Here is a 288,358-nt window from a genome sequence, read left to right as displayed (position 1 = left end):
TACTACTCCTTCAGTACTGCACTGAAGTGCTAACCTACATTTTGCGCTCAAGTCTCTGGAGTGGGACGTGAACCCACAGACTCAGAGGCAAGAGTGCTACCAAGTGAGCGAAGGCTGACATACAAGGCGAGAAAGAAAAATGGACAATTGAATATTTCACCGCTGAGCATACCCTCATTACCTGCATACAAAACTGCCACAGATGAATTGTGCAGATGTTCCATGTCAGCAATATAAATGTAAATTTTTTTTTAATCCTTACATCTTTCTTCAAGCCATAGCTGTGAAAGTCAAATTCAAATCGCCTTTGGTGCTCTCTCATTTTAAAAATGAGAGCCATTTCAGCCACTTTATGATGTCAAAAGGGAACTACCATGACATAAGACCATTAATGACAGCACGAAAAGGTGATGATTTTCCTATTGAGAGCAAAATTTCAATTTCTGGTATATACCTTCTGTATTTCCAATTTCTGCTGGAGGGACCCATCCAAAACCATTAACCAAACCTCTTTAAAATGCCAATTGATCTGCTGGGAGTGCTGCATTGAGAGAGATGCCGTCCTTCAGATGAAATGTTAAACCAAGGCCTCGTCTTCCTGTTCGGGTGGTTCAGGCGGATATTAAAGATCCTGAGGCATTGTTTAAAGAAGAGTGTGGAGTTCATAGAATCTTACAGCACAGAAAGAGGCCATTGTGTCTGTGCCAGCTCGTTGAAAAAGCTATGAAATTAGTTCCACTCCTCTGCTCTTTTCCCATAGCCCTGCAATTTTTCCCCTTAAAGTATTTATCCAATTCCCTTTTGAAAGTTAGTATAAAATCTGCTTCCACCACCCTTTCAGGCAGCGCATTACAGATCATAACAACTCGCTGCGTAAAAAAAATTCTCACCTCACCTCTGGCTATTTTACCAACTGCCTTAAATCTGTGTCCTCTGGTTACCGACCCTTCTGCCAGTGGAAACAGTTTCTCCTTATTTACTCTTATCAAAATGCTTCATGATTTTGGACGCCTCTATTAAATCTCCCTCTAACCTTCTCGGCTCTAAGGAGAACAATCCCAGCTTCTCCAATCTCTCAATTTAACTGAAGTTCCTCTTCCCTGGTACCATTCTAATAAATCTCCTCTCCCCATATCCGAGCCAGCGTTCCTTCCTTTAACAACATCAGCATAAACAGGCCCAGGAGTTGTCAGGATTTCCTATCCTGGACCACTTACAAGGCAGCAGGAAAGTGAGGGACAACTGTAGGCCTCACAGAAGGCCCGGCTTCGAACTATACGTCCTGGGATGAGGGTATTCATAAAAAGGCCTACCTGAAAGGTTTCGCCCTGCACCCCAGAATCCCATGGACCCTCCAGTTGCCGGAGATTTGGCAGCAGCCACAGCGCCATGTTTTTTGAGAATCCCTGAGGCGAGAGGCCAGGAATGCCCCACCTCCTGTCTCGCCTGCAAACCGTCGACAGGCCCATGACATAGGCCTAGCTTCAACCCTCCAAGAAAGCCCCGGAAATCCTACATAGGTCAAGTGAACCAGGACTTGGCCCCCTTTAACCTGACCGTTGCACCCTTGGAGACCGGCATTATCCAGAGGAAAGGTCAGGAAAATACGCCCTGCATAATCAAAAGGGCAACTTGCATTTATACACACCTTATTATGTCTCAATTAATTCATACAATGAATTAATTTGAAGTGTAGTAGCCTTTGTTATATATTTTGGGTACGGCAAGATCACAAGATACCGCAATGAAGTGAACGACCAGTTATCCTATTTTAGTGGGCTTTCTACTTGCTCTGCAGTCCAAATATATTTGTGTAAGAAGAATGCTCTGACTCCGTGAACCAATTCCCCCACAGTGGCAATTTCCTGGAGTTGCTTGCAATTTTCAGCTAGAGAGGCTGCTGCCTTAAACGAAATGTGAAGTGACTGCAGGTTCCCATACACATATCGATCATCTATTACAAATCTTATGTTTGTATGTACGCCCTATCTACAAAATTTTACTTTTTGTTTTTGTTACACTTTTGTGCCAACTTTTTCCATTAGAAATTCCTATATCCACATTTATAAGGGAAACAGCCTATGTAAACTTGTCACACTGTAAATACAATCTCCCACCATTGGTGGCAGTGTAACACCTCAGTTTCGCAGCTTCTCAGCCTGTCCTGTAGAGAAACTCCTATTCAGCAGCCAACTCTACTTCTCTGCATCCCAAATTGCTGTAACCGTTGCTATTTAATTGTAAATACAGTCCCCACCACATACACCATCCACACATATCACGGGCAGCCGCCTATATCGGACAAATAGCGCTAATCACTCACCATTACCATAGGAGTCAATTACAAAGGCTCCTCTTGTAACATATTAAGGGCACTGGCTATTTCGGGCAGTTCAATAAGTTCTTTGCACCTCGTTATCATATTTGTATTTCAATCCCTCCATGGACCATTCTGGGTCCCTATTGGTTTTAAGTCCACAATCTCATTGTTAACAATCACCTGCACTGAGTTAGAATCCCACCCATGGCTTAGTTGACATTTAAGAAATCCCACCCCTCCTGCATTTCCTGCATTTTACCAGCTCCCATTTCTTCACTCGGTCATTTGGGAACATTGGACAAACCCTTGGTTTAAATTCTGGTCAAACCTGTTGATCCCTTGCCACGTTAAATTTTGCTAACAAAAGCCACAGGGACCGAATTGGAATCCAGTCAGCCATTCCCGTTCTCTCTCTCTGTTTCTAAAAGACGATACACTGTCCAACATTCATAGCGGGTTAATTGTGTTAACACCAACGGGCTCACTATAAGTGATTAGGACTATAACAATATAAAATTAAAGTATTATTAAAATTAAGGACAGATGTATGACTTCAAAATGGTGACTGAATTACATCTGCATGTGATGGTCCAATCACCCCTTGCTGCTTTATCTGAAGACAACACTTGGTTTTATTCTGTCTTGTGCCAACGCCATGGGAAGCAGTTACTAAAAGTAAAAGACATTCTTAGGATCTCACTATCAGTCAACGCTCCCTTTGCCCCATCCCAAAAATTGGAGTGAAGTTGCACTGTGTAATAGCAGCATATATTTTGCATGAACAGGTTGTAACAAGTTGCTCTGTTCGCTATTTTTACTTAGGCATTAGATAACCCATTAAGTTAATATCTTTGTAAAACTAGCATAGGATCATAGAATTATAGAATGATACAGCACACAAGGAGACCATTCGACCCATCTTGCCTGTGCTGGCTCTTTGAAAGAGCTATCCAATTAGTCCCACTCTCTTGCTCTTTCCCCATAGCCCAGCAATTTTCTACCCTTCAAGGATAGAGGAATTTCATATGAACTCATTAACGCACAATGCAATTTCACCCTAATTGTGGCTTAGCCTCGAACAAATCCACTGCATATTCTACAATTATAGGGGCACTGTCCTTATTAAAAAAAAGTATTTGACAAACCTTTTCATTTATTTGGGAAGGGAACAGAAGCAGAAGATGCATGCATAATTTTCATTGTGATGATGTCACATGCAAGTGTAGCAGCGCTGTGTTCCGAAACAGCTTACATCACCGCATCGTTTGTAAACAAATGAGAAAAGGTTGCCAAAATATTTTCGTGAAGACAGTGTTATCAATAATGACTTTCAGCACATTATCACTGTTACTTTAAACACTTGAGGCAGTTAAGCTGCTTTATGATGTCAAAGAGCTGCTATGACATCAAAGCAGTTTTTGTGGTGTCATAAAGAAATCAATGCTTTCACTGTGGGCAGTCTACCTCAGTTTATGTTTTACTAAGTAAAGGTCACCACAGTCGCTATCATGGTGTGCAAAGAAGTATTCTTTGGCTAAAGTTTGCATCATGACTGTCCATCCCTGCACAAACTTCACCAACCTGGAGTGAGAGGTTAAGAAGTCTTTCAACACAGCAAGGATCACGGGCTGTGAGGTGGAAATTCCGGAACTGAAATTGACTAGAAACCATGTTTTTATGCTCTGGAAAGACTGCAAGATGTCTCGGTGTAATACTTCTTGGATTAGCTATTCTCTGTTTCTGTGTGAACGTATTGCTCTTTTTCCCAAATGGTGACACGCGATATGCTAGAAAGAACGTATCATCAACCGTGTGGTATTTGGGAGGGGTTATTGGTTCTGGAATTTTGGTAAGTAGAATTAGCGTTGACTGATGGTCATTTTGAAAGCTGCAATCTCCTTTTCAAAACAGAAACTATACTTATAATTTTGGAAAGGCTTGAATGTACATGGCATTTTGCTGCATGCACAATGGCTGCTATGTTTTCCTACATAATAATAGCCATTGCAATTTAAAAAGTAATTCATTGTGAGTGAAGGCCTTTGAGATGTTTCTGAGAGACATGATCAGGCGTTATATCAATGGAAGTGTTTCTTGCCTTCATTTTACTTCAGGAGTATTCTATAAACTAAGGAAGCTGGGTAGCACTGTGGGTGAACACTGTCCTTTCGCCTCTGGGAACTGGATGTAAATCTCGCCCAGACTGACTGAATGAAAGTTTCCTCTCCCCAATGGATGTAAGGGTCCAAAGTGAAAATAAGTTAGATAGTCTCAATCTAATTGTCAATGAATATGTCTCCACAGCGTAAAATTGAGTAGAATTCAGCATTATTGTCACTAAATTGGAAATCCCACTCAGATGCTACAAAGTTGACCGATGAGGAAATGGAAATGTCACATATCCAGCCATGGTTGCTTTTCTAAAGTTGAGGTTATGATACACTATGGGATCTTATAAGGGGAGTTTGACCTTATCTCATAACAACAACAACTTGCAGTTATATAGCACCTTTAACGTAGAAAAACATCCCAAGGCACTTCACAGAAGCGTAATCAGACAAAAATCGACACCAAGCCAAAGAAGTTATGGGGGTGGGGGGGGCTGACTAAAAGCTTGGTCAAAGAGGTGGGTTTTCAGGAGTGCCTTAAAGGAGGAAAGAAAGGTGGAGAGGCAGAGAGGTTTGGGGAGGGAATTCTAGAGCTTAGGACCTAAACACCTGAAGGTACTACCACCAATGGTGGGGCAAAGGGAATGGGGGATGCACAAGAGGCCAGAGTTGGAGGAACTCAGAGTTCTTGGAGGGTTGTAAGACTGGAGAAGATTACAGAGACAAGGTAGTGTGAGACCACGAAGGGATTTAAAGATGAGAATGAGAATTTTAAATTTGAGACTTTGGAGGACTGGGAGACAATGTAGGTCAGCGAGCACAGGTATGATGGATGAGCGGAACTTGGTGCAGGATAGGATGTGGGAGCAGAAATTTGGATGAGCTCAAGTTTAAGAGGATGAGAGGCTGGCCAGGGGAGCATCGGAATAGTTGAGACTGGAGGTGACAAAAGCATGGATGAGGGTTTCAGCAGCAGACGGGCTGAGGCAGAGATGGGCAACATTACGGAGGTGGAACTAAGCGGTCTTGGTGATGGAGAGGATATGGGATCGAAAGCTCAGTTCGGGATCAAACGGGTCGACCAGGTTGCAAATCAGTCTGGTTCAGCCTGAGACAGTGGCTGGGAAGGGGGATGGAATCAATGGCGAGGGGACGGACTTTGTGGAGGGGGCCGAAGACAATAGCTTTGGTCTTCCCAGTGTTTAACTGGAGGAAATGGCGACTCATTCAGGACTGGATGTCAGACAAGTAGTCACAGAGACACAGAGACAGTGGAGGGGTCGAGCGTAGTAAACCTGAGCTGTAGCATGGCGGGAAGCATCCCACAGCCTCATTATTTCAAAACCTTCAAAAACTAATTGAACAGAATTTGCTCATTTTTCAGGAGGTCCTACTTTAGGGGGAGGGGAATTTTTGCATCTATCAAAAGGAGGGAAAAGAAGAACTTGGAATTGTACAGCGCCTTTCACAGTGTACAGCGCTTGATGCTGACACCATGTCAAACATCACCTGCCCATGTTGATTGTGGTGGCGGAAAAAGGGAGGAAGAGAAAATGAGAAGAATAATCTCAGGCCCTTTTTGTCCGAGCAACTGCCTTGAAACAGCATTGATGGACATCTCAGAACAGCTTACATAGGAACAGGAGTAGGCCATTCAGTCCCTCGAGCCTGTTCTGCCATTCAATTAGATCATGGCTAATATGTATCTTAACACCATCTACCAGCCTTGGTTCCATAACACTTAGTACCCAGGCAATATAAACTAAATGATACAATTCTAAAGGGGGTGCAGGAACAGAGAGACCTGGGGGTATATGTGCACAAATCTTTGAAGGTGGCAGGACAGGTTGAGAAAGCAGTTAAAAAAGCATACGGGATCCTGGGCTTTATAAATAGAGGCATAGAGTACAAAAGCAAGGAAGTTATGTTGAACCTTTATAAAACACTGGTTTGGCCACAACTGGAGTATTGTGTTCAGTTCTGGGCACTGCACTTTAGGAAGGATGTGAAGGCCTTAGAGAGGGTGCAGAAAAGATTTACTAGAATGGTTCCAGGGATGAGGGACTTCAGTTACGTGGATAGACTGGAGAAGCTGGGGTTGTTTTCTTTAGAGCAGAGAAGGTTGAGAGGAGATTTGATAGAAGTGTTCAAAATCATGAAGGGTTTAGATAAAGTAAATAAAAAGAAACTGTTTCCATTGGCGGAAGGATCGAGAACCAGAGGACACAGATTTAAGGTGATTGGCAAAAGAACCAAAGACGACGCGAGGAAAAACTTTTTTACCCAGCGAGTGGTTATAATCTGGAATGCACTGCCTGAAAGGGTGGTGGAGGCAGGTTCAATCGTGGCTTTCAAAATTGGATAAATATTTAAAGGGAAAGAATTTGCAGGGATATGGGGAAAGACCGGGGTGAATGGGACTAACTGGATTGCTCTTACAAAGAGCCAGCACAGGCTCGATGGACTGAATAGCCGCCTTCTGTGTTGTAACGATTCTATGATTCTACCCTTGCCTAACAAAAATCTATCCATCTCAGTTTTTACCCACCTGCTGTCTCGGCTGGAGGACATTAGTGGCCTGAGAAAGCTAGGGAGATGGGGAGAAAGTAACAGGATTAATATCTCACACACAAAAAAAATTGATATAACAATGTGATTATAAGAACAATTTAATTTATTGATTTATCTCAGCTGTTCTGTCTTCATAATGACATTTAACTTTACAACAGGATTCACTGATTGGGGAGAATCAAGTTCCTGACCTGAGAGGGTTCCATTTGTCTGATAATTTTTTTTTCCACCTAAAAACAAAATCCTACCCAGTTTCGAGATTATATATTTGGACAGCAAGATCTACATTGCATACAGTCACTGGGAAACTGAGTTAATGGGTAAAACTGTCTCTTTTGCATACGGTTGTATTGGTCATTCACATCATCTATGTGTATGTACTACACTGCAAATAGGAAGGTACTTGCTGCATCCCCGATTTCCTTCTCTCTACTACTGGCGGCCATGCCTTCAACTGCCCTAAGCTCTGGAATTCCCTCCCTAAACCTCTCCGCCTCGCCACCTTTCTCTCCTCCTTTAAGTCGCTCCTTAAACCCACATCTCTGACTAAGCTTTTGGTCATCTGTCCTAATAACTCCTTTTGTGGCTCGGTGTCAAATTTTGTCTTATTACGCTCCTGTGAAGTGCCTTGGAATGTTTTACTACATTAAAGGTGCTATATAAATGCAAGTTGTTGTTATTGTACAGATCAACAAGTTATGGACAAATCTTGGTCATAAATCCGGATGCACTTGGGTAAATTGTCAAAGTGCCCAAGCACATTCCTGCCCAAATTGAAGAATAGTTGCTCACAGTCTCCTTAATTTTCCAGAGCTATGTCAGGCTTTCTCGGCTTTTGTCAGGATTATCAATCAACCTGTAAGTGAAATACAAATCAGTTTTATTATTAATTCAGTATCCTTTCCCTTCTAACCTAAAAATATTTCCTTTTGTTTCTTTCGGTGAGAAGTTTATTATTTTAAAAGAAAGAACTTAGATTCCCCTAATAGCACAGAAGGCAAAGATGTTAGTAATAAGCCATGCAGACCAGAATATCGAGGTTTAGCTCATCTCAGGCACTGGGGTTCTTGAATTGGCTTTGACACCCCTGGTTTAGGGAAGGGGAAAAATCTCCTAGAATTCCCATTCTGGATCGCTATTCATTGACTCCGGCTAGAGAGTACACATATGTAGACATTGGGTAAAGACAGTGTGGTGCACGCCTACTGACACTCACTGTTACAGCTGAACATGAAAAATGCCCATTGAGGTAGCAGTTGTCTGTGGAACCGTACCCCAGTAAGAGTCGTGAGGTAATGAAATTGGTCTTCACCAGTAGCCCGAAACAGTCTCATAGTAAATAAGGAGAAACTGTTTCCACTGGCAGAAGGGTAGGTAACCAGAGGACACATATTTAAGGCAATTGGCAAAAGAACCAGAGGTGAGATAAGGAGAATTTCTTTTACGTAGTCAATTGTTATGGTCTGGAATGTACTGCCTGAAAGGGCGGTGGAAGCAGATTCAGTAGTAACTTAAAAAAGGGAATTGGATAAATACTTGAAGGGGAAGAAATAGCAGGGCTGTGGGGAAAGGGCAGGGGAATGGGACTAATTGGATAGCTCGTTTAAAGAGGTGCGATGGGCTGAATGACCCAGTTCTATGCTGTATCAATCTATGAATCCAGGATTCCATGATTTACGTAGTGGCCAATTTTCTTTTCCTTTGAAGTCAATGGTAAGAAAATTCAGACGCAGTGTAAAACAGGCTGTTGATTTGCTATGAGCCCTTTTTGCACTACTGGCGAAGACCAGTTTCACCTCCAGGAAAGGGGTGAAGTAGAAAATTGGTGGGGAAAAAAATTTCAGGTAATAGTTTTAAATTTCATTAAACAGTACTTGCTTACTAATAATGAAAAATAGTCTGCACAGTGGTCCCCTACAATTCATTTCTTGGTTCATTGTTAACAATGACTCTGTAAGATGCAATGTAAGGAATCTTACAACACCAGGTTATAGTCCAACAGTTTTATTTGAAAATCACAAGCTTTCGGAGGCTTTCTCCTTCGTCAGGTGAGTGGGATTCCATGGAAGGTACCGCATATATAGTCAGAGAACAATGCCTGGTGATTACAGATAATCTTTCCAGCTGCCCGTTGTCAAGGCAATCAAGGAGTCGAATAGTGTTCAGACAGAGAGACATTACATACAGGACTACTGAATATACAAACAGTCAGAACCCAAAGACAGAGAGAGAGAGAGAGAGAGAAACATCCGAAAGGAAGAGAAAGAGAGAGAATGATCGGTTGTATTAAAAACAGATAACTCTTTTTTCGCTGGTGGGGTTACGTGTAGCGTGACATGAACCCAAGATCCCGGTTGAGGCCGTCCTCATGGGTGCGGAACTTGGCTATCAATTTCTGCTCGACGATGTTGTGTTGTCGTGTGTCTCGAAGGTCGCCTTGGAGAACGCTTACCCGAAGATCGGTGGCTGAATGTCCTTGACTGCTGAAGTGTTCCCCGACTGGGAGGGAACCCTCCTGTCTGGCGATTGTTGCACGGTGTCCGTTCATCCGTTGTCGCAGTGTCTGCATGGTCTCTCTCTCTCTGTCTTTGGGTTCTGACTGTTTGTATATTCAGTAGTCCTGTATGTAATGTCTCTCTGTCTGAACACTATTCGACTCCTTGATTGCCTTGACAACGGGCAGTTGGAAAGATTATCTGTAATCACCAGGCATTGTCCTCTGACTATATATGCGGTACCTTCCATGGAATCCCACACTCACCTGACGAAGGAGAAAGCCTCCGAAAGCTTGTGATTTTCAAATAAAACTGTTGGACTATAACCTGGTGTTGTAAGATTCCTTACATTTGTCCACCCCAGTCCATCACTGGCATCTCCATAAGATGCAATATGCATACATAGATAGTCTATAAATCTGCTTCCTGCCAGTTATCTAATAAGAACATAAGAATTTTTAGGAATAGGAAAAAAGAGGGCTATTAAGCTTAAACCATCCTATCCCTTTCTCGTAGATCAGTCGCACCTGGTGACTCAGTTGAGTGTGTTCCAGGCATTGGTAGGAATGCCAGAGAGCCACTCAGTTCACCCGTGTAAATTCCCTACTCTAGCTGAGGTGTCAGGTGTTGACTTGAAGCAGAAGCAAAACAATTTACCATGAGAAGGAGGTTAAAAACACCCAAAGTTGCTTTTGTGCACCTCCTAATTAGCCAGATCAAGAATCCTGTTGGCAGAGACCTTGGCAGCAGGTTACTTGCCCTTTCTCACCGTTTCAGCCAACGAATAGTATTTGGCAAAGGGAGAGCGAGCTCTTCAAGAGAGAAAGAAAGAAATTCTGAACGAAAATGGGGATGAATAACTGATAATGTATAATAAATTGCAATGCTATTGTCTCTTCTTTGCAAATATAGATGATCTTCCCTGCATGGGTATTCTTGGAATTTTGGGATACAAATGAATGCACCGACTGTTGTGATTCCTGTCAGTGCCCATTGCCGTGCTGTCAAACCTGTGATTGCCAGTTTTGCCGTGACTGCCAGTTTTGCCGTGACTGCCAGTTTTGCCGTGACTGCCAGTTTTGCCGTGACTGCATAACCTGCAAGGCTTGTCCTACCTGTGACTGCCCGTGCTGCCGTAAATGCCTGCAGTGTGAGCCTTGTCCAGCCTGCGACTGCAGACCCTGCCGTGACTGCCCGCCATGCAAATCCTGTGCTGCCTGTGAATGCCCGCGTTGCCGTGATTGCCAGATGTGCAAACCCTGCGCCGCCTGTGAATGCCCGAGCTGCCGTGACTGCCCGCAGTGCAAGCCCTGTGAGTCCTGTGATTGCAAGCGCTTCTGTGAATGCCCGCCGTGCAAGCCCTGTGAGTTTTGTAACTGCCAACACTGCCGTGAATGCCCACCATGCAAACCCTGTCCCGTCTGTAGATGCAAACCCTGCCGTGAATGCCCACCGTGCGTATGCTGTCCCAAAGACGATTGCAAGACCTTCTGTGAGAACTATTGTGGAGGTTCACGCCTTTGCGCATGCCTATGTGCCATCTGTGAAATCTGTAAATGCCAACCATGCCTCTGTGAATGCCCAGCCATCTGTAAGTGCAAGCCAAGCAGATGTATCAGAAATTTTCCGGTAAGGAATGCAAGCAGAAAGTTTCATATTGCAATTGTTCAATGCTATTTTATTTATTATCAGCCATCTTCCTCTCCACCCAAGTATTATTCCCAGATCAGAATGTAGGGAGTTGACTGATTCCCTAGCCTCTAACAATGGAGTCTGCCAATGGGTATTAGGAGGGGCATATGGAAGGCTTGTGGACAAGCATCTAGTTTTACCCTCCACATATTTCCTCACAATGGTACAGTTGAGATTGGAATTCACCATGTGGTGAAGTGCCGACCCATCATTCTACAGTGCATTGTGTTGGGGCTGCAATGTATTGTGCCATCATGGTGCCCTATATATCTACTTTTGATTATCTTAGAACCAAAGAGTAACCATATAAGCTACAGCACAAAGGGAGTCATTTGGACCATCCCGCCTGTGTCAACTTTTTGCTAGAGCAATCCAAAACTAATTCCATTGCTTCAAATGTTTATTTACTCTTCTCTTAAAAGGTGCAATCTCTGCCTCAACTACCCCCAGTGGCAAAGCATTCCAGGCTCTATCAACTCTCTGAGTAAAGACATTTCTGCTAATCTCCTCTTCACACTCCCTTAGTGATAATTTTAAATTGACGATCCCTTGTCACAGAATCCCAACCAGAGAAAATAGCTTTTCCCTATTCGCCCTATTAAAGTCCTTCAAATCTTTTAAAATCTCTATTAAGTCTCCTCTTAGTCTCCTCTGCTCCTGTGGAAATAGTTCTATTATCTCAAGTCTGTCCTCATAACTAGTTTTTCATCCCTGGAATCATCCTAGTGAAACTATGCTGCAAGCTCTCTATGGCTTTAATGTCCTTTCTATAATGGAGTGCCCCAAACTGCATACTGTGCTCTAACTGTGGCCTAGCCTATCCTTGTAAAAAATTATCACAACTTTTTTTCCCTTGTACTCTACACCCCTATTTATAAAACCACAAATGCTATTGGCCTTTTTGTGGCTTATGTATTTGCACTCCTAGATCTGTCTGTTCATCCACACCCTTCAGCATCTTTCCATTAAGTGTATGCATCCATTCCTTATTTTTTCTTAAAAATGCATCAGCTCACACCTCTCCACATTAAATTGCATCTGCCACCTCTCAATATTGTGCTCCCTATTTTCTGTATATGTCAAAAATAAATGTGGCCCCAGTACTGATCCAAGGATGCAACACTTCCAACCCTATTCCAATACGAGCAACATCCATCAATCTTAACCCTTCGTTTCCTACCTATCAACCAACGTTCTGTCCACGCTTCCACATTTTCTCTTGGGTATGCACACAACTGGAGAGCAAATGAAAAAAGACACAAGAAGGACATCTGGGAATGGGAGTTGGCTTCCAAGGATCCTGGGGAGGCCCACATTTTGAATAAGGGATCTGCACCCAGAAATATGCTGTCTAAAGGACAGCAAAGCAACTCGCTGCAGAGACCAGATACCTGGAAAAGGGAGAAAAGTGATCCAGAGTTAAAAGGGGAGTGGAGAGATAGACAGACAGAGGGAGAAGCTTCAGCTGAAATGAGTTCATGTGAGTGGAGAAATTAGTCAAAAGATGCCGTAGGAACGGAGGAACAGGAGTAGGCCATTCAGCTCCTCGAGACTGTTCCGCCATTCAATTAGATCATGGCTGATCTGGATCTTAACTCCATCCTTGGTTTCGTAACCCTTAATACCCTTGCCTATCAAAAATCTATCAAACCTCAGTTTTGAAATTTTCAATTGATCCCCCAGCCTCAACAGCTTTTTGGGGAAGAGAGTTCCAGATTTCTACTACCCTTTATAGGAAGAAGTGCTTCCTGACTTCAGCCCTGAATGGCCTAGCTCTAATTTTAACCTTAGAGAAAACCTTTACCTTCGCTGTCATCTAGTCCCACATTAGAAAGAATCAATGAGAGTGAAGATAAAGGTTGACACAGAAGGGGAAAAGAGCCTGAGAAATGCTGCACTGAAACAAAAGAAGTGATAACACCAAAAGAAATCAGAAAAATTGTATAAGAAGTGCTGAATGGTTGAAGTATTATGAAAGTCACCACCAAAGTCTCATGTAAGCTTAGAAACAAGTTACGTGTCTGGTGGTTTTGTTAAACACCTCTGTGACTCTTTGCCTTGCACTCCATCTTCTGTGTTTGTTCCTGTATCCTTGAAATTCCTCTTTTACTTTCATTTCAGACAAGCGAGTTGTCTCAACTTGTTTCCTTCCACCCTTCTCACAAGTTCCTTAGGCGGTTAATTTTTTCTCTCTCTCTCGTCTTGTTCTAGCTGTGCACATTAATTTTCACTGTGCTTGGAGTGATCGGATCTGCATATGGTTTCATTGTGTCATCTGTGGCGCTAGATGTTGGTCCATTATGCCGTGTGACACAGTTGGGAGAGTGGAAGCATCCTTTTAACAAGGGGTAAGAGCAATGCTTAAAGTTGGCTTTGAGGTAAAAGAGTAAATTGATCCCAATTTAGAAGCAATGCAACATTTTCGTTCTAACCAGCTATCTTAGCTATATATATTTCTACTGTATAAGTTTTTAAATGATAAATTTATACAATTGGAACTTATTACTGAACTTAAATTTTCAAAAATGTTCTTTGACCACAGAACTTGACCATTGTTAGTTTTTTTTTAATATAGATTTGCTGCATAATTTAATGTACATGTCTCTTTGACAGGAATTACCTGAATGATCCCAATTTATGGATCAAGTGTCTGGAACCTGAAAATGTAATCCCTTGGCACGTCAGGTTATTCTCCATCTTGCTGGTAACCAGTGCCGTTCAGTTCATTATTTGTATTGCTCTACTCGTCAACATTCTGTTTGGATTGTTCTGCAAAGATTGCCATTGTTTCAAGGTATCCAGCGAAAAGTTTAGCTCTGTTTAAAAGTATAGCTGAACATGTCTTAACGACCTAAAGACGCACATATTGACCATGTAATGACAATCTCAGTGATACAGCAATGATTCAAGCTTGAACCTGTGACAGATCGGTCATAATTTTGTGATTTCCAACAAAAGAGCTTGAGGTTGAGGCGATTAGTCAGAAAAGAATTGGATAAATATCGAGTTAGAAGCAGGATTGAATGTTATAATGACTGCTATTGATTGAGATGATCAAGTACTCCATCGGACATGATGACCCTCTAATGTTGAGGTCATGGGGCGAGGGGTACTTGTCTGTGGTGAGCAGCAGGCCAGAGATGAATAGTGGAGATGTGGGGTGGATGAATTTTCTGGGGCTTTGCTTGATTACTTTTGTGGATCAACGAGTATTATGAAGAACTTTGCCTGAGTAGATTAAATGGCTGGGGTAAACTCCTTAGGTTAGATTCTGCATTGTCTGTGGTAGCAGCTACTTGGATGGGCCAAATGGCCTTTTCTCATTCCAGTTTCTTATATAGAAATGTAGAAATTGCTAGACGAAGAAAGGCCACAGTCCATCTAGTTTGCCTTCTACCATCCTGGTCGTCGCATGATGCGATAATGGAATTGTTGACTAATCATTGCAATCAATCTCTATCAATTAGTCTACAACAGACCCAGAAATGGCACAAGGAAAACCCCAGTGGTGGAGAGCTTTGGGAACCATCGGTCCAAAGTCAACTTTTTCCTCCCAAGAATCCTACACTTACCACATGCCATGTCTCAAATTATTATGACACATCAGGACCAGCAATGTGATCTTGTAAATATTTCCACAAGTAAGACCATTCTGACTTACTCGTGAGGGATGAAGTCCGGAATGGATTAGGAGCAGCTTCTAGTGAAAAGATAATAATTGCATATTCCTGAAATAGACTATGTATAAAAACCTATAGTAGACTAGTGAGATCTCAACTTTTTTTTAAAAAGTGAAGTTTTTGTTTGGAGCTTTTGTAGTTCAAGAAAATCAGTTGCAACTATTGTGATGTAGCTTTGTCAACATGATATCATAGCTGCAGAAATGTGATTTAATCTTCATTAGTATTCTAGCCATTTAATTCACACCTTGTCAGCGACACCTTGTCAGGTTTGAAATGCTTTAACTGAAAGTACGCCAATATATTTAACATGTACTGGATGACAAATAATTTAATGTTAATATAATATTGATACTCTTTTCTCTCCGTAGGGCTATGGTCCCCTCTAACTCCAGGCTGAAGTGCATTCTATTTAAATCAACACACATTTTTGTATTTTATTTTGAAAGAACTGAGAATGGATTCACTGAGATTTCTTTATCGTACAGACTTGCGATATTGGAGAGGTTCATACATTGAAGTGTTTTGCCGTTTAAATTTCTACAAATCTATGATAATAAATCATGCCATTGGCATTATCGTACGAAAAAAATAAAAAAATATCTGTGCAAAAAGTAAATGTTAGTTCTCACATGACTTGAACCCCCAAATATGAGCATGTAAAGTATGTTTAATATTCTGTGAGTATGGAAGTTACTTTTTTAAATTTTAACATAGTTGCACCAAATATGAAATGAAATGCTTGTAAAATGAGAAATAAACTAACGGCTGTTGTACTCATTATTAAGCCTCAGGGTCAAGCACACAAAGGATTCTAGCTTGGGAGTGGCATTGGGGTGGATATTTTTACCCATTGACCTGACCATCTGCTATGTATGATAGGATTATTGTTTGAGAAAAATAAAATCATATTATACCAGCCCCGTGAAGACTCTGACACAATATCGCCATCACTAAACGTGACTTTTAATCACATTAGCTTTACGACAGGTGCGTGATGCAGAAGGTGTCACTTCCAGAAAGATGCTGGAGTATTTCAGTTTAAAGAGACTCACCTAGCATCCCAGTGCAAAACACCTGCATTAGATTTTAAAAGATTATCGAGTGATGAGGAGTGGTGGCTTGTGCAGCCTAGTCGGTCTTTACATGCAGTAGTAGGATGGCAGTGAGACCATCAAAAATGGAGCTCGGGGGCTATTTTATCTGGTGAAAGTTCCATAATTTAGTATAACAGACATTTGCTGCTGTGAATGTGAGCAATCAGGTGTTATATTTGACCGAGCTGAGCTTCCAACCCCATATCCTCTCCATCACCAAGACCGCTTACTTCCACCTCCGTAACATCGCCCGTCTCTGCCCCTTGATCAGCCCATCTGCTGCTGAAACCATCATTCGTGCTTTTGTTACCTTCAGACTCGACAATTCCAATGCTCTCCTGGCCGGCCTCCCATCTTCCATGCTCCATAAACTTGAGCTCATCCAAAACGCTGCTGCCCGTATCCTAACTTGCACCAAGTTCCGTTCATCCATCACACCCGTGCTGTCTGACCTACATTGGCAACACTTTAATTTAAAAATCTCATCCTTGCGTTCAAATCCCTCCGTGGCCTCGCCCCTCCCCATGTCTGTAACCTCCTCCAGCCCTACAGCCCTCCGAGGTCTCTGCGCTCCTTCAATTAAGGCCTCTTGTGCATCCCACGCTTCTTTTGCCCCACTATTGGCAGCCGTGCCTTCAGCTGCCTAGTCCCTAAGCTCTGGAATTCCCTCCCTAAACCTCTCTGCCTCTCCAACCCTCTCTCCTCCTTTAAGACTCTGCTTGAAACCTACCTCTTTGACCAAGCATTTGGTCACCTGTCCTAATGTATCCTTCTCTGTTTCGGTGTGAGTTTTTTGTCTGATTACGCACCTGTGAAGTGCCTTGGAACGTTTTGCTATGTTAAAAGCACCATATAAATGCAAGTTGTTGTTGCTGTTATCTTCCAGCCTGGCCTTGTTTGAGCTTTTATCTTGAAAGATTCCCAGTGCACTCAGTTGGGGGGGGGAAGGGTGGAGGAACGCATATAAAACCTATTGTTTGTAGTCAGGCAGTTTATTAACTGAAATAATATCATGTACATTGGAATATTCAAAGTTCTGTTCCTCACGGATAAATATTAAACATTTGATGGATGCTATCAGTTGACTGGGGTCGTGTATTGATAGAATCTTCAAAGATATGAATAAACTAATTCCTCTGGCCTTCTCTCTAAAGGCTATTAAATAAAATGCAGTAAGAGCTGAGTATTCTGGGACTGTTTTCAGGATCGTACTAAAAGCATCCAAAATTTTGAGATTTTTTTTAAGAAAAGCTAAATGATGTACTATTATGTGGTTGGTTGAATGTGCAGTTAAAACTTTGTATTTTCTTTACTGCATTTTTAAAGGTGTATATTACAGTTAGCAATTTCACTGGAAGTAACGACAAATAAAATAATGGAAACAGTGACCTTAGCATCTAATATCTGAACAGTTTTTCGTGAGGGCGAGAAGTGTGTTGGGATTTGGGAACCTGACCCAATGGTCTCACTGAAATTGCTTTCCGAAAAGGGTGAAAATGAGTTTATTTTCAAGAATTAATCATTTTTTTATCTTGCCATTCTTGAACAGATTTTCAAAGAGATTGGGGCTGTCTCTTTAATAAATTGTTGTGAGAATGAAAGAGAGCAAAGATTAGTTGGTTACATTACAGAGAACATGGTGGTTATGCCGGGGATCTACAGTGCACTGGTGAAGCCCACACAAGAGAATTGTGCTCACTTCTGATCGTCGTATCACATAGAAATACATATCGGCACTGGAGAGGATGCAGAGAAGAGCAACAAGACTGATCCCGATTGTAAAGCAGATGAACCACGAGGTAAGATTAGACAAGCTTAAGATCCACATTCTAGGAAGAAGACGGTTACGGGAGGGTGAGCTCATTGAGGTAGTCACCTTTGTTTTGCATGCAACTGTAGCAGCCAATTTGCAGAAGGAGATGTATGACCAATTAAACTGTTTTGGTGGTGTTGGTTGAAGGATGAATGTTGTCTAGCATGCTAGAGAAGTCCCTGTTGTCCGCCTGAAAAGAAACACGGGATGTCCACCTCAACAGGTACATGAGTCCTCGATTTAACCTGTCACCTGAAGACATCACCTCCAACAAGGCAGAATTCCCTCGGTACTGCACTGGAGTGACAACCTTGATTAACTTTCCAAAACTCCTTGGGATTCTACTGGTCTCCCTCCATAATCCAGCAAATGTCGGAGTCCCAGTTGCACCAGGTCTCTGCCGTCTCTGGGAGTTTCCCTGTAGGGGGCAGAACCTCCATTTGCCCCATTACAAGGCAGTGGTGGGAACTCCTGCTTCTCAGGCTGGACTGTGACCTAGACTATTCGTAGAGGTTTATAGCCTACTAAATGGAGGCATACTGGCCTCCACAAGGGCATATGTGGGTGACCTGGACCCCTGAAGAGAGGATTTCTTTGTAAAGAAGTGTTGTAGATCAGCCCCCTTGCTCAAGCAACCCCATGGGCAGCTGCCAAAGTTTCTGTGGGCAGGGAGAGGCAGGCAACAGAGATGTACCCACCTACCCCATGTTAACTAGGTGCCCTCTATTGCTGACCAGGTTTGCAGGTATGATTTTGGCATAACTGTTGGGATTGCATCCTGAGGAATTTCAGGGCCAATGTGTTCTATTCATGGAGTGGGGCTTGAACCTGCAACCTTCTAATGCAGAGGTGAGGGTGCTACCAACTGAGCCATCCTGACACTGGACAAAGGCTTAGTAATCTTGAATCAAATGGCCATTTGGATCCAACAGTTAACTCATCGATTTCCCCCAGCCTCCCGCTAACCCTTCTCCTTCAAACATAACTATAATTTGATTGATGCTTGAGCATCATTTTTTGAGGATTTGATAAAATAAACCAACTCCGAGCTTCCATTACACTTTTCCAATGAAGCAATGGAAGTCCATCTTAGGGTTGTCATGTCCTTAAAATAACATATACAAGGTGTAACCAGCTCACAGGAGGAAAATTCTATTTTCATCACATGAGGAACATGAAATAAAGTTAGTAAGAAATCATTTTAGAATAGATAAAAACAATTTCTTCAAGAGCAATAAATGTTTGGAACAATCTGCCAGATGAGGTAGTAGAGACAAAAAACATTTAAGTTGTTAAAATGCAGTAGGGTGCTATAATGGAAGAGTTAGGATACGAGAAGGATGGATTAAATGGTCTTTTCCCATCACATCTAAACCACATATGTTACTCTGTTCATTCACTTCTAAAATAAGGCAACTTTATGATTTGTATCTGGCCACATTACAGTAAGTGCTTTCCATTCACCTTTGGAAAGATTGGACAAGCTCATATGAGGGCACGAGCCAAAGGTGTAAGGGGTTAAATTCGATAACCCCCAAATCTGGGTGCAGGGATCGCGGTGCACTATTAACCCGCGCTCGGTCGTTCTGATTCGGGTAGCAGGTGAGATTCGTGCTGTCTGCTCACTTGCCTGATTCCAGTGCGAGCAGCCAGGCCTGGCTGCATTGTTCAGTGACTTCTCACCAGCAGGGAGGCCCAGATATCGCATGAGTGGCTCGCACCTCCTAAAGGCAGCCTGCGCTTTTTAAAGGCAGCCTGCACCTCTTAAAGGCAGCCTGCACCTCTTAAAGGCAGCCTATACCTCTTATTTGCAAAATATAACTTACGGGTCCACACGGAGTCTGAACAGAGATCAGATATCGCACACGTAAAACACAGATGCAGGTCCCGTCCCTTTGTTTACAAACTGTTGAGCTAAGTTAAAACATTGAATAAAGGTTGCATACTACTAAATACCACATCCTCCAATCTGCACGCCAGACCTCACCAATCTGCCAATCTGAGTTTGTACCAGGCCTGCAAGAGAGCGTGCACCAAGGTTCTCTGATGATGCATTAGAGGCCTTGCTGCAAGAGGTGGATAGAAGGAGGGGCATCCTTTATCCGCAGGGGAGCAAGATGCCCCTCTAGACAAATGCACAAGAGGCAGTGGGAGGCAGTAGGGGACAAAGTTAATACCAGGCACATAGCACCACTAACATGGACGCAGTGCAGGAAGAAGTTCAATGCTTTGACACGAGTGGTCAAGGTGAGTGAGGTCGACTGTCAAATGGTGTCTCCTACCAACTGTACCACTAGCCGCATCCACTGCTCCACGCACTACACCCGCACCCCCCACCATCACCCACATACCAACAAACTCTTTCAATCAGTACTCAACTCTTCCAATCAGATGCTTCCTCTCACCCTCACACATTACCACCGTTGCAAGCTGTACACCCACAACACAAAGGTCACACACACCGGCAGCTATTCAACCATGACAGGTACATACTCAAAAATCTTGCAGGACACTCACCGACACATGTCCCGCTTTCTTGCAGGAGAAGGTGGCGCATAACAGGAGGCAGCAAGTGTCAGTGGCATTTAGCCCCTCGAGCCTGTTCTGCCATTCAATGAGATCAGGGTTGGTCTGTGACCTAACTCTATATACCCGCCTTAGTCCCATATCCCTTAATACCTTTGGTTAACAAAAATCTATCAATCTCAGATTTAAAATTCACAATTGAGCTAGCGTCAACTCATTTGCAGAAGAGCATTCCAAACTTCTACCACCCTTTGCGTGTAGAAGCGTTTCCTAACTTCACTCCTCCAAGTCCTGGCTCTAAATTTTAGGCTTTGTCCCCCAGTCCTAGTATTCAAGTATAGGAGACCTCCAAAAACTGGTACAAATGCATCAGCAGCCAGAAGCAATAATCCAGCAACTAACCTGTAAATCCTGCATGGTCTCTTCAAATAATGCTAGTGGGAGGGTCCTCCAGGCCATCTACAACATGTTCAGCTGTTTGTGGTAAGACAGTGTGTCGGCTGGAGCGTTGAGTGCCAAAATGGTATCCATCCCTTTATATCACTGATCTAACACATATTCTCCTTACTTTACATGATTCCGGTGTTCGTTACCTGCGCGTGCACTAATGCCTTTACCAAGATGGTGTCCACCGCATGTCAAGCAAGGATCCTGCGCGCGCATTCCGGACGCCATTTCGGGTCCTTAGGAGGCTGCGGAGCGCCTAGAAAGCAGGCGCTACTTGGCCCAATTTATAGTCCGTAATATCCAGTTCAGATCAGAAGGGGGTCTTAGGGTTATATCCCTGGGTTCAGCTATTGGATAATTAGATATTGGGCGGTACTTATTTGGAATCTGGAAGCCGGAGACTCATTGAACTTACTTGTCTTGAAAGAGTAGTGTGGCAAGTTTGTCCAGTGTCATCTCTGGATTTGAATAAGTGGTGTGTGTTCCTATGAGGAAAAAGTGCATGCTCTCTATTGGGCAAACAGGCATTCTACCTATGTGTTCTTCTCAGTAACTTGGTTTCAAGACTCTTAAACAACATTGGTATTGGTTTTCCTTCTACATTAGAAACCCGGCTGACCAAACAAAGTGAGTATGATAGTGACCATTTAAGAAACAGTTGTGCGTTGTGATGGAAGAAATGTAGGTTTTTTGTTGGATGATGAGATAGGATGGGCTAAGGGGCCTTCCTCAACCTTATCTATCTTGAGATCTTGTGAACCTTAGGGCATGAGTATAAAACTGACAAACCTCAAGGAAGATTTGAAATTAAATGACATTTTTCCATCTCACATAATAGAAATGGGAAATAGCTTCCAACAAAAGTAGGAATATTAATGAATTCATTCAAAAAAGGAGAGCAAATATATATGTTAAAGAACTTGGTTGAACATGATTGATATACTTAAAGGGATACATAAAGGCATGTGTGGTCATACTTCATGCAGCACAATAACTGCACTCCTGTTGAGATTGTCAGAAAGTCATTTATTCAATATACGTTGTATTTATGGCATATAACGCCTCTGAGTTTAGAAGAAAATTGTTAAAGTCACAAAATTTACAACTTACTGTCAAAGTGTTTATTTCAACTCATCTGCAGAAATATTGACTTCACAACCGACTGCCCGACCTCAGCAAATGTGCTTGAAACAGCAAACTGCTAACGGAAACAGAAGAATAGTGGAAATGCACAATAGATCTATCAGCATCTGAGAAGGGAAAGATAGGTCAACATTTTGGACATAGACCTTTCCCCAGAACTGTTAAAAGTGAATAAGCTTCCAAAAGTAATGCTTTCAGAGAAGGGATATCCCGATACTCTGGTTGGGATCCCCGTGCTAACTACTGAGGCATTTAAATTGCAATTAAAATGGAAAAAGTATATCATTTGGGGACAGCAAGCAGTCTGAAGCATTTTCACTGCAGCATTACACCCAAGTGATATGAGGAAAGAGTTCCTCTGGTTGCTATGTGTTAGTAGCATTGCAAACACAGCGGGAAGATCTCCCCGATCGTTATTTCTAGCAAGGTCATAGACATCTTTTATAACAGCTTTATGATAACATACATGGACATCTAAGCCCCGAAAATGGCGTCGGAGATGCTCGTGCACACTTCCGGCGTGACGTGCGCGTGCAGAGTAGGGAGATTATGATGTAAATCAGTATGCAACCCTGATTTGAAGCAGCTGGTGGCATTTTTGAGCTCCCCGCTCCAGCCAACGCACTGTCCTAATCTTGTACCGCTGAACAGGAATTAAAGGGCATGAAGGACTCCCCACCAGCGCTATTTAAAGGAAGCTTGCAGGAGTTACTCCTTAGTTGCTGGATTAGTTATTTTGGCTGCTGGTATAATTGTGGGTGCTTGTGAAAGTTTCCTATGCTTGGAGAAAGTTGCAATATTCTATAGAGAGTGGTCTGGTTGGTTTGGCAGTACTGTTAGTGGCATTTAAATACTGAGCTGACCAAAGTTGCTTCATGATATGGGTGGCCTGCTAGGGCTTCCACTGGGAATTGAACATGACTGGGAGCATGCAGAGAGGCCACACAGAGCAGGGCTAGCTTCCAGAAGAGGGGGGAGGAGGAGAAGGAGGAGGAGGAAGAGATGGAGGAGGAGGGGGAGGAAGTGGAGGAAGAGGCAGGGAGGCAACAAGGTAAACAGGCCCTGTCTGCCAGGGCTTTGCGTAATCAGATTATTAATGAGCGATACCAGTAACATCAACGACACCTCCCCATTCACCAGCAATCCCACACTCCTCACCTTTCCGCTCCCACGTGACCATCAAATCGTCCTCCATATGATTACACATTTCTTCCTCCCTCAGCTCATCACAGAAATGAAAACCAATACCAAATGCAAATTCATAACCACATTGATAGATTTACGCATGAAATGATTCAAACAAACTGATACTATTCACCCTTGTGCATTCCCTTAGTGCCTGTCGTTCGTCTGCCTTTTCCTTTCCTACTGCTCCTATGAGGTGCATCCACAGTGTCTGGAGCATGGGTGGTGGAAGGATGCTGACTTCAATGGAGGAGGGTGCCTTGGAGGACGACCTCGAGCAGCTTTGGGCCGGGAGGGCCCGGCTTCGGGCTGCACCATCTCGGCCTGGCCTGGCTGGCTGACAGGCAACAGCAAGGGCACTGGTGAAGTGGCAGGGGTAGGAGCAGGACTGCTGTTACCCTGAGAGAGGACAGCAGGTTCATCTTCCTAGGTGCCACTGCCACTATCCCGGGACGTTGCCTCAGCACTCCTGGTGATCTGTTGGAGAACAGATTGCTAGAGTGCTGTGACGCCATGAAAGCCCTGTTCCACAGTGGAACCCAGAGCTATGATAGCAGCAGTGTGAGCCTGTAACGCAGCAGTCTGAGCTTCCAAAGCAGCAAATCTGAGCTCCAAATGAAGCATGCAGACCTTGGATGGCAGATGTTTGTGCTGCAATGGAAGCTGTGACATCGGTTAACAGATGCTGCACGATGATGGGTTCCACAGGTGTGCTGATGGAGGTGACCACCCATTCCATGTTAGTAAGAATGGGCTCCAAGCTCTGTGCCAAATTGGAACTGGACTCTTCCATGTCCCTTGACATTGTGCGCAGGCTTTCTGGCAGGCTTTCCAGTGCAGCAAACATTTGGTTGTGTACACCCATCAGCCTTCTTCTGTAGCCTGACCCAGTAAAGTCATCATCTGACTCCTCTGCAGCAGAACTAGTGAACGACCTCGCCCTCCGGCAAGCTGGCACCTACGGTATCCATTCCCCCCCCCCCCCACCCCCAGCTCTGTTGCACCTATACCTGATCTCTCACCATGTGCAAATCCCTCCTCTATCCTAGCCTCTAAAGTACTCGCAGTGTCAGTATTTGAGCTGGTGGCTGCAAGTGTAAGATTGAGTGACGGTGGTGTCTTCTTCATCACTGTCGTCTGCCTCTGCCTCCTCTGATTGTGCCGGTTCCAGTTCTTGGGTATCTGAAATGACAAAGGGACACGGGATGAGCAGGGAGAGGAGAAAGTAAGATATGCGTGCTGACGCCATCTGCAGCACGCGTGTCAGAAAAGATTGTGGGATGAGGGAGAAGTGGAGAGCGAGAAGAAGGATTGGGTGTGCAGAGACCCTCATCATCGACACCTCCAGCACCGCCAGAGGCCACAGCCTCAGCCATGGCCTGTCCAATGATGGACAGCACTGTTTCCTCCATGGGGGTGAGCACATGTAGGCGTGCCTGTCCTCCATCCATTCTTTCCTGCTGCCTGCTATTGTGCGCCACCTTCTCCTACAAGAAAGAGGGAAGTGAGTTGCAGGTGTGCGGCTTGCCAGAGTTTTAATGTGTGAGGGTGAGATGCAGCGTGTGATTTGAAGGGTTGAGTACTGATTGAAAGAGTTTGTTGGTATGTGCGTGGAGCAGTGGATGAGGCTAGTGCTGCAGTTGGTAGGATACGCCACTTGAAACTTGAACTCACTCACCATGACCACTCACGTCAAGTCATTGAACTTCTTCCTGCACTGCATTCATGTGCATGGTACGATGCTCCTGGCATTCACCTCATCACCACAGCCTCTCACTGCCTTTTCAGCATATGTCTGGAGGGCCTCTTGTCTCCCTGTGGATACAGGATGACGCTCCATCTGTCCACCTCTTCCACCAAGGCTTCTAGTGCACCGTCTGAGAACATTGGTGCACGCTCTCTCGCAGGCGCAGCCATTCTTCTGTATATTTTACCACTGATTCACTTCCCAAAGCACTTCCTTCAGCCACAGTGCACCTCCCCTTTAAGAGGTGCAGGCTGCCTTTAAGTAATGCTCGCCACTCCCAATATCAGGGCCCCCTGCACTCAGCAATCATTGAAATCATCAGGCAGCACGAATGTTACGTGCTGCCTGAATCGCAACCAACAGGCGCGGGTTAATCACGCAGCACAATCCCAGCGTCCGTTTAACCCCCAATATGTTTAACATAGTCACAGATTCTACAACAAACTAGAAGTAGGAGGATGCAAGGAAAGTTTAGATTTAACTACTTTACGCAGAGGGTTGTGAATCTATGGAATGGACTGCCCAGGAAAGCAATAGGGGCTTATTAGATCAGCAAATGCATAAGTACCTGCTGAAAAATTTGATAGAAGTGTATGACTAATATTATGAGATATGCTATCTCCTGGACACTGGGACTGACCATATGGACCTCAATGGTGATGTCCATTCTGCAAATTCCTTTGTTTCTATGTTAACACAAAGCGACCAGAGAAAATCTTCCTTCATGGTGATGTATTTCATTGGAATTTACACCACTGAGTCACATATTTGTAATCAACTAACTAAAAAAAATGAATAGAATGGCCCATTATTGGATACATGTAAATGTATAAATTAATTAATAAAGCTCATTACTAAAATCTTCTTCAAGTGAAAGTGGATGAGTTTGGCTCCATTGTGCCTCTATTGCAAAATAATTTTAGGAACATAGGAACAGGAGTAGGCCATTCAACCTATTTAGTTGGCCACCTTTTTATTCCCAATTCAACATCCTTTCTCCATATTCCTTAATACCCTTACTTTCCAAATAAGTATCTATCGCGCTTTTAAATATTTCAATTGATTCTGCATCAGTTGCCTTCTGGGATAGTACATTCCATGTTCTTTGTATGAAGAAATGTGCAGGAACTGCTTTTGAACTGTCGAGCTCGAGTTTTAAGATTAAAAGGTAAATTCTGCACTCCCACACTCCCATTGGAAAATTCAAAGGGAGCACCAGTTGGATTAAGACTACAAAACTATGGGCTTGATTCGTTGACCTGCACTCTCTCCCAGCACAGCCCCCTGCAGAGATGCAGGAGCACTTAATTTGTCCACATTTACCACTACTTCTTTATACTTAAGTCCCTTCATCCCAGTGATCATCCTGGTGAAATGTTGCTGGACATTCTCCACGGCCAACGTATCAAACCTAGGCTGGAGTGCCCAAAACTGAACACCACATTCCAAATAAGTTCTCACCAGTGTTCTTTTTAGAAATTAGGATAAGGAGTTTTCTGTTGTCTGCCACTTAGCATTGTGTAATGGATGGTTGCTTCCTAAATCTTATTTCTTTCCTCGTTTAATTTGTGATTTAAGCATTTGTTTTTCTTAGTACTGCTTATCCAATTATCCATGTGATTGCAGCCATATGGGGGAGGCACAGACAAACCATATTGAATTGGAATCCTTCAAATACTTCAATTCTAACAACACAATTCCACATTGCTATATATAGGCAAATCCTGTGAGCCTCTTCGCGATTCTCTGACTCACATTCCTCTGGAGCAAGGTTTCATGCTATGAATGAAGCCTTCCAAAATGTATCCTTATATTTAAAACAGAATAAAATCCAACAGCCCTTAGAGAATTTTCTTTTCTCAATTTACAAATAACTCCTAATCGATGGTATTTTTTTTATGAACGTGAATATTTGTGGGCTAAACGTTGTGGCCTTTTTCACAGTTGTCCATCATTTATTAGATGTAAACCTCTCCACTCCCATTTCCAATTAATGTCACTGGATTTATTCTTTGTGAAAAATTGTGATCTCTTTCTGTGTTTAAAAAATAAGCCCCTATACCCAGCTCTATTCGTTCAATAAATTTCCAACCTATGAAATTGTTTTCCCTCCAACCATCTGACCTTGGACGCACTACTGTACACACATTGTGTGAGATAGGAACAAAACTAGATAAGGAATTTTGTTATTGATCTTCTCTGTGGGAGTACAAGAGAAACTGACCCGAAAGGTATTCTTAAATATGTAAATCATTAAATCATGCAAATCCAATAAGTAAACAGTAACTCATTCATTGCAGTCATTTTTGATCTCACCACCAACCCCTAATGTATTATTTTTAGTGATACTTAGACTTGCATTTATATAACGCCTTTCATGGTCTTAGTACATCCCAAAGCCAATGAAGTACTTTTGAAGTGTAGTCACTCTTGTAATGTAAGAAACACGGCAGCCAATTTGCGCATAGCAAGGTCCCACAAACAGCAATGTGATAATAACTAAACAATCTGTTTTAGTGATGTTGGTTGAGGGATAAATATTAGCCAGGACACTGGGGAGAACTCCCCTGCTCTTCTTCAAAATATGCCATGGGATCTTTTACGTTCACCTGAGAGGGCAGATGGAGTCTCGGTTTAATGTCTCATCTAATATAATTGTAAACAATTTTACAACACCAAGTTATAGTCCAGCAATTTTATTTTAAATTCACAAGCTTTCGGAGGCTACCTCCTTCCTCAGGTGAACGATGTGGAAATGAAATCCTCGAAATGAAGTCGCATTTATAATTCACAGAACAATGCTTGGTGATAACAGACAGTTTTTTCAACTGCCCGTTGCCAAGGCAATCAGTGTGCAGACAGACAGGTGTTACCTGCCAGGTCTCACAGAATATACAAATCACCAAAAAAAACAACAAACAAAAAAAAACAGAGATAGAGAGGTAGAAACATAGAAAAGACAGCAACTGACCAGTTATATTAAAAACAGATAACATTTGTTCGCTGGTGGGGTAACGTGTAGCGTGACATGAACCCAAGATCCCGGTTGAGGCCGTCCTCATGGGTGCGGAACTTGGCAATCAATTTCTGCTCGACGATTTTGCGTTGTCGTGTGTCTCGAAGGCCGCCTTGTAGTATGCTTACCCGAAGGTCGGTGGATGAATGTCCTTGACTGCTGAAGTGTTCCCCGACTGGGAGGGAACCCTCCTGTTTGGCGATTGTTGCGCGGTGTCCGTTCATCCGTTGTCGCAGTGTCTGCATGGTCTCGCCAATGTACCATGCTCTGGGGCATCCTTTCCTGCAACGTATGAGGTAGACAACGTTGGCCGAGTCACAGGAGTATGAACCATGCACCTGGTGGGTGGTGTCCTCTCGTGTGATGGTGATATCTGTGTCGATGATCTGGCATGTCTTGCAGAGGTTACCGCGGCAGGGTTGTGTGGTGTCGTGGACGCTGTTCTCTTGAAAGCTGGGTAATTTGCTGCGAACGATGGTCTGTTTGAGGTTGGGTGGCTGTTTAAAGGCGAGTAGTGGAGGTGTGGGGATGGCCATAGCGAGGTGTTCGTCGTCATTGATGACATGTTGAAGGCTGCGGAGAACATGGCGTAGTTTCTCCGCTCCGGGGAAGTACTGGACGACAAAGGGTACTCTGTTGGTTGCGTCCCGTGTTAGTCTCCTGAGGAGGTCTATGCGATTTTTTGCTGTGGCCCGTTGGAACTGTCGATCGATGAGTCGAGCATCATATCCCGTTCTTACTATGGCGTCTTTCAGCGTCTGTAGGCGAGACCATGCAGACACTGCGACAACGGATGAACGGACACCGCGCAACAATCACCAAACAGGAGGGTTCCCTCCCAGTCGGGGAACACTTCAGCAGTCAAGGACATTCAGCCACCGACCTTTGGGTAAGCATACTCCAAGGCGGCCTTCGAGACACACGACAACGCAAAATCGTCGAGCAGAAATTGATTGCCAAGTTCCGCACCCATGAGGACGGCCTCAACCGGGATCTTGGGTTCATGTCACGCTACACGTTACCCCACCAGCGAACAAATGTTATCTGTTTTTAATATAACGGGTCAGTTGCTGTCTTTTCTATGTTTCTACCTCTCTATCTCTGTTTTTTTTTGTTTGTTGTTTTTTTTGGTGATTTGTATATTCTGTGAGACCTGGCAGGTAACACCTGTTTGTCTGCACACTGATTGCCTTGGCAACGGGCAGTTGAAAAAACTGTCTGTTATCACCAAGCATTGTTCTGTGAATTATAAATGCGACTTCATTTCGAGGATTTCATTTCCACATCGTTCACCTGAGGAAGGAGGTAGCCTCCGAAAGCTTGTGAATTTAAAATAAAATTGCTGGACTATAACTTGGTGTTGTAAAATTGTTTACAATTGTCAACCCCAGTCCATCACCGGCATCTCCACATCATCTAATATAGCTAGAGATCAAGCCAGGGATTTTTTAAAAATCTGTAAAATAGTCACTACAATGGACAAAAACAGGAGGTGCTTGTAAGGTCACTAATCTATTTCTGTATGAAGCAAAGCACAATATAATCCGTCTATACACTTCAGTTATTTAAGTGAGACACAACTTCTCCAAATTAAAGATTTTTTTCCATCTGTTTTTAACCCCTGTTGAATGAACAAGGAATTTTCAGGGAACTTCACAATATGGAAGGGGGACACACACCAATAAATAGACCAAGCGACAGCAATTAAAAAAAAACTTTTTATTCACTTTCGGTGACATTAATTAATGGTGAAGGAGGAGGAATCAGAAAAACTGGACAATCCAAGAAAAGAGTAAACAGTAGGCTAAAGGACTATTTCCCTCACAAGAGAGATCATACTTGCTTGATATCGTTATTGACCAGGAGTCACTCTGTTAATTGAGCTACAACTCTCACTGCTGCAAAAATCACTTAGCTGGAGTCCTGGTCAATATTTATCCCTCAACGAACATCACTAAAACAGATTATCTGGTCATTATCACATTGCTATTTGTGGGATCTTGCTGTGCGCAAATTGGCTGCTGTATTTCCTTCATTACAGCAGTGACCACACTTCAACAGTCCTTCATTGGCTGTAATGTACTTTGGGACGTCCTGAGGTCGTGAAAGGCGCTGTTTTTATTCAAGTTCTTTTTTTTTCATGTCTTCAAGATAATTCTCAGTTTGAATGGATCTGGGACTGTGGATTGTGCTCCGAGGCGATCACACTGATGCTGCCGTCACATACCTTGTGTGCTGCACATGACGTGTGTCACATACTACACATACATCATGCTGTGTGCATGATGACATCAAGAATATGATGCACATGCATCTCAGGACCCAATTTTCAGCACAAAGGCCGTGGAGAATTCAAACTTTTTAATTGCAAAGTCAAGAGAAAATCCATTTTTACCAATCCGCCAAACCTCAAAAATTGTGAATTTAGCATAGAAATTGGGGGAAAAAATTAATGTTCCTGCTTGCGTACAATAAAATAATTCAATGTGTGGGTGAGGGAGAGGCAGAGAGAGAGATACAGGGAGAGAGGTACAGAGAGAGCTACAGAGAGACAGGGAAAGAGAAGAGAGCGAGAGATACAGAGAAAGCGATGCAGAGAGATACAGTCAGAGAGAGATATAAAGAGACAGAGGGACAGAGAGATGCAGAGAGAGAGATACAGAGTGACAAAGAAAGATACAAAGATAGAGATACAGGCAGAGAGATACAGAAAGACAGAGAGAGCGAGAGTGGGACAGAGCGATATACAGAGAGTTTTAATCAATCACTTATAAACTGTAACTAACAATTCCAGACATAGGGAGGTTTCCTCTGGTCAATATTTCTACCGAAACCATCAATCCGTTCCTTTAGAACACTTTTACGGTTTTGCTAGAATTTCCCACATTAGCTCTGCCAGCCGACAGCTTCATGCAACAGAAACGCGTATGGAGAATTTGGGAATATAGGTCAATGCGCCCAATTCGTGGCCTGCACAATATTTCATCCGTTAAAGTCTGGGGCCAAAGGATATCACCCCTCCCCAAAACTTGAAAAGGTCAAAAGATGATAAATCCTGCTGGCACTGAATGAACAACACTCTCTTACTCTGCCTGTTACCTGGAGTGTTAAACTAATAAAAAAATATTGATTCATTACCCCGCTATAATCGGAATTTTAAAAATATCTTTTTGAACTCAATGCTATTAGACTGCCCCCCACCCCGCAATGTAGCGCCAAACGCGAGAATAATCTTGTGAAACACCTTTCAAACTCAAGTAGTGGATTGGGGAGGGGAGTGAGATGGGACCGAGATCTTGAGCAAGGATTTTTTTTCAGGCATTCATAATCCTAAAATATCTGGGTGTGGAAGGAGCACGCATTGAGCTGGCGCTAGTTCTGCATTGCCTGCACAAAAAGACCTCGTGAACCCTAAATGTACCACTGGACACTGGTGAATTATTAACAGAAACAGATAGTTGCCATGGTAAATTGGGACTTTTCTTGGTTCCATCTCCTCCCTCTCCACGTAACCAGGGCAATGTCTGACCAAACGTAATGCCATCGATATCTTATCTGGGGCTGCTGTATATAAACTCGGCCAAGATTCAGTGTCCCATCTGTGTGTGTGTGTGTGTCCCTGTCATCAACGCTCGGGAAGTAACATTTTTTTTTCCCTCTCCCGCTCGGAGCAGATCAGAGGGTGAAATTCACACTGAAACTGACCCAGCCCAATTGCCGCCATGTGCTACGGAAAATGTGCTAAGTGCCTTGGCATCACGCTCGTTCCTCTGGCTATTCTCTGCATTATTGTGAATACGCTGCTTTTTTTCCCGAATGGAGAAACGGGATATAATACTCCAGAGCAACTGGCGGACAGCGTCTGGTGTTTCAGTGGGATTATAGGATCTGGATTACTGGTAAGTCACATTTTGTAAAATTTGTCAATTTTGCGGAGGGATGGGAATGATAGTTTTGAAGTCCAGCTGCAGCAATTCAAATAAAACTTCAAATTAAAAATTAAAAAGTTAAGAACACTCGCTCTGAAATTACTCCGTGCGATATTAAAGTACAAACACTTTGTCCCAGGTTCTCTCACCATTAGCAGTGCTGTCTCTCTCTTAAAATATTGACACAGGAATTACAGGTCACGCTTTGAGCTGTGGCAGGCTGTTATCCCACGGTGTCATTTCAAGGCTTTTCTGTCTGCTATTTTAACAGAAGTTTTAACCCGGATTAATATCTACTACCTCAGTTAAAGTAACAGACAGAGGAATTTTATACGACGTGCGCTATTGCAATAAAGATTTTATTTACTCTTGCAAAACATTTCTGATAGTATCATTACAATTTCAAATTTGAGAAGCAGTCCTCTGTCCCTTTCCGTTCACTTTTAATCCCTATTATCAAGTAGTCGAATACCTGAACTGCTCCGATATTTATTTGGCCGATCTAATATGTCTTTTTTTTAAATGACTGCAGATGGTGTTCCCGGTTTTGGTGTTCATGGGGATGGAAAATAACGACTGCTGTGGGTGTTGTGGAAACGAGAGCTGCGGTAAAAGATTTGCGGTAAGGATTGTGGGAATCTCCTGGATTTTCCCCAAAAGTCTTCTTCCCCTCTCCCTGACTGCTACCAATGTCGGTCTTGAACAAGAGTTGCTGCTGCCAGCACAGCAGAAGATGTCCTATGGAGAAATCGGAGGGGAATAAAGCAGTGGGAGGGCGTGTAGCAGCAACATGCTGGAACTCCACACCGCCATTACAGATGAGGGTCTAAACATTGTCGCCTAATCATATCATAGAGGGAAGATTTTCTCCTGTTTCGAGATTTGTTGTGAACATAGCAATTGCTGGATGAAAAAAGGCCACTGACCATCTAATTTGCCTTCAACCATCCTGGTAGCCACCTGAAACAACCAAAAATGTTGTTTTTAAACTAATCATAGCAATCAATCTCTATAACAGACCCAGGCATGAGGCAAGGAAAATCCCAGTGGTGGAGAGCATTTGGGAACCATAGGTCCAAAGTCACCTGTTCACCGAGCATGTTACACTTACCACATGTCATGGCTCAAATTACTCATATATCATATCCTAAAATGTTATTTTCTAATTTAAAAATCTATCTAATTTGCACTTGAATGAATCAATACTGACTGCTTCCACCGTCTCCCATCAATTGACCACTCGCTCACTGAAATAATGTTTCCACAGGTTAGTTTCCGAATTTACCCCCCTCCCCCACTTCAAGTGCAGGTCACGTCCTCTGGCTCTACTGTCCTGGACAAGGTGAAATCCTTCCAATTTTAGGTGTGAGTCTAGATAGTGAGCATTGTCAGGGAATTTGACCGTGGAGAGCATCATTATACCAGGCTGATTTCCCCCTCCTTCCTAGCCCAGGAACACTGGGGTCCATTCTTGCACCCCAATTGCTGACCCAGCCGTGGTTAACTAACGCAGCACAGGCCAGTGATCAAATCCCGGTCCTTCTGGTTTATAGGGATCTGTATTACACCATGGCCCATTTACCCAATTAGCGATCGTTGAAGCTTTAAATGATTAAAGTCAGAACACTGCGGTCCCCACTATCTGCAAAAAAAACATTTAGAATGAATCCCTTGAGCTGCAGATGCAGTTATTACTTTGTTTCTCAATGTAAAACTATCAAGGACAACTACAGAGGATTTATTTGCTCTGAATAGTGAAACTGAGAGATGTGCATTATTCCGGTCTTAACCCGTTCCTCTTTTCCAGTGAGAACTACTGGGGGTGTAGGTTTTCATCTTGCCACCCGGGCTCAAAACTGACGGGTGGCTGCCCGTTATAGAAACCGCCTGATTCTCATTTTAAATCAATGCTCCTTATCGCCAGTTTTAGTACACTTCGTGCCGAGCTTTGTGAAGCAGGTGCATATATCACAAATGCTCCCGCCATGATTTTCTGTCCTCAATTGTGTTGGGTGGAAAACCATGAGGCTGCACGCCCAGGTTCCCAGTGTGGACGCCCAGTGCTTGAAGCTCTGTGCCATTAGCGCTACAGATGGAAATTTAGCTCCAAATTGCTCAGCTCTAACATCATCTTCAATACAGTCAAACCCACGATTCCGTGGTCTTCCTCTTGGAGTTTATTCTTCTAAGCAAGAATGCAGAACGATCTTTGCCAGTCTATCATCACTGACTCTTGTTTATATGTCCAAACCATCTGAGTATTCTTCCAATAATTCTGTCCACTACAATATTGCTCAACCCAAATACCTTTAGTGTCGTGTTGTTCCTGAGCCGATGCTAGAAATTTCTAGCGTGTAGCTCAAGTAAGTCATTGCTGCCCTTAACAATCTTAGCGGAAATGCACAGCACCAAGGAGGGATGCAGCGTAACATTTACTCCATATAATCTGCCTTTGGTTTGGAAGGTGACACTCCTTGCTTTCCACATCACCTTTAACTTACAGCAGCTCGCGGCTGCCAGGACAATCCTTTTCATTTTGTCGCTACACCTCCCGCCGTCAGCAATCATTGTACCAAGATTTACAAATTTATCCATCCATTCGTCAATGTTAATCTCAGGGTTTTCCATGACAAGAACTTTCAACGTTCCCGTGTTTATGTTTAGCCTAAGTTGTTTGCTTGCATTTTGTAAATTCTGTTTGTTTGCTCCTTGTGATCGTCCCTTACCCTGATCATAAGAACACAGGAGTAGGCCATACAACCCCTCGAGCCTGTTCCACTATCTAATTAGATAATGGCAGATCTGTATCTTAACTCCATTTACTTGCCTTGATTCGGTAACCCTTAACACCCTTGCCTAACAAAAACCTATCAATCTCAGTTTTGAAATTTTCAATTGGCCTCCAGTCCCAACAGTTTTTTGGGAAGAGAGCTCCAGATTTCCACTACCCTTTGTGTAAAGAAGTGCTTCCTGACATCATCCCCAATCTGCCTAGCTCTAATTTTAAGGTTATGCCCCCTTGTTCTGGACTCTCCCACCAGAGGAAATAGTTTCTCTCTATCAACCCTATCAAATCCTTTAACCATCTTAAACACCTCAATTAGATTACCCCTTAATCTTCTATACTCAAGCATCAGCTTACCCAAGAAAAGAAAAGTTAAACTTTCTTGTATTTAGAACCGCAGATGTCAGCCTTTATTGCAAGGGGGTTGGAGTATAAGAGTATAAGGGGTTGGAGGTCTTGCTGCAATATTTAGGGCTCTGATGAGACCTCACCTGGAATTGTGTACAGTTTTGGTCTCCTTACCTAAGGAAGGATATACTTGCCTTAGAGGAGGTGCAACAAATGTTCAGTAGATTGATTCTTGGGATGAGAGAGTTGTCCTATGAGGAAAGATTGGGTAGAATGGACCTATATTTTCTGCAGTTTAGAAGAATGAGAAGTGATCTCATTGAAACGTATAAAATTCTTTGAGGGCTTGACAGGATAGATGCTGAGAGACTGTTTACTCTGGCTGGAGAGTCTAGAACTAGGGGTCATAGTCTCAAGATAAAGGGTCGGCCATTTAGGACCGAGACAAGGAAATATTTCTTCACTCAGGGGGTTGTAAATTTTGGAATTCTGTGCGCCAGGGGGCTGTGGATGCTCAGTCGTTGAGTATATTCAAGACTGAGATCGATAGATTTTTGGACACAAAGGGAATCAAGGGATATGGGGATCGGGCGGGAATGTGGAGTTGAGGTAGAAGTTCAGCCATAATCTTATTGAATGGCGGAGCAGGCCCACGGGATCGCATGGCCTACTCCTGCTCCTATTTCTTATATTCTTATGTTTGCAGCACAGAAGGAAGCCATTTGGTCCATGTCATCAGTGCCCCTCTTTGCTAGAACAATCTAAAACTAACCCCACTGCCCTGCTCTCTCTCTCTCTCTCTCTTCTGGTGGCCTTGTATCTTCCTTTGCTTCAAGTGCTGATATCCACTTTGACTTAAATGATGCAATGGTCTCTGCCTCAAATATTTCCTGTCTTGAAGCATTTGAACAAGACAAGCAAGACTTGTTAAGGGATAAAACATAATTCTATTTACCAATTTAGTCAACTTAAATCTTTCAAACTAGAAAGATTTTCTTTTAGGATTTATTATTTTTGCACTCAGATCACATATCAGAAATTCAGACATGCAATCTCCCTCCCCAATGATTTTCCATCCATTAAGATTAATGGACAGAAAATGGTGGGGTGAGGGAGTGATCCCGAGATTCCAGTATGCTTCGCTGGCATGCAAAGTTCTGCATCCGGAGCGATATTGACAACAACTTACCTCTTGATTTTAATGGAGCTGACAAAGAGAAGCTAACCGCTCAGATTTTGCTGGAGTGGGGCATCTCGTTAGACTTTTTCCCCTCACCCTTCAGCTCGGCAAATTATTAGAAGTGCGAGCTGAGAACGGCGTGGCGAGGGCATCTGGGCATCTGGGACCTTGGTGAACGACGGGACCAACAGTCTATCTACTTAAACAATGAGATTTAAGGATAGAAAAAGAAACAGAGGAACGACGGAAAAGGAAATAGGGTGAATTAGAGCCAAAACAGGTGCAGAGAGAGGAATAAAGAGAGGGAAAGATTGGATTAAGAGAGAGAGAAAAAAGAGACTGAAAGGAAAAGTAAGAAAAATAATTAAATCCTCTAACAACAATTTACTACCTGCAGGAGTGAGACTCCTCAGTTTCAATTGTTCCCTCTCTGGGCCGGAGAGTTGAGTGACATTGTAGGAACTTAAATCTTGTCATCGAAAGGGTCCTTACGTCGTTAAGTACCAATTTTCTGTGGTGAGCTTAATTTGTTTTAACAACGCAAATGCAGCAATTTCTTGAAACTCACGGTGAGGTTAAGGACGAGTTCCCGTTTTCCGAGGCTAACGGCGGAGCGACACAAATCATCCAGCAACTTGTGGCGATTCACGAGGTATCGCTTCCTCACCACAAATTGCTGGGTTATTTACACACTAATAAGGGCAATCGCCATTAAACTCAACGTTATTTTGCCACCAAATTCTGGCCCATTAACTCCCGGAGCTGACAAACAGAATTTACAGATCAAGTAAGTGTCCAGAATGGGGTCTTAGTTTAATGCCGATCTTTGTGTCATACTTTCTTCTTTATTTTAAAATTTTAAAAAACCAAAGCGAAAGTCAGCCTAATTTCAAAGATATAAATTTTTAAAAATTAAATATGTTTTATCCCTTAATGGCTCATGATTATTTTGTCCAAATGTGAGAAAGTCCAACCGTACTTTCCTCAGGTGAGATAGCTGATTGAGCAAAGAAACTGTTCATGTGGCAAACTTGAATGTTCATCTATATATTATTTATGTATACTGGATTGCTCTTACCAAGACCCGGCTCGAGCTCGATGAGTCGAATGGTCTCCTTCCGTGCTGTAACCATTCTACGATTCCATGATTCTATATATTAATGCAGTTCCAACAGGGGTTTATTGAAATAAATTGCTTGAATCCAAAAATTTAAAAAAATATTTCTATCTCCCATGTTCAGATGGAGAATTGATTCCGACACAAAAGATTCAAATTTTCCTATATATTCCAATATAGACTACCTTCTTGGCATAACACAAACTCTTGGATAAAGGGAGAGTTTTGTCTGACACAAGGGTATCCTTGTTAATAAGAGAGTCCAAACTGTATGTTAAGAAAGTCTGAATTACAGTGAAAATGGGTATTATAGAGAGATCAGATTTGATCCGTTAAAAGACAATGCAACTTTGCCTTGTTCAATCTTTATGTTTGTTAAGATCATATTTTAATTAATTTGTTGTTTTGTCTTTACCTAGAATTTCTCCTCTGTCATCTTTGCTGGGATAGGCGTGGCAGGAGCTGCCTACTGTTTCATCGTTTCTTCAGTGGGCCTCAATATAGGTCCAAAATGTATCGTAAATGGCAGCAGCAACTATACCTACCCCTTTAAGGATGGGTAAGAAACATCACCCATTTAGACCCTTTTGGATTTGGCATCACTGTACCAGTTTGTTGAAATTCTAACTTCTCCAAAGTCCCCAGAGGTACCCTGTTAGCAACACTTGTCCAACGCAAACCTAAGTGACAATGCCACAACCTCAGCAAAGAGCACTAAACGTCAATTGACTATTATTTAGATCTGGGGCTAGATTCCGAAAAGGCATCCGTTAGCCCATTTTAATCACTCTTTTATTACAACTACCCAGTCATTAAGGACACAGGGCCATTTCAAGCTGCTTTAGTGTACTGAACACCATCATCCTGCCATCTCATGCACAAATTATAATCAAATAGAATTTCATTGTTGAGAAAATCATTGAGGATGAAGTGTCTGTTGCACTGGGGCAATTTTAATGTTTAATGTCAGTAAACAGCTCCAGGAGCCCAACCTGGCAAATTGGGAACAACACCCTTTAATGGTGAATCATTTTGCATGAACAGTTATTCTAAAACCTGCTTTTTGCCCCATTTAAATTACATTTTGCTCCCCTCTTTCACATCTCAGTTGAATACTGTTCCCATATCTGGGCTTCTAGGATGTCAATAAGGTCCAGCTGTTAAAATGGACCAGGCCTCCCACTGCAGCTCCCAGGTGGGTGGCCGCCCTGGAGTTAAAACTCCCCCTTTAGTATCACCTAACCATTATTTTTTGATTGTTCTTGCATTTATTCCCTATTCTGACCAACCTTGATGGTGTACTTGACCTTTCACATTCAACTAGATTTCCCAACTTAGAAAGGTGCCGTTTCTAAATGGAGATGAAGAAGGAAGAATGGGAGCTGTAAATATTCTCAAAAATAATCAACAGCAACAACTTGCATTTATATAGTGCCTTTAACGTGGAAAAAACATCCCAAGGCGCTTCACAGCAGCGCCATCAGACAAAAATGCACACTGGGCCAAAGAAGGAGATATTAGGAGGGGTGACCAAAAGTTTGGTCAAAGACGTAGGTTTAAAGGAGGATCTTAAAAGGAGGAGATGGAGATGGAGATGGAGAGGCTTCAGGAGGGAATTCCTGAAGTGGGGCTTAAATAACTGAAGGCACGGGCTGCTGATGGTGGGATGAAGGAGTGGGGGTGGGGGGAGATGGACAAAAGGCCGGAGTCAAACGATAAATGAATAATATTCCAGAGAGATTGACAGTTTCACTGGATTGCACTGAAAGCAGTAGAGCTCTGATGGACTATAATCTGAATATTACATTTGTTTTTCCCATTACAAACTTTGTATTCATCAAAATATTGCTGGGGAATGGTAGACTTTTATGACCCTATCACCAGTGAGCTTATATAAAGGCAAGTTGTTGTTGTTGACTCCCTGGGTCGTGTTTACTATGGATTAGATGCAGAATAAACTTCCCTTTACACCGTTCCAACAATTCGCCTTCACTCCAAACATATCTTAACCTATAGACCTGCTGGTCTATTTAAAACATCCAGAGAGTATTAATCCTTTCTGCAAATCATCTGAAAATGCTAGTTGTTTTCAAACATAAAAATAAGCCACATTTTGCGTGGGCATGCATATTTTGTGAACCTTTTTATGAAAAATTGATTGAAAATTTTTCATACATGTATCCAAAACCAGCACTATCTTTTACTGCTACTTCCAGGGAGGCATTAAACCCTTTAAGTAGGTTACTGCCGCTGTTCAAATACTGGACAAAGGAATGTCGTTATGAATGTGTTAAAGGGGTAATGTGCTGGTGACAGGCAAGTTTCCTGCCTCAGTGGCATAAATAACCCTCTAAACTTTTGTGCGCTATTAATGAACAGTGTAATTTCACCGCCTATTTTTTTTTTAAAAGACCCAATTACTTAAATCCTGAAGCTCATAGAATCATACAGCACAGAAGGAGGCTATTCGGCCCATCATGCCCATGCTGCCTCTTTGAAAGAGCTATCCAATTAGTCTCACTCCCCCCGTTCTTTCCCCATAGCTCTGCAAATTTTTCCTTTTTAAGTGTATATCCAGTTCCTTTTTGAAAGTTACTGTTGAATCTGCTTCCACCACCCTTTCAGGCAGTGTACTCCAGTTGACATGCAGCCTTCTGTTAGATCAGCAGGCAGAAGGAGTGTGTACACCAAAGCCCACAAAGCTTAGGCACGTGTGTTTGAATTCAGTATATATTAGTCCAAACAAATAAAGAATTGTCACAGATGTAGGTTTCAAACCCAAGTAAGTCTGCAGTGCAATATGCCGGTGTATATAACCCCGAGCAGTGCTACATGGTTAGGCTGCTTTTGAATCCAGTATTTAATGTATTGCAAAGACTCAAAATACTAAACTATGGTGCTGACTCATTACTTAAGTCTGATACGACTCGCTTTAAGTTATGTAATAATTATTGACTGTTTGCCATCTGCTCAAAACAGTTAATTTTGACATCTGGGAGTAATTACACCAGTATAATCTAAAAGGAGATAGGCAATACCATAAACCATAACAGCCTGTGTCAGGCAATTCAGAAACACGAGCCCAGCTCCCATATCCTGGTCAGACTTTTCCGGTATATCCTTTTTGTTTCCTTGTATTTTCATTCAATTTGCTCCTAAAATGAGGCGCCTTACCCTCACTGCTTTCCAGTTCAATCGGCCTGGGCCTGTTCCCAGAGACGATTTATCTCTGACTTTCATTTTTATGTTTTGATAACGAAAGCACAGCTTCCAAGTTTAATGGGCACGGAATCATTTTTCGGACGGTGCAAAGGGGTCAAATTTCCGTGGGGGCTTTCTCCCGATTGTCCACTGAAACTTCCGCAGAAGATCTGCGCCAATCCCGGAGAAACGAGGCAAACACTTGGGGTTTGCACTGTGTACAGTTCTGGTCACCCTATTATAGAAAGGATATTATTAAACTAGAAAGAGTGCAGAAAAGATTTACTAGGATGCTACCGGGACTTGATGGTTTGACTTATAGGGAGAGGTTAGATAGACTGGGACTTTTTTCCCTGGAGAGTAGGAGGTTAAGGGGTGATCTTATAGAAGTCTATAAAATAATGAGGGGCACAGATAAGGTAGATAGTCAAAATCTTTTCCCAAAGGTAGGGGAGTCTATAACGAGGGGACATAGATTTAAGGTGAGAGGGGAGAGATACAAAAGGGTCCAGAGGGGCAATTTTTTCACTCAAAGAGTGGTGCGTGTCTGGAACGAGCTGCCAGAGGCAGTAGTAGAGGCGGGTACAATTTTGTCTTTTAAAAAGCATTTGGACAGTTACATGGGTAAGATGGGTATAGAGGGATATGGGCCAAGTGCAGGCAATTGGGACTAGCTTAGTGGTATAAACTGGGCGACATGGACATGTTGGGCCGAAGGGCCTGTTTCCATGTTGTAAACTTCTATGACTCTATCTTCCGTCGAATCAGGAGAAATCAGGAAATTCATTGCCATAAGCACAGGAAAATAAGAGAACATAGTGATCTGAAAATGGTACATTTTTAAAGGAACAGAGAGACCTTGGGGTTCACATACACAATATTTGAAGGTGGCAGGACAAGTTGATAAAGTCGTCGAAAAAAGAATACGGGATCCTGGGCTTTATAAATAGAGGCACAGAGTACAAAAACAAGGAAGTTGTGCTAAACCTTTATAAATCGCTGGTTGGGCCTCAGCTGGAGTATTGTGTCCAATTCTGGGCTCCACACTTCAGGAAGGATGTCAAGGTCTCGGAGAGGGTGCAGAGGAGATTTACCAGAATGGTAGCAGGGATGAGGTAGTTCAGTTATCTGGAGAGACCAGAGAAGCTGGAGTTGTTCTCCTTAGAGCAGAGAAGGTTAAGGGAAGATTTAATAGACGTGTTCAAATTTATGAAGGGTTTTGTTAGAATAGATAGGGAGAAACTGTTTCCAGGAGGGTAGGAGGGTCAGTAACTAAAGGACGTAGATTTAAGAAAACTGACAAAAGAATAAGAGGGGAGAGGAGGAAAATTTTTTTTTGCGCAGTGGGTTGTTATGATCTGGAATGCACTGCCTGAAAGGGTGGTGGAAGTAACCAGAGGATTTTAAGATTAAAAAAAAGCAAAATACTGCGGATGCTGGAAATCTGAAATAAAAACAGAAAATGTTGGAAACACTCAACGGGTCCGTGGAGAGAGAAACAGAGTTAACGTTTCAGATCAATGACCTTTCATCAGAACTCTATGGTCATTGAAAGGTCATCGACCTGAAACATTAACTGTTTCTCTCTCCACAGATGCTGCCTCACCAGTTGAATGTTTTCTAGCATTTTCTGTTTTTATTACAGATTCAAGATAATTGGCAAAAGAATCAGGTGGGGGGGATAAAGAAAATTTTTTTACACAGCGAGTTGTTATGATCTGCAATGCATTGCCTGAAAGGGTGGTGGAATAGTATAGTAACTTTCAAAAGGGAATTGGATAAATACTTGAAGAGGAAAAATTTGCAGGACCATGGGGAAAGAGCAGGGGCGTGGGACTAATTGGATAACTCTTTCAGAGAGACTCGATGGGCATGATCGGCCTCCTTCTGCGCTGTATGATTCAACAAATAGGTTTGTTGAATAGTTTTCAGTCTTTGTGCTTTGTCTCTTTGTTTTGGCAGCGATTACCTGGGCAATCACTCCATGTGGGATACATGTTACAAACCCCCCAATATAGTCACCTGGCACGTCACATTGTTCGCTCTCTTGTTGGTGATGAGTGGAGTTCAGCTCGTTCTTTGTGCCATTCAAGTTGTCAACGGACTGATTGGATTTATCTGTGGCGAGTGCAGCTGCTGCTCCTGCTGCGGTTCAGGTAACCCACATCATTACTTACACTGTTAAAGACTACCATATCATTTGCCTTCCAGTTTTGTTCCAAACCAATTTATGTGTTTATGAGGCAAAAATACTTCAAATAAACCCTTACCTGCCTTCTCTGCAGGGAGGATTTGTTCCAGTTGTGTTAGAAACAAATGGGTTGAGATTGCACTGTGCCTTTATTGGTAACAAATGGGTTAACATTCATTAACAGGTTCCCATGTCCACTGTTTTAAGAAAGAGTTTGACATGTTTGAAGTAAAGAGGACGCCGGGGAGAACTCCCCTGCTCTTCTTCAAAATAGTGCCATGGGATCTTTTACTTCCACCTGAGAGGGCAGACTTGGTTTAACATCTCATTCGAAAGACAGTGACGCACTCCCTTGGTACTGCACTGGGAGTATCAGCCTAGATTATGTGCTCTGGAGTGGGTCTTGAACACGTGACCTTCTGACTCAGAGGCAAGAGTGATACCCTCTGAAGAAGACCGGTAGAATCTGTAAGTAATTTGAGCGGCCCTGGCATTTAGCTTTCCTCTTTTCCTACCCTGCAAGGAAACACTTGCTACTTTAATGTCTGTGACGTAGCTAGGAATGGAAATTTGGGTGGGCCCCAAAGGTCTGACGTCACAGCAAATCGTTTATATTGCAGTGTACAAACAACCCAAGTCGCTGCTTTGTTTTAATTGCTGCTCCCTCCCAATCACCCCAGTGGGCTCAGTGTTGAAGCATTTTAGAGACAGATGAACAGGACGGTACAGTTAGAGATCCGCCCACATCCACTCGTGTTATCTGTCTCTTACTCTTATTCCGATCGCCTTTTCCAGTGGCCCAACTCCCTCGTAGCGTGTGTCTTAAGGCTGGACTTTGCTGCTCCGCTCGTGTTTGACTGCTAACTCTGGGGGGGAATCTATGCTAGGCTCCTCTGCTGCTGCATTTCACCAGAGTAGCATTCACACAGGCTCAGGTTTTGCAGGGGGGCGATGAGTCTGGGTGCTAATTGGGTGGGCCGTGACCCTCTGAGGCCCAATTGTGGCCACACCCCCAATATGAAGTATTAACGGCTGTGTACATTGATTTATTTAAGAAAGCCTTTTCGACTCATGCTTCACCTAGGTTTCAATCCAGGCAAAATTGATAGAATGGAAGTCTCTCTTTGCACATTGTAAAGGTCAGAATGAAAAGAGTTTTGGGCACTCAACTCAATCTAGTTCCTTTCAGGCATGTAACCAGAGCATAAACTGCTCCTAATTTGATGCAAATTGGCACCAAACTGATCATCTCATTCAGAGATAGCACAAGGTGTAGGGGATATTACATAGAATTTCATAGAACCTATGGCAGAGAAACAGGCCATTCGGCCCAACTGGTCTATGTCTGTGTTTATATGCCACACAAGCTTCCTCCCATTCTGATTACCACTTTCCATGCTGCCCCAAAATCCCTCTAATCCCTTCTCAGTCATGTGTGCATCAAGCCTTCCCTTAAATATGTCAGCGCTGCTCTGCTTCAACCACTCCCTGTGGCAAGGAGTTCCACATTCTCACCACTCTTATAGATACTCTTCTGCGATTGGAGGAAAAGTATATCCTTGAGGCTGGGGAAAGAACCTTTACATTGTTGTGCAGAGATGGAATTAAGATAATTGACAGAAGAACCAGAGGTGAGATGAGGAGAATTTTTTCCACACAGCGATTTGTTGTGAAACATTGCCTGGAAGGGTGGTGCAAGGAGATTCAATCGTAACTTTCAAAAGGGAATTGGATAAATACTTGAAAAGGAAAACATTGCAGGATTATGGGGAAAGAGCAGGGGAGTGGGACTAATTGGATAGCTCTTTCAAAGAGTTGACACAGGCATGGGGGGCTGAATGGCCTCCTTCTGTACTGTATGATCCTATAAATTTTTTAGGATGCAGTATCAATAATATGTATTGACTATTCTGCTTCACAAAACACTGAACTAACACTGAACAGCTTGCATTTTTATAGCACCTTTAACATAGTAAAACATCCCAAGCACTTCACAGGAGTGATTACCAAACAAAATTTGACACTGAGCCACATAAAGAGATATTAGGACTGGTGACCAAAAGCTTGGTCAAAGAGGTAGCTTTTAAGGAGCGTCTTAAAGGAGGAGAGAGAGGTGGAGAGGCAGAGAGGTTTAGGGAGGGAATTCCAGAGCTTTGGGCCCAAGCAGCTGAAGGCACGGCCGCCAATGGTGGAGGGATTAAAATCGGGGATGCAGCAGAAACACGTTGCGTTAATAAATCATGGGAACCGATTTAATCTGATCATGCTTAACTGTTGCAATGCTTCCAAAGTAAAAATATGGGGATAGATTTTCCGACCTCTCCCTGCCGCCAATTTTCCAGAGGATCTGGGGCAGGAAACTTGCTCTGCCGCATCCCCAGCGTCGTACGGTCGACAGAGACGGGGAGCAAAGAGCAACCTGTGTTAGCAGCCCCAGAGCCCTGCTCTGCTGAAGATGCTCCCACTACAATCTGAAAATCCGTGGCCATAGTTTGTAAAAGTAATTGCATGTTTCACAGTTTTCAATAAAAGTTTTTTTTTTAAAAATGCCTTATTTTTTTCTATTTCTCTTTTTAGCCTAATGGCGCCATCCAACTCCCAAGATGACGCGGATTGCTCGAAACCTGAACGAGCTGTCCGGTATTTGGGGCTAAACAGCTGCACCAAACTTTCTTTTGACTTCCTTTGCCACAAGGACTTGCAATGCTTCCGAAGAGGAACACACGAAGATGTTATTTTGTTCCCTGAAGAAATCTGTTGAGCTCAGAATGTGGAAGCGAGCCTATTGAATTCGTGTGGCAGTCCTCGGTCAACAATTTTAAGGGAGGCATTAACCTGTTTCGTTTAAACTGCTTAAAATAGAGGAATCTCATACGAATGCTTTAGGCATTCATGCCTTAATATCACTAGCAGTCATTTCTGGGTCGCTGGAACAAATGTTCATGTCAGTTTGGCTTGAGAGGACCCTGCTAAAAAAAAAGTGTGGCGTATGTGTAAAAACATGTGTGTCAAGTTTATTTCTTACCCGAGCTGACTCACTAATAAAAGACTTTGGGGTAGGTCTTCAACTCACCGCCCGGGTGTAAAACTGGCTTTATGGATCGTTCGCCCGTTATAGAAAGTGCCCAATTTGCGTTTCCATTGATTTCAATGGATAGAAACTGCAGCAGTTTCTATAACGGGCGGCTGATCTGCAATGCCAGCTCTAAGCCCGGGTGGTAAATTTGAAAATCCACCCTCAATGTCATTTAAAATCCAACTATTTCCGGGCAGGTGACACAGATTTCAACTTCTGCTTGAACATTCAGGTATTTTTGAAGATAATGGAAAAGACGAATCAAAATTGTTGCCGCGTAATTTAGAACAGAAAGATTCTTGCAAACCAGAACAGACAGAAAGGTCTCAGCTAACGGGGTAATGAGCGCATCCACGATGGCCCGAGTGGCCTCCTTCTGTTCTCTATAAATCTATGATTCCAAGATAAGATTACAATGAAACTTCTTGTTACGGCCATTTGTCCATTGCAGCTACCAATTCTAACAAGAAGGAGTGTCCTTAACTGAGGTTGGGTTAAGGTGCAATTGATTGCTTATCCCATTCCTTTTTGGTTAAAAAATGATGTATTGATAGAGGCTGTGTGGTAGTTACTGTGTTGAGAGGTGGCCTTCTGGAAAAGAAAGCTGTATGAAGACCAAAAACAGAAAACGCTGGTAACACGCAGCAGGTTAGGCAGCAGAGGAGCTAATATTTTGGGCGCGGATCCTTCATCAGAACCAAGGCCTGTCTGGAATTCACACCTTGAGATGCCCACGGAGGGAGAACTTACCAGTCGGCTGATTTTCTCTGGAAGGGGATGGAAACTTCCTGTGGACGAGATGGGAAGGGGTCCCTTTCCCATATCGTTCCAATGGAGTTCCTGGCTATTTGTAAAGGAATTGCGGAAATAACTAAGTGCTGGACACATGGACCTCTTCGCCTCTGAGGCAGAGTGGGTAACTATGGGGATGAATTCTTCTGGTTCCAATGTGCAGCAACGTCACAAACGAACTTCCCTTTTTGACACATTCATAATTTCATTTGCAGTACTGACCAGAGAAAACCTTCCCACATCTGTTAGCCGTGTAACTAAATCTAGTGACCAAAGGAATTCTTCCCCGCAGATGAGTGAAAAAACAATGAGGAGAAATGTTCTTGGAACTGATATATTTTTTATCAGATTTGTTTCTCTCCTAATTAAAGAAGAAAGAATTACATAGAATTTACAGCACAGAAATAGGCCATTCGGCCCACTGGTCTATGCCAATGTTTATGCTCCACTCAAGCCTCCCCCAACCTTACTTCATATCACCCTTTAGAAAAGTGGAAGAAGTCGTCCCTTTTCATCCAGAAACACAGGCAGATAAATGCTCTGTGAGCTGGGTCCCAGATAAACCCTTTAGCTGTGTTTAATCTAACTTTTGGTGCACAATGACTAACCTCTTGTTTTGAGGACTTTGTGTCTTATGAAAAATAAGAGCTTTCATGTAATAAACAAAAGTACACAAATCAAGTTTTGTATTATATTTATGGTGAACTATTAAACGCTTATTGGAGTCTTTGTTTCTCTGTGTTATAATTGTTCATTTTATTTGGGAAATAGCTGTCTGGAAATCTCACGTTATCTTTTCGGTAACCATGAGTGATTGTACTTAGATACTCACAGAGTGAGGAATGAGTAAGGACCTTGCCTTTGTCCTTAAGACCTTAAGTGCAACAACAACAACTTGCATTTATAAAGCGCCTTTAACATAGTAAAACGTCCCAAGGCACTTCACAGGAGTGTTATCAGACAAAATTTAATACCGAGCTACATAAGGAGATATTAGGACAGGTGAGGGTCAAGGAGGTAGGTTTTAAGGAGTGGCTTAAAGGAGCAGAGGTTTAGGGAGGGAACTCCAGAGCTTGAGACCTAGATGGTTGAAGGCACAGCCGCCAATGGTGGGGCAAAGGAAATTGGGGATGCACAAGAGGCCAGAATTGGAGGAACGCAGAGTTCTCAGAGCTTTGTAGGGCTGAAGGAGGTTACAGAGAGATAGGGAGGGGCGAGGCCATGGAGGGATTTGAACACATGGATGAGAAGTTTAATTTTGAGGCACTGCTGGACCGGGAGCCAACGTAGGTCAGCGAGCACAGGGGTGATGGGTGAACAGGACTTGCTGCAAGTTAGGATACAGGCAGCAGAGTTTTGGATGAGCTCAAGTTTATGGAGGGTGAGCTGTATCTAAGTATTGCGAATGCTACTCCAATGATAAAAAAAGGAATGAGACCTGAATTGAGGAATTATGGGCCAGTTAATCTAACAATGTTATTTTTTACTGGACACCATCGATTTTCACTGAAGTCAAAAGACGATCTCTGTGTAGTTTTAGAAGCAATAAGAAAGGAAGACTTGCATTTCTATAGCACCTTTCACGACCGCAGGATGTCCCAAAGCGCTTTACAGCCAATGAAATACTTTTGAAGTGTAGTCACTTTTATAATAGGTCATGGAATATGTCATGCCTAAAAGCCTTTTGAAATGGTAATTAATTAGCTGACAAAGATTATCTAGTAGATATAATTTACTTGGCTTTTCAGAAAGCATTTGTTAAGTTCCATATGTAATGTTTTTAAAGAAGATCGAGGTCCCATGAATGTCAACACACTGAATAGAATTCGGAGAAAAGCAACAAGCCGAATGTTCAGGACACCAAGTTAAGAGAGGCTCACAGAACTTGACTTGTTTCTGTTAAAGAATGGACGATTGAGATGCGAAGTAAACAAGCTAGTTAATTTAGGCTCTGATTGTACTGCTGGAGATAATGTGCAAAAAGTAAACAAAACTTATACCAGAGTAGGATTGAATAGCAAATATGTGGAATACATTGGCAGCAAAAGCAGTAATTGCTGTTAATGAACTCCTTCAATAAAGGGATGGAAAATATCTACTGAACAGGAGTGGAAGTTGTTAAGATAGGAGATAAAATGCTTTGGGGGCAGTCCGTGATTATTGCATCAACAGGTAGTTGGACAACAATATATTCAGGGCGAGAATTAAAGTTTAACCCTACTATCGGGCGGGTTCCAGAATGGGTGGACAACCTCTTCCACCAGATTATCACCCAGGTGATGAAGGTGAATATTACCCCCATTGTCCAGTGTTTCACTCAGTTGAAGAATCATTCCACTCTACTAATGTTTGCACCTGAGCCATTGTGACAAGCCATCCCTCATAGCTACCTATAAGTTGTTCACCATTAACCTCGGGTGCTGAGATAGTGCTGAACTCTCATTCCATGTTTTCAAATTTCCTCAGGAGTTCCCCTGGACTCCCCCGCCCCTTAACTCTGGCAGAAGACTGGCGGCAGACCCAATGAACCCATAGGAAAACTGCAGGGGGTCTCTGCTGTTTACAAGATATTCTGGCCTGCCATATAAGGGAGAGAACCGCCCGCCCGGGGGGAGGTCGATCTCAGTTTTGAAAGCTCCAATTAACCCAGCAAACAGCCTTTTGGGGGAGAGAGAGTTGCAGATTCCTACTGCCTTTTGTGTGAAAAAATGCTTCCTGATTTCATTCCTGAATGGCCTGGCTCGAATTTGAAGATTATGTCCCTTTGTTCTTAATTTCCCCACCAAAAAAGTTTCTCTGTGTCTACCCTATCAAATCATTTTAACATTTTAAACACCTTAATCAGATCACACCTCAATCTTCTATACTCAAGGGAATACAAGTCAAGTTTATGCAACCTGTCCTCATAACTTAACCCTCTAGACCCAAATAATGAGTTACTTTGAAGTGGAATGATTGTTAAGGTTCCAAACACAGCGACCAATTTGTACATTGCAAGATCCCACAAGCAGGAAAAATGATCAGTCAATCTGCATTTGGTGGAGGTGTTTGAGGGAGGGACTCATGGGAGGACCAACTGTGTGTCTTCAGATAGTGCCATGGGATCTTTAAAATCCACCTGAATCACAGAGACAGGCAACAACATCGACAATTTATATAGCATTTATATCACACTCTTTAACACAATAAAACATCCTAAGGTGCTTCACAGGAGCGTTTTCAGGCACGATTTGACACCGAGCCACATAAGGAGATATTAGGACAGATGACCAAAAACTTGGTCAAAGAAGTAGGTCTTAAGGAGCATCTCAAAGGAGGAGAGAGAGGTAGAGAGGCAGAGAGGTTTAGGGAGCAAATTCCAGAGCTTGGGACCTAGACAGCTGAAGGAACAGCCGCCAATGGTGGAGCGAAGAAAATCGGGGATGCGCAAGAAGCCAGAATTGGAGGAGCGCAGAGATCTCAGAGGGTTGTAGGGCTGGAGGAGGTTACAGAGATAGGGAGCGGCGAGGCCAGGGAGGGATTTGAAAACAAGGATGAGAATTTGAAAGCCGAGGTGGGATCTCATCGGCAGGACATTAAGTTGTCTTTGGCTGAGTTTTAAGTCGGGGACCTGATGGAGATGCTTTCATTTTTCTAGAGCTTTTTATCACCTCTGTTTAAACCACACAGCTTGTTACTGATCTGTGACAAACTTCAAACTGTGTTCATTTGAGATACCAGCTCACCTGTCTCAGTTGAAAATGCTGCCACCCAGTGGAATCGAATAAACTTACTTTTTTTCCCCTGCTGGTTTTCCTCTATCCGTTCCTCTTTTATGCAATAACAGCACCACAGGTGCACTGTGGAATACGCTGATGGGATTCCCTTGAAGCATCTACTTCCTTGCTGCATCTTTTAAGGGCAGACATGCTGCCTGCTTCAGGTCTCCACTAATGTTACTCTGAAAACAGCTTCTGGGACCCACATAAGAGCAGGCCTGTCAGAAATTAGTTTTGCCTGCTTTGTTAACTCTCTCTCTCTCTCTCTCTCTCGATGTTTTATACATTGACAGCACCAAATAAACACATGTTGATGTTATTATGGGGGACAGGATTGGCTGTAAGCTGTAGTGCTCCCCCCACGGTGGAATAGCCTGATAGCAGCCACTGTCTAAAGTTCATACTTGAAGAATGGCTCCCACGAAACTGCACCTCAATATGAGTCAGCACACTCAGGAGAATATTAGGGGAGGGGGATAGAGTAAAATTGGGAGAGGGAGGGCAGGGGGTTATTAAAAGAAAATGCTATCTTGGAAATACTTTAGAATACAGTGCACATTACTTTAAAATGCAGAAGCTCGACACCATCCAGGACAAAGCAGCCCGCTTGATTGGCACCCCATCCACCACCCTAAACATTCACTCCCTTCACCACCGGCGCACAGTGGCTGCAATATGTACCATCCACAGGATGCACTGCAGCAACTCGCCAAGGCTTCTTCGATAGCACCTCCCAAGCCCACGACCTCTACCACCTAGAAGGACAAGAGCAGCAGGCAAATGGGAACAACACCACCTGCACGTTCCCCTCCAAGTCACAAACCATCTCGACTTGGAAATATATCGCCGTTCCTTCATCGTCACTGGGTCAAAATCCTGGAATTCCCTTCCTAACAGCACTGTGGGAGAACCTTCACCACACGGACTGCAGCGGTTCAAGAAGGCGGCTCACCACCACCTTCTCAAGGGCAATTAAGGATGGGCGATAAATGCTGGCCTTGCCAGCGATGCCCACATCCCATGAACGAATAAAAAAAAAACAGTTCTGGTCGCCATATTACAAAGAGGATATAAAGGCACTAGAAAAGGTGCAAAAAAGATATACAAGGATGATACCAGAACTGAAAAGTTCTAACTATCAGGAAAGGCTGAACAGGTTGGGGGTCTTTTCTGCATCATACCCCTACATCCTTTACTTCAGCTCTCCCATGTACACATTCCTCAACTGTTAGCCTTACCCTCATTCATTCTATCTTCTTGTACAGAACCATAGAACCATAGAAAAGATCCAGCACAGAAGGGGGCCATTCGGCCCATCGTGTCCGCGCCGGCTCGAAGAACAACCAGATGCCCATTCTATTCCCACCTTCCAGCACCCGGTCCGTAGCCCTGCAGCTTACAGCACTTTAGGTGCAGGTCCAGGTACTTTTTAAAAGAGTTGAGGGTCCCTGCCTCTACCACCAATTCGGGCAGCAAATTCCATACACCCACCACCCTCTGGGTAAAAAAGTTTTTCCTCATGTCCCCTCTAATCATTCCACCAATCAGCTTAAATCTATATCCTCTAGTTCTTGAACTCTCCGCTAGAGGGGACAGGTACTTCCTGTCTACTCTATCTGGGCCCCTCATAATTTTGTACACCTCAATCAAGTCACCCCTCAGCCTCCTCTGCTCCAAGGAAAACAACCCCAGCTTATCCAATCTCCCCTCGTAGCTGCAATTTTCAAGCCCTGGCAACATTCTTGTAAATCTTCTCTGCACTCTCTCTAGAGCAATTACGTCCTTCCTGTAATGTGGTGACCAGAACTGCACACAATACTCCAGCTGTGGCGTTACCAGCGTTTTATACAGTTCCATCATTACATCCCTGCTTTTGTATTCTATACCTCGGCTAATAACGGAGAGCATTCCGTATGCCTTCTTCACAACCTTATCTACCTGTACTGCCACCTTCAGGGACCTGTGCATATGCACTCCAAGGTCTCTCACGTCCTCTACCCCTCTCAATATATTCCTGTTTACTGCGTATTCCTTTTATTGTTTGCCCTCCCTAAGTGCATTACCTCACACTTCTCCGGTTGAACTCCATTTGCCATTTTTCCGCCCACTCCACCAACCCATTGATATCTTCTTGGAATCTACAGCTATCCTCTTCACTATCAACTACACGGCCAATTTTTGTGTTGTCTGCAAATTGCCAATCATGCCCCCTACATTCAAGTCCAAATCATTAATATATACTACAAATAGCACGGGACCCATCACTGAGCCCTGTGACACACCACTGGAAACGGATTTCCATTCGCAAAGACATCCATCGACTTTTGCCCTTTGTTTCCTGTTACTGAGCCAATTTTGGATCCAATTCGCCACATTTCCCTGTATCCCATGGACTTTTACCTTTCTGACCAGTCTGCTGTGTGGGCCCTTTTTTTTTATTCGTTCATGGGATGTGGGCGTCGCTGGCGAGGCCGGCATTTATTGCCCATCCCTAATTGCCCTCGAGAAGGTGGTGGTGAGCCGCCTTCTTGAACCACTGCAGTCCGTGTGGTGACGGTTCTCCCACAGTGCTGTTAGGAAGGGAGTTCCAGGATTTTGACCCAGCGACAATGAAGGAACGTCGATATATTTCCAAGTCGGGATGGTGTGTGACTTGGAGGGGAACATGCAGGTGGTGTTGTTCCCATGTGCCTTGCTTGTCAAATGCCTTACGAAAATCCATGTAGACAACATCCACTGCACTGCCCTCATCAATCCTCCTTGTCACTTCCTCAAAGAATTTAATCAGATTTGTAAGGCATGACCTTCCCTGAACAAATCCATGCTGACTATCCCTGATTAAACCATGCCTTTCCAAGAGACAGTTTATCCTATCTCTCAGTATTGATTCTAATAGTTTGCCCACCACCGAGATAAGACTGACCGGCCTATAATTGTTCAGCCTTTCCCTCGTACCCTTTTTAAACAATGGTACTATGTTTGCAGTCTTCCAGTCCTCCGGTACCTCCCCTGTATCTAGTGAGGATTGGAAAATGATCCTCAGAGCATCCGCTATTTCCTCCCTGGCTTCCTTCAATAGCCTAGGAAACAATCCATCCGGCCCTGGTGACTTATCAACTTTCAAGGATTCCAGTCCCTCTGGTACTTCCTCTCTCGTTTTGTTTACCTTATCCAATATTTCACACCTCTCCTCTTTACATCCGGATCATCCTTTTTGAGAACAAATTGGCACACAATGCTGGCCAAAGGTAGCACAATGGATGTAAAAAATCCTATGACACTGTTTCAAAGATGAGCAGCGGAGTTCTCCCTGGTGTCCTGGTCAATATTTATCCCGCAACCTTCATTGCTGAAAACCGATTATCTGGTCATTTGGCTGTAAAGTGCTTTGGGACGTCCTGAGATCATGAAAGGCGCTATATAAATGCAAGTCTTTCCATCTTGAACAGCTGATCCTGACAACTGCTGTGCCTCAGCGAACTGTGTCTAACTTACCCTGAGGAGAGCAGCATTCCAACTCCAGGAATCTCAGAGATGCTTCAGTGAGCAGTGGTCTAGCTACCAAAAGGAATACAGTTTGGAGAAAATGGATGTTTTTATTAGCACACAGCAACGGAAACAACACGTTAGTTAATAAACAAAAAATGAAAAATATAGAATTCAGAGCACTTGAAACTGTGTACGTGTTGTGTAGTATGTCTGGATTCAGATGGGTAGAAATCTGATGACCTCTGCTAACCCTCGGCATCTCCTCCTGGTCTCCCCAAACCATTGCTGCAATATTTCAGCGCCCTGAAAGACTGAACTTTCTTTGTCCGATTTCATTTGCCCCACAATTGGCGGCGGTGCTTTAAGCTGCCTGGGCCCTAAGCTCTGGAATTCCCTCCCTATCCCTCGCCACCTCTCCCCCACTCTCTCCTCCTTTAAGACGCTCCTTAAAACCTGCCTCTTTGACCGAGGTTTTGGTCACCTGTCCTAATATCTCCTTATGTGGCTCTGTGTCAGATTGATGTGGAGATGCCGGTGATGGACTGGGGTGGACAAATGTAAGGAATCTTACAACACCAGGTTATAGTCCGACAGTTTTATTTGAAAATCACAAGCTTTCGGAGCTTTTCTCCTTCGTCAAGTTGTGACTGATAGCGCTCCTGTGAAGCACCTTGGGACGTTTTTTACCACCTTAAAGACACTCTATAAATGCAAGTTGTTGTTATTGATTTGGTAAAATTATGACAATTATATAAACTCTCCCTAAACATTAACAGCCATCTGTGAAGAAATGTTGTGGTCATTCTGTTTAAAATAATGATTTGAGTCGTGGCCAACTGAAATTGAATCCCTTTTAACAATAGCCAGCACCTAGGGGTCATCCGTGTTGTTTAAAGTTTTTAGTGCCAATGTAATAACTTTTTAAAAACTTTTAACAGCTACCACATGTGATTTCTGTGCGATGGCAAGTGTTGTAGTGTGGGAATGTGCGTGTTGCTATTTTTAACTAACTGCTGCTGGTCAAAATGCAAACCAGCTGCCCGTTCCCGATTCTCACCCGTCAGCACGAAGCCTCCTCCCACATGCTCATCATTCCAGCATTAATCCCACTTCTCCTTGAAAGAAGACAAAATGTCTCGGTGTTTGAGAGTGATCGCCTCTTTATTTAAACATAGAATTACTTAAAATTTACAGGCCATTCAGCCCAACTGGTCTATGCCAGCATTTATGCTCCACACAAGCCTCCTCCCACCCTACTTCATCTCACCCTATCAGCATATCCTCCTATTCCTTTCTCCTTCATGTACTTATCTAGTTTTCCCTTAAATGCATCTGTGCTATTCGCCTCAACTACTCCATGTGGTAGCAAGTTCCAGATTCTAACCACTCTCTGAGTAAACAAGTTTATCCTGAATTCCTTATTGGATTTATTCGTGACTATCTTATATTTATGACTCCTAGTTTGAACTCCCCCATAAGGGGAAACTTCGGGCTGTAAATTGGGCTGCTTGGTGCCCATTGTGAAGGCACTTTGCGGATTCCTAAGGACCTAAAATGGCATCCGGAATGCGAGCGTACATTTCCAGCGTGACGTGCGCCAGACACCATATTGGTAAAGGCGTTCGCGCACGCGCAGATAACGTGTGCCGGCACCATGTAAAGTAGGGAGAATATGCAGTAGATCAGTGTGCAACGCTGATTTAAAGGGACAGATGCGATTTTGGAACTCAACGCTCCAGCCAACGCACTGTCTTAACCTCGCACAGCTGAACAGGTCTTAAACAGCAGGGAGGACCCCCCGCCAACGCTATTTAAAGCGATCATGCAGAAGTTACAGGTTAGTTGCTGGATTATTGCTTCTGGCTGCTGATTCATTTGTACCTGTTTTTGGAGGTCTCCTATACTTGAATACTAGGACAAGGGACATAGCCTAAAAATTAGAGCCAGGACTTGCAGGAGTGGTAGAAGTTTGGAACACTCTTCTGCAAATGGCAGTTGATGCTAGCTCAATTGTTAATTTTAAATCTGAGATTGATAGATTTTTGCGATCTAAAGGTATTATGATATGGGACTAAGGCGGGTATATGAAGTTAGGTCACAGATCAACCATGATCTCATTGAATGGCAGAACAGGCTCGAGGGGCTAAATGGCCTACTCCTGTTCCTATCTTCCTATGTTCCTATAATAAATTTTTCACACTGTACAGGGAGTGGTCTGGCGAGCTGACAGGCAACAGCAAGGGCACTGGCAGAGTGGCAGGGGTGGGACAGGATTGTGGTCATCCTGAGAAAGGACAGCAGGTTCATGTTCCATGGAGCCACTGCCACTTGCTGCCTCCTGTTATGCACCACTTTTTCCTGCAAGAAAGCGGGACGTGTGTTGGTGAGTGTCCTGCAAGATGTTTGGGTGATGTGGCTGTCATGGTTGAATAGCTGCCAGTGGGTGCGACCTGTGGGTCATGGGTGTGCTGCTTGCAACAGTGGTAATGTTGGTAATGAGGGTAAGAGGAAGCATCTGATTGGAAGAGTTGAGTACTGATTGAAAGAGTTTGTTGGTAGGTGGGTGATGTGTGTAGCAGTGGATGTGGCTAGTGGTGCAGTTGGCAGGAGACGCCACTCGTGTCAAAACATTGAACTTCTTCCTGCACTGCACCCATGTTCATGGTGCTATGCGCCTGGCATTGACTTCGTCCCCTTCTGCCTCCCACTACCTTTGGAGCATATGTCTGGAGGGCCTCTTACCACCCCTCCCCCCTGCCCCCTGTGGATATAGGATTCCCCTCCTTCTGTCCACCTCTTGCACCAAGGCCTCTAGTGCATCATCAGAGAACCTTGGTGCACGCTCTCTCGCCGGCCTGGTACCAACTCAGATCGGCAGATTGGTGAGGTCTGGCGTGCAGATTGGAGAATGTGGGATTTAGTAGTGTGCAATCTTTATTCGATGTTTTAAAATAATTCAACAGTTTGTAAACAAAGGGACGGGACCTGCATCTGTGTTTCACGTGTGCAATGGCTGATCTCCGTTCAGACTCCATGTGGATCTGTATCTTATATTTTGCAAATAAGATGTGCAGGCTGCCTTTAAGAGGTACAGGCTGCCTTTAAGAGGTGCAGGCTGCGTACCGAAGTGGTGCAAGCCACTCGCGATATCGAGGTCCCCTGCTGGTGAGCAGCCACTCAACAGCACAGTCAGGCCTGGCTGCTCGCAGCAATCAGGTAAATCACCAGGCAGCACGAATATTACCTGCTGCCTGCATCTCAACGACCCTATCAAGCCCCCTTAATAATTTTAAAGACCTCTATTAGGTCATCCCTCAGTCTTCTCTCTTCTTCAGAAAAAAGCCCCAGCCTGTTCAGCCTTTCCTGATAGTTATAACCTCTCAGTTCTGGTATCATCCTTGTAAATCTTTTTTGCACCTTCTCCAGTGCATCTATATCTTTTTTGTAAAATGGAGACCAGAACTGTGCACCGTACTCAAGTGTGATCTAATCAAGATTCCATACGAGAATGGATTAGGAAAAAAAGGAGGGCTTTTAGCAGATACAAAAGGCTAAAGATGGAGGAAGCCCTAGAGGAGTACAAAAAGTGCAGGGGGATACTTAAAAAAGAAATTAGGAGATCAAGGAGGGGCCATGAAATAACACTGGCGAGCAAAATAAAGGAAAATCCTAAGATGTTTTATAAGTATATTAAGGGTAAGAGGATGACTAGGGAAAAAATAGGGCCCATTAGGGACAAAAATGGCAATCTGTGTGTGGAGCCGGCAGATGTAGGAGGGGTTCTAAATGAATTTTTTGCATCTGTTTTCACTATGGAGAAGGACGATGTAGACATAGAAATACGGCAGGGGGACTGTGATATACTCGAACATATTAACATCGAGCGGGAGGAGGTATTGGCGGTTTTAGCAGGCCTAAAAATGGATAAATCCCCAGGCCCGGACGAAATGTATCCCAGGCTACTGTGTGAGGCAAAGGAGGAGATTGCGGGGGCTCTAACACATATATTCAGAACCTCTCTGGCCACAGGGGATGTGCCAGAGGACTGGAGAACCGCTAATGTAGTACCATTATTCAAGAAGGGGAGTAGGGAAAAACCGGGGAACTACAGGCCAGTGAGCCTAACATCAGTGGTAGGAAAATTATTGGAAAAAATTCTGAAGGACAAAATTAGTCTCCACTTGGAGAAGCAAGGATTAATCAGGGATAGTCAACATGGCTTTGTCAAGGGAAGATCATGTCTGACTAATTTGATTGAATTTTTTGAGGGGGTGACTAGGCGTGTGGATGAGGGTAACGCAGTGGATGTGGTATACATGGATTTCAGTAAGGCCTTCGATAAAGTCCCCCACAGGAGACTGGTCAAGAAGGTACGAGCCCATGGAATCCAGGGTGCCTTGGCACTTTGGATACAAAACTGGCTTAGTGGCAGAAGGCAGAGGGTGATGGTCGAAGGTTGTTTTTGTGACTGGAAGCCTGTGGCCAGTGGGGTACCACAGGGATCGGTGCTGGGTCCCTTGCTGTTTGTGGTCTACATTAACGACTTGGATATGAATGTAAAAGGTATGATCAGTAAGTTCACTGATGATACAAAAATTGGTAGGGTGGTAAATAGCGAGGAGGATAGCCTCAGTCTGCAGGACGATATAGATGGGTTGGTCAGATGGGCGGAACAGTGGCAAATGGAATTTAACCCGGAAAAGTGCGAGGTGATGCACTTTGGAGGGACTAACAAGGCAAGGGAATACACAATGAATGGGAGGACCCTAGGCAAGACAGAGGGTCAGAGGGATCTTGGTGTCCAAGTTCACAGATCCCTGAAGGCGGCGGAACAGGTAGATAAGGTGGTAAAGAAGGCATATGGGATACTTGCCTTTATTAGCCGAGGCATAGAATATAAGAGCAAGGAGGTTATGATGGAGCTGTATAAAACACTGGTTAGGCCACAGCTGGAGCACTGTGTGCAGTTCTGGTCGCCACACTACAGGAAGGATGTGATCGCTTTGGAGAGGGTGCAGAGGAGATTCACCAGGACGTTACCAGGGCTGGAGCGCTTCAGCTATGAAGAGAGACTGGGAAGATTGGGTTTGTTTTCCTTGGAGCAGAGGAGGCTGAGGGGGGACATGATTGAGGTGTACAAAATTATGAGGGGCACAGATAGGATGGATACTAAGGAGCTTTTTCCCTTCGTTGAGGGTTCTATAACAAGGGGACATAGATTCAAGGTAAAAGGCGGGAGGTTTAGAGGGGATTTGAGAAAGAACTTTTTCACCCAGAGGGTGGTTGGAGTCTGGAACTCACTGCCTGAAAGGGTTGTGGAGGCAGGAACCCTCACAACATTCAAGAAGCATTTGGATGAGCACTTGAAATGCCATAGCATACAAGGCTACGGACCAAATGCTGGAATATGGGATTAGAGTAGACAGGGCTTGATGGCCGGCGTGGACACGATGGGCCGAAGGGCCTCTATCCGTGCTGTATAACTCTATGACTCTATGACATATAAGTTTAACATAATTTCTCTGCTTTTCAATTCTATCCCTCTAGAAATGAACCCCAGTGTTTTGTTTGCATTTTTTATGGCCTTGCTAACCTATGTTGCTACTTTTAATGATTTGTGAATCTGCACCCCGAGATCCCTTTGCTCCTCCACCCCACTTAGACTCTTATCCTCCAAGGAAAGTTTGGCCTCCTAATTCCTCCTACCAAAATGCACCACCTTACACTTATCTGTATTGAAATTCATTTGCTATTTACATGCCTTCTGCAAGCTTATTAACACCTTCTTGTATTTTATCACAGTCTCCTCGCAGTCTCCCTCAGTATTAACTATACCCCCTAATTTGATGTCATCTTCAAATTTTGAAATTGTACTTCCGATTCCCAAGTCCAAAATCGTTTATGTAAATGATGAACAACAGTGATCCCAGCACCAATCCTTGTGGAACACCACTTCTGCCAGTCTGAGTAACTACCTGCTAAATAACACTAATTGTAACAGCGGTGTAAGTCGTTTTGAGGAAACTCTAGGCTACAGTGGCATAGTATTGGCAGAGATGGTCAGAACTTGGAGCCTTTCTCAATACTAAATAATATTCTGCATTCCTGCTAAGTCTTAACACAGTGAACAGGAATTGGGTTGAACCATTTTGAGATTTTCTGTTTTAACTGGCAGTAAGTGTGCTATAAATAAAAGATTGCTTTCTCACTCTCCCACTTTGATGCCAATAGGGCCTCTACATGTTTAGCACTGGCTTCCCAATTAGCTAGTCCATGGATGCCTGTCACTCAATCCTTACTCAACTGTGTTTCACTCAGTGGAAGCACTTTATCATGATGAAGTCTCGAGATGAAGTACAGGGCAGAACCAGAGCAGCAGAATTCTGTCAACTGCATCGGGAGCACATTCAGGAGCCTGTCCCACTGAGGGTGAAAGTCCAACAGTGTCCATAGCAACAACTTGTATTTAACATAATAAAACAGGCAAAACACTTTTGCTTAGCAAAGAATGACCCGGGCAGTAGCAGGAGAATTAGGAGAGTTGACTGAAAACTCGAAACTAAAAGACAGACTTGCATTTATTAGTTTGAAGTGCAACGACAGCTGTTAAGTAGGCAACCATTTTCCACAAAGCAAGATCCCACAAATAGCAATGAGATGATGGACTGGTTAATGTGTTTTGAGGGATATTGGTTGAGAGTGGAATGTTGGCCAGGTAACCGGGATAATTCCTTGCTCTAATTTGTATAGTATCAATGGAACTCTAATATCCAACTGAACCACCAGAACAGACAGACGAAGCCTAGATTAACGTCTCATCTGAAAGACAGCACCCTAAAAATGCAGCATTCCCTTGCCACTGCCCCGAAGATATTAAGGGGAACAGATAGGGTGGATAGAGAGAAACTATTTCCGCTGGTTGGGGATTTTAGGAGTAGGGGGCACAGTCTAAAAATTAGAGCCAGACCTTTCAGGAGCGAGATTAGAAAACATTTCTACACACAAAGGGTGGTAGAAGTTTGGAACTCTCTTCCGCAAACAGCAATTGATACTAGCTCAATTGCTAAATTTAAATGTGAGATAGATAGCTTTTTGGCAACCAAAGGTATTAAGGGATATGGGCCAAAGGCAGGTATATGGAGTTAGATCACAGATCAGCCATGATCTTATCAAATGGCGGAGCAGGCACGAGGGGCTGAATGGCCTACTCCTGTTCCTATGTTCCTATGAATTGTTGGCCTAGATTGCGTGGTTGAACCTACAATCTTCTAACTCAGAGGCGGGAGCGCTGCCATGCTGACAGCTAAACAGGAGATTATTAAAGTAAAGGCTCCCTCAATGTCTCGGTCTATAAAATGCAGTGCCTTGTGTGGGAACGAGGAATACAGACCAGGAAGGTCCAAGTTTTAATAGACTGCCCTTATCTAACCCACCTCAGGCAAGGTCATGGTGGTGGGATCAATACCGTTGACCTCAGTGTCCCAGGCTCAGGAGGATGAGGTCAGAGGGAGGCGTGGGGGGTGGGGGGAGGTAATAGTCAGCCCGGCTTCCTGCTCCTGATCGCCCTCTAGTGTCCTGCTGGAACGTGCACAAATATGGACAATGGGAAATTGGCCTTGGCTGTGATACACCCTCCTTCCCCCACCCGCCATGATACAGTAACCTGCTGACCCTTATTGTCCAGGTCACATGTGGCGAAGTACTGGAGGACTGGCAGCATGCATGGAACCCATACCACAGCAAGAGTCACTGCTTTCAGCAGACAAAGGGAGAAAGGAAGGGGTGGGGGTACGCAGAGAGCAACAGCTTGTTTGGGAATTTCTCGTGCTCTCAACAATAACTCCTACATCATTTAACCTAAAAGCCAGTAAATGAAACGGAATGAAGGAGGCCGTCGTTAACAATAAATGTTCTCCGCTGCCAGTAAAGCAGCCTGAAGTAGGTTGGCAGCCCCCAAAGTTGGAACGCAGCCAAGCATGTTGTGTGGAGGTGCCTGTTCTGCATCGAACTAAGATTTTACTGAGATGCTGCACTGGCAGCGGAAATCACAAAGGAATTCCCAACTTCACAATGTTCCTTTTAGTAGTTGCTTAGTCAAAGTCAGTGGGGTAGATTTTCAACTTGCCGCCTGGGTGTAAAACTGGCATTGCCCATTATAGGAAGCCCCCACCTTTCATTTTCATTGATTTCAATGGAAATTAAAATCGGGTGACTTCTATGACAGATGGCCAATCTGCAACGCCAGTTTTAAAATCTACCGCCATGTCCCAGATTCATATTTAATGTGAGCCCAAATATTAAACATTTTTTTTGGGTAAATGTTCAATTTTTTTCACAATTTCCCAGCTCACGAGCCATTCCAGCTAACCAGTGCCGTGATTTCACAATCTCCCAGGACAATGCCTGCTCCTGTTAACCAGTGCCGTGATTTCACAATCTCCCAGGACAATGCCTGCTCCTGTTAACCAGTGCCGTGATTTCACAATCTCCCAGGACAATGCCTGCTCCTGTTAACCAGTGCCGTGATTTCACCACTTCCCAGGTTAGCGCCCATCCCTAATAAGCAGCAATGCCCTTGTATAATTATGCTCCGATCTCATTTTAAGTCTGAAAGACGACCAGAATGTCTTTTCTGTTCATCTTTTTAAGTGTCATCTATTTTGTGAATGACTGTCCGAGGCCGAATATTAATAACAAAAAGATTAATAAAACCGATGACAGCATCGAACGTTTTTATGGTTATCAGTTTATAACATCAGGAAGCAGTCCAACCACATGCAGTGAAGTGTAGCCTGGCCTTGGCGTCTCCAGTGAGTCCTTTATGATTTGTGGCATTGAGTAATCGCAGAACAGCAGTTTCCCAGAATCACACAAAAAAAACTTGTTTGGCAGGTGTACTGTGTAGTTAGTCTAAATATTCACAAGGTGGCAGACTGCTTTGCTTCAAATCAGCATCTCGCTCACAGAGAATTATCTGGGGTCGACGGTCTTCCCCAATGCATTTTAAATAAAACATTGACTTTCTTTCCAGTTCATTTTGATTCCTTCATCCACACTTCAATATGAGACACACAGTGTTCCCAAAGCAAGAGGGCGGTCTTGGTGCCAGGCTTGGTGCCAGGCTTCTGCCAGAGCAGCACTTCAATCAGCCACCAAGCAATGAATGAGAGTCAGCAGTTTCCCGTCTGGCCAGCCCCTCCCCTTCCAATAGTGAAACTCCCATCTAATAGTGAAACTCACCCACCCTGTGGGAATCTCTGATCCTAACATCCCGTGACCCACCTTGTCGGACCCCAGCTTCATGGAGAAATTAGTCAGTAATCCTCCAATTCCAGTCACCCACCAACATCGGTCAAACACAATAAGAGGGTAACTTCCTCCTACAATCTATAAGCTTTTAAAACCTTGGTGTCACCTAACCACTAACTCCTTGGATTATCTTGTCTTGTACTTTTCTACCTCACCGGTGCCCACAATACAAGCTCCGGCCTTTAGCCACAATTCAACATAAAGACACACGGACAGAAAATACTGGAGCATTACAGAGTTTCAAAATGATGGTGTCTGTTTTAATCTTCCGGATGAGACGTTAAACTGAAGCCTCCTGCCCTCTCAGGGGGATGTAAAAGATCCCATGGCAGTATTTCGAAGAGGAGCAGGGGAGTCCTCCTCAGTGTCCTGGCCAATATTTACCCCTCAACCAACATCACTAAAAAAACAGATTATCCAGTCATTCATCAAACTGCTGTTTGTGGGACCTTGCTGTGCGCAAATCGGCTGCCACATTTCCGACATTTCCCAGAGGGCTGTGGATGCTCAGTCGTTGAGTATATTCAAGACTGAGATCAATAGATTTTTGGACACTAAGGGAATCAAGGGGTGTGGGGATAGGGTGGGAAAGCAGAGTTGAGGTCGAAGATCAGCCATGATCTTATTGAAAGGCGGAGCAGGCTCGAGAGGCCATATGGCCTACTCCTACTCCTATTTCTTATGTTTCTTATTTCATAAAGTACTTCAATGGCTGTAAAACGCTTTGGAATGTCCTGATGTCATGAAAGGCGCTATATAAATGCAAGTTCTTCTTTAATATAATGCACTTGTAACCTGACATTCCCTTTAAAGGGGACTTACCTGCCACCCGCCTCCCGCTATTCCCTGATTAGCAACAGAGTGCAGAAACTCAGCATTGCCACTAAGAGTGCGGATGGAGGAGACAATAAGATGCTTCATATTTACGCCACTGATAATAGCATTATGGCTGCATACTGTGTTGCTATGGTAACTCAGGAGGAGTCAAAATCTGCCCAAAGAACCTTGCAAAGTCAACAGCAAAACATCCCAGGGTGCTCCGCAGGAGGGAGGGGGAAGGGGTGAGACTGCATACCCAGCTAGGAGAGTCTGGTAGCTACTGGACTAGCTATCCAGAGGTTGTGAGTTCACATCCCACCATGGCAAGTTGGGAAATTGAATCTATTAAATCTGGCGATTTCTGGGCTGGCACCAGAAAATAAAACAGCCATGAAAGCTACAGATTGTTGTAAAAACCCATTCTGGTTCACTAATGTCCCTCAGGCAATGGAACCTATCACCCCCTACCTGTAGGGTTGCCAATTCTGGTCAGACACATTCCTGGAGGTTTCATCACATGACATCGTGCCCAGTCAAACAACCTTTTCTTCCATCTCCAATATTTTTAGAATTAATAAACAAAAATATTCAAAGAAAATGAAAAAAATACATTTTTTTTAATGCCCCTATGAATTTTTTTCCCGAGTTGCTCCCTGCAGTATCCAGGAAATTAATCTTTACTTCCTGGAGACTCCAAAATAATCCTGGTGGGTTGGCGACCCTAGCTGGCCTACGTGTGACTCCAATCCCATACTACATGGTTGATTCTTAGCGCCCTCAGGGCACCTAGGGATGAGCAATTAATGTAGCTTTGCCAGTGTTGCCCACATCCTGAAAACAAATATTAAAAAAAAGTTGATCAAAGGCATGGTCAAAGAGATGGATTCTTTGAGAAAATCTTTGAAAGTGGGGAGAGATGTAGTAAGGTAGAGTAGGTTTAAAGAAGAGAATGCACGGGCAGTGATGACTAAAGTCTCTGCCACTGGAGCTGGAGGGGGGCGGGCAGAGACGCACACTCGGATGAAGTTCAAAGAAAAAGAAAGACTTGCATTTATAGAGCACCTTTCATGACCTCAGGACGTCCCAAAGTGCTTTACAGCCAATGAAATGTGGTCACTGTCATATTGTAGGAAACGCGGCAGCCAATTTGTGCACAGCAAGGTCCCACAAACAGCAATGAGATAATGACCAGATAATCTGTTTTAGCGATGTAGGTTGATGGATAAATATTGGCCAGGACACCAGGACTCCCCTGCTCTTCTTTGAAATAGTGCCATGGGATCTTTTACGCCCACCTGAGAGCCCTCCTCATCTCTTAATGTCTCATCCGAAAGACGGCACCTCCGACAGTGCAGCACTTCCTCAGTGCAGCACTAGAATGACAGCCTAGATTTTGTGCTCAAGTCTCTGGAGTGGGACGTGAACCCATGACCTTCTGACTCAGAATATGCAGAACAGGCCGACTCAAGAGTGCAGAACATGAGCTGGGTATAGAGTTGGAGGAGGTGGCAGAGTTAGGGTGGGGCAAAACCATGGTAGGATTTTATGAACAAGGATTTTTATCCAGAGCAGAATAGTTGAAAGATAAAATGAAAACAGAACACTCAGAAAAGATAAAATCCAATTATATTTATTTTTTTAAGCTTGTTGTACAAGACCGCAAGGATTTTACCAGAACTGAACTGTGTTTACATACAACCTGTATGCATACCCTGCTATATGCAATGCTCACACATCTCAGTACAAAATAACCCAAGTTCAAAAAAAAAGGACACATACACGATACACTTTCACACTGTATGAATAGATCGAGCTATCTATGAAAATGCTCGTACTGTAATAGAAGTAACATATTTTAAAGTAATCATCCCATTTACTTGAAGGGGTTCTCAGAAGGTCAAACGGACTCACATACATGCAAGCAGACCTTGCCTGAGTCGCATTCAAGCTCTGTGCTCCTTTCGCAGGTTGTCCAATATTATACGTAAAATATTGTTATTATTCCAGCCTTCTCATCTGTTCCCCTCCACATTCCTATTTTCCAAATCCAATGTTGTACCATCCATGTAGTTCCTCATTACATTTGGGGATGACACAAATGACTTTTGCCCGTACACTAACTGCTGTGATAAATATCGCGCTCCATTCGTTAGATAATTGTGAGGTAATGACCAGCAACGGTGACTGCAGCCAATCCCTTTGGACAAATGCCGATCCCTTTGGCTAACTACCACCAGAGAGGAGCTCAAACCAGATTTTCAAGGAAAGGGCTAGCACAAGTGACGCCACTGCCTCAGTAGCTTAAAATCCGAGTGTTTGATAGAAAGATCTTCCTCTCACCGCCCGTGTTTGAGTATAAAATCATATTTCTACAGCATTAGCAGAGTTTGGTGGAGATGCCAAAAAGTCAGTGGATTTGCATGAATTCTGGCCACAATAATAAGAGAAACTGGTCAACTAATAAGGTCTAAAAGTGCAATTCACTCAACTCGCATCAAGATTCCAAGCTTTTAAAAAAAAAATCAGACTCGGTGCCAATTCTACAAGGAAAGGGCTTCCTAAATCTGAAGGCTGTTGATAAATTAGGATTATATTAAAGAGATGAGGACAGTTTCCTTATCCCGATTTGCTTCTTCACCCTTTCTGGCCACTCACTACCAAGTGAAAGTCTTCCTCCAGGTGAAAGGACAGGGCAGTCCAGGCAACAGGCCTCTCCATCAACGTCACTCCCACCATTGGCCATCCTGAACATGGAGTCGTTGAGAAGGACGATGCCCTTTCTCCTTCTCCCTAAGACTACAAACCCTCACTACCACATGGAGCTCCATCCAGCCACTCGCCCCCCCCACCCCACCTCCACCTCCAACCCAAAAACAAAACCCTTCAGAAACACACACAACAAAGGCAAGAGCATCTGAGCAATATGCCAAGGCCAGCATGATATGATATGCCAGCTACATGATCAAACATCAATAAAGACCTAACTTCTGTTTAAATCTCCCGTTTGTACGCTGAGTGCTGTCTGATCCTGGGATGCGTCACTCAGAGAAGGATCCACATACAAGCCCCAGAGTTAACTGGAACGACGTATCGAGGTCTACGGGATGAACCCAGCTCATTGCCTTTCTCCCCAATTCTGCATCACTATCTGTTCTACCATTTTCCATTCAGAGACCTTTCTGTAATTGCTCATCGATAAGTTTTTTTTAAAAAAAAAGGTGGGGGAGTGGGGGTGGAATAAAACGGTGCCTGTAAATTCCATGCCCAGCTCACGCTGATTCTAAATGCTGGGCGCTCATCTGAATGCAGAGGCAGAGCAGCCAACAAAACGGTCATAGGTTTTTAATACAGTGCCATCGAGCACTGTAACTTCCCACAGCTGGTGAGCACTGGGTGACACAGGCTGCATTATCAGGCCTAACCTCACTTTTTGTAATTTAAGTGAATGATTAACGTTTGCCAATAAATTCATTTTGTACAGGGGAAACCCCCCCCCCCCGCCCCCTCCTTTCTGTAAAGTATTTGTGGTGCGCTCCCTGCTGGAAGGGAGTCACTTGTTGATCAAGTGGGATCGGGCAACCTCCTTTAGACTGTTTGAAACAGCGCATCCAGCGTTATTTTGTAATGAGGGCCTCTTCATATGGACTTCGAGCCACGACCCATCGCAGCAGAGGCGCAAATCCATCATTCCTTTCCACTCCCAGCTTGCACGATACATCTCATTCCACCCTGAACTTCCCCAGTCCATTTCTTTAAAAAGTGTAACGATTTGAATATTCGACGTGATTAAAAAATCCAAAATCCGAGTTTCGTTACGGTGATAATTAAAAAAAAGTTTTTAAAAAAAAATTAAGTTACCACTTGATAAAAAGGTGGTAGTTTTTTTTTGCAGAGTCTATTTTTACAGCACATAACGTGTAACATAACAAACTATAGGGTATACAATTAAATTTAGCTACGTTATAATCTCAAAGCTTTGAAAAGATATGAGCCTAGAAGCTAATATTAAGGGGCTCAGCGTGTTCATACGATGTTCCCCTGTCCACTATTTCTACAGAGGTGTTAAACTTTAAATGGTTTAACACCTCTGCTAAATTAGCAGACAAAGGAAGGCCGTGTGAATTCAGTAAACCATTGTCTACTGATGCCGCCAGCATTGACATCTAGGCCATGAGAATTAAGTAATAGTAAACTACAGAGTAATATATAACTGCGGCATGAACCACCCAGAGTACAATGGTGCCCCTATGTGCAAATGGCCACTAATGGTCGTCAGGGCGACAAAATTCTGACTCCAAACTTGGCCATTCTTTGTACATTTTTTTATATTGAACAATACAAACGATTTTAAAGCTCTGCTCATGTTAAATAGATGAGAAGTGTTTGGTATCACTTCATTCTTCTGATAAAATGTCACCACAACTACTTGTATTAACCCCTCCCCCCTCCCCTGCCCCTTCCCCAGTGTGTTTCTTTCAACTTTGAACCAAACAGACTCAAGCCACGCAATTACAAAAAAAAATAACAAATGGCTAGTCCCTTTGGTTCATTTTCATCTTCCTTTTGGCTGCTAATAATATAATAATATTATAATAAAAAAAAATCATCCAATTTGCCATGCAAAATAGGATAAGCAGTGGAATCTTTGATCTTCTACTAGAGGTTAATCCCATGAATATGTGGAAGGTCAAAGACATTGAGATAGTTCAAGAGTATAGTTCATATAAAGTACTGCTAGCCGCCTTTTCTTTATTTAAATGACAAGCATATACCACCATGGGGTGTAGGGGAGAGCATAAGAGTCGTCAGGCAAACAGAAAGCGCTACTTGAGGCACTTTGCCTCTGATCCAAGCAGAAAAGGTAACTCCATCTCAATTTTTATTTTAGTTTTCTTTCTTTCCTTCTTTCTTTCTTCCTCATACTTCCCAAAGTGCTTACAGCCAAGTGAGGAAAGTTTCTTTAGGATTAAGGCTGGACTCCACGTCAGGTAAGATGTCCGATCCAAAGGGCTCCTGCAGGCTTGGCATCAGGTCCTCACCTTCCAGGGTCCCAAGATCCACGTTGGTTCCAGGCAGGGAGTCCAGGAAGTCAGGGAAGCGACTGGGCTGATTTGCAGTCATGGTGGTTTGCCCCATATCTCCTGCGGGTAAAGCATATCGGGCTTACTTGGAACTCCATAGAAAGGTTAGCACATATACCTCACGCTTAAAACACTAGCTCAACTACAACGCACACACAGTCTGTCTTAAAAATAGCAAACATAACAAACTTAGCAAACACGTTTGTCTACATAACAACATTGCTTGTGAGGTACTTTGGGGTGTCATAATTTGCTTTATAATGCAAGTACTTTCTTTCAAACCTCAAGCTCTCGCAATGACTCAGTTGGTAAACGGAGTGCCCACTTTGGAACTGAGCTCTACAGACCAGAAAGTCTTTAAAAACATCCAATGAACCAAACTAATCCCCATTCACTTTCGTTGCATAGAATTAATATGGACCAGCCTACTTACCATTCACTTCCATTGTGTAGAATTCCAACCGGCCAAACCACTTCCTTTCCAAAACAAGAACAGAAAATGCTGGAAAAACTCAGCAAATCAGGAAATATCTATAAAGAAAGGAAAAATGTTAACGTTTCAGGTACAGCCCTTTGTCAGAACTCTGACGAAGAGTTATATCCGAAACATTAACATTTTTCCTTTCTTTATAGATGCTGTCTGACTTGCTGAGTGTTTCCAGCATTTTCTGTTTTTGGTTCACATTTCCAGCACCTGCAGTATTTTGGTTTTCACTTCCCATCCAATCCCATTGTATAGAAATCCAATACTGGCATAGACTTCCAATGGACAAAACCACTTCCCATTCACTCAGACTGTATAAAATTCTACACCTGGAATTTCTGTGCTGGGGAGGGGGGTGTTTCCATCAACAGATCAGCAGAACCTCTGGAGAAATGGCGTAAATGGCCAAAAAAGACCATTTGTGCTGTTTCTCCGGGCGTTTTGTCAATCTCCTGTTGACATTACAGCAGGAGATCACGAGAACACTGCGAAAATTCAGGATTCTAAAATATTGTATAGCAGTCCAATGGACCAAACCATTTCCCATTCATTCACATTCTGTGGAATTCCAAAGGAGTAAACTATTTGCCACTCACTCGCAGTGTATAAAATTCCAATACATTGTATGGCATTCCAATGCACCAAATCCCTTTCCATTCACTCACAATGTACAGAATTCCAATGAGCCAAGCCATTCCCCATTTATTCCCATTGTACTGAATTCCTGATCCAGATTTTTGGTTTGTTAGGTATCTACCATACCAAATATAGTACATCCACCTCAAATAGAGACATCGACACGTGTTAGACGATATCCTTCTGGTGCTAAATGCATGTTTTAATTGGTCTCTCTTTTTGTTTACATCATATTGCTTTGATTGATAGATTTGCAAATTTTTTAAAAAATCTGTGATTTATACCAAAACATTTCTTAATAAAATAGTTACACGTTCAAGATTCAGTGGTATCAATCTATCACACGGCCACAAAGACCCGTATTATACAGTCAAAAAAGAAAACCAGTCTCGTTGCTCTGAACTCACCTGTGTCCATTTCCTCCACGTGACCCAGAAAGTCTTCAGGTGTCCTTCCTAATCCTAAACCACTGTCTGCACTTGCCTGCCGTGAGTGGTATGGTCCACTGTATATGAAAACCAGCAGGGAACGGTGGTGGGGTTAGGGGAGGAGAAAGGGAAGTCCATTATTAACACGGTATTAAATCAAAATCTCTGGTATAAAAAAGGGTCAGTATCTGCTAATTCTGTTATTCCTGTCCTGTGACTGAAAACACGACTTACCTGCTGAGGAAGGGGTCAGAGCCGTTGTTTGTAATGGCGTGCATCTCCTGTGTCATAGTCGGTGTGGAGACTGCATTCTGGGCCGTGGGGATGTTATCCGATTCAATGGGGATCTGATTGGGAATCTGATTATACAAGGCCTTCTCCTGAAAGAAACACAGACACAAATCAAACGTTAACCATAAAAAAACAACCTCCCATTTAAATAGGAACAAGTGACTCTTAAGCCTTGTGGACCTCTGACTCAGACAGCGCAATCATTTTTGTTTCAAAAAGACGAAAGTAACCCAACAGGCCACTTTCCTTGAAACATTCACACGCACACAACCATCTCAAAATGTTACAGCGCCACCAAACAAGTTTCAATGAGAGGACTCTTGTGTAATTACTGATGCACCCCCTCATCCCTAGCCTCTTCACCAGTCAGTACTGATGCAACTGTGACTGAACTGTACACAGTTCTGGCCGTGGTGCCACTAGGGTAGGTCTTCAACTTGCCGCCCGGTTGTAAAACCAGCAATGCCGATCGGCTGCCCGTTGACATCAGTGGAAGTGAAAATCGGGGCAGGTTATCCATTATCTCTGGACACCTAGTAGTTATGCACAACTTTCTTCCTCTTTAACAAAAAAACAGGAAATGCTGCAAATACACAAAGGGAACCACTCTACCCCAGCAGGAGAAAAGACGAGTTAACCTTTCAGGTATATACCTAGGGTTGCCAACCCTGCTTGGATGTATTCCTGGAGGTTTCATCACATGACCTCCCATCTCCAACCGCCCCGTCGAGTCAAACAGCCTTTCCCTCCCCCCTCCATCGCCAAGATTTTTATAACTAATAAACAAAAGTGATCAAAGAAAATGAAAGAGAAAACAAATAATTTTGTTTAATGCCGCTATGATTTTTCTCATGGGTTACTCGCAGCAGTGTCCAGGAGATTAATCTTTAATTCCCGGAGACACCTGGAGTGTTGGCAACCCTATATACAGACACCCCTTGTAGGAACAGGTTACATCTGAGACATTAGCCTGCCTTTTCTCTTCACAGATGTTGACAGGCCGGCCGTGCATTTCCGTTACTTTCTTTTTCTTTTATTTTGTTGAAGTTCCTTTTGAATTCTCTCCATTTTTGGTCATAGCAGCACGTGTGGTGAAGAATCCAAGCTTGCCAACAGAAATCTTTATCGGTACCCTCAGAACACAGTTCATTTGAACTGGAATCTAAGGGGGGTGGGGGTTCTCCCGCTCGTTCCCTTTTTTCTGGGTTTCCTGGAGCTTTCTCACCAAAGTTACGGCAGACATTTGGGACAACCCCTGCTGGAATTCACCCCTTAGGTCAAAATGTTAAGGTAGGACTTCACTATAGCTTCCTATTTGGGGGTGGAGAAGCTGCTTTTAATCTGTTGCTTCCTTTTTCAATATTGATACGCCACGTGCCATTCACTAGTTGACTTGGCGCAAGCATGGCAACCTGCAGCCAGCCTCTCACAATGCTGCTCTGTAGCCAGCTGCTAGGGGGAAGTTAAAAAGCAGCCCAGGGTGCAATGGTCATTCAATTCTCCCCTTCACGGAAGGAAGTGTCAGATAAAGAAAGAAAGGACTTGCTGTGTGAGGAACCACGAGTTCAATACCATGTTCTGCAACCAGGCGCATTGAAGCAAATCCTCCATTTAAAAAAATAGATCAATAATGTAGAATACTATGACCGTAACTACAATGTAAGTGCACAGCGGAACAAAATGGTAAACAACATTTATAAAGGGCTTTTAATGTAGAAAAAAAAGCCTCAAGGTGCTTCACAGTGGCGTAATCAGAAGAAAAATGGACACCGAGCCAAAGAAAGAGATATCGTAAAATTATAGAGTGATACAGCAGAGAAGTAGCCATTCAGCACATCAGCATGGACAACCAAAGGCCAAAGGTGGGTTTTAAGGAGAGTGTTAAAGGAGGAGAGGGAGGTGGAGAGGCAGAAGGGAATTCCCGAGCATGGAGCCCAGGCAGCTGAAGGGCCATTCGACTCATCTCAGTCCAATGCTGCCATAACCATGCAACAGGACACATCGAGTTACTTCAAGCCTACAGCATAGAAACAGGCCATTCGGCCCAACTGGTCTATGTCGGCGTTTATGCTCCACACAAGCCTCCTCCCACCACTTTTCATCTAACCCTATCAGCATTCCTTCTATTCCTTTCTCCCACGTGTGTTTATCTAGCTTCCCCTTGAATGCATCCATGCTATTTGCCTTAACTACTCCTTGTGGTAGCACGTTCCACATTCTTACCACTCATTGGGTAAAGAAGTTCCTCCTGAATGCCTCATTGGATTTATTAGCGATTATTTTATATTTATGACCTCTAGTCTTGGACTCCCCTACAAGTGGAAATATTTTCCCCACGTCTACCCTATCAAACCTTTTCATTATCTTAAAGACCTCTTTCAGGTCACCCCTCGGCCTTCACTTTTCTAGAGAAAAGAGCCCCAGTCTGTTCAGCCTTTCCCGTTAAGCATATCCTCTCAGTTCTGGCATCATCCTTGTGAATCTTTTTTGCACCTTCTCCAGTGCCTCGATATCCTTTTTGTAACATGGAGACCAGAACATTGCATAGTATTCCAAGTGTGGTCTAACTAAGGTTCTATACAAGTTTAACATAACTTCTCTGCTTTTCAATTCTATCCCTCTAGAAATGAACCCCAGTGTTTTGTTTGCATTTTTTATGACCTTATTAACCTGCACCAGTACTTTTAGTGATTTGTATAACTGTACCCCTAGATCCCTCTGCTCCTCTACCCCATGAAGAGACGTGTCTGTGTAACTGAGGGGTGAATTCCTCTTTTAATGAAGGCTGTTTTTTTTCTACATGATTAATCAAGTGCTAACAAAAATCACATTCCCAGAAATTGCAATTATCAAATTTCCCACAATTTTATTACACAATGACAGAAAACACAGGAATTGTCCTGGATTTTATTAAAAGGGGAATTTCTGTATTTGATATCGGATGTTAGAGTGGCAGTTTCATCATCAGGAGCCTTTACAGATTAAACAGTTACGCTTAACTTGATATCCTGTTTAATTCTGCTTCTGTTCCATTTTTGTGTGAACATTAAATGCTAATAGGAGTCAGCCGTGGCTCAGTGGTAGCACATTCACATCTGAGCCAGAATGTTGTGGGTTCAAGTCCCACTCCAGAGATTTGGAGCACAAAAGGTAGGCTGATAGTCTAGTGTTAGTACTGAGGGAGTGCTGCATTGTCAGAGGTGCTGTCTTTCGGATGGAATGTTAAATTGAGGCCTCATCTGCCTTCTCAGGTTGATGTAAAAAATCCACTATTTCAAAGGTGAGTTTGCCCAGGCCAATATTTATCCTTTGACCAAAAACAGGTTATCTAGTCATTTATTTTACTGCTGTTGTGGGAGCTTGCTGTGAGCAAATTGGCTGCCGAATTTCTTATGTTATAACAATGACTTCAAAAGTACTTCACTGGTTGTAAAGCGCTTTGGGACGTCTTGAGGCTGTGAAAGGTGCTATATAAATGCAAGTTCTTCCTTTCTTCTTTCTATCTTGTCTTTTCTCTTTACAGATGCTGACTGACCTGCTGTGTATGTCCAGCGCTTTCTGTTCTTATTTCAGATTTCCAGCACTCGCAGTTGTTTTTGTTTATATACGATTAGATATTTGCTATGTAAGGAAAGATCATTAAGCACCCTCAACATCTGTGGTATGCTATGTCAATGGGCCACCTTGTATAATACTGGAGATTAAGAAGCTGAGTTAAAGTGATTTACAGAATCAGGTCATAATTCACTGACTGACCTTTAGGAGTAGTCCCAAAGGTGACACTCCCTCTCTAACATCTAGAATTTCCGACCAGTGACTGCACTTCAAAAGTACTTCATTGGCTGCAAACCGCTCTGGGACGTCCTGAAGTATGTGAAATACGTTATGTAAATGCAAGTCTTTCTTTTTTCATGCGGTTTGGAAGATTTGTGACATTGGAATGATTTTTGCTTCATGGCGGTGATCTCAATCGGTTGTGCTTTGGGACTTTCGAAAGGTAACATTGATATGAGCAGGTATGTGATGAAAGGAGTCAAGCTGCTGTGTGATTTAACTACCGATCTGACCTCTGGCTGTTGAGGTATTGAACAAATTTTGTTTTTTAAAAAAAACAGAATGAATTATAAACACAATTTTAAAACAATACGCCATTCCCACCCCCCCCCCCCTCCCACTTTGAACTTTGAACTTTTTGGAAAGTGAATGGCCTCTCAAATTCCCCGACTGCTCACAAAAAAAAGAAATTGGATCACCACCGAGAGTTCTCCTGGAATTCTTTTTGTTGTTCTGTCGGGCGTGGCTCTGAGCAGCTGCGTCCCACACGGGAATACGCGGTGACAGGCCGCCCGGGCAGCTGCTGTTTAAAACCAGCAGCTACTTCAGTGAAGAATTTCTTTTTCAAGAAAAAAAAAACAGCCCCTCTCACAGGCCTGAGCCTCCTGCACTGCTCCTGCCATCTGGCAACAGCAGATAAGCCCCTTTACTCAGCATTTTCTTCTGGCAGCCTGCGTGAAAACAGCAGCAAAGATTTGAAACGCTGCTTTTCAGTCGGTCAGTCCCCTCCTCCCACCCCCTCTCCCCCCCTCCCACCCCTGGGTAGGGGATGCTATGCTGCATCATGCAGGCATGTCTAGGCTGCCATTTCGTATTGTGCAGCTTGTAGATTTACTGGATTTGACAAACTGGTCTGTGCATGTCTGGTCGGCATTTATCCTTAAAACCTGAAAAGCTGTCCTCTCAGGATTATCATTACATCTCAGCAACAAATATTATATTACCACCCAGTTTTAATGGGCACTGCACAATAGATCGGTTTAAAAAGGAAAATAGAGATATAAGTGTATGTTTTGTGATCTACACTGGGATCACGTACTGGGAATATGGGCACGGAGGTCACTAAAAAAAAACATACATTTACATAGCGCCTTTCATGACCTCAAGACATCCCAAAGCGTTCTACAGCCAATTAAGTACTTTTTGAAGTGTAGTCACTGTTGTAATGTAGGAAACGCGGCAGACAATTTGCGCACAGCAAGATCCCACAAACAGCAATGAAATAAATGGCCAGATCGTTTGATTTAGCAGTTGGTTGAGGGATAAATATTAGCCAGGACACCAGGGAGAACTCCCCTGCTCTTCTTCGAAATAGTGCCATGGGATCTTTTATGTCCACCTGAGGGAGCAGATTGAGACTCCATTCATCGTCTTATCCAAAAGACACCGCCTCCGACAGTGCAGCATTCCCTCAGTACTACACTGAAGGGTTAGCCTAGATTTTGTGCTCAAGTCCCTGGAGTGGGACTTAAATCAACAACATTCTGACTCAGAGGTGAGAGAGCTACCACTGAGCCATGGCTGACAAGAACAAACTTGTATTTATACAATGCCTTTCACATCCTCAGGATGTCCCAAAGTGCTTCACAGCCAATGAACTACTTTTGAAGTATAGTCACTGCTGCAAAGGCAACGGCCAATTTAGCACAGCAAGGTTCCATGAGCAGCAAGTGAGATAAGATAATCTGTTTTGGTGGTGGCAGCTGAACAATAAATGTTAGTCAGAACACGAGATATGTCCGCAGCTCTTCTTTGAATAGTGCCATGGGATCATCTACACCCACCTCAACAGGCAGGTAGGTCCTGTGTTTAACGTCTCATCTGAAAGATGGCAGCTCCGACAGTGCAGCACTCCCTCAGCACTGCACTGAAGTGTCAGCCTAAATTATGTGCTCTAGTCCCTGAGTTTGGCTTGAACCCACGACATTCTGACTCAGATCCAAGAGTTAAGTACCACTGAGTTAAGTAGAAACCTTTCATGGTGTAGTATGCCCGATTCATGGCTGGCACAATATTCTGTCCATATCTAGTCTCTGTGGTCAGATTCACGATATGTGCTCCCACCACACAAAGCTCTGCATCAGGAATGTTAAACTATAACATTTACCCCACAGTCTTTAGAATAGAGCATCACAAACAAAATTAACTCCAATAGTAGTACTCTCACCTCACAGTCAGAAGATGATATTGGAGATGCCATCTTTTGTTTTATCTGCTCAAGTGGATGCAAAAGATCCCTTGACATTATTCAAAACAAGAGCAGGGAGTTCTCTTGATGGCCTGGCCAGCACTCCTCCTTCAACCAACACCATCAAAAGCAGATTATCTGGTCACTCACTTATTTGCTGTTTGTGGGACCTTGCTGTGTAACAATTGGCTGCCGCGTTTCCTACATTACAAAAGTGACTACACTTCAAAAGTAATTCATTGCTTCTAAAACACGTTGGGGCATCCAGAAGTTGTGATAAAGCACTGTATAAATGCAAGTGTTTTTTTCTCTCTAAGGCGGCAGTAGGGAAGAACGTGACCAATGTGCATTAGAGATGCACTCCCTCAAATCAGTGCTCTGATGTGCAAGATTTCAGGGCGGATACTCCTGGCAGAAGTGAGGAGGTGAGGATCTTTTTTTTAAATTTGTACATTTGGTTTTAAAAGCCCTCGACCCAAAAACTGAACTCTTCCCCAAATCCTCGCTTGGTGACAGTTCTACCCACTGAGCTCATTTTTTTCCACACCCAGGTGGAACGTTTGAGTTATCTGGGAGCATTTTTACTACTCCCCCACTCTGGCCAGCTTTACATAAGGATAGATGAAGTGATTAGGGACATCCAGCCTGTCACACCTCACTCGCTACCACAAGGAGTAGCTGAGGCGAATGGCATAGATCACATGAGGGAGAAAGGAATAGAAGGGTATGCTGATAGGTTAGATGAAGAGAGGTGGGAGGAGGTTCGTGTGGAGCATAAACGCCGGCATGGACCAGTTGGGCCGAACGGCCTGTTTCTACTCTCAGAAAACCTGGTTGAGATTAGCGACCAGCCTACTTGCCCCACCCACAAGAAACTGATGCGTGAATCAGTTGTACTCCGATAAACCTTGGCCCAAATTTCGGAAACATCAGATTTGAAGTCACAAGTTGCAGTCACGTGTCCCTTATTGCTGCACATAAATCAGTGGTGAGTGCGCATACTGGAGACACGCAGCTGCTGTCTCCATCTTCCGAGCTGTCACTAAACTACAGCCCACCCCACACTGTAAATACCCAGCAGCTCTCATAAAGACACTTTTAAAACATTCATCCCATTCAATTTCCATTGGTGATTTGGGAACTCTAGTCGGGTGTGAGTGATAGCATCGCCACTGGGACAGCAATGGAAAGGAAGGGGCCTGAAGGATGTGTTTGGATTTTGTGACCAATTGGCACATTTTACGATTTTTGTACCCAATGCTAATCAGGTCAGACGAATAAGAGGTACATTTCCTGCTATTCTGCTCCAATAATGCGCCTTAACCTCAGTCTCTGAAGAGAGCCCTTTACTGCATCAATGATAATTTTTCTGTTTCCCAAACCAGACATCCTTACGGCCTCTCTGAATTAGAATGCCAATTAATGCTGAGTTACAAACAGATTTGTACTCTCTGGAAACAGGGTTAAGACCATTTAAACTCATTGGGGTAGATTTTGACTTTGTGCGATAGTGTAAAACGGGTGATAGCGAATCGGCAGCCCGTTTTACATCTCTCCCCATTTTTATTTCCGTTTTGCACTATCGCACAAAGTCAAAATCATTTTGTTTAGAATCCGGACATCACTGATCTGATTTAGCTAAGGTAGTACTTCTGGTGAAATCGTCCCCATTAAGATGGAAGCTGCACAAGTGACTTGCTCCCAAGATTTCTCTCCCTTCCCTTGGAAAAGAGTCTAGTCTCCTTTCCACATCATCAGTAAGTTCACCCCAAGCCTCTGTTCAGCTTGTTTAATTTTAGTGGGATTTTATTCGCTGTTTTCTGAGTTCCTGGGCAAAGAAGTAAAAATGTCTTTGTTGTCAAATAATCACCTATGCCTCTGTCTTAGTATGAAGAGTCAGAGGCATTGGCAAACAAACCAGAGGGGAGGTGAGAATTTTTTTACGCAGCAAGTTGTTACGATCTGGGAATGCACTACCTGAAAGGGCGGTGATAGCAGATTCAATAGTAACTTTCAAAAGGGAATTGGATAAATACTTGAAAAGGAAAAATTTGAAGAGCTATGGGGAAAGAGCAGGGTGAGTGGGACTAAATGGATAGCTCTCTCAAAGAGCCAGCACAGACACGATGAACCAAATGGCCTCCTTCTGTGCTGTAAGATTCTATGATTTTATGAAGAGGTCTCCCTGATTTAAGACCGATGAACAGTAGCTTTGTTGCTGTCCTTCCAAAGAAGGCACAGATCCAGCTAAATACACGAGCTGTGAGCTGACTGTAAGGCGAAAAGCATGAACGAGCATGATCACTGGCCCACATGCCAATTACTACTGATCTACCCTCATTGTCCCCCACCTGTCAGTTAGCCCATACATAGTTCCTATATGCTGGCTTACATCAGGCATGTTTTATATTGTTTGCACACTTTCCTTTGTCTGGAGACAATTCTTTCGATTATTTTTGTTTTGTGTTTTAAAATTTGCTGTCATCGTCCCAGCTTTCCCTCAGGTTCCCCAAAACCCACCCCCACCAATAAAATGGACAGTCAATCATACCTACTATGATACTATATTAGATAAATACTTGAAGGAAAAAAAATTATAGGGCTATGGGGAAAGAGCAGGGGAAGGGACTAATTGGATAGCTCTTTCAAAGAGCCAGCACAGGCACGATGGGCCAAATGGCCTCCTCCTGTGGTGTACCTACTATGATACAACCAAGTTCTGATCTCTGCCGCTCGAGCAATGGTTTGACTCAACCTGAATGATTTGGGGTCCACTTTAATGTCTCTGCCCCCACCCCCCAGCCATGACTTAGCCAAGACTTTGAGAAATAGATACTTGGAGAGGAGGAAGGACGAGACACAAAAATCATAGCCGCACACTTATATTCTATTATGCCAAGGCACACTGCATGGAAGTGCCAATGTGCTGCCAAGGTGTCATATTCTATTGACCCTACTGCGTAACCATTTTATTTGTGGGCAGCTGGTGCAGGCATCTTTATTTTTTCATTCATTCTCATGATGTCACTGGCAAGGCCGGCATTTATTGCCCATCCCTAGTTGCCCCTTGAGAAGGTGATGGTGGGTCTTCTTCTTGAACCACTGCAGTCCATGTGGTGAAGGTTCTCCCACAGTGCTGTTCGGCAGAGAGTTCCAGGATTTTGACCCAGCGATAATGAAGGAACGGTGATATATATCCAAGTCGGGATGGCATGTGACTTGGAGGTGATGGTGTTCCCATGCACCTGCTGCCCTTGTCCTTTAAGGTGGTGGAGGTCAAGGGTTTGGGAGGTGCCGCTGAAGAAGTGGGGGAGGGAGGAGCAATAACAGCTGCTGTTGTGATATCATGATACCAGCGGTGAGTGAGCTAATGTGTGTGCTGGTGATCTACATTGAACGTTGGACAGAAGACTTGTTTCTGGGATAAAGCAAGACGACAGCACTGCAATTATTCACAATCAGCCAGCAGGCTCTGGAAAGCTCCTGACTTGGGGCAAGTAAACAAGAGAGTAAGGCAGACATACAGAATGTGAGATTAAGTGAGGGAGGGAGAGGGAGGGAGAGATACAGAATGTGAGATTGACAGAGAGAGGGAGGGAGAGACACAGAATGTGAAATTGAGCGAGGGAGAGAGAGGGAGGGAGAGACACAGAATGTGAAATTGTGCGAGGGAGAGAGAGGGAGGGAGAGACACAGAATGTGAAATTGAGCGAGGGAGAGAGAGGGAGGGAGAGACACAGAATGTGAAATTGAGCGAGGGAGAGAGAGGGAGGGAGAGACACAGAATGTGAGATTGAGCTAAGGTGGGAGAGAAGCAGAATATGACAGAGAGAGAGGGGGAGGGAGGAAGAAAGAGCGAGGGAGAGATACAGAATGCGAGATTGAGCGAGGGAGAGATACAGAATGCGAGATTGAGCGAGGGAGAGATACAGAATGCGAGATTGAGCGAGGGAGAGATACAGAATGCGAGATTGAGCGAGGGAGAGATACAGAATGCGAGATTGAGCGAGGGAGAGATACAGAATGCGAGATTGAGCGAGGGAGAGATACAGAATGCGAGATTGAGCGAGGGAGAGATACAGAATGCGAGATTGAGCGAGGGAGAGATACAGAATGCGAGATTGAGCGAGGGAGAGATACAGAATGCGAGATTGAGCGAGGGAGAGATACAGAATGCGAGATTGAGCGAGGGAGAGATACAGAATGCGAGATTGAGCGAGGGAGAGATACAGAATGCGAGATTGAGCGAGGGAGAGATACAGAATGCGAGATTGAGCGAGGGAGAGATACAGAATGCGAGATTGAGCGAGGGAGAGATACAGAATGCGAGATTGAGCGAGGGAGAGATACAGAATGCGAGATTGAGCGAGGGAGAGATACAGAATGCGAGATTGAGCGAGGGAGAGATACAGAATGCGAGATTGAGCGAGGGAGAGATACAGAATGCGAGATTGAGCGAGGGAGAGATACAGAATGCGAGATTGAGCGAGGGAGAGATACAGAATGCGAGATTGAGCGAGGGAGAGATACAGAATGCGAGATTGAGCGAGGGAGAGATACAGAATGCGAGATTGAGCGAGGGAGAGATACAGAATGCGAGATTGAGCGAGGGAGAGATACAGAATGCGAGATTGAGCGAGGGAGAGATACAGAATGCGAGATTGAGCGAGGGAGAGATACAGAATGCGAGATTGAGCGAGGGAGAGATACAGAATGCGAGATTGAGCGAGGGAGAGATACAGAATGCGAGATTGAGCGAGGGAGAGATACAGAATGCGAGATTGAGCGAGGGAGAGATACAGAATGCGAGATTGAGCGAGGGAGAGATACAGAATGCGAGATTGAGCGAGGGAGAGATACAGAATGCGAGATTGAGCGAGGGAGAGATACAGAATGCGAGATTGAGCGAGGGAGAGATACAGAATGCGAGATTGAGCGAGGGAGAGATACAGAATGCGAGATTGAGCGAGGGAGAGATACAGAATGCGAGATTGAGCGAGGGAGAGATACAGAATGCGAGATTGAGCGAGGGAGAGATACAGAATGCGAGATTGAGCGAGGGAGAGATACAGAATGCGAGATTGAGCGAGGGAGAGATACAGAATGCGAGATTGACCGAGGGAGAGATACAGAATGCGAGATTGACCGAGGGAGAGATACTGAATGCGAGATTGACCGAGGGAGAGATACAGAATGCGAGATTGACAGAGGGAGAGATACAGAATGCGAGATTGACAGAGGGAGAGATACAGAATGCGAGATTGACAGAGGGAGAGATACAGAATGCGAGATTGAGCGAGGGAGAGATACAGAATGCGAGATTGAGCGAGGGAGAGATACAGAATGCGAGATTGAGCGAGGGAGAGATACAGAATGCGAGATTGAGCGAGGGAGAGATACAGAATGCGAGATTGACCGAGGGAGAGATACTGAATGCGAGATTGACCGAGGGAGAGATACAGAATGCGAGATTGACAGAGGGAGAGATACAGAATGCGAGATTGACAGAGGGAGAGATACAGAATGCGAGATTGACAGAGGGAGAGATACAGAATGCGAGATTGACAGAGGGAGAGATACAGAATGCGAGTTTGACAGAGGGAGAGATACAGAATGCGAGTTTGACAGAGGGAGAGATACAGAATGCGAGATTGACAGAGGGAGAGATACAGAATGCGAGATTGACAGAGGGAGAGATACAGAATGCGAGATTGACAGAGGGAGAGATACAGAATGTGAGATTGACAGAGGGAGAGATACAGAATGTGAGATTGAGCGAGGGAGAGATACAGAATGTGAGATTGAGAGAGGGAGAGATACAGAATGTGAGATTGACAGAGGGAGGGAGAGATATATGAGATTAACTGATGATGTTAACTTCTGCCCAATAATTTACTGGCTGTCAAATTATCAGAGTATAACACACAGCATTTGACAAATCTGCTGACTGCCCCTTTAAGACTGTGACCCTCTGTTATTTGCTTTCTGTGGACAGAACTGAGGTAAAGTCCACCTGGAAAAACAATCATATTCCTAACAGGATTTGTTTTGAAGATAATGTGGCAGAGATCGATAACAGGAAGTGTATGCTTTGTTTACTTAGAGATGGCGTCTGGTGTTCTTCCTCTCTTCCTCTCCAATTCTTTTGGTTAACTTTTAGAAAGGAATGGGGGAGGGGATGGAGGGGAGAGAGAAGAGAAGTCGACTCCATTAATGTACAAACCTTGAAATTCTGTTTCTTGATCTCTGCTACCAGAATATCTTGTTTACATGAGCTACGGAGGCAAAATCAACCAGGGTTCCTGCTCCGCATCGCCATCCAGTGATACCTTTTTGGAAGTACCAATGTTTTAAAAATTCATTCTCGAGATGTGGGCGTCGTTAGCAAGGCCGTCATTTATTACCCATCCCTAGATGCCCTCGAGAAGGTGGTGGTGGGCCTTTTTCTTGACCCTCTGCAGTCCGTGTGGTGAAGGTGCTCCCACAGCACTGTTAGGTCGGGAGTTCCAGGATTTATCCCAGCGACCATGAAGGAACGGCAATATATGTCCATGTCGGGATGGTGTGTGACTTGGAGGGGAACTTGGGAGGTGGTGGTGTTTCCCATGCACCTGCTGCCCTTGTCCTTCTAGGTGGTGGAGATCGCGGGTTTTGGGAGGTGCTGTCAAAATGTCAGCTGAATACAGTATCAGGTTAGGCTGTGAGGCCTCTTTCTTCCAACACTTATCATCTAGCCCCACACCTGAGGAACGCTCTTTGAGATCCCAGAAGATTGCCACGTGTGCACTTTTTAGCAGCTGTCACTCAATGGCAATCGGGAGCGGGAATCCTGGTTGATTTCCTCCCCCCCCCCAAGTCTGGTGATGCTGAGGTCAACCCTAGAACCCCAAATACTTCCCTAACTGAAATCAGCTAGCCTAGCACAGACTAGTGATCAAACGTGAGATCTTCTATGTACCATCCCACATGCTGCATAACCAACCAAACCATTGGGGGAGCTAGTTTTCATGTGCTTTGTAACCTCCTCCTCGGCTATTCCAATGCTCTCCTGGCCGGCTTCCCATCTTCCACCCTCCGTTATCAGACAAAATTTGACACCGAGCCACATAAGGAGATATTAGGACATTTAATCAAAGAGGCAGATTTTAAGGAGCAACTTAAAGAATGAGAGAGACGTAGAGAGGTTGAGAGGCTTATGGAGGGAATTCCAGTACTTAGGGCCTAGGCAGCTGAAGGTACGGCCGCCAATGGTGGAGCGATGAAAATCGGGGATGCACAAGAGGCCAGAATTGGAGGAGCGCAGAGACCTTGGAGGGTTGTAGGGGCTGGAGAGATAGGGAAGGGCGAGGCCATGGAGGGATTTGAACACAAGGATGAGAATTTTAAAATCAAGGCATTCCCGGACCGGGAGCCAATGTCGGTCAGTGAACACAGGGGTGATGGGTGAACGGGTCTGGTATATGGGCAGCAGAGGTTTGGATGAGCTCAAGTTTATGGAAGGTGGAAGATGGGAGGCCGGCCAGGAGGGCATTGGAATAGTCCAGTATAGAGGTAACAAAAGCATGGATGAGGGTTTCAGCAGCAGATGAGCTGAGGCATGGGCGGAGACGGGCGATGTTACAGAGGTGGAAGTAGGCGGTCTTGAGGTTGGAGCAGATATGTGGTCGGAAGCTCATCTCAGGGTCAAATAGGATGTAGGATGCCAAGGTTGCGAATGGTTTGGTTCAGTCTCAGACAATGGCCAGAGAGAGGGATGGAGTCAGTGGCTAGGGAACAGAGTTTGCAGCGGGGACCAAAGACAATGGCTTCGGTCTTCCCAGTATTTAGTTGGAGGAAATTTTTGCTCAGTTGGACAAGCAATGTGACAAATGAGAGAGAGTGGAGGGGTCGGGAGAGGTGGTGGTAAGGTAGAGCTGGGTGTCACCAGCGTAAATGTGGAATCTGACGTTGTGTTTTCGGATGATGTCACCAAGGTGCAGCATGTAGATGAGAAATAGGAGGGGGCCAAGGATAGATCCTTGGGGGACTCCAGAGGTAACGGTGCGGGAGCGGGAAGAGAAGCCATTGCAGGTGATTCTCTGGCTACGACTGGATAGATAAGAATAGAACCAGGCGAGCGCTGTCCGACCCAGCTAGATGACAAAAGAGGGTGGTGTGGTCAGCCATGTCAAAGGCAGCAGACAGGTCGAGAAGGTTAAGACATTACGTAGCACAGCAATGCTCTTACCAACAGAGCCATCAAAGGAGATTTGTAAACAGGACCAGTGTCTAACCTCGGAGAGGAGGCACTGGTGGAAATAGTTACCTGTCTCATGAGCTCCTGTTGCAGATGCTTAATCCTCTCCTTCTCCATTTGGATCTGCTGGAGCCGCATCTTCTGCTGGTGCTTCTGCTGAACCGTCATGGCACTGGACAGGCTCATCATCGCCATCCGGGGATTCGGGGAGGGAATACCGGGAGGAGGTACCGTGGTGTTTGGTGTCATCTGCTGTTGGTTCATCACTGGGGAGAAAGGAGGACAACAGTTGACTTCTACAGAGTGTGAAGTGACAATTTCACAGCAGCATAATTATTGTCTGTAATCCGGCCTTCCACATGTTATCTCTGAACCATGTGGTGCCTGGGAAATGAGGTCAGATGGAATGCAGTCCCCTCACCCTGCTTCCTGTATGAAATGGTGGAGCCCACACCTTGCAACGTGGAAAGCACAAGGGATGGGTAAATCGGCCTGCAATATACTCTAAAGGATTCCCTGCTACAAATGAAAGAATTGAATTTGCATGGCATCTCGCTATGTCTGACAGAAACAGTTCATAGAATTATAGAGAATGTACAGCACAGAAACAGGCCGCTTGGTCCAACAGATCCATGCTCCACACGAGCCTCCTCCCACCCCTCTTCATCTCTTCATATATCAGCAGATCCTTTCTCCCTCATGTGTTTATCTAACTTCTCCTTAAATGCATCTATGCTATTCACCTCAACCACTCCGTGTGGTAGCAAGTTCCACATTCTAACCACTCTCTGGGTAAAGAAGTTTCTCCTGAATTCCTCATTGGATTTATTAGTGACTATCTTATATTTATGGCCCCTAGTTTTGGTCTCCCCCACAAGTGGAAACATTTTCTCTACGTTTACCCTATAAAACACTTTCATAATGAGTTCACCCCTCATCCTTCTCTTTTCTAGAGAAAAGAGCCCCAGCATGTTCAATCTTTCAATCTTTTTCAGTTCTGGTATCATCCTTGTAAAGATCTGGTATCATCCTTGTAAACATGTATCAAATTACTTTGAAGTGCAGTGACCCTAGTCATGCAGCCAAACAAAGCATCCATTTTGCACACAGTAAAGTCACATCAACAATGAAATAAGTGACCAGTTAATCTGTTTCAAGCGGTGTTGGTCGAGGGAGGAATGCTAGCCAGAACATTGGGAGAACTCCCTGCTTTTCTTCAAATGGTGCTGAAGAACGTTTAACATCCAGCTGAAGAAGCACATGGGCCTCTGTTTAACATCTCCTCCAAAAGACAGCACCTCTAACAATGCAGCACTCCCTCAGCACAGCATTGCACTGTCAGCCTAGGTTACGTACTCAAAAGTGGCACTTGAACCCACCATTCAGAGGGAAGAGTGCTACCAACTGAGCCAAGCTGTCACCTTTGTGTCATTATAATGGCTGAAGTACATTTTAACCTTTTCTGTGCGCTACAAGGTATAAAACAGAGGTAACAGAATTATTTCCAAGAGCCCACTAGTGAGCTTGATAAACAAACTGCAAAAGCAAAGTTGAAAACTAACAGCCTACACTTTCTACCCAGTCAAATCACTAAGATACAACATAGACCTAGGACAATTAGCAAGAACCTTTGGAACATAGTAATTGCTAGACGAGAGAAGACCAAGGTCCATCTAGTTACCTTCTACCATCCTGGTAGTTATGTGATACAATGAGAATGAAGTTGTCGACCAATCATAGCAATCGATCTCTATCAATTATTCTACAACAGACCCAGGAATGACACGAGGAAAACCCCAGTGGTGGAGAACTTTGGGAACCACAGGTCCAAAGTTACCTGTTCCTCCCGAGCATCCTACACTTAGCACATCTCATGTCTCAATTACCCAGATACTGTATCCCAAAAGGTTATTTTCCTTCTTAGCCATAAACAAATTGTATTCTTGTCACGTCCATCTTCTTACTCTATTACTCTCTGAAGAGATTCCCTTTTCCCATTTCCCCACGCACAGCGGGCTGCAATCCCCAATGAAGGTTTCCAGCCTTCCTTAATACCACTGTCAGCCCACTCCTATGAGATGTGCAAAAGAAGCATAGGAACATTCAACCCCTCCTCCCCACAACAATATCACAAGTAGATACTAGTTCTACAACCCAGTCACTAAGGACAATGGTTGCCAATGGTGACATTGGATACTCTTTGAAGATCAGCACTGCTAGCAAAAAGAAACACAAATCATATGGTTGGGGGGGTGGGGTTGGTGGGGACCAGGATCTGTGAATCAACAAGAAAAAATAGAACGGGAACATTATGTTATAAATTGGATAGCCAGGTAGTGAAGGATAAAATACTAGAGCCTAGTCTTCAGCTGCTTCCAAGCCTTTATTCACAGAACTCCACATTACACCCACACCACACCTTAGATCAGTTCTCTTATAAATGGATACAACAGAGTTCCCAATTGATAGGCACACCACCTGAGTACAATTAACACTAATTGATATAAATCACATGGAAACAATTAACACATTAGACTACATTTCCCAGAATACTTCACACCATATACAGGTATGGGGTACACTGCCTGCTTGGATACATCAATTTCTGCAGAGTACCTGAGACTCCGAGCTTCAGAACTGAATCAGTAGATTGACTTCTCACTCATTACCCTGTCCTTCTAACTCCCTCACTACCAGTACGTCAAAGTTCACAGCCAACTACTTTATTTTGTCTCCCCTTCTGCTTACAGAGGTTTGCGAATGGATTACCTGTACCAGTTTCAACCTGTCCAGACCAGTTGCATTATTGAAGGAGACCTTGGCAAGTCAGAATTAAGTCCCTTTTTTGTGCAGACCAACCCTCTCATTTTAGTGTTGCAAGTAGCAAATGGGTTCATAATATACAAAAGATATGTATACAAAATAACAGTCAGCGGTACCCCCAGTATGATATTATAATAGTTCAGGACGTAACAGACCTGAGAGGGATGAACAACCTACTCACAAAGTATAGGAGCAAGAGTAGGCCATTCAGCCCCTCGAACATGTTCCGCCTTTCAATTAGATCACAGCTGATCTGTATCTTGAATCCATTTACCCGCCTTGGCCCCATAACCCTTAATACATTTGCCTAACAAAAATCTATCAATCTCAGTTTTGAAATGTTCAATTGATTCAATTCAGTTTCAACAGCTTTTTGGGGGAGAGAGTTCCAGATTTCCACAATCCTTTGTGTGAAGAAGTGCTTCCTGAAATCACCCCAGAACGGAGGAGGTGCCTCCTCATTCTGGACTCCCCCACCAGAGGAAATAGTTTACCTCTATCTACCCTTTAATCATCTTAAACACCTCAATTAGATCACCCCTTAATCTTCTATACTCAAGGGAATACAAGCCAAGCATCGTGCTCTATTGGTAGACTTACGATTTATAGCATACCCGGTATTAGATCTTGGCCATGTTGTCAAGGGAGGGGGCTGAGGATATCTAATGTTTAATATCACGAAAAACAACCAGAGAAATGTATAAAGCTGTAGGGTTTTATTGATTCACAATACTCTCGGAGAATTAGAATCTCATTTGGGTTTATGCTGATCTAGCCGGCACAGAATCTCAGCGGGTTTGCTGGAGTGGAAATGAGTTTTCTCTGCAAGGTAAGCTTAGCAAAAAAACAACCCCCAATGCAGCACTCCCTCCCCACCACAGCCCATGGTGTCTTCTATCCTCTGTACGTCAGAGAGCTGTAACCTGAACAGCCAGTGTCTGTTCAAACAACAGGATCCTTTCACAGGCATAAGGGAGACAGTGACGGAGCCAACTCCAGTGTTTGGCAATAGAGTCGGAGACATTTATATCTCCTATTTTGCTTCTCGACCATTTAATACATATCACCGCATTGACATTTTTTATTTAACCGGGGACAACTCCCCTGCTGTTCTTCAAAATAATGCCGACGGGAGCTTTTGCATCCAGCTAAGACGGCAGACGGGGCCTCGTTTTAACGGTCTCATCGGAAAGGCGGCATCTCCCTCAGTGCTGCACTGAAGCGTCAGCCTAGAAGTCTCTGGAGTAGGGTTCAAGCCCACAACCTTCTGTCTCAGAGGTGAGACTGCTACCCACTGAACCACGGCTGACACCGAAGGACCTCGGACTGTCTGTATGGAAAATCCTGAGTGCAAATTTCGATCCTGCCTTCAATGTGCAGCCCCCTTAACATCTGCCTTTATGTTTTTTTAAGAAAGGCCCATCACTTCATTAGTTCCTGGATTATCCCCCGTCTGGCAAAGCAGGTGGGTGAGTTGTTGCTTATAGGAGCTGGAGGTCAGCCCACGCTCAGTCATGGAACTGCACGCGGTAAATAACTGATGGAACCTACAGGAGGAAGTGGCTTGAGAAATATAATGGAGATAATTTTCCAAGCATGTGCAACGACGACAACTTGCGTTTATATCATGCCTTTAACGTAATAAAAACATCCCAAGGCGCTTCATGGGAGGGTAAGCAGAAAAAAATTGACACCAAGCCACATAAGGAACCATTAGGACAGGTGACCAAAATCTTGGTCAAAGAGGTAGGTTTTAAAGGAGCGTCTCAAAGGAGGAGGGAGGGGCGGAGAGGTTTAGGGAGGGAATTCCAGAGTTTAAGGCCTAGACAGCTGAAGGCAAGGCCGCCAATGGTGGAGCGATGGAAATCAGACAGGCAGCAGAGAAGCTGGCTCACTGCTGGCGGATATCAGAAACCCATGGGCTTTTCCAGCGGGGCAAAGCTTCCTATGGCTGGTGCGTAGCCCGAGTATTGAGCCCAGTCATTCCCAATTCTTTGAATGAATAAATAAAATATAAAAAGAGGACAGAAAAGACAGACCCAGTCAAGATTCCAGTTGGGGCACCAGTCGATTTTAATAAACTGGTACTTGCGAAAACTGCGCGTAGGGAAAAAAAAACACTGTGGCTCGTTCTCCGGCCCCAGAATCACAGACACTGTACTCAGTAGGGACTTAACCTAATTCATGAAAGAACCAAATGTACTCCCTGCGCAGACAGGGAGCTTACAGGCAAATCTGCATTTGATTTTTGACGTCTTTCTCTCTTCGCCTCTCCCCCCCACCCCCCCCGCAAACCCTGCCCCCGCCTCGTAATTTTTGAAATGAAGCCCAGGTGTGCTGCCAAAAAAAAAGGGCGCAATGCCTCTTTAATGAAGTACAGTGGTTCTCGTCAAACGGGACGGTCTCCACTCTGCCCTGAGCACACTCCGGCCCCTTCACTTCCCCCCAGTGCAGACTAAACAGGGAAACAGATGGAGGCTTTCGATCCTCCAGAGCCTGTTTTTTTTAATCCCCCCCCCCCCCCGCCCCCAGCCATCAGTCCTTGTCCTGGAGCGCCCAGGGTCGGCTGCACACCTGTCACCTGTGCTCAGGGCCCAGTTTAACCTGCAGGCACAGCGGCCTGCTCCAAGGGTCAAAGTTGAAGCGAGAACATGTTTTTTTTAACTTCTTGGAATCGTTTCAAGGAGTATTTTTTTTTGCCTTCGGGGAAATATTCAGACAGATGTGCAGGAATGAACTGTACTTGTCGGGAATATTGCAATTTGTGACAACAGCAACTTGCATTTATATAGCGTCTTTAACGTAGTCGAGGGTCCCAAGGCGTTTCACATGAGCGTTATCAAACAAAATTTGACACAGAGCCACATGAGGAGATATTAGAACAGGTGGCCAAAAGCTTAGTCAAAGAGGTCGGTTTTTCAGGAGCGTCTTAAAGGAAGAGAGAGACGGAGAGATTTAGGGAGGGAATTCCAGAGCTTAGGGCTTAGGCAGCCAAAGGCACGGCCGCCAATGGGGTGGAGTGATTAAAATCGGGGATGCACAAGCGGCCAGAATTGGAGGAACGGAGAGATCTCAGAGGATTGTAGTGCTGGAGGAGGTTACAGAGATAGGACGGGGCGAGACCATGGAGCTGGGGTGAATTATATTTTTTTCCATGGGTAAAGGGGACTCCTTTGCATGGGAATGCGGTTTTATTTTATTTTAAGTGCCCGAACGTATCGAGATGAAACACCTCGGTGCTCGGAGAATGAAACACTTTCCCCATGTCAGCCACCCAGTGTCTGCATCCAGCCTTTCCAGGTTAGGTCTGGAACAGGTCATACGCAGGGTAAAGCTCTCTGAGCTCCTTCTGTGCCTTCGCTCCGACCTAATGGTAGCTTTATATTGCAGGCTCCTGTTTGTTCTGGAACTCAGCCTGCCCGCTAAGACATTCACCTCACCCACCCTGCCCCCCTTGATATGTATTGCACTTGTACGTTGCTAATTGAACAGCAGAGGGCCCCCTAATGGGAGCAAGTGCACTGTCGCAATTACACGACAGGCTCTCTTATACTGAATGTTAGATCCAGAGAGAGTTGGGTTACCAACCCTCCAGGATTGTCCTGGAGCCTCCAGGAATTAAAGATTAATCTCCAAGAAACTGCTGCGAACAATCCGGAGGAAAAATCACGGTGGCATTAAAAAAAAATGTGCGTTTTTAAAATTTTCTTTCAACATTTTTATTTTTTACTTCTAAAAATATTGGAGATGGGGTAAAAATAAAAAGGCTGTTTGACCGAGCGGGGCGGTTGGAGGCCGGTGGTCATGTGATAAAACCTCCAGGAATACGTCCGACCGGAGTTGGCAACCCTAAGAGGGAATGTTCCACAGAGTGCAAAATAAAAGCAGCCTTTACATCACCACACCAACTTGAGTGTTTATCCGACGTAACTAATGCCCCTCACCTTGTTCTCACACCCTTGCTCTCCTCTTACCAGTATCCTCCTCCCCTGTTGGTATTTTGCCTATTCCTCTTTGCCCCTTCATCCTGATGTCTGCATTCTCCTGCCCTCCCCCGTTTGTTCCCATTTCGATCCAAAAACAAATGATCTCAATCTGCCCTGGTGTATAATGATCACTGCAATGACCTCACAGATAGTGTATTACCTCCATGTAGAATTTGTTCTGGGGTCACTTGTGTCATAACAGCTTAGCAGCAGTACAGCATTTAAAAAAAAATTGATTCTTTCACCACAGACAAGCAAAATTTCAGCTTTATGTGTGGGATAATCTGGATATTACAAATGTCAAGTACAAGCACACACAGAGGCCCATTGTGTTACTGAGAGCAGCATGCCACACCCATGCTGTAACGTGCCCTGAAATTACGCACATGCTAAGGGCTTCCTCTTTATACAGAGAAATGATTTGAAACACTTTTGTGTGTCGAGAGGGACAGCAAGAGATAAATGAACAAGACTGGCAGGGACCCGCGTTATCACATTATATTATCCTCCTCAGGCACTTCAAAACATCAAGTCATACCTAAAGACCATAGCTAATGAGCACTTTGTACAAATAAATGTTTGTGCATACTTTTTAAAAGATGCTTTTTGCTTACCCATAATCTTTTTTAAAAATCATCAGTGTCTGTGTGAAAGCATCTGGGAAAGTGCTGCTGCACAGGTCCAATTGAGATGTTTAAGATGATTAAAGGTGTCGATGGAGTAGATAGAGAGAAACTATTTCCTCTGGTGAGCGAGAACAAGTGGGCATAACCTTAAAATTACAGCTAGGCCGTTCAGGGGCGATGCCAGCAAGCACTTCTTCACACAAAGGGAAGTGGAAATCTGGAACTCTCTCCCTCAAAAAGCTGTTGAGGCTGGGGGTCAATTGAAAATTTCAAAACTGAGTTTGGTAGATTTTTGTTGGGTAAGGTTATTAAGGGTTACGGAACCAAGGCGGGTAAATAGAGTTAAGATACGGATTAGCCATGATCTAATTGAAATGGTGGAACAGGCTCGAGGGGCTGAATGGTCTCTTTCTGTTCCTATGTTTCAAGACAAAAGAGGCACTATCTCATATTTTTTATTCAGCGAGTAACTTTTATTATATTTAATTGCCTCAAACATATTTATCAGACCGATCATTTGGGCAAATTATAACCTTGCAGCTCAGTCATCACAGAGTTTTGTGGTGCCACAGTGGAATGAGATATTTAACGTTTAATGCCTCTTTTTATGTTAAATAGCTGTTGCAGTGTAATGATGTGATTGGAAAGTGCGATTTCAAACAAGAAGCACCACAGTGTTCAGCGTAAAGCAGCAGAGGCTCCCATCGCGGAATGAGCAATCAGTGCTGTGTGGGCCTCGCCAACAGTGACTGTAAGATGTCATCCGTGGCTGCTCTGTGGTAGCACCCTTGCCTATGAGTCAGACGGTTGTTGGTTCAAAGTCCCACTCCAGAAACTGGAGCACATAATCCAGGCTGATACTCCCAGAGGGAGTAGTGCAATGTCGGAGGTGCCATCTTTTGGATGAAACCGAGGCCTCGTCTGCCCTCTCAGGTGGACGTTGAAGAACCCACGGCACTATTTTGAGGAAGAGCAGGGGAGTTCACCCCAGTGTCCTGGCCAACATTTATCTCTCAACTAACATCACTAAAACAGATGATCTGGTCAGTTATCTCACTGCTGTTTGTGGGAGCTTGCTGTGCGCAAATTGGCTGCCCGTTACCCATATTACAACAGTTTCTACATTTCAAAAGTACTGCATTAGTTGTAAAGCGCTGAAGTCATGAAGGACACTATATAAATGCAAGTTTTTCTTTCTATCTTTCTTTCTCACGCATGCAGCAGGTGGTCTTTCAGGTAACAGGAAGTACACCCGAGTCAAAAATGCACACACACACACACATACACATACATATACTATTCTCTCCACTAAACATAGACAAGGCCACTGGTTGTCATGGAAAGCGATTGGAAACATGGTGACAGTCCCGACATTTGCTTGATTCAGGCAAATCAGGCTAATTCCTCGAGCCCAAGCTATCGGCAGAGAAACGCACTCAGAGATCGCGGGTCACTTAATAATAGTAATCGCACAATGTAATCACATTCTGCGTAAAGCATTTTGGAATGTTTCTGAGAGGCATGATAAGATGCGAGATAAATATGCAAGTTCTTTCTTTCATCGTTTTGGAGTGAGGCAAAAGGAACTCAGGACATTTATTTATTTAAATCCCTTCCCAAATTAAAAAGGGGAGAAAAGTACATACATTGCAACAGTACTAAGATTGATAGATTTTTGTTAGGCAAAGGTATTAAAGATTACGGAACCAAGGCAGGTAAATGGGGTTAAAATACAGATCAGCCTTGATCTAATTGAATGGCGGAACAGGCTTGAGGGGCTGAATGGCCTACTCCTGTTCCTATGTTCCTACGTAGGAGTCTAATAAAAGATTTTATCTCCTAATTCTTTCAATCCTTCCATCTATGAAATTTTGCATCAAACCTGGGGAAACAATTTGGATTTAGCATAGGAGCAACAAAACCTTTGTATCAAGGACCGCTGATGTGGCTGTAATTGGAAAGCAAGTGCGATGAGTGGGTATTGTGTAATAAACTTCTCTTCAGTCAGGAGGCCGAAAAATCCACCCCTCCCTCACCCCTCCTCCTCACCCCCAGTGCACGATCACTCGAGGTGGTGCTTCAGGTGCCTCACTGCCATCAGGTAGGACTTTGTACTGAGCTAACTGCGCCGAGGGGTTAATGTCTCCAGGGGTAGCCAGCATCAGGTGTTGTGCGCTGACTGCCTGATCAAAAACATATGCTTGGCACAGGCTGCCAGCGCCTTTTCTGACTTAGTCACGACATCTAGGAGTTAGTTCACCAGCTCTGCCAACAATGAACTTCTTGTTTCGGTTAGTAGAGAGGGAGAGAGAAAAAAAATGCAGCTCACGAGAAGATCAGAGGAATCCTGTGCTTAACTGAGTGCACCCTTCGCTCTAGTAACCTGTGAAGTGTTAGCAAGACTGGCACGTCCAATGTAAAACCCGGGCATTTAGTTTAGCCGTGGGTTGGACGTACAATAATTGGGCTTTCAGCAAATGTCTGTTTGTCTGATTATTACTCTCCTGTTTTTCACTTTTTGAAGCTTTCTTTTAAAAAGGAGCTCACTATGTTTTTGTTTAAAATAAAGTTTTCACTAAAGGAGATCGGCCTCGCAGGAAGTTGGCCACCATTTCGTGAGGATGATCCCGTGCCCATTAACCTAGCGAAACCCGCTGACCTCACACATGCTCCACCCAGATTCAAGATCTCAGGAAAAGTTGCTAGACTGGAAGCTAAATATTTGGTCAATATATGGCAAATATTTAATTCCCCGCTAAGTTATCCTCAGATTGTAATCAACTTGATTAACAATGTGCAGCTCGGAAATGTGGCTTGATAGAAAGAGGCCAGTGGGTAACTCAGTTTAAGGACTGCTGCAACCTCCTGGCATTCACATACCAAGACCTTATAATGTTACCTCACTTTAACCTCGACTCCAGGTAACACCACATGACCCAGGTCACATCTTAACCTGGAAATGGTTTCTGCATCATCACGTGGGTGGGGTTCCATGTACCATTGCTAGGATGAAACAAAATCAGGCAGATGACTTGGATTAGTATAAGTAGGCTACTGGAAAATAAAGCAAGTGCTACCTAAAAGAAAACAAATGCGTTTTCTTATCATTCAGCTTGTTGGATGAATGTTGCCCAGATGAGAGTTTTCACTGGATACCAAGCATATGGAACTATCCCAATGGGCTAAATCGAAAACCACTGGCAAACACCATCTAGTGGAAAATATAGTATCAAAGGGCCAAAGGGGTGGAACAATATTGATGGGACTAGAAGTACTGAGTCCTGTACTGGAGAGCACCAATTACACAAAGCACTACTGAAGGACCATAAAAGAGTTAGAATGGGGAAAAGAATGATGGTAATTTCGACTTTGGGTGATGGTATAAAACAAGTGATATCAATTCAGTCGCCTGTTTTACACCTGGATTGTGTTCAGAATATCTGTCAGGCTAGTCTCTGACCACTGATTCGAAAGCAAGAGACGCACAGATATGGAAAGCACTGAGGCACCCCATTAAGTAGATAAAAGTCTGCCTTTTGTAGCATTGAGAGTTTGGTGGCTGTCCTGTAGAATATCCTTTCAAGGCTAAAATTGTGTTGAGCAGTCCAAACAATCTTATTGTTCCATCAGTCACATTCTTATGTGTGCGCCATTCTAAATCTCCAAGGCGCTTGCAAGATGCTTTACCGGATCTCAATGGACTTCCGACTGGTTCCCGAATTTTAAGCCTACCAGCTAACACGGAGCGATAATCATTTTATATTTGGATCGTTCTTTGTACGTACTATTTTGCTCACACAAGAAGGATCTGGTAAACCGTGGCATTCGAAACTAAACAACAGCAAGAAGTCAAGAAAATCTGAAAGTATTTATTTAGGGGACTAGCATGGGGGGATACTGGAAAACTGTCCTGTCACCTTTTAGACTTGGGTTCAGATCCAGCCCTGGCAGAGGGGATGGAAAGGGGATTATTCCTTGAAAGAGTCCACAAGTGGAGGGCAATTGGCCACTTCTCAATTTGGTTCCCAGTGGACAAAAGGCCAGGCCACAAGACTGCCCAGAGCTCAGCTCCAATTTGAGCAAAGCAGGCTTTGAGAATCAATGAGAACGGAGGGTAGGGCAAATGACTGGTGCTGGTAGAAGGCTCTCATCTGAGGCTGAGGTGCACTGTCAGCGATGCTACTGCAGAGGAAAGCTCTGCACCGCATTTGGCCTGTGCCATATCCGACCTGCATTACTGATTGCGGTGGCTGGCCGTCCATTTTTCCCTGTCAGTCACCTCTCAACTCACCAAGAACATGCACAGTTCAAGTTCCTAGCAAAGCTGTGGAACACATGTGTGTACGGATGTACAGGAATGTGCAACTGGGTCTGCTAGTAGTTTTATTGGTTCTTACTGCTGCGTTGATCCGATCTTGGGTCGAGCCAGGAGGTTGTCTTGGTTTTGTGGTTGGTGAAGTAAGTTTCTCCCTCAGGTGTCACTGCTTGTTCCCACCCTTCAGGCATTGGCCCTGTTTAAATGGAAACACCACGAGAATCACCCATGAGTCTGCTTCTAATTTCGAGAAATTTGTGCAAAAAAACAACTACTGACAGTGGAACCTTAACCAGCAATTCTGATCGATATCAAAGATTAGATTTCTCCTTCCCCAACCAACGAACTACTGCATAAAATACATCTGCAGACTGCGGAACTTCTGCAAAATCCAGAATAGCTACTTCAACAGGACAATGTTAGCTGCATTTTTTGTAGTTGAAATGATCATTAGGGGGTGGAAGTTCCTTTAGGCCAGTTTTAGAGCCTGTGCATGGACTGTGTGCCCTAAACAGTAGGCCCGAGACCAGCCGGAAATTGGGCCTCGGGCCTCGGGCCTCAGTGATGTTATTTGGGCGAGCTGCCGGTGCCTGTTGCTCCTCTACAGGCAGCTCGTCTATTTGAAGAGGATGTATGCCAGGCTGCTTGCCTGGCCACAGCGGCCTGAAGATAAGTCCCGGGAGGGGGCGGTGAAGTGGCAACAGGGGCTGGGGGGGCGGTGGGGGGGTGGGGGTGTGGGGTGGCTGTGATTGGCGGCAGTGGGGAGTCAGAGGAGCACTCCTGCTGCTCCTGGCTCCTGCTCCGCTCAGCGGTATCCAATTTCGGCAAGGGGGCCTAAAACAGGCAGTAGGCCCCTCATTTACATGTGTAAGGGGGCCTAGCACCTGTTTTAGGCGACCACTAGGGACACCTAAAAAATGGCCCAACCCAATATCGGGCCGAAAATCTTTCAGCTCTATTTTGGGTGCGGGACGTCAGTCCCCGAAATTGGGCCTTCGTCGCGCCCATTTTACGCCTGGAAAACGGGCACAACGAGGTCCAATTTCCATCCCTATAAGTTTTCTAAGAAAGACCTTCAGTAGCTCTAGCAATAGAGCGTCAATTCCTATTCCAACAGCCTAGCTATAATTTCCAAACTTTATGTTCCTTTGTGGGGTTGGGTTTCCCGGTTCTTGGTTGGAGAGCCAGATTGAGAGGACTGACCGTAAAGGGTTGGAGGAAAGGAAGCTGTGCATTTTGTTGCCAACATTGAAGGAGTGTCTACAGACAGTCTGAGGCCTAGACTGCTCCAAGTTTCCAACTGGAGGACAGCAGCAAGACTAAAAAGGTAGAGAAAAGGATACACAGAGTACTTTTTTCAATTAAAAAAATACAACGGGCCCAACTTTAACTCTCTCCCCACCCCCCCCCCTCCAACCTCACCCCCACAGCCTGCAATTTTAGTCGGAGGCCCGAGAGGGGGAAGCAGTGATGGGGCTTCCCACCCAGGCCATACCTTCCGGGAGGGGGCTGGTGGCCACTGGATTAACAGTACAATGCTTCGATGCAAAGGATGCCGGGATATTCCGTGATTGCAGAGTTTGCTCGTCGTGAGGGGGATGTGGGTGAAGTGAGATTTTACCAGTGCCTGAGGTGGAAACGCCCTTCCAGTGTGAGTTGTTCTAATTTACTGACCTCCTGGAACGGACAAACCTTTTAGCAGTGTTTACTGGGACATGAAGCTGAACCTGGACCAGTTAACTGAGGAGCTCGCGCCGTGATTTCCAGGCTACCATTCGTCCATGTTGGACCTCTCTGACCCTTCTGACTGCTGTACTATTTCAGGACTGGTTAAACAAGCATTTCTAGTTCTTCGAAGTTGGCAGAACTATCGGGAAACTGCGCTCTTTAACCCTTTACACGTCTTTGATCATTCATGACGCACCCTCGTGAGTAGTGTAGGAGGGGACGCTCGCCTGGATGTCCGTTCCTGTCTGTAGAGACAATAAAATAGACACAAAGGATTTGTCTATAATTAGTGTGCTCATTGCACTGAGTGAGAGAGGGGATTCAGTGATTTTTGAAGATGTGTGGAGTTACGTAAAGGAAAGGAGAATCTCCCCTTCTCCCCAGTGTATTAATGGTTATTTCAGCAGCTACCGTTTCAAATGAAAACAGGCATTGTCACCTCATCCTAATGAAGGGACATTAACAACTTAAAGCATCTACTTACAGTGTACACTTCAGGCCTGATTTTAACCCTATCCGCTTGGCGGGAATGGGGTGGATGGCTGGTTAAAATGGCGGTCGGGTGCTTGCCGTTGCATTCGCGCCCACTGCCATTTTAACCCCTCCTTTTCCGGTCACAGGGAAGTCGCCCGCCACAGGCAGGTGAGGGCCTCATTAATATTTAAAAGTTGGGGTCCGATGACGTCATTCAGACCCAGACGTAATTTTGACTATGGGTTCCATAAGGCACGCGAGGCCAGATGAGGACCAGGTAAGTTTAAAGTTTTTATGGCTACACTGTGGGCCAAGAGGAGCAAGAGTGTTCCTCCTGACTCTAGAAGGAAAACTTGGGCCTTCTCTGCCCCCAATCTTCCCTTCCCCGTCCCCTGATTGTGATCACCTCCGGACACACCCCCACATCTCACCACTTACCTAATGTCAGGGAACCGTTCCTTCGGGTCCCCGATGGCAGCCTCCTGCTGCCCAATATCCCGCTCTGAGCCCACCGGCCTGGCAGCAGATGAGCTGAGGCAGGTACAGAGACGGGCGATGTTACGGGGGTGGAAGTAGTCTTGGTGATGGTTCGGGTGGAAGTCTGATCTCCGAAATGGCAATGAGACCCGGCAATTAAAATGGCCCAGGTCTCACGCAGTTATTGGCACTTCCCGCTTGGCCTGGCTCCCACAGGATGCACGCCTGCCCTGAGCTAAAATCGGGGCTTTTTGAGTAACTATCACCTCAGTTTATAAACAATTTGCATTTATATAGCGCCTTTAACATAGTAAAATGTCCCAAGGTGCTTCACAGGAGCGTTATCAGGCAAAATCTGACACCGAGCCACATAAGGAGGTATTAGGACAGGTGACCAAAAGCTTGGTCAAAGAGGTCGGTTTTAAGGAGCGTCTTAAAGGAGGAGAGAGAGGCAGAGAGGCGGAGAGGTTTAGGGAGGGAATTCCAGAGCTTAGGGCCTAGGCAGCTGAAGGCACAGCCACCAATGGTGGAGCGATTAAAATTGGGGGTGCGCAAGAGGCAAGAATTGGAGGAGCGCAGAGATCTCAGAGGGTTGTAGGGCTGGAGGAGGTTACAGAGATAGGGAGGGGCGAGGCCGTGGAGGGATTTGAAAACAAGGATGAGAATTTTAAAATCGAAGCGTTCCCAGACCGGGAACCAATGTAGGTCAGCGAGCACAGGGGTGATGGGAGAATGGGACTTGGTGCTACTTAGTATACGGGAACCAGAGTTTTGGATGAGCTCAAGTTTATGGACGGTGGAAGATGGGAGGCCGGCCAGGAGAGCATTGGGATAGTCAAGTCTAGAGGTAACAACGGCGTGGGTGAGAGTTTCAGCAGCAGATGAGCTGAGGCAGGGGCGGAGACGGGCGATGTTACGGGGATGGAAGTAGGCGGTCTTGGTGATGGAGCGGATATGCGGTCGGAATCAAGAAAATCTTTAACCCATCTTTACCAAATCCGCATTAAACAGCTTCTAATGATTCCACAATGATCAGACCTGAAGCTTAACTTGAACCGTGAGAGGGCAATTACTCCAGCCTGCCAAGTGTTACCCATTAGGAGTTACAATCACTCTGGTTCAAAAATATGACCCACCACCCTTCACCCCACCAGAAAATGGCTGGAGATCTCTGGATGCTATCACTCCCAGTCTTCACATGCAGCAGAATGCAAGAAAATCAATTCAAAAAGATGCATTGAACACACTAACACACTTCATAAATTCCATCCCGCCCTCTCATAGGGATATTGAGAGGGGGCTTTGGATTCAGTGGTCCACTATTATAAATACTCCAGTCCTGTCCAAGCTTCCAGTCCTATTGCGTGGAGATCTTAGAGGCCACAAGGGCCTTGTCAGGACTGGCAGTGCTTTGGGATCCAGCTCTGCGGCTACTTGGCCCTCTAGCCAGGGACATGGAGTAGCACAGCCTGCAGCAAGAACACAACACCGTTCATGTGATGAAACCTCCAGGAAAATGTCCGACCAGAGTTGGCAACACCTAATGGCAGGGCGTCGCCACGAGTCTAGTTTCCTGTAATGTCCTTTAATTGCTCACAGCATTGTCACTACTGCCACTTAAGATATAATTGTATATTACTGCCAACCAGTGTATGATGTGGGTGTCTCATCACTGAATTGTCTTTATGCCTTGAAAGTAGTAATTTTAAAAAGTTATAGGTGTGACCTATTTTTTTTTGTTGCTCTGAAAACAAAACACAACCAGTCCATGCGTTTAATTGGGTTTGTAATCTGTGTCATTCTTAACGTTCATGAATGCCACTCCTAACATCTACCTGGTCCTGAAGGCTATAAATCACGTGTCCTACTGCGAATCGGTTCAAGATCGGTACGCTCAAGGTCATTTCATTAACAAGAATTTTAATTTGGAAGAAAAGATCATGGGTTATTTATTGCCTGTCCCAAGGGCATTTCCCAACATTTGAGGTGTGGGCAGTCAATCAGATTTCAGCATCTCTGTGACATTTCTAGCTGCAACAGACCAGATAATCTGCTTTTAGTGTATGTTGGTTGAAGGACAAATATTGGCCAGAGCACCGGGGAGAACTCACCTGCTCTTCTTCGAAATAGTGCCGTGGGATCTTTTACATCCACCTGAGAGGGCAGATGGGGCCTCGGGGTTTAACGTCTCATCGTCCTCGCCCCTCCCTCTCTCTCTAACCTCCTCCAGCCCTACAACCCTCCGAGATCTCTGAGCACCTCCAATTCTGGCCTCTTGTGCATCCCCGATTTTCATCACTCCACCATTGGCGACCATGCCTTTAGCTGCCTGGGACCTAAGCTCTGGAATTCCCTCCCTAAACCTCCTCGCCGCTCTACCTCTCTCTCCTCCTTTAAGATGCTCCTTAAAGCCTACCTCTTTGACCAAACTTTGGTCACCTGTCCTAATATCTCATTATGTGGCTTGGTGTCAAACTTTGTTTGATAACGCTCTTGTGAAACACCATGGGACGTTTTACTACGTTAAAGGCGCTATATAAATACAAGTTTGAAATACTGCACCTCCGACATTGCAGCACTCCCTCAGTACTGCACTGAAGTGTCAGCCTGGATTATATGCTCAAATATCTGGAGCGGGATTTGAACCCATGCCCTTCGGGCTCAGAGGCGAGAGTGCTGCCAACTGCAACCAGTGCTAACCCGTGGCCTTAGGAGATTTTGGCCATATTAAGGGCTGACAGACACTGCACAGAGACATGGAACATTCAATGAGAACGGTGGACTTCAGCTGATAAAGACTGCCTACAAATGGAGTGTAACATGAAACAGATCCCATTCAGTGAAGAACTTTTAAACAGAAAAAGAGGGGGGAAAATACATACAAAAAGAGCGGCTGGAGAATTCCCTTTTGAAAATAATCACAATTCCTGGAACTTCCAAATAGGAAAAAGATTCTAAAATAAAACAACCAATACCCTAAAACTGGGCTTTGCCCGTGAGTCAACAAAGCCCAAACCAAGTTGACAAGTTTTCTCGGTAAACACAACCAAGCCATAAAAGGCCTTCCATTGTAATAAGCCCTCAGTACTAACTCCAGGCTCTAGCACCAGCTGCATGTTCTCACTTAATTTCACGTACACACAAACAACATGCACGCTACACATAAAGAATGTGCATGTGCAGACACGCACACATGAACAGTGTGCACACATAAACAATGCACACGTGCACACTGAACAGTGCACACACATAAATATAAACAGTGCACACGTGCGTACATAAATTCCCCAACCATGTCGCTAGGAGAACTGCAAATCCTGTTTCCTCTCTAACCACAAAGAACATTAATGCAGTTGTAACCGTATCTGTTTACCTTGTTCTGCCTGTAATGATCCTGTGCCGCCACCAGGTCATCTTTGAGAATCAGGGCATTTTGGGGGTTTTTTTAAGGCTCGTCGAGGTGAGGGACATCGGTTGCAGGGTAACAGAGCACTTTTCCACATCTGGTACCTCGTGTCTGCATGGGGTGTTCCCAGGTCCATTACAGTATGGCTCGGATGCAGAGTAAAGCTTCCTCTACTCTGTCCAATCTCAGAGGACTACCCGTTCTGCACCGTTATGGATTTTCCGATTCCCGTTCCAGCCCTCCTGTCACTTTTATACCGGCACTTGCTTAGGTCTGATTCCGGAAGACTGGTGTTTGGAGCCGGATCCCAGTGTTTAATCTCCGAAACCTGACTCTCTTATCCCATTGGCAGAATCATTGTCCCATTTTGTACATGAATCTACAACTGCTGTCGGGATAATGGGGGCTGGTTTCATTGAGGCGGTCTCTCAGAATCCATCCTAAAAACGCGCAGTGTAAAAATGGCTTCAGATTGCCAATTAGTGCTCAATTGTGGGGAGGTCCTCACTATGGAACCTCACACCAACAAGGAACTGGAACCAGATCTGTATAGCTGGGATCGTACTTTGCTAGGTGTAGGTTTTCCAGTGGCTGGGTAATTCCACACTGGGCCACAGACCAGTTCAAAGTTGTACAGTAATCCCCATTGTAGTGAATGGAGCTGGTCTAGGGTTGCCAACTCTAGTTGAATGTATTCCTGGAGGTTTCATCACATGACCCGCCCCCACGCTCCAGGCATTGGTCGCCCAACACGTCCATCCTCGTGGTGCACCGCCTTTCCGCGCCAATTGGAAAGCAAACAGACTCTTCATCGGCTAATAGAATGATTTTTGTCTGTCGGTCAAACAGCCTTTTTTCCCCATCTCCAATATTTTTATAACTAATAAACAGAAGTGTTCAAAGAAAATGAAGAAAACACTATTTTTAATGCCTGGAGATTAATCTTCAATTCCTGGTGACTCCAGGCCAATCCTGGAGGGTTGGCGACCCTAATCTGCTCTCGGTTGCTAATGGTTCCCTACCCATCATCTATTTAATTGGAGCACCGAGCGGGGATTGTGACCCAAAGATTAATGACAACACTTTGAACAAAAAGCAGATTTTCCTCCCCATTTAAAGAAAAACTTTCTAAACTGTGTACGGGTCACACAGTGCAAACACAAAGCCTGCAGCCTTTATTCTAGAAGCACTCCTGGGTTCACAGGTCTTAAAGACTAGCAACTAATTACATTAGATCTTACAGCAACAACATCAACAACTTGCATTTATATAGCACCTTTACCATAGTAAAACGCCCCAAGGTGCTTCACAGGAGTGATTATCAAACAAATTTTGACACCGAGCCACATAATGAGATACTAGGACAGGTGACCAAAAGCTTGGTCAAAGAGGTAGGTTTTAAGGAGTATCTTAAAGGATGAAAGAGAGGTAGAGAGGCAGAGAAGTTTAGGAAAGGAATTCCAGCGCTTAGGGCCTAGGCAGCTGAAGGCATGGCCGCCAATGGTGGAATGATTAAAATCGGGGATGCGCAAGAGGCAAGAATTGAAGGAGCACAGAGATCTCAGAGGGTTGTAGATCTGGAGGAGGTTACAGAGATAGGGAGGGACGAGGCCATGGAGGGATTTGAAAACAAGGATGAAAATTTTAAAATCCAGGCCTTCCTGGACCGGGAGCCAATGTAGGTCAGTGAGCACGACGGATGATGGGTCAACGGGACTTGGTGCGAGTTAGGATACAGGCAGCAGAGTTTTGGATGAGCTCAAATTAATGGAGGGTGGAAGATGGGAGGCAGGCCAGGAGACCATTGGAGTGGTCCAGTCTGGTGGTAACAAAGGCATGGATGATGGTTTCAGCAGCAGATGAGCTGAGGCAGGGGTGGAGACAGGTGATGTTACGGAGATGGAAGTAGGAGGGCTTGGTGGTGGAGCGCATATGTGATCGGAAGTTCATCTCAAGGTCAAGTAGGATGCCAACGTTCAGCCTTAGGCAGTAGCTAGGGAGAGGGATGGAGCCGATGGCTGGGGAACAGAGTGGGGAACAAAGACAATGACTTTGGTCTTCCCAATATTTAGTTGGAGGAAATTTTTGCTCATCCAGTACTGGATTTTAGACAAGCAATGTGACAAATGAGATGCAGTGGAGGGGTCGAGGGAGGAAGCCTTACAGTACAACCGGGTAGCTGGGAGGGAAGAGAATGGACATTGCTTGGCATTGGCTTGACTTAGTTAGTAGCACTCTTGCCTCTGAATCAGAAGGATGTGTGTTCAAACCCCATGTAATCTAGGTTAAGACTGTAGTGAAATACTGAGGGAGTGCCACATTGTCAGAGGTAGCCTTCTTTAGATGAGATGTTAAATGTGGGCCCTGTCACCAATACCAGGAAAAACAGATTAACCATTCATTTTTTATGGCTTGTGGGATCTTGCTGTGTGAAAATGGCTGCCACGTTTACCTGCAAACCAACAGTCACTGCATTTCAAACCAATTCACTGTCTTTGAGACGTTTCTGGGAGATAGGATCAGGTGCTCAATAAATGAAGGGTTTTATTTCTCTTTGTTTCATTCCAGTTCCTCCTTTGTTTCATAGAATCGTACAACACAAAAGGCCATTCGGCCCATCATGCCTGTGCCGGCTCTTTGAAAGAGCTATCCAATCAGTCTCACTCCCCTGCTCTTTCCTTATAGCCTTGCAAATGTTTCCTTTTCAAGTATTTGTCCAATTCCCTTTTTGGAAGTCACTATTGAATCTGCTTCCACCTCCCTTTCAGGCAGTGTTAAAATAATTTTCTCTGATAAACTTTAGAAAGCCTTCAAAAGCTTCTCCCTGTGTATCTGTGGGGAACCTTCAGCTGCTTTGGCATTAAAAAAAGTAATTTGTATGAAAAACAAGAAGGCTAACCAGCACATTTTCCATTTCATCACAGGAGCCCCAGAACTGAACTCACATTTGGAAATAATTTACTGCTAGAGGACTCCATGCACAAACAGCTTCGAGCACTCGTTGCACAGGCGAGCTGAGTGCTCGGCAACGCAAGGTCTGAACCCAAGGGGAGGGAATGTCTGCTAAAGTTAGAAACCTTTGTTAATATTTACTCTGGTTTCCAGCTCCTTTGGCAGGCCAACACGGCGCTAGAATAGCACTTACTGGAACTGACGTCTGGCAGGTTGGACAGAGACAATCCATTTGCAGCCCGGTCCCATAAAGAAAGAATGAAAGAAAGAAAGAAAGAACTTTCATTTACATGGCACTTTTCACGACTTCAGGACGTCGCAAAGCACTTCACAGCCAATGAAGTACTTTTTGAAGTGTGGTCACCTATTGTAAGGTAGGAAACGCGGCAGCCAATTTGCGCATAGCAAGGTTTCACAAACAGCAATATGATAACGACCAGATAATCTGTTTTTAATGATGTTTGTTGAGGAATAAATATTGGCCAGGACACCGGGGAGAACTGCTCTTCTTTAAAAAAATGCCTTGGGATCTTTTAAGTCCACCTGAGAGGGCAGACTTGGTTTGACGTTTCATCCGAAAGACAGCACCTCTGACAGTGCAGCACTCTGTCAGTACTGCACTGGAGTGTCAGCTTAGATTATGCGCTCAGTGGAGTAGGACTTAAACCCGCAACTCAGAGGCGAGAGTGGTACCACAGAGCCATGGCTGGCACAAATCTTTGATGGAGAGTCTCTGTCCCCCCCCCCCCCCACCCTCCCCCCCTGCTGAAGTTGGGTTATGATGTGGAGATGCCGGTGATGGACTGGGGTGTACAAATGTAAGGAATCTTACAACACCAGGTTATAGTCCAACAGTTTTATTTGAAAATCACAAGCTTTCGGAGGCTTTCTCCTTCGACACTCACCTGACGAAGGAAAAAGCCTCCGAAAGCTCGTGATTTTCAAATAAAACTGTTGGACTATAACCTGGTGTTGTAAGATTCCTTACAAGTTGGGTTACGAAAGGACATTTCTCACTAGAAGCATGTCACGGGATGAATTTTGTGAGGCTCCGTTTCCAACCTGGGGTCTTGCTCAACCCAAGCACAGATTGTACGATGAGCCAGGTGGTCAGCACACCTGATTTATGGTGCTCCCAATTTTCAGCTGATTAGTACGCTAAAGTCTGCTCCAATCTATGATCTCAACAAGCGAGCCTCCGTGGAGTGGACATTTGCAAAATTTACCCGTGAGTCACACAAGAATGAGACAATGAGAAAAACAAGGACAGTGGGCTTCGGGCACTCTGACCCATACAGCACTATATTTATATGTTTTCCATTCATTCTGTGTTCGGTGTCGCTATCAAGTCTGGTATTAATTGCCCAATCTCTCGTTGTCCTTTAGAAGTTGGTGATGGACCTTATTCTTGAAATGCTGAATTGCAGCAGTTTGATACAACTGAGTGGCTTGCTAGGGCAGTAAAGAGTCAACCACGTTGGTGTGGGACTGGAGTTACACATAGGCCTGACTAGGTAAGGACGGCAGGTTTCCTTCCCTAAAAGCACATTAGTGAACCAGTTGGGTTTTTATGACAATCTGACAGCTTCATAGTCACTTTTACTGGTAACAGATTTGTATTTCCAGATTTTCTTTTCAACTGAACTCAAATCTTTAAACTAACAGGGTGGGCTTTGAACTCACGTTCTCTGGATTATTAGTCCAGTAATATAACCACCCCGTACAGAAGGATAATAATGAAGAAGCTCCTTTTTTTATAATCCACCTGCACCATTCTCATTGGCTTAAGTGGCATTAGGCAGTTTGCTAACCCCTGCCAATGCTGGTCTATACCAACTGCTAAGATTGCTGCCAGAGTACCCAGATCAGACTTCTTCCCAAGAACCACAGAAGCATCAACCATCCTTCCCCCTTCCCCATCTCCTCCCCCATTAATTGGCACAGATTGAGCACTCACAGTCTAAATAAACCACAGGCATCAATCTAGAGTCGATTTCAAGAGTTCATTGAAGCCTTGCCCACCAGCTGTGCATCTCAGGAAATTGAGGGCACGTTACCCACCATTTTCTGTCCATCAATCTTAATAGCTACATGAACTGAGAAGATTAGTTCCACATCCTAATACCCCATGGGTATTAGTCAACCAACACAATACACCACCATACACCCCACTTCATTTCTCGTCCCTTGCCCCTTCTGTCCTGAAGGAGCTGACCTATGCAGGGCTATGTTGATAAAGGTACTGGTGGTCCTCCAGTATCTTGAAGAAATAGCCATTCTTCACATGAGAGCCAGGACAGTGAGCAATTTGTCCATGGCGAAGCATCAGAACCACATATAGCCACTTACCTGCAGAAGTCCCATGATATTCATCAGGCATCCCCTATTCCCACCCCAGCTGAGATTAACTAACTCAGTATTGACCAGAGGTCTAACCTGGGATAGTCTTGGTGCACATGACTTAGTACCACACCAGACAGTGCTTTTATCCACTGAGCTGTGTTTTGGTTGCTAGGGTTTCCAATTCTGGTTGGATGCATACCTGGAGATTTTCATCACATGACCTCCTGCCTCCCCCCACCCCCTCCATTGGTCACCCAACACGTCCATCCTCACAGAGCACCACCGTTCCCATGTCAACTGGGAAACGAACAGACTCTCCGTTACCTGATTGGATGATTCTTGACTGTCAGATAAACAGCCTTTCTTCCCCATCTCCAATATTTTTACAGCTAATAAGAAAAAGTGTTTGAAGAAAATGAAAAAAAAACACAATTCTTTTTTTAATGTCCCGATGATTTTTCTCCTGGGTTTTGCTCGCAGCATTGACCAGGAGATTAATCTTCAGTTCGTGGAGACTTCAGGTCAATCCTGGAGGGTTGGCAATTCTATTGGTTGCCTTATTAACTACTAACCCCAGCAAAGCTCAATTCTATCAACGGACTGGATTAATGTCTGGTAATCTTACTGACACACAGCAAGGGTTCTCGAGTTGCAGTTCTGGTACCGAAACTCCTTGTTAAATCTAAGGAGGCACTAAGGAAACACCCATGGCATTGTTATCTGGTAAACGGTCAGGTTGGTAAACAGAAGAGAACTCAACAACACAATCATTATCAAGACAATATATCTGACACCCAATTTTTTTCATGAGAAAAATTAAACACGAGAGAACAAAACTCAAGAAAGCCAACAGTGTCTGACAAAAGATGCAGAGTGCACTGCATTGCCAAGTTTAAGATGGCTAACACAGTGCCGTTACAGAGTTCTAGTGTAGGTCCATCCTACAGGGTTTGGGCCACTCTGGACTCCCCTCAGTGAGGCAACAACTCGATCCAACACAACTGCAAAACCATCAGGTAAATTAAATAGATAGAGTTCAAGTTTTTTTTAATCAAAAATGAAGAAAGATTTAACAGTAAAGAAAACCAACAAAAGGCAACAGTCACAGACAATGTAACCAAACCAGAATGTAGGGTCTCTGTACTAGCACCGGTAGATCAAGAAGTGGCTGATGAACAGATCAAATAGTTACAACCTGCTGACACACTGCTGACAGTGGTTTCAGCTTCAGAATTAAAGGGATGTGCTGCACATCAAAGCCTTGCACACGGATCTGGATGTCCTGTCCACCCAAAGACAGGGACCTGGTAGATGAAACAGTCCAAAGTGTCAAGTGCGTGTCAACAGGTATTGTTATGAGAAAAAAAGTGTTTTGAGATTTTTCTGAAGTGCATTCAACTTGAGAGGTTTGTTGATTTTATATAAAAACTGTTGTTCGACACATTGGAGATACAATGGTGTTGGAAGACGGCAGCTCAGTCTGTAAGACATTCAGAATGGTCTCATAGTTGCACTTTGATCGTTAAAGCTGAACTTTTCTGCAACAGCGTCAGAAGCTGGTTTAGGAAATAACTATGAATAGTGCTCATGGAATGGGAACTCACCAGGATTTGGATGAGGCACGGGCATAGACCTCTGCTGCATCTGGTTTGATGTGCCAGCCGTGTTCAGGTTCATCTGACTCATGGTCTTTCTCGGATCATGCCATGTTGTTATCCTGTCTACATGGCTGTAAAAAAATGATTGAAAGAAAAGTTAGATTCAACTCAAACTTCTCCTCCCTGGTATCAAATTAATACTTGTACGTGCAGCAAATCCATTAAGATACTTCCCATGGCATTGTTTCTGTCACACTCTACTGCGTTCTCGGAGGAACTTCAGTTGTCAAGCCACACACACACACACACACACACACACACACGCACGCACGCGCACGCACGCACGCACACACACACACACACACACACTCTCTCTTTGATACCACACTGCAAATCTTTCCTCCATTTTGGGAGTTATTTTCTCCCACCTCATTACATTTCCCAGCCACACAACAGTCGCCAAACTTAAGAGGGTAAATAGAAACAGCTCCCTTGAACACAAGAACCTAAGAAATAGGAGCAGGAGTAGGCCATACGGCCCCTCAAGCATGCTCCACCAATCAATCAGATCATGGCTGATCTTCAACCTCAACTCCACTTTCCTGCCCGATCCCCATAGAGTCCAAAAATCTATCCATCTCAGCCTTGAATATACTCAACGACCTGAAAATGGCTCGATTATCCCTACTCTCTGTTTTCTGTCCGTTAACCAATCCTCTATCCATGTTAATATGTTACCCCCAACCCCACGAGCCCTTATCTTGCGTAACCTGGACATCTGAAGGTATCAACTTGACCCACCCTCAGATTTTCCCCCATTCCCTCCCTTTGGACTCCACTTGTCTTCTCAACTAGGTTGTTCAACTAAGCTTGGCAACTCACAGTGAGGCAAGGGGAGGTAAAAGAAAGAACTTGCATTTATGCAGCGCCTTTAATGACCGCAGGACATCCCAAAGCACTTTACAGCCAATTAAATACTTTTGAAGTGTAGTCACTGAGTATTTTAGGAACCATGACAGCCAATTTGCACACAGCAAGCTCCCACAAGCAGCAATGTAATAATGACCAGATAATCTGTTTTAGTGATGTTGGTTGAGGGATAAACATTGGCCAGGACACCGGGGAGAACTCCCCTGCTCGTCTTTGAGCCACAAGGATCTTTCACATCCACCTGAGGGGGCAGACTTCATCCAAAAGAAGGCACATCCGATAGCACAGCCCTCCGTCAGTACCGTGGCTGAGATTGTATGCTCACATCTCTCGAGTAGGTACTTGAACCCATGACCTTCTGACTCAGAAGCAAGAGTGCTACCAACTGAGCCACAGCCAGCACCTGGGAAGGAGCGATGGGAGAACCAACATAATGGGCTGTCATATTGAACTAATCATTAATACTTCCACAAGCTGTGGCGTTGGACAATCTATTAAAGTAGATTGTTTGTTATTGTTTTCTTTCACTTCATGGCACAGTTGAAGACTCCTATGCGTGCAGTTATGGCAACCGAGAAACCACAGCTTTCAGGGCGTTTTTATTTCTGACTCACCCACCCCAACTCTCTCACTTTGGAAAAAAAAAACAATCCATTGTTACTGCACTGCTCTTCGTGTCGAACAGGCAGGATGCACAGCTCCCACCCAGCAAAAGTATAATGCCGTGTTACGGCCACGTGCTCCATTGTGTAACCCATGGAACTTGTCTCAACATGCCTGCTCGTTCATCTTTGAGATAAGACCACACGCATGCATTAAAGAAAAGGAGGCACAAATCTCCCACAGTTACACCCAATTTCTTTGTAACCATTCAGCTGAAATTGCTGAGAGGTCTTTCAGAAGCACACTGTCCATTAGAAATTAACAATAGCTCATACAGGTGGACTAAAAAGAAAATATATTTAACATACAATTTACCTTATCACCCATTTAGGCCTGTTTATATAACATTACGTATATTTATATATATTTTTAAATTGCATTGTTTTGACCCCCTCCCAGTATTTTCAAACCAAGGTCTCCCAGTCAAGGATACAAGGCTCCAGTATCATCTGTGCCCTTTCCTCCAGCCATGGTCAAGTTCCAAAGAGATGCTTTCCTCATAAATGGGATTTTTCAGGTGAGAACCTCTGGAATATCTTTTTCAGTTTTTTAAATTAAATGGCAAAACCAGTTGTAATAACTGATGCTGATTCTCAGAATATAACTACGGTAATGATACGGTAATGGTACAGACACGACCGGCAACTCTTTGGTACTCTGCTGCTCCCTACTCAAAACAAAATGGTCTTCCCACACCACAGAAAGTGTTGAGGAAAGTGCAAACCAGGCATGATTTAGGGGCCTGGTGAACACTCAAACTATAATCCCCCATTCTATAAACCACCTCAAGCTCAGGGTATAATAAACAGGATTAAGAGTTTACATATGTTTTCCATAACTTCATCATTACATTACAAACACAGTGCTGTCAACTCAGAAGATACAAGCCATACACTTCTCTTTTTGGATTTTCTCTCGGATGATGTCTGATAAATTCCCATATTAGCCCACCAAATAGTCTTCTCCTGGGTTGCTCTATTGATACACAGTGATGAGCCCCAGGGCCATGAGAAATAACCCAATTCACCATCAGCAACAAAGAGCTGCATTTCCCTGGTGAATTAGACCAGACCCAAGACTGCAGCCCATTTTACATCTCTCCCGATTTTTATTTCCGTTGACTTCAATTACTTCCCGATATGTTTGAAGTTGCCTCTCCCTCTTTACAATGAAAGGTTTGAAACTCATATACGGTAGAGCGAAGGCTATGGAACATTATGAGGTCTGTTGTACCCCTGGACACAGACCCTTCTCTCTACTGGGTGTGGGGAAGGGAGCACAATTAGTTTGCCAATTTTCACAAGGTGGATCCTGAACTAGTGGGTCGATTGCCCAACTGATATTAAGCCATAAGAGATCGTTTTCCAGGTACATGTTGGTCGTGCAAAATCTTGCCCACCACCAGCGCATATTGTAAAATCACATTGCCCACCGTTTTCCAATATGGGCTGGCAGCTGGTGAGGGTCCTTGCTGCTGGGTGCACATTGAGAAAATTACTCCAATACTGATCAGGAAACTCCCACATTCATCACTGGTCTTTGCTGAGTTAACTGACCTCAGCTAGGGTGGCAGTACGGCCACAAAAACTGGCTTCAGGACTCTTTGATGAGGGGAAGATTAAAAAAACTGACCAGGGTTCCCCTCTCCCGGTCACTTCGACTGAGGACAGGATTAGGCTCAGCTGTGCTATCCACCGTGATTGAATAGCCTTCCTGTACTGAAGGAGTGCTGCGCTGTCGGAGGTGCCGTTCTTTGGATGAGATATTAAACCGAGGCCCCATCTGCCCTCTCAGTGGATGTAAAAGATCCCATGGCATTATTTCGAAGAAGAGCAGGGGAGTGCCCTGGCCAATATTTATCCCTCAACCAACATCACTAAAACAGATTATCTGGTCATTATCGCATTGCTGTTTGTGGAACCTTGCAGTGTTCAAATTTGCTGCTGCATTTCTTACATTACAACAGTGACTACACTTCAAAAACAAAAGTACTCTACTGACTGTAAAGCGCTTTGGGACATCCTGAGGTCATGAAAAGGCGCAATATAAATGCAAGTCTTTCTTTTTTATTTCTTCCATCACTCTCTACCTAGGCTCACATATGAGTGAATGGGCGTTTGGCAATGTACTGGATTATAACTGGCACCCACAGATCTGTGCCCCAACAGGACTCAGTGCCTTCAGGATCGGGGCGAAGAACAATGGGGTGAGAAAAGAGAAGGAATAGGGGCTCTGCTACAAACAACTCACGCTCTATAGAGAAAAAACCATAAAGACTGCCACACGGTGGCTGGAGTGCAAAACTCTGCTCAATCCAGCGCATAGAAACAACATTGCACGGTTAAAGAGCGGATGTTTAAGTATTAAAAAAAATCTGTGGACTGTAACCTACTCGTGTTGAAACTTTCCAATAAGCAGCAGCCCAGAATGTCTATCAGCCATAAATGTAGAGGAGCTCGAAACACATGACCGAAATTCTCAGTAGTCCCATAAACATTTCTGAGCAGCCTACACTGTCGACAGATGGGGCACAGATTTTTCTGCAGTGATTTTGTGCTGTTTTTCACCAAAGGAGTCCATTTTGGAGGGTCTTACGGTACATCTGCTACCCCCTAATCCCTACCCACCCCCTCCCCCTCTCCAATATAAAGATCAAGGTGCTGAACTTAAAGTCAAGAATCCTAGGATGTTTAGGCTTTGGTTAGTAGCCTGAACACACTGATTTAAACAATGTGTGTAAAGTAATTACTATAAAGCCTACCAGCTACCCACCTTTGGTATGAATGTCACATGGGAGATCATGCTCTCTCATCCCATCCCTCCTCACCCCACACACCAATGCATAGATAGTAATTAAAGAAATCTACCCGCAAAGAAAACAATGTTTAATCTTCATGCACTGTCCAATGTGAAGAGGTTTTCCTCACAGGGACATTTTGAGGAAGATGTAGTTTGTATTGGCGTATTGGATGAGAGGTTAAACCAAGGCCCCATCTGCCCTCTCAGGTGGACGTAAAACATCCTATGGCACTGTTCGAAGAAGAGTAGGGGAGATCCCCCTGTTGTGCTGAACAACATAAACATTTGGGGGAACCTTGCGATGGGCAATTTGGCTGCTGAGTTTCCCTTCTTTCTTTCTTTCTTTCTTTCCTCCCTTCCTTTCTTTTTCAATCAAAAACTAGAACCCAGAGACAAAGGCTGACCACTCTGCTGGATGTAAAGAATCTTACGGGCAGGGCAGGGCAGGAGAGGAGTGAACAACTTGTATTGTGCACATATATCACCCACTTCAAAATGAATACTATCGACTCAGTTTGTAAAGCAGGTGTCAGAGGGACTACATGACAGGCGCCAGAGGGACTACATGACAGGCGCCAGTCTTGTTGGATCAGTAATTTATTACTGTACAAGGGAAACCAAAGAGTTATTGTGTAGATAACAAATGAAACATTTTCAGCCGAGCCAGTACAACTGGTCTGAGACGTGTGTGTGTGGTGTGTTTTGTTTTTTCAAGGTGCACAAGATGATTGCTCACCGTGTTTGGCAATTTAAGGTGTGGATGCTCAGTACGTTCTAAAAATAACATCCAGATTAACCGAGGTCTGGCATGCTGGCTGATAAAAGTTCAGGGATGCTGGGTCAGTTTGCAGCAGGTCTTGACAAAAAAATGGGAAACATTGCACAACTTTGGAGACGCGGCCACAGAGCCACCCCTGGAGAAATTGTTGCTATGGACTGCAGGCCGTGTAACCATGGTTATGCAGTTGCCCTCAATGAAAAATCTTGGCATGGGGCAGTGTATTCCGTCTGAACACTACACTTTTGCCCCTGGAACAGGAGGCTGAATCCAGTCTGGGGACTGGTGAGGATGAAGGCATTTTGCACTGTGACGGCAGCCTCACTACCGCTGTGACACACAAGTAGCATAACCTCTTGATACCCAGCAACTTGCCATAGCAACTGCACGGCCCTGGACTGTATCGCCAGACTGTGTCCAGAACCACTCCACCTCCGAGAAAACAAGCAATAAATATTAAATTCCAACTACACCAAACCAGTCCCAACTGAACTATCCCACTCTGAATAGAAAGAAAAGAAAGACTTGCATTTTTACAGCGCTTTTCATGATCTCAGGATGTCCCAAAGCGCTTTGAAGTACTTTTAAAGAACATAAGAAATAGGAGCAGGAGTAGGTCCATACAGCCCCTCGAGCCTGCTCCGCCATTCAATCAGATCATGGCTGATCTTCGACCTCAACTCCACTTTCCCACCCGATCCCCATATCCCTTGATTCCCCGAGAGTCCAAAAATCTATCCATCTCAGCCTTGAATATAATTATAATGACTGAGCATTCACAGTCCTCTGGGGTAGAGAATTCCAAAGATTCACAACCCTCTGCATGAAGAAATTCATCCTCATCTCTTAAATGGCCGACCCCATGTCCTGCGACTATGCCCCCTAGTTCTGGACTCTCTAGCCAGGGGAAACAATCTCTCAGCATCTACCCTGTCAAGCCCCCTCAGAATCTTATATGTTTCAACAAGATCACCTCTCATTCTTCTAAACTCCAGAGAGTATGGGCCCATTCTACTCAACCTCTCCTCATAGGACAACCCTTTCATCCCAGGAATTAATCTAGTGAACCTTCGTTGCACCGTTTCTAAGGCAAGTATATCCTTCCTTAGATAAGAAGACCAAAACTGTACACAGTACTCCGGGTGAGGTCTCATCAATGCCCTGTACAACTGTAGTGAGACTTTGTTAATCTTGTACTTCAATCCCCTTGCAATAAAGGCCAACATGCCATTTGCCTTCCTAATTGCTTGCTGTACCTGCATACTAACTTTTTTGTGTTTCTTGTACCAGGACACCCAGGTCTCTCTGAACACCAACATTTAATAGTTTCTCACTATTTAAAAAATATTTTGTTTTTCTATTCTTCCTACCAAAGTGAATAACCTCACAATTCCCCACATTATACTCCATCTGCCACCTTCTTGCCCACTCACTTAACCTGTCTATATCCCTTTGCAGACTCTTTGTGTCCTCCTCACAGCTTACTTTCCCACCTAGCTTTGTATCGTCAGCAAACTTGGATACATTACACTCGGTCCCTTCATCTAAGTCATTAATATAGATTGTAAATAGCTGAGGCCCAAGCACCGATCCTTGCGGCACCCCACTAGTTACAGCCTGCCAACCTGAGAATGACCCGTTTATCCCTACTCTCTGTTTTCTGTCCTTTAACCAATCCTCACTGTTGTAATTAATGTAGGGAAACGCGGCAGCCAATTTGCAAACAGATAGATCCCATAAACAGAAATGAGATAGATAGCCAGATAATCTCTTTTTGTGATGTTGGTTGAGGGATAAATATTGGCCAGGACAGCATGGAGAACACACCTGCTCTTCTTCGAAAAGTGTCATGGAATCTTTTACATCCACCTGAGAGGGCAGGTGGGACCTCGGTTTAATGTCTCAACTGAAAGACGGCACCTCTGACAGTGCAGCACTCCCTCTGTACTACACTGGGTGCATCAGCCTAGATTATGTGCTGAAGTCTCTGGAGTGGGGCTTGAACCTACAATCGTCTGACTCAGAGGCAAGAGTGCTACCCACTGAGACAAGGCTGACACAATACTTAGCTTTCAAGCCACCAAATTGTCTGACTGCAATATTTGCCCTGCACTAGATGGAACATCAACTCAAGTATTGCTGTTCGTGGTGTAGGTTTTACAGCAAGCGTTAATTTTTGGTTCCTACGTTTGTAGACTAATCTCACATTAGGGCCCAATTCATAAATTCCCTCGAGTATAGAAGATTATGGGGTGATTTGATTGACATGTGTAAAATGATCAAAGGTTCAAAAGGGTAGATACAGAAAAACAATTTCCTCTGATGAGGGAATCAAGAACGAGGGGACATAATCTTAAAATTAGAGCTGGGCCATTTAGGAGGGAAATCAGGAAGCATTTTTTCACACAAGAGTAATAGATACCTGGAATTCTCTTCCCCAAAAGGCTGTAGATGCTGGGGGTCAATTGGAGCTTTCAAGACTGAGAGCGGTAGATTATTGTTAGGTAAGGGTATCAAGGGATATGGAGCTACGGTGGGTAAGTGGAGTTGAGGTACAGATCAGCCATGATCTAATTGAATGGTGGAAAAGGCTCGAGGGACTGAATGACTCACTCATATTCCTATGTTCCTATAAATCTTTTTCTTGTGAAGCACGTCCAGATGAAATATAGTTTTGACCAGTTCCTCATAAAATAATGCACTATGGCGATGTTGAAACAGAAAAGCCTCCAAATAAGCCTGCTCTGGTTTTGGGGAATAAGTGTTTTTGGTTTTTATATTTCTTTCAAAATGATTATCCCACAAACTAACTTGTGAAAAATTCCTTGAGAAACTGCTTGTCCCATTGAATCATCTAGCACCGTGCAGCAAAGCAGCATTTCCAAATCAGGTCGGGTTCAACTACACCTCACACACCAAAAAGAAAAGTATCAGCTCTATCCCAGGGGACTTCAAACCTACAGAGCATGCCCTATACTACAGGGTCTCCTTCATGCTGCACCAACTGGGTTAAAGGTTAAGTTAACAGCAAGAAAAAAGAACATCTCAAAGACTGGATATAATAATAGTGTTCTATTACTGGAACAAAAAAAGCTGACCCTTACCATCGTACTGGCTTGAGTATTTTATTTTCAGCCATCCTGCATTACCCAACTTAATGAAAATGAACAAATAGGCCATTTAATGTCAGCAACAACTTGCACTTATATAGCACCTTTAACATAGTAAAACATCCCAAGGCGCTTCACAGGAGCGTTATCAAACACAATTGACACCAAGCCACGTAAGGAAATATTAGGACAGGTTATCAACAGCTTGGTCAAAGATGAAGGTTTTAAGGAGCTTCTTAAAGGAGGAGAGAGAGGTAGAGAGAGGCGGAGAGGTTTAGGGGAGGAATTCCAGAGCTTATGGCCTTGGCAGGTAAAGGCACGGCCGCCAATGGTGAAGCGATGAAAATCGTGGATGCGCAAGAGGCCGTAATTGGAGAAACGCAGAGATCTCAGAGGGTTGTAGGGCTGAAGGGGGTTACAGAGATAGGGAGGGACGAGGCCATGGAGGGATTTGAAAACAAGGATGAGAATTTTAGGAACAAGAGTAGGCCATTCAGCTCCTTGAGCCTGTTCCACTATTCAATGTTCTTTATCCTAACTCCATCTACCTGCCTTAGCTCCATATCTCTTAATAGCATTGGCTAGCAAAAATCTATCGATCTCAGATTTAGAATTATTAATTGAGCTAACATCTACTGCTTTTTGAGGGAGAGAGTTCCACACTTCTACTGTACCCCAGTGTTATACAGTGACAGACCTATACACTTTACGTGAAGAAGTGTTTCCTAACTTCTCTCCTGAATGGCCTGGCTCTGATTTTAAGGTTATGTCCCCTTGTCCTAGACTCTCCCACCAACTGAAAAGGTTTCTCTCTATCGACCCTATCAATTCCTTTCAAAATCCTAATAACCTCAATCAAATCACCCCTTAACCTTCTATAGTCCAGGGAATACAAGTTTAGTTTACGTAATCTCTCCTCATAATCTAACCCTTGGAACCCTGGTAACATTTTGGTGAATCTGCACTGCACTCCCTCCAAGGCCAATATATCCTTCCTAAGGTGCGGTGCCCACAACTGTGCACGGTACTCCTGATCTAACCAGGGCTTTGTATAATTGTCACAAAACTTCCTTTCCTTTATATTCTAGCCCTCTAGTTATAAAGGCCATCATTCCATTAGCCTTTTTGATTATTTTTTGTACCTGACTACTACATTTTAGTGATCTGTGTACATGGACCCCTAAATCTCTTTAGATCTCCACCGTTCCTAGCTTTTCACCATTTAAAAAATACTCGGATCTATCCTTTTTTGGTCCAAAATGGATGACCTCACACTTACCTGCATTGAAATAAATTAGCCACAGTTTTGCCCACTCACTTAATCTAGCAATGTCTCTTTAAAATTGAGGCGTTGCCAAACCGGGAGCCAACGCACGTCAGCGAGCACAGGATTGATGAACGAATGTCATTTCTTAATGCTTAACAGCATTTTTAAAAATTTAAATGAAGATCTCTGAAGGCAGCAGACATTTTGTAGAATGGCCTGACATTTTCTTAGGATACACAACGAATCTGGGATCTAAGTTTATTTTAAACCAAGATGAGCAATTGTGCGCAAATCACTTAACTGGGTTTCTAACAGCAGGCGGTGTCACAAAGCTGAATATAAGTTACCCTGGAAAAATGGCTTGGGTGTGAAAGGTTTGCCATCAAAAGGAATGATGTGAGAAATGTGGGAAACACTGTTACACACTGCAAAAAGCAACGAAAAAAAGTACTGTCTATGTTGGAAATCTGAAACGAAAACAGAAAATATGCTGCGACCAAAGATCTGCACCCAAAACGTTAACTCATCTACGTTCTCCACAGATCCTGACTGACCTGCTGAGAGTTTCCAGTATTTTCTGTTTCTGTTTCTTTGTTACACACTGGGCAGGACTGCTCTCACTAGTCTTCCTCTGGTCAGCCATGTTAAACCCTATTGAAGCTGCCCAGGTGAAGAGTGCCCTGCCCAGGTGAAGAGCACCCTACCCAGGTGAAGAGCGCCCTGCCCAGGTGAAGAGCGCCTTTGCCCAGGTGAAGAGCACCCTACCCAGGTGAAGAGCGCCCTGCCCAGGTGAAGAGCGCCCTACCCAGGTGAAGAGCGCCCTGCCTAGGTGAAGAGTGCCCATGCCTAGGTGAAGAGCACCCTACCCAGGTGAAGAGCGCCCTGCCCAAGTGAAGAGCGCCCTGCCCAAGTGAAGAGCACCCTGCTCAGGTGGAGTGCCCTGCCCAGGTAACGAGCGCCATGCCCAGCTAACGAGCACCCTGTCCAGATAAACAATGCCCTGCCCAGGTGAAAAGTGCCCTGCTCAGGTAATGAGCGCCCTGCCCAGGTGAAGAGTGCCTTGCCCAGGTGAAGAGGGCCCATGCCCAGGTAACAAGCGTCCTGCCCAGATGAAGAGTGCACTGTCCCGGCAACAGTGCTGGCTTTCCCCAGCTGTAGGGAGGAGGAAAGATATCTTGAGATAGGCAGCTTCAAGGAGAATTAAGTGGGACAATTTTTTTAAAATGGAAAGGGGAGGGTAACCGTTTTTAGTTCTACAAAGATCTGTTGAAATCCAACACTCAGACAGTTAACATATCTCGGGCCAGAAGTTGTCCCATTACTCTCAGTTTCTGTTAAGTCACACTTTGCTTGGGCAGAATGGAAGAACATTTAAAACTCTAGCAAACGAGCCAACTTGTGGATGCATTAAATGTCAAGCTGGAGAAATCTGTTCAACCTCACTTCCCATCAAAGACGAGCGCTGAAACTTAAGCACAAGAGATCTGTTCCTGCGATTTGTCTAACCCCAGTACAGTCCTCTGCAATTTGATCCCTCATCATCTTCGAGCCAATCTCATTCCCAAGTCTACCACCTGTGCAGAATTATGCGATCCAAAAAACAAAAATGTTTTTCATGTGTGCGTGCGCAGACTGTCTAGTACTGTTTGTCCTGGAGTTTGCTGCAAAGGGAACGTTTGTGGTGTATTCCTAAGCATTTTCCTAACTTCTCTTCCCCGCCCCTCCGTGCCCGCGCCCCCCCCCCCCCCCCATACACAGACACAAACCACAACTCCCATACACATACATCAAAGGTGTCCCAGCGATAGAGCGAGCGGGAAACAGTGAGTCACTCGACATTAACTGCTGCCCACACTGGCTGACTCATAACACTGTAAATCGTACTGAGATTGACACAGAAACAAACCAGCTCCAACCGCACAGTGGGAGGGATCCTCAATGTCAAACGCCGGACAAAAGTGTCTGAACTTCCATGGAGCAGAGGAGGTCAGTCATGCGGTTACCAATTCACACAGAGCAAAGTGCACTTGCTCCCTGCTAACTGTTTTCGGAGCTGTTTTAACACAACACCAACAACAACTTGCATTGATACAGTGCCTTTAACGTTGTTAAAACGTACCAAGGCCAAGCACAGAAACGTTATCAATCAAAGCTTGACTCTGAGCCACATAAGGAGATATTGGGACAGGTGAAGAGGTAGGTTTTAAGGAGCGTCTTAAAGGAGGAGAGAGAGGTAGAAAAGCGGAGAGGTTTGGGGAGGGAATTCCAGAGCTCAGGGCCTAGGCAGCTGAAGGCACGGCCGCCAATGGTGGAGCGATTAAAGCCAGGGATGCGCAAGAGGTCAGAATTGGAGGAGCGCAGGGATCTCGGAGAGTTGTAGGGCTGGAGGAGAGATAGGAAGGGGCAAGGCCATGAGTTTTAAAATCGAGGCGTTGCCGGACTGGGAGCCAACGTAGGTCAGCGAGCGCAGGGGTGATGGGTGAACGGGACCTACTTAAAAACTCACTAGGGCCTCCAATTCTTCCACTTTGCACAAAACAGGGGGGATGGTCCTAGCTGGATGTGCAGTAGGAACCTAGTAAGCGGCATGGTTTTAGCCAATTAAACTCCAGCAGCATCCCTGCACATACTTGGCAGTCCATGGTTATCAAACTATGCCTGAATTTGCAGGGCTTAGACAAGTGGAGTGTGTCTCTATGGGAAAACTGTGGACTCTATCTCAAGCAAATAAAAGTATTGATGTGAATTTCTTGGCTAGTTTGGTTTAGAGACTCTTAAATGTGGTGTTGGGCTCTTCCACAACGCAGCCCATCTCTGCCCTATCTCAGCCCCTCCGCCTAAGAAACCCTTATCCTTGTTTTTCTCACCTCTAGGCTCAATTTTTCCAACCTCCTCTTTGCTGCCTCCCATCTATCACCCTCAATTAGCTCTAACTGGTACAAAACTACAGAGTGCCTGGCGTTAAGCCCCGCTTATCCATCTCACCCACCCTTGCCTACCTACATTGGCAATAGGTCAAATTTACAATCCTCATCATTGTCTACAAATCCGTGTGTTTCCTCACTCCACCCTACCTCTGAAACCTCCTCTAGGCTTACGTTCCCTCTTGCACCCTGTCTTCATCTGACTCTGATCCTTTGTGCATCCCCCTTCCCTTCGCCTCAACGCTGGAGGCAACTCCTGCAGCCGTCTCAGTTTCACTGGAACCCTCTTCCCAAATTCTCTCCATCTTTAAAACCCTTCTTAAGATCCACCTCTTTGGTCGCTATCGGTCACCCCTCCTAAGCTCTCCTTCCATGGCACGGGACATATTCCCTCACTCTCTGTGATGCAAATTGGAATGTTTTTCTCCGTTAAAGGCACTATATAAATACAAGTGGTTGTTACAACAATCCTGGTAAAAACAGGATGGAATAACACAAGTCCCCTTGAGGTGAGTTGCATACCTCTGCCGTGTCATTATGGGAGGGTATCAAATGAAGCCAGTCAGGGGAGTTGGGAGGTGGGGAGTTAGAATTAAGAGAGGCAGTCACCTTGGGCCACTCTCATGCATGTCCTTGTGATCAATTGTGAAGCAGCATTAATCATAGAATCTTACAGGAGGCCATTCGCCCCATCGGACCTGTGCCGGTTCTTTGAAAAAAGCTATCCAATTAGTCCCATTCCCCTGCTCTTTCCCCATAGCCCTGCAAATGTTTTCCTTTTCAAGTATTTATCCAATTCCGTTTTGAAAGTTACTATTGAGTCTGCTTCCACCGCCCTTTCAGGCAGCGCATTCCAGATCATAACAACTCGCTGCGTAAAAAAAAATTCTCCTCATCTCTCCCTTGGTTCTTAAATCTGTGTCCTCTGGTTATCGTCCCTCCTGCCAGTGCAAACAGTTTCTCCCCATATATATGTAATATATAATACTTTTTAATGTGCCATCTGGTCGTACTGACCCGGATCACGGAGGAAGAGTTGAAACCAATGGCGTTGAAGTAAGAAAGTATCAGGTTCCACAAAGTATATGGGTCAAATAAAAGGGATTTTTTAACCGGACTACTTGTGGTAAGTAAAGAGCTGGCACCTGTTGAGGCAAAGATCAGCACCTATTTTAACAATGTGGCTCGAATTGTAGAAAAGAATTTTCTAGTGGCCTACATGACGGAGGAGCCTTTTGATATTTGTTTGCAATGTTTCACTATCAATACCTCAAACTTTATACTGCAACATGTCAAAGGGGATATTCCGTTTCATTTCATTCTAAGTCACCCCAACTAGCCAACAAAAAAAAAGGAATCATCTCCTTTATACGTGGAGAGAGATTAAAAAGCCCGATCGTCGTGGCAACTGCGTCTGCACCACAAGCCGTTCGCGCCCCCCACCCCCCACCGCCCCCTGCTCCATCACCAGCAGGCCTAGGCACGTTCCTCTCAACAGGTGTTCCGCAGCTGCCAAATTGCAACTCTGAACTCGGCGAGAATGTGTAAGGAGGAGAGGCAGCAGCCTGCCCCCATCAGGGGGGATCCAGTCCAGTACGTAGGCCCCATCTGACTGCGCAAAGGGGCAGGAACGAGCCGGGACCTGGAATTATTTTGTGGCTTTGGATTCCTTTGTGTTTCCAACTTAGAGTTTATACAAACGAAAAGGATGGAGAAATGAAAGATTATTGGGTGCCTGGGAGTGTGTTTCGAGGCTGTAGTATAAGCAAAGGTTTTTGGGGACAGGGCAAGCTCACAACCTCTGAGTGTGAATGACGTGTGGAATACAACAAACACTCAACTAAGACGCTAAAGCACAGACATGAATTTACTCCCTGCTATCAATTATTTCTAAATGTTTCAGCTTGTGGGGATCGATGAAGGGGAGGGTGTTTTTTTTTGCCACAGCTGAGCTGCCAACTGCATGTGTGATGATGTTCAGAGTATTCAAGAGCTCTACTGCACATAATATGCACCTAGATCTCGAGCAGAACACATATCTAAGGTAGAGTATCGGCCTCTTTCACTTGGTCTGTTCTACCTGGGAGTGTGGAGTGAGCCGCCACTAAGAGCAGCACAGTTACGGTCAGTGAGTCCTTCCGTTGCTACGATGATCTCTGCGACCAACGATAGCGTGCTGCCAATCAGGTAAAACCATAAAATACATGTTAGTAGAAACATGGGAACAGGAGTAGGCCATTCAGCCCCTCGAGCCTGTTCCACCATTCAATTAGATCATGCCTGATCTGTACCTCAACTCCATTTGCCCACCTTAGCTCCATGTCCTTTGATACCCTTACCTAACAAAAACCTAGCGATCTCAGTCTTGAAAGCTCCAATTGTCCCAGCCTTTTTAGGGGAGAGAGTTCCAGATTTCTACTACCATTTGTGAGAAAAAGTGCTTCCTGATTTTGCTCCTGAATGGCCTAGCTCCAATTTTAAGGTAGCATTATGGGGGGTGCCACAATGCAAACTGCATGATTGACTGGTGAACCAAGTCAGGGGGCCAGGAGGGATCATTCATGCTGATTTATCATAAATGAAAGTCGGGCACTCAGGTGCCAACGCAAGGCTGCAGAATTGAAGGAGATAGGATCAGATGTTATTGTGGTCTTTATTACATCAAAAGTTCTTATGATGGTGCCCCACATACTGCATCAATATCACTCTGATCACCTCTGGCACACTGTTAACAGAAGAGGACCACTCAATAATGATCAGACCAAGGAACAAAGTTTTGCTGAGCTACTAGAGAAATAGAAGCTTAGCCCACGGAGTTTGTGGAAATGTGTGTCAAAAGTTCCTGGAATTATTCCCTCATGTACAAATCAGTCCCAGTGTCTCTGAGTAAGGATTATATTGCAATACTTGATCCCTTTTCCTCTCAACTTCCAGTCAACAGGAGGCCTCTTCCATCAACCAGCACCCTCGAAGGACCATAATGAACACAGGCTGAGGTGCAAGCCTTTCTGGAATATAAATGGCCAATTGTACACATCGGCGCACTGGACACATCGACACACTGGACACATCGGTACACAGGACACATCGGTACACAGGACACACTAGACATACTGGACACATCGACACACTGGACACATCGGTACACAGGACACACTAGACGTACTGGACACATCGACACACTGGTCACATCGACACACTGGACACATCGGCGCACTGGACACATCGGCACACTGGACATATCGATACACTGGACACATCGACACACTGGACACATCGACGCACTGGACACATCGGCGCACTGGACACATCGGTACACAGGACACATCGGTACACAGGACACACTAGACACACTGGACACATCGGCGCACTGGACACATCGGCGCACTGGACACATCGACACACTGGACACATCGACACACAGGACACACTAGACACACTGGACACATCGGTACACAGGACACACTAGACACACTGGACACATCGACACACTGGACACATCGGTACACAGGACACACTAGACATACTGGACACATCGACACACTGGACACATCGGCGCACTGGACACATCGGCACACTCGACACATCGGCGCACTGGACACATCGACACACTCGACACATCGACACACTCGACACATCGGCGCACTGGACACATCGACACACTGGACACATCGACACACTGGACACATCAACACACTGGACACATCGGCGCACTGGACACATCGACACACTGGACACATCGGCGCACTGGACACATCGGTACACAGGACACACTAGACACACTGGACACATCGGTACACAGGACACACTAGACGTACTCGACACATCGACACACTGGACACATCGACAGTTGTACAGCCAATTTGGTGGATGGTTGATTTTTGCTCCCCACGCTTGCAGGCCCAGGAGACATCGACTCATTGCAAACACCTCCACAATATGTTTCCTGCTGAACTTTGATGACACAAGATTGACATGGGGAACAAACATTTGCAGCCTATCTGTGAACACTTTGGATAAGTACATAAGGAATTTCAAGAACAATAAAAGTACATAAGCCAACCCTTTTTTTTCAATAGATAGATCAATTTTATCTATCTATCTTTTCACCATATTCCACAATCCCTTCTCTCTCCAGAAACACATCTAGTTGTTCTTAGACTAGTTCTACTGTTTGCTTCAAAAGCCTTTCCTGGTAACTTAGTCCATCCTTTGGATGAAAAAGGGCCAACTGACTTATTTTCTTCTTCCTAACATTCTTACTTTTAACTCCCTAACCCTTTGCCATAAAGGCCAACTTTGGATAACTTTCGAGACTGAGATCGATAGATTTTTGTTAGGTAAGAGATATATCAAGGGATACGGAGCAAAGGCGGGTAAATGGAGTTAAGGTATAGATCGGCCATGATCTAACTGAATGGCGGAACAGCATCTAGGGGCCGAATGGCCTACTCCTGTTCCTATGTAACTTGATAGACAATGAGTGCACAGCACTGACCCCGCCCACCCATCGCGGCTGACTGAATTTGTGGCAAGATGAAGCAGGACATTGCAAACAGCTGTTTCATGTGGCAAAGACACATCGGTTTCAATTTGGAATTGACGTGCTCTGTGTGCGGAAGCATGGTAATAGATTTCAAAGGGAGTCTATAAAAAGCCCAAGAAAAGGGATACCGCAGTCATGGAAAGACAAGTTGCATGCAGCTGTCAGGGGCTGAAGGGACAACTATTTTTCCCTTCTGTGTTCACTGTCCCTCTGCTCGCTGTGGAGCCAAATTAGGGGGAGGGGGTTAGTGGGGGGTATCAGACAGGTGGTCAATTCCCATCACTGTCAACTCCTCTGCAGCTGAAAATGGGTCACCCTACACCCAACACCTGTCGATGTACTGGGAGCTCGGAGGTCTCCATCACTTACTGCTGACCAGGGGACCCCTTTCCACTAAACCCTGACAGGACCCCATTGGTTAGTCTCATTTCCCTCCGATGTTTCTAAAATGTTTTTAAAGAGCAGCTTTGTTTTTATTTAATGTTTATCTTCCTAACTGTTTATGCTGAGAAACTTGGGCCGGGACAAGAGCCAGAAATGGCATTTTATAGACAGCATCACGTCATCTTCTCCTTCTCCAAACAGAATTTTTAATTTCCAGTTCTGGAATTAGAGATGGAGAGACACACGGGGGCAGCTTCATTATTTTCTCTAGACTTGAATTACATCCAGAGAAAATGTGTATTTATTAATCCAATGGCATCACAAACCATTACAGCAAAGAATGTCAGCCCCAACCCTTCGTGGACTTTCGTTATTCCATACACTCCGTAGTCTATTATTTGACTTTTTAATTGTTTTTCAAAGACTTATAGACATTTATATATTTGTACACGTTGGTATATTGTACAAATTGGTACATTGTATAGCTGTACACATTGGGCGCATTTGCACATTGTTCACTCTGGTACATTGTACACATTGCACATTGTACAAATTGGCACACTGTGCACATTGGTACATTGTTGACATGGTTGTGGATACTTTGGAGGCATGAGGCAATTAGCCGACCAGGACATTTTACTTGACTGCGTTCAACAACAACAACTTGCATTTATATAGCACCTTTAACATAGGAAAACCTCCCAGAGCACTTCATAGGAGCGCAATCAGACAAAAATTGACACCGTGTCAAAGAAGGAGATATTAGGTGGGGTGACTAAAAGTGTGGTTAAAGAGGTAGGTTTTAAGGATGGTCTTAAAGGAGGACAAAGATGTGGAGAGGCAGAGAAGTTTAGTGAGGGAATTCCAGAGTTTAGGGCCTAGACAGCTGAAAGTACAGCTGCCAATGGCGGGGTGAAGGCAGAAGGGGCTATGTGAGAGGCCAGAGCTGAAGGAACGCAGAGATCTCAGAGGGTTGTAGGGCTAGAAGAGGTTACACAGATAAGGAGGGGTGAAGCCATGCAGGGTTTTGATCGCGAGGATGAGAATTTTAAATTTGAGTCATTGGTGAACTGGGAGCTAATGCAGGTCATGAGCGCAGGGGTGATGGGTCAGTGGGTGCAGGTTAGGACGCGAGTTTTGGATCAGTTCAAGGTTACGGCGGATGGAGGATGGGAGGCCAACCAGGAGAGCTTTGGAGTAGTCGAGTCTCAGAGAGGAACTGGACCATTGGAGGGAGCAGCTTGTATACAGGGTCCAACCTATATTGTCGGGAGCATGTCAGGGATGTTCACTGTCCTTTACTGAGCTTCAGGCATAATGTTACTGCTTGACTCTTTTCTTGTACTAGCCTGTTCCTCCTTGCTGGAGCACATTGAACTGTTCATGAGGAGAGTTGTGCTGTACAAGCCTCCAAGAAACAGCCTCAGACTCCTAGATAATTTTCTAGCCCCCTCCCTCCCCCTCCCATTGGGTTATTAACCCTCCAGGATTGTCCTGGAGTCTCCAGGAATTGAAGATTAATCTCCAGGAGAAAAATCATAGGCGCATTAAACAAAATTGTGGGGGGGGGGGGGGTTTTCATTTTCTTTGAACACTTTCAGTTATCAGTTATAAAAATACTGGAGATGGTGGAGGGGAGGGGATGTAAAAAAGGCTGTTTGACCGACAGTCAAGATTAATCCAATCGGGCAACAATGAGTCTGTTTGCTTTCCAATTGGCGAGGGAGGGCAGTGCGTCTGGAGGATGCACCAATGGCAGGAGTGGGGGTGGGGGGGCGGGACGGTTTGACACGGGAGGTCATGAGACGAAACCTCCAGGGATACACCCAGAGTTGGCAACCCTACGCCCCCTCCCCCCACTTCAATTCACATGTGTCCCACAAGCATCTCGCCCACATTTTTGTGATGGGGTGGGTGACAAAACGTCACGTCACATCACGTCACAGGGATGCGCCTCCATGCAGCGAGTCTGCTCCTCACTGTGGCAGGCGCACTGAACACACTGCCTGACATAATAGTGAAGGAGTACAGCATCATGCAGACAGTGCTGGCAGTGCATTCTACCAGCGTAACACCAGGAAGCATAATGTACCGTACAGAGCAGAACAAGCTGTAATGTAAGCAGTAAGGTGTACTGTGTGATCAGAGTATTCAGACGTGCACCTAGCTCAGTGATACAGACCCATCTTTATTTATCCATTTCACCTCTTTCTCCCACTGCCCCAGGTAAGTTGGATTACTCCCTCTGTTCAGATGCCTCACTCACATAGAGTTTCACTTTGAACAGTACTGCGTGCCAAGTACACAGTCGGTATGATTACAAAAGGTGGACTGCTGTGGCCTCCGATGCGAGTCATTGCGAGTTTTGATTTGCCTCAGTCTGTGCCAACTCGGTGAAATCAAATGACATCACCTCCTGCCTTGGATGTGGGTTTATGGTCATTTATCTGTTGCAATCAGCCCGTCTGAGACTTCTTTCTTATTTAACTGTTTCCTTCCGTCACAATGGAACTCTATTCTGCAATGACTGCTGTAAGTTGCCACCAGCCTCCACTTCCTTGTGTCCTCTCCGAGGGGCCATCTTATCTTCCGACAATGGCACAAAATGGGCAATATCTGATCAGCCGCCCGTTATTCACCCCACCTTGACTTCCACGGAAACGGAAATCAGGCAGGATCTATGACAACAGCAACTTGCGTCTTTAACGTAGTAAAACGTCCCAAGGCTCTTCACAGGAGCGTTATCAGACAAAATATGGCACTGAGCCACATAAAGAGATATTAGGTCAGGTGTCCAAAAGCTTGGTCAGAGAGGTAGATTTCGAGGAGCGTCTCAAAGGAGGAGAGAAAGACGGAGAGGTTTAGGGAGGATCTTCCAGAGCTTGGGGCGATATCGCCTGTTTGACGCCATCACCGAAAGTTCAAATCCCCCCCCCCCAACTCTTTTAATTGCGATGGTGTCCTATGACATGGAGCTCGCCGGTTTAACAAATGTGACAGCATGATTAGTATGATCAAGCCTAATTAGCATAATTAATGGACTGCATGGTTTGCCTACATTAAAGTGACCACACTCCAAAAAGTAATTCCTTGGGTGTGAAGCACTTTGGGATGTGCGGCGTGCTGTGCTACGGTGCTGTAAAGATGGAAAGTTTCTTTAGTAACCAGTGTCAAATTAGGACAGTAGAGGACCAGAAAGAAAAACTGTGCTGTTCCAAAAAACTAATACATCTCAATCACCCATTACCTCATCTCTAACAGTAAGAGCAGGCCAATTAATTATGGGTGCAAGCAACTACCCTGCAATAATATCTTGCTAAATCAAGTCTCTGTGGCTCAGTTCATAGAAAGAAAGAGCTTGCATCTATACAGCACCTTTTGTGACCTCAGGACGTCCCAAAGTGCTTAACAGTCAATGAGGTACTTTTTTTGAAGTGTCGTCATGGTTGTAGGAAACACAGCAACCAATTTGCACACAGCAAGATCCCACAAACAGCAATGAGACAATGACCAGATCATCTGCTTTTAGAGATGTTGGTGGAAGGAGGACTTAAACCCATGACCTTCTAACATGGAAAGATGAGAATGTTTACCCACTGAGCCACTCAGCAAGTGAATCTATAATGTTTTTAGTCTAGCTGCATTGCTGGGTACAGCGCAGTACCCTCACAGTCGTTACTTAGAGGTTGGGTACATGCATTGAGATTGATATCTGATGCTGCTGATGCTGGAAGTATCTATACATTTAACTTTTTTATACCGCTTGCTTTGTTTTTCTGGCAAGCGCATTGGAGGTGAAGTGGCAGTGCAGCAGTAGCCTGCCAATCCTGACAGCTACTTTGTTAGGGTGGCAGGGCAGACGGCAATCAGAAACAGGCTCTTCCACACAGTCAGGAGACAAAATAACATCTCAGAAGGCAACTCACATAAATAGAAGGAAAATTCAAAGTGCTACCGAGAGTCGCAAGTGAGTTTCTCCTGTATACTGTGTTACGCTCACTTATGCTCCAGTCATATTAAAGGGCCAGTTCCGCAATCCTGGCAGGGAGTGGCTGTGCGACTGCCACTTCCTGTGATGCACTCCCCGCGTCATTCCCCCAATGGGGACGCAGAATTAGTCGTTACCTGTGTTCAGTCTGGCACTGCGAGGGCAGACAGGGTGGAGTGGCACTATCTAAACTTTTATAAATCACTGGTTAGGCCTCAGCTGGAGTATTGTTGTCCAATTCTGGGCAACACACTTTAGAATGGATGTCGAGGCCTTGGAGAGGGTGTAGAGGAGATTTACTAGAATGGTACCAGGGATGAGGGACTTCAGTTATCTGGAGAGATTGGAGAAGCTGGGATTGTTCTCCTTTGAGCAGAGAATGTTAAGATGAGATTTAATAGAGGTGTTCAAAATTATTAGGGGTTTTGATAGCGTAGATAGGGAGAAACTGTTTCCATTGGCAGGAGGGTCAGTAACCAGAGGTCACAGATTTAAGATAATTGGCAAAAAATGTCAGGGGTGAGATGAGGAGAAATTTTTTTACTCAGTGAGTTGTTGTGATCTGGAATGCACTGCCTGAAAAGGTGGTGGAAACGGATTCAATAGTAACTTCAAAAGGGAATTGGATATACTGTATACTTAAAAGGAAACATTTACAGGGCTACGGGGCAAGAGCAGGGGGTGGGACTAATTAGTAGCTCTTTCAAAGAGCCGGCACAGGCACAATAGGCCGAATGGCCTCCTTCTGTGCTGTACGATTCTATGATCAGCTCACATCTTTCTCTGTTACAGTCACTTTAAAGCTGGGTCGCTGGGTGCATATATATATATATATATATATATATAATATATATATATATATAAAATCAGGATGGTGCTGCGTGTATGCACACACAGTGTTATCGTCGCAGGTTCTTAAGAGTTCCCAGGTGTAAATTCCAGGCACGCTGCAGATAATTAGTCACAGATTTAAAATAATACAAGGTGGTAGATGCCAGGTGCAACTGTTCCATTCACAATCAGACCGATGACCTGAACCAGCAGTTATACTGGGCTGCGAGCCATGAAAAACATGGCATTGCATTGTAACATAGAATTTGCTGCACAGCTAACCGATTGGACTCTTAAATTAGCACAGAGGTGGCCTCAGTGCCCCTAGGCTTAGGAAGAGGGGGAAATAAAATCAGCCAAGGTTCCCACTTTGGATCGTTATCAAGTGACCCCTTTGCTGGAAAATCTACATATGTGGATGCCAGGCAAAGAATACCACAGCTCAGTAGCTTGCCAACAGTCAAATAAGAACATAAGAAATAGGAGCAGGAGTAGGCCAATCGGCCCCTCGAGCCTGCTTCGCCATTCAATAAGATCATGGCTGATCTGATCCTAACCACAAATCTAAAGAACACAAGAAGAAGGAGCAGGACCCGGCCACTCAACCCCTGGGCCCGCTCCACCACCCACAGGGCCTTGACCGATCCGAACTCAACTTCGTTTCCAATTTCCTGCCCGCTTCCCGTAACCCCTAATTCCCTTTACTTCTAGGAAACTGTCGATTTCTGTTTTAAATTTATTTAACGATGTAGCTTCCACAGCTTCCTGGGGCAGCAAATTCCACAGACCTACTACCCTCTGAGTGAAGAAGTTTCTCCTCGTCTCAGTTTTGAAAGAGCAGCCCCTTATTCTAAGATTATGCCCCCTAGTTCTAGTTTCACCCATCCTTGGGAACATCCTTACCGCATCCACCCGATCAAGCCCCTTCACAATCTTATAGGTTTCAATAAGATCGCCTCTCATTCTTCTGAACTTCAATGAGTAGAGTCCCAATCTACTCAACCTCTCCTCATATGTCCGCCCCCTCATCCCCGGGATTAGCCGAGTGAACCTTCTTTGTACTGCCTCGAGAAGAATGGGCGCTTGGGTGCAGTAGGCAGAGGGCTGACGGTTCCCTCGTATCCATGGCCCAGCAGGCGCTAACACCTTCAGGAGAGAAGTGTAGAAAATTGGAACAAAAACAACATTTACATAGTGCCCTAATGTAGAAAAAACAGGCAGTTCAAAGAGGTCTAAGGGGAAAAATGGACACCAGAAGGAGATATTAGGAGGTAGTGATCAAAGAGGTGGGTTTTAACAAGAGTCTTAAAAGGAGAGAGGGAGGTGAAGAGGTGGAAGAGTTTAGAAAGGAACCCCAATGCTGGGGGCCTAGTTGACTAAAGGCACAGCCGCCAATGTTTGGGGTGAAGGAGGGGGACGCACAAGAGGCCAGAGTCAGAGAAATGGAAAGTTTGAGAGGGGGGTTGTAGGCCTGGAGGAGGTTACAGGGATAGGGAGGGCTGAGGCCCTGGGGGGAATTAAACAAGGATGAGAATTTTAAAGGAAGGGGTTGGGGAGCCAATGTAAGTCAGTCAGTGAAGACAGGAATGATGGGCAAGAAGAACTTGGTGTGGGACAGGACATGAGCAGCAGAGTTTTGGATGAGCTGATGTTTACAGAGGTTGGAGGATGGGAGGCTGGCCAGGAGAGCATTGGAATGGTCGAGTCTGGAGCTGGCAAAGGCACGGATGAAACTTTCAGCAGCAGACGGGCTGAGTTAAGGTGAAGAATGCTTACATCAAAGGGGTCATTTTCTGACTTTGCACTTCCGGGCATAGGGGTGGTGGGGGATTGAGGGAACGATACTGGAAATTCGGGCACGCATGATCATTTTAAATAGTCAGAAAATCATGGGCACCATGTGTTCAGTGGGCAAGGCTTCCTGTTGGGAATGGGAACTGGGAAAATGAGCCCTCTGTTCTCTTTATAGATGTTTCTTTCTTAGAATAAAGTTTTTTTTCTTTGTTTTTTTATATTAAAAAAGAGCAGCGTAACTAAACTTATTCTTGGGGGAGTGATTGTTAATTGAGTTGACGATTTATCAATGGCTTCAGTCAAAACAGCTGAGCACGGGCTTCAGACCAAGAAAGCTGATCCGAGTCGCATCGCCATTAGGGTGTTGGGTTGTGGGGGGGGGGGGGGAGGGCCATCTAACGCGGCACAGAACCAACCCGCCACCTTTAAACCTCGGCAGATGATCATTCCCAAGCACGCAAAGCAATTAACATCTACTCGCATGGTATCCAGCTTGGCTTAAGAACCATTCCATGGGAAAAAAAGATGATGAGAAGGGCTTATCACTGTTGGTGCCTCTTCAGGGAGTGGGGGGGCTTGCATCTTTTAGGTTTTAACCAGCTAATGATAGGACAATATGTGGGATACACTGTTCAGTCAGACTGGATCCTCCAGGTTTATAATAGAGCCTTGACTTCCACCCCTTTAATTTGGCTGCCATCAGAAAGATCAAAACTGCATGACATTCCCTTTAACATTTCTTGGCTGTGTCTCAAAGAACAAACATAGACATTACCCTGTTTTCAAAGGAGCGACTCAAACTGGTGGGCCTTTCTTATTTTCAAAACAACCTTTCTCTCTTTTTTTTTGAAGAAAGGCAGATGTCTGCACAGATGGGCTACAGCGGAGAGTTGCTGTCTCAAAATGGCATTCTGCTTGAAGATCTGAAAATGCACTATTAAATGCAATACTGAACATTCCATTGCATAAGTTGAGCTGTAACTTTAAATTTTTATCTTAGAATCATTGAATTTTACAGCACAGAAGGAGGCCATTTGGCCCATCGTGTCTGTGCCGGCTCTTTGAAAGAGCTATCCAATTAGTCCCACTCCACCACTCGTTCCCCATAGCCCTGTACATTTTTCCTGTTCAGAGTGACTGATGTTTGGCCTCCACCTGGAACTGGGGAAATATCGAGCAGTCTGTGGGGCATGTTCTTGGAGACCCACTCAAAACAAATGGCCTCCACAGGGCAGCAACCCACCCACTGGCCATGAGGGGCACCGACCCCCAACCAACAGGACACCAATATGCAGGACCCTTCCCCAACATTCCCAAGCATAACTAACCTCCTGAACTCAAGGTCAAACATGCTACCCCCCCACCTCCCCCTCCCACCTGACCTGCATCGCTTCCAGGGCAAGCAGCCTAATGTGGAGATACATTCCTCCTGTCGGCACTGTGCAGTCAGGATGTGCACTGACTTCATAAACCACCTATGGGTTTGTCCACTCATTTAATTTGTGCGATTGTACACCTAAATAAACAATAAAATGTGAGTGTACCCTTAATCATGCAATGGCTTCATAAAATATGTGTATGAATATACACCTATATACAAGTGAGATAATAGCTTCATAAAATGTGAATGTACTTCCTTGAGAACTCAGTTAAATTTTCTTTTTAAAAAAAACCTAATACTAAATATGATTTAAATATAAGACCGAAATCAGTCGAAGTAGTTCCATGTTAGATACGAGCTCAGAGAGCAATCTTCTACCTTATTAGCAAATGTGAAAGGTTTGCCACATTGGCGGCAGTTTTACAAGTCTATTATTAGCGCGCTCCTAAAATACTTTTTGGCATCGACAATTCGGAGCCAGCTCTCCTCGGCATTGACAGCTGTTGCAAAGCACTATGGGTGGCTCCATTCCCCATCCTTGACACAACCGGGGGGAGCTCCTGCACCAGGCACTGAGCACAGCTGCTGTGTGTTAGAAGCTAACTATAGCCAGTCACTTATCTCCCAGTATAAATCATTCGCTGCCTGCCCCGGCCCCAGCCCCTGTGTTGCAGAGTGAGCACTACTTTAGGCCCTGTTTCCATGGAACATGACGAGACCCCCCTCCCCTCCATCTTTCCCATGCAACCAGCTTAAAAACAGACTGAAACCCTCAGTGTGCACACCATACAGTTTACATTTTGTTATATGTAAAGTTTTTTTTTATTTTAATGAATTTTGAGCTGATTTAGAATCATAGAAACATAGATTCAGCACAGGAGGAGGCCATTTGGCCCATTGTGCCTGTGCCGGCTCTTTGAAAGAGCTGTCCAATTAGTCCCACTCCCCCTGCTCTTTCCCCATAGCCCTGCAATTTTTTTTCCTTTTCAAGTATATATCCAATTCCCCTTTTGAAAGTTACTATTGAATCTGCTTCCACCGCCCTTTCAGGCAGATCATAACCAATTTGCATCGTTAAAAAAAAACCTCATCTCCCTCTTGGTTCTTTTGCCAATTATCTTAAATCTGTGTCCTCTGGTTACTGGAAACTGGAAACAGTTTCTCCCTATCTACTCACCTCTGACTGACTATCATTGACAGAAATTTGGGACCAATTCACCCTCTCAGCTGGTCCAGGACTGATAAGGGAACAGCAGGGGAATTTTTTTTTTGAAAACATATTTACGAACTTTGTTCTGGACACACAGTGCTTTGCTATAAAATCAAATTGTGGAATATGAGAATATAAGAATGCAGACAATACAATGCAACCATTCACATAACGGTGCATTCACATAACCATTTCTGCATATAATTTTCTCAAATAATAAACTCGGACTGAACTGCTGCATTGCACGTACATTCCATGTAAAGAGAGACAGAATCTCTTTTGTTGGTTTACAGTGGCTCAGGCCAAAATCCATCGAATTCAAAATCTATAATTCTTAAAATGAAATGAAAAGCCGGTTAGGCAGAAAAATGGAATGTAAGTTACTTGCTTAAAGGAGCATTGTTTCCTACATGACGACAGTGACTACACTTCAAAAAGTACTCCATTGGAGGCAAAGCGCTTTGGGATGTCTCCCGAGGTTGTGAAAGGCGCTATGTAAATGCAAGTTCGTTCTTTCTTTTCAGCAAAGATCTCGAGTAGCCAGGATTAAGAGTCTGTCACTCCCCCTCCCCCCTCCATTGGTGGTGGAAGTGAAGGTGAGTGATAGGGGGGTGTGTGGACGAGGAACGCGATTCGGAATAAAAACCGCCCGGTTTTTATTTCCACTGAATTCAGCGGACAGGAAAATCGGTTGGTTTCTACAACGGGCAGTCAATCCGCATTATCAGTTTCAGGTGGTAAGTTGAGAGTTTTAAAGCTTTTTTTCCAAACGTGTAAGTCCCCCTTCTCCTCCACTTTAGTCTTTTTTAAATCCGCACATCCCTGATCATTTTCCCTTGGCTACAATGTTTCCCGAACAAAGTAACACAGCGCCGCTATGCAATCCTTTATCGTCAATATGATTTCATCTTCGACAGGACCACGTTAATATCATTTCTCAAAGGGTTTCTCAAGCTTATTGTTGAGTTCTGCGATGGGTTAGTGGCAAATGATTACTTGCTGCCTGGAAAATGTTCCATGGGGTAAGCAATTCTCCGCTCCCTGTCATAGTTTCCAGCTGATAACAGAAGGTCTCGCAGAGGTCAGTTCTTCAAGCTGCTCCAGGCATTGAGTGAGGAGGGTGGGGGTGGAGGGAGAGAGAGAGAGAAAGAGAAAAAAAAAGGAAGAGACTGACTGCCAGCCTAGGGTACTGCCCACTCGTTCCAGGCAGGGCCTGGGACAGCAACAACTCTCTGGAGCAGCCTGTCAGCCAAGTCTTCTGACCTCAACATAAATGGATCTGAGCACAATAACTTAACAAAGCACATCGACTGGTAAAGCAGCCTCCAGTTCCACAGTCCCGTAATCTTGCACAGCAACACTGTTAAAGCAGACATCAGGACCATCAACTGGAGAGATTAAGGGAGTGATGTTACTCTAACCTGCCGGGTGGGAGACCCAGGGGATCGGGTGAAACACCGGTTTTACACTCCGCCCAATATTGCTCTCCGTTGATTTCAATGGAGAGTAAAATCGAGCAGGGTGAAAAACCAACATTTCACCCGATCCTGCCAGTTTCCCGACGGGGGGGCGAGGTTGAAATTACCCCCCCCCCCCCCCCCCCCCCCCATTCTTATGAACCACATTTAAATTTCTCATTCGCTCTGTCGCCGCTGTAGAATTTTGTATCCACCTTCTCTTTTCTACTTTTCTTCCAGCTAGGTCTTTTTTTAAATCCGATTAGTCCACCTATCTTTTTCAAACTGGGGTGAGGGGGGGCGTGAAATTAGAGATGGCGAATCGACAGCCAGTTTGACACCCCGTCCGATTTTCTTCTCCATTGAAGTCAACGGAAATTGGGAAAATCGGCTGGGGTGTGAGAAGGGCGGCCGATTCACTATCGCCCGCTTTGCGCTATCGTCCAACACCAATTTCACCCCCTCCCCACCTACCCCCCCCCCCCCACCGGACAGTTTGGGCTACATCTCGCTAACCGGTGGTTATTGAGAGGCTGGTTTGGTTGTCTATAATCACACGTCCCACTATCCTTGTTAAATTATTTTAGGCACTGTCAGGTTTGCGATCACAGCCGGGACACCAGGCAACAAGTTGAGGGAGATTTTTTTAAAAATAATAATATTGGGCGAAGAATCAAACCTGGCCCCTCTTGGATGCTCCTTTCACAATAGAACAAAGATCCGACAACATGGAGGAAGGGGAAAGTAAAGAGAGGCGGTGGGATACTGACATTCAAACACCAGACACCTTCCTCTGAAATACCTCTCTCCATTATTTTAGTGGAGGTGCTAACAGATTTTAAAATAAATGGCCTAGTTACTCCGCCACAATTAGTGGAGAGAGGAATTTCAGATGAACCTGTTAGAAGTTCATAAGACAGGGCGTAATTTCAGTGCCTGAGTGTTTGCCAATTAATCATGAGGGTCACTTAAAAAGATATATTTTTAAAATAAAAGGTGCAGAGGTTTTGAAATTACCCGGTTACGTGCGAAATCATCTACAGACATATATCCCAGGGGTTTTGGTTCATAAATTAAAGGAAACTAGACTCTTTTCACTCCCTTTCCTTACCTACATTGTAGTTCAAAGCAGGTTTTCCTTTCATATTCATCTTTAATGTCTCTATTAATTAAACATAGCCTCCAGCTTTCAGAAAATTCCACAGCTGACAATTATCAGTTTCAAAGCTTCATTAATGAAACAGAGGCCATATAAAGGAATGTTGTTCGACAACCACAGTATTACAAACTTCAAAGCAACATCCTCGAGATTTTGATCATTACTAATGGGATGGAAAAGGTTAATCCTGAGCACAACCTCAAATTAATCCTCGATGGCAGGATGAGGGAGCCACGGGTATTAACTGGCAAGTGTCAGACTAAAGTCAGGAAACACTTCGTCACCGACAGTATAACTAATATCTGGACTCATTCGTGAGGCACTTAGATGATGTGAGATGAGGGGGTGGAGGGTACCATAGGTTTCTGTGGAAGAATGAACTCGATGTGCCAAATGGCCTGCCTCACCTGTAATTAACCTTGTGGATTTTCACATTTAATATTTACTGAATGACCTCAAAATTGATTTTTTTTTTCTTCCTTTAGGGGAGGAGGGAAGTACGGGTGAACCTGTGTGCTTTTCTGAAGTCTCCCCAGGATTGGCTCTCCAATTGTAAGAAGGCCCCTTCCCAAATCTCTCCTAATGTCGCCGTGTATTCAGCTGCTAGAAGCACTTAACATCCCATTTGCCCTGCCCCCTTCCCTATGGGGAATATTCGGAGCACCTGTGGGGAAGGGTCTGGCCACCATTCTAGACCTTTTTGCAAACCCGCCCAATGGTTCCCACACCTGATTATTTCCTGCCTCTGTGTCATGGTGGACCAACACCCTGCACCTGTGCTTTGCTATTTGTTCCTTTTATTTCTGCTCTGTTGCGATTCTCACCCCATGTTACAGGGGCATATTGGTACAGTGAAGAGAGCCTGATATTGAAAACACTCAAGAGATTTTACCAAATTCCAAATTGTCGTCAGCCATGAAGAACAGCCAATGGCTATTTAAGTAGACCCAACTCTCTACTCAAGGTCAAGAACTCACCTAATAGAAAAAGGGGTCCAAATACTGTGGTAACGGAGTCGTCACCTTCTCTCACTGACTGGTTAGAGCAAGCCTTTGGCTCAGTGGTTGCAATCACACCTGAGTCAGAAAGTACTGCTCCAGACAACCCTGGTGAACAGAGACTGGAGCTCTGGCTCTGAATTCTGGGTTGACATCCAATATCTGTTGGGTGTGGGTGCCCCATTCTCCCCCTCTTCATGGTATGGGTTGTGGGAGCCCATAAAACCCTCAAGATTAACCACCCTATCGGCTGGTATAAAGATGGTTACGGCCACGGAAGGAGTGTTCACTACAGGGCCTGTCAGACTGTTAATCAGCCTGCAAATCCTTCCACTACTTCACACTATTCTCCAAGGGACGAGCGTGAAGATTCGAAAACAACAACTGTGTTTCTTTGCTAGGAGAGAGGGGAAGTGATGTGAGATAAAGACTGTCAGTTTGGTGAGCTGCTGAATTAAGGTGTGGGGGGGGGGGGAGAGGAAGAGGGTCAGTATCTGTTTATCACCTTTTACTTAGTGCTATAGTGGAGGTATTTATATCTGCATCCAATCATTTCCTGCCTCAAGGATAAACATTTCCTTTCCTTGGTGGGTAACAAAGAAAGAACTTGCATTTATATAGCACCTTTCACAACCTCAGGATGTCCCAAAACACTTTACAGCAAATGAAGCACATTTTGAAGAGTAGTCACTGTTGTAATGTAGGAAATGTGGCAGCCAATTTGCGCACAGCAAGGTCCCACAAACAGCAATGAGATAAATGACCAGATCATCTGCTTTTAGGGACGTTGATGGAGGGATAAATATTGGCTAGGACTCTGGGGAGAACTCCCCTGCTCTTCTGTGAAATAATGCCATGGGATCTTTTATGTCCACCTGAGAGGGCAGACATCTCATCCGAAAGACGGCACCTCCGACAATGCAGCATTCACTCAGTACAGCACTGGGAGTATCAGCCTAGATTTTATGCTCAAGTCTTTGTAGTTGGACTTGAACCCACAACCTTCTGACTCATAAGTGAGAAAAAGAAAAGTTTGTGCTCCTTTGCGATGGTCTAGAGGATCAAGTCTTAGAGTTTTGAAAATTTAGAAGTGAGTTTATTTTAATTAACTGAAGGATCACTTTCTCTCACAGCACAGCAAGGTATCATAGGCTCTGTAAGCAAAAAAACCAAAAGCCTGAAAACATTACTGACTCTGGATTTTGCAAACTTAGCAAATTTATTATGTTCTGTACACATAAAATTTAACAACAACAACTTGCAACGTAGTAAAACGTCTCAAGGCGCTTCACAGGAGCGTTATCAAACAAAATTTGACACCGAGCCACGTAAGGAGATATTAGGACAGGTGATCAAAAGCTATGTCAAAGAGGTAGGTTTTAAGGAGTGTCTTAAAGGAGGAGAGAGAGGTGGAGAGGTTTAGGGAGGGAATTCGAGAGCTTAGGGCTTAGGCAGCTGGATTTAAGGAAGAACTACCACAATGATGTGGTGAAGAAGAGGGAGGAAAATATAATTACAGAGAAACACAGACAGAATCGCATGTGCGTGTGCGGGCACAGATTGAGGCCGCTCCAAATGGAGGTGGCATTGTTCACTGGATGTGCACTTTGGCGTGGGGCACAGGTTAAAGGGGAATCTCAAAAAAAAAAAAATGTTGCGCTGAGTCTGTCTGGCTCTGACTGTCAGCAGCGTTGGCCTCTGAAGGTCAGATGGCACAATTTATGACAGCAGGAACAAGAGTCAATAGTCACGGCAAGAGTTGGTGAGGGGGTGGGGGCAAGAAACAATGTGCAATGGAGCTGAAAAGAATCAGTGTCTGGTGTCAGCGGCTTGCTGCCCCACTTACGAAGGCCGTGAAGAAAGTCCCCACAATTCAAAAATGATTTTATTTGCGATTTAATACACTGACATGAACCCTTGGAGGAGTCAATGTTAGAGAACAGGAGAGGGGAGGTCATTCTCCTGATATCCACTGTTCTCATTCCTGTTAACTAAATATTTTCTCTCTACATTCCTTTAAATGAGTTATTTTCGCAAGGATTACACACTGTAACGGGTATTTTGACCCAAACTGTACACGTTCTCATTCTATATCACATCCTGCATGGTCCCTGTGATAAATACTTTATGGCTAGCGACCAAAATTCATCACATCAGTTTTAAAGCTACAGTGCCTGCATAGTTACAACATGACTTGTACCGCAACCATCAAATAAATAAGGATTGCAGGCTCCCGGTCCGGCAATGCCTCGATTTTAAAATTCTCATCCTTGTTTCCAAATCCCTCCATGGCCTCGCCTCTCCCAATCTCTGTAACCTCCTCCAGCCCTACAACCCTCCGAGATCTCTGTGCGCCACTAATTCTGTCCTCTTGCACCTCCCCGATTTTCATCGCTCCATCTTTGGCGGCCATGCCTTCAGCTACCTAGGCCCTAAGCTCTGAAATTCCCTCCCAAAACCTCTCCACCTCTCTACCTCTCTCTCCTCCTTTAATACACTCCTGAAAACCTAACTTTTTGACCAAGCTTTTGTTCACCTGTCCTAATATTTTCCTATGTGGCTCGGCGTCAAAGTTTGTCTGATTACTACGTTAAAGGCGCTATATAAATGCAAGTTGTTGTTGAAGAGAGGCAAATATTTAAAATGTTAGAGTCGTCTGCAGATATTTGCATTTTCTTGGTGCTGGTCATTTCCCAACAGTCCAGTTGATTCACGCACCTTCCTGCACTCCACTCTTTCGCCAGTGCGTTTCTGCCAATTGCAGGGATGGAACTCAGCAGGTGATGAGTGCAGGTCGGTGGCCTGCGTGCGTTAGCAACATCTCTGTGGAAATGCTGGACTATCTCTACAGACATCTGGAGCAGGTTCTTCAGATCCTTCAGATCCTACCAAACATGGAGCAGGAAAGAGGGGGAATGTGACATCTACAGGGCATTAAGGTACAGGGTTATCCCAGGTTGAGGGGGATGTGAAAAAAGCCTTTGGGAGGATTGAGTGATCATTTTGGAAAGGAGGTTTTATTTATGCCCAGTCCCAAGCCTTATATTTCCTTCTAAGGGCACAAGCACCAATTTTCTCCCCACCTCTCCTGATGGACTTTGGTACGGTTTCACTGGGCCGGGTGACGCGCTATTCTCGATGTGCGAACTCATTGAGGCCCAACAGGCTATTCTTTTTTTCTTAAGAGTGCAGAGTAAGTACATCCTCTGCGATGTCATACATCTGCAGGTTGGATATCCTGTAGGCTTCACCTTGTAGAAGATCTATTGTATGTTAAGGGTGACCAAGCCAATAAAGACTAGGACACTGGCATACCTTCTGGGTGCAGCAATGGTCAACGGCCAATGGTAGAACTCCAACTCACCCAACAATCCAGCACCAACCCGACCCACCGACTGATGGATTTCAGGGATCAGGAATGTTGGATGGAGAAGAAAGGTAGTCTCACTTACACAAGGCTTGACAAATGTTCAATCAATTTCTCAAAGACAGTAAAAGAATTTGAGACCACCTCAATGATAAAAACAAAAATGAATAAAAGGTGTGTAAACCTAACAATGCTTTGCAGAAGGATTATGGATAGGAAGAGTTCAAAAAGAAATAGAATGTATCCATGGGTAAAAGGGTTGTAAGGGAGAAATGGCCTGAATTTTATCTAACTCTGTGTATGGTTAGAATACATGCAATGTCCTGTATCAGGAAAGCCAATGCAACAAAATTGCAACCACTCTACTAAAAGAATACTTTCAAAGCCACCAACTTCCCAAGTGTGAGCAGTAGCACTCTCGCCTCTGAGTCAGACGTTCATGGTTTAAAACCTCGCTCCAGGGACTTGAGCACAAGATCTCGGCTGACGCTCCAGTACAGTACTGAGGAACTGCTACACTGTCAGAGGTGCCATCTTTCGGATGAGACGTTAAACTGAAGCCCCGTCTGCCCTCTCAGATGGACATAAAAGATCCCACGGCACTAGAACAGCAAGGGAGTGCTCCCAGGTCCTGGCTAATACTTATCCCTCAACCAACATCACTTCCAAAAAAAAGATGATCTGGTCATTTATCTCATTGCTGTTTGTGGGACCTTGCTGTGTGCATATTGGCTACCACGGTTCCATTACAACAGTGACTACGCTTCAAAAGTACTCCATTGGCTGTAAAGCATTTTGAGACGTCCTGAGATCGTGAAAGGTGCTAAATAAATGTAAGTTCTTTCTTTCTTTTCCTCGTGTGAAACTTGTTTGTTGAAGCTTCTTTTCATGTGAACTGTGGAAATGTTATGAACGCATTAATTCCAGCAGCAGCAACATGAGAAATCAGTGAAATCTGAGAAAGGAGACCTGTGTATCCATTGGAACATTGTTTGAAGAAACACAAATTGAACAAGAAAAGGCATTAAAAAAAATTGGCATTCATATAGCGTCTTATGTGCTCACACAGAAACTGAAGGAGGACTTAATCTAGGATTATTGGAATCAAGCTCAATTATATGTCAACAATGAGACGGCTGAGGTCCAGGACCCCGCCATGGTCACTAATTTACCGCCCATCCTCCCCGACACGACTGACGTGCATAGATTTAAGGAAGCAGGCCCGTTTCCAACCGTTCCTCCCGTCTCCATCCATCACAAAGACATTCAGATCTGTTGGTGCAGTGGTTACACTCAGCGACGAGCGGTCAGTACGTTCACTCTGCTGACCTCTGCTCTTTCCCTTTGGTGTTGTGACTCTGTGACTGGAAGGGGCCCATGGGGTGCAGAGCAGCAGCTTGAACCACACGGCCCTTAAATTGACCTCTACTACAAAAACTGGAATATCCACCTAACAGACGCTGATGGGAAGAATCATTTTTTTTGCTCTGAACAGGGTAGGCATTCTCAGCATCAGGATTGTATATCAGGGAAAATATAATCTTGCAACAGCTGAAGGGGGCAGTGGGGGTACTGGGCTTGAAATGGTTGCCTGTTCTAGAGCTCCACACAATGAAGCAAGATTATTCGGGCAGATCTGCAAAATATCCACAGCTTGCTTTTACAGTCTAGAATGTAGGAGTACTCAGGAAATCCTGTCAGACACTTTGCTGTTTGCAAACGGCTGGAATAAAATGGTCCTCTGCCATGAATAACAGACGGCGGTGAGCTTCTGGCCAAAGTCTCCGCTTGCTTTAACTCTTTCACAAAGGAGGAGCCTGTTGTGTCTCGCCGTAACTCAGTGACTGTATTAAAATCAAAAGCCCAAACATAGGGAATCGTTCTCAAAACGAACACCGGTCTGCAGCCAATGCAAACAGTAGCCGCCTCCTGAACAAACTCATTGCACAAAAGCTTCAATATCACTTTTGATTTGTTTGTGCGTTTGGTTTGGCCAATGTTGTTGCTTGAACAAAAAAAAATGACTTAAAAAAAATGGATTGATGTCTGGTTGACTCAACGTTATTCTTGACCTTTTAGCCAAATTGGTCAAGGATTTTGTGGTCCAAGAGGTCCCTGCAAGGTCCTGTGTACTGCCCTTTTTTTTAAACTTGGTCTCGGTCGATTGACTTGGGAAAGAAAATGAACCCTAACCAAGAAATCTTACTTTGGCTTTTGTTTTCAAGGCAACTGTTCGACTGAAGATTGCGGCCAAATCGACCGGCAAACAATAACATCTGTCCTGCAACCTGAAATGTCCACCACTGCTATGGGCAGTTTCCAGGCTCAGACTCCTGCAAAAGGCCAGGAGGTTTAAGCAGCAGCAGCACAGAAAGGTCTGATTCCAAGATACACCGTACTTGCGGAAACAGCGAGGAGACATTGTCTGCATCTTAAAATAACCTGAAAAAATTCAGATGATAAATTCAGATGATGTCCATACCATTTTACATCGGTTTAGTTTCCAAACGTACTGGAGACCAAACGAGTCAGAAAATCTCCTTGAGGTTTGGTCCCTAACTTATTTTTTGGGCAGGGGGTTTGGCAGAGGTCCAATTCCCAGATTGACAATTGACATTCACAGGATGGCCTGAACTCTGTAAACGTTTATAATCACTCTTTACAAAATGCCCCACTATTGTCCAGTGATATTTCTTCAGAACCCAAAGTGGTGTGCTTGCAGCCACAAAGCGGTGGGACCGGAATTGAGTTTGCGATTCCCGCAGAAGCTAGGTGTTCCCCGAGAAAAAGGGAGGAGAAACCAGAGGAGGAAGAAATCCCAGGCTCTTCTCGTACATCTTCAGGCAATTGGCTCTGGGAGCCATGGGGTTGCCAACTCTGGTTGGACGTATTCCTGAAGGTTTCATCACACGACTTCCTGCCTCCAACCGCCCCGCCCCCGCCCTTCCGCCATTGGTCGCCCAACACGACCATCCTCCTGGCTCCCCACACCAATTGGAAGGCAAACAGGCTCTTAATTACCCGATTGGAAGATGCTTGACTGTCTGTCAGGCCGCCCTTTCATCCCGTCTCCAATATTTTTATTACTAATAAATGTTGAAAGAAAATTTTTAAAAATCGCACACAATTTTAAAAAAAATGTCCCTATGATTTTTCTCCCGGGTTGCTCGTAGCAGTGCCCTGGAGATTAATCTTCAATTCCTGGAGACTCCAGGACAATCCTGGAGAGTTGGCAACTCTAGGGAGCCATGGGGCTGGCATGTAGAGAAGTTGTCCTCCATGCCCAGGCTTGGCTTGGGGCTTGGGCAGAAAATAACTTAGAAAGAGGGAGACGTCAACCGGTCCCCCTCAAAGGCCTAGTGGATTTTGGCACCGCCCAGTGTATTACGAAGCCATACGGGCCAGAAGATTCTAGGTTCAATTTCCAGTTTATGATGAGTTAACTGATTTCGGCGCTACAATTGACTTCAGAGGCCCCTGTACAAGGAAAGGGGGGAAATCAGCCTTGGTTCCTCATCCTGATTACCATCCAATCATTCCTGCTGCAACATGCCCAGGGGTGAATGCTGGTTGAGGGCAGGATCGGCCTCGGCTATGGTGCCCTCCGAGTGAAGTAGACACTAACTGTTTGGGCTCGTACAAGAAGAATGGCCACTGGGGTAAGGTACTGGAGAGCTGCTGGCAGCTAACTCAATAAGAGTTGGTGCCTCCAGAGAGGACGGGAAGAAAATTGGCAAAAACAATATGGTTTAAACACACATTATAACAAAGAGTACATAGAGACATCTTGCTACCTCAATGTTCTAAGATCCATCTCTGACTAAACAATCACCCTCCAATTGACCTCACGATATACCTAAGAAATATTAGCCTAATCGACTTTAGGATGTGCCTATTTACATCAATTAGATCGGGTAGCCTTAAAGGGACAGGCCAATAACACCTTGGAAGCAGGATAACAGATTATAGGGTGGATTTTCAACCTGCTCCCTTGGAGGCAAATTGAAAATCTACCCCCCACGTATTGTCTGACACAAATGTTCTTGTCCTCCAACTTAATATGGGCAATGTCATGGTTGGTCCGATTGTATATAAACAATAGAGGTGCAGAGAGTGGCAACTGGGAAGTCTGCCATTTTCCAGTAGCCACAAATCATATTAATCCGTCTCCTTTTCCAGTTCAAAAAAGCATTTCAGCTCAACGCTGGAATTCGTTTCGCAGACAAATCCCCTCCTGTATTTAACCCCTTTTTGTTCCACCTCCAAGTCTTGCTGGGTTTCCCACCTTGGGAGGGAGAGAGGACAACCTTCCTAATCCTCTGCTTTTCTTCTGCAGCATGTTAGGAGACCCTCAAATGCAGCATAGTAGTAACTTATTATTTCCCGTCTCCCTATATTGAGGCTTTGTACCTCACCCGCAATATGCGCCATTCAATTCTTATCTAAATGGTTATTTGTTCCCCCTTGGCTTACTGCACCTTGCAACAGCTCCAACCAGCTTCGTTTTTGGAATTTTTTTTTGGCTCCTGTAACTTTATTAACTTTGAGGCCTGCTAATCAAACGTTTGTGGTTTAGCAGTGATCACAGCACACGGAGCTGGCCTGCTTCCACCACTTGGGGTTTATTATCAGGATCATGCTGTTCTATGCTGGTTAACTAATACCGCCCTGAATAAGTCCAAAGATTAGATTACACCTTTCTGTAAAAGGGGAGGCGGAAGGATTGTATTTTGCATGAGACGGCTAGTGAAGAAATAATTTGCTTCATGCCATCCAAAATTGCTGATGTTTAACTTTGCTTTAAGAAAATACACTTCTAAAAAAAAAGTAATATTTAATCCTTAGTTATCTTCAGGGAGTTAAGAGTCAACCACATAGTGTGGAGCTTTTAAAAAATTCATTCTCAGGTTATGGGCTTCGCTGGCAAGGCCAGCATTTATTGCCCATCCCTTGCTGCCCTTGAGAAGGTGGTGGTGGGCCTTACTCTTGAACCTCTGCAGTCCGCATAGTGAGGGTTCTCCCACAGTGCTGTTAGGTAGGAAGCTCCAGGATTTTGATCCAGCAACGATGAAGGAATAGTGATATATGTCTGCGTCAGGATGGTGTGTGACTTGGAAGGGAACTTGAAGGTGATGATGTGCCCATGCACCTGCTGCCCTTGTCCTTCTAGGTGGTGGAGGTCGCGGGTTTGGGAGGTGCTGCCGAAGAAGCCTTGGCGAGTTGCTGAGGTGCATCCTGTAGATAGTACACACTGCGCCGGTGGTGAAGGGAGTGGGTGTTTAAGTTGGTGGAATGGGTTCTAGTGTTCTGTAATTTTATTGCAGGTAGTTTTGCATTTAGTTTATTAGCATATTTTGTATGATACTTATAGCAAGAGTTTCCCCACCTTTTAATTACCAAACTGTTACAAAGAAAACTACAATACTTTTTGGTTTAGGCTCTATTTGTGTTGCTATTTTGTGAATATTTTCTTTTACAAGTCAGGAGAAACTGGCTGGGAGCAGTACTGAGTGTAAGGAAAAGGACACTCAAAATCGCCCGATACTCTCCCCTTCACAGTAACTCCTCAGCTTTTCCTCATGCTTTTTAGCCTATGTGAAGCGGCTCTTGAAATATGGGGGGAGATTTTCATCTTGCCGCCCGGGTGTAAAACTGGCATTGTGGATGGGCAGCCTGTTATAGAACCTGTCCGATTTTCATCTCCATTGAAAATCAGTCCCATGGCTTCAAAGCAGCATTACATGCAGCGTTAAATTGGGCCCAGTGGGTCAAGCCCTGCAGGAGGCCTCAGAACGGGTTTTTGGATGCAGGAAAGCAACTTCTGAGCCAATGTGAGCTGCAGGTCGTGCAACGTGACAAATCCAAGGGACGGAGAGTAGGTGAGGTTAATTTAGTGAGGGACGGAGGGTAGGTGAGGTTAATTTAGTGAGGGAAGGTGAGTAGGTGAGGTTAATTTAGTGAGGGAAGGTGGGTAGGTGAGGTTAATTTAGTGAGGGAAGGTGGGTAGGTGAGGTTAATTTAGTGAGGGAAGGTGGGTAGGTGAGGTTAATTTAGTGAGGGACGGAGGGTAGGTGAGGTTAATTTAGTGAGGGAAGGTGGGTAGGTGAGGTTAATTTAGTGAGGGAAGGTGGGTAGGTGAGGTTAATTTAGTGAGGGAAGGTGGGTAGGTGAGGTTAATTTAGTGAGGGACGGAGGGTAGGTGAGGTTAATTTAGTGAGGGACGGAGGGTAGGTGAGGTTAATTTAGTGAGGGAAGGTGGGTAGGTGAGGTTAATTTAGTGAGGGAAGGTGGGTAGGTGAGGTTAATTTAGTGAGGGAAGGTGGGTAGGTGAGGTTAATTTAGTGAGGGACGGAGGGTAGGTGAGGTTAATTTAGTGAGGGAAGGTGGGTAGGTGAGGTTAATTTAGTGAGGGAAGGTGGGTAGGTGAGGTTAATTTAGTGAGGGACGGAGGGTAGGTGAGGTTAATTTAGTGAGGGAAGGTGGGTAGGTGAGGTTAATTTAGTGAGGGACGGAGGGTAGGTGAGGTTAATTTAGTGAGGGAAGGTGGGTAGGTGAGATTAATTTATCAAAAAAGGGACATGCTTGTTGAGGCTAAGGGAACCTAAAAACTCTTAACTTTTCAATGGTGGGGGGTGGGTGTGAGGGGTCGGGAGAAGTGCTAAAGATGCCAATCAGCACCTTTGAACCTTCTACTTTGTGAAGACAGTTGGTAGCATTTATTATTTAGAGCATTTAATTTGCACCTTCCACAAATGTTTCGCTGATTTGAACCCACGTTTTCTGATTGCAAGCATCCCTTCTTGCTTTTGATCCAAAAAAGCTTTTTAGTCGATTGCAGCTTGGGTTGGACGTTTTCCTGGAGATTTCATTACAGGACCTCCCACCTCAAACCGCCTCGCCCGGTTAAACAGCCTTCCACCCCTCCCCCCCACTCCCACCACCATCTCCAATATTTTTAAATCTAATAAACTAAAGTGTTCAAAGAAAATTTTTTTAAAAGGCACAGTTTATTTAATGCCTCTATGATTTTTCTCCCGGGAGTTGCTCGCATCAATGTCCAGGAGATTAATCGTTCATTCCTGGAGACTCCAGGACAATCCCGGAGGTTTTAGCAATCCTACTTGCAGCTGATTTCAGCCCATTACGTGACTCAAATTCTGGACAAAATAAAGGCTGAAAATCAGAAGGCCTACTGATGCAAACTTACCCGTCACATTTTGTGATGCCCCACAAGGAGGCCCTTGAGAGGAGTAGATCGAGAGCGTGCTTCGGGACAAAAAATGAATGCATTACATTTACACGTGACAGGCAGCTCAGTGTGGGTTGTTTGTGCTGGCCAGACTCTGGGAAATAGATGTAAGTCCCTGCAGATTAGCCTGTGTACCGATAATATAGACATTGTGTGCCTTTATCAACGGAACTTCCTTGCAACCAATCATGACGTACCATTGATAGCAGTGGCAGACACATCTGCAGCACTAAACAGTCATGTCCTGCTAGTTCATGTGGTGACTAGTAAACCACAGGGGTGACCCATGGGATCAACCCTGCTGTCCGTATCCTAACTTACACCAAATCCCGTTCACCCATCATTCTTGTGCTCGCCGTTCTACATTGGCTCCCGGTCCGCCAACGCCTCGATTTTAAAATTCTCATCCTCGTGTTCCAATCCCTCCATGGCCTCGCCCCCTCCCTTTCTCTGCAACCTCCTCCAGCCCTACGACCCACCAAGATCTCTGCGTTCCTCCAACTCTGGCCTCTTGTGCATCCCCCACTCCCCTTTGCCTCACAATTGGCAGCCGTAAGCTCTGGAATTCCGTCCCTAAACCTCTCCGCCTCACCACTTCCCTCTCTCTCTCTCTCCTCCTTTAAGACACTCCTTAAAACCGATCTCTTTGACCAAGCTTTTGGTCACCTGTCCTAATATCTCCTTCTTTGGCTCGGTGTCAATTTCTGTCCGATTACGCTCCTGTGAAGTGCCTTGGGCGCCATATAAATGCAAGTTGTTGGTAGAAAACCGTGACTTTTATTTTTCCTCTTTCCCCAACTGAGGAAGAGGTCACAACCTACTTCCTGCCTTCTCACCTCAACACTACCAAGGCCTCAGTTGACTGGACGAAGCAGTGCTTGCTGGGATGAGGCAATTGGAGTCTGCTTTTCTCCTCCAACGCGAGCTCTCGTCCTGGCTCTTCTGTTTACATGAAGTGCTATTGTCTCATAATTACTAATCATTTCGAAAGGACCTTGTCAGCTAATCCTTCTGTCATCCATTAAATTAATATGCTTTATCCTTATTTCTGTGTTGAATAATCAGCTAGTGACAATTGAAGAAAACCTACGGATTGGCCGAACGCGTAAAGCCAAGGATTCCGACAACTAATACACCCCAAAGTGGGGCAACATGGCAACAAATACATTTTGAGCCTCTTCAAACAACATCAAATAGCCTGGAAGCAGGATTTTCAATGGTCCAATTTCATTCGCTAACCTCTGCACAATGCTGAGTTACTTTGCTGCGATTTCTGGTTCCAGTTACTAAATAATCTTTTCGGTGCCAAAGCATTGGGTGGAATTTATCAACTTGAGACCAAGATTGGATACAGAAACCACAAGAGGTTTTATTTTTATTTTCATTTTACTTTTTAAAAAATTAAACAGTCTTGGTTCCCGCCGGTCTAAGTGTGACACTGTGCCCGGTGACACGCATCGTTTGCAAATATACCGCTCGCCATTTTAACTGGCCAACGTGCGTGCCTCCACTACAGGGAAGGAAAATAAATATCAGCTCCTGTTATCCAGCCTTCTCCTGTAGAACAACACGCCCACACATCCCTGAGAGACATTCCTACATGTTGAACACAATACTCTGAGCAACACACAAACCTGCTGCGTAGCCCGTTTGTGCCGGCAGCTTCAGTCACCTGACCGACCGGTCAGTGCCTTCGTGCAGTGCTGTAGCTCATGGCAACGAGCACCTTTTTGTTCATTGCTGAAGCAATTAGGCTCGCTAGGCCTCGTAGCCTTCCCCGGTTCTGAAATTGAAATTCTCTTACGCGTCCCCCACTTCCTTCGCCCCACCAGTGGGGGCCGTGCCTTCAGCTGCCTAGGCCCTAAGTTCTGGAATTCCCTCCCTAAACCTCCCCGCCTCTCTACCTCTCTCTCCTCCTTTAAGAGCCTCCTTAAAACCTACCTCTTTAACCAAGCTTTTGGTCACCTGACCTAATATCTCGTAATGAGGCTTGGTGTCAAATTTTGTTTGATTACATTCCTGTGAAGCACCATGGGATGTTTTGATACATTAAAGGCGCTATATAAATGCAAGTTGTTGTTAATTCCATTAGGATTGGGATTTCTTTTGCAACTTAAAGTGTGGTTCTCAAATGTCATTGGGTTAACAGAGGTCCTCGATTCTACAATAATTAATGTTGTTGATGGTACAATACAGAAGTGATGTATATGGGAATAGCAGTTTTAAGGAATAATACTTAAATTCGGGAACAATTTGCGTACATATGGTATTTTGTCACAGATGTATTTTTATTGGAATTTGGTAAGTATGAACCGGAGAGGCCTGTGTATCTGTACAAAGACATCCGTTGTGCCTTTGTTCCCTAGCAGCAGTGCCCTGGACAAGATAGAATGTTGGCTCAAGAGACAACTAAAAAATTTTTAAGAACACACAATGTAAACACGTCAGGCAGGAATTCAGAGTAATTGATGTTTTGGTAGCAAAGTCAGAGCTTGTCGCATTCTGCTTTTCCCACAACACAGGAGTTAAAGTAGGTGAAGTATGGTGATCGTCTCACACAATGCCTGCAGTCCTTCTCAAACGGTTCATTGTCAGTAATCGCGCGTGTGTGTGTGTGTGTGTGTGTGTGTGTACCCAATCAGAAAAATAGATTTTTTAGTTCTCAATCTTGAATTGGACATGCAAATCAAAACTTCCCAATCAGATGATTACATTTTCACCAGGCGATCAGGGTAGAACATGGCAAAAATGACAAGGAAACACCTTCCAAAAAGAGTCAATGGTATTTTCACCAGTTGATTTTACAAAGATTTCGAAAAAGAATTAGAACAAAAATTCCATAACGAGCGCCATTGATTGACAATAACTCACTAAAAAAAAAATCAGTTTTGGTTCCATGGGATTCCGGGTATTTTCACTGACATTTTGGGGATCGATTCCGTCCCTTTTTCTGTGAAAACCGTGGGGGTGAAATTGATCTCTGGCAGCAGCGCAAACCGGCCGATAGCCAATCGCAGACCGTTTTACGCTGCGACTGATTTTCTTTTCCATTGAAGTCAATTCAAAAAAAAATTCGGGCGGGGTGTAAAATGGCCGCTAGTCGGCTAACGCCCATTTCGTGATCTCACCCAAGACCAATTTTGCCCTCCCCGTGGGTCAGTGGCGTTGTCCATAAAACGTGTGTAATGCCCGCCATTGTGAGACTGGGGAGGATGATTTGAGAGACTCGCTCGTTAACATTCTCAGCACAGAGTTATGTGTCTCTGAACACCATAACAGACCTTCATCACTCCACTATTAGCAGCCGTGCCTTCAGCTGCCTAGGTCCTAAGCACTGGAATTCGCTCCCCAAACCTCACCACCTCTCTAACTCTCTCTCTCTCTCCTTTAAAACACTCCTTAAAAAACCTACCTCTTTGACCAAGCAATTGGTCACCTGTCCTAATATCTCCTTATGTGGCTCGGTGTCAAATTTTGTTTGATAACGTTCCTGTGACGCACCTTGGGACATTTTACTACATTAAAGGTGCTATATAAATGCAAGATATTGTTGTTCTGTAAGACATCAATTGAATCTGAGGGGCAAATCCAGAGCTTCTTTCACCAGTGGCATGATGCAGATTCGAATTGTAGCCAAACTCACAAATCCATTAGCGACTGACATTGTTCCAATGTACACACATTGCTATTATTTCCCCTCTTTTTGTATTGGTCTTTGTAAAACATAAACAATCCCTGGTCAAGAGGGCCAAAGCGACCAGCTCTCAAGCTTCTATTCTGTGACTGTACGCCAGGAAGCGCACAAGGTACCTCTCCCCGATTGTCTTCTGTCTTTGGTGTCAGCCGTGGCTCAGTCGTAACACTCTCGCCTTTTACGGGATTGTTTGCACCGGCCTGAGGGGGCAGACGGGGCTTCGGTTTAACGTCCTATCCGAAAGACGGCAGCACACCTCCGACACTGCGAGCGTGTTTATCACTGAGCCACGGCTGACATGAGAGGACTAGGCTCGTTGATTGTGTGGCAAAAATTATCACTTGTGAAGAAAAACCCAAGGAAGCACCTGATTAGAACAAACTACACCAAAGGTGTCAATGGAAACTGGGTAACATTGGTTGGGTTCTCATTGGAGAGCTGCCCACGCGACTCGAGTGCTGATATGCAGCCCGGTGGGTAAACACCGAGCATGTGGTCGCAGCAGCGTCTTATAGGGGAGTCTTTGACAGATTGCGGGGGAGGTCAATGAAGGACCTTGTTTAAGAGGTTGAGGAACTTTAAAAGGGAGCATGGAGTTCAAGCTGGGAAATCCAGGAGGCTCAAACCTCCCAATAGCTTGATAATAGAGCCTGTCCTGCATCCAGCGTTCCCTCACAAGTCCCTTTAACTTGCCCATGACCTGGCCCTTTCCCACCCTCCCCCCTGCTCATGACTAGTGGGCGGCTTTAACACTGGGCGGCCGCTTCGCTGAAGGACCAAAATGGCAGCGAGGACCTAAAGACATCATAGGATCCCGATTTAAATATATTAATAAGGCCCGCACCATGTTTCCTGGCCACATAAATCAAGGCCCTCTTGTAAATTGTATCGGGCTGGACTCAGGCTAGAAGTTGGCGGTGAGTTTATTTTTTACACTTTTTGTGGCGGCATTTACGCTACCACCTGTTCTGCACCCCTACCAAAGTTAACTTCACTCCTCCCCCACAAAGAGTGCATTAAAGGGAGGGAACTTTTTTAAAAATGGGAGAACAAGAAATGTTTTGGAAGTGGTGGGTAGCATAATGGTATCCAAATTACCTGGTTATTAGCCCAAGCAAACTCACCTGGCCCAGAGTCCAATCAGCTGTAGTGACACAGGAAGTTATTTTCTCCTTTAACAAGCTCTAGATAAAACGAGGTTTGGTTAGGGGTGTGTGTGTGTGTGTGTGTGAGTGAGAGAGACTTGTCAGTCATGGTGCGGTTGTCCAATTCTCGGGATAGCATCCAATGTACCGTATCTTCTCAGAAAGCCAACGTATCGGAATGTCAGCGATTGCCATCTGTGCTGCTCCAATGCCAACTTAGACCTGCCTGATTCCTCAGTGAAGCTGAACAGCCCCCTTCCACATCCAAAGCAGCTGGCAACATTTCACCTCTGGCTAGGCCACATCAGCAACCACCCCCCGCCCTCCCCCAACCCTGGGTTTTCTCAAAGAGCTACAGTGCAGGCTTGTGAACTCTGAAGCCAACCGTACATACATCAAGTTCCCCTTCCAGCTGTGCAAATACAGACAACAAACATTCAATGGAATGGTACTGTACCTCATTGCATTCCCTTTCATTTTAAAAAAAATTCAGTATTAGATTTAAATCAAACGCTAATAACAGGGCTGCTTTGAATTGTGCTGTCAAAAGAAAATTAAGAAAAAAAAGTTTTAGTTTTAAACCAATCGCTGTAAATTGCCTAGGACAGGGTCCAAACAGTAAAACTCTGTCCCACATATGTTTCCTGCATCACACTTCACAACAGCAACATGGAGGGGCAGGACGAAAAGAATAGTCGATGCAACAAAACTGGAAAAGGCATGAAATAGAAAGCTAAGTTAGGGCACTGGATGTGGACTGGGTTAGACTACTGTCCTTTCACCATTGCGATCTGGATTCAGGGTCAGATCATGTGGATGAAAGGGAGCTCACCTGCTTCTAAGGTCTGTAAGGGTCCCAGTGAAATGTGTTTGGATTGCTTGAATCCATTCTGCAATGGGTTAAGAGCCCACAATACAAAGCCATCCATAATCAGAGTCGTCTCTTCTGATATTGGGATTAAAGCATATTATCAGCACAGGGCAGGGGGTGCTTTAATAGAAAGACTTGCATTGATATAGTATTGTATCACATCTCTAATCACTTCATAAACGATGAATTTCTTTCAAGTGCGGTGACTGATGTCAGGTGGGCAAACGTAATACCCACCTTACACACCAGATCAAACATCAACAAGAGTACCCGTAATATCAACCTGAACGATCAGGCCTCCAATTAACATCAGAAAGAGTGTCACCTCCACTAATTCAGCGCTGCAAGGAATGTCAGCCCAGGCTATGTCCTGGAGTGGGCCTTAAACCCACAATCCTCTACTCAGAGGTGAAAATGCAACAACTTTATTATGGATCCAGCCCATATTATGCCTGACTTGAGAGTTCTCAGTGCTGACTCTGGGTGAAAAAAATAACCATTTCCTCAACACTAGAATTCTTTACTTTAACTAGGATTTTAAAAAATGGTACCAAAAAAACAATGGGGTAAATTTTCATTGTTTAAATCAATGGAATGAAAATCGGGCAGGTTTTTAAAAATTCATTCTCAGGATGTGGGCGTCGCTGGCAAGGCCAGCATTTATTGCCCGTTCCTAGTTGCCCTCGAGAAGGTGACGATGGGCCTTCTTCTTGAACCGCTGCAGTTATTCTCATAACAGGCAAGCTGGATGGCCACCCAGGCGATGAAGGCAAAAGTTTACCCAATTTTTTTATATAACAGCAAAAATATTCCCTCTGCCATTTTATCATATTTTCCCTCCCTTTAGCCCCCTGAAGCCCGGCTTCCTCAAAAAGAAAATCATAACTGCAGATAAAATATAACGTGAAAGTGTCTGTATTAATCGATGATGAAGATAGCCTGGCTTGCAGTTTCGCCATATTAGGCGTGTCCAAATCACAGAAACAAGAGTAATGTTTGTTAATTTAAAAAAACGGTAGGCTGAGATTCAGAAAAGGAAAACAAAAAGCAAATTTAATTTTTTTAATCCTTGGCAAACAGGACTGTGCAAAGTTAAATCCACTTCCAACTCAGATTGCACAACTAGACAGTCTAAACAGGAAGTGAAGTGATTCAACTGCAGCCGGTATTTAAGCCCACTGTATAAAGTGCAGTCGGTTGCAGGGGCCAGATGTTACAGTGGCAGCATTTAAAGGGGTGCAGTCTACACTTTACCAGACTCAGGGGGAGAAAATGACCCAAACAAACCTAGAAATTAGTGGCATAAAAAGACAAACACTTTGATGCATTCATGACACTTTGTCCATTATTCAAATTGTGAAGCTAACTTGTTTACTTTAAATGGGTTAACACGTCTGGTAAAATAGCAGACAAAGGAATGTCACATGAAAGCATTTTGTTCTCTAAAATTGCCAACAGTAATTTCTAAGCTCTAATTGCATACCATTAAAATCAGGGTCAACTGAATGTATAAAGTAAGAAAGTGTAGTAACAAAAAAATATACCTTGCATAATGTCAGAGGCACAGTCTACCCTGTAAACCTATCCTGAACCAATCAAAATGGCAGTTTCCTTGGTCTCAGCTCTTTTGTAAAGGGAGCTTGTGACGGAAGCTGAGATCCATCCTACTATAATTATAAGATATCTGTTCTGAAACTGCCCTTTCTGAAGTTATAGCTAAGTCCAGGCACAGGGGTTTAAAGATGGAACTATTGTTGCTGGGATTTCCTTTGTCCATGGAGCCAGTGGATGGAGTGAATATGTAACACCGGCTAAGGAGCAGAGGGAGCTAATTGCGATTTCCGAAGCTATTAGAGGTGATGTTATGCCGTATGGAAATTCCAGTAGGCTTTGTTTCAGGTCTGAACTAGTGCACAACTCATCAGAGAGTGGAGCAGAGCAGCTTCCCCCTTCCCATCCACCCAGGTGATAGAAATTATTAATATTGATCCCCAGCCTGTTGAGAAAAAATTTGGACCTGCCTATTGTGAAAGGTCTCCTTTGACCTGAGGTGTGATAAGTCAGCTGGAGAGATACATTTGCTGCCATCTCTCTCTGTTCCTTAGTTTGCTTGTTGCAACTATTTAACTCCAGGTCACAACGATGAGACAGAATTCCATGGGGATGGATTCTATAAAGTAAATTCGCTGATCCCACAATCCCGGAGGAAGTGGAGGGAGCATCTGTGCTTGAAGTGAGCACAGGTCAGAGAATTGCCTCCACATTGTAACTTTATCTCAGGCCCACCCTCCCTTCAAGCTTGGGACCTATGAATTTGTCCATATAAGAATTCAAAAGGCTTTGGTATTTTGATTTCAGTAAAGAGTTTAAAATATCATGTAAGTTAAATACTTTTCTGCTGTTATCTGCTGATTTGTTTTGCATCAGAACGCAAGTTATTTCTTTTTCTTTCTTTCTATAAATTCATGTTTCATAATAAATTGCATTTGCAACTTTGGCCTGAATTATATGATCTGCCAGTGTGGTGTTTCTCTGCCAATCAAAAGCAATTAGGAGCATAGGGTGGGCATCTGCAATTCTGCCAGTGCAAAATAACTTGGTAAAAGGGTCATTGCTAATTAGGTGGCATGGTAACCCATTTTTAAGTTTTGGTTCACCTGCCAGTGGAAACTGCCCTTTTAGAAGCATAGTGTTGGGAGAGAGCTGACCACAAAAAACCCTACCACAGTGACAATGCAACCGAAACATCTCGACAGCCGCTGCATAGCAGCACAAGCTGTCGTGACCCAATTGCCGTAAGTCCTGATGGCTGCAGCCAACTCATCTAACATTTTGGCCAACATCAAAACCAAAAGAATTAAGCAAAGCCAGAGAACTGGGAAATGTCTTAACACTGAGACTCCAAGATTCAGTTGGATGAAGAGTGGGGACACCCCTTACTTAGCCTTCTGGAAAGTTCAAGCTTGTTAAAAATGGATTGCAGGCAATAAAATAGACTACTCCCTGCCCTCAAACCAGAAATGATTTATGGCCCTCTCTAGGCAGCCATGTTAGATCATTGCTGAAAGGGTGGATGGGAAATTTCCATTTTACGTCTCATAGTCATTCCTTAACAACAACAAAAAAAATCTTCCAACAGATTACAGGTTTAAAGGTCTTAATTACAAAACAGTCATTAGTCATCTCAGGTGTACAATGGGTATAGATCTACCACTGGGTAATGTTTTGCTGTCCGCTCTGTAGCTCTTGGCTCCATGTTTTCCGTGGCCTTACTGTTTTTACATTGAATTAAATGGAATGTACAGCACAGAAACAGGCCATTCGGCCCAACTGGTCCATGCTGGTGTTTATGCTCCAAACGAGCCTCCTTCCACCCTACTTCAATACTTCAATTCTTAGGCAAACAAATACATTTGTTGGGGGGGGGGACGGGGGTGGGGTGGAAATGGCTTTTACAGTAAGCTGCATTTTTCCACGTAGGACAGGTTTTGGCCACAGACAGATTGCTCCTTTCCGAGAGCCTCATTCGGTCAGTGAACTCGCCTTTAGAGGATAAAACGGATCCTTAATCATCTGCCGCCGACCAGGTAGGCTCTGAGTTGACTGAGTATTAAATGGAAAGTGCAGCATGGTTTTCCTTTCTCAGACTGGGGTTCCATAGCAACTCCCCCACCACCCCCCACTCCCCCGGCCTAGCTCCTCTAGTTAAAGGGATCTCTGCAATACCGATATCTACCTGAGACATTCTGGTGCGTTTCCTAGCGGCTGGAGCAAATAGTCAAGGAAAGCCCCAGGTCATGGGGAGGAGGTAGAGTTAAAATCTATATACAAACAAGGGCTGATTTTATGAATGCAAGCTGCCAGCAGGGAAACCTCGTCTGCCAGTTGCAGATATCAGAACATTTCTGACCTTGATTCTCAATTCATTAGCTTGAATGAATTTTTTGATATGGGTGGTTGGCGATGAGACTCCCCGCCAACACGCACAAAACGCACGTGCATGCATACACACAACGCACGTGCATGCATACACACAACAACACATGGCACAACACGTACACACAACAAAAACTTGCATTTATATAGCACCTTTAACGTAGTGAAACGTCCCAAGGCGCTTCACAGGAGCAGTTATCAAACAAAATTTGACACTGAACCATGTTACTGATGGGAACGAGAATCGCTGAATGCTTCTGCTCCTTAGATCAAATCACCGTACAAAGTGCATCAGGATCCAATGAGAGTTTCAGCCATAGGCTGGTGCTAGTGCTAGTGGCAGTGGTAGTGATTGCTGCCTTATCCACCCCTTCAATACCATGAATTAATGACTGATTTCTAAACAAAGGTATACAAGGCATTAATTCAGTCATTTCATTCAGAGCTTTGATGGAGTAAGGGCAATAGGATACAGGTGCACACCTGCTTTAGAAATGTAGACCCATATTATATTTACTAATTTTAATTTAAAAAGTAGAGACAAGTAAAACAATAATTGGTGCAATATCGATAGAAAAGCTAACAAACTACTCATCTCTATTTGGTAATATGCCAAGAAGACAGACCCCTCCTCCAAAAATGGACTAACGGACATTAGAGAAAGATGAGAGAAAAGGCCAATTATTACTCATTAAGGCCTTGTTAAACTCGTGCAGGAGCCATTCTCCTCAAACCGTGCACACTCCACAGTCAGATTAACAAGAGAAAGAAAGAAAGTCAGACTTGCATTTATATAGTGCCTTTCACGTCCTCAGGATGTCCCAAAGCGCTTTAGAGCCAATGAAGTACTTTTTAAGTGTAGTCACTGTTGTAATGTAAGAAACATGGTGGCCAATTTGCGCACAGCAAGGTCCAACAATGAGATAATGACCAGTTCATCTGATTTTTAGTAATGTTAGTAGAGGGATAAATATTGGCCAGAACACGGGGAGAATGCCCCTGCTCTTCAAAATAATGCCATGGGATCTTTTGCATCCACCTGACAGCTACACCGGGAAACCAGCTCCGTAGCTGCCCTAGACAGAATTATTATTACAGCTGTATCGTGATTAGCTGCTAGTTTTTTTCTCTCCCGTTTCTCGTAACAGAGTCGTATTCCCAGGAACTGTGCATTTCAAAAACCACATGTTCCCGCAATTTAGTTGTAAATCACGGAGAAACAAAACCAAGCATTTACTCCTGTCCTTTTTTTTAGAACGGAAGAAAATATGGCCCCTGTAGCCGTCGAACAACAGCATCATCTGCACAACAAAAGCAGCTCGGCGAGCCATCCTGGCACCCACCCGCTGTTTGCACGGTAAACAGAAACAGCTCTCCTCCTTGGCATGCACCCCAACTCTTCCAAGGCTGATCGAATTGGAGCGCCTCTTGTAAACAAGACCGCTTCTTTATCTCTCCCAAACCCAAACTACATCTCAGTTCAAACTCACGACGGCAAACTTTTACTATTCACGTGAAATAATCCTGCTCTGGTGGGGGTGGTGATAGTGGGAGGAGAGGGCCTCGCAGCCTATGGGTCACAATGGCCGTGTGCGTTGAGCATGGGACTGCTGTTAAAAACTGACAGCTTTAGCCAAATCTTTTTTAAAATTAGCCTTTCAGTTCAGGGGGGGGGGGGATAAAAGTAACTATGCAATAAGTCAGTGGGTTTAAATGCAGCCCACATGACATTTCCTCCAGGTTTAATTGCTTCCATACAATTTATATGTACAAGTCACGCCAGCCGTCTGAATACTGAACATGTCCTGCTACAAAGAATCTGTTGTCCTGTAATAACCCCTGCAAGGATATATTAAAACAAAAGCACTGTGGGTAAAAGCCCCAGCAAGACGAGTGAAACAAACAGGTTTTCAGTCATTTCCAAGTCGCAATCGAAGCAGGAAATGAGTCAGGTCTCGTCACTGGCTCTTCCAGAAGGAAAAGGATTTGAGGGAGAAGGTGGGGGGGTCGGGGGAGGTTGGGGGGGTGGTGGAGAGAAGTGAAGTGTACAAAATAATAGGATGCATCAGTCTGAGCTGTAGTATGACAGGTCTCAACAGGGACACATTCATCACTGCCATTCAACAGATGGGCCTGAATCCTGTGCTCCTGGGCCCAGGCCATCTTACTGCTGTCCCTGTACCTCAACGTACCTAAACACTACCAGGGTTTTATATTTAACAAGAAAGTGCTGGAGCAATTGGTGCTATTAAAGACTGGATGTCTTTGCGCAGGCCTGTTATATAAGATATTGTTACTACATCAAAAAGCGCAAAATACACACACACACACACACACACACACACATAAAATTATAACTGGGTAACGGTCAAGATGTACAAAACTTTAGTGCTTTTGTGCTGTCGGTCCGGTATACTGATATTTTCCTGTGCAGTCATGGTGCCAAAGCAATCATACAAAACATATCCTCTCGCCGACAAACATGACCTATGGCCTACAAACCTGGAACTCATAGAGTCTGAGTGTTGTCACCAGGCTTATTCAGCAGACTGTTACTATTATGCTGTAAGGAATTTTTTTTAAATGTTCCCACTGTTGCCAACAGCAGTGGCACCGCCAGTTCATCACCGCAGTGTAACAGAGCTCTCTCCGGGCACTGCCAACACTTTACTGCAGTGTTACAGAGCTCTCTCCGGGCACCGCCAGTTCATCACTGCAGTGTTACAGAGCTCTCTCCTGGCACCAGTTCATCACCGCAGTGTTACAGAGCTCTCTCCGGGCACCGCCAGTTCATCACTGCAGTGTTACAGAGCTCTCTCCCGGCACCAGTTCATCACCGCAGTGTTACAGAGCTCTCTCCGGGCACCAGGTCTTCACCGCAGTGTTACAGAGCTCTCTCCGGGCACCGCCAGTTCATCACTGCCGTGTTACAGAGCTCTCTCCCGGCACCAGTTCATCACCGCAGTGTTACAGAGCTCTCTCCGGGCACCAGTTCATCACCGCAGTGTTACAGAGCTCTCTCCGGGCACCAGGTCTTCACCGCAGTGTTACAGAGCTCTCTCCGGGCACCAGGTCTTCACCACAGTGTTACAGAGCTCTCTCCGGGCACCAGGTCTTCACCGCAGTGTTACAGAGCTCTCTCCGGGCACCAGGTCTTCACCGCAGTGTTACAGAGCTCTCTCCGGGCACCAGGTCTTCACCGCAGTGTTACAGAGCTCTCTCCGGGCACCGCCAGTTCATCACCGCAGTGTTACAGAGCTCTCTCTGGGCACCAGGTCTTCACCGCAGTGTTACAGAGCTCTCTCCGGGCACCGCCAGTTCATCACCGCAGTGTTACAGAGCTCTCTCCGGGCACCAGTTCATCACCGCAGTGTTACAGAGCTCTCTCCGGGCACCGCCAGTTCATCACCGCAGTGTTACAGAGCTCTCTCCGGGCACCGCCAGTTCATCACCGCAGTGTTACAGAGCTCTCTCTGGGCACCAGGTCTTCACCACAGTGTTACAGAGCTCTCTCCGGACACCACCAGTTCATCACCGCAGTGTTACAGACCTCTCTCTGGGCACCAGATCTTCACCGCAGTGTTACAGAGCTCTCTCTGGGCACCACCAGTTCTTCACCACAGTGTTACAGAGCTCTCTCCGGGCACCACCAGCACTTTTCAAAAGATACAATATAGGCACCGGGGACTTCCTGGATGGGACCTCCCGATCGGCCGCCATGACTCCAGTGGAGACCCTATTCGCGCGGTCTATCCGGTGGTTCCTGCCAAACGTATGGCAGTCAATCAGGAGATTCCCCGAGGAAATTCCCAGCGATAATTATACTACCGGGTGTTTTTCCCAGTTAAAGTTGGGATGGTGTAAAATCCCAGGGGCAACACTGGATCACCAAGCTTGCGATTCACCTCGGTTACACGTGTTAAGGGATGAGATAAATGAAAAGGACCAGTATGGCTGATTCCAAATAGGTGCAGTGTCACACGGTTGTAAGTAATTCCCAGTGGCTCAAAGTTGGCTGGGTTGTGAGGTGTGAACCCTTCAATGCAGTAGGCAAATGCCCCAGTTAGTGTGGTACTAAAAGCAAACAGACCAGGAAGTTTCAATTGCCAGTCTGGGCTGATTTAACTGATCTCAGCCAGGGGATTGGTTAGGGCTGCTACAACTGGCCTTTGTGCCCCTGGTCTAAGAGGAATATGAAAGATCAGCCCCGATTCCTGCCTCTGATCATTTTTCCAGTGAAGTGTACCATTCTGGAATGTACAATGATATGGGGTGAGGACAGGATCAAGTCAAACTGTGATGCTCCCTATGGAGGGATAGAATGCCAACAATCGCAACAAGAACAACAACTTGCATTTATATAGCGCCTTTAACATAGTAAAACGCCCCAAAGGCACTTTACGGGAGCAAAATCAGACTAAAATTGAAACCGAGATAAAGAAGGAGACATTAGGAGAGGTGTCCAATAGCTTGGCCAAAGAGGTAGGTTTTAAGGATAGTCTTAAAGGAGGAAAGAGAGATGGAGAGGCGCAGAGATTCAGGGAGGGAAATCCAGAGCTTAGGGCTTAAACAGCTGAAGACACGGCTGCTAATGGTGGGGTGAAGGAAGGGCTATCAAGCCTCACATATTAAGAATGCCCACATGGGTGAGGTCCTGGAGATAACTAGAACTGCGGACCTGTCCCCCAGCAAGGACTCACTGCCTTCAGAGAAAAAGGAGTAAGAATGGGAGAAAACTAGGGGGTGGTGGAGAACAAATTGTTTGTGTCAAACTTAAACTAAACACAAGTAAATTCCGCCTATTAAATGTTAGAGAACAAATCAGAAAGTTTTGCTGCAGTCTCAGTAAGTCACTCCCGAGACTCCCCATCCTAAAACTGGTCATTGTTAAACAGACTATGATACTCTAGCCAGTAAACTTGATCCCCTAACCAGTAGTCCCATGGATTCAGGTTACAAAGAACTAGCCGGCAATGACGGGAAGGCAGGAAAAAAATAACCTCCGCTTCCTTCTCCAAGTCTTTCAGCCAGTCCAAAAATAGCTCTGCAGTCCAGTCAGGAAGAGCAAGCATGATCACTGCGGGGGACTGGCTGGCTTTATCTGCACAGAGGGTAGGACGCAGCAAAACTCCCAGCACATCTTACGCTCAAAGCGATGCCTCTGTCACCTTTGTGATTACCGCAACAAACACACGGTGAAGATTTAACCCAACAAGTTGCATTCTTAAACCCACAATGAGTAAAGTTGCCAACTCTGGTTGGAAATATTCATGGAGGCGTCATCAAATGACCTCCCTGCGTCCATTCACCACACCCAGTCAATCTGCCTTAATCCCCCCACCGTCAATATTTGTATAACTAATAAACAAAAGTGTTCAAAGAAAATGAAAAGAAATACACCATTTTTTTTAATGCCACTATAAATTTTCTCCCAGATTACTCGCAGCAGTGTCCAGTAGATTAATCTTTAATTCCTGGAGACTCCAGAACAATCCTGGAGGGTTGGCAACCTTAACAATGAGAAGCCTTGCCATGGTAGCTAGAATCATCTTCAATCATCTTACAGCCATGCAATCGCCTCCCGTTCACTCTCTTCATTAGAAAAAAGTGATTTACCGATGAGTCTAAAGAGCAACTCTTCACCACTTTTTTAAAAACCAAACAAATTAATTATTACTGACTTTCCTTTCTTTTTTAACATCCGCAACTGCAACGGGAGGGGATTCGGAGCCCTGGCATTGTGCAGCAGCAACAAAGACAGTCATTTGTAACCCAGGGAACCTCAGCCACTGTGGTATGTCTACTGTGTGCATTAATTCAGCTCCCATGCAGAGTTGGGGCTCAATAAGTCCTCAAAAGGTAGTTTCTCTACATTCACAGTTAAATTTATTTTTAAATGAAAAATGCAGCACAACGAGAGAGTTCATTAAATTATCAGTACATACAGAATCATAAAAGTGGCATTTGACAAACATTTTTATTTCAAAACACACAAACTGACGATGTTAAATGTGTTGAAGTGCATCACTTGCGAATGGCACAATGATGCACTTCATGTGTCAGCTGTGGCTCAGGGGGTATGAGTCAGAAGGTTGTGGGTTCAAGTCCCACTCCAGAGACTAGAGCACAAAAATCTAGGCTGACACTCCAGTGCAGTACTGAGGTGGTGCTGCACTGCCGGAGGTACCGTCTTCCGGATGAGACGTTAAACCGAGGCCCCGTCTGCCCTCTCAGGTGGACGTCAAAGATCCCACGGCACTATTTCGAAGAAGAGCAGGGGAGTTCTCGCCGGTGTCCTGGCCAATATTTATTTCTCAAACAACATCATCAAAACAGATTTTCTGGTCATTATCACATTGCTGTTTGTGGGACCTTGCTGTGCACAAATTGGCCGCTCCGTTTCCTACATTACAACAGTGACTACACTTCAAAAAGTACTTAATTTGGCTGTAAACCACTTTGGGACGTCCTGAGGTCATGAAAAGTGCTATATAAATAAATGCAAGTCTTTCTTACCTTTCTAAAGTACTGCCAAACAACGATGCCACATTTTATTCACTGCCAGTTAAAAATACACTGGGTAAGCAGGTATTCAAAGTATGATGTCCTCCTCCATGGGGTGTTTGCTTTTTAATTCCAAGCCAGCCCGAATCATGACTTTGTTTCCGCACATTTAAAAAATAACCAGCATTTAGGCAGAGGACTTAATCTGGGGCAAATCTGGGCCAGTCCAGGTCAGAGGGCAGTTGGGGTGCACTGGGTGATTTCAAATGCTGGGAGCTATTGAAAGTGGGAGTTTTTGTTTAAAATGATTACCATGCAATATTTAGTATATTGGAATGCCCGATATTACAAATTTACAGGTAGACACTCAACAAGGTTAAATACATGACTAGACTATTAAAAATAGGGGGTTCCATGACGACGTTGTGGCTGATTACACTGCCCAATGTGGTACTAAGCCATACACACCAGGAAGGTCCTGGGTCTGCCCTGAGCTCATTCACCTCAGCCAGGGTAGCAGAGTGCTATAATTGACTTCAAGTCCTCGGGTTTCCCAATCTTAATCGCAACCCTGTGACCACCACATCCCCCACCAGCTGGACATATGGTGGGTGTGGGGAATATCAGGCTTGTGTCTGATCCATCCCCATGGTCAATGGCCTGTGGACGCACTGACTAACTAGCCTCACAAATGAAGAATGGTGAGTTATGTGAGGTATCCAGAAGAGCAGTGCCCACATGACCATACCCGAGCAAGAGTTAACACCTTCAAGAAAACAGGGGGAGACGGGGCTGGAGCGACCAATAAAAGTTTGGAATAAAGTTAGTCCGTGGAGCCTTTTCAGGCTAAAAACTCATTGGGCCATCTTGCTCTCAATAAACACTAGGAGGAAATTACTGCATGAAAAAGACAGATGATTAATTCTCCTCAGTGCCAGCATTCTGACAGCTAGCACATTGGAACGCAGGCTATATCGGAAGTCAACAAGCTAATCCAGGAAGTTGTTACAAGTCAAGAATAGAAGGCTGGTCCTTGAATTTGCTACAACAGACTAAGAGGGGAGCGGCCACATGCAAGGTTACTGAACCAGACCTGATTGGTGTGTTTAGAAAAGAACCTGCCCCACAGTCCTTAGGGCTAGGTGCTGTATCTCAGGCTCATAGCTGGAACAAGATTATATGCATTTATACACAGTTTATTCAGACAGTTCTAGAAGTTTAGAGATTTATTCGATTTGGTATGGAGGATTAGAAATCAACACAAAGTCCAGTTAGAAACAATTACATGAAAGAAAAGAGATGGATATCTTGAATGGCCTATTTATCAGTGCAGAACTAGTTCTAATTCAAGCAGTTCTGCATCATACAACAACAATAACTTGCATTTATATAGTGCCTTTAAAGTAGGAAACAGTCTCAAGGCGCTTCCCAGGAGTGTTATCAGACAAAAATTTACACCAAGGCACAAAAGGAGATATTAGGATGGGTGACTAAAAGCTTGTTAAAAGACATAGGTTTTAAGGAGGGTCTTAAAGGAGGAGAGAGAGGGAGAGAGAGGTAGAGAGGTGAATAGGTTTAGGGAGGGAATTCCAGACCTTATGGCCCAGACGTCTGAAGGCATGGCCACCAATAGTGGGACGAAAGGAGTGGGGACGCAAAAGAGACCACAGTTGGAGGAACGCAGAGTTCTCAAAGGGTTGTAGGGCTGGAAGAGGTTACAGTGATAGGGAGGGACGAGGCCCTGTAGGGATTTGAACACAAATCTAGGCTTTGGTGGACCGGGAACCAATGTAGGTCAGCAATGGGAACTAAGAAACAAATGCACATTCACAAACCTCCGCTGGCACAGTTGGCAGGCTGGTGACTTTCATTTTCTTTGCAAGGACCATCCCCAATTTCAGGGAAAGGTCCACAAATGGCCAATGATGAAACCCTCAGATGGGCTGAGAACAGTGGCACCAGAGGAACCTCGAAAGGCCAAGTCCTGAAATGGTTCCTAGCACTTCCAAGAATGGGTTGGCCGCCTCAGTTATTCCGCAGTGACCCCGCTGATGTCGAGACCACAGTTGGTGGCAGCGCTGTAATGCAAGTAGGGTATTACAAGGATGGAGAGATATAAAGTTGGGGTAGGATTGAACTTGTGGATCAAAAGAACACTAAATTTGCTGCAATTTCCCACTTGCCAGAAAGGGCATCTACAGTGAGGAATCGATCCCGAAAAAGGAGGGGAGAATACAAAGGATGTTAGCCTTTGGCTCAGAGGGTAGCGCTCTGACCTCTGAGTCAGAAGGTCGTGGGTTTACAGACCCACTCCAGAGACTTGAGCACAAAAATCTAGGCTGACACTCCAGATCAATACTAAGTGAATGCTGCAATGTTGGAGGCAGCGTCTTTCAGATGAGACGTTAATCCGAGGCCCTCTCTCAGGTGAACAGAAAATATCCCGTGGCACTATTTTGAAGTAGAGCAGGGGAGTTCTCCTCAGTATCCTGGCCAATATTTATCCCTCAACCAACATCATCAAAAAAAAATAGATTATCTGGTCATTGTCACATTGCTGTTTGTGAGGCCTGGCTGAGTGCAAATTGGCTGTCGCGTTTCCTACATTGCAACGTCAACTACACTTCATTGGCTGTAAAGTGCCTTGGGATGCCCTGAAGTTATGAGAGGTGCTGCATAAATGCAAGTCTTTCTTTCTTATAAGTAAATAACACAGCACATCAAAAGTCACCCATCAATAGCTGCTTCACCCTGTCCTTGGCAGATAAGTGGCCTAGGAATCCTCTGGGTGAGGTCATGATGTGGTGGTGCGAAGGTGGTGAAACAAATAAATAAATAGATGGGCCAAAGGGGAGAGAAGCCAAAAGGGAAGAAGATTACAGCCTAGAATGTTTTTGAAGCAGTCTATGGATAGACTGACTCCAAAAATGAAATAGAAACACTTCTTTGGAAGCCTTCCTATAACCCAGGAGCACGGCTAACGGGAACAGGATGGAGACTCTTTCACCAACTTGTCCACAAAGCAAAAATGCAAATCATAGGTTAAGGAAAAGCAAATCTGCAATTTGATGGCGAGTCTGAGAAGACTTGTTTACTGCACAGTGAGTACTTTAGCAGCAGAGCAGAAAGAGTTTTCACAAACAGCTAGTTAGTAAACAAATCAAAACATCTTAAAAACACATCTTTAAAAAATATTTTTTTTTGGTCGCAACCCATCTAGTTCAAACTGTTGGGTCATCAAGCACATAAGCCAAACATTACATCAATGATCTTCTAAAAAAATATTCCAATGGATTCCAGATGTGACTTTGAATGGCGTTCTCTACAAGAGAAACGTCCCACTCGAGCGTTACACAGGACTCCCATTTCTTAGGCTGCACTGCAACAGACGAGGCAAGAAAAAAAAAATCAAGATTTAAGCTAACAGGGGACCAGGAGCCTTCTGTCTCCAAATGTAGACAGACTTCCCTAATTTCTCTGAGGGCTAAAGATCCAGAGCGCCTGCTATTTTTGTAACTGTGCCCTTCCTGCCGACTCCAAAACTCTCAACAGATCTGTCTCTCACGCCCCTCCCCCTCCCCTCGCCACCTCCTAAGTCTCAATAGCCAGCTCAGCTAAGTACATGGGTTTAAACTAAGGGCAGAGGAGGGAAAAAAAAACAAAGACGAAATTTCCACGCTGGTAATCAGGCAGACTGACGTCTATTGGACTTTGAGCAAAAGGACACGGATTAAGAGCATTTCCTAATATGACAGGGAAATGAAGTTTGCGCATTGAGAGTTATGAGGGGGGGGGGCGGGGAGGTGGGGAATAGCGTATATACAGGACAGATCAGGAGACGTCCTCAGTCTTTCATTCTTCCTTCCATCTATAAATCACAAACTCGGCATCACTGAAACATACTGCTTGATTTATCTCCTCCTTTCGACCTTGATGCTGTCCTGTACAGGGCTGAGGCCCTTCGCCTGGGTTCCTCAATTTTTTAACCCTGAAACCTGAAATCATATAATCCAACTGGTTAAAGTATAAATGTTTTAATCAAAGACCCTCAACTCTCGGAGGATTCGCTGCGATGATGTCATCAATACCACCCTCGCAGAACCCATCATAAACAAACATCAAACTTTAACTCATTAAGGAAGATTTTCCGACCCATTCGCCCTGCTCCAGCACTGGGGCCAACGCGGCAAATTGCGCTGCTGGTGTGCACGCCCAGGAATATCAAGATTTCCTGCCTTGCCCATTTATGTGGCCCAAGGGCACCCCTGGTGCACGCCCTGGCCCCTGGCAGGGCCCAGTGCTGGCAGATGGAATAGAAAAGACATACTTGCTCTCGAGGCAGTACAAAGAAGGTTCACTCGGTTAATCCCGGGGATGAGGGGGCGGACATATGAGGAGAGGTTGAGTAGATTGGGACTCTACTCATTGGAGTTCAGAAGAATGAGAGGCGATCTTATTGAAACATATAAGATTGTGAAGGGGCTTGATCGGGTGGATGCGGTAAGGATGTTCCCAAGGATGGGTGAAACTAGAACTAGGGGGCATAATCTTAGAATAAGGGGCTGCTCTTTCAAAACTGAGATGAGGAGAAACTTCTTCACTCAGAGGGTAGTAGGTCTGTGGAATTTGCTGCCCCAGGAAGCTGTGGAAGCTACATCATTAAATAAATTTAAAACGGAAATCAACAGTTTCCTAGAAGTAAAGGGAATTAGGGGTTACGGGGAGCGGGCAGGAAATTGGACATGAATTTAGATTTGAGGTTAGGATCAGATCAGCCATGATCTTATTGAATGGCGGAGCAGGCACGAGGGGCCGATTGGCCTACTCCTGCTCCTATTTCTTATGTTCTTATGTAAAAGTGAGGCCTCTCAGGCCTGCAGATGAATGTTGTACCTCAGAGATCAGAACCTGGTTGCTGATAGAGATTAGCAACCAGAAAGTCCCGATTGGATCTAAACATTTTGGGGAGGGTGAGGGGATGTCAAAGTAGAAATAAAGACCTATCTTAGAGTCTTCAGTCCGCCCCAGGACCTTAGGTGCCAGGGGCTACAGGGTAGAGCAGAGCACAATGCTTCAAGGTAAGGAACGCCCCTCCAATGCCCCCACGGTAAGCACAGGCCCAACTCCAACTCCACCGCCCCCCCAACCCACCCCCCCCCAAGGAAGGCCTGGGAAATCTCAGGCAAGGTAAAATGAGTTGACCAGCAAACTGGGTCTCTGCCTTTTTTTCTGACCTCTGCACCCGGGCGAAAAGGGTCAGGAAAATCAGCTCTATTAGAACTTAGAAAATAGAACAGTCTGGAACCAGAGTCGTTACCTGGGACCCCACAAACAAGCGAATATGTTGCTTTCACACATGTCTACTGCTACGTTAAGTCTTGAATCATGATAATTATGGGCAGGAAAGTAAGTACGGTGGCGTGTTGTGCCACAGAGAGGTAGGTCATAGATTTGTGCATTTCTGCATACAGAATGTTTCTACCTCAGTATGGTGAGCCACCAAGCAAAGAATATGTGTATTCCCTCCAATCATTCAACTCTCTATGGAGTCATTCTCGGTTGCTCTCACACATCTATTAGCAGCCAGTCACGGCACAGGTTGCTTTAGATGCTGAGAGGCTGTTTCCCCTGGCTGGAGAGTCTAAAACTAGGGGTCATAGTCTCAAGATAAGGGGCCGGCCATTTAGGACTGAGATGAAGAAAAATTTCTTCACTCGGAGGGCTGTGAATCTTTGGAATTCTCTACTCCAGAGGGCTGTGGAAGCTCAATCATTGAGTATATTCAAAACTGAGATCGATAGGTCTTTGGACACTAAGGGAATCACGGGATATGGGGATAGGGCGGGAAAGTGGAGTTGAGGTAGAAGATCAGCCATGATCTTATTGAATGTCTTATTGAATATCTTCCCATATTGCCATTTTTGGGGAGGGGGGAATGCCTTGGGACATCTCGCTACATTAAAGGCATTATACAAGTACAAGACTTCACAATGCAAAAGTTAAACACCAGCCATTACAGTATTATGGTGGGCTACAGCACCCTGATTTGGGGAGATAATGAAGAGGTGCCACAGGAGGATGGGAAGATGAAAGGGAGACTTATCCCTCAATTCTCGCACACCACACCCCGTGTCACGTTAACTCAACGACAGTGGCCATATAATGGGACCCATTTGTTTCTTGTCTGTCCACAACCTTGTCACGAGTCTTGTTGCACAATGTCAAAGACCCCAAACTGCATGACGGAAAACTGTCCTTTTCATAGGGCAACGGCTGTCACATTTTGTTTTTCAGTCTACCCCATGAATTCTCACCTATTTTGATGCAGTGTCAAAGCTCAATTATTCACTAGTACAATTATCATGCAGAACCCTCTTCTCTTCCTCCTCCCAAGAGAAAAAGAACAATTGAATATAGTTAAGGTAACTGTTCTCAAAAATTTGTTGAGGCAAGACCAGAAATGACTTGTTTGTTCAGCTGATGGATGACTCTTCGCATCAAGAAGGGCAGCTACAATAATTTGACAGAGGCCGAAATCCAGGTGCACATACGTGGGTGACGGAAATGTTCTTGGGGTGGGTGGGACTTGCTCATACCCTGGGGTGGAGTACACCACTATCACAAGATGCTCTAACTATAGGCCTCTTAGAAAAAAAACATGTTGAGGGCAGTCGAGTGTGAATGTCAATGAGGATTGAGATCTTAAGTAGGGGCCCCTAGATGGGGGTTTCAATGCTTTCGCACTACAGCCACTGTCTAAAGCACCCTGCAGGGATCCCTGGCCTGCAGACTCCATTGAGGAGAAATGAGCTGGAACATTGGAGATAAACAATGTACATATTGTTTCATAAAATGTTATCCTAAATGAGGGTGCCTTTCAGTTCTTTACTGCAGTGTTAACTTCCTCACTCGAGGACCTTTTAAGTTAGAAGACTGCAGCCAATGCAAATCCGCATTTCGCCTGCCATCTCCTGCACTTGTAAATACAAACGAGCCGATTAGCAATCGTTGGCTACTTGACTATGGTAAACAATTTTACAACACCAAGTTATAGTCCAGCAATTTTATTTTAAATTCACAAGCTTTCGGAGGCTTCCTCCTTCGTCAGGTAAATGTTCAGGAGCTCCTTGAAGCCTACGCATTTATACATATAGAACAATACATGGTGTTTACAGACTGCCCCTGCAACTGCCCGTTGCCAAGGCAATCACCGTGTTCAGACAGAGAGGTGTCACCTGCAGAACCCCCGAATACACATTCAACAAAAAAACAAACATACTTGACTATGCACAGCCTCAGTGTGCTGCTCGACCCTTAGCTAAGCTACAAATCCTACATCCAATCTATCACTAAGACCACCAACATCCAGCTTCATAACATCATCCACCTATACCCCTACCTCACCTGCTGAAACACTACACCTTTGTCACCCTTAGGCTTGATTTCTCCAGTGATCTCATTGAAACATGTAAGATTCTATAAAAGGGCTTCACAGGGTAGATGGTAAGAGGATGTTTCCCCTGGCTGGAGAGTCTAGAACTAGGGGAAATAGTCTCAGGATAAGAGGTCGGACATTTAGGACTGAGATGAGGAGGAATTTCTTCACTCAGAGGGTCATGAATATTTGGAATTCTCTACCCCAGAGGGCTGTGGATGCTCAGTCATTGAGTGTATTCAAGACTGAGATCAATAGATTTTTGGACCCTAAGGAGATCAAGGGATATGGGGATCGGGCAGGAAAGTGGAGTTGAGGTCGAAGATCAGCCATGATCTTATTGAATGGTGGAGCAGGCTCGAGGGGCAGAATGGCCTACTCCTGCTCCTATTTCTTATGTTCTTATGTTTTTATCTTATGTTCTTAAAGTCATGGCCTTTGTTATTGGTGTGGTAACCATGGAATTCATGGACCTCCTTGTCAGTGCCTGGAGGTACTGGGAGAGAAATTGGACTTTTTAAACCAAAAAAAATGCATGAATACACACTGGTAGATTTCTTTGTGGTATGGCCCATGGTAAGGTGGATGACTTACTGTTCTAAAGGGCAGGACTGTAATATCATGTAGTACACAATGTACTATTGTGCTGCTAAGATACAGCTGTATCCCTTTAAGGCTGTAAAGTCTAATTATTGTTAAGTAAACACAGCCTCACATCAGAACTTAACTGTTGTTTTAATGAGGGAACTTTACAGATTGGAACGTGTAAATTTCAAGCTCCAGGTCAGAAGAAAACAATGTTAAGTGACTGGCTTTCTCTGTCTTTTTTTGTTAAGAATTTTTTTGCCTCAGTAGCAAAGTGCGACATCTACACCGAGACAGACAAGTGCTTGGCTTAAACTTTCATGCATATGTAATAGCCAATCTCCCATGGCGCTGGTCACAGACAGTTGGCGATATTGAGCTGCAAAGATGGAGATATGTTTGACCTGTCCCTTTTGAGGAAACTGCTCAGGTTAATAGTCTGAATAGGCAAAATCTTGAGGTCTACTAGAGGGGGTACCTGCTGAAGGAAATAGTGTAGATTGAAAGCTGCATGTAAATAGACAAGACTCGGGTTACCAAGGCCAGGAAAGCCAGCAGGAAACTGGCAGGCTCTCTTTCTCTTTTGTCCCCAACTTTTGACATTTTGAAGTGTGATGGGCACATGCTAGACTCAAGACATAGTCACAGTAAGTTGGAGCATACAGTCTCTCTCATACCTGTCTCTCATTTTCAAGGTGGTCTTCTATGTCCCTCTCCTCTTCTGCTTTTCTCGGTCTTTGTGCTGTTCCATTTCTCCCTCCTTTCTTTTCTTTTCTGCTTCTGTCTCCCTTTCCCTTCTTTGCTGGTTGTGTCTCCATCATCTTCTGCTTCGGAGCCTCTCTTTGTATTTTTGTACTTTCTTTTGGATTGGAGGTGGTGAGTGGCAGGGAAGGGACGTGCCCGGGCATTAAAATGTGAGTGAGGCAGAAAGACTTTCGTAGTATTGGGGCCAGAAGGTGTGAGATTTGAGACTAGAGGAAGGTATTAAAATTGAAGACCGAGAGAGGCTTTTGCAGCATTGGGGCCGGAAGGAGTCAAAAACAGTGGGCCCTATTGGGGCAGGAACAGAATGGGAGGTAATGGGGCCTAATGAGGCAGGAACATACAGGATTAAGGCATAAAAGAGCTGGGAGTGGCTGGAGGGAATTAGGCTCAAGGTCAAAGGAATAGGACTGGACACACTAGACAGAGATACAGTCAAGGCCAGAAGGAGACTAAATTGGTAGCCAAAGAGAATGAAGTATTAAAATTTAAAGAGGCAGGAAATCCTTTATTTGAGCAAGAAGGAAGCTGTGTTTGTGGAGGCAGAAGTTTTGAAAGACAGACATTTTTAAGCTACATTTGATGTTGGTTAGGCAGAAAGGCTGCAGGGATCGGAGGTCTAACTTGCAGAAGGTCAGTGGCCTGGGAGATGGGATGGGAAGGGTCTCATAGGAACAAGAGTAGGCCATTCAGCCCCTTGAGCCTGTTCCACCATTCAGTTAGATCGTGACTGATCTGTATCTTAACTCCATCTACCTGCCTTGGTTCTGTAACCCTTAATACTCTTGCCTAACAAAAATCTATCAATCTCAGTTTTGACATTTTCAATTGAGCCCCGGCCTCAACAGCTTTTTGGGGGAGAGAGTTCCAGATTCCCCCTCCCCTTTGCATGAAGAAGTGCTTTCTGACATCACCCCTGAACGGCCTAGCTCTAATTTTAAGGTTATGCCCCCTTGTTCTGGACCCCCCCTATCAAATCCTTTAATCATCTTAAACACTTCAATTAGATCACCCCTTAATCTTCGCTATTCAAGGGAATACAAGCCCAGTTTATGCAACCTGTCCTCATAATTTATGAGCGACATCTAGTAGCAAGATGCCTGTTGAAATTGTGACAGATTAAAGTTTGCTAAAATTGGAATTCCTGTTAGAAATATTTAGATAATAATTTTGCTTTGTAAATCTGACATAAAAGTGTTACTGAAAAATTATGGTACAGGAAGCAAGAGTAATGAATGTAGGAACTGCACAACATTTTTAGTAACATATAGATAAACATATAGATAAACAGATTATATAGGTACAGTGATAATATCTTAAAAATCATACGTCTGCGGGCCCTTTTCATTATAAATGTTTATGTCTACATTTATAATGGAAACCGCCTGTGTAAACTTGTCACGCTGTAATTACATCGTCCCACCAGTGGTGGTGCTGTAGCACCTCAAGTTTGCCATCTCCCAACTCCTCCAACTGCACTGCACAGAAATTCCTATACTCCAACAAATTCTATTTCCCTGTTTCCCAAATTGTTATTTAACTATAAATTAGTCATATGAAAATCAAAGTATTCTATAAAAGTAAGGGAAGAATTCATGATTTTAAAATGGGGAATGAATTACGTCTGCAAGCTCTGGTCCAATTATCCCGACCCCCTAACCCTACTTCTCTTGAAGACTGCATTTTTTTTTGTTTTAGTTTTGGTTTTCACTCTCTGTGTGCACTGTCATGGTAGATAGAGTTGCATTTTCTAAAGACACTGGGGTGAACTTTGAACAAACTGTACTCGCTGTCGACTTTCCTGCTGGCTTACGTAAACTTAAAGCACCGGGCACAATAAACTCCATGTGCCTGCGCAACATAAAAATGAACACAGCGTCACGAGGTTTCAAAGCTGTAACAACATGACTGAGTTCAGCTGATGCCGTACATCCACCATACAGCAGAGTTTCTTGGTGTCTTGAGGATTATACACTATGAATTCAGTTTCCGCCTCATTTCTGTCTGCAGTGCTGTGTGGAAATTCCCAATAAACGAACACAAAGAGTCACAGCAAGGCGTGCCCTGTTACTGTACTCATTCTAGAGCCATGGAATGAGCAGATATATACAATTAAACAATGCAAGAAGAAAAAATAAAGTAGAATTAAGTGGGAGTCACAGAGTACAGAGACAAAAACCACTGGGGTTGTGAAACAGTGGGTATCTGGGGCTCTGACAAACAGGTTTAATTTATTACAGTCTGTGAAATATTTAAAATTGAGCTGGACTAGTGCCAGCTTGTACTGAGGCCTGTCTCTGCAGGTCCCATTTACACTGTCTTTCTCTCTCTCTCTCTCTCTCTGTCAAACACACATACTCTTTGTGTGCCTCGTTCTCTTTAAAATTCCACATTACTGCAGTCCTGTAATTTCACTTCCTTGTCCACGTGACTCTGATTGTGCCCTGTGGCCGTTACCCTGCTAAATGCTGGAGTGAACAGTCAGTCAAATCACCACCAGACTCACGCATCGACCGAACCACTTTTGCAACGTGTTAAAAATCGCTACGGTATAATCTTTGCAAAACATATCTCAGTGTTTAATCCACCTTTGTATATTTTCTTTATCTCCTGCTCCATCTTCCCTTCTCCCCCATCAACTAAACTCCTTATTTTAACTGCATGAGAGAACAGCAGAGAAACCACACATAAAGACCAGATTCTTATTTTATCATATTATCAACCGCACGAGTGGAAGTTTCGAACCGATTCTTCACTCGATAAGCAAGATGCCCCACAGCTGGATAGTTTTAAAGTTCCTTCAGACCTTACTACATAAAGTAATGTCTAGATCCTCCAGGCTTATATGTACGAAGCCTAATGTTCCAGCTCTGTGTTTGAAAACTTTTCCAAAAGACTATGCACTACCTCCTGGTGTGAGTCAGAGCAGAACTCAGCTCTGGGCCCTACATAGCACTGGATTGTGATATTTCGCACTATAATACAATGTGACTCGAGCTGTTCTCATATCACGGTTTTCCATTCCAACCTGACATTTAGGAATTACGTAACATACATTTGAATGAGGGGGAAGGAGACGCCGTGAGATTGCGGCTGAAATAGGTCTGTTCTAAAGTTTGAAACTAATCCCTGATTGAGCAGGCCTGCAGTGGACGGGCTACAGTCATAAGTCTTATTGATGCACATAGTCTTTGTCTACCCCTCACCTCCACCCCTTCATCATCAACACCACACAACACTCCTTGCCAAGTGACACTTAAAGTACTATGCATAGTTCTGGTTTCCATATTACGAAATGGATATACAGGCACTGGTGAAGGTGCAAAAAAGATTTACAAGGATGAGAACTGAGAGCTTACAGCTATCAGGGAAGACTGAACAGGCTCTAGAAAAAGAGAAGGCTGAGGGGTGACCTAATAAAGGTCTTTAAAATTATTAAGGGGTTTGATTGGGTAGAAGTAGAGAAAATGTTTCCGCTGGTGAGGGAATCCAAAACTAGGGGTCATGAATATGAGACAGTCACAAATAAATCCAATAAGGAACTCAGGAGAAACTTCTTTACCCAAAGAGTGGTTAGAATGTGGAATTTGCTACCACATGGAGTGGTTGAGGCAAATAGCATAGATGCATTTAAGGGGAAGCTAGATAAGTACATGAGGGAGAAAGAAATACAAGTTTATGCTGATAGGGTGAGATAAAGTAGGGTGGAAGGAGGCTCGTGTGGAGCATAAACACCAGCACAGACTTGTTGGGCCGAATGGCCTGTTTCTGTGCTTTAAATCCTATGTAATTCTATATAAGTGACCTGCCCCCATGACTCTGCCATTGGTGCTCTGCAGCTGGCCTCCATTTGATGCTTCGCCACCATCTCCCAACCCCGCAACTACACAGCTGAGATCACGCGCTCACCGTATAAGGCACAAGACCACAAGCCACCAGTCTGCGATGCGGTGCACAAGAGCCTAAAACACTGCAGCACCGCAATCTCTGGCCTTCGTCACGCACAAGTCTGAAGCGTGTTAAATCAGGAATTAATTGCAGATCATCTGGACCAAAATAGCTGTGACCTCTCTGTATTGTTACAATCCAACAACCTAACAATACTGTAATCATCCGAAAGGCGTGATAAAGATGACCAACCCAGTAATTCCGCAAAGCAGTAATCCGGTATCATTTTGTATCTACAATTTTCCTTGTTGAAATTTGTTTTTAAAGAAACTCATTTTCTGCTGATATTTTGCTGTCACATGATGATCAAAGTAGAGGAAACAAACTACTGTAGTCCCAATTTCCAGTGCGGCCTGCTCACTGTGTGGCTGCCATATTCTCTTCTCTCTCTCTCCCTCTCTCTCTGCAAACAAACCAAACTAGTACTATTACCGATTGATGATTGTTGGCTCTGTAGGGTCCATTATCTCTTTTCTTTTTCTGCCCTTCTCACCTACTTTCCTTCCCTCCTCTCACTGCCAAACAAGTGTCTGCTTGGCTCAGTGGTGGCACTCTCACCTCAGAAGATTGTGAGTTCAAGCCACACGGCGAACTTGAGTACACTATCTAGACTGTTACCCCACTGCAGTACTGAGGGAGTTCTGCATTGTCAGAGGTTCCGTCTTTCAGATGAGATGTTAAAGTGAGGTCCATTTGGGTGTTCACAAAAAATCCTATGCTGCTATTCAAAGGAGAGCAGAGGAGGTGTCCTGACTAACATTTATCCCTCAACTAACACCACCAAAGACAGGTTAACTCACCATTTATCTCATTTACTATTTGTGGGTTCTTGCTGCTTGCAAATTGGCTTTGTGTTTTTCCACATAATAACAATGACTTCCCTTCAAAAATACTTCATTTCCTTTCCCATCTTGTATAAAAAAAATTTATATCCATCACCCATGGACAACGCCACGGAAAATTTACTCGATATAAAATATAAACTGAGCCTTGTCTTACCTAAAGTAACTCTGCATCGGAAGAGTGGGTTTCACCTGGCTTGGAGCAATTACTGAGCCAGGCACTGCAAAGAGCAGAATTAACTTATCAACAGTTGATACAGTCAACAAAATCCCAAGTTAATGACAGCGGCTCTTGTTGCTGTTACATAACGAGGGTCTTGAAGTGCGGGTCTCACACAACCAGCTCAAGAACCTTGGGACTCCCGCTGTTATAAAAGCGTAGCATCTCAGCTGGATATCAATCCTGTTCACTCATTCTGCCAGGTTCAGCAAGCCTTCTAACACAATTCCTTCAATGTTGTCAGCAGCAGACAATAAACCAGAAGACAGAAACAAGAAGGGTGTTTAATGTGAATCATAATTCTTTGAGATTGTTTGACTTTTTTAAAAAAAAGAACTTGCATTTATATAGTGCCTTTCACACCTCAAGGATGTCCCAAAGCACTTTACAGCCAATGAAGTACTTTTGAAGTGTAGTCACTGTTGTAATGTAGGAAACGCAGCAGCCAATTTGCGCACAGCAAGGTCCCACAAACAGCAATGTGATAATGACCAGATGTTTTTCTTTTCCAGTGATATTGGTTGAGGGATATCCAGGACAACTCCTCTGCACTGCTTCAAGATAGTGCCGTGGGATCTTTTACGTCCACATGAGGGCAGACGGAGCCTCGGTTTAACATCCCATCCGCAAGACGGCACCTCCGACAGTGCAGCACTCCCTCAGCACTGCACTGGTGCGTCGGCCTAGATTATGAACTCAAGTCTCTGGAGTGGGTAACTTGAGCCCACAACCTTCATGACTCAGAGGAGAGAGTTGCTACCCATAGCCATAGCTGACACCATCATGCTTCACTAAAAAGGAATTGCAGACCTTTATCTGCACCAAGAATACCTAGAGCCACTGGTAAACTGGCTTTATCTTAGTCTGGGTTCTAGGAGACTGCCATCCATGAGCCAGCCACCAGCGATTACACCACTATATCTGGCTCCCTTGTTCCTGAGCCCCAATCGTATACCCCTGGAGAAACTCCAGTATAAAAATGGCTTATATGAATATGGGAGGATGGGAACACACACAATTTAGGGGCAACTAGGGATGGGCAATAAATGCCGGCCTTGCCAGCGACACCCACATCCCAAGAATGGAAAAACAAATTACAGGAAGATAGCGAAGGGGTGGGCATCAAACAAATCCAGCAGATGTGCGGCACGTAACAAAAAAGTCAGGGCACGAGCCAGCTGAGATTCAAGCAAGAAATGAAGCAGTGCACTGCACAGGCAGGATAAGCTTCCTGTAAGAGAACGAGTTTCGCCCACAGCTCCTGCCGCTGAATCCTCTCCATTTCTTCTGTGCAGCCAATTGCAGGCAGTGATAATTGTTCCTCATTGGTGCCTGGGATGAACCACCACCAGCAGAATGATTCCATGTCATTTGTAAACACTGCGTGTGGGAGAGCTGGCTTTCGTGCAGAAAATCTTAAAAACAGATTGTGTTACAAATGCAATTTTTGGCAAGCCAAACATTTTAGTCCTTGGCTTTGAAAGTTAGATGTGTTTGTTAAAGGACTGCACGTTCACCTCTCCCTCTCGTCCACCATCTGTGGCATAGCCTTCTGCCATTTTTCCCTCCACATTCTAAACCCCCCTGCCCCTCAATCCCCTTGCCCACACATTCAGAACCCCCCTCAAACCCCTTGCCCACATGTTCCGAACCCCCTCAAACCCCTTGCCCCCACATTCTGAAACTCCCTGCTGAATCTCTTGGCCCCACATTCTGGCACTCTGCCCCAAAATCTCTTGCTCCCACATTCTGGAACTCTGCCCCAAACCTCTTTCCCATGCATTCAGAAACTCTCTCATTTTGCTCCATCTCTTCCCACTTTCAGAAGCCTCCATAAAACCAACAGCCCACTCAATCACTTCCCCCAAACCCTCCTCTGCTCTTGCTGAGTCTGCAAAGCACTTTGGGACACTTTGCTACGTCAAAGGTGCTGTATAAATGTAGATGACCAGTGTTGTCATGACAAAATTACATAGAATTTGTCGCACAGAAACAGGCCATTCGGCCCAACTGGTCTGTGCCGGTGTTTATGCTCCAAACGAGCCTCCTCCCACCCTACTTCATCTCACAGTATCAGCATATCCTTCTATTCCTTTTTCCCTCATGTACTTATCTAGCTTCACCTTAAATGCATCTAGGCTATTCGCCTCCACTACTCCTTGTGGTGTAATGTGGTGTAACAGTCATTACTGAGTTTACGTACAGAGGTGTACACCACTAGTCTGGTGGTGTTATCACATCACCACTGGCTTCTGGCAACCCAAGTGATTTTTCTCTTTAAAGGAGTGGTTGAACAAAAAATTAAGTTCGGGACAAGTTTCTGCTTCAGCTGCATTACAAACCTTTCCACACCAGTCAGCGTAACGGCATTTGAGAGCGCAGTTGTCAAAGCAGGGCGTTACTGGAGCTGATCCCAACCAGAAACACTACCGATTAACTGACAACACCTCTCCTGAAAGGATGCTGGAACCACAGAACTAATTCCAAAGGGCACCCTAGTTGAGTGCTGTTGAGAAAGAAGTGTGCACATTTACGGGGAAAGAACCAATCTGAACTGCTGAGAAAACAAAACAGAATGGGGTTTAACACAAAGCCTGTTCCTTAACGACCTGATCAGACTGGTCTGGGTGTGTTGGAAACCCAAATGATGTGATGTGATAGGATTCTCTGTGAGGGCACTCTTTTTTAAAAAAAACAGCATCAGCCTGTCCCGCTACTGGCGTGACTTACCAATACTTATCTCATTTCCAAGGTGCGAGGACAGACCGGGTGAGAGATAGTTATCTGTAATGCAGTGTGTTCTACTACCAGCACACTCACTGCATTTATTTCAAAACAGCTATTGCTGTGTGCTGGGCCCACACTTCTGATTCACCATCATTCATGCTGACATTACCCGTTGATATCAGGCAGAGGAGAAGAAATCAGCATCAAGCATCAGCTAACCTTTTCAAATTGGCGGTCCCATAATGCTTATTTTTAAACCCACTTTATTGGGGATGAACTTTCATGCTCATCGATGTAAGGGATTGTCACTGCTAAAGGTTGAAATATTCTCCCACTCTCTTCTGCCAGTGTCAACGTCAAGCACTCCCTTGGATCACCAACTCTGTTCGGACATATTCCTGGAGGTGTCATCACATGACCTTCCCCCTCCCCCCCATTGGTCACCCAGCATGACCATCCTCACAGTGCCCCGCCTTTCCACACCAATTGGAGAACAAATAGACTCTTCATTACCTGATTGGACGATTCTTGACTGTCAGTCAAACAGCTTTTTTTCCCCCATGTCTAATATTTTTATAACCAGTAAACAAAAGTGCTCAAAGCAAATTTTAGACAAAACAGAATTTTTTATTGCCCCTATGATTTTTCTCCCGGGTTTTGCTCGCAGCAGTGTCCTGGAGATTAGTCCTTAATTCCTGGAGACTCCAGGGCAATCCTAGAGGGTTGGCAACCCTAGTTCTCCCAGATCAGGTACAGCACAAGGCAGATATACAGTAAATCTCCCTCTCCTCTGCCTTAGTAATCAAATTTAATTCCATCCTCAGAAGGACACTCTTAGCTGCACCAATATGACTTTTGCACTTCACATAACAGTCATCATGGGGCTTCCCCTGGTTGGCAATTTGCGGCCAAGTTATTGAAAGATACGCATATGGATCCACAAACACCAGGAACTGGATTGAGAAGAACTGAACTAATTCCACTGTGGACCTTTAAAGCCAGAAAAGGAGAAGAAACTTTCAAGGAATGCATTCAAACCTAGAAATAAAAGAACAGCTGCTAATCCTCATTAACACCTGGATACGGATCCCTGAATGGTTTTCCCGCCCCTTACTCCTTCTCTCTTGCTGGGGTATGATTGCAAGGTATTGGGGGCCCCCTGGTCCTTTCACTCAGGTGCCCATTCTTCATGTGTGAGCCTAGGAGGTGAATGTTGGCAGGTTATTCCACCATAACAGCCATCACAGCTGAGTCCAATTCCATCCATTTACACTCCTAGTAAGGATCTCCTAGACAATAATCAGCAGCAGGACTTTGCCATTGATTTTTCTCCCCACCCTGGCCCGGAAGACACTGAAGCCAAATTAACGCACCCGCTACCACTGCCCTGACTGAGATCAGCTAATCCAACACAGACGGGAGTCAAAACTGGGGCCTTCCTGGTCTGTGCAGCTATGTACCATATCATGCACTACTGAATAGTGGTTTAAATAATGACCATCAAACTCAACTTGTTAGATGCAAGAAGTGAAACCCTCAAACAGATTCAATATTGCCGTATTAATCAGGTGATGAAGAAATGGGGAGAAGGAGATATGGAAATTGAATTAAGTAACAACGAAAATGTAATTTTTTTTCAAGCACAATGTAATCTGTGAGGAGCTACAATTCAGGAGCACCTTCGGATCCTATAAGATCAAGCCAGCTGCAGCAAGTGTGGGAATTCAGGAAGGTCCAAGTGGTGACACAGGGCTGTGAGCAATGTTCAGACCTCACCTGGAGTACTGCGTACAGTTTTGGTCTCCTTATCGATGTCTTAGAGGCATTGCAACGAAGGTTCACTAGATTAATTCTTGGGATGAGAGGGTTGTCATATGAGGAGGCATTGAGTAGAATGGGCCTTTACTTTCTGGAGTTTAGAAGAATGAGAGGTGATCTCATTGAAACATATAATATTCTGAGGGGGCTTGACAGGGTAGAGGTTAAGAGTTTGTTTCCCCTGGCTGGAGAGTCTAGAACTAGAGGGCATAGTCGCAGGATAAGGGATCAGCCATTTGAGACTGAGATGAGGAGGCATTTCTTCACTCAGAGGGTTGGGAATCTTTGGAATTCTCTACCCCAGAGGGCTGTGGAGGCGCAGTCGTTGAGTATATTCAAGGCTGAGATAGATAGATATTCGGGCTCTCGGGGAATCAAGGGATATGGGGATAGGGCGGGAAAGTGGAGTTGAGATTGAAGATCAGCCATGATCTTATTTGAATGGTGGAGCAGGCTCGAGGGGCCGTATGGCCTACTCCTGCTCCTATTTCTAATGTTCTTATGTTCTTATATTCAACAACAGTAGGTGCCAGTTCTGGGCATCTGATTTCTCTTGAGCTACATCACCATTGACAGCTTGGGTTCTGGTAGCATTTCCCCCTTGTCCTACAAGGCCTAGCCATCATGGGGAAGAACTACTTTGGTTTGCAAAACCACAAATACATTAATGCCTTAATGTTGTCGCAACACAATGATGGGAGAAATTCATCCACCCCATGTTAGTGAGGTGTGCTTGGGTCATTAGTAGCAGTTGCATGAAATTTCAAAGGGAATGCAATAATCATTGTGGGTTATTGTTCATGTTTGCTTCAAATGTCAGTTGTAGATTTCCTTGTTCTCTTTTAAATGACAGAACACTGTGCCCCATTCCACCAAAAGGGACCAATCGTTCAATTTTTTCAAAAAAACAACATACTATTAAACATAACTCTAACCCAACTGGCCCTAGATATGCTAATCCTTGCATCTATCATTCCAGCTCTGCCCCTGTAACTATGACAACCTGAGGAATAGGGCAGGAAATCCACTCAGCCCAAGAGTCTACTGAAAATAAGTATTTGGAGAAGATGGACAGTTTTTTAAAAATAAAAAATTGATGGTAGAATCACAATATCAACAATTCTACCGTGAACAAATGCTGTTAAAAGCTTTTGGAACGGAAAGCCAATTTGGACAGTCACATCTTCTGCCTTATGTTGTCCGACCTTTCTTCATAGACATGTTCCAACAAGTTCACGTGTACAAGGTCACACCTGATTGGCAAGCAGAATGGAAGCTTTTCTATAAATATAAACTTATTTATAACACAGAGCCACAAGATAACAACAGCCCTGATAGTATGGGACTAAACTTCACAATTCTTTTTTAAACCAAACTGATGAGATAAACGCTGGCAGATTAGCCAGTGACAGATTGTTCGTTGATGCGTGCCTGAGTTGGGCGGGGGGGGGTCAGTATGAATACCAAAAACCAAGGGGTAACCCTCATGCCTGTCAATGATGCAACAGAGAACCCCCATGCATGCCTGTAATCCACCCACTGCCCATCCCTTATTTTGTCTAATTCAATATACACAATATTCTTGTGAAAAAAGTGTCCAACATCACAGTTTGTGAACAAAATGCAACTCACTTCATGTTTTTCCCTGGGTAGAGAGCAGGTTGCAAGCCACATCACGACTCTTCTGCAGTGCATTCCGAGTAGGATGACATCACTGTGGATGGCTCATTAAATGGCCATAATGAAAGCGTCCATTTTGATTACGGCACTTTGAAGCACCTTGGGACTTTTTCTTTTTATGTTAAAGGTGCAAGATGTTATTATTCTGCTCCGCGTATCAGCCATAGCAAAATTAAACAAATGAAAAGAATTGTAAAACTGATGTACAGGATGCAACAGTGTAAAAGATGCGTCCTCTCGACTTTACGAGTCATGAAAAAAGGGTCAGCTTTTACAGCACAAGACAGAATTTACTTGAAAGCTGCGTAGAGAGGTGACCACAGTTATGTCATGATACCCAGCGTGCACTACAGGATAAAGCAACAATGCCTTCGTCCATATTCCACCCGCCATAAACTTGAACTCATCCAAAATTCTGCCACCTGTATCCTAACTCACACCAAGTTCGATTCACCCATCACCCCTTGGGACCTACATTGGTTCCCAGTCCGGCAACGCTTCGTTTTCAAAATTCTCAATCTTGTTTTCAAATCCCTCCATGGCCTCGCCCCAGCCTAGCTCTGTAATCTCCTCCAGCCCTACAACCCTCCAAGATCTCTGCACTCCTCCAATTCTGGCCACTTGCGCATCACCGGTATTAATCGCTCCACCATTGGCGGCCTTCAGCTGCCTAGACCCCAAGCTCTGGAATTCCCTCCCTAATCCTCTCTGCCTTTCTACCTCTCTCGCGTCCTTTAAGATGCTCCTTAAAATCTACCTCTTTAACCAAGCTTTTGGCCACCTGACCTAGTATCTGCTTATGTGGCTCAGTGTCAAATTTTGTGTGATAACGCTCCTGTGAAGCGCCTTTGGGATGTTTTACTACATTAAAGGCGCTATATAAATGCAAATTTGTTGTTGTTGTTGTTCCCAGTATTGCAAAACAAAACAAAAAGCACCATCATAAAACTGGGTTTCTGCAGAACTTAACGGGACATGCTTCCTAATGTTTAGCAGAGAACGGAGCCCAAGCTACAAGACTCCTTTCAAATGGAGTGATCAAAGACCAACACAGGCATCAAAGTACATCATGTATTTCCAAAGTTCATTTTAAGATGCAGTTCCTCTCAAAACATTTACATCAGCCTCTGATTCATGAAGTCCTCTTGAGGCATTCAAAACCTGCAAACTTTCTGTTCGATCTGGAAAATGGATTGTGGCAATTATTACATAATTCCAACTGTATTTATTTCCAAAACCCACTGATCATTGTTAAAAGTAATAATACAATTTATTTTGGGGATGTTGGGAATCCCTTTATTTCCTCCCAGGTCTCCCCATATGGCACACTTCAGCTGAGAGATTAGCAACTCAGCAGCAGGCAGTCCAATCAAATCTGTATCCTCTGCTGTTGGTGCACCAATGCAGCCAGTGATCCCACTCCTAATCACCATCCAGAGATTCACCCCACTCCTAATCACTATCCAGAGATCCTACTTCTAATCACCATCCAGAGTTCCCACTGCTAATCACTATCCAGTCACCCCACTGCTAATCATTATTCAGGTATCCCACTCCTAATCAACATCCAGGTGGCCCACTCCCAATCACTGTCCAGAGATTCCATTCCTAATCATTATCCAGGTATCCCACTCCTAATCACTGTCCAGTGATCCCGGCTGCAAAGTGTATAGGGTAAAGATGGGATCAGGCTTGACTGTGATACTTCAATGACCAACAATCATTCTGTAAGTTCAATCCATGAAGGATAGATACTTGAACAAAGTGCTGGAGGGCAGCCTCATGGAGAGGTCGGGGGGATTGTTTTTTTTAAAAGCATTCCCACCAACAAAACACAAAAAGATAAAGGAACGTGGATGGAGACGGGTGATGTTTCGGAGGTGGAAGTAGGCGGTCTTGGTGATGGAGACCATATGGGGTTGGAAGCTCAGCTTGGGGTCAAATAAGGCGCCGAAGTTGGAAACAGTTTGGTTCAACCTGAGACAGTGACCCGAGAGGTAAATGGAATCGGTGGTGAGGGAGGGCTGAAGATGATGGCTTCATCTTCCCAATGTTTAACTGGAGGAAATTGTGGCTCATACAGTTTCAAAACTGAGATTGATAAGATTTTTGTTAGGTAAGGGCAAATAGAACCAAGGTGGGTAAATAGAGTTAAGATACAGATCAACTATGATCTAATTGAATGGCAGATCAGGCTCGAGGGGCTGAATGGCCTACTCCCATTCCTATGTTCCTATCCAAGACAGGATATCTGACAGTCTGACAGTACAGAGGCAGTGGTGGGGTCAAGTAAGATGTTGGAGAGTTAGAGCTGGGTGTCATCGGCGTATGTGTGGAAGCTGACCCTACGTCTTTGGATGATGTCACCAATGCTCAGCATATAGATGAGGAAGAGGAGGGGGCCATGGATAGATCCTTTGGGGGCTCCAGAGGTAATGGTGTGGGAAGGGACGCCATTACTAGATTTCTCTGGCTACGATACGATAGATAAGAGTAGAGCCAAGCAAGACTAGCTGGACAATGGAGCGGAGGTGTTAGAGAAGGATGGTGTGGTCAACCATATCAAAGGCTGCAGAAAGGTCAAGGAAGACAAGGAGGGTAAATGCACAGAGGATGTCATTTGTGACTTTGTTTAGAGCCCTTCTAGTGCTGTGGCAGGGACAGAAGCCTGAAAGGTCAGATTCAAACATGGAACTGAGGGAAAGATGGGCACGGTTTGGGACGCAACAACATGTTCAAGAACTTTGTAGAGGAAAACGAGGTTGGAGATGGGAGGAGTCAATGATGGGTGTTTCGAGGAGGGGGTGATGGTGGCGGTTTTGAAAGAGAGGGGGAACAGTGCGTGAAGAAAGGAAATAATTTACAATGTCAGCTAGCATGGGGGTCAGGAAGGAAAGTTTGATGGTAAGCAGTTTAGTGGCAATGGGATAATGGGAGTAGGAGGTAGGTCTCATGGACAAGATGAGCTCAGAGAGGGCATGAGAGGAGTTTAAAGAGAAACTAGAGATAGATGCAGGATCAGGGTTAGGGCAAAGGGGAGCCTTGAGGGAGGTGTGGCTTGGTAGGCAAGGTTGGGGGAGCAGCAGAGGCAGCTGAACAGATAGTCTAAATCTTAAGAGACAAAGAAGCCCAAGAGCTCCTCACACTTGTTGTTGGTAAAGATGGAAGAGGCAGGAGAGAGAAGTTTAAGGGCCATATGTTAAATACAATTGTCTTTAATTAAGTAGAAGATGTTGGTTTAATGCACATGAAACAAGTGCCAGTATTAGATTTCTTTCACAATTGTGCAAGGACAAAGTCTGTGTAATGTCATGTGGGTGATTACAGTATCTCATTTATTGGCTCAGCCTGTTAAAGAGTTTCAAAGCTATGCTGAATCACTCCATGATTGTAGCGTGGGCGCCAAGTATTTGTGTCTCACTGTAACGAGTCATCACATCAAAAGCAACTGATGTATCAACAATTCTCGCTGAGAGACAGACCTCTTGTGGGGACCCAGCTTTTCTGACTCAGTCAAGTTTCTTCAGGACATGGATAATGGGAGACCATTGGGTTCTAGATTATGAGTTGTTCACATGCTGAACACACCAGTGTCTCAGATAAACAGTCATGCTCTTATCTCACTATTGTCTTTGTTTACCCTTCTGTCTCTTCTGCACAGAGATAAAATAAGTTTTTTGGGAATTTTTTAAAAAATAGATGATGAACTATATATTGCAAAAAAAAACACACAGCAGATATCTGGCTGGGAGTTACAGGCAGTAATTCAGTCTGAGGATTCTGCTGGCATTCAAGATCTGCCCTCACGGTTTGGGATATGAGAATTGCACTGCTGAATTACCACTTTCTAACTCACTAGCACCTAGTGTCCTATATAAATGTATACAACTAGATTAAGTAAATGAATGGACCACCTTGAAAAAAATATATAAGCATCCTATCTTCTCTATTTTTTGGTTGGGAGAATCTTTAAAAGGACATAAGGACCACTTAATTGTTTCCCCTAATTTGATGTCACCAACTAGTAGAAACTAGTGCAGTTCTGAACTTTCAATAATTAACTCCAATAGCCTGGTTGGTGCCGGCAGGAAAGACCAAGACAGAAACATGTCTGTTGTGCATGCATTGATCTGTTTTTGTCATGAGCACTGTCATTGGTATTATAATGAGGGGGGAGGAACTGCTTGCTCCTGGGCATAAAGTCATTAGGCGCAGAGAGAAGAGACCAGCCATCTCCAAGAGAGAAAATAAAAGTGCCATCCGACATACTGTGTTTGCACCTATCTCACCTTGCTAATATAATGAGGGAAGCTGCTTTGCACTCAATGAAAATGGGTGAGGAGTCACAAGTCTTGACTATTTGTAGTACTGAACCAAGTCAGAACAACAAATTGCTGTATTCACCCTTTTAGGTCTGTGGAATCAATTCAAAACAAGAAGACTTCAAGATTTACAAGTACCAAAACTATGAATGGGCATGTTGCATTTTCACAATGGTACTTTATGACAACTATCAAGGCAACGTTACATAAAACTTTTTGCATCTGTTACATGGAGGAAAAAATAAACTTAGTTTGAGTGCTGTAAGAGTCGTGAAGTACATTCAGAGTTAACTAGCAAACTTTCACATTTGTTTCTAAGCTTTAAATTTTGTCTTAAAGGCCCTTCACCTCTCTGCTGTAATGTTACTTAAGCAATGGAAATAAAAATTGCAAATGATTCATTTCCCTGATTATATAGCCACTCTTAACTGTATTTTCTTATTTACTTCCTACTCCTTGAGGTTTCGACCATGAGCAAAATAACTTACCGTAGTAATTAAACTTCTCACAACTGTTTGCTTGTTTCCTAGTCATTATTTATTTAGCAGATGTGCATAGTTTTGAAGAGAGTACCATGCCTTAACTTGGTAGTCTTATGCTTGAGTCCTGAATGTTGTGATTCAACCACAAACAAACAAAAAATAAGAGCAAAATCTGCCAAGAAAAAACCCAGATGGTTTTGAAAGTCTGAAGTCATGTAGTACTCCAACTACCCTGTAAGAGCTGTCATTTTACAGATTTGCACTCCACTCCCAGCATAAGCTTAGTCTCCCGGGCAGCTCATGGTACAATAAAGGCCCAGAATTTGCTGGGAAAGTAATGGCGAGTTCACGGCATACGCCGTTATTAGTGCATAGAAAAACATCAGCAATTTGTGGCGAGGAAGTGTCAGCGAATTCTTGGACATCACAGCTGAGTTTGATCCTGTTCTTGTCCGACATACCATTAGCTGATATTTCACTCTCCCCACACCACCACCCCCCACCAACCCCTCCAGCCCAGTGACATTGAGGCTAGCTGCAGTGGCTCTACCATCATCCCAGCTAATATCAGCTAATTCAGCAGGCCATGCATGAAACCAAGGACCTTCCAGTTCTGTAAGGCTCAGCACCACACTAAGCAGTGTACTTACCCACTAAGGTATCAAGTCAAACTTTAAAATTGGACTGGATACCACAGTTATCCAATCTGTTAATGCTTCAAAACATTGTGGGGCCACATGGCACAGATTTGAATCTATAGTAGTGTCAGCTGTGGCTCAGTTGGTAGCACCCCCACCTCTGAGTCAGACGGTCAAGTCCCACTCCAGAGAGTTGAGCACAAAAATCTAGGCTGACACTCCAAGTGCAGTGCTGAGGGAGCACTGCACTGTCGGAGGTGCTGTCTTTCGGATGAGACGTTAAACTAAGACCCCGTTTGCCCTTTCAGGTGGATGTAAAAGAACCCACGGCACTATTTAGAAGAAGAGCAGGGGAGTTCTCGCCAGCGTCCTGGCCAATATCTATCCCTCAACCAACATCACTAAAACAGATGATCTGGTCATTATCACATTGCTGTTTGTGGGATCTTCCTCTGTGCAAATTGGCAGCTGCATTTCCTACATTACAACAGTGACTGCACTTCAAAAGTATTTCAGTGGCTATAAAAAGCTTTGGGATGTTCTGAGGTCGTGAAAGGTTCTATTTAAATGCAAGGCTTTCTTTATAATTCCCCACAACCCAATCTCATCTATGTCAGTGGGAAATGGTATTAAGTGGAGATCAGGCACTTCAGCAGAGGGGAGGGAGTACAGCACACAGATTAATTACATGTGGCATTGGCTCAGGCCTGGAAATGAGTCCCCCTGCCCACCCTGAGGAATAATGAGTGACATGAAGAGAAAAAACAGAAAGTTTTTCTTCAAATAATTAGATTCACAGAGATGCAGATCCCCTGGCAAAGCGACTTGAAAGCTGGTGTCAAAGAATTGGAAAGATTTTTGTGACTAGATACTCTCTGCTGAAAAGACTTCAGAATATTGACTATCAGGTCAAATGGCAAATATTGTACTAGTGGCAAAGGAACTACAGTACACCAATATCAACAGTTACTGAGTGGGAGGCTGTAAGATTTAACCTTGACAGAAATATTATGTAGCTCTTGTGGTGTTTTGGTACAAAAGATAATGGCTGTTACAGATACTGGGCATAAGTAATCCCCTGGTGAAGGATCCAAGGAGGTGAGGTTTGCTCGCCTAGAAAATGTTTCCAAATAAATTTAACGAAAAATATATATTTTCTTGCATTACTGATGGATAATTGCAAAGAAAACAAAATCTCTCTGAATGGTCACAGAAAACTGTCAACAATAAAGAAACTAGGAAGATAGGTAGAGGCCAGGGGTACGATCAAGGGCAAACACAAGATTCAATAATTCCCCCTCCCAATACACTCCCAGTACACTAAGAACAATAGGAGCAATTAAAAACTATACAAGCCTCCTAAAATGGAAAGGGTGGTTGTGTGGTTAGGGGATCCTTTGGGATCTGGGTTTAAATTCAGCACAGACTGATGGGATGAAAACCTCCCTGACAGTTGTATGGGTCTCATAAAAATGAATTCAACCAGGTTCCTAGTGGGTTGTCAGTGAGTCCGGAGAGCAAAGTTAACCCTACTGTCATGCGGTTTGGTGCTAAGCTGAGAACACACTCAGAGAGGTAAAGTTGGTGTGGGAACTGGTGCAGAGGGAGTTGATGATGTTCTGAGATCAGAGTTTAGGCACATTGTCGGTGGGCAGCCTACGTAGAGCAGACTCTTTCTCTGTTGACCTAATCACAATGCTGGCTGCTCAAAGTGTCACACTTCCAAGTACTAACATGCCTCACCTTGGCAAACACAGAATGTCATTCAACACACAAATACTCTTAAACAAATTGGGTATTTGGCCAGCAGCAATCTGTACAGAGTTCTCTGCCAATCATAATCATTGTCCTCAGTACACTATGATGTGCCAGTCATAACTACTGCCAGCCTCTGTCTGGTACACTCTACCCAGCCAACCATAGTCCTTTCTGGCCAACCTTATTCTATTAGTAGACGAAAGACTTTGTAGAAACAATCTTCACCTGGTTAACTCTTCCCAAAGGTCACCTTTTTTTGCAGGTAGACAAAACAATTAATAATATTATTAACAAAGTTGATTCTTTTTAAAGATTACCCTGCTGGCAGTTGACCAAAGAAATAAGTTGCAAACTTTCACTTTCTTCTCTAAGACTTTTTTTCACCCCCTCCCCCCCCCCCCCCGACCTTTGTCAAAATGAAGTTGATGTTGCTGAGATTGGGCTAATGTCCCCATATATAAACACGCACTTAAACTGGGGATGGGGGGTCAAACAAGTCAGAGAAATGTCTTCACTTATACAGACAAAATTATTAAATATATGACATATTTGTAGTAAAACACCACAGGGTCACAGGGTGTTCGGGGTTTGCTGATATTTTAATAGTGTTATGTTATTAGAAAGGGGGAACAAGCTCAGAACAGTGCAGGTTGAAATAAAAGTTTGACTGTACAAAGTTCGGTACTCACTTTAAGAAGTATCTCTGTCCAGATGGGGTCTTGGCCATCTCCCAGCCGGGTGGCAGCGGGACATCGTCTATGTTATCGAACGATTGCTGCCGGAGATGCCCGTACTGCTGTGGGTTGGGGTTGGCACTGACAGGCAGCGAGGCAGGGGACGAGTGCGATCGGATGTGCTGCACTTGGAACTGGGGCAAGTTGCTGCTGGAGTCCGTGCTCGACTGGCGCGAGTGAGATCCCGAATCGGGCTGTTTGAAAAAAGACTCGGGCAGCTTCCTCATCCTCATGGGCACCTGGTGCGGGACGTTGCCGGGTTTGGGGTTCATCACGGCGTTGAATAAAGCCTCCAGGTCGGTCTCCGAGTCCCCCAAGACGCGAACGATGGTCTGTCCCGGTGGTGGAATAGGATTTGGATCCATTGCAGACTTGTGTTGTATATATAATTTTTTTTAAAAAATTAAATAGAAAGTTTGAAAACTTTTTTTTTGTTTTAATAGATAAAACTTTTTCCCCCTCCCCGAGCGAGTCCAGTCTTTACAAGTGCGGATGTAAAAGAATCAAGACTTTCATGATCGCCCGCTCCAAACTCCTGGCAAAAAAAGTTGGGAAACTCAAGTTTCCAAGGAGTGTTCAATCAGCGTCGGTTCTGCTGGCAGGACTCCCTCTCTTTAATTATTCATGAGCTACCAGTCTGGGTTACTTGACCTGAGCAAATCAGAACGGTGAAACTTACTATGGAAAACAAGTCTTTGTCAATTTCCTCGCACACACACACACATATACGTGTGTAAACAAAACTTCGACAAAAGTAACTTTTCAAAACTTTTTTTCTCTCTCGAAAACTTTTTTTTTGGGGGGGGGAGGGGAGGGTTTTACTTTTAGTTACAATCCATCGAGAAAGAGGGAAAAACGTTCTTGATGTGGCTGCTGTTTTGGTGACGTGAGGAAGTGAGTTTGTGAAACTGTAATAAAAGATTAGAGAGAGAGAGAGAGACTTTCTCCCGGCTCGGCTCGGCTCCCGAGCACACTGTAGGAATGCGGGGGTTCGGGACCCAGCCGCACATTCCAAGGAAACTTAGATCTCACTCACACACTCTGAAGGGCCTGTGGTTTTTTTTTTCTCTTTTGTTTTTGAGTTGTGTGACCTTAAGAACAGCGAGCGAACACGAAATCACTTTGCCTTTCTGTTATTACCATATATGGAATCGGAGGAATTTTAATCCCCGCCCCCTCCCCCACTCTATTTTTTTCTGTCACTTCATCTATCTGTCTTGGTTTTCACTCTCCCTCATTGACTCCCTTCCCGTTTCTTTTCTTCTCTCTTTTCTATTTTCCTCCATTCGTATTTGTCTCATTTTTCCTCTCTGCTCTCTGTCTTCTCTTTCTTTATCCTGTTTATGTTTCTGTCTTTTAAGAGTGCCACTTTTGCACACCAAGCGCTTTAGGGTGGCATGAAAAAATTCAAAAGTAGTTGTAATACTCAGGAAACTATCGAACCCAAGGTGTGAGGCTCACCCCCACACCAGGTTGTACCCAACTTTAACTTAACTTCATGCCAGGTGTTGATTCTGATCTATGGCTCCTACCACCTGATTTTGTACCTGACAGTTGTTTTTTTTTTGAGTGAGAAATTTCTAAAATGTAAACCTGACAACACAAATGTATATTTTTTGAAAGAAATAAATGTTATTTTTCTATTCTGTGACCTATATAACGAGAAAGGTATTTAGTTATCCAGGCTTCTAATTTAACTTAACTCAGCAGCAAAAGTTTCAGAACTGAAGCTGTGATCCTTGCCCCTCCCTCACCCCTGCTCTTCCCCTGGTTAGGTTGCGGGCTTGGCAAAAGGTGGCATTCCTATTCTGAGCTCCAGGGCAGATTTAACACAGGCAGAGATAATCTGAATTAAGAGGCCATTTTCGCAGTGGGTGTACAGTGTCTGGAACAGTCTGTGCTGTTACAGTGTTAATGCCACTGAAGTGGGATCACGAATGTTGAAGGACATGTGCGGAAATGCATGAAGTGATGTAAGTGGGGAGTGACACCATCATGCCTAATTATTTTGTTACTGTACTTTCCAGGCAATAAAATAAAAATGCCTTGTGAAACAAGCACTGGAATTTGCAACATATTGAACAGATATAGAAAGAAAGACTTGCATTTCCATAACGCCTTGCATGACCTCAGGGTGTCCTGAAGCTTTACAGCCAATGAAGTATTTTTGAATTGTAGTCACTATTGTAATGTAGGAGGCACAGCAGCCAATTTGTGCACAGCAAGGTCCCACAAACAGCACTGAGATCATGACCAGATCATCTGTTTTAGTGATGTTGGTTGAGGGATAGACATTGGCCTGCACCCTGGGGATAACTCCCCTGTTTTTCTTCAAAATAGTGCCATGGGATCCTTTATGTCCACCTGAGAGGGCAGACAGAGTCTCGGTTTAATGTCTCATCCAAAAGACGACACCTCCAACACTGCCTCAGTAGTGTACTGAAGTGTCAGAGTAGATTTTGTGATCAAGTCTCTGGACTGGGACTTGAATCCACAACCTTCTGACTCAGAAGTGAGAGTGCTACCACTGAGCCACGGGTGACACCTAAGACTGATAGGTAAGACTGGATTAAAAGCAATAATGTTGGAGTTGTACTCAACTCATGATCTGGGTACAAAAGAATAGAGGAGACACAGGTTGAAACTAGTGAAAGGCGAAGTTACAACTGAGGCTAAGATGTTCTTCATCACACAAAGAATGATCAACATATTGAATGGATTTATAGGTAAATTAGTGGAGGCAAAAGCCCTGAGATCATTCGGATCCACAAGGAGGGAATGGCAGGGTTTTCTGCAGCTAAGATAGGTCAAATGACTTTCCTCATCATTATCAATCTTCTGTGTGAATTCCATCGCCAGCTCTGACATCTCTTCCCTTAATCAACACAAAAATTCATCAAAAAACAAAACCCTTATCCAAGCATAATAGGTTCTCTGATGATGTGGGCTGTAATTATCAGCACACTAAACACTGCGTCTACAAAACACACAACTGCACTGTTACATTTCATCCAGAGAAAGCATCATAGTTGCAGACAATACAAGGTTTTATTCAATATTGTCTGTTAACAGAAAGAAAAAAAGAAAAGACTTGCATTTATATAGTGCCTTTCATGACCTCAGGATGCCCCAAAGTGCTTTACAGCCAATTAAGTGCTTTTTGAAGCATAGTCACTGTTGTAATGTAGGTAATGTTGGCTTTGTTTTGATTTTATTATTGAATGGAAGATTAAATGGGATGAGGTTACAAAGATCAACTGGAAAATTTTATCTCAAAAAATCCTGTTCCAAGCTGAACATTTCTTGACAACCTGGCCAACAACTTGCGATGATATAGCGCCTGTAATGTACCAAAACATCCCAAGGCACTTCACAAGTGGGAGTCAGGCACAAGTAGGAGTAAGGAAGGGGTTAGGGGAGGTCAAGGGGGTAGGTTTTTAAGGAGTCTTTTGAAACTGCAGAGAGATATAGCAAGATGGAAGATTTTAGGCAGTTCATTTCAGAATGTGAGGGCAAGGGGGTTGAAGGTTCCACAAAGAATGTGGGAGCGGAGGAGTGAACATATAGTAGATCAGAATCAGAGGAGCGGTCAGTGCGAGCATGGACATAGGGCTGGAGGAGGTTCCAGGGGTAGGGTGGAGTGAAGCCTTGGACAAAGAGTGATAGATGAGTGAGACTTTGTGCAGAAGAGGATGCAGGTAGCAGAGTTCTGAATGATTTGGAGTTTATTTAGGGTCGAGCTCAGGAGTTCGGCAAGGAAAGTGTTGGAAAAGTTGAGTCTGAAGGTGCTGAGTCTATTGATGAGGGTTTCAGTGGTAGTGGGAATTGTATAAGAATGGAGATGAGCAATATTTCAAAGCTGGAAATAGTAGTCTCAGTGGTGGACTGAAAATGGGTTTGATGCTCATCTCAAGGTCAAGAAGGAAATATAGTGATGGCATCGTCAGGCTGAGGATGAACAAGATGCCAGGAAGGGTCAGGGACTAAAGTCTAGAATTTCTGACGAAAGTTGAACAAAATGACTTTGGTGTTGCCAAGGTTGAGCTTCAGAATGTTTTGGCTGACCCATGACTTGCTGTGCTTAATAGGAGGCAAATGTGTAAATGTGCAGACAGAGATGAAACAGGATTATCACAAATCAAATCCAGTTGAATTCAATCTCCCACATGAAAACCAATCTTTTTTTTGCCTTTTTTTCTTTCTCCTTTCTTCCTTCATGTGTTGAAATCAATACTTTTTGCCCTGTCCCTTTTTTATTTCCCAAAGACCTCAAAACAGTAGAACCCCATACCTCCTGCAGTATTCCCTTCTTCCTACAGTCTTCAGGTTTTTAAAACTCTAGTTTAGCACTGCCTAATCACTACTTCCTGACTTATTGCCTCTTTTCTCCTACTCTTTTCAATCTCAACAGTGTCTGCACTATGGGCTTCAGACCTTACCCCGGCTTTCTCAATTTCAAAAAAGAAATTCTTCGTTCTTTTTTGCCTAGTACTTCAACAGCAACATCTTCCTCATCTACAGAGAGGCACGTCAGAGGACTGGACAGAGAAGTGGGCAACGAGTGGACAACAAGCAGGATGGAGAGAGGGAAGAGAGAGATTAATAGAGAGGATGAAGCACAGTATAAGGAGGCTTTTCAAAGCAGGAAGAGAGGTGACAAGGTGACGGTGCTGTTGGAGGGAGTCCCAAACCAGGGGGACGTAGCGGCTGAAAAAGCAGCCGGCAGGAATGGAGTGGAGGGAGTCAGGAATGAGAGTTAGGACAATGTCGGAAGAGCAGATGGAGCAAAAAAAGGACAGACGGCTGGAGAAGATTGCTGAAGTAGGAATGTGCAAGATGACAGTGGGATTTGCCTTCTCTTTTTTTTCTCAATACATTAATAAATTATGCCATCGAATGTATGTGGAAGCCAAGTGGATTGGTTTCATGTCAGCATCATTTTTCTTCCATCCTTTCGTCGTGATTCTCTTTTTTCTCTATATACAGCTATCAGAAACCAATTTTTTTTATAATGCTATAATTTTTGAAGGAACACTTTAATTAATTGAAGGTTTACTGTTTAAAGTATCGGCCTGGACTATGTATCAGGTCCTGCAGTGGGGCTAAAACCCACAACCTTCAGGCTCAGAGGTAAGAATGCCATCAAATAAGGCAAGCAGGTGCCAATCCCTCAGTAAGCATGATTTGGAGACTTTTAAAGGCAGTGATGATATCTGTGCATGTCAAATACTTGGATGACCAAAAAGAAAAATAAACTGGCAGTTAAAAGCAGGTAACCTGACACTGACAGGAAGTATCTAAAATGTTTCCCTCTGAAGGTGTGGTAGTTAACCGTATGAGCCTGGAACTTCCACTTCTTCTTGGGGCGGAAGTCAGGTATACTGGAGGTGGAGGAACCAGAAATTGGGGTTTCCTCACCTTCATAGGGGGAGGGGCACCAGGATGAAGCATTAGAGAGGAGATACAAGGTGCACAGAGGACTGGGAAAGACAAACAGCATTGGAATAAAGAACAGTTCAGAAATAGGAGAAATCAGACGGGGGGTGGGGGGGGGGGGGGGAAATACGAGGCAGACTCAGATAGGTTTGGAATGCGTATGTGTATGGAGTATGGTAAATGAGATTGGTGAGCTACAGGCACAAGTAGCCATTATGATATAGGGATTATGATATAGTTGCAATAACGGAGACCTGGCTCAAACAAAGGGAGGAATGGGCACTTAATATTCCTGGCTACAATGTATTGAGGAAAAATAGGAAAGGAAAAAAAGAGGGGAGGGTGGCAATATTGATCAAAGATACTGTTACAGCACTAGAAAGGAACGGTGTACTTAAGGATTCAAAGATAGAATTTATTTGATTAGAATTAAGGAACAATAGAGGAGCTATTATATTGCTGGGTGTATACTATGGGCCGCCAAATAGTGAGAAGGAGATAGAGGAGCAAATTTGCAGGTAAATTACAGAACAATGCAAGAACTTTAGAGTATTGATAATGGGGGGCTTCAATTGTCCTAATATAGATTGGGAAAATAACAATGAAAAGGGCAAAGAGGGAAAGGAATTCCAGAAATGTGTACAAGAGAACTTTCTTGATCAGTATGTTTCCAGCCCAGTGAGGAAGGAAGCATTGCTGAACCTAGTTCTGGGGAATGAAATGGAGCAAGTGGAGCATGATTCAGAGGGAGAGCATTTGGGAAACAGTGATCACAATATCATTAGGTTTAGAGTAGTTATGGAAAAGGACAAGGAAAAATCAAATGTGAAAATACTTAACTGGAGGAGGGCTAATTTCAATGAGTTGAACAGGGAGCTGGCCCAGATGGAATGGAATCAAAGATTGGCAGGTAAGACAGTAAATGAGCAATGAGAGGCCTTCAAAGAGGAGATAGTTCAGGTATAAACTAGACACATTTCCACGAGGGGGAAAGGAAAGGCATCCAAAGCTAAAGCTCCCTGGATGACCAAAGATATAGAGATTAAAATGAAACAGAAAAAAGAGACTTATGATAAATGTCAGGTTCATAATTCAGTAGAGAACCAAGCTAAATACAAAAAGTACAGGGGAGAACTGAGAAAGGAAATAAGAGGGGCAAAGAGAATGTGTGAGAATAGATTAGCGGATAACATAAAAGGGAACCCAAAAGTCTTTTATAAACATATCAATGGTAAAAGGGTAGTCAAAGGAAGGGTAGAGCTGATTAGGAACCAAAAAGGAGATCTTCTTGTGAAGGCAGAGGATATGGCTAAGGTAAGAACATATGAACATAAGAAATAGGAGCAGGAGTAGGCCATACAGCCCCTCGAGCCTGCTTCGCCATTCAATCAGGTCATGGCTGATCTTCAACCTCAACTCCACTTTCCAGCCCGATCCCCATATCCCTTGATTCCCCTACAGTCCAAAAATCTATCCATCTCAGCCTTGAATATATTCAATGACTCAGCATCCACAGCCCTCTGGGGTAGAAAATTCCAAAGATACTAACTGAAGGTACTAACTGAATACTTTTCATCTGTCTTCACGAAAGAAGAGGATGCTGCCAATGTCACATTAAAGGAGGAGGTAGTAGAGAAATTGGATAGGATAAAAATAGATAAAGAGGTGGTACAAAGAAGGTTGGCAGCGCTCAAAGTAGAAAAGTCACCCGGTCCAAATGGGATGCATCCTAGGTCACTGAGAGAAGTAAGGAGGGAAATTACGGAGGCTCTGGCCACAATCTTCCAATCCTCCTTAGCTATGTGGGTGATTCCAGAGGACAGGAGGATTGCAAATGTTACACCCCTGTACAAAAAATGGAGAGGGATAATCCCAGCAATTACAGGCCAATCATCTCACATCAGTGGTGGGGAAACTTTTAGAGATTAATCTGGGACAAAATGAATTGTCACTTGGAAAAATATGGGTGAATAAATGAAAGCCAGCATGGATTTGTTAAAGGAAAATTGTGTTTGACTAACTTGATTGAGTTCTTTGATGATGTAACGGGGAGGGTTGATGTTGTTAAATGTATCCATATGATTTATATCAATTGGTGTTAATTGTATTCAGGTGGTGCGTATCAATTGGGTACTCTCTTGTATCCATTTATATGAGAGCATGTGGAGTGGATAATGTTGATCTCTGTGAATAAAGGCTTGGAAGCAACTGAAGACAAGGCTCTAGTATTCTATCCTTTACCACCTGGCTATCCAATTTATTACAGATGTTGTGTATATGGACTTTCAAAAGACATTTGATAAAGTATCACATAATAGACTTGTTAGCAAAATTCAAGCCCATGGGATTAAAAGGGCAGTTGCTGCATGGATGCGAAATTGGCTAAGGGACAGAAAGCAGAGAGTAGTGCTGAACGGTTGTTTTTCAGACTGGAGAGAAGTGTGCAATTGTGCCCCCAGGGGTCGGTGTTGAGACCACTGCTCTTTTTGATATATATTAATGACCTGGACTTGGGTATATAGGGCATAATTTCTAAGTTTGCAGATGACATGAAACTCAGAAATGTAGTAAACAATGAGGAGGATAGTAACAGATTTAAGGAAGACATATACAGACTGGTGAAATGGGCAGACACATGGCAGATAAAATTTAACGCAGTGAAGTGTGAAATGATGCATTTTGGTAGGAAGAATGAGGCGAGGCAATATTAACTAAATGGTACAATTTCAAAGTGGGTGCAGGAACAGAGAGATCTGGGAGTATACGTATACAAGTCTTTGAAGGTGGCAGGACAAGTTGAGGAGGCTGTTAAAAAGGCATTCTGGATCCTTGACTTTATAAATAGAGACATACAGTACAAAAGCAAGGAAGTTATGCTAAACCTTTATAATTCACTGGTAAGGCCCCAGCTGGTGTACTTTGTCCAATTCTGGGCACCACACTGTAGGAATGATATCAAGGCTTTACAGAGGGTGCAGAGGAGATTTACTAGAATGGTACCAAGGATGAAAGACTTCAGTTATGTGGAGAGACCAGAGAATCTGGGGTTTCTCTCCTTAGAGCAGAGAGGTTTAAGGGGAGATTTGACAGAGGTATTCAAAATCATGAAAGGTTTTGATAGAGTAAATAAGGAGAAACTGTTTCCAATGGCAGAAGGGTCGGTAACCAAAGGACACAGATTTAAGGTAATTGGCAAAAGAACAAGAAGCGACATGAGGAAAAAAATTTTTAAGCAGCGAGTTGTTATGATCTGGAATGCACTGCCTGAAAGGGTGGTGGAAGCAGAGTCAATACTAACTTTCAAAAGACAATTGGATAAATAATTGAATTGGAAAAATTTGCAGGGTTACGGGGAAAGAGCAGGGGACTAGGACTAATTGGATAGCTCTTTCAAAGAGCCGGTACAGGCACGATGGGCCGAATGACCTCCTTCTCTGCTGAATCATTCTATCATTTTTTGATTCTATAATAGCTGGCATGTCACTTTCTGCCCACCCCTTTGCATTCAAGCTTCAGACTGGGGTCATTTCCAAGGGCATCCCTAGGCTCCTCTGCGAATCACCTTGCTGGAAGGCCCAGGGTACAGATGCCAGCAGAATGCAGGTGTAGATGCCATTCTGGGCCCCACCAAGAAGAAATTTGGGCCTGCCAACATGGTAGATGTTGTACAAAAGTACAAAAGTGGCAGTGTGCCACTTTGAGGTTCCGTATCCTCTGCTGGGTGGGCACTTCTGTTGTATTGTTACAGGTGCTGGCAGTTATCATAGGGTACGGTGGTGTAGTGGTTATATTACTGGACTGGTAATCCAGAGAATGTGAGTTCAGAATCCCACCATGGGCTGTTTGAGAATTTGAATTCAGATTTTAAAAGCTGGTATCCTTAAAAGTGACCATGAAGCTGTCAGATTATCATAAACACCCAACTGATTCACTGATGTCCTTTAGGGAAGGAAACCTGCTCTCCTCACCTGATCTGGCCTATATGTGACTCCAGTCCCACACCAACATGGTTAATTCTTAACTGCCCTCTAAAGTGGCCTAGCAGACCATTCAGTTGTATGAGGAATGGGCAATAAATGTTGGCCTTGCCAGCAATGCCACACCCTGAGAATTTATTTTTAAAAAGGCACTGCTGGAATTTCTAACCTGTGGTGTGTTGCTGAGTTATACAAGCCAAGTTTTTCCAGGTTATCAGTGGCCCTGGATCTTCCAGGGTTCCCACTCCTGCTCACCATTTAGTTGGGTTTGACTGTGATAAAATAGCTTACCTATGTTCACTCTCAGAATGGCCACTTGTAGAAGATACCAGAAGGTTACTGACAGTAAGAACTTTTATAAGTATATAAAAAGGAAGAGAGTAGCTGAAGTAAGTATGGGTCCCTTAGAGGATGAGACTGGGGAAATAATAATGGAAAACAAGGAAATGGCAGAGGCATTGAACAGATATTTTGATCTCTCTTCACAGTAGAAGACACTAAAAGCCTACCAATAATAGCAGATATTCAAGGGGCAAAGGGAAGGGAGGAACTAAAAACAGTCACTATCACTAGAGAAAAAGCACTAGGCAAACTAATGGGTCTGCAGGCTGACAAGTCCCCTGGACCCGATGGCTTGCATCCGAGGGTTTTAAAAGAAGTGGCTACAGAGATAGTGGATGCATTGGTTGTAATCTTCCAAAATTCACTAGATTCTGGAAAGGTCCCAGTGGATTGGAAAACCACAAATGTAATGCCCCTATTCAAGAAAGGAGGGAGACAGAAAGCAGGTAACTATAGACCAGTTAGCCTAACATCTGTCATTGGTAAAATGCTAGAATCGATTATTAAGAAAGTAGAGACTCAAAATAAAATCAAGGAGAGTCAACATGGGAAATCGTGTTTGACAAATTTATTAGAGTTCTTTGAGGAAGTAACGAGCAGGGTGGATAAAGGGGAACCAGTAGATGTAGTGTATTTGGATTTCCAAAAGGCATTCGATAAGGTGCCACATAAAAGGTTACTGTACAAGGTAAGAGCTCATGGTGTTGGGGTTAATATTAGCGTGGATAGAGGATTGGCTAACTAAACAGAGAGTCGGGATAAAGGGATCATTTTCAGGATGGCAATCTGTATCTAGTGGGGTGCTGCAGGGATCAGTGCTGGGGCCTCAACTATTTACAATCTATATCAATGACTTGGACCAAGGAAGTGAGTGAACTGTGGCCATATTTGCTGATGATACAAAGATAGGTGGAAAAGTAAGTTGTGAGGAGGACACAAAGTGTCTGCAAAGGAATATAGATAGGTTAAGCAAGTGGGCAAAAAATTGGCAGATGGAATATAATGTGGGAAAATGTGAAGTCATCTACTTTAGTAGGAAGAATAAAAAAGCAAAATATTATATAAATGGAGAAAGACTACAAAATGCTGTGGTACAGAGGGATTTGGGTGTCCTTGTACATGAAACACAAAAAGTTAGCATACAGGTGCAGCAGGAAATTGGGAAGGCAAATTGAATATTGGCCTTTATTTCAAGGGGATGGAATATAAAAGCAGGGAAGTCTTGCTACAACTGTACAGGGTGCTGGTGAGACCACACCAAGAGTACTGTGTACATTTCTGGTCCCCTTATTTAAGAAAGAATATACTTGCATTGAAGGCAGTTCAGAGAAGGTTCACTAGGTTGATTCCTGGTATGGAAGGGTTTTCTTATGAGGAAAGATTGAGCAGGTTGGGCCTATGCTCACTGGAGTTTAGAAGAATAAGAGGAGATCTTATTGAAACATATAAGATTCTGGGCAGGCTTGACAGGGTAAGTGCTGAGAGGATGTTTCCCCTCATAGGGGAATCTAGAACTAGGAGGCGTAGACTCAGAATAAGGGGTCACCCATTTAAGACGGAGATGAGGAAAAAAATTTTCTCTCAGAGGGTTGTGAACCTTTGGAATTCTTCGCCCCAAAGAGCAAAGGCTGAGTCATTGAATATATTCAAGGCTGAGTTAGACAAATTTTTGATCAGCAAGGGAGTCAAAGGATATGGGGAACAGGCAAGGAAAGTGGAGTTGAGGCCAGAATCAAATCAGCCATGATCTCATTGAATGGCAGAACAGGCTCGAAGGGCCAAATGGCCTATTCCTCCTCCTATCTTTTATGTTCTTATGTACCCAGAACCCTCAAAGAGTCAGCACCTTCAGGGGAGGTGAAAGGTGGCAAAAAAATGTGGTATATAATACAAGTGTTTAAAAAATATGTACTACATTGCATAATAAATACAGGAGTGTCCTATCTCTGTAGTACTGTGTATTATTATTACTTGATCCTGTCTCTGTGGTACAAAGTGTATTGTTTTAAACCATGCATGGCTAATAACACCACATGATAAAATAATCAATGTTTGGAAGGGTGTCCAAGGTTGTAATACATTCTTAGGCTTTGACTGATTAAATAATCCATTTGAGCTCTGCTTGCGTGCTTTATATCATCCGAACCCCGTTGAGTGTGTGACAGTTTTATAACATGACCCCGGCAATCATTTATTCTCCGTATAAAAATCTGATTGGCGACTCCCCTCCCCTCTGCAGATTTAAAGATGTGCACTTTTGCTAATAACGTGTGACAGTTATTTTGTTGAAATTTTTTTTTTTAAAAACCTGAATTCGAATTAGGTAATTGTACTAAAACAGGACATTTCCGAACCTGCACCATGGTTTGAACATAAAAAAATAAAACTATAGTTGCTTCATGTATTAAATCAAGTTTAATGCAGGAACATTACTTGAATCATCCAAAGATATTCTGGGATTGATTTAAATTTTAAAAAAAATCTTTGGAATTCAGTTATGTCTAAAGTACAACATGAAATACAGATAAAACTAAACTAAATTCCAGAAAACTGAGTAATGTCGTACACTCGATGTAAATAATTGGCTCAAGTTGAAAATTTTCTGTTTATTCAACCCGTAATGCAGGTCTATTTTTATGAGTTTATTGTGTTGAACTAATTAATATTCTCATTAATAAGTTATTAGGTCACAAGTAGTGAAGAAATGTAAAGATAAGTGCAACAAAAAAGCTTCAGACAGCAATACTGTAAAAATCAGACATCAAGTGCGCATTCAGTAGCTGTTGGACCTCGTCTCTTATAAGTAATGCCAGATAGCAAATGAAAATCACTGAATTAAAAATAACAGTCTGGTTCCAAGTGGATTAAACGAGACTCATGGGCGTCTGTGAGCTTGGCACATGTTGTATATAATGTTTTCGACACCTGGACACACGAATCCCCCTTTACCTCATTTCTCTAAAATCATTCCATATTAATCCAGGACTCTTAAAAGATTGTTCTACAAAACATTTACTTTATTTTTTTTTAGTTTAATTTTTTTTTTAGCTTTTTGCACCAATCAAGATGAGGGATGTCAATTCTGGAAAATGGCGCCAATGGTGATGCGATGAAAATCGGGGATGAGCAAGAGGCCAGAATTGGAGGAGCGCAGAGATCTCAGAGGGTTGAAAGGCTGGAGGAGGTTACAGAGATAGGGAGGGGCGAGGTCATGGAGGGATTTGAAAACAAGGATGAGGATTTCAAAATCGAGGCGTTGCCGGACCGGGAGCCAATGTAGGTCCAGCGAGCACAGGGGTGATGGACCGAATGGGACTTGGTACGAGTTAGGATACAGACAGCAGAGTTTTGGATGTGCTCAAGTTTACGGATTAAACAAGGGTTTCTGCCAGACTTCTGCCAAAGTCACGTGTCGAAGCCCCGAGGAAATTCACCCTCTTGTGGAAATTTACTGAGGTACAACAAACAAGTCACGGTATTCTCATGACGATTAACTCTGCGTGCAAGGGACAGAGGTCAAGGTGCAAAGTGTGTCGGAGAGAGAGTCCAACAGGCTGGAAAAGCAGTGATGAAGTTTCATGGCCCGTGTTCCATGCAGGATTTTGGATTGCTACAAAAATGTAGAGCTGCAGCTGAGGCAGACCCTCATTCTCCTGCAATGTCTCTGGAGATCTGGCTTAAACACCAGCTTAGCTTTTCCACTGATGTATCAGTTATAATCTCGTAAACCCAGTGATGTCCTAACCACGACCCATGAGCCTCATGTAGCCCGCAAGTTCTGGCAATGCGGCCCAGAGAACTTGGCCCTACTTGCACTTAAATCTCTTATTCGCGGGTTTGTTGTTGTTTGAATTTAATAGGATCGGAGGTTTGGAAAGGGCTGGTCTTAGTGCTGTTGTCTTACTGGTGGAAAATCCTAAACAAAGTATCAGCGACTTGAGATAACTACAAATTAATGAGAACGTGGACTTAAACCTTATATGTTCCCCCCAAAACTCCATGGTACACATCTAAGCAGCCTGCGAACTGGGGAAGACTGGCTCCCTCGCAGGGGATTCTTCAGGATTCTCACGGAAAAAGGGGGGCACCAATAATACCCTGCTACGGACCCATTAACAAGGGCACTCGGGAAATCTCCTGATGTCACAAATAGCCAGTATGTTCCTGCCTGCAAAGACAAAATGTTTGAACTCTCCTGTAGCCCTGAGAGTCAGGCGCATGTTTCTACTATTGTTCAGGATAAACTCTATCATGGAGTAGGTCAATTTCATCTGGTTCAATGAATTGTATGGCTTTTGACTGTACTAATTCACGTCCTGCGCTTGGGTTTCTCTTCAGATTGCCTTACAGGGCTCCAGTATGGACTTTGCAAATCACAGCAGCTTTTGACAGTGACAATTCAACCTCACCACCACCTCTCTCGACCCCTCCACTGCCTCTTTTGACAGTATGCTCGTCTGACATCTGGACTGGATGAGTCGCAATTTCCTCCAACTAAACATTGGGAAGACCAAAGTCGTACTCTTCAGCCCTCGCCACAAACTTCGTTCCCTCGCCATTGATTCCATCCCTCTCCCCAGCCACTGTCTGAGACTAAACCAGACTACTCACAACCGCGGCGTCTTATTTAACACTGAACTAAGCTTCCAACACCATATCCTCTCCATCAGAAAGACCACTTCCTTCCACCTCTGCTCCATGCCCAACTCTGCCCCTGCCTCAGCCCATCTGCTGCTGAAACCCTCATCCAAGGTTTTGTTACCTCTAGCCTTGACCATTCCAATGCTCTCCTGGTCAGCCTCCCATCTTACACTCTCTATAAACTTATCCAAAACTCTGCTACCTGAATCCTAACCCCCACCATCCCACTCACCCGTCACCCCTGTACCTGCTGACCTACATTGGCTCCCAGTCCATTAATGCCTCAAATTTAAATTTCTTGTCCTTGTGTTCAAATCCAGGTCCCCGCCCCTCCATATTGCTGTTACCTCCTCCAGCCCGACAACCCTTCAAGAACTCGACATTCCTCCGACTCCAGCCTCTTACACATCACCCATTCCCTTCGCCCCACCATTGCCGGCCGTGCCTTCAGCCATCTAGGCCCTAAGGTCTAGAATTCCCTCCCTAAACCTCTCCGCTCTCCACCTCTCTCTCCTCCTTTGTCCCTCCTTAAAACCTACTTCTTTGACCAAGCTTTTTGTCATCTCTCTTAGCATCTCTTTTTTTGGTTTAATGTCAATTTTTGTCTGATTATGCTCCTGTGAAGCGCATTGGGATGTTTTCTTACGTTAAAGGCGCTACATAAATGCAAGTTGTTGTTGTTATTATTCCTTTAAAATTTCCACCATTCCACCAGCTTTTCTGGCCACTCAGGAGTTCATTGACAATTACTAAGCCAAGGAGCCAAATGTTTGCAACCCTTAGTATAAAGGTGGAAGTGCAACATCAAGGTCAATCATTCTTGACTGAGTTATGGACACAGGGAGCAGAGAAGCAGTTACATGGGTAAGATGGGTATAGAGGGATATGGGCCAAGTGCAGGCAATTGGGACTAGCTTAGTGGTATAAACTGGGCGACATGGACATGTTGGGCCGAAGGGCCTGTTTCCATGTTGTAAACTTCTATGATTCTATGATTCTATGATAAGCCCTAGTCTTTACTTGGTGAGTTCCTTGATTGCTTGGGGGTTAAGAGCTGAACTAAAGACAAAAACTTACACCCTATCACTCTGAGACACAACACATATGAAATCATTGCGACAGCAAATTAAAAATCTATTTTAAACTATTCTTTGAGTTATGGGCATTTTAGACATGCTAAACAATAATATTACGCAGATGTATATTCTTACAGTTAAGTGCATTTGCCCTGATTGAAATATTTGTCATAAATTCTGCTATTAAGCACAGATTGAACAGTATGTTGCTAATCATGTTCACATGCCAATTAACCTTTAGTTATTAGACTCCCTGTAGCTACAACGCAGAGTGCAGTATTTTAATGCAGACCTCCGTTAACATTAACAAAGAAACCAGGCATATTAGCCAGGGGAGGTTAGATTTGTTCTACACATGGAAACTGCCCCTCAGACTGATTAAAATAATATGTTTTGCTGAATTTTTATTTGTATTGAAACAATGGAAACTGTGATAGACAGGCAGTGTTTTTATAGGATGGTGCAAAAGTATATAAAAATGTGCAGCTTTAGAGAGAAATGCAATTTGGACGGAAGGAACTGTAAAATATTTCTGCAGAGATGGTTCAGATAGTGAGTCATTTCAAGGATTTATCTCTCAGAAAATCATTTTAATAATCTCTTTTTTTTGTTGTTGTTGCTGTAATAACAGCTCAGTTGATATACCAAAGCAAGATTCAGTCTGAACTGGACAGATCGGGATTGGAGTTGATACTAAGTACATTAAGCAACGCAGATTATCTGAGTCTGTGAACCTTTGAGTCTGTGGCTGTGAATCTAGAAGCACTTTTGATTAATGTAGAATAGAACCTCTTCCCATTCACCCCTACAACCCCACAACCCTGTGATCCCGAGTACATCCAATAGATTGACCTGGTCTGCACTGGTGAAGATACAACCCATTATAGTATTGAAGCAGGTCCCAGCTTCGATGGTAGGTGTTAAGTTAGCTCAGTTCAGCTGGGCAGTAGTTTCATTTGCTAAAATTAGTCTCAGCAGCCTCATGCAAGGGAGGGTAAATCACCCAGGGTTCCAGCTGATGATCACTATCCATTGACCCTTGCCAACAAGTTTGCATGGGTGGATGCCAGGCAAGACAGGATTGGACTCCGCTGTGATGCCCTGCACAATAAAATAGCCTGCTGACACTTTATTGTCTAGGTTTAAATGTGAAGAATAGCCATTTCCAGGGGGCAGCCAGCCACACCAGACTTTGCAAGAGTCACTGCCTTCAGGAAAGAAAGAGAGAAGATTGGAAAATAAAGGCTGGTAAGGATTTCTCTCCAGGTGAGAAGTAATCAAGGCTTTAGCCTCCCCTTTCACCCTGTTAGTGCATTTTGGTTATCTTTTTAAGTGTTAAGTATCAGCTTGGCTCAGTTGCCCCTTACCACCCTCACCCCTGAGTCTGACCCATTGTGGACTTGAGCACGTAATCTAGGTTCAATGCAGTGCTGAGGGAGAATCAGCATCGCTGGAGGTCAATATTAGACATTAAGCTCAGGCACTATCCACCTGCACAGTTGGATCTAAATGATCCCATAGCACAATTTGAAGTGAAGGGAGTTCTCCTGGTGTTTTGGCCCTCAATGAACACCTCCAAAAACAGAATATCTAGTTATTCATTCATTCATTCGCTTGTTGCTTGTGGGACTTTTCTATGCACAAATTGGCTGCTCCATTTGCCGACATAACAACTGTAACTGCACTTCAAAATGATTCCATTGGCTGTTAAGTGTTTTGAGACATCCTGTGAATGTGATATGTGTTATATTAAAATCCAAATTCTTTATTCCTTCTTTTTTTAAGTAAAATAATGTAGACATAGACATAAACATTAATTTTGAATCTACCTTTGTGTATTTTTCACCTGTTCTGGTCAGGCAGACTTGTGGTTATTTCCCACCCTTCATTTTTATCATCAAGTCTGGGCCAAACCATCTTTTGAGGTTCATCTCACCATTGCTTAGGCAAGGGGAGTGGAGGACGAAGGAAAATCGTAAAGACATGTATTTAAAGGGGAGCTTTATGAATTAACTGTGCATCCATTTTGTGTTTCACATAACCAAAAATAGATTTGACTTTCATATTCTTATATTTTGGCCAAACCTTTTGATTGAGGAGGAAGGAGAAACAGCAGAGCCATTATTTTCATCACATTGATGTCACATGCAAGTAGGGCACCTTTTCATGTTGGTCAATGTCCCTTTAAGCTTACACCCTTCACTCTTCCAACTCTGCGTTTCCCCCATCCCTACAAGCTGCCATCAATGGCACAGTCTTAATTCACCTTCCTCCCACGCTCTGGAATTGTCTGCTACAATTCTCCCCACCTTCAGAAATGTCCTTAAAACCGATGTCTTTGCCCATGCCGTTGACCACCTTCCCCAACTCCTGTTCTACTCGTTCTTGGATCCAACCTCCAATGTCTAGTGCCATTCCTATGATGGAGGCCAATTTGACATGTAGAAGATTCAATATCCATTCTGTTCTCCTCTCGAGCATAACATAAAAATTAGAAGGTAATTCTAATTTCTCACATTGTACATTGCTGGTGCCCTGATCGTTGCTGAAGGCACCAACTAATGAACAGGATTAGATAAACACCCACTTATACACTTGGGAATGGTATCATTTTGAGTAGAAAACATAATGCAGGGAGTTAATGTTTGTATATTTTTGGCTGAAAGTTAAACCACTTTCCTTTTTAACACACCCCCTGCAGCAGGAGAGCCAACGCAAAGAGAAATTAATAAGGAGCGTCCAGTAACTAAATATAAGTACAGTTTAAACATATTTACAATGTTTTAACTTGACAGTCGTGTTTAATTTTAACTGAATTTGCATCAATCATGCATAAAATTTTACTAATTATAAATTAACAGAAGCAGCCCATGAGTTCCTAGAATTACAGTGCTGCCAAGCAGCGTTTTATAGTAACTTTAGTCTCAAGAATTAGCCAGTGAAAATAATATTGAGCTGATTTTGGTCAAACGTATTTTATCTTCAAATCCAAGCCTCATTTCACTTTACAAATAATGATTGAAACTTGTCTGATGGAAAGCACTAGTTGGATGCGCCTTTCATTAGTAAATTACTGTCTTGAGGGTTGTACATACACCGAGCACTTGCCTGCTGCTGGTGTGTCAGCCTTGGCTCAGTGGTAGCACTCTACCATTGATATACATGGATTTCAGTAAGGCCTTCGATAAAGTCCCCCACAGGAGACTGGTCAAGAAGGTACGAGCCCATGGAATCCAGGGTGCCTTGGCACTTTGGATACAAAACTGGCTTAGTGGCAGAAGGCAGAGGGTGATGGCCGAAGGTTGTTTTTGTGACTGGAAGCCTGTGGCCAGTGGGGTACCACAGGGATCGGTGCTGGGTCCCTTGCTGTTTGTGGTCTACATTAATGACTTGGATATGAATGTAAAAGGTATGATCAGTAAGTTCGCTGATGATACAAAGATTGGTAGGGTGGTAAATAGCGAGGAGGATAGCCTCAGTCTGCAGGACGATATAGATGGGTTGGTCAGATGGGCGGAACAGTGGCAAATGGAATTTAACCCGGAAAAGTGCGAGGTGATGCACTTTGGAGGGACTAACAAGGCAAGGGAATACACAATGAATGGGAGGACCCTAGGCAAGACAGAGGGTCAGAGGGATCTTGGTGTGCAAGTTCACAGATCCCTGAAGGCGGCGGAACAGGTAGATAAGGTGGTAAAGAAGGCATATGGGATACTTGCCTTTATTAGCCGAGGCATAGAATATAAGAGCAAGGAGGTTATGATGGAGCTGTATAAAACACTGGTTAGGCCACAGCTGGAGTACTGTGTGCAGTTCTGGTCGCCACACTACAGGAAGGATGTGATCGCTTTGGAGAGGGTGCAGAGGAGATTCACCAGGATGTTACCAGGGCTGGAGCGCTTCAGCTATGAAGAGAGACTGGGAAGATTGGGTTTGTTTTCCTTGGAGCAGAGGAGGCTGAGGGGGGACATGATTGAGGTGTACAAAATTATAAGGGGCACAGATAGGATGGATACTAAGGAGCTTTTTCCCTTCGTTGAGGGTTCTATAACAAGGGGACATAGATTCAAGGTAAAAGGCGGAAGGTTTAGAGGGGATTTGAGAAAGAACTTTTTCACCCAGAGGGTGGTTGGAGTCTGGAACTCACTGTCTGAAAGGGTTGTGGAGGCCGGAACCCTCACAACATTCAAGAAGCATTTGGATGAGCACTTGAAATGCCATAGCATACAAGGCTACGGACCAAATGCTGGAATATGGGATTAGAGTAGACAGGGCTGATGGCCGGCGCGGACACGATGGGCCGAAGGGCCTCTATCCGTGCTGTATAATTCTATGACTCTATGACTCTATGACTTTGGGTTGTTGTTGCTTTTGTTGTTTGTTGTTGAAGTTGTTGTTGTAGTATCATCATGAATGAGATATCAGTAATCCTGTGAATGTTCCCTATTCTTAGTAGCAAAACTGGCCAAAAGCCTCTATGATATGCATATGTCAATGAGAGACAATATGATGGGTCAGTTCCATTTTTGGTTAGCTGAAGCATTTAAAGGGAAACAGCCACTTATATGCCAATTACAGTCGTTGCCAGTCTTCCCAAAGGCTGTAAGGAGCTAAACATTGTTGCCAGATTTTCAAAGGCTGCTTGAGGGAAAAGACATGACTAGCAAAACAAATGTGGTGGCAGGAAACGGAATCTGTGGGCTGGTGATGGAGTGGCACAGCTTCCAATACCTTTGTTTGACAGCTGGCGAAGTGGAGGTGTGGCTGTGTGAGGTGAGTGTGAGGAAGTTGCCTTCTTTGTTACTTTGGGATAGCTTCTGCAGAGGACAGCAGTGCAGCATGCCTGGCAGGAGGTGGTCAACACAGTTTACACTATCTGCGCAACATAGGAACAGGCACAGGAGAAAATGACACACCTTAAGGGATCTGACACAATAAGACTACCTATTGGTACCATTTACCACATATGCATGCCACAAAGCATTGCATGTTAACCTGTTGAGCACTTACTGCTCAAACCGCCAAGCCCTCAAATGAGCTGACCTCACAACTTTTTCCCAAGCCTATGAATGATAGAAAAGGAACAAATGTTAACTCAAAGAGATATGTTCAAACAGAGCTTGCATTGCATAGTACAGTCTTTTATGTTCATTTCCTTGTGCCAGCCCACAAATTACCAAATTTATTTAATTTAGTTATACAAATTGCTATGGTGGGATTTGAACTCACAAACCTCTAGCTTGCTAATGTAGTCCTATAACTGCTAAACTACCATACCTCCCACAACTAACACTACTAAATGTGGCAGAATCCATTAAAGGCTGGGTCTACGATTTCACTGCCAAGAGCTGGATTTAGCCGTGTAAATACTGGATGCCCATCTCCCAGAATCCAAACAAAAACAATGTCAGCAGCCAATATACCTCCCTCAACTAACAACAACAACTTGCATTTATATAGCACCTTTAACGTAAATTCACAGGAGCGTTATCAAACAAAATTTGACACCGAGCCATGTAAGGAGATATTAGGTGACCAAAACTTTGGTCAAAGAGTTTGGTTTTAAGGTCCGTCTTAAAGGAGGAGCGAGAGGTAGAGAGGCGAAGAGGTTTAGGGGAGGAATTCCAGAGCTTAGGGCCTAGACAGCTGAAGGCACGGCCACCAATTGTGGGGTGATTAAAATTGGAGATGTGCAAGAGGCCAGAATGGGAGGAACGCAGAGCTCTAGGAGGGTTGTAGGGCTGGAGGTGATTATAGAGATAGGGAGGGGCGAGGCCATGGAGGGATTTGAAAACAAGGATGAGTGTTTTTAAATCGAGGCGTTGCTGGACCAGGAGCCAATGTAGGTCAGTGAGCGCAAGGGTGATGGGTGAACGGGACTTGATGCGAGTTAGGATATGGCACTAAAAAAACAGATAACAATATCTCATTGTTTGTAGGATCCTTGCTGTGAACAAAATGGCCACCGTGCATGTCTACATAACAACAGTCACTGCACTTCAATGTAATTGTTGTGAAGCAAATTTGGGACGTATCTAAGACATGTGATTGGATGCGATATAAGTGCAAATCTTTCTATTTCCAAACTCAGGAAAAATGTGGCGCCTCCAGCCCCCTGCTATTGGAAGTTAACAAGATGGAGCACAGGTTTGTCTCTGGGAATCCCCATATTTGTGGGTTCCACATCAGAGCAATGCTGCGGAAGGCTGCAGAGCAGAGGACAGGCACTCCTTCACAGGCAGGGACAGATTTATTTCATACCACTCTAGGTCACCACTTATCACAGATCACTGGATCTGGTTGCTAGCTGGGAGTAGCAGAGTTTTTTGTCCGCCCTCTCAGCTGAGGTATGTTAAGTGCCACGGGTCACATAGAAAAGAAAAACAGAAAAAGTTATAAAATAGCACTCCTTCTATTTTTCTGCCCATTTCTTCATCTGCCCGGGCTGTGCAAAAACTGAGTGTAAAAATACTAAAAGATGGAGGATAGACAACCTGTCACTACCGGTCTAGATTGGCCTATGGAAGGTATGAAAAAGCAAGTCCACGATAACTCATCCTCCAATCTTGGATCCTTGTAGGATCTTTGTAGGTGCCTGGACTGCACCAAATAACATGGCTTAGGTCTGGAACTCAGCAATATGAGGGGGTGCAGGTGCAGCACAGTTTGTTGGCGTTCCAGCACAATGTGTGCACAATAAAATAGCATTGGAAAAAACCCAGAAAATACTCAATTATTTCTTCTCGAATTCAAATAAAATCCTATTCTGTGCAATTATGTCAGCAAGACATTCCCTCTAATCACCCATTTCTCTTAAAGGATAGTGTTACCTTGGTGCTAAATGTGTATACAAAAGAGAGTGCAGTAACTAGAACATATCATAGCTATGTCACCAAACAGGCCTTTACATGTCTCTGTTTTCAAACCTGGTAACGTGCCATGGAAAACACTTTGCCAGATGGCACAGCTCTTTTAATAAAACACAGGAGATTTACATCTGCCATTATATTGAAGCAACTCTCCTGCTTTACACCCTCAGTTAAAACCAAAGGAATGAGTTGGGACTCACGAGCAACAAGCTATAGTATCAGCCTTGGCTCAGTGGCAGCGCTCTCACCCCTAAATCAGAAGTTTGTGGGTTCATGTCCCTTTCCAGGCAGGGACTTGAGCACATAATCTCGGCTGATAGTTCAGGAGGGAGTGCTGCACTGTCGGAGGTGCCGTCTTTCGGATGAGGTGTTAAACTGAGGCCCCGTACACCCTCTCAGGTGGACGTAAAAGTTCTCACGGCGCTATTTTGAAGAAGAACAGGGGAGTTCTCCCTGGTGACCTGGCCAATATTTATCCCTCAATCAACATCACTAAAATAGATTATCTGGTTATTATCATTGTTGTTTGTGGGACCTTGCTGTGTGCAAATTGACTGTTGCGTTTCCTACATTACAATAGTGACTATACTTAAAAAGTACTTCATTGGCTGTAAAACGCTTTGGGATGTCCTAAAGTCATGAGAGGCGCTATATAAATGTAAGTTTTCTTTCTATGAATTCAGAATGGAGTAAACGTGAGTCATTTTGAACTTCGCTGCCTGGCCGGTAACCTGGGGAAATGGATTGCCCGCCCTTTATAGAACTCCATGTGACTTTCGATAACATTTTCAAGTTGCTCCTCCAGTGAGGTTTAATTGTTTAATTTAATCTTAGTTTCCCATCATCCTGGGTCCTCCTGAGGTCATTGGATAAAAAGTGGGGAAACCGCACCCCCTCCCTCCCCCACCCCGAGCAAATGCTGGAAACAATCAGCAGCTCAGGCACATATTCTGTGGAGAGAAAAGTCAACTCGACGTTTCAGGCCTTGCCCTTCTTCAAGACCAGAAAATATTACCACTGAACAGCTTGTAAGAAGGATCTCGCCTCCCTCCCCAGATGCCGTGCCTGACCTGCTGAGTGTTTCCAGCTTTTTCTGTTTCCGTTTCAGATTTCCAACATCGACAGCATATTGGTGTTTTTTGCTTTAAAAAAAACAAAATACTGAGGATGCTGGATATCTGAAGCGAAAACAGAAAACGCTGGAAACACTCAGCAGGTCAGGCAGCATCTGTGGAGAAATGAAACAAAGTTAACATTTCAGATCTCATGACCCTTCATTAGAATTGGAAGATGTTACAGATTAACAGCTCATATGGAAGAATAGGGCAAGTTTGAACTGCCCCCCACCGCCCCCGTCTCCCCCCCAACCCCTACTCAAATGGAGCCACACAATTTTGGAAACAGAGCAAAGGCTCTTGATCTTGCTTATTTACATAAGAACATAAGAAATAGGAGCAGGAGTAGGCCAATCGGCCCCTCGAGCCTGCTCCGCCATTCAATAAGATCATGGCTGATCTGATCCTAACCTCAAATCTAAATTCATGTCCAATTTCCTGCCCGCTCCCCGTAACCCCTAATTCCCTTTACTTCTAGGAAACTGTCGATTTCTGTTTTAAATTTATTTAATGATGTAGCTTCCACAGCTTCCTGGGGCAGCAAATTCCACAGACCTACTACCCTCTGAGTGAAGAAGTTTCTCCTCATCTCAGTTTTGAAAGAGCAGCCCCTTATTCTAAGATTATGCCCCCTAGTTCTAGTTTCACCCATCCTTGGGAACATCCTTACTGCATCCACCCGATCAAGCCCCTTCACAATCTTATATGTTTCAATAAGATCGCCTCTCATTCTTCTGAACTCCAATGAGTAGAGTCCCAATCTACTCAACCTCTCCTCATATGTCCGCCCCTTCATCCCCGGGATTAACCGAGTGAACCTTCTTTGTACTGCCTCAAGAGCAAGTATGTCTTTTCTTAAGTATGGACACCAAAACTGTATGCAGTATTCCAGGTGCGGTCTCACCAATACCTTATATAACTGCAGCAATACCTCCCTGTTTTTATATTCTATCCCCCGAGCAATAAAAGCCAACATTCCGTTGGCCTTCTTGATCACCTGCTGCACCTGCATACTAACTTTTTGATTTTCTTGCACTAGGACCCCCAGATCCCTTTGTACTGCAGTACTTTCCAGTTTCTTGCCATTAAGATAATATCTTGCTCTCTGATTTTTCCTGCCAAAGTACATAACCTCACATTTTCCAATATTGCATTGCATCTGCCAAATCTCCGCCTACTCACCCAGCCTGTCTATATCCCCTTGTAGGTTTTTTATGTCCTCCTCACTCTCTACTTTCCCTCCCATCTTTGTATCATCTGCAAACTTTGATATGTTACACTCGGTCCCCTCCTCCAAATTGTTAATATAGATTGTAAAGAGTTGGGGACCCAGCACCGACCCCTGCGGAACACCACTGGCCACTGGTTGCCAGTCCGAGAATGAACCATTTATCCCAACTCTCTGCTTCCTGTTAGATAACTAATCCTCCACCCATGCCAGAATATTACCCCCAATCCAGTGATTCTTTATCTTGAGCAATAATCTTTCATGTGGCACCTTGTCGAATGCCTTCTGGAAGTCTAAATACACTACGTCCACTGGTTCCCCTTTATCCACCCTGTACGTTATGTCCTCAAAGAACTCAAGCAAATTTGTCAGACATGACTTCCCCTTCGTAAAGCCATGCTGACTTTGTCCTATTAAATTATGTTTATCCAAATGTTCCGCTACTGTCTCCTTAATAATAGACTCCAAAATTTTACCCACCACAGATATTAGGCTAACTGGTCTATAATTTCCAGCCTTCTGCCTACTACACTTTTTAAATAAGGGTGTTACATTAGCAGTTTTCCAATCTGCCGGGACCTTTGCCGAGTCCAGAGAATTTTGGAAAACTATTACCAAAGCATCCACAATCCCTACTGCCACTTCCCTCAAGACCCTAGGATGTAAGCCATCAGGTCCAGGGAATTTATCCGCCTTGAGTCCCATTAATTTACTGAGTCCCAATTCCTTAGTGATTTTAATCGTATTTAGCTCCTCCCCCCCCTAGAGCCCCCTGTTTGTCCAGTGTTGGGATATTCTTAGTGTCCTCTACCGTAAAGACTGAAACAAAATATTTGTTCAGCATTTTTGCCATCCCCATGTTTCCCACCATTAATTTCCCGGTCTCATCCTCTAAGGGACCTACGTTTGCCTTAGCCACCCTTTTTCTTTTTATATAACTGTAGAAACTCTTGCTATCTGTTTTTATATTTTTTGCTAATTTATTTTCATAATCTATCTTCCCTTTCTTAATCAATCCTTTAGTTACTTTTTGCTGTCTTTTGAATAATTCCCAATCTTCTATCCTCCCACTAAGTTTGGCTACCTTATATGTCCTTGTTTTTAGTTGGATACTATCCTTAATTTCTTTACTTAGCCACGGATGGCTGTCATTTCTTTTACACCCTTTTTTCCTCATTGGAATATATTTTATTTGAAAGTTGTAAAATAACTCCTTAAATGAACACCACTGTTCATGTACAGTCTTACCCTTTAATCTATTTTCCCAGTCCACTTCAATCAATTCCGCTCTCATACCATCATAGTCTCCTTTATTCAAGCTCAGTACGCTTGTTCGAGAACCAACCTGCTCACCCTCTAATTGGATATGGAATGTAACTATGTTATGGTCACTCATTCCAAGGGGATCCTTAACTAGGACATTATTAATTAATCCTGGCTCATTACACAGGACCAGGTCCAAGGTTGCTTGCCCCCTTGTAGGATCAGTTACATTCTGCTCAAGAAATCCATCCCTAATACACTCAATAAACTCTTCCTCAAGGCTGCTCTGCCCAATTTGATTTGTCCAGTTAATATGATAGTTAAAATCCCCCATAATTATAGCTGTTCCCTTATTACATGCCCCGACTATTTCCTGATTAATATTTCTTCCAGCAGAGTTGCAACTATTCGGAGGCCTATATACCATGCCCACTAGTGTTTTTTTCCCCTTATTATTCCTTATCTCTACCCAAACTGTTTCATTGTCCTGATCCTTTGTCCCAATATCATTTCTCTGTATTACAGTGATTCCTTCCTTTATTAACATAGCCACCCCACCTCCCCTTCCTTCCTGCCTGTCCTTCCTGATTGTTAAATACCTGGCATATTTAATTCCCAGTCGTTGTCACCCTGCAACTATGTTTCTGTAATGGCCACAAGATCATACCCATACGTAGTTATTTGTGCCGTTAACTCGTCCATTTTGTTACGAATGCTACGTGCATTCAGATAAAGAACTTTCAAATATGTTTTGTGACACTTAGTTCCTGCTTTTTCCTTTTTTAACACTTTACCTTTTACTCCATACCTTCTGTCCCTTCCTGACACGCTTTCCTCCGTCTCCCTGCTCAGGTTCCCAAACCCCTGCCACAGCTTTGATGCTGGGTTAATCGCCTTACGCCTTCTAGTTTTTATTTTATCTGTCCTGCCTAAAGTACACTTTCTTTCCGCTGCTCTATGCTTTTCCCTTTCACTTGTTCTTGAACAACTGTTTGTACTATTTGTATTGTAGATTTCCCCTGGGTCTTCCCCTCTCTTGCTGCTCTCAACTTTATTCCCTTCTGACTCCCCGCTCAGGTTCCCATCCCCCTGCCACTCTAGTTTAAACCTTCCCCAACAGCACTAGCAAACACCCCCGCGAGGACATTTCCACATCTGTAACATCACCCGTCTCCACCTCAGCTCATCTGCTGCTGAAACCCTCATCCATGCCTTTGTTAACTCTAGACTTAACTATTCCAACGCTCTCCTGGTCGGCCTCCCATCTTCCACCCTCCATAAACTTGAGCTCATCCAAAGCTCAGCTGACCGTATCCTAACTCGCACCAAGTCCTGTTCACCCACCACCCCTGTGCTCGTTGACCTACATTGGATCCCGGTCCACCAACCCCCCGATTTTAAAATTATCATCCTTGTTTTCAAATCCCTCCATGGCCTCGCCCCTCTCTATCTTTGTAACCTCAACCAGCCCTACAACCCTCCAAGATCTCTGGGCTCCTCCAATTCTGGCCTCTTGCGCATCCCCTTCACCATTGGCAGCCACGCCTTCATTTGCCTAGGCCCTAAGCTCTGGAATTCCCTCCCTAAACCTCTCCGCCTTTCTCTCTTCCTTTCAGATGCTCCTTAAAACCTATCTCTTTGACCAAGCTTTTGGTCACCTGTCTTATATCTCATGTGGCTCGGTGTCAAATTTTGTTTGATAACGCTCCTGTGAAACGCCTTGGGCGTGTTAAAGGTGCAATATAAATGCAAATCATTGTTGTTTTATGACTGACAAGGGAGTTCACAACACAAGGAAACTGATAGCAACTTTCAATCAAAACAAGTTTACTTATTTTCAAAACAATGCTCCAAATTTCAGTGGATCACCAGAGGAATTTTATTGGAATTTTACAGCATTTTGAGTAGGATTTAAACAATTTAATTGGATAAACCATAGTTCTAAAAATCCAATTAAATCCCTTGTGGTCCACACAACTTGAGCAACTGTTGATATGTTTTTTTTTCACCATTTACTGCCTCTTGTCCAAAATACTTAACAACTTATTAACAGTTTTCCGTGTGTAGACTTCTGAAAACCCAGTTAGTTCTTTGTTGTTCTCACCTCCCTATTGGAATGAGGTTGGTTACAGTGCCTGATGGCACCTCCCCACAATAGGGCTAATCATCAAAACGCCTTCTTAAAAAAGGTTAGTCAATACATACACAGCAGGAGTGGCCCAAATCATTGTTCCATGGAAAACCTCCCTCCCACCGGCCTTCTCCAAGGCAATAGGGCTATCATCGCTAAATTCAATTTATAGTTAATGTACAACTACTGGTTTTCGAAGGGTTGGTAATTAAATCTGGCCTGAGCTAACATCATCCATAACAGTCATTAAGCCCACTTTCTAACTGAATGGATACACTCTGTTGATGCGAGACATGCCATGATTTTAATTACTCCCCAATTTCTTTGTAACTATGAAACCACCTGTGGGTCGGAAAGAGCTCCTGGAGCATCTAGACAGCGGTGATCTGGCACTGAGCGTTGACAGCTTAACTGAGCAAAGTACAGGGAGGCAGATACAGCAATTAAGCAGCGTCCAGCAAGTGGAGACAGCTCGCATTAGTGACCAAAAGCTTTAAATTGCTGAGCTAGCTCATAAATTAGGGCCACAACGTTGACTTTTACCACATTTACATGTAGGTGGGTCGTCTTTGTTCGCTTCTCACAATAATAATGATGTGGAGATGCCGGTGATGGACTGGGGTTGACAATTGTAAACAATTTTACAACACCAAGTTATAGTCCAGCAATTTTATTTTAAATTCACAAGCTTTCGGAGGCTTCCCCCTTCCTCAGGTGAACATCGTTCACCTGAGGAAGGGGGAAGCCTCCGAAAGCTTGTGAATTTAAAATAAAATTGCTGGACTATAACTTGGTGTTGTAAAATTGTTCACAATAATAATGACATTTTGATGTCAAATAGACAAGGGGATTTTAAAATGGCTGGCTCCTGACTAATGACATGTTTAATGATGTGTGCTTTGTGCCAGTGAAAACTTGTTGTAACTTGCATACGTTCGTCCAACAAGAATCAACGTTTCTTTCTTTTTTCTGTATGTTAGTGTGTGTGTGTGTGTGTGTGTGTGTGTATGAATATGTGCGTATGCATTTGTGCATATGAATAAACAGGCATCAAAGTGAGGGATGGACTATTGGCCCAGAATTTGCCGGAGTGAGGCATCTTGAGCTGTGCCCCATTAGTTAGACTTTCTCCCTCACCCTTCAGCTCGAAAAACTTTTGCGCCGCAAATTGCTGGAAGTGCGAGGGCAACGCGACATCTGGGACCTTGGTGAACGAAGGGACCAACAGTCTATCTACTTAAACAATGAGATTTAAGGATTGAGAAAGAAACAGAAGAACAACGGAAAAGGAAATAGGGTGAATTAGAATCAAATCAGGTACAGAAAGAGAAATAAAGAGAGGGAAAGAAAGATTGGATTAAGAGAGAGAGAAAAAGAGACAGAAAGGAAAAGTAAGAAAAAAATTAAAACATTTAAATTTTAAAAATTGGTAAGAACAATTTACTACCGGCAGGAATGAGATTCCACAGTTTCAATTGTTCCCTTTCTGGGCTGAAGAGGTTGAGTGGCATTACAGGAACATAAATCTCATCATTAATAGGGTCTTTACGCTGTTAAGTACCAGCCCTTACTTTCTACAGCGAGTTTAATTGGTAATTAATGTGCTAATGCAGCAATTTATTGAAACTAACGGGGAGGTTGAGGGCGAGCTGCCGGATTCAGGAGGCTAACGGTGGAGCGGCACAAATCGTCCAGCGACTTGTGGCGATTCGCAACTCATGGGGTAGCTCTTCCTCAACTCAAATTGCTGGACGATTTACACACTAATAATGGCAAGCGCCATTTAACTCGCCATTAGTTTGCCAGCAAATTCTGGCCCTGTAAGTTTTTTGGACTGGCCAGATGGACTGCAAAATCTTTTCCCATTCTCTACTTTCCTGTGTTCCTAGTGCTGGAAAATGACTTTGAACCCACCGACCAAATTAGGCACTGGGTCAAAGGTGAAGGCAAATGACAGAGGAAATCCAATGCAATACCGACATCACCTCGATAATGAAACTCAGCAATGCCTTCTCCTGCCCCCACACCTCAGAAGATTGCATCTACATCCATGCCGGAGAAATTCCAAGCTTTCACCCGAGGAGCTGTATTTTCAGAGTTTCCTCAAGGTCATATAATAGATGCAAGTAACTCATTGAAATTTAGATTCCTCTGAAAAAAATGTTGGTGAATGGTATGTGTATGTGTAGTGATAGCATAGACCCACCTTTATCTATGCTTTTGTTACCTCAAGATGCCAATCTCTCAAGCACCATCCTACACAAACTCCAATTCATCCAAAATTCTGCTGCCTGCATCCTGCCTCACACCAAGGGCCCGGTATTAGGAGAGAGGTGGGTTGGCAGCGGGGGGTCGACTGGGCGTGTGGGTAACGCGCCCAGTGAAATCGGGGTGCTCCACATGTGATTGCAGCCTAATTGAATGCACTTACGCGTGCTTCCGGGTTTCCCGTTCCAGACCTGCGCAGAGGGCGCACTGCGCACCCGCATCACACGCTGTCAGCAGGAGGTGCCTTATTTAAAGGGGCAGTCCTCCAATGCTCCTCCTGCAGCAAAGAACCAAAATAATAGAATGGAGCAGGCCAGAGGCATTGTTCTGCTCCATTGTTTTCGGACTCCTCAGTCCAGGTGCTGCTCGAGGGTGAGGAGTAGGAGGGAAACGTTTTTCCCATCTGATGGGAGGAGGTGGCCTCCCTCTGCCACCAAGAAGGCCTGGCTTGAGGTGGCCGAGGAGGTGAGCAGCAGCAGCAATGTCGGCCGAACCTGGGTCCAGTGCAGGAAGCGCTTTAATGACCCAACCAGGTCAGCCAAAATGAGTATACTTACGCATTCTCCCACACTCCGTCTTCCACATCACCTCCACCACCACACAACTCCTTCTGCACTGCCACCACAACGCTCTCACATCACTCCTCACATCCACTCAACCATCATCCTCACCTTGCCTGCATGTACTCACCGCCCCAGTTCCCATTCCAACACTACCACGCAACCCAATCCTCATACTGTCTCATGGCTATGTCTCAAACGCACCCTCCCATGCATCTCCCTCACGGTTACCCCCACCCACACCAATGCATGCAGCGGGTCACTATGTAACCATCACTCAATCACTCCTCTCTGTGTTTTGCCTTGATAGGAGAAGAGATGCCAGAATGCCCGGGAGAGGGCAAGGACCGGAGGGGACCCACCACACCAGGTGATCCTAACAGACGCAGAGCAGCAGGCACTGGAAATAAGCCGGACGCTGGAGTGCCTGTCCGTGGCGGATGTCGAGACTAGGAGTGCACAAACGGTGGGTGACAGAAATCTAACACTGAGCACTCGTGATAGCGAATGATCTTAGCATCACTTGGTATCTGCAGCACCTCAACATCTGTCCACTTGCTTAATATTGCTTTCTGTTCTCTTGCAGGGCCATCTGCGACCACCATGACTGCGGAGGGATTCCTCAGAGGACCTGCCAGCCTCTGAGGGGGCATCGTCATCTCTGAGCCAGCCATCCACCAGCGCAGATACACACACCTCAGTGGGTCCCCGTCCTCAGTTAGTTGGGTTTGCACATGGTGAGTCACCACGCACATGTGAGCACGAGCAGACCCTGGTGGCAGGGGCAGCTGTGGAGAGTCCGCGTCGGTGGGAGCACTCTTCTCCAGGCTGTGCTCAGCTGGACCCAGATGCTGAACCCTGGGGGCCAGCCATGAAAAGGAGAGTCATCGAGGGGCAGCAGCACATTGCCGAGGTGCTGGAACAGTTGCCACGCACACTCTCCACAATCACGCAGAGGATAGAGGAGTCCAACTCCTGCATGAGTGAAATACTGTCACATGGACGTGAAGGTATCTCTGAGATAGTGTCGCGGGTAGGTGCGGGAATGTCTGCGATGGAGGAAAGGCTAGCCTCCATCGAGCGTCAAGCACGGCTCAACAATGAGTCCATTCAGGCCCTGACAACGGCCGTTCGGATTCAGGGTGAGCAACATTCTGCTGCCTTAAACAGGCTGACAGATACATTACAACTGGCCTTCCAAGACTTCACACAAGTCCTCCAAACTGTCGTCCAACAGGGTGGTAGGAGTGATGTGGGCCTGGCCCAGGAGAGGGATGATGGTGAAAGGGGACATCGAAGTGGGGACGCCACTCAAAGCGCTTCCACGTCTCACCCGTTGCCCCCCTCTCAACCAGTACCTGCAATGCTGCCCCCTCTCCAGGTGGCCGAGTCTGCCCCTGTACAGATGCAGGTGGAGCAGTCTTTGGAGGGGCCCTCACGGGCACCAAAACCCAGAGAGCGTCCGCGCAAAGCATCTCATCGGTCAGGGAATGGACAAGAGCAACCTGCCACAACCTCTGCTGAAGCCACAGGGGTAGCACCACGTTGGGGCTCCCGTAAACATAAGGCTAAGGTTTTGTGAGCAGAAAGGGGATGCACAAGGGTGTATGACAGAATGTCATGTTTTTCATTTAGTTTTGTTTGTTCTGCCAAGCATATTAAAATTTGTTATCACCACTACTGCCACTTTGCAAATCTTGTCTGGTTTGTGCAATAATTCCCTTTCCTGAGGATCACCATGAAGACCCACACCTGATGCTACCCATTGTGTCACTGCAGAGTGGCTGTAGGTGTATTTGCAGGGCTCTTTTGTGCAGATGGCTGAGAGACGCCGGCGATGTCCCCGGTGGCACCCTGGAAGGATCTGGAGGAGAAGTTGTTGAAGGCAGTGGTGACTTTGACAGCGACAGGTAAGAACATGGTGCTCAGGCCAGCCGGGAGCAACTCAGCATGAAGGAGGCTGCAGATGTCCACGACTACATGTCGAGTGACTCTGAGCCTCCGTGTGCACTGCTCCTCAGAGAGGTCTAGGAAGCTGAGCCTCGGTCTGTGGACCCTGTGGTGAGGGTAGTGCCTTCTGCGATGCATCTCTCTCTGCGGTTGCCCTCCCTCCTGCTGTGCAGGTGGATGTGTCACAGCACTGTGTTGTGTCAGAGGTGGACGGCATGGCCGCGAGGCTGGTGATGCTCTTCGTCCTCCGATGAGGTCATGACTGCAGCTATGACGGCCCCCATCCGCAAGATGTACGTTTGAGGGGGTCTGCAAGGTAGGTAAATGTGTCTGCACACCGGAGTTGAGGTTCCAAGTTTGTGAATATTTGTGTTAGGAGGAGGGTGCTGGCGGCCAAACTTTGTCCAAAGTGACAGAGTGGCCTCCTGCAATGAGTGAGGATCTCCCCCCCACAACCTGTCAAATGGACCTTTGCAGCTCCCACAGGCTGGTGGCTGATTCAACTTGGAGTGTTTCCCCCATTACGGAATACACGTTCAGTTGAGATGAAAATCCCACCCCTCCTAAAATATCCTCCCAATCACATCTGCAAACGACCTGAACTATCTAATTAATTGGTTTAAGTGGGATCCCGCCAGCTTTAATTGCCGGTGGCAGTTCCGCATGCGGGGGCTGCGCGCGCATCTAAGCGCGTCATAGGGGAACCCGGAAGTGGGCGGGTTGGAGCCGGGCTCCGGACCCGCCCCGGGAATCCCCAATTTTAGCAGCCCCCCCGCCACGAATGCACCCGCTTGGACATCCGAAAATTGACCCCCAAGTCCCATTCACCTTTCTTGTCCTTGTTCACAGAGCTCTTCATGGCTTTGCCCCACCCTACCTCTGCAACCTCCTCCAGCCTTAAATTCAAACCCACGCCCTTTAGTCCTCCAACTATGGCCCCTTCTGCATCCCCGCACCTGCATCAACCACCTCAGCCCAACTCTCTGGAACTCTCTCCCTAAATCCCTTTACCTTCTCCCCCTCCTTTCAAAAGTCTCCTCTAACCTATCTTTTCCACCATTTCTGTCGGTCATCTTTCCTAACCCTTCCATTACTTCACACCAATATAAAGTGCCTTGGGACGTTTAATTATGCTAAAGGTGCTTTAAAAAGACAAGTTCCCATTGTTAACCTGCCTGTGATTTACATTAATATTAACAGGAAGATTGAGCTCTGTAGACACTGAATGAGAACTGGTCAGCTACCACCAAATACAAATGATGCGCCTAGAAATGACTGTTAAGCAACGGCAGTGGACACACAGTTAATTGGTTTGTACAACGTTCCTCTGTCTGTTATCTTAACAAGAGTTTAACCTATTTAAAAATAAACAGGTTAACACTTCTGTTAAAATAGCAGATAGAGGAATGTCATACAAGAGAATTCAGAAGAAACTCCTTTACCCAGAGAGTGGTTAGAATGTGGAACTCGCTACCACAAGAAGTAGTTGAGGCAAATAGCATAGATGCATTTAAGGGGAAGCTAGATAAGTACATGAGGGAGAAAGGAATAGAAGGATATGCTGATAGGGTGAGATGAAGTGTGGAGCTTGTGTGGAGCATAAACACCAGCATAGACCTGTTGGGCCGAATGGCCTGTTTCTGTGCTGTAATTCAATGTAAGAACGCTCAGCATTTTTCTACTAACGGCGAAAAGAGTAATTTCTCGGTTATGGACTGTAAGAAGATCAACCCCACTGACACCTATGCCACTCTAATATGACAGCTACAGTCTAAAGAACTGAAAGTGGTAATACTTTGAATAGTAAGACTGAAAAAAAAATCCGTATCGTCTTTCGGCTGAGACATTAAACTGAGGCCCCCTCAGGTGGACATCAACGGATCCCACCTCACTAATCGAAGAAGATCAGGGAAACTCCCTCAATGTCCTGGCCAACAATTATCCCTCAAACAACACCATCAAATACAGATCATCTGGTCATTTATCTCATTGCTGTTTGTGGGATCTTGTGCACAAGTGGGTTGTAGCATTTGCCCACATTATAACAGTGCCAACACTTCAAAAGTATCTCGTTGGCTGTAAGGTGCTTTGAGATATCCTGAGATCATGCAAGGCACTATATAAATGCAAGTTCTTTCTTTGCTATTACCATGGAACTGGTCAACAGGTAAACACTTACCACTGATACCATTTACCCATAGCATTACATTCTCCCAGTGGTATGGGATATTTCTCAATGAGAAATGCAAGGTAATATATTTTAGTGTAAATATAATTATACGGTGAGAGGACTATTCTTGTATAAGGTGCAGCAGAAAAAAAACAACTTGATTGTTCCTGAACTGAAACATTGAAATCTTAGAGTGTACACGTAGATCCATAGACTGTAAGTACATGGAATTAGTACTGATACTCTAGAGCTTTGATAAGACCACAATTAAGTGTTGGCCTTCGCACATGGTAGCACTCTTGCACCTGAGTCAGAGGTCATGGGTCCAAGCCCCACTCCAGCTGCATGAGCATACAATCTAGACAGTTCATTACGGTACTGAAGGGGTGTTACGCTGTCAGAGGTGCCCTCTTTTGGATGTGATGTTAAACCGAGGTCCTGTCTGCCTGCTCAAGGCAGGTATATAAGATCTCATGGTATTACTCGAAGCCTCGGTTTAACATCTCATCCAAAGGATGGCACCTCTGACAGTGCAGCACTCCCTCAGTACTGTACTGGAGTATCAGCCTAGATTTTGTGCTCATGTCCCGGGAGACTTGAACCCACAAACTTCTAACTCAAAGGCAAGAGTGTGAGCCGGAGCTGACACACTAACCTTTCCTGCTTGTCAATCCAGCCTGTACTTGGAGACCGCATGGGATCAGTCTGGAATGATGTACCCTTTAGTTCAGTAGGTCTCTTCAGGGCATTACCTCAGTTGCATTTACTGTCTAACACTGACTATATGCCAAAGATAGGGAACTTGCCGCATCTAGAATTGTGAGTCCACTAACAATGTAACATAGGATGTTGGGAGTACCTGCGTGGCTGACCTAGCGATTTACTTTAAAACACTTTCTTTGCCTAAATGCAATATTGATGGACACTGTGGTCTCCCAGTGTTGACAAGCAGGAAAAATGTTTCATTTAACAGAACTTCACTTTCTTTCTGTCTTCTCTACGTCTCTTTCTTTCTTTCTTTCTCCCTCCTTTCCTCTTGATCAGGTGAATTTAATAGTAAAAAATCCACATCCCATGCTATTTTCATATAAATATTTCAAACAGTGGTTTTTCCAGCCACTTTAAAAAAATTCTGATTTTACTCCCACAAAAAAACTATTAACTTATTTAGCTGCTCTGATTTATGTAAAGTAATAAATAATGTTTTGGATTGGTTACATTTCACTAATAGACTGCGGTGATTTTTATTTTTTTTTCTCTCTCCTTTGGAAAAATTCCCAGAGCAAAGTAAGCTTTTCTACGAAGTGCTTGGGTGGGAAAGGATTTATTACAAAGAACAGATGTTTCGAATTTGTTTTGCAGTGGACTTGATGGTGCAATAGGACGAACTAATAAACCCATGCAGGGGCCCATGGAGCAAAGTAAAAGCTGGGATGGAGAGCAGGCTAGTTCAGGGGTATCCCATCTTACCTAAAATCCCATGTTAACTCAATTCCTTTTCACCTCAGTCATGTGGAATAATGTATGTAACAAGTATCCATTTTTATACAGTTTTAATTGCTGCTTTTTGGCAGTTCTGTTTAGCACTGAGGAAGGTTGCAGTGCCTCCGTGTGAGGGGAGGGAAAATGAGAGGGGAGAGAGTCAAAAATGGGAGGAACGAGTCGCACCTGACGGTCTCCAGCACCTTCTGGCCACTGGCATCGAGGAACATTGGCAGTGACCCAAGAGCTGGCAATCCTCTGCTTCTCAACATCTAAGTCATGTTGACTGAATTGGGACTGTCGTTCCCGTGTAATTTATTCCAATGCAGACTGTACTGTAAATGGGTTTTTGACTTCAGAATTAAGTGCAACTCTACTTTGGGCCTTATCGTCTTCATCCCCAGCTCACTATAAGGACTGGAGATAGGAATTTGATTGACATCTTGGGCAATGAGATTTGGCACCAACAAGCACAACCGTTGATGCCTGTACGAGAGCATCCGTGATAGCAGCACCAGTCCTTCTCATGTCTTGAACTCAAACTCAAAGAGGCGCTTGGCTCTAGGCTTCACACTTTACTGACTTGGGGCCAGCTCAGCAATCCTGTGTCTGGCTCCAGGAGCCAACAACAATTTCAGCTGAAGCCAAAACTGCCTCCGTGATTGAGGATAAATAATTACATATGCACAAAATATGCTTTCAACTGTTTATATGTTAATCTTGGAGCCCTCTTTGACTTTTATCAATCTGCACAAGGCAATCAGCCACTCGCAATAAAGCTCACAATAGTGGTACTCAGGAGCTGACTCCCACCCTTTTTTATATGAGGAATGTTACTTACTTTCTCTTCTTCCTCCTCTTCGCACGAACCAACCTCAACCAAGGTGGCAGGCAGGAAATGCCTCTGGGATGCGCCGATGCCAAATGCTGAAACTGGCCAGTAGGAGATGCAAAAGTGTGACCTGGAGTGATGCCCTCACCTCCCTCCCTTTGGGGAAATGGCTAACTGCTGGCTTCAACTTGCCATGTGGGAAAGTTAATCAGCGTAAAATCAGTGTTCCATCACTCCAAACCACAGTACTTTGGAGCAGGCTAATGCTCACTCCAGGTTCGTTCACTCCAGTTGAGCAGCTCGTGACAGCAGAGCTCGCAAATGGGCACTGTGGTGAGTTCCCTATCTCAGCCGAGCCATGTAGCGGAGAGGAGGAGGCAATGAGCAGAGGGGCAGGCTGCTCCCACAAGGGGAGAGGGTGTCCTCTAATGGACTTCCTAGAGTGCTGTGATAGAGCATCGTTGAAAACAAACCATCTGCCTAATCTTTCTGCCGAAGGGTGTTCCTTGGTAAAAGAGAGGTTGCTGGGGGGTGGTGGATACCACCCATCCAGTTTTGAAACAGACAATCCAGCTTTTGAATCGGCCGCCTGGAAATTTCCAAGATGTAAACCAGACACCAACAAGAGCTGAGTTTTAAAAGAGAAGCCCATTTATTTCCAGTTAGGATGGAACCTCAATTATGCACCATAAAGGAAGGGACCCCCCCCCCAGCCGATGATGACAAATTGGCAGGATAACTGAGAGTTCTGAAATAAGTGAACTCACAAAGGTCTCTTTTATTGCAAACTAAAAGTTTTTTCTTTTTAAAAATAAATTCTGACACCCACTGGCATCCTGATCCAAACCTCAGATAATCAAGAGTGCAGGTAACTGGAATGTAGATAGTTGAGCTTGTATTGCACTTTTATCTCTCATATGACGTGGAGGAATTAACTATCGAGATTAATATTTTTGATTAATTGCCACCGTCAGTATCACAGCTCAAACCCACCCCTGCCCCTTCCTTATACCAACCCTTCCCCAAGTTTTGGACTTGACAAAGGGTGGCCATTGTAGGAATAGCTGCAAAAAGGAAAAAAAATAAAAATAAATTCTTTAAAATTATAAAGAAACAAATTACGCACTCGTGTACTTCTTTTGTGCGTGCAATTCTTGGGATCTTGTCTGTAGGTAACAAGTATCCTGCCCAGAAGACACAAAGCCCGGATCATTCATAACTCCACATTCGTCAGTGTCCTCAAAGTGCCCTCTAGTGGCAATTGAGAGAATTGTCCATTACCGATGTCTTTTAAGTAGGTTATTAATTATTAAGGATAAGAGGCCTGAATGCTATTGTGTCGTAAGACATGTGTTTCAATTGTAATTCCTCCACTCACTAATTACTGATTACCCTAGCTATCGTGGAGAGGTGCAGGGTAAGCTCTTAACTTGAGGAAGAAGAAAAGTTAATACTCCAATCACACATGAATGGGGAAAAGGAAGATAACAATGTATAGCTTACAAATTAAGAAAAAACTTGCATTTATATAGCACCCTGGGGACATCCCAAATTGCTTTACAACCAATGGATTACCTTTGAAATTTAGTCACTTGTTATATAAGCAAACATGGCATTCAATTTGCACATTGCAGGGTCCCAGTACGACAGATGGATAAATAACCAGATAATCTGTTTTTACTGGTCTTGGTCCAGGGAGGAATGTTAGCCAGGACACCGAGAGAACTCCCTGCTCTTCCTTGAACAGCATCATGGACTCTTTGAGCAAGTAGATGGGGCCTCCACTTCTTGTCGCATCTGAAAGATAATACCTCCAACAATGCAGCATTTCCTCAGTACTCCACTGAAATAAGTGCTGATCTATAGTGAGACATAAACCCAAAAACGTACAACTCAGAAACGTGAGTGCTACCAATTGAGCTCAGCTGACACTTAAAGTGAAAAACTTGCATTTATATAGCGCCCTGGGGACATCCCAAATTGCTTTACAACCAATGGATTACCTTTGAAATTTAGTCACTTGTTATATAAGCAAACATGGCATTCAATTTGCGCATAGCAGGGTCTGCAAAAAAAAGATATCCCAATTTCCTGCTTTTGATTTGCAATCTAGTGACCCCTGCTGGACAATGCCTGTACAGGATTGGGCTTGGATGATCTCCACAATGGAATAGCCTGCCAGCAGTCATTGGCTTGGCTCACACATGACGAATGGCCATTGGGTGACATACCACTGGTTAGCCAATGCCCATGTAATCGCGAGACTGATTATGCAATCAGGTGTGCTGGCAGTGCCAGCAACCCATCAGGTGAGCAGGCCCTGGGTGCATTTCCCCTCTGAAGTGCACAGAGCACCATTCTGTAACCAGGCATCAATTTAAGAACAGAGGGCAGTAGCATTTTATGTGCAATCCCCTCAATAAGGCATTGAAACTTGCGCTAATTCATATGAAGTACTATTTTCCATGCATGGGTGTACTTAAGGGCAGTTAGAAAGATTATCTGTAATCACCAGGCATTGTTCTCTGACTATATATGCAGTGCCTTTATGCAACCCTTCACTCACCTGACAAAGAAGCAAAGCTCTGAAAGCTTATGATTTCAAATAAAGCTGTTGGACTATAACCTTACATTTGTCCACCCCAGTCCATCACCGGCATCTCCACATCACATTTAAAATACATGTTGCTTTAAAGAATCCTTCAGCCACACTGGACCAAGCACTTCTAAAGCGGGTGTAGAACTTTCTTTTACTGCAGTACCCTTTGCTCATTTTTTTGGGTTGCTTTTGTTGCAGGTTTTTGCTGTGGCCTAACAGTGAAGAACAAGTCATATCACAGGTGTCAGCTTGGATTTATGTGGTGCCTTTTTACAACATCAGGATGTCCCAGTCAATGGAGTACTTCTGAAGTGTAGTCACTGTTGCAATGTAGGAAACATGGCAGCTAATTTGCACACAGCAAGGACCAATAAACAGTAATGTGATAATAACCAGGTGATCTGTTTTAGTGCTATTGGTTGAGGGATAAATATTGACCAGGACACCAGGGAGAACTCTCCTGCTCTTCTTCGAAATAGTGCCATGGGATTTTTTTATGTCCACCTGAGCGGGGAGACAGGGCCTCAGTACTGCACTGAAGTGTCAGTCTGGATTTTGTGCTCAAGTCTCTGGAGTGTGACTTGAATCCATGATGTTCTAACTCAGAGGCAAGGGTACTACCAACTGAGCCATGGCTGACACCTTATTTGGTGCTGTAATGTGGTATAGCTTCAGTAACCTTACATCTGTAAGTGTATTTTTATCAAGTGTTCAGGGCAGGTTTTTTTTTTTGGTTGACTCCCTGGAGCTGTTCAGGTGGTACATTGTTTGTGTGGTTGTTTTTATTCTAACACCCACCACCATCACAATGCCACTGGCCTAGAATGTGTAGTGACATGCTCCCAGACATCTAACAATGTTGTGTTGTAACCAAAGAAAGAACTTGCATTTATAAACATTTATATCACGACTTCGGGACATCCCAAAATGCTTCACAGCCGCTGAACTACTTTGAAAGTGTAGTCATTGTTGTAATGTAGAAAACGTGGCAGCCAATTTGTTCACAGCAAGGTCCCACGAATGGCAATGAGATAACTTTTTTTGAAGTGATGTTTGTTGAGGGAAACTTGTTCACCAGGACACTGGTAGAACTTTCCTACTCTTCTTCAAATAGTGCTACCTCAGAGGGTGGATGGGGTCTTGGTTTAATGTCTCATCCAAAAGATGACACCTCCAACAGCGCAGCACTCCCTCAGTACTGCACTGAAATGTCAGCTTAGATTAGGTGCTCAAGTCTCAGGAGTGGGACTTGAATCCACGACCTTCCAACTCAAGAGGCAAAAGTGCGACCACTGTCCAAGCTGACACCTGTGATATGACTTGTTCTTCACTCCCTTTGAGGAAGCATCTATTCTGTGATTACTACCACAACCTGATGGCCTGTGTGAGATTGGGCAACGTAAACTGCAGGTACCAAAAAGCTCCAGGTGGAAAATGTAGAGCTGCAGCTGTTGGATTATTGAATAAATTATTGTCTGTGGAATTTGCTGCCCTAGGAAGCTGTGGAAGCTACATCATTAAATAAATTTAAAACAGAAATAGACAGTTTCCTAGAAGTAAAGGGAATTAGGGGTTACGGGGAGCGAGCAGGAAATTGGACATGAAGCTGAGTTCGGATCGGTCAAGGCCCTGTGGGTGGTGGAGCGGGCCCAGGGGCTGAGTGGCCGGGTCCTGCTCCTACTTCTTGTGTTCTTTAGATTTGAGGTTAGGATCAGATCAGCCATGATCTTATTGAATGGCGGAGCAGGCTCGAGGGGCCGATTGGCCTACTCCTGCTCCTATTTCTTATGTTCTTAAATGCAAGTCTTTATTTCTTTCAAATACAACAAATTTTCATATCTAAAATAGTAACTTGAATTGCACATGAATCTTTGTGAAGTTCTGGTTCCTTTAAAACACACCACTTGAGACAAGTCTTTGAGCAAACCTAATTGTGCATTTGATGGGCAATGTTTCACTGCATAGGTCATAATCTATTTATGGATAATATTGGTTGGAACCTCAATAATATCAAATTAAATACCACCTTTTGCAAATTTAAGACTCATCTGAATCTTGTCATTGAAGTGAAACACTAATTTGACAAGAATTCTTAGGAACAGGAAAAGGCACAAGCCCATTCCTTACAAGCAATTAAGGTACCACCCTTTTGTCTGATTTGCATACCAGTAATTACACTGATTACAGCAGGAGGTCTGCATAAACTAAAGGCTTTGTTGCAACTCCCACCAGGTGTAGCAATATATCTTAATGATAGTTAATGCAGAGAGATATATAAGGTATATAATTGGTCCTTGTATTTGACACTTTATAAGAGTGGCAACGATGTTCCTGCACCTATTAAAATTTTCCTGCGGACATTTTTAAAGGTGAAATATTTGATTGTGCTACACTGAAATGATGCTGTTTATAAACTGTTTACATTTATGTATCAAGCCCATTCATGTTTGCCCCATACTTCAGCTGATCCTATCCCCATATACAAACCCTCCCTTCTTTCTACTTCTTGGGAGAGACAAAAATACCAAAGGTTTGTAGCAATCCTTGGTCAGATATTCCTCTCCGAATCCCTCGACAGCGATCAGGCCAAGCGCCAGGAGGCCTCAACTCCATTATTTTCCAAAACGATTCATTCGAACCTTCCATTTACCATGTTAACCCCGTTATCCAGAAGTCCACCTATCACCTTTTTGTATTCTCCACTTTAAAAAAAAATTTGGGGGAAAAAAAGTGACTGCCCTCTGATAAGTAATAATTAGTGCTATGTATCTTCAAGACAAATGTGAACAGCACAAGCTGCAGTACTACAAGAGGCTCCCTTTTTGTATCAATGTGAAGTCAAATCTGCTTTGCATTTGTAAAACGTGTCATATAATTCCAAGGTGAGTTTAGCCAAGTAATGTGAGAGCACCTTGAGGAGGTAGTTGCACATTGCTCAAGTCCAGCTCTAATATAAGTACAACTGGTGCTAGCACATCTTTTAAAAACTCCCAGGCAGTTCAACTATCCAAACAATCTTTAACATTTAGCTGCCATTTGGATGCCGGGGAGCAGAGATTTTGAGAGTGTGTAAGGGCCCATTTTCCATGGCCAGAGGGCAAGTAAACTAGTACCTGTAACATAACTGCAGCCCAAACCACATATACCAATTTTTTTTGTATATTTTTTTTGGGATGTGGGTGATAGTGACAAGGCAGTATTTATTACCCATCCCTAGTTGTCTTCAGGAAGTTAAGAATCAACCACATAGTGTGTAACTTTTTAAAAATTCATTCTCGGGATATGGGTGTCGCTGGCAAGGCCCTTATTTATTGCACATCCCTTGCTGCCCTTAGTCTTGAACCGCTGCAGTCCGTATGGTGAAGGTACTCCAACAGTGCTGTTAGGTAGGAAGCTCCAGGATTTTGACCCAACGACGATGAAGGAACGGCGATATGTGTTCATGTCGGGATAGTGTGTGACTTGGAGGGGAACTTGGAGGTGTTCCCACACACCTGCTGCCCTTCTCCTTCTAGGTGGTGGGTTTGGGAGGTGCTGTCGAAGAAGCCTTGGTGAGTTGCTGCAGTACATCTTTTAGATGGTACACACTGCAGCCATGGTGCACTGGTAGTGGAGGGAGTGCATGTTTAAGGTGGTGAATGGGCTGCCAATCAAATGGACTGCTTTGTCGTGGCAGGTATCGAGCTAGTTGAGTGTTGTTGCAGCTGCACCCATCTAGGCAAGTGTAGAGTACTCCATCACACTCCTGACTTGTGCCTTGCAGGTGGTGAGCCATTCACCACAGAATACCCAGCCTCTGACCTACGCTAGTAGCCACGGCATTTACATGGTTGTTCCAGTAGAGTTTCTGGTCAAAATCAACCCTCAGGATGTTGATGGTGGGGGTTTCGGCAATGGTATTGTCATGGGGAGGTAGTTAGACTTGCTCTTGTTGGAAATGGTCATTGCCTGGCAATGTGTGGCACGAATATTACTTGTCACTTATCAGCCTAAGCTTGGATGTTGTCCAGGTCTTTCTGCTTGCAGGCATGGACTGCTGCATTATCTGAAGAATTGTACATGGAGCTGAACACTGTGCAATCAGCCCCATTTCTAACCTTGTGATGGAGGGAAGGTCATTGATGGAGCAGCTGATGATAGTTGGGTCTAGGACACTGCCCCGAGGAACTTCTGTAGCGACGTTCTGGGGCTGAAATGATTGGCCTCCAACAACCATAACCATCTTCTTTTGCTCTGGGTATGACTTCAGCCACTGGAGAGTTTTCCCCCTGATTCCCATTGACCAGTTTACTGGGGCGCCTTGATGCCACACTCGGTTAAATGCTGCCTTGATGTCAATGGCAGTCGCTCTCACCTCACCTCTGGAATTCAGATCTTTTGTACAGGTTTGGAGATAATGAGGTCTGGAGCCGAGTGGTCCTTGGCAGAACCCAAACTGAGCATCGGTGAGGTTATTTGTGGGTAAGTGCCACTTGATAGCACTGTTGACAACTCCTTCCATCACTTTACTGATGACTGGAGTCACAAATAGGCTGGACAAGGTAGGGGTGGCAGATTCTCTGTCTTGAAGGATATTAGCAAACCTCTTGGGTTTTTACAACAATCTGGCATGGTCACTTTCTGGTGATAGCCCACAAATTACCAGATTTATTGAATTCAATTTCATAACTTGCCATGGTGGGATTTGAACTCTCAACCATGCATTGTTAGTCCAGTACAATAAGCACTAGGCTACTGTACAGTTTTATGATGGGTGTAATATCCAAGGAATTTAATATAAATAAAACTTTAAAAGCCATGGCTCAATGGTAGCACTGTCACCTCTGAATCAGAAGGTCGTGTATTTAAGCTCCATTCCAGAGACATGAGCACATAATCTAGGCTAACACTCCCAACGTAGCACCAAGGGAGTGCTGCACTGTCAGAGGAACCGTCTTTCAGATGAGACATCAAACCAGTGCACATCTGCCCTCTCAGGTGGATGTAAAAGATGCCAAGATACTTTCTGAAGAGCAGGGAAGTTCTCCCGGTGTCCTGGCCACCATTTATTCCTCAAGCAACACCTAAAATCAGATGATCTGGTCATTTATTTCATTGCTGCCATGTTTCCTACATTACAACAGTAGTTACACATCAAAAGTACTTTGTTGGTTGTAAAGCGCTTTAGGATGTTCTGAGGTCGTGAAAGACGCCATATAAATACAAGTTGTTCGTTCTTGTTAAAATTCAAATAAAAAGACACAGTAGCCATTTTATAAGTCAAACAAAAACACATTTAATTACACATCCTCAGAAGCATTATCAGAGCTCCAGGCAGCTCAAAATTGCTTAGGCCCCCATCACTTTTCTTTAGTACTTTAAACGTACATCTTTTAAACATCCATTTTCAGCTGACCAAAAAAGGCAACGGTCTTTATATCAGCTCAATCGCACCTGTTTCCAGCAGACAATTAACGTTACACATCAATCTTGATCCTCAGCACCCCCACACCCCCCCAAACGTACTCATCGGATTTTGCAAATGATCTCCTCAGCATCCTTTTAAGGAGTACTTAACAGAATGAACCACGCGTACTGGAAGCTTAACAGTTTAACATAATTGAAATAATACCACGGCAAAACCCGCTGGAGTCTTAGTTTGCAAATTTCTGCAAGGTCATAGAGATCAAATTGCAGCAAGAGGTTTGCCAAGTGCTACAAATCAAATGTTAGTATCTTTGCAGGAGTTTGAGTTTCTTCCTTACAAGTTGCCAGAATCCTGCAGCTCTTTCCTTTTGTATTTAGCAATTTGGACAGAGAGGTCTCGTTAGATTAAAAATCATGGAAAACAAATCCTGCTCATCGCAGATCGTACTGAGGACAGAGCTGTTCTCAACTACTGCTCTGAATGGATTTTTTAGTTCAAGCATCGACAAACCGAGATGCAGTGGTGTAACCCATCTGTTGGAATATGGCTCAGAACATCAAACCAAAATGTCCGACGTTCACACCTCAATATTTTAAATAAGCAAGACCAAAGAGTTCATATCGACAGTGAATGGTATATAGAAGCTTTTCTTCGAAGATCCAAGTATTTTCTCCACTGTCATTCCAGATACACTGTGAAACCAAGGTGATCTCTGAGGCAGGTTTCACTGCATCTGATGCAGCAATTCATCTCAAAAAAAACAACACATTACTGGTGTAGAATCAAGGCACAGCATGTGTTAGGTAAGTTTAGCCTAGTAACTAATTGGTAGTTACTGTAAAATCTGGTGGTATGATTTGTACCATACAATTTTGATTGCTAAATATGAGAGGGCAATTCAAATTTAAGTAAACAAACCAAAGCTGCAACCACACAGTTGGAGGAGTTATTTATAATGTGCATTTTATAACATTATAGGCAACAGAATGCTGCAAACTAGCAACTAAATTGAGAAATTAGGAACCAAGTCTAAACTGAACTATGTTACAATGGATTACAAGTTTACTTACTGTATAGTGTTTTGGCATAAACAATTGTATCAGGAGTGTCTATTCCATTTCTCCAACGCTACTTTTTCATAAATCTGGTACCAATTTTCTTACATTTGACTTTAGGTGATTGAATCTCAAAAATCAGCTTAGAGAACTCACATTCTAAAGCAATCACAGTACTACACCAGCTAGAAAATTTGGAAGTAATGAAATATAATTCAAACAGAAACAGAAAGGAAAAATAAATCAAGAGTTGTAGAAAATTCTTACAAAAATAAAACACAGTTAAAAAGGGAAGTATCTGTGATTGAATTAACAATCTCAAATGTTATAGAGGGTGGCAGCTATACAATTACCAGTTACTCAGTCAGCACTTCAGAATTGGTGGTTAGAAAACTTTTTTTTGGATATTTAGTGGAAGCATGTAGTCTACTGAATAGTTCCAATCATATAAATATTAAAGAGATGTAGGTATGCTTAATCCTCAGTTGCCCTTATTTTCCTGATTTAATGCTTTACAGCTGCCGGTTAGAGGTATTTTATATAGAACTCTCCTCATGGCATAATAAGTGGGTGATATCACGGACATCATTCCCCATTCATTTGAAGGCGGAGGCCATTCTACAGGAAGTGTCCAAGTCCAGGCTGCTTTTAAGCAGCAGCTATAAATAAAGCTAAACAGGATAACCTGGGGTGACTAACAGAAATGGATTAAGTGTACCGTTATCTTTTTAGAACATTTCGACCCACAGAGTTTTTCCACATTTCCCATTAAGTATCCCAAAAAGTGTGATTATGTGTAGTGTAGAGAATAAGGTGTTCATTTTATCGCAGCCATCTCTTTCAAGTATCAGAAAAGAGTAACATGAATAACCTAGCCAGGTGCAAAACGTGCTTGCTCTCCACTTATACAATGGAACAAAACTGGTGCTAAGGTTGGGCAGAATCTACACCCATTTCCTTCTTTCCAAGTTACTAAAAGATTCATTTCGTGGTGGGGAGGGGGAGGAGAGGAGAGGTGGTTTTGAGAAAGTGGAGAAAAGGTGGAAGAAAATCACACAGAAACCAGGAAACACATATTCAAAAAGTTAAGAGCAATCAAAGCAAACAACAGCACTATTAAGCCCAAAAGGCAGTTGATATTCTTGTTGGAGGCTGTAGTAAAGTATCCAAGTTGGACAGCACTTTCATGTATTGAAAATAAGACTCCAGTAGTACTAATGTTCTAAATAAATTGTCACTGGCACATTCAGTAAATATTGCAACTGGCTTACAAAGCATCCTCAAGTTATCTATGGATAAAGCATAACTTCTCAAGTCTAACTTCTCAATTCTAATACTGGACCCCTACAAATTGGATAAGGCAGTTTGAGTCGACTCTTAGTTTTGTAATCTTGATCTACCAGGCACTAGTAATGAATCGACTCATTTATGTCAGAAAAGAATCACAATTGGAAAAACCTGTTAACCAGCGTATTATTTAGGTGCCCTGACAATGAGCTTCAAAATACTCCAATAAATAAGGATGGTGTTGCTAAATTGTTACGTGCGCTACAAAAATTCAGGGCTTTGCATTAGTGAATGTTTTTTCACATTCTCCCCCCTGGTCAAGGTAACAAGTGTCAGTGATGGAAAATCCAACATTCTTCTACTTTTTAAGTGCTCACACTCTCAGCTGAGAGTATAGCTCTTTCTACTCTGCCCCAACAGATTGCCTTATATGCTACTCTTCTGAAGTTGGGTTACGTTGCTTTTCTTATAAATACCCACCACGCTTTGTGAGACTGCCAATTTAGTGCCTTTTTGTGGGCAGCTTTGTGCTGCTTACAATGAATTAGCCCAAATTCACTGCACACAGGAGCCCAGCAGCTGGTAGATAGAGGAGAGATTTCTATTTTATCAGTCTGGGGCTGATTTGAGCCTGACCGCAAGAGATACAAGGACAGTATGTATCATCCAGTCCTGTAAGAGGAGCTTTCACTATCATTGCGTCTCCCCGACCACCCCCCACACTTCTCCAAAATCAGCATTTCTTTTTCCGTTACTGGCGAATTTCATCTGCCTTGTATGATCAGTTGTTCCAGTCCTCTGCATTTCATTCTTATGTCGCTGCTCCCTAGTTAATTTTGTTCTTCCATCTAGGCTCCTCTCTATGCAAGGCAACATTTATTTGGCCAAAATGAAGCACTTCTGTGTGACCATTGAGAGTTTAGCTCTTAATGATGGGCAACAATCAATATAAAGCACCTTACAGAGTGTGTCATGACAGCTGCAGCCATATTCTCTCACACTGTTTGATGATGGTCAAGGCTACTGATTTCCTGTGTCAAAGTATCTCAATAAAGCCAAAGTCTAAAACCAACTCTCATTCTGCAAAGTGCTTCCGATAACCAAGATCCAGTTGTACACAAAACAGCAACAAGTTTGTCCATTTCACAGAGATTCCCAACATATGGCATCCCAAATTGGCCAATGTTCAGCTGTCTCAATTTGGCACGTGGAATGCCAATTGTCGCCAGTCTCTCGTCATTTCCCTATTTTATATTGCGCACTATCCTTCTGCAATGGTTCGTCTTCATTTCACTCAGCGCTTGTTCCAACTTGCGAATTAGGTGCAGCAAGGTGGCGGGGTCAGTCTGAAGTACTTTGGCGTTCTGACGTCCATTCTGTTCCAGGTGCAGTTTCAGAGTCAGAAGTGGTTTGATTTGTTGCCTTAAGGCACGACTGGCCAACTGACAGAAGAAACAAATGAACGTTTGGTACCATCTTGACACTTACACCAAACCAGCAGAAAACAGAAATATGAATATTCTTTTGTTTACAGTTTTGTAATGTAATTGTTTAATAAGAAACATCCGTGAAGGATTTAGAAGAGAAAAGTCACTGCCTTTTTTTTTTGAGGCTATTACACTTAAAGTAGATAGTGGAACTCCCTTTGATATAGTTTATTTGGACCTCCAGAAAGCATTTGGCAAGGTCAAATATGAGCGACTACTAATGAAATTAAAAAGCAGGGGCATCCAGGGCAGAACTTAAGAGAGAACCTAATAAAGATTTTTAAAATTACAAAGGGATTTGATTGGATGGACGTAGAGAATATGTTTCCACTTGTGGGGAATCCAAAACTAGGGGTCATAAATATAAGATAGTCATTAATAAATCCAAGAAGGACTTCAGGAGAAATTTATTTACCCAGAGAGTGGTTAGAATGTGGAACTTGCTACCACATGGAGTTGTTGAGGCAAATAGCATAGATGCACTTAAGGGAAAACTAGGTAAGTACATGAGGGAGAAAGGAATAGAAGACTATGCTGAGAGGGTTAATTGAAGTAGGGTGGGAGAAGGCTCGTGTGCAGCAAAACACTGGCAAAGACCAGTTGGGCTGAATGGCCTGTTTCTGTGCCGTAAATTCTAGGTAATGTAATTCTATGTAACTTGGAAGTGAGTAAAAAAAGAGTATTCATGAGAGGCGTAGTCAGACTAGGGGGAAGTGCTGAGTTGAGTCCGTGCCTGAATCCCTGTTTCTTATCTACATAAATGATCCAGATGGAGAAACCAATTGCAAATTGTAAATCCCTGACAATACAAAATTAGGGACAGCAATACACCATGACACGCATCTAATGACGTGCAAACAAATTTAGATCTGTTTTGGAATTAAGTGGACCAGTGGAAAATAGAATGTCGGGACACAAACCTAGCAATGAAGTATAAGTTTGTAGTTACATTACCACTTTCAACTTGATGCAAAGTAGCTTTAGGTGCACATGATCGTGAAAGTGGCAGTATATGCCCCAATCTGACACTCGAGTACACTAAAGTCAAAGATAGGAACATAGGATCACCCAGCAACCTTCTAAATTCAAGGAATCACAAGCCAAGTTTATGCAAACTGTCCTCACAATTTAACCCTTTAAGTCCGGGTATGGGGGAATTCAATGAAGGAGCCTGCCAATACCTCAACCAACCAACAACCATATCTACATGTTTGTAGGGACCGAAATCTCATTAAAATTTGAGTCCTTCTGTTGACTATGACAGACCATGGAAAACATTTGATACAGAAGGTACACATATGAAAAATACATATGAGATTGTGTTACATGTCTGTGCTTTAGGGAGCATCATAAACACTTTACCTGTACATCGAGTCTCCACTCTAAGTTGTGGTAATGAGGGAGGTCTGGGGCAAGTTCATTCAGGATGCTCCGAATCTCTTTCCTATTTTCCAGGTAAAGCTGAAGTAGCAATTTATTTAGATCTTCAGGAAAACCCAAAACAAGCACAGAGTCCTGGAAATCCACCTCGGAAATCTAACCACAAGTTATATTTATAATTATTCAATATTTTAGAAACGATAATTGCCCCCTCCCTCCAAGATTAAGGCAGTAATTAAGGTATGGTGATGCAGCGCAACCATCACCTGTGAACTATTCCCCAGCAACGAGTTAACGTCTGCAGATGAAAAGGTCAATGGAAAGGAAAAGGAAAAAAAAAAGTCAAGTATATGAAAGATATTGTGAGGGCGCAACACGTTGGAAGCCTATTAAAGTTTGCTCTAAAGGATAATACACAGGTCTGAATTGTGCTTCTTTCCCCAAAGCTCTGTTGTCTGTATCCTATCGTGCATCAAGTCCCACTGCTGCATTACTCCTGTCCTCACAGACTTGCATTAGTTCCCCATCCAACAATGCCTCAAATTTAAAATTCTAATTTTTGTGGTCTAAATACCTTCAAGGACTCGCTTGTCCCTATCTCCTCCAGCCCTGCAACCCTCTCCCCCCACCCCGACTCTGGCCTCTTGTGTATCGTCCCCTCCCTCCGCCCCACCACTGGAGGCTGTGCCTTCAGCCGCCTATGCCTTACGCTCGGGAATTCCCTCTCTAAACCCCTCCACCTCCTGAAGACCCTCCTTAAAACCCACTTCTTTGGCAAAGCTTTGGGTCACCCCTTCCTTCTTTGGCTTGGCATCTGTTTTTTTGATTCAATCTCTGAAATGCCTTGGGATATTTTTTCTACATTAAAGGCGCTATATAAATGCAAATTGTTGCAGTTAACACAAAGGGTAATATACTTGTGAAAAAGTCTGCAGGAAAGGACATTAAGGTACTGTATAAATGAGTTCAAAAGTCAATTAAATGCCTTTCTGGAATTTTTAGAAACATAAAATGGGCATTAGACCCAACAAACCCACCCCCTTTTGATAAATCAACCCCACTTACTCACATCCCCCAATCCCTTTTATCAGCAACAATGCCCTTTGCTGGTGACTTATTCTTTAAGTCGATCATCCTTTGTATAAAACAGTTCTGTCTGACTTTCCTTTTTACTAATTTCTAAATTCCTAACTTCTGCTCTCTATATTTGAACCCTTTGTCATAGTGAACAATTTTCCTGGATCAACTTTGTCACTTCCTTTTAGATATAAATGCCCTCCATCCCAAGTCATATGAAACATACGAAACTGACAGGCAGGAAAAGACCGGCTGGTCCATCAAGCCTCCCACACACATGATGGCCGGAGTATCCTGACGAGACACTTCCTTACCTGCCCCACTAGCCCCCACTGACATGTAATCTCCTGCCCCACTAGCCCCCACTGACATGTAATCTCCTGCCCCACTAGCCCCCACTGACATGTAATCTCCTGCCCCACTAGCCCCCACTGACATGTAATCTCCTGCCCCACTAGCCCCCACTGACATGTAATCTCCTGCCCCACTAGCCCCCGCTGACATGTAATCTCCTGCCCCACTAGCCCCCGCTGACATGTAATCTCCTGCCCCACTAGCCCCCACTGATATGTAATCTCCTGCCCTACTAGCCCCCACTGACATGTAATCTCCTGCCCTACTAGCCCCCACTGACATGTAATCTCCTGCCCCACTAGCCCCCACTGACATGTAATCTCCTGCCCCACTAACCCCCACTGACATGTAATCTCCTGCCCCACTAGCCCCCACTGACATGTAATCTAGGCAAAAAAAAAGAAAAAAACCCAGGGCCATTAAGGGAAAAAATACCCTAGAAAATTCCTCTCCGACCCCCTCAGGCGATCGAAACTAGTCAGGAGACCAAAGTCAAGGCTAACCGCAAAAGGATTTGTAAATAATTGAATTTGTTTACCATCATCTTGGAGCTCTCTGTCAGCAGGTACATCAATCCCTCAACTCCATGTTGTACAGTTTCAGTGCTCACACTCAGCTTCCCTACAAAAAAAAATCACATGGCCAACTGGAAAACTCCTGCGCTGATGCTCAATATACTTCACACACAAAGGTTATAGCTGTGCCATACAGTTTGGTAAGTTATGCTCCATTCGAAACACCGTATTGTCACAACAGTGGAGCAAAGGGTGATGAGGGGTAGGAGTTCCCACTCAACGTTATCCAGCAACCCCTTTTGGAAGTGCATACATGGTCAGCGGGTGAGGGAATAGAGTTGGGATGTTCCTGAATGCAAAGTAGCTGCTGCATTTTCCTACACAATAGTCAATAAGGAACTATATAAACGGGTCTTAAATATCTTTCTCTGTCTGCGAGGAAACACATTGTCTCCTTGGTATTTCAGCTGAGATCACACCTGCAGAATCATGTATGTGAAACCACACTAGCATTCTGTGAAGCAGTATATTGGTGCCCCAATGTTTTGTACTACCCTAATGTAATAAACTCCAAAAGTAAAAAAGTGTAACAGTTTCAATTTTCACACTGTAATTGAATATATATCTCTATTTGTCTCGTGCCTAATGCCATAAAACAACCAATTCCCAACAAGTGCCCCCTCATGGGAGCATCACTAAAATAACTGGTTCTAACAATCTAAACACGTGCATCGAGTTAGAATATGGTATTATTCTCAGCATCAATAAAACAACATGCATCTTGCGATGCCCACCTTCTTGTCCCATGCTCAGCTCCTTGATTACAGTGATCCACCCTTAATTCATTTAGTCCCAGCTCCCTCTAGATTAGCCAGAGTGGGCACTCCAATAGTGAGTCTATTGCACCTAATGGTCCCACCTACTGGGTGGGAAACAGTGTCAAGTTGCAGATGAGTAAGAACATGCAATTGCAGTAGTCTCAACCCTCCCAACATGCAGGGTAACAGGAGTACCTGTATACCAAGTTATTTTCCTTAACACACAGCAGACTGTGGGTAGAAGAATTGTAATGTTAGCAATTCTACTACTAGTTAAAGGACATTTCTCCCTTAAACAGGAACACAGGTTAAAAGTTGCTTGTGACTACATACTTGCCGCTCCTTCAAATATTTTGGGATTTGACCCTTTCTTCAAAAACTCCACAGCAATGCGACAGAATTCTCCTACAACTGAAAAAAAAAGTGGTTTATCATACAAATAAATGATCCATTACAAAAAAAAATTAAAGTAAAATTCCCATTCTTTTCCTCCCTTGTATGTTTTAGTTATTTACTCTCCCAGACTGATAGGAGTAACTGGTGGTCGGCTGGAATACGATAAGCTGCAGTGTGCTGTTCTACAGAGTGTTTGAATGCAATCTGTGGGCCAGCACCAGAAAAAAAAATCACCATGAAGGTGCCAGCCTTGGCTCAGTGGGTAGCACACTCACCACAGAGTCTGAAGGCTGTGGGGTAAAATCCCACTCCAGAGACTTGAGCACATAATCTAGACTGACACTTCAGTGTAGTACTGAGGGAGTGCTATGCTGTCGGAAATGCTGCCTTTCAGGTAAGACATTAAACTGGGGCCCCGTCTGCCATCTCAGGTTGACGCAAAAGATCCCATGGCACTATGCAAAGAACAACATGGGACTTCAGCCGGTGTTCTGGCCAATATTCATCCCTCAACCAATATCATTAACACAGATTATCTGATCATTTATCTCATTGCTGTTTGTGGGAGCTTGCTGTGCACAAATGGGCTGTTGCATTTCCCTACATTATAACAGCGACTACACTTCAAAAGTACCTCGTCGGCTGTATTAACCTTTCATTCTTGAAGACTCTTTTCCCAAAGGTAAGGGAGTCTATAACGAGGGGGCATAGATTTAAGGTGAGAGGGGAGAGATACAAAAGGGTCCAGAGGGGCAATTTTTTCACTCAAAGGGTGGTGAGTGTCTGGAACGAGCTGCCAGAGGCAGTAGTAGAGGCGGGTACAATTTTGTCTTTTAAAAAGCATTTGGACAGTTACATGGGTAAGATGGGTATAGAGGGATATGGGCCAAGTGCAGGCAATTGGGACTAGCTTAGTGGTATAAACTGGGCGACATGGACATGTTGGGCCGAAGGGCCTGTTTCCATGTTGTAAACTTCTATGACTCCAGGATAATCCTGGAGGGTTGGCAACCCTAATTTAATTACATCCGGAATTCCATACAATTCTAGAAAAGAGTGCGATTCACAGACTGAATGTTTATACATATATATATATATATTCTCGGGATGCGAGCGTCACCAACAAGGTCGGCATTTATTACCCATGCCTAGGTGCCCTGCGTATGATACAACTGAGTGGTTTGCTTTGGCCACTTGGAAATATATCGCCGTTCCTTCATCGTCGCTGGGTCAAAAATCCTGGAACTCCCTTCCTAACTGCACTGTGGGAGAACCGTCACCACACGGACTGCAGCGGTTCAAGAAGGCGGCTCACCACCACCTTCTCAAGGGCAATTAGGGATGGGCAATAAATGCCGGCCTCGCCAGCGACGCCCACATCCCATGAACGAATAAAAAAAGAGGGCAGCTGTGAGTCAACCATGTTTCGTGCGGGACTGGTGTCACATAGAGGCCAGACCGGTAAGGCCGGCAGGTTTCACTTCTCTCAAGGACACATCAGTGAATCAGTTACATGGAATTTTACAGCACAGAAACAGGCCATTCGGCCCAACTGGTCTGTGCTGGTGTTTACGCTCCTCCTCATCTCACCCCATCAGCACTTCCTTCTATTCCTTTCCCCCCCCTCATGTGTTTATCACACTTCAACAGTTGGGTTTAACTTTGCAAAAACCTACAAATTGCACCCTGCAAACCCGCACTAATCCGGAACCTCCAGAGAGAGCGCGGGGTTTGCAGCAATGAGAACCGCTTCACACACTGACAGAGGGCCGGGCCGGGCCGGGCCATCCTGCGACAGCCCGGGCCCGGGCCGCACTCGGGACAAGGGGCCTCGCCCTATATTTTAACCCGGTCACTCCTCGGAGTTTATTAGTCACTAACCCGCAGAGTCCACCCGAGTTAAGAATCCCAGATGCTCCTTGTGCTCCTCCGATAAAACGAGCAGCATTTTCACTCCAGCCTGAACCTCGGGGGAAGAGCACAGAAAACACTTCCGCTCTGCGCCTCGAATAACGGCTCCCCGCAGAGTCTGTGTTAAACATGGAACCTGAACAAAGGTTCCGCCCCGCCTGGTACAAACGGTCCCCCCCCCCCCCCCCCGTCCCTCCCCAGGCGAGGGCAGGCGCCAACCTGTGGCCAAACTCAGGCTGTAACACGCTCTCGGGCCAAACCTGCCAACTCAGTGTCTCTTAGACAGTCACAATACTCGCTTTGGTTTAAAAATATGAGCCATTTCGACTTAAATCGCTCTTAGAAAAATATAAAATGGGACTGAGACTAACTGGATTGCCCTCACAAGGAGCCAGCACAGGCTCGATGGGCCAAATGGCCTCTTTCTCTGCTGCAACCATTCAATGATTCTATGATACTAACCCTGATTCATATGATCAAATTGGTTTGCAATCAGTGTTACTCTTACTGATCAGAAATAACACACATTATTGGCAAATCTCACTTATTTTCTGTAATTCTCACAATCCCAAGCCACACTGCACTCAGACCAAGGTAGGGTTGAGTTAGGGCCGTGACTTGTGATGCCCTTTACCAAAGCCTACACATCTGGCTATAATTTCCACCATCTGCCCTGCCCAAACCACTGTGGTGGCAGTGTGCCCTTACCACCAAATCACATCTTGGCCTAGGGCATATTACACAGAGATCTCTCCCCCCGACTCCTCTCGTACCTTCTCCTACTTCAAGCACCTCACCTTGTGCTGAGCACTGCTTTGTATAAGTTGAGCTGTCACTTTAAATTTTTATCTTCGAATCATCGAATCTTACAGCACAGAGGAGACCTTTCGGCACATCGTGTCTGTGCCAGGTCTCTGAAAGAGCTATCCAATTAGCCCCACTCCCCTGCTGTTTCCCCACAGCCCTGCAAAATTTTCCTATTGAAATATTTATCCAATTCCCTTTTGAAAGTTACTATTGAATGTGCTTCCAACACCCTTTCAGGTAGTGCATTCCACATTATAACAACTTGCTAAAAAAAAAAAAATTCTCATCTCCCCCGGGTTCTTTTGTCCATTATCTTAAACCTGTGTCCTTTGGTTACCGACACCCCAGCCAGTGGAAACAGTTTCTCCTTATTTACTCTATCTAAACCCCTCAGAATTTTGAACACTTCTATTAAATCTCCCCTTAACCTTCTCTGCTCCAAGGAGAACAATCCCAGCTTCTCTAGTCTCTCCACATAACTGATGACCCTCATCTGGGACTTATGTTCGAACATTATCCTTGTCTTAAAGTTAATGATATCTTTCCTGGAAGTGCGTTCGCAAACATTGTATTCTCTGCGTAACATATCTAAATGTACTTTTACACTTTCCTGATTTTGTAGTTGAGTTTCAGAAGAGTGACTGCCCTGTGTTGCTCTTCCTTTTTACATTTGGTGTCAGGAGCCAGTCTCAGCAGATGTCCTGGGTTCCATTGTGTAATACTGAGATATGAGTGCTAACATGCGGGATCACTGGAACAACAGCCTTAACCTGATCACAGACCCACATTTTCATCAGTCGACTTTTCTGTTGGTCCCGAGATTGCCATTTACGCTAAGGAATGGAAACCACGGGAAGGAGAGCTGGCTGTGTGCCAGTGGCTGTAATCCTAGTGTAATAGCGCCTTTAAAAACCTGTGATACAGTGTCTTTTTGCCCTCTCCCTGTCAGTGGATGCTATTACACTCTATTCAAACATTACGCTCGTCATAAAGTTAATGGTATCTGAACTCAGTTAGCTCCCATATTCATCATGAACCGGACTCGTCTTTTTAACACAACCTCATAATCTACACATAGATTGAGCTAAAAAGATTTTATAACATGATAAATATAATAAAGGTCAATGTAAACCCACTCCAGAGACTTGAGCACATAATCTAGGCTGACACTTCAGTGCAGTACTGAAGGAGTGCTGCACTGTCAGAGGTGCCATCATTCAGATGAAACATTAAACCGAGGTTCTATCTGCCCTCTCAGGTGGATGTAAAAACTCCCATGACATTATCAAAGAAAAGCAAGGGATTTCTCCAAGTATCCTGGCCAATTTTTATCACTCAACCAACATCAGTAAAACAGAGTATCTGGTCATTATCACATTGCTGTTTATGGAATCTTGCTGTGTGCAAATTGGCTACCACTACATTACAACAGTGACTACACTTTAAACGTACTTTATTGGCTGTAAACATTGGCTTTGGGATGTCCTGAGGTTGTGAAAGGTGCTATATAAATCCAAGTTATTTCTTTTCTTAGAGAACATATTATTTTATTAATCATATCCTTTGGAAATTTTAAACACTTAAAATAAGTTACAGGGGAAAGTTTCATTTTCAATTTTAGGATTTAAATATAAAAATGTCATTTATTTGTTTAAATGCCCAGTCCTTAATTAGTATCATTATAAGATGAAATGAAAGATCACCTTGGGTCATGAAGTGTCACCCACAATATTTTTTAAATCATTATGTTTGCTTCACAATTGTTGCTGAACCATTCAGGCTAAAGACAAAGCAAGGTGTTAGAAATCTTAAGCTTTTTTTTACTTTGTTTCTCTGTTCTTTATATTTCACAGATATGTGCATTGAACTGAACATTCACATCAGCAGCTATTAGTGCGGCATTAGTGCTGTGTGTTGCGTCGCAATGCCAGACTCGCTATTGTGTTTTTTATTTTTGAGGTGAGACTCCTGCAAATATTTCCTTTTTTGTCCTAGTTCTTCCCGATGACAGGCACCATCTGCAGAGCATGGGTACAGTAGTGGTTGTGATACTGAACTGGCAACCCAGAGATCCTGAGTTCTGCCAAGGCAAGTTGTGAAATTAAATTCAATAAATCTGGTCATCTGGTACCAGAGAAATTACCATGAAATCTGCTTGATAGTCATAAAAACCTAACTAGGTTCACTAGTGTCCTTCAGGGAAGGGAACCTGCCAATGCTACCTGGTCTGACCTACGTGTGACTCCAGGCCCACACTATGTGGTTGAATGTTAATGCCTTCAGGGTAACCAGGGATGGGCAATAAATACTGACTTACCGGTTTTGCCCACATCCTGAGAACAAATGGAGGCGCATGTGGAGCATAAACACGGCATGGACCTGTTGGGCCTGTTTCTGTGCTGTACATTCTTTGTAATTTATAAAATAATAATGAAACAAAAATTAATGGCTCTATGAAAGGGCAGGAAAGGCTCCAGGAATTTTTAATCGTATAAAATCCAAATCCAGGGTACACTTTCAGTGCACTTAAACAAATTCAAATACATGATTTAACATTACCCATCTGTTTCTTCACAGCTTAAAAATAGATTCCACAATTTCAAAATTTTCAAAAACATGTTTGGATATTTATGACATAAGTGCAGGGGCTGATGAATTCTAATCTCCACCAAATAAAAATCACAGAATTCTTCGCAGAATAAAAAAAACTCACAAGACGTGAACATTTTTCTTTAATATTTAACATGTTATGCTGTAATCAGCTTTTAAAATGTTGTAATAATTCTTCACTGCATAAAAAATAATTCACAAGAGGTGAACATTTTTCTTTATTATTTTAAGATGTCATATTGTATTCACCCTTGTTCTAAGATGTTGCACAAAATTTAAGCAAATAAAGGTTCTTATGCAACAGACCAGCCTTGATTTTTGTTGCATTTGTTGCTTCCCATTTTATAGAAATTCCCATTTTATTGCAATCTGCAAGGTTGTCCCAGGTAGTCGCAATTAAGTGGATTCCCCTACAGCATTAATACCCTTTATGTACAGGGAAGGATAACTAATACAATTCAACCTATTTTTGAAATCACATTTATAAAAGTAACTTATATTCAGACACAATTTACACACCAGATTTTTACAATAGATTGTACGTATTATGAGCTTGCCTTACGTCGCAAGAGGTTGCTGTAAGCTCTTTATAAAGCTATTGTGAAACTATTTATTTTTTAGTAGCCATGATGTGGAGATGCCGTTGATGGACTGGGGTGGACAAATGTAGCAACAATCGCCAGACAGGAGGGTTCCCTCCCAGTCGGGGAACACTTTAGCAGTCAAGGACATTCAGCCACCGATCTTCGGGAAAGCGTTCTCCAAGGCGGCCTTCGAGACACACGACAATGCAAAATCGTCGAGCAGAAGTTGATAGCCAAGTTCCGCACCCATGAGGACGGCCTCAACCGGGATCTTGGGTTCATGTCACGCTACACGTAACCCCACCAGCAGGAAAAAAAAGTTACCTGTTTTTAATACAACTGGACATTCTCTCTCTCTGCCTTTCGGGTCTCTTTCTCTCTTTGTCTGTGTAATCTGACCCATTGTGTATTCAGTATACCGGGACGTACTGTTTTCCGTGGCTAACCTGTCTGAACACCAACGACACCTTTGATTGGTGTGATTGTGTCCCAGCCTAATATGCGATTTGAGAACCTCTCATTCACTCACTCACCTGACGAAGGAGATAATCTCCGAAAGCTTGTGATTTTCAAATAAAACTGTTGGACTATAACCTGGTGTTGTAAGATTCCTTACATTTATCTATTTTTTAGTTTAGATAATCACTGCTTAAGAAATTGAGTGATCCATTGGATTGAAGACTGTACTTTTACCTCCAGGATCCAGACTTGTTCCTCTGTAGAGTGAGTTTGGGGTAAAATTAATCCAAGTAGTAGGTACAAGTACGTAGTCCAAAGCTGCCTACAATTTACACTTCTATACCGCTTCTCACAACAGAAAGACATCTCGAACCACTTTTGCAAATGTGCATTTATGTACGGATGGAGGAGCTCATTGAGGTAGGAACATGGGAATTGCTGGACAAAAAAAAGACGAAGGTCCATCTAATTTGCCTTCTACCATGCTGGTAGTTACACGATACAACGACAAGGGAGTTTTGACTAATCATAGCAATCAAAAGCAAAATACTGTGGATGCTGGAAATCTGGAAAAAAACCCAGAAAATGCTGGAGAAGCTCAGCAAGTCAGGCAGCATCTGTGGAGAAAGAAACAGTGTTAACGTTTCAAGTCAAAGATCTTTCGTCAGAACTGGAAGATGTTAAAGAATTAAGGTTTTTAAGCAAATACAGAGCCAGGGAAAGGTGGGGGAGGGGAGGAAAGAACAAAAGGGAAGGTCTGTGATAGGATAAAGGGCAAAAGTGTTTAAATGATAAAAGGGATGATGGTGCAAGGCGAGGAGAGTGGTAATAGGACAGGTTAAGAAACAAAAGAAAGGTCTGGAGCAGCTGTAAATGGCAATAGCGGAACCATTAACAGCACTTGCTGTCCAAAAAAATGGGAGCAGCGGTTAAGATCTGAAGTTATTGAATTCAATGTTGAGTCTGGAAGGTTGTAAAGTGCCTAAACGAAAGATGAGGTGCTGTTCCTCGAGCTTACGTTGAGCTTCATTGGAACAGTGTAAGAGGCCAAAGACAGAGAGATCAGAGTGGGAGTGGGACAGGGAATTAAAATGGCAAGGATTGGCAGCTCAGGGTAACGGTTGCGGACAGAGCTGAGGTGTTCAGCAAAGCGATCACCCAATCTGCGTTTGGTCTCCCCAGTGTAGAGGCGAGCGCATTATGAGCAGCGAATACAGTATACTAAATTGAAAGAAGTACAAGTAAACCGTTGTTTCACCTGGAAGGAGTGTTTGGGGCCCTGGATGGTGGGAAGGGAGGAGGGGAAGGGGCAGGTGTTGCATCTCCTGTGCTCGCGGCACCTTCCCGTGCAACACCAGCCCCTTCACCTTCTTCCTTCCCGCCGTCCAAGGCCCCAAACACTCCTTCCAGGTGAAACAGCGGTTTACTTGTACTTATTTCAATTTAGTGTACTGTATTCGCTGCTCACAATGCGGTCTCCTCTACGTTGGGGAGACCAAACACAGATTGGGTGGTCTTCGACCTGAGACGTTAACTCTGTTCTTTTCTCCACTGATGCTGCCTCACTTGCTGAGCTTCTCCAGCATTTTCTGTTTTTATTTTAATCAAAGCAATCAATCTCTTATCAATTAGTCTACAACAGAGTCTACATGGCGTAAGGAAAACCTTAGTGGTGGAGAGCTTTGGGAACCATAGGTCCCCCCGAGCATGCTGCACTTACCACATGTCCACAAGTCATATCTCAAGTAGCGTGGGATGAGGTTCTGGAGGGATTTGAAAGTGAGTACAAGACTATTAAAATCAATTAATTGGGGCATGAGGGAAGGGGAATGGGGGCAATGGAGCTTGTGTAGTCATCTACATCTGATTTGAGAATCCCAGAGAGAACTTTACCTTGCATCCAACCCATGGTTTGCCTGACGCAGAGGTGGTGGGGGAGAGGGTGTGGGGGAGGGGTTTGTGGTGGGGTTGGTGAGGGAGTGGGATGGCGGGGGAGGGGGTGGGAAGGGGAATGGCGGGGTGGGGGGTTGGAGGGGGCTGTAGGGGAGTGGGAGTGGCTGCTCAGTGCTGATGCTGGGTGCTAAAACGCGGGGAGGGAGGGAGGGAAATGCCTCAAGCCCGGCAGTGACGGCCACCACCCTAGCGACCACAAATTTCACTTTTTAAAAAAATTGCAATTAAAAAGTATAGGGCCGCATCCAGTTTTACAAACACAAAGAATATATTGAGAGTAAATTCCCTGCCCTCCCCCCCCCCAAAAAGGATCAAATCACATAAATTAGCATATCCCTATACTCATTTATATTGATAAAAACACAGAGTGGGGCTGCCATCCTCAGCAGATGGGCTTCTGCACGGTTCTTCTGGCCAGATTTCTTGCCATCCTGAGTTGCTCCAGCCAAGGCTTCTCTTTAAATGCGCTGAAAATGAAACACAAGCTCGTTCAGTTCTTTGAGCAAATAAAGGAAAGGATTTGCATTTATATAGTGATGACCTCAGGAAGTCCCAAAGCGCTTTACAGCCAATCTAGTACTATTAAAGTGTAGTCACCGTTGTAATGTTGGGAAATGTGGAAGCCAATTTGCTCACAGCAAGCTCCCACAAACAGCAATGAGATAAATGATCAGATAATCTGTTTTAGTGATATTGTTTGAGGGATAAATATTGGACAGGACACTGGGGAGAACTCCCCTGTTCTTCTTTGAAATAGTGCCATGGGATCTTTTGCATCTGCCTGAGAAGGTTGACAGAGTCTCAGTTTAATGTCTCAACTGAGAGATGCCACCTCTGACAGTGCAGCACTCCCTCCATATCGCACAAAAGTGTCAGCTTGGAATTATGTGCTCAAGTCTCTGGAGTGGGACTTGAACCTACAACCTTCTGATTTAGTGCCGAGAGTGTTACCACTAAGCCACAGCTGACACTGTAAGGGTAATCCAGCTTACCCTGTTACTTAGGCCCTCAATGAGTTATGCCCCCTTGTTTTGGACTCCCCCCAACAGAGGAAATAGTTTCTATCTATCTACTCTATCAACTCCTTTGAACATCTTAAACACCTCAAGTAGATCACCCTTTAATCTTCTATACTCAAGGGACTATAAGCCTAGTCTATGCAACCTGTCCTCATAATTTAAACCCTTTTTAGCCGTGGTATCATTCTGGTGAATCTGCGCTGCAGCCCCTCCAAGGCCACTATCCTTCCTAAGGTGTGATGCCGAGAACTGAACGATGTACTCTAAATATGGTCTAACCAGAGCTTTCTTTAACTGTAACATAACTTGCACCCATTTGTATTACAACCCCCTTATGACAAAAGCCAACATTCCATTAGTCTTTTCAATTACTTTTTTGTACCTGTCCACCAGCTTTTAGTGATTTCTGTTTTTGGACCCCTAAATCTCTCTGCTCTAGAGTTCCCAGCTTCTCAACATTTAGAAAATATTCTCATCTATCTTTCTTAGGTCCAATGTGGATGTTCTCACATTTCCCCACATTGAATTCCATCTGTCACAGTTTTGCCCACTCACTTAATCTATCAATGTCCCTTTGCAACTTTCTGCTTCCATCTACACTATTTACTGTGCCACCTAACTTGGTGTCATCAGCAAACTTGGATATACAGCTCTCTATTCCTACATCCAAGTCACTTATAAATATAGGTTCTTTTGCCATTTAACTTAAATCATGTCCTCTCGTTACCAACCCTCCTGTTTGCATCTTGAAGTTTCCTTTTAAATAGACATAGGCAGTTGCCTCTAGCTTCTACCAACTATCCTATTAGTGACAGTGAAATACACACTTCCCATTAGGTTTAATGGTTTAGGTTTCCCCATAAATGACATCCGTAATTTTGCTGGTTTTACATTTCCAAAGCTATTGTGAAAGTGATCTGCGTCACATGCAAAATAAATGGAAATCAAGCATACAGTGCAAGCTTTATCTCAGTTTGACTCAGTTGGTGGCAATATCGCCTCTAAATCAAAAGGTTGTAAGCATATAATCCGAGCTCACACTCCAGTGCAGTACTGAAGGGATGCTCCAAAGTCAGAGGTGATGTCCTTTGAGGCCTTGTCTGCCTAGTAAAGATCCCATGGCACTGTTCAAAGATGTGCAGGATATTCTTCTAGTAACAGCTGTGGCTCAGTGGTAGCACTCTCATCTCTGAGGCTAAAGGTTGTGGGTTCAAGTCCCAGAGACTTCAGCACAAAATCTAGGGTAATGTTCCAGTGCAGTGCTGAGGGAGTGCTGCACTGTTGGAGGTGCCATCTCTCGGATGAGACATTAAACTGAGGCCCGTCAGCCCTCTCATATGGACGTAGAAGATCCCACGATACTATTTCGAAGCAGAGCAGGGGAGTTCTTCCCAGTGTCCTGGCCAATATTTATCCCTCTACCAACATCACCAAAAACAGGTTATCTAATCATTATCACATTGCTGTTTGTGGGACCTTGCTGTGTACAAATTGGCTGCCATGTTTCCTACATTACAACAGTGATTACAATTCAAAAATATTTCATCGGTTGTAAAGTGCTTTGGGACATTCTGAGGTCATGAAAGGCACTATATAAATGCCAGATGCTGGGTATTCTGTGGCGAGTGACTCACCTCCTGACTCCCCAAAACCTTTCCAGCATCTACAAGGCACAGGTCAGGAGCGTGATGGAATACTCTCCACTTGCCTGGATGAGTGCAGCTCCCAACAACACTCAAGAAGCTCAACACCATCCAGGACAAAGTAGCCTGCTTGATTGGTATCCCATTCACTCCCTCCACCACCGACGCACCATGGCTGCATGTGTGTACCATCCACAGGATGCACTGCAGCAACTCACGAAGGCTTCTTCGACAGCACCTCCCAAACCTGTGACCTCTACCACCTAGAAGGACAAGGGCAGCAGGCGCATGGGAACAACACCACCTGCACGTTCTGCTCCAAGTCACACACCATCCTGACTTGGAAATATATTGCCGTTCCTTCATCGTCGCTGGGTCAAAATCCTGGAACTCCCTACCTAACAGCACTGACTGCAGCGGTTCAAGAAGGCGGCTCACCACCACCTTCTCAAGGGCAATTAGGGATGGGCAATAAATACTGGCCTTGCCAGTATGTAAGAGGGAATAGCAGAAGGGTGGTAGTGAGTAACAAGGCAGTAATTTAAATAAATTTTGCCCACATCCAATGAATAAAAAAAGGTCTTTCTTTCTTTACATCTGGTTTACATTCCTTTCCTAACCAACTCTACAAAAAGCATAGGGAGATAGGAATGCTGGCCAGACACCAGAAAAACTCTATTCTTCAAAAAGTGCCATGGCATCTTTACCACCCACCTGAATCACCAGAACAAATAGGCAGGGCTTTGGTTTAACAGCTTATTTGAAACACTGACAAGAATGATTGCAACAAATTCAGTAACACCGCCAACAGCAGGAACATAGTGCATTGTAAAGTGTATATTACATCAGAGTGAATATTGACACCGCCTCCAGGCCGATGACGCTCATGCACATGACGTTCCTCAGTTTTATTCTCTCTCTGCACACAGGGGGTCTCTCCTGAAGGCATTGGTAAAAATTGTAATGGAACAGCCCCAGAGTTGGGCCCCTTGTACAGTCCCATTTGGTAGTGTTGACTACATCAGATTACACAGTCCAGGCAAAGTGTTGGGATGATTATTGTCCTCTCACTTCCTGGTGGTGCAACTACAAATCTTGTTAATTACACCAGGTGGTGTCGCTAAACACAGCCATATTACATACTGTACTGTAATTAAGATGTTATATCTGAAGGCACAGTGCATTGGTGCACTGGTGCTCTGCAGTAGTGAGTTATAGCAGGTAGATGCTCCTGTTCCTGCACCTGGGGTTATAAGATTGCTTGGGCACAGCAAACACAGGAAAAAGAGCCTCTCGTCTCTCCTCATAAGTAAAGTCTGCCATCTCTGGTATTAGCTCAGAAAATATCTTCTGTATCCTCTTCATGGCCATGACATCCTTTCTAGAGTAGAATTGCCAAAACCTAGGCACAATATTCTAATTGTGGCCTAACCAACAATTTGTATAGTTTTAGCACTACCTCTATGCTTTTGCACTCTATGCGCCTGGGATCCCATATGCTGTTTCCCAGCTTTATTAACTTGTCCTCGCACTCTTATTTATAGGTTCTAATCAAGTATCAAATGAATTCAGGCTTGTTAATGTTGTCATTGGGAGTAATTTTCAACTTCGTCACCTGGAAGGTAACCACCAGAGCAGATGGCCTGTTGACTTCAATGGAAATAAAAATGGGAAGAGATGTAAAACAGGCTGCCGATTCGCTATCACCCGCTTTACACGATCGCACAAAGTCAAAATGGCCCCCGATGAGCCTTGGAAAATTTACCATAACAATAAAGAACAACAAATGCCTGGAAAGTCAGTAATGGAATTTCATGGTTCTGATGTTCAAAAACTGCTTGGACTTCATTCTTGTGGATTGCAAACACTGCCAGAACCGTGGTATTTAAATTACTGCCTTGTTACTCACCACCACCCTTCTGCTATTCCCTCTTACATACTGGCACAGTATTAAACTTCTCTGCAGCCAACTGTCAAAGTAACAGGATCATACTTATGAGGGGTTTTGATAGAGTAAATAAGGAGAAAATGTTTCCACTGGCAGGAGGGTCGGTAACCAGAGGACACAGATTTAAGATAATTGGCAAAAGAACCAGGGTGGGGAGCGGGGGAGATGAGGAGAATTTTTTTTTACGCAGCGAGTAGTTATGATCTGGAATGCGCTGCCTGAAAGGACGGTGGAAGCAGATTCAATAATAACTTTCAAAAGGGAAGTGGATATATACTTGAAAAGGGAAAAATTGCAAGGCTATGGGGAAAGAGCAGGGAGTGGGACTAATTGGATAGTTCTTTCAAAGAGCTGGCACAGGCACGATTCAACTCATATTGTACTGTGAAATCGTGCTGAATTTTGAAATGGCAAAATAAAGCAGAGGGTCACTGCAACGGTAAGAAAAATAATGAAATAAAAATCACCACACTGTAAATATTATTATAAATAATAACTGATGGTTCTTGGTGAATTTAAAACAGTAATCTAATTTTGGGTTTCAGAACAAACATATTAGGGCAGATTTTTCTGTTCTCATGTCTTTGACTATTGGATTGCCCAAGCACAGAGAGCGCAGGGAAATCTTGCAGGGAGCAGCACATCACCTGTAAGGGAGCCCGCCTGACTTTCCATCCATTCATTTAAATGGACAAGTTTCCAACAAATTTTAAACACCTCACGTTGAAATCAAGACTAGCCATACAATCTCATACTAAGACCCTCTCTTTCCCAAGGACTCAATAGCACTGTACTCCTTGCCTCCTTCAGTCTTTCCTTCTTCCTGCAATCCTCTCTCGGTTGCCCTCCAAATCCCACACCATGCCAGCCTTACCAGCGACGCCCACATCCCGTGAACGAATAAAAAAAATTTAAAAATAAAAAAATATATATTGGCCGTTCCTTCATCCTCACTGGGTCAAAATCCTGGAATTCCATACCTAACAGAATTGTGGGAGTACCTTCACCACATGGACTGCAGTGGTTCAAGAAGAAAGCTCACCACCACCTTCTCAAGGGCATCTAGGGATGGGCAATAAATGCCGGCCTTGCTAGTGACGCCCATAAACTCGAGAATTAATTTTTTAAAAATCATCAGGCTTTGAAAACCCAACCTGGTATCATCTGATCACTACCTCCTCACTTACTCCATCTATATACTGTTTTCAACTTTGGTGATGTCTTGTACTGTAGACCTTGGCCCATCCTCTTAGTTGGTCAATAAAAATATATTTTTAAAAAGACAATGACATCATCTGAGCCCTTCAACTGAATTCCTGCTTTGTACTTCACGCAAATGTACCCACTTGTCTTCTGTATCTGGTTTCCTGGCTACAATTGTCCAATGGGTGCAAGTGAGACTGTAAGAAGAGGATAGAAAGAGCAAGCAAACAAACACAAATTAGGTTAAAAGTGTGATTAAAAATACAGCACCTTGCCAGCGCCAAGCAGTAAATGGCATTCTCTCTTGGCGTTCTGCCGCTGTGTGCAGAAAACGATTGCAGTGAGGATGTCAGAAGTCCCGCCGCATTTGGTGTCGAATAAAAAAACTGAGGCCGTGGGTTTGTGTCCCTGCGGATTGGCGGGAGGGGAACTTTAACTTTCCACTTATTTTTGTCCCCATCGTCCTTTTGTTTGGGGACCGTGCCCGCTGCCCCTTCACCTTGACTCCATTGCTTCCGTTCCACAGCTGGTAGCTTCAGACATGCCGAACCTCGGCTCTGCCGCTTGGAATCCCAGGGAGCCGGCTTGTGTCTCTTGACTGGCACCCGATAGGTTAATGCTGGCAATGTGGGTCTTAAACCGCGGCTGTCCTTTCTCGCCCCTTTCACCTTGGGCCTGGAAGTCATTTTAATTTCGGTGAAACCGTCCACCAGAACGGTGTCCCCAACTCGGGTTTTGTAGGTCATGGTCTTCTTGGACCGCACACGTCCTTGAACCTTATAGAGCCATTGCTTTATCTTGATGTAAATACGGACTGGGAAGGAGAGCCCTGGAAACGAAACCACAGACCATACTTTTGTGATAAGGTACAAGACGCAGTCCTTGTGCCCATGCTTTATACAGATCTTCAGCGGGGTCTGTCCTTGTGGATTCCTGCACTCCAGGCACAGGGCATTGTTATTTACCAATGCTTTCAGCAACAGGAGTTGTCCAGCCTCTGCGCCCGCGTGAACCGGGCACTTGTTAACATTGGGATGATCGGTCTCCTGGCACCACTCCCGATAAGGGTGAATGCCGACTGGCTGGTCAGCTCGCACGCCTTGCTTTAGCATCCAGCCGGCAAGGTCCAGGTGGCCAAAGTAGGCAGCCATATGGAGCGCCACTCGCTGCTGGAACCTGGAAACATGAAATAGATTTTACAGTGAGTGTGTCAGCCGTGGCTCACTCTCGCCTCTGAGTCAGAAGGTTGTGGGTTCAAGTCCCACTCCAGAGACTTGAGCACAAATCCAGGGTAACTCTCCCAGTGCAGTACTGAGGGAGTACTGCACTGTCGGAGGCTGTCTTTCAGACGAGACGTTAAACTGAGGCCCCGTCTGCCCTCTCAGGTGGACGTAAAAGATGCCATGACACTATTTTGAAGAAGAGCAACAGTTCCCAGTGTTGGAGGTGCCGTCTTTCTGATGAGGCATTAAACCGAGGCCTCATCTGCCATTTCAGGTGGACGCAAAATAGCCCATGAGTCATTGGATGGTGATGAAGAACAGGATGATATTTCCCTTCCGTAACCCAGGGGCTGTGACACCAAGTCCCATCATCACTGACGTCAGTCCCACTGAGACCACTCAGCACATACCAGGGGAATGAACCACTGATCTTCCAGGCCTGTATGGCTCAATTCCGCACTGGGCAATACATTTAGAAACAAAAGGAACAGCTTTAATGATGGCACCTAATTCTAGCACTATGCTGATGGGGGATTAAATTACGCTGCTATTTTAGCACACCATTAGCATCCCCGCTGTAGTGTTACTTCCACTTAGCAGCAGTGCTATGGTCATAAAATGTAACCCTGTGTTGACTCCCTTCTGCTCAACCAAAGGCAGAATATATGAAAATGGCTAGATTATATTTGAGTGTATAGTACAGTATTATATTCTCAAATATATTCTAGTTATATCAGCCAAATCAGCTCAGTTGCTAGCACTCTCGCCTCTGAGTCAGAAGGTTGCGGGTTCAAGTTCCACTCCAGAGACTTGAGTGTAAAATCTACGCTGACACTCCAGTGCAGTACTGACTGAGGCAGTGCTGCACGGTTGGGGGTGCCGTCTTTTGGACGAGACGTTAAACTGAGGCCCTGCCTGCCCTTTAGGTGGACGTAAAAAATCCCATGGCACTATTTCAAAGAAGAGCAGGGGAGTTTTCCCTGGTGTCATGGTCAAAAGTTATCCCTCAACCAACATTACTAAAAAAAACATTATCTAGTCAATATCACATTACTGTTTGTGGGAGCTTGCTGTGTGCAAATTGGCTGCCACGTTTCCTACATTACAACAGTAACTGCACAAAAAGTACTTCATTGGCTGTTCAGTGCTTCGGGACGCCCTGCAGTCAATAAAGGTGCTATATAAATGCAAGTTCTTTCTTTTTCCTATCATTTTTATACAACATTCAGAAACACTTTCCTCCAGTTTCATCTACAGTAAGTAACCCATAATAATGAACTTACTTTGCTACATGTTCCTCTTCAGACAGATAGCGCTGGATGATATGTTTGTGCCCCAGTAGGCATCCTGTCAGGTACTCTTTCCATCCATCCCAAATGTCCAGACGAAGCGTGCTTCCTGCCAGAGTTACAAATGGCATCCAAGATAAGTTAAAACAACACAGCATCACTGACAATTGAGACAATGGTGGAGCTACACTCATGGACTCTATTCACATGAAGTTGCTGTGTAGTGACTAATTTGCCATTGACTGGTTTTAGTACCTTAAACACTGAAATGTATGGCTTTTACAAAGTGATAGCGTGTGCATAAATTATTCAATAAGAACAGGGAAGTCAACATCACTGCCCGCTTCCAGAGGCATTGATTCCTGCTGGGGTACAGTTCCATGCGTACACTAGTACCTAGTTCAAATGGCCATTTTTCACGTGTGAGCCTAGAGCGTTAGCATTGAGAAACTATTTGATTGTCGGGGCATTGCAGTTAGACCTGATCCTAGCCTTACCCAATGTTCACACATATACACTAGTGTCAGATTGACCCAGTGGTAGAACTCTTGCAGCTGAGTCATGAGGGTCATGGGTACAAGCCTCACTGCAGCATTTAAGCACATGAGGGGTTCCTGCATTATTGGGGGTGCTGTCCCTTAAATGAGATGTTCAAGCAAGGCTCTGTCTGCTTGTTCAAGTGGGTGTAAATGATCCAATGGCACTATTTGAAGAAGGGTAGGGGAATAGTCCTGACTCACCGTTATCCCAAAATATGATTATTTGTCTCATTGCTGTTTGTGGGTCCTTGCTGTGTGCAAATTGGTAGCTGCTTTTGCCTATTTAACAACATTGGCTGCGAAGCACTTTGGGTTATCCTGAGGATGTGAAAGGTGTTATATAAATACAAGTATCATAGCAGGTACAGCAAAGGAGGAGGCCATTTGGCCCATCGTGCCTGTGCCCGCTCTTTGAAAAAGCTATCCAATTAGTCCCATTCCCCTGCTCTTTCCCCATAGCCCTGTACAACACTTGTCAGGGGAAACAGTTTCTCCCCTACTTGCTCTATCAAAACGCCTCATAATTTTGAATACCTCTATTAGGTCTCCCCTTAACCTTCTCTGCTCTAAGTCTTTATTCTTTCTTTCTAAAGGGGCCACTAGATAACAATAAAATGCCCCGACTGAATAATCACCTCCCTAGCCCAAAGTCCTATTGTAAAGCTTTCACTGTCACTCCAGCAGAGATCAGTTAAGTCAGCACAGACCAGAAATCAAACCTAGGATCTACTGATCTCTTTGGCTCAGTTACACAGTTAATTTACCAATTGACTTATTGGATCAATAAAATTTGCTGACAAGAGTTGTGTGTTTCAGTTTTAATGACCAAGATTTATCATTTCATTCACCAGCCCAGCTGGTCCGTGGTAATATTACCCAAGAAAACTGCTGGGGTTCTCAGTGTTATTTTTGATGAGTCCCTTTTTTTCCCCAATTTTTTTCCACTTTCTCCCCACATTTTCTAAAGGGGCTTACCTTTCGTGAGCTATCATTCTACATCTGCTGCAACCTTCCTGTATCTTGCCCAAATGGCCATGTTTGTGTGTTACTTTTGATGGAAGGCATCACAGCTGAGCTATAGTTCTTTCCTTGCCTAATGTTTGTGCATGTGTAGCTTCAGGCAGGGTTGACTGGGATAGTGGTCAGGAGCGGGAACCTGGTTAATTTTTCTCTTCCTTTGAGGCCAATTGTATAACGTCATTCCTTCCAATAAATGATGACAGTCCCACATGAGGTATTTACAATTGTGATGTTGTCACAAACAGAGAGTTGTTGGGGCATGGAACGCCTTTGCCACTGAGAGTTGTTGAGGCAGGGACCATTGTACCCTTTAAGGGAAAAGTGAATAAATATTTGAAGCAGAGGAAGATACAAGGAAATGGGAAGAGAGCAGAGCAGTGAGATTAGTTTTTGATTGCTCTAGCAAAAAGCTGGCACAGACATGATGGACTGAATGGTCTCCTTCTGTGCTGTAAATTTCTTTGGGTCTATTGTTCTAAATAATTTGTTGTTGATTTCTGACAAGTTCAATGGAATTTCAGGCCACTGCAATGAAGCACTCGAGCTCTGTATAGGTTTGTTTCTTAGTTCATATCCAGTGTTATCATTGGTTTATACAGCAATACGCTACTGGAAAAAAATCACACTTAAGTCAATATTTAATGTTGATTGAAATTCTGTATTAATGAATTTAAATTGTTCCCACTACTGTCACCACCAGTGACAGATTGGTGACGGCCAGTATTTCATGCTAGAAAGCTCAGATCACTCTCCAGACACAAGCCAAGTTTGGAAGGACAAAATTTATCATTGTACTGCTGGTTGATTTTCATAGTTGAAGTGGGCATAGTGCAAAAAATTCCCACTCCCAATCTGTTTTATTGAAATCCAGGTATTAACACAGATTCAACGCAGAGCTCAAAGGCGGAAATACACAAGGCAGAGCAGCGTGTCACCACTTTAACAGCACCCAAACCATTAAGTTATTTCTTTCCACAAAATACAGGAGCTGGAGTCAGCTAAAAGAAAACTCAAATGAGAAACAACAGTCTGCCTTGGAGGGAGAAAGTGAAGGATTCCTCCTGTGCTGCAATATTAATAGTTTAAATAGTCAGATCCTGACCTTGTGCTAACTTGGCTCAGTTGGTAGCATTCTTGCCTCTTGAGTTAGAAGGTTGTGGGTTGAACTATGACTTGAGCATGTAATCTAGGCTGATGCTTCAGTGTAATACTCAGGGATTGCTGCATTTTCAGGTAGGCCCCGTCTTCCTGCTCACTATTTGAAAAGGACCAGTGTCTTGGTCAACATTCTTCCCTCAACCATAAACAGGTTATCCAATTATTCATTCATGTTCTGTTTGTGTTACCTTGTCTATGCAAATTGGCTGCTGCGTCTGCCTACGTAACAACAGTTTCTTCACTTCAAAAAGTAATCCATTGGTTGTAAAGTACTTTGGGATGTATAGGGCACTATATAAATGCAAGTTCTTTCAATCTTCTCGATCATATACCACCAGTTTGATCAACCTCGCTTGCAGCACTTATCATGACTTCCTGTCCCCACCATTTGATGCCCTATATCAATATATTTAAACCTTATCTTGTTCAACTCTTACCTAGGTCCAGTTGATAATCATCCATTTTGTTGCAGTTGTACAGTTCTGTCCCCCCTCGAGTGCTCAGGCGGAAAGTGCTAACAGGAAGTCCTGATTTCAGTGACACCAAATTCTTGAGTTCAGCTACAGTTGCAGTTAAGAACTGGGGTTTCTCCATGATGGGAACTGTTTGCCTTGTCAGGGCATTAAACACATATAGAAGAGGTTTGTCCTCCTCCTACATTGGGAAAAGTTGTATTTCTTTTAGACAATATATTCTTCAACAGGAAAATAAATATATTTAGACTGGTGCTCGCACTGAATTTATCCTGCATTTACATATTCATTCGATATAGTTCAATTCTGATAAATATAGGATTGTTTTGCCCAGAATGGAATGCTGAGGTCAATATTTCTAGCAATTTGTTAGATTAAAACTAACTAATTTACAGAACTTTGAACCACAATCCACTGAATAATCTATTCAGCAACTTAATATAAACAAAAACAATTTTAAAAATAACCATAGACAAAAGAAAAACTGAGAGAAGCAACTAGATTTTACTCCAGTCAGATTTGGCCAACATTTTACCAGATATCATGAATTCAACCTTAAATAGGTGATTGGGCTCCTTGGTGATTCAGGGTGTAAATGCCATGTGATGTAGCCATACACGAGCTATACTGACCAGAAAAGTCCACTCTCCAACCCCTTAGTCCATGTTGATTTAGGCAATTAGGAGGAGGTCAACAATTGGCTACAGTATCACTGGGCCAGGAAATAGGGAAAACTCCTGATTGCTATCCAGTGATTCCTGCCAGAGGTCCATGAGGGTGGATTTTCAGCTTGCCGGCCGGGAATAAAACTGACTTTGCAGATCGGTCGCCTTCAATAGAAACCTCTCAATTATCATTTCCATTTGGAAATTATAATCGGGGGTGGGGGTTTCTATAACGGGTGGCCAATCCGCAACACCAGTTTTACGTCCAGGCGGCAAGTTGAAGAACTACCCCCATGTGTGTGGACGTCGGGAGGGAGGGGTGAAATTCCTCTTTTAATAGGCGAAGGCTTGTTTTTCTCCGTAATTAATGACCTGCTAACTAAAACTGAATTCTCAGAAATTAGGGTCCCGAGAAAGAGTGTCCTATATGATCTACTGAGTCCATTTACATATAGATACATGTAGATAAGCAGTGCATGCAATTGTCTCTCATGGTCAGACAGGCACACATCAGAGGTCAGGCCAGCAATTCACAGAACCCAGCAACATTGCTGCTGGACAAGGTTTCGATATATGAAACCTATATGAAAGTGGTTTGCCGTATGCTGCATAACTTTGCTTTGCAACAGGGACATCATATGGCGCCACCATTGGATGAAGGCCTTCACATGAGGAGGGAATTACACTGATGAAACAGAGGACAGTTAACAAGCAAGACGGCTTCAACACCAGCCCGCAGCCAGAGCTCTTCAGCAGTAGCTCATTAAAGTGCACTTGAGCTGAACAATCCCTGCTTAACTGCATTAACAGTCATGTCCAACTTCTGTCCCACTCCCGTCCAATAAGCTAAATCTGCCCAAAGGCCAACACTATTATTCATGTCACCTAGCATTGCAGGGTCACCAGCTACTACAGGAGCACTCTGCACACAAAGATTTCAAAATCGACCCCACTGTGTGTGAACCTCGCCAGTGAACACTGACAGTCATAAGCATTTACATCATTAAATAGGAAAACAGCAGCTGTGACTGGGAGGCGGGAGGGGAGAGTGATGGGGAGGCCGAGGGGTGGTGGAGGGTGGATGTAGGGGGGTGGACTTTCTTTTGTCCAGCCAGAAACACTGGCTTTTTGACCTTGTAGACTTTCTGGTGCTCTGCTACCCCGTGGTTCAGTCTTACTGCTGGTGTGACTTCATCTTCTTCCACAGTAGGTAATGAGTGCACAATTACAACCACAGCTATTTTAGCTTTTACCTTGAGGAGACATTTGACAGTTGAACAGGAGGTTATTCTCACATCAGCGAGCACCCAGTCGTCTTCCAACACTGCTCCTGCATAAGTCAGCTCTAAAAATCTACGTCCCTGTTTGTCATCTGACAGGGAGAGGCGAAAATGATGCTTAAAAAAAGAGGGGGGGAACAAGAAGTTTTAAAAACGGCACAAGAAAAGAGTGATTGCTCAGTATATACAGTCTTTCAAAAGTGTGGCTACTAAGTGTCATTAAACTTCTTTCTCACTAGCTAGACTTGCCTTTCTTACCTTTATCATCAGCTTTACAGATAAGACTGTCTGCTCCTGCAAAATATCAAAAGGTTCGCAAAAGGACTCGAAAGCAATGAAGATCTTCATGTTTTCTGAAGCACCTTCTCCCAATCAGATCGATTACACAGATCAGCAGAATCTGATCTACTGAGTCCATTTACATATAGATACATGTAGATAAGCAGTGCATGCAATTGTCTCTCATGGTCAGACAGGCACACATCAGAGATCAGGCCAGCAATTCACAGACCCCAGCAACATTGCTGCTGGACAAGGTTTCGATCACTAGGATTGTGACTATTCTTGTGTTCCATGGGGTTTGAGCAAACATTTCCACCCTCCTTTCATCACCGTGACAAACTGCTGATTAATGAGGGCATGTGGGAACTTGCTTTAAAGGTCCTGTGTCCACAAAGTTCACAAAAGAGTCACTGTACCACTTTCAAATATCAGAGCAATGATGAACTGAGTAAGAATAATACTTGACACAACGTAAGCACAAGCTATTAATTATTCTGCAGAGTGTACATAGCATCAGTGATAAAATAGGCATTACCTTAAAAAAATATACACCAAGTCAGTCTGATGGCAGTGTATCCGGGCACTGTGCAATGGGACTGATAGGTTTGTGAGAGTGGGCCTGTGATGACAAGACCAACAACAACTTGCATTTATATATTGCCTTTAAAGTCGTAAAATGTCTCAAAGCGCTTCACAGGAGCATAAAACGCAGAACAAGCCAACTTTTCTCTCAACTTGTCTATCCTGGTTGGGCTATTATTGGAGAGATGGGGAGCAAATTTTTAGCATTCAACCACAGGGAGGGAAATAACAATCAAAAATAAGTCAATGACCATGTCAGTCTTGGTCACTTTTGTGCAGCTTAAGGTGCCTAGTTACATTATCTATTGTCACATTGCTGTTTGTGGGACCTTGCTGTATGCAAATTGGCTGCCACTTTTGTTACATTAGAACAGTGACAACACTTCAAAAGTGCTTCATTGGTAGGAAAGAGCTATGGAAAGTCCTGAGATCATGGGCCCGATATTACCATGGCGGCGGGTTTGCGGCGGGGGCGTAGATTGGGCGCGTGGGTAACGCGCCCGGTGAAATCAGTCTGCCCCGCACGCAATCGCAGGCTGATTGGATCCACTTACCTGTTCTTCCAGGTTCCCTGCTGCTAAGCTGCGTGGCAGGCAGACTGCGCATGCGCAGTAAGTTCTGTCATCTGGAGGAGCCCTCTTTAAAGGGGCAGTCCTCCACTGACTGATGCTGCAAGAAATAGGAAAAATTACAGCATGGAGCAGCCCAGGGGGAAGGCTGCTCCCAGGCTTAATGATGCCTCACTCCAGCTCTTATTGGATGGGGTGAGGAGGAGGGGGAGGACAGAGATCTTCCTTCCGGCAGGCGGGAGGAAGCAGCCTGCCTCTGCCACCAAGAAGGCCTGGCTCAAGGTGGTAGAGGAGGTCACCTGCACCACCAACATATCGCCCACCTGCATACAGTGCAGGAGGCGCTCCAATGACCTCAGTAGGTCAGCCAAAGTGAGTACACTTACTCATTCCCCTACACTCCGTCTGCCACATCACCGCCCCCACCCCACATCTTCTTCTGCACTGCCAACACTACTCTGTCACATCACTCCTCACACCCACTCAAACCTCATCCTCATCTTACCTGCACTTACTCACCTCGCCAGTACTCATCCCACCACTACCACTCAACCCAATCCTCATACAATCTCATGGCTCTATCTCATACTCACCCTCTCATGCATCTCTTTCACAGTCAGCCTCACTCAACCTGCCACTACCTGTGCTGCAGCCACAGGGCATGCATCACATATGTGTAGTAGGAAGCGTAAGGCAAACGTGTCGTGAGCATGAAGGGGATGCACAAGGGTGTTTGAGGGTTTGTCATGGTTTTTACTTATTTTTGATTTCTGATCAACTCACATTACATATTATATTGGCACCACTACTGCCACGTCTTTGCGAATCTTTTCTGGTTTGTGCAATAATGCCCTTTCCTGAGGATCACAATGAAGACCCACAACTGATGCCACCCATTGTGTCACTGCAGAGTGGGTGTAGGTGTATTTGCAGGGCTCTTTTGTGCAGATGACTGAGAGACGTCGGCGATGTCCCCGGTGGCACCCTGGAAGGATGCGGAGGAGAAGTTGTTGAGGGCAGTGGTGAATTTGACAGCGGCAGGTAAAAAGATGGTGCTCGGGCCAGCAGGGAGCAGCTCGGCATGAAGGAGGCTGCAGATGTCCACGACTACATGTCGAGTGACTCTGAGCCTCCGTGTGCACTGCTGCTCAGAGAGGTCCAGGAAGCTGAGCCTTGGTCTGTGGACCCTGTGGTGAGGGTAGTGCCCTCTGCGACGCATCCCTCTCTGCGGTTGCCCTCCCTCCTGCTGTGCAGGTGGATGTGTCACAGCACTGTGTTGTTGAGCTCCACGTGTCAGAGGTGGACGGCATGGCCAGCTAGGCTAGTGATGCTGTTCGCCCTCCGAGGAGGTCATGACTGCAGCTACGGCGGCCCCCATCCGGAAGATGTACATCTGAGGGGGTCCGCAAGGTAGGTACATGTGTCTGGACACCGGGGTAAGTGTGCAAGTTTGTGAATTTTATTGTTAGGAGGAGGGTGGTGGAGGCCAAACTTTGTCCAAAGTGACAGAGTGGCCTCCTGCAATGATTGAGGATCTCCCCCCCCCTCAACCTGTCAAATGGACCTTTGCAGCTGCCACAGGCTGAAGGCTGCAACAGGTCCATTTGAACTGGGAGTGTTTACCCCAGTACAGGAAACAGTCCCAGTCAGTTGCAAAATCCCATCCCTGCTAAAATAACAGGTCAATCAGGTCTGTAAACAACCTGAAGTACCTGTTCAATTACTTTAAGTGGCACCCAGCCGGCTTTAATTGCTGGCGGGAGTCCCACATGTGGGGGCTGCGCGCGCATGTCAGCGCGTCAGTGGGAGACCCAGAAGTGGGCAGGTTGGAGCGGGACTCCCAACCCGCCCCGGGAATCCCCGATTTTCGCAGCCCCCCCGCCACCAATGCACCCGATCGCGGGTGCTAAAATCGAGCCCCATGAAAGTGCTATATAAATGCAAGACTTTCTTTCTTTCCTCCCTCTTGACTGCCATTCAATGGTGTTTGGGAAATTAAAGATGGTAAGAAGACATTTTTGTTAAATAAATAATATTTCTTTAATGCACATAACTGAATTGTTTTCGACAAAGGTTTTAACCTTCATCTCATTGCAAAGTTCATTGTACTAATGTTTAATCCTATTTATAGAGTTGAGTATAATTCCAACTGGTGTAAAACAAAACTTAAGAAGTTTCTAGATAGCTTTTTAGACCACCTAGGAACTTTTAAAACATTTTATTGTTAGCAAATAACTACTATGCCAATTTAGCACTAAATGGCAATGTCATCCAGAGAGGCCTAAGATTGGTTGGTGTGTGAAATGGAAAAACACCACATTGGTAAAGTAGAAAGTGCTCTTTTGAGATTGGGTTGTGATGTGTTGTAGGGGCAGAAGGAGCTTTACTCTGCATCTAGCTGTGTTCTACCACAGAATCACAAGATAAATATGAATTAATATTGGCTCCTGGTCTGGCAATGCCTCGATTTGAAAGTTCTCATCCTTGTGTTCAAAATCCTCCATGGCCTCACCCCTCCCTATCTCTGTAACCTTCTCCAGCCCTACAACCCTCCAAGATCTCGGCGCTCCTCCAATTCTGGCGTCTTGCGCATCCCGATTTCCTTCACTCCCACCATTGGCGGCCAGGCCTTCAGCTGCCTAGGCCCTAAGCTCGGGAGTTCCCTCCCTAAATCCCTCCGCATCTCTACCTCTCTCTCCTCCTTTAAGTTGCTCCTTAAAGCCTATCTCTTTGACCAAGCTTTCGGTCACCTGTCCTAATATCTCTTTATGTAGCTCGGTGTCAAATTTTGTTTGATAAACGCTCCTGTGAAGCACCTTGGGATGTTTTTACTATGTTAAAGGCGCTATATAAATGCAAGTTGTTGTTGTTGAAGAAGGATATTCATCTTAGATCATCCAGCTAAAAGGACCCTACAGTCCTCCCATTGTGGCATGCAATTATTTCTTAAATGATTCCATCCTTTTCACATCAACTATCATTTGCCTGAACACATAATACAGTATCTGCACCAGATGGCATAGTTACAGCATTGGGTACATCAGCTTCTAAGAAAGAACCAGTTGTTGCTGCTTTAAGTGAAAGCAGTTTTGAGGAGAATGAGCTGGACCTTAGTGAAGTGATAAGCAACAAAGAGGATTCAAAATTAGATTAAGATTAGTAAAAAAAATGAAAGAACTTGCATTTATACAGCACTTATCACAATCTCAAAGGCATCCCAAAGCGCTTTACAGCCAATGATGTACTTTTTGAAGAGTAGTCACTGTTGTAATGTAGGAATGCTGAAAATTATCTGAAGGAAAGTAATCCCTGTAGACCAATAAGAAAAGTATCATCTGTGGTGACATCTAGAGCAGGGCTTGCATCTATTGTGCCGGGAGCAAAACCAGGAGCCAAGTGAAGAGTTTTGAGAGTTAGACTGCCACTCCTCGCTAAGTAAGGTTAGTGTGCCACTTATTTCCCCTCCTCCCCGGCTCAGTATGTTTATTGTGTCACCAAACCCCTCCCCCCCCACCTCCCCCATGTAGTGATTTTTGCAGCGTTCCTCCTCCCTCCCACCCCCCCCCCCCCGCTAAGTGAGTTTGATGGCTGGCCTTTCCTCTCCCCATTCCTGTCCTCCTCCCCTGTCTCCTCCCACCCCTCTCCCCCATTCCCCTCCCTCTGATCCCTCTCGCCCTCTTATCCCTCTCCTTATCTCCTCTCCCTTTGCCCTGATATATGCCTTGGTGATGGATAGGATTTGATGTTTGAAGCTCAGCTTCGGGTCGAACAAGACCCTATACTCACATCATGTTTTCCTATTTAATCATGCAGCTAGTGCTGTCCCTTAAACTGCAATGGAAAACCCCTCCCTTTTCATTGCAGGACAACATTTGCTATTGAAATGCGCTTTAAACCAAAAGCAGCAGAAGTGAACCTCTTATATCCAGACAAGCCAAATCAAACAAGCCCTCCTAAGAATGGATAAAGAATGTGCCTAATGAGTAACTGCAGTTTGAGTCGCTATGGTAGCCTGGATGGTAGCCTGGATATTGCATAATGTGAAATTCGACATTAGCAAGAGATTGAATGAAGTTCATGACCAACACTTGTACGTTGCACTGACATTTTAATAAAGGATTTCAAAAATTTAGTTAAGAATGCAATAATGAAATGAAACACAAATGTAAAATATTCATGAATGCAACTGTATGACAGAAAGGAACATTGCTAAAGGGAATTAATGGCTATGGGCAATTTGGCAGATGTCCAGTTCCAAGGTTTGGCCCCCCGGCAGATCCAAGGTGAAACAGCAAACACAGATTGCAATCAGGCTTAGTTATCTGTCACACGCATAATAGCTCTGTTTTTCCCTTTGGCCATCCCTGCCAATGTTTCTGGTGTGAAAGCATGATAAATGGTAATGGCTGTGCACCTTTCAGTACAATTAGAATCTCCTCTCCAGTTCTGCACAATTAAAATATACAAAAAAGTCTTGCATTTATGGAGCCCGTATCAAATCCTCAGGACAGTCCAATGCACTTCACAGCCAACAAATTACTTTTGAAATGTAGTTACTGCTGTTTAGTAGGCAAACATGGCAGTCAATTTGCACAAAGGACCCAGAAACAGCAACGAGATGAATGATCAGTTATTCTGCTGTTGGTGGAGGAATGCATGTTGGCCAGCACAGCAGGAGGACTCCCTACTCTTCTTCAAATAGTGCCATGGGAACATTCACATCCACTAGGATAGGGCTTCCAAAAGTTGGCATCACCAGCACTACACTGAAATATCAATCTAAATTATAGACTTAGCTCTAGGAAGAAGGCTAGAACCCACAGTCAATGGAAATTAAAATCAGGTGAGATGTAAAATGGGCTGCCAATTCGTTATCACCCGTTTTACACTATCACACAAAGTCAAAATTACCCTCTCTGTCTGTGCTTGACCTGTCATTCCTTTTTACCTCCTATTTTCTTTATGTTATTTTTAACTTAATTTTCATTTAAATCCTTCCTACTATTCAAATCCCTTTTTTCTTCTTTATTAAGTTTAAATCATTTATTTACTTTTACTCTCTCGCCTCCCTCCACTCATTTTTGAGGTGGAAGCAATTAGAAAAAAAAAATATTTTCATTAAGTCGAAATCATCTTGAAAAGCCCGCTTTTAAGCCAATGAAAAGCCCAGATTCTGTAAATTGACAGCCCAAAATTTGCTGGGGAAATAACGGCCAGTTCATGCATATGCTGTTATTAGTGTGTAAAAAAAATCAGCAATTTGTGGCGAGGAAGAGATACACCATGAGTTGTAAATCGCCTCAAATTACTGGACGATTTGCACTACTCCACTGTTAACCTCCCCATGAGTGTCAAGAAATTGCTGGATTTGCGCCGTAAATACAAATGAAACTCGCCGCAGAAAGTTAGGGCTGCTATTTCACGGCTTAAGGACCCTGTTAATGGGGTGATTAATGATCCTGACATACCACTCAATCTTGGAGGCACAGAAAGGGAATGATTGAAACTGTGTAGTCTCACGCCAACTGGTAGTGAATTGTTCCTAGAGGTTTATAAATTTTAAATTTTAAAACTTTTTTCTTACTTTTCTTTTCTGTCTCTTTTTCCTCTCCCTCTTAATCCAATCTGTCTTTCATGCTCTTTATTTCTCTTTCTGTACCTAATTTGACTCGAATTCACCCATTCAAATTCATCCTATTTCCTGCTCCGTCGTTCGCTCTGTTTCTCTATCCTTAAATTTCATTGGTTAATGAGATAGGCTGTTGGTCCCATCGTTCACCAAGATCCCAGATGCCCCATTGATCTCTCCGCGCTGTTATCAGCTCGCACTTCCAGCAATTTGCGGCACAAAAATAATTGGAGCTGAAGGGTGAGGAAAAAAATCCAGCTCACAGCGCATGGCACGGGTTAGGGTCGCCGACCCTCCAGGATTGGCCTGGAATCTCCAAGAATTGAAGATTAATCTCCAGGACACTGCTGCGAGCAAAACCCAGGAGAAAAATCATAGGGGCGTTAAAAAAAATTGTGTGTTTTTTTCATTTTCTTTGAACACTTCTGTTTATTAGTTATAAAAATATTGGGGACAGGAAAAAAGGCTGTTTGACTGACAGTCAAGCGTCTCACAAATGGGTAACGAAAAAGTCTTTGCGCTTTCCAATTGACATTGGAAGGCGGAAGTTGTGAGGATGGACATATTGGGCGACCAATGGCTGCAGCGTGGGGGCGGGGCAGTTGGAGACAAGCAGTCATGTGATGAAACCTCCAGGAATGTATTCAACCAGAGTTGGCAACCCTATCGCGAGATGCCCCGCTCTAGCAAATTCTGGACCAAAATATTTGTATCGTAGGTTTGGCCAAATCAATCCTTAATTTGAAGTTTGTAAGTGCCTGCTGTCGATGAGTGAATTTAACAGTCCCAATAACCCAACATAGTCCAGACAAGTAAACTCATCCACAGCATTGTAAGGGTTAATTTCCAGTTAGGAGGAAGCAATCCAAAAATAAATCACATTATCAAAGCTTAGAACTCATTTTCAGCCATTTCTGAATGTAAAATTAAAGCTCGCCAGTGTTTTAAATATAAAACCGATCTTTTTCCATCCCTTACCTCTGCTCCCTTGCTCTCTATCATAAACGCAACCACTTTCCAGAAAATTATCTTAAGATTTCAATGGTATCGCTAATGTCAGTAATGTCAAACAAAAGTTTCTCTCTTTCTCTCTTCTACTATCTGAGACTTTTAGGATATCATTTTCTTTTCTTCTTCCATTCCTCCCTGCCATGAAATAAGATTAAAAAAGTAATTGGCCGGGTATTCACATTCCCATTGCGGCAATGCTGGAAATAAAATCATGAAATGTCGGAAGTACACAGTAGGCCAGTCAGCGACTGTGAAGAGGGAAGATGGGTTCTGACATTTTAGGTATCTACCCTTCATCAGAACTGAAGACTGAAAGTTCTGATGAAGGGCACACGTTCAGAATGTTTTTTGGCTCCACTTGAGGTCAGGTTTTTAATACGATTTTCTGTAATTTTTCAGTTTTTGACGTTTGTATTTTTAGAAGTGCATTTTTCATTTTCACTCCAGTTTTTAAAATTATTTTTCTGTGTTTTTTTTCAGTTTTTGAGGGTTTTTTTTATTTTGTATTGTTAGCAGTGAATCTTTTTTTTAAAAAAAGAAAAATTCCTGTATTTTAGTGTACAAAATTATGAGGGGCACAGATAGGATGGATACTAAGGAGCTTTTTCCCTTCGTTGAGGGTTCTATAACAAGGGGACATAGATTCAAGGTAAAAGGCGGGAGGTTTAGAGGGGATTTGAGAAAGAACTTTTTCACCCAGAGGGTGGTTGGAGTCTGGAACTCACTGCCTGAAAGGGTTGTGGAGGCAGGAACCCTCACAACATTCAAGAAGCATTTGGATGAGCACTTGAAATGCCATAGCAAACAAGGCTACGGACCAAATGCTGGAATATGGGATTAGAGTAGACAGGGCTGATGGCCGGCGCGGACACGATGGGCCGAAGGGCCTCTATCCGTGCTGTATGACTCTATGACTCTATGACTCTATTGTTGACCTCCTTCTTTCTATTGTTCACAACAACACACTTTGAGTAAGTACGGGACATTTGATAGTGTACTGTACGGAACAGACTTTATTCATATACAACATAGGTGATCAATCTATACCGTGCCAAGGAGTAGCTTTGGGTTTCTCTCTCTTTACAGCTCTCCAACTAACTCTGGAAAACTATCCTCCTTTATACACCTCAGTTTGCCTACTGTAAAGGTACATTTCACAGATAAGACCTCATGGTTTATCTGTTCTTGGATTCTTTAAAGAACAACTTATTTGCATAAACAGTCTTAGTTGCTTATTTCCTACCAACAAGACTTCATGATCTATCTGTTCTCAGATCCTTTCAAGAACCGTTTATTGACAGCTTCTTTACCTAAACATCCTCTCTATACCATGGTTAATTGATCCCTCTGCCTATGTTTATTACAATAGTCACTAAAGTTACACATGGGCGATGTTGTCCCGGTCACTTATTTCCTTGCACAAGCATTCCTTGTAGATGATAATCAGACTGTTTTCCTGTTTATCTTAGAAAGCCTGCTGCTTCATGACCAGATATAGTCATACAGGTCTGTTCAATTATTAACCCTTAACTTTCCAACATGTCAACATCTACAAGTTCGACTTAAAATGGTTAAATCTTTGTGAAATTCAAACGTAAGGATTTGATTTGGGCTTATTGGCTCCCGGATGATTCAGCTGTGGATTGGCCTGTTTGTGAACAAAATAAATCAGGAATGTCCCAGCAGTAGTCCCTGCTCTGTCCTGAATTAGTTTCTGTCCACCAGGGGAAATAAAAGTAAACCTGTATATTTTTACATAATTGTTTCCTTGATTTTTATTGATTTTTCAATATTCTGCAATTTTTTAAAAATCAGATTTTTATAATTATTTCTGGGATTGATTCGTGTTTTTTTCATTTTCCCAGCAATTTTTTTGATTTATTTGAGTTATATTTTTCCATTTATTTTCATTTTCAGGCTGGATGCACATTTCATGTTAATGAAGACAGGGAGAGGAGCAGTTTCACATTTTCCCTAATGGTTCATTGGGTGAGTGTGCGTGTTGGAGTTCTGCTGAAATAAATAAACCAGGAAGGCACCAGGGTTTGCCGTAAAATAGTATTTTTTTTTGGAAAGGAAAGCTAAATTTACAAGGTAGGTATTTAATTTATTTTCACTTTACTGTTTCATTTTCAACAAAATAAGTCCAGGTGTTTTGAAATCTGGAGATTTGACTGTCTTATTGAGTTTGATCAAAACTGAAAGGATTTCAGTGAAAATTCAGAGAAAAAACAAATTCCTGCATGTATTTGGTCCTCTGTATTGGACTTTGTTTTGGCTTTTAAATGTCCCAGTAATTACGTATACTGTTTTCAAGTTCCAGGGAATATTTCAGTTTTGTTTGAACAGTAAACAGAGCATCTTAAATGGCTACATTATTAACTAAAAGGTTCAAGAATATATATGATATTTAATAATTTATTTTACAGTTCCTTATAATTATTGACTTAAAAAATTATAAATGTCTTCAGTCTCTTATGTCATGCAGTGTCCTTGTCCTTTTTTGATTTACTGCAATTTTAAAAAAATTTAGAGCTTTTTTTAATTTTGCATTTCGGAGGAATCTGTGGCCCACTTTGCTTACCATATCTTTCTGCTGTGAAGATCCTGAGGGCTGAGGGATTCCTGTGGGAAAGTTAAACTGTGGCTCTACACTTGGGGATGGGTTGGGAAAGCTGGGCTATATAAAAAAACACAGAAGACGCTTCAAAGAGAGAATGAAAAAGAGATAGGAGAGAGAGAAAGTAGAGGCAAATAAGGGAGAGAGAAAAAGGAGAGAGAGAAAGGTCACCAGTGGCAGCTGGTGACCTTTCAGACAGGTGAACGATGCCTAACCAAACCAGCTTGTTGCCATGGCAATGGATCCTTCATGCCTGTGTCTATCCCCTTGTGCCACTGTCTGGCTCACAAGCCGGTAATCTGCCTGCCATTTTTTGAGTAATTTTCGCAATGAAACAGTTAAATAAAAAAGAAACGACTGAATCAGGAGCCACCTGACCATCAAAGAGTGGAACCATCAACCACTTCGAGTCCAAGGCAGAACTATAACTTCCTCACTGGAAGACTGGGTGAGGCAGCACCTCACTCGCCTCACCTGACAAGTCACCTTTGAAGTACTGTTGTAGCTGCGTATCTGTATCATTGTTGACAGTTACAAATAAATAAACACTGTTCCAAATACATAAGCATGTTCGGAGCTTTGTCTGGAAGAAGTTGAAACCTTGGGCCAGAATTTGCTGGAGTGGGGCATCTCGCGGCGTGTCCTGTTAGTTAGACATTTTCTCTCACCCTTCAGCTCGAAAATCTTTTGCACTGAAAGTTGCTGGAAGTGCAAGCTGGTAACGGCACGATGAGGGCAATGGGGCAGCTGGGACCTTGGTGAACGATGGGACTCACAGTCTATCTACTTAAACAATGAGATTCAAGGATTGAGAAAGAAACAGAAGAACAATGGAGAAGGAAATAGGGTGAATTAAAGTCGAATCAGGTACAGAAAGAGAAATAAAGAGAGGGAAAGAAAGATTGGATTAAGAGAGAGAGAAAACGAGACAAAAAGGAAAAGAAAGAAAAAAAATTAAAAATGTAAAATTTTAAATTTTCAAAATCTCTAACAACAATTTACTACCTGAAGGAATGAGACTCCACATTTCCAATAGTTCCCTTTCTGGGCCGGAGAGGCTGAGTGTCATTGAAAAGGTAAGTGCCAGCTCTAACTTTCTGCAGCGAGTTTAATGGGCACTTAATGTGCAACTGCAGCAATTTCTTAAAACTCACGGGGAGGTTGAGGGCAAGCAGCTGTTTTCATGAGGCTAACTGTGGAGCGGTGCAAATCATCCAGCAACTTGTGGCGATTCTCAATTCACAGGGTATCTCTTCTTCACCTATTGTTGGACGATTTACACATTCATAACGGTGTGCGCATTAAACTTGCATTATTTTGGCAGCAAGTTTTGGCCCCTTGTTATCTGGTGCTTAACTGGGTCTTCACACCGGCTTCCACCTGGACACAGGTGAAGTCCTCCAAATACAAACACAGATGTGCAAAAATACTTGTGTTAGATCAAAACTGAAAGTTTCATGTGGTATTTTTGAATAAAATGCATATGCAGGACACTTTGAATTGATTTTTCTTTTTGTTACATTTTCCAGCAATTTGGTACATTGTCCTCACCTTTGGAGGAATTTGTAAGTTTGATTTTAACAAAAAACATGTAACTTAATATGATTTCAAGGTAATATAAGAAATTATTTATTTTATAGCTCTTCATTGTCATTAAAATATTAAGAGAATTTGAATTTTTAAAAAATATTTTACAGATTTTTCATTTTTTGGGGGGAATTTTCCTGGGTCCAAAAGCTCTGATAATTATTTACGAGATTAATCCACGCTTCTCTTAATGTACCAGTTTTTAAAAAAATTAACTTAATGTACTCTAAAGAATTTTCTTAATTTTATAGTGATTCTTGTTTCATTTAATGGTCAGCATTTTGGCATTTTTCTTTTTCTTTCTTTAACTTCTATATATAACACAACAATTTGCATTTATATTGCACCTTTAACATAGTAAAACATCCCAAGTGCTTCACAGGAGCGTTTATTGAACAAAATTAAACATTGAGTCACATAAGGAGATATTAGGACAGGCACTTGGTCAAAGAGGTAGGTTTTAAAGAGCGTCTTAAAGGAGGAGAGAGAGGTAGAGAGGTGGAGAGGTTTAGGTAGTGAATTTCGAGCTTACGGCCGAGGCAGCTGGAGGCAGGGCTACCAATGGTGGAGCGATTAAGATCGGGGATGCGCAAGAGGCAAAAATTAGAGGAGCGCAGAAATCTTGGAGGGTTGTAGGTTGGAAGAGGTTACAGAGAGAGGGATGGGTGAGGCTATGGAAGGATTTGAAAACAAGGATGAGAATTTTAAAATCGAGGCCTTCCTGGACTGGGAGCCAATATAGGTCAGCAAGCACAGGGCTGATGGGTGAACGGTACTTGGTGCGAGTTAGGATACGGGCAGCAGAGTTTTGAATAAGCTCAAGTTTATGGAGGGTGGAAGATGGGAGGCCAACCAGAAAAACATTGGAACAGTCGAGTCTAGAGGTAACAAAGGCATGGGTGAGGGTTTCAGCAGCAGATGAGCTGAAGCAGGGGCGGATACATCGATATTACGGAGGTGGAAGTAGGCGGCCTTGATGATGGAGCAGGATTGTGGTCAGAAGCTCATCTCGGGGTCAAATAGGTCGCCAAAGTTGTGAAAGGTTTGGTTCAGCCTCAGATAGTGGCCGGGGGAGGGATGGAGTTGGTGGCTCAGGAATGGAGTTTGTGGTGGGGACCGAAGACAATGGCTTCTTCGGTCTTACCAATATTTAGTTGGAAGAAATTTTTGCTCATCCAATACTAAATATCTGACCAGCAGTGTGACAAATGAGAGTCAGTGGAAGGGTCAAGAGAGGTGGTGGTGGTGAGGTAGAGCTGGGTGTCTTCAACATACATGTGGAATCTGACTTGACCGACATCTGATGATGTCGCCAAGGGGCAGCATGTAGATGAGAAATAGGACGGGGCTAAGGATAGATCCTTGGGGAACTCCAGAGATAATGGTGTGGGAGCGGGAAGAGAAGCCATTGCAGGTGATTCTCTGGCTACGACTGGATAGATAAGAATGGAACAAGGCAAGCGCAGCCCACCCAGCTGGACGATAGAGGAGAGGTGTTGAGGAGGATAGTGTGGTCAACCATGTCAAAGGCTGCAGACAAGTTGAGAAGGATGAGGAGATATAGTTTAACAAGGTCACAGTCACAGAGGTTGTAATTTGTGACTTTGCTAAGGGCCGTTTCAGTACTGTGGCAGGTGCAGAAACTTGATTGGAGGGGTTCAAAAATGGAGTTGTGGGAAAGATGGGCACGGATTTGAGAGGACTTTGGAGAGGAATGAGAAGTTGGAGAAGGGGCAGTAGTTTGCAAGGACAAAGCGGTCACGGGTGGGTTTTTTGAGGGGGGGGGAATGACCACAGATTTGAAGGCGAGGGGAACAGTACCTGAGGAGAGGGAATCATTAATAATATCTGCTAAAATGGGAGCCGGGAAAGGAATTTGGGTGGTCAGCAGTTTGATGGGAATAGGGTGGAGGGAGCAAGAGGTGGGTCTCATGGTTAAGATGAGCTCGGAGAGGGAATGAGGGGAGATAGGAGAGAAACTAGAGAAAGATGCGAGTTCAGCGCTAGGGCAGGGGGGAATCTTAGAGAAAGTTTGGCTTGGTGACCTAGGGGAAAGGAGGGAAGCGGCAGAGGCAGCTGAACGAATGGTCGCAATCTTAGTGACAAAGAAGTCCATGAGCTCCTCGCTCTTACTGTTGGAGGTGAGGGTGGGGGAGGCAGGGAAGAGGGGTTTAAGAAGACAGTTTGTAGTGGAGAAGAAAAGCTGGGGGTTATCTTTGCATTCCGGGATGATCCTGGAATAGTGAGCAGTTTGGCAGAGGAGAGCAGGACCTGATAGTGCTTTATCTGGTCCAGGCACATCTGGCGATGAATGGCTAAACCGGTCATCCACCATAAGTATTCAAGACTGCGTCTCTTGGACTTAAGGGAGCGGAAATGAGGGTTGCAACAGGGGGATCGACCAGGGTGAAAGAGAGTAATGGTTTTAATGGGGACAAGGGCATCAAAGGTGGAGGTGAGGGTATGATTGAGCAGATTGGTAGCTGCAGAAATGTTGTGGTGAATGGAGGGCCAAAGGCTAGACAGTTGGGAATTTGAAAGTGCCGTAATAAGTGACTTGGGGGAGAGTTTTTTCCAGGGGTGGATACAGACGAAGTGGGGTTGGGAGGTGGAAGGGGGATGTGGGTGGAGAGGGATACAAGGAAATGGTCAGAGATGGCCTTATCTGTGATTGACATGATAGGAGTACAGCGGCCATGTGAGATGGCAAAGTCAAAGGGTAGCCGTGAATATGGGCAGGGGAGTTAATATGAAGGATGAGATTAAGGGAGGAAATGAGGGCAGTGAACTCAGAGGAGAGAGAGCATGGTGAATTGAGATAGAGGTTGGAATCACCAAGATGAGAAGCTCATCGGTGCAGAGGATGAGGGAGGAAAGTAGTGAAGATATCTTGGTGAGAAACTTGGCGTGGTACTTGGGTGGGCGGTAAAGAACGAGGATTTTAAAGGAGAGATGAGAGGGGTGGAACAAAGTGAGATGCTCAAAGGTGGAGAAGGTGCCAGAGGAGTAGGGGGACAGACCAAGATGTGATTTGGTAATAAGGGCCACACCACCACCGCGGCGGTCTGGACGGGGCTAGTAGTGAAAGGTATGGCCAGGCGGGGAGGCTTCATTAAGGGAAAGATAGCATCACTCGTCAGCCAGGTTTCCATCATGACCATGATACCGATGCAACCACCCACAATAAGCTCACTGTGTACGGACATTCTGGAGGGAGATACGGAGAAGGGTGATGATAGCTGATCCGCTGGCAGAGTTCACAGGGTCAGCGTTTGGAGGGGTGAGTGGGACGGTAAAGAGATTGGCAAGATTAGCCCGCAGCGGGCACTCTGGGTGGGAAAGTCAGTGAGGGAGTTGGATGGGGTAGTTAGGGTTGCTGCTCGTAAGGAGGCAGTGACAAGTCCCTTGATGGGCCCTACGGAGGATGCCAAGAGAGGCACAGAGGGAAGCTGTAGGCTTATCTAAGTGGGAGTCAAGCCTGGGAGGGCGGCAGGAGAGTAGGAAGGTCGAGGAGTGCTGAAGGGTTGGGGTAGAGTTTTGGGGGGGGCAGAGCACCCGAGAGGGGAGAAATGAAAGGAGGCATGACGACAGGAGAGAGGGGCCTAGGAGGGGTAAAGAGAAAAGAAGAAAAAAGGTGAAAAAAAGAGAAATAGAAGCAATGCACTCGTATCTGGAGCGGCAGCCAAAACATGCACACAAATTGACACAGGGAAACCCTAATGGCTGCTCTAATACTGGGGAAAATTTCATTCTACACAAGTGCGTGACAGTCCCGCTACCGTTAAATGCACAAACTTTGAAAATAATTAATTCGGAACTCCAATGTCAAAAGGTGGAATCAGATTTTTAAAAACTTTGGTAATGAACGTGGCAAGTCCGTGATCTTGGGAATTTGTTTTAATTGTTTGTTCTTGGGATGTGGGCAATACTGCCGAGGCCACCTTTACTTCCTATCCCTAGTTGCCCCAAGAAGCTGGCGGTCGGCTGTCTTCCTGCTTCATAGCGATTGTTTTTACAATTGAGTGGTGTCTGAGACCACTTCAGAGAGCATTAAGAATCAACTAGATAGTGTGAGGCTGGAGGCAGGTGCAGGCCAGACTGGTATGGGCGACCAGCTTCACTTTCCTAAAGTGAACCAGTTGAGCTTTTATAACGGAAGCTTTCTTTTTTTCTGGTGTCAGCTCATAAATTGAACGATTTACTGGATTTAATTCCACACCTTGTCCTGGTGAGATTTAGAACTCATGATCTCTGGGTTGCAAATCCAGCAACATAACCATTTAAACTTTGTTTTGCTCCAATTATAGCCTCCAGCTGGTACGAAACATAAATTGTGTGAAACAGTCGTGTTGAGGTAGTTTCAAACCAAATGGGAGTAGAATAGACATCTCCAGTTGAAGACCTAGCATTGGCACCGGCATGATGGGCCAAGTGGCCTCTTTCTGTGCTGTAATGTCTATTATTCTGTCCCTTAGGCAGCTTCAAGGCTGAGTAATATCACAGTTAATATTATTACATAATATTGATGTTAATAAGCAATATTGTTAATATTATATTTTATGTATATCATATGTTAATAACCAACATCAATAAAACAGATGATCTGGTCATTATCACAATGCTGTTTGTGGGATCTTGCTGTGTGCAAATTGGCTGCCACTACAACAGTGACTACACTTCAAAAGTACTTTATTGACTGTAAATCGCTTTGGGACATCCTGAGGTCTTGAAAGGTACTATATAAATGCAAGTTCTTTCTTTCTTTCTTTCTAGATTGCATTGATGTGAGGCTGAAGCTGCTTTGCATGGCTGCAAAATGTGAAGAATTGCCTGTCGGAGTGCCAGATATTTTTCAAATTGCATCTGAATTTGTATAGAACCCTACAACTACCAAGGACTTAAAAGTGACTCTAGTCAATTTTGCTACACCTCGTGTCCTTGGCACTTAAGTCTTTACCCTCATTTTTTTGTGTGTAGGGAAAGATGTTGGGACTTCCTCTCCTTTTATCTTCTGCCAATCATGCGGAATCCCAGTCCTCCCCTATGCCCCCGTCTAAAAGTAGAGATCCTGTGTCAGAGACACTTGCATTCAACACATACTTGTACATCTGGAGGCGGGGCAGAGAAGAGCAATAAGACTTAACCCTTAATGTGTCAGAGGACTGAGTAGTGAGGAAAGACTGGAGAAACTTGGGATTTTCGGTCATTATCAACCAACGCACATCAGTTTGGCTCAGTTGTTAGCAATCTTGCTTTTAAGTTAGAATGTTGTGGGTTCAAGCTCCACTCCAGGGGCAAATCGCCCAGGCTGACACTCACTCCAGTGCAGTATTGAGGGAGTGCTGAATTGTTGGAGGTGCATTCACATCCATTGTAATCTCTCCCTAATAAAAACAGAAAATGCTGGAAATACACAGCACCTCAGGCAGCATCTGTAGGTCTGCTCCTGGGCCTAGACAAGGTGGCCATCCACAGGTCCAGGTTGGGCGGTCACTCCGGCTGCCTGCCTCTTCTGCGGCCTTGTCCGCGCTCGGGTGGCCCCGGAGAAGGAGCAGGCGGTGTCCTGCCGGTGAGCTCGGGGCCTTCCGTGACCAGTGAGCCCCTCAAGGACTGGAGGGCGTGGTGGATAACGTGAATAACATTTAACTTAATAAGTTTCCTTTTGCTTAAGTTATTTATTAGTTTCTAAAAAAGGGGGCACATTTGTTTGGTTTTTTTTTGGTTTGGTGACATTGGGACAACCCAGTGTCTCCTTGCAGTTTAATTGAGAAAAGGCATACAGATATACTCAGCTCCCAGCTGGGTGGGTGGGTGGGGGCAGGCGGTCACGTGTCACCGCTCCAGCTGTGTCTCTCGCGCGGAAATGCACCACTGGCAAGGGGAGGCGGGTTCTGGTGAATCAA

General features: G+C 44.2%; 4 protein-coding genes and 1 long non-coding RNA gene across 6 annotated transcripts; 2 read left to right on the top strand and 3 right to left on the bottom strand.

Moving 5' to 3' along the window:
* Nucleotides 1-31,442: 31,442 nt before the first annotated feature.
* On the top strand, nucleotides 31,443-47,179 carry tm4sf4 (transmembrane 4 L six family member 4). Its single transcript, XM_067994606.1, has 5 exons — nucleotides 31,443-31,739; nucleotides 32,302-32,391; nucleotides 37,619-37,758; nucleotides 42,363-42,556; nucleotides 45,169-47,179. Exons 1-5 carry the CDS (start codon nucleotides 31,563-31,565, stop codon nucleotides 45,171-45,173), a joined length of 606 nt encoding a protein of 201 aa, XP_067850707.1. The 5' UTR covers nucleotides 31,443-31,562; the 3' UTR covers nucleotides 45,174-47,179.
* Nucleotides 47,180-65,448: 18,269 nt separating this feature from the next.
* Nucleotides 65,449-195,696, bottom strand: wwtr1 (WW domain containing transcription regulator 1). 2 transcript variants are annotated; one of them, XM_067994999.1, is made up of 7 exons: nucleotides 194,632-195,696; nucleotides 109,747-109,871; nucleotides 96,845-96,958; nucleotides 85,082-85,278; nucleotides 70,698-70,843; nucleotides 70,443-70,540; nucleotides 65,449-68,975 (listed from the first exon to the last, which is right to left on the bottom strand). In XM_067994999.1, exons 1-7 carry the CDS (start codon nucleotides 195,039-195,041, stop codon nucleotides 68,770-68,772), a joined length of 1,296 nt encoding a protein of 431 aa, XP_067851100.1. In that variant the 5' UTR covers nucleotides 195,042-195,696; the 3' UTR covers nucleotides 65,449-68,769. The 2 variants fall into 2 exon arrangements, with proteins under 2 accessions (XP_067851100.1, XP_067851101.1); XM_067995000.1 differs by lacking the exon at nucleotides 96,845-96,958 and having other exon boundaries at nucleotides 194,632-195,685.
* Nucleotides 105,807-113,709, top strand: LOC137331293 (uncharacterized). The gene is made up of 3 exons (XR_010965419.1): nucleotides 105,807-106,173; nucleotides 111,733-111,850; nucleotides 113,427-113,709. It is a non-coding gene; the product is annotated as an uncharacterized lncRNA (long non-coding RNA).
* Nucleotides 195,697-239,865: 44,169 nt separating the features above from the next.
* commd2 (COMM domain containing 2) lies at nucleotides 239,866-250,399 on the bottom strand. The gene is made up of 5 exons (XM_067994998.1): nucleotides 250,273-250,399; nucleotides 248,329-248,406; nucleotides 247,201-247,283; nucleotides 245,214-245,387; nucleotides 239,866-243,806 (listed from the first exon to the last, which is right to left on the bottom strand). Exons 1-5 carry the CDS (start codon nucleotides 250,337-250,339, stop codon nucleotides 243,609-243,611), a joined length of 600 nt encoding a protein of 199 aa, XP_067851099.1. The 5' UTR covers nucleotides 250,340-250,399; the 3' UTR covers nucleotides 239,866-243,608.
* A 6,698-nt stretch (nucleotides 250,400-257,097) lies between these two features.
* LOC137331747 (protein ANKUB1-like) lies at nucleotides 257,098-270,523 on the bottom strand. Its single transcript, XM_067995731.1, has 6 exons — nucleotides 270,434-270,523; nucleotides 270,149-270,292; nucleotides 268,195-268,411; nucleotides 265,035-265,149; nucleotides 262,799-263,704; nucleotides 257,098-257,182 (listed from the first exon to the last, which is right to left on the bottom strand). The coding sequence occupies exons 1-6, from the start codon at nucleotides 270,521-270,523 to the stop codon at nucleotides 257,098-257,100; spliced, it is 1,557 nt and encodes a 518-aa protein (XP_067851832.1).
* Between the last annotated feature and the right edge of the window lie 17,835 nt (nucleotides 270,524-288,358).

The sequence above is a fragment of the Heptranchias perlo genome, chromosome 13, assembly GCF_035084215.1.
Source record: "Heptranchias perlo isolate sHepPer1 chromosome 13, sHepPer1.hap1, whole genome shotgun sequence".
NCBI classification, from domain to species: Eukaryota; Metazoa; Chordata; class Chondrichthyes; order Hexanchiformes; family Hexanchidae; genus Heptranchias; species Heptranchias perlo.
The sequence above is the reverse complement of the archived record's forward strand: the minus strand, read 5'-3'. Positions and strand labels throughout refer to the sequence as shown.

Coding starts and splice junctions, on each gene's coding strand:
- wwtr1 (XM_067994999.1), bottom strand. CDS start 195,041: ATGGATCCAAATCCTATTCCACCACCGGGACAGACCATCGTTCGCGTC. Junction 70,541..70,697: donor TCTGACCCCTTCCTCAGCAG/GTAAGTCGTGTT, acceptor TTTCATATACAG/TGGACCATACCACTCACGGC. Junction 68,976..70,442: donor CGTGGAGGAAATGGACACAG/GTGAGTTCAGAG, acceptor CTTTACCCGCAG/GAGATATGGGGCAAACCACC.
- tm4sf4 (XM_067994606.1), top strand. CDS start 31,563: ATGTGCTACGGAAAATGTGCTAAGTGCCTTGGCATCACGCTCGTTCCT. Junction 31,740..32,301: donor TTATAGGATCTGGATTACTG/GTAAGTCACATT, acceptor AAATGACTGCAG/ATGGTGTTCCCGGTTTTGGT. Junction 32,392..37,618: donor GCTGCGGTAAAAGATTTGCG/GTAAGGATTGTG, acceptor GTCTTTACCTAG/AATTTCTCCTCTGTCATCTT.
- commd2 (XM_067994998.1), bottom strand. CDS start 250,339: ATGCTGCTCGTTTTATCGGAGGAGCACAAGGAGCATCTGGGATTCTTA. Junction 248,407..250,272: donor AACTCGGGTGGACTCTGCGG/GTTAGTGACTAA, acceptor TTTTTTTTTCAG/TTGTAGGAGAATTCTGTCGC. Junction 245,388..247,200: donor CAGAGAGCTCCAAGATGATG/GTAAACAAATTC, acceptor ACTTGTGGTTAG/ATTTCCGAGGTGGATTTCCA.
- LOC137331747 (XM_067995731.1), bottom strand. CDS start 270,523: ATGAAGATCTTCATTGCTTTCGAGTCCTTTTGCGAACCTTTTGATATT. Junction 265,150..268,194: donor TGATTATCAACTGGACCTAG/GTAAGAGTTGAA, acceptor TAACTCTGGCAG/GAAGCACGCTTCGTCTGGAC. Junction 263,705..265,034: donor GAAGAGGAACATGTAGCAAA/GTAAGTTCATTA, acceptor TCATGTTTCCAG/GTTCCAGCAGCGAGTGGCGC.